The 288,358-nt window shown below is 39.9% G+C and overlaps 9 protein-coding genes and 2 long non-coding RNA genes across 22 annotated transcripts; 6 read left to right on the top strand and 5 right to left on the bottom strand.

Annotated features, from left to right (window-relative positions):
- The first annotated feature begins 59,455 nt into the window (after positions 1-59,455).
- LOC124302435 (uncharacterized) lies at positions 59,456-239,536 on the top strand. Of its 5 annotated transcripts, none has more exons than XM_046758627.1 (8): positions 59,456-59,569; positions 60,211-60,637; positions 201,591-201,768; positions 215,330-215,442; positions 226,789-227,173; positions 234,168-234,285; positions 235,028-235,363; positions 236,397-239,536. In XM_046758627.1, the coding sequence occupies exons 3-8, from the start codon at positions 201,607-201,609 to the stop codon at positions 236,978-236,980; spliced, it is 1,698 nt and encodes a 565-aa protein (XP_046614583.1). In that variant the 5' UTR covers positions 59,456-59,569; positions 60,211-60,637; positions 201,591-201,606; the 3' UTR covers positions 236,981-239,536. The 5 variants fall into 5 exon arrangements, with proteins under 5 accessions (XP_046614583.1, XP_046614582.1, XP_046614581.1 ...); XM_046758629.1 differs by lacking the exons at positions 59,456-59,569; positions 60,211-60,637 and adding exons at positions 190,602-191,222; positions 191,311-191,360; XM_046758626.1 differs by having other exon boundaries at positions 59,456-60,637.
- On the bottom strand, positions 100,711-119,376 carry LOC124302436 (uncharacterized). The gene is made up of 4 exons (XR_006907710.1): positions 118,458-119,376; positions 105,486-105,603; positions 105,118-105,423; positions 100,711-100,763 (listed from the first exon to the last, which is right to left on the bottom strand). It is a non-coding gene; the product is annotated as an uncharacterized LOC124302436 (long non-coding RNA).
- A 5,322-nt stretch (positions 239,537-244,858) lies between the features above and the next one.
- Positions 244,859-252,977, top strand: LOC124303757 (uncharacterized). The gene is made up of 2 exons (XR_006907977.1): positions 244,859-245,255; positions 252,892-252,977. It is a non-coding gene; the product is annotated as an uncharacterized LOC124303757 (long non-coding RNA).
- Positions 246,473-254,655, bottom strand: LOC124303750 (proteasome activator complex subunit 4-like). The gene is made up of 12 exons (XM_046761361.1): positions 253,901-254,655; positions 253,660-253,800; positions 252,690-253,260; positions 252,419-252,567; positions 252,009-252,328; positions 250,925-251,924; positions 250,571-250,841; positions 250,102-250,485; positions 249,453-250,019; positions 247,803-249,362; positions 247,492-247,725; positions 246,473-247,348 (listed from the first exon to the last, which is right to left on the bottom strand). The coding sequence occupies exons 1-12, from the start codon at positions 254,137-254,139 to the stop codon at positions 247,205-247,207; spliced, it is 5,580 nt and encodes a 1,859-aa protein (XP_046617317.1). The 5' UTR covers positions 254,140-254,655; the 3' UTR covers positions 246,473-247,204.
- A 171-nt stretch (positions 254,656-254,826) lies between these two features.
- LOC124303751 (uncharacterized) lies at positions 254,827-257,476 on the top strand. Of its 2 annotated transcripts, XM_046761362.1 has the most exons (4): positions 254,840-255,288; positions 255,369-256,805; positions 256,879-257,002; positions 257,158-257,476. In XM_046761362.1, the coding sequence occupies exons 1-4, from the start codon at positions 255,159-255,161 to the stop codon at positions 257,384-257,386; spliced, it is 1,920 nt and encodes a 639-aa protein (XP_046617318.1). In that variant the 5' UTR covers positions 254,840-255,158; the 3' UTR covers positions 257,387-257,476. The 2 variants fall into 2 exon arrangements, with proteins under 2 accessions (XP_046617319.1, XP_046617318.1); XM_046761363.1 differs by lacking the exon at positions 257,158-257,476 and having other exon boundaries at positions 254,827-255,288; positions 256,863-257,001.
- A 195-nt stretch (positions 257,477-257,671) lies between these two features.
- LOC124303756 (uncharacterized) lies at positions 257,672-260,398 on the top strand. The gene is made up of 4 exons (XM_046761372.1): positions 257,672-258,088; positions 258,165-259,604; positions 259,680-259,797; positions 259,924-260,398. Exons 1-4 carry the CDS (start codon positions 257,959-257,961, stop codon positions 260,147-260,149), a joined length of 1,914 nt encoding a protein of 637 aa, XP_046617328.1. The 5' UTR covers positions 257,672-257,958; the 3' UTR covers positions 260,150-260,398.
- Positions 260,399-260,565: 167 nt separating this feature from the next.
- On the bottom strand, positions 260,566-262,471 carry LOC124303754 (3'-5' ssDNA/RNA exonuclease TatD). The gene has a single exon (XM_046761369.1). It carries the CDS (start codon positions 262,112-262,114, stop codon positions 261,176-261,178), a length of 939 nt encoding a protein of 312 aa, XP_046617325.1. The 5' UTR covers positions 262,115-262,471; the 3' UTR covers positions 260,566-261,175.
- A 139-nt stretch (positions 262,472-262,610) lies between these two features.
- LOC124303755 (intraflagellar transport protein 22 homolog) lies at positions 262,611-264,626 on the top strand. Its single transcript, XM_046761370.1, has 4 exons — positions 262,611-263,146; positions 263,304-263,473; positions 263,535-263,734; positions 263,812-264,626. The coding sequence occupies exons 1-4, from the start codon at positions 263,099-263,101 to the stop codon at positions 263,979-263,981; spliced, it is 588 nt and encodes a 195-aa protein (XP_046617326.1). The 5' UTR covers positions 262,611-263,098; the 3' UTR covers positions 263,982-264,626.
- Positions 264,074-269,078, bottom strand: LOC124303752 (double-stranded RNA-specific editase 1-like). 5 transcript variants are annotated; one of them, XM_046761368.1, is made up of 7 exons: positions 268,879-269,074; positions 268,491-268,543; positions 267,073-267,103; positions 266,014-266,500; positions 265,547-265,716; positions 264,842-265,388; positions 264,074-264,743 (listed from the first exon to the last, which is right to left on the bottom strand). In XM_046761368.1, the coding sequence occupies exons 4-7, from the start codon at positions 266,465-266,467 to the stop codon at positions 264,628-264,630; spliced, it is 1,287 nt and encodes a 428-aa protein (XP_046617324.1). In that variant the 5' UTR covers positions 266,468-266,500; positions 267,073-267,103; positions 268,491-268,543; positions 268,879-269,074; the 3' UTR covers positions 264,074-264,627. The 5 variants fall into 5 exon arrangements, with proteins under 5 accessions (XP_046617324.1, XP_046617320.1, XP_046617321.1 ...); XM_046761364.1 differs by lacking the exon at positions 267,073-267,103 and having other exon boundaries at positions 268,879-269,078; XM_046761365.1 differs by lacking the exon at positions 267,073-267,103 and having other exon boundaries at positions 266,014-266,455; positions 268,879-269,078.
- Positions 269,079-269,815: 737 nt separating this feature from the next.
- On the top strand, positions 269,816-278,068 carry LOC124301796 (mediator of RNA polymerase II transcription subunit 1). Of its 2 annotated transcripts, none has more exons than XM_046757224.1 (8): positions 269,816-270,034; positions 270,474-270,613; positions 270,701-270,834; positions 270,957-271,092; positions 271,205-271,424; positions 271,490-271,715; positions 271,849-272,080; positions 272,212-278,068. In XM_046757224.1, exons 1-8 carry the CDS (start codon positions 269,974-269,976, stop codon positions 275,986-275,988), a joined length of 4,926 nt encoding a protein of 1,641 aa, XP_046613180.1. In that variant the 5' UTR covers positions 269,816-269,973; the 3' UTR covers positions 275,989-278,068. The 2 variants fall into 2 exon arrangements, with proteins under 2 accessions (XP_046613180.1, XP_046613179.1); XM_046757223.1 differs by having other exon boundaries at positions 270,471-270,613.
- On the bottom strand, positions 277,700-282,848 carry LOC124301797 (sterol O-acyltransferase 1). Of its 2 annotated transcripts, XM_046757225.1 has the most exons (9): positions 282,432-282,847; positions 282,061-282,161; positions 281,054-281,196; positions 280,715-280,885; positions 280,345-280,493; positions 280,037-280,176; positions 279,570-279,736; positions 279,213-279,486; positions 277,700-278,738 (listed from the first exon to the last, which is right to left on the bottom strand). In XM_046757225.1, exons 1-9 carry the CDS (start codon positions 282,598-282,600, stop codon positions 278,298-278,300), a joined length of 1,755 nt encoding a protein of 584 aa, XP_046613181.1. In that variant the 5' UTR covers positions 282,601-282,847; the 3' UTR covers positions 277,700-278,297. The 2 variants fall into 2 exon arrangements, with proteins under 2 accessions (XP_046613181.1, XP_046613182.1); XM_046757226.1 differs by lacking the exon at positions 280,715-280,885 and having other exon boundaries at positions 282,432-282,848.
- Positions 282,849-288,358: the final 5,510 nt, after the last annotated feature.

Below are 288,358 nucleotides of genomic sequence, written 5' to 3'. Positions count from 1 at the left end.
CCGCTGAAAGGAGTCTCTTTATATTCACGAATCAATCCCCGGCATCTACGATATATACCCCCGCTTTGGAACCGAGGGTGGAAGGTGGAGAAGGTGGAAGGTGGAAGTGGAAGGAACTCGAGGGCGCGTGGCAAACTTAACTGTTGCTTCCCCGAAACGAGAGAAACGCGCCGCGGAGGGCTGCCCGCCGATTTTGTCGCAGTCGAAGAATGGGGTGAAATTTAGTGTCGTCCTATACCGGAGCTTTCTCCGAGGCTTCATCCTCTCCTTCGAGTCCCGCTTCCTATTTCTATTCACCCGCTGCTACCCTCCCCCCTCCACCATTCTTATTTTTCTCACTCGAGACACGCTTTTTCCCCTCCCCCGCCCCCCCCCCCTCCCCACTCCGGAGATCGAAGAAGGGGAGGGTTAAGTGTTTGATTCCTCGTGTACTTACGCTTCTCACACCCTCGCACCACCACCCCTCCCAACCGAGTCAACGTTATTTATTTAACCCCCGACTACCCTCTCGTCCTCGTCGTTTACCAGCTACTTACTTTTAGCAAGGAGATTGGAGGAAGCCCCCGCTTTGTGCTTTTTCAAATTTAAAAACATGCCGCTCAATCCTATCTCAAATTACTCTTTACAATATTCGCACGTGGATATTTTTATTTCGCAATCGGATACATTTTTTTATTTTTTATTTTCTTAATGACAATATCATTAATTTTGATACTGCTTTACACACAAATTGATATTACGCAAAAACCGTTATCATAATCCCTTTACTTTTTACTCTCTCACTGAGAAATTCATATTGTCAACATAAATTTGTAATACAATTTGAATTATTATTATCATTATTATTATTAAGAAAATTGTACGTGTACAATAAATTCGATATAATCGTCTCGATTCTTAATTCAAAAACTCGAATCTAGAGACTCAATAATTTTCAAAAACATTTGCAATTGTCCGTTTTGAAAACGTCAAAAGTTCGCAACGATTAATTTATCAGAAGAGAAATGACGAGGATGGAAAAAAAATAGAAGCAAAGAGAGAAAAACGATTAGCTCCGATAATCGTCGGCCACTTTTTGACCGCACAATGAGGTATAGTATAACACGGGGGAAAAAAAAAAAGGAACAGGAGAAAAGAATAAAATCCCGAGGGCTAATAGCCGACAAGCCGAAATCCAAACGGTACGAGGCGTTGAGTAAACAGGACGATAAACCACCGCGCTGTACGGTAATGCCCATAATCCAAGGGTCGCCGGACCCATTGTTACCACTTTAGGGTTAGACATAACTCCAGGCTGCCTCCGGGAACAAGCATCTCTCCCGTTTCCCTATTACAACGATACACAATCGAAGGTAATCCCCAAACACCCGAAATATCCCTGCGCACCGTTTTACTCACTTCCCGGCTATTGAGCCGACTGATTTTCACATCCTGATAACAATATGTGACATAAGTAATTCGACGCCAGCGGATCGATGTGTTATTGTTATAATAAATGGGTGAATTGCATCAGCACTTGGGAAACTGTATAATAAGTCGGATTTAATTGTTATCTCGTGTAATATTTTCAACTTCCAGTTTCTCTGTTTTCAGAGAAAAAAAGAAAGTTGTTGCAATCGTTCCGAAAATGAAAAGTTGAGTTGAGCACGAGTTGCCGGATTTCAATGATTTCGGTCTCAATCGACGTCGCTTTTTCAAACTTAGAAATACTCAAATTTTGGCTTTGATCGGTTCGGTACTTTTTAAAATATTTAAACAACAAAATTCCAAAAGATCAAATAAAAATGATGACATTTTGAGAACGGATGAACGAATTTGAATTAAAATTCGTGCCGTGATGGATTTTTGGATCGTTAATCACGAATCTAAGATCAAGTTTGCAAAATTTAAATTTCGTGTATTCAACAAGCTGAGAAAAAAATTAAAAACATTTGGATGTTGATGAAAATTGATACTAGACGGTTTCTTGGGTGGCTGATCACGAATCTGAAGTCAGATTGCGAGATCCAAAATGGCGATCCAATATGGTGGAAAAAAAAATCTAAAAACATTCCAATTTCTGTGGAAATTGGTAGGCGGAGATTTTTCGGGTCATCGATAACGAATCCAAGCTCAGACTTCCACGATTTCAAAATAAAAAAAAAAATCGTCATATTTTCATGCAATATGGTATCCGAGGGCTTTAAATCGTTGATCACGAATCTGAATTTGTAGTTCGAAATTCGAATTGAATATAATTTTTTCTTCCTCTACAAACTTGAAACCTTCAATGTAAAAACGGGAAGTTCGAAAGCCGGCTCACGGCCAGTCTAAAGCCACTTGTGTTCTTCTTGTTCACGTAGAACGTGGATCGTGTCATAAGAAAATCGCGTCTCATATTAACGGTACAAAACATAGCAAATCACGCATTGTAATTGAATTTAATAACATTTCGCATATATGCGTGCAGTCTGCGCGCAATTGAAACAACATCGGTTAAAACGTCAGCTCAATCACTTGCCCCATATTCAGCAAATTTCCCAGTGTTGACAGGGTGTGGAAAAATTCTCCAACCGCGATGCGAAAGCGCGCGTCTGTGTGTGCGCGTGTGTGCCGTGTCAAGTTTTTAATTTCATAAAATGCAAATTAGTCGCCTGGCTCCGCGCGTTATTAATTTCGAAATAGCACGTATGCAGGTACGTACGTTGGTCGCATATAGGCGTGTTTTACCATGTTCGCATATGAAACGACCTAGACGTATATACGGACGGGGTGTAATTCCCATACATACATTACACCCGTCCCTCGTAAACTCGCTAAAGCTGCAACGCGTACTCGTCCCATGACTTTTACATTCACTCCCGTTCCTATAACGTGTAAAAATATTATAATAACAATATAAAAATTGGAACCTTGGAGAAAACGTGTGGGAATATAAGGTCTTCCCGATACGTGTTACACGCCTCACCGTTACTTGTGAGAGAAAAAAAGTCGTCGAATCAATTAGATGTGCGCTCATCGGTGGCGAAATGAATATTTGTTTCCATTAATTCGAGATTTGTTAGCTTGACAAATTGACATTCGGTTGAACTATTCAAAAAGAAACGTGAATTGCAACAAATGAATATTCATTTCACCGTAGTTGCTTCAACGACTTTGTTCTCTCGGTGTACTTACGTCTGTGACATAAACAATTTTCTCAACATCACCTCTGGAGTAGTGAAATAACGCAGGTACCCATACAACAATTACTCGTATTACCGTGATGCAGCGTTGCGTCGGTTTACGAAGCACTTGTATACACTTGAGCGCAGCAGCAACACGTTAAACGTGAGTTGGGGGGGGATATAAAGAGGGAGGAAAGTGGGTAGAAAACACGTTTGTGTGCGCGAGGCGAACGCCCGGAAAAGCCAGGTTTTTATTGCTAGTCTAGTTTTTATTATTCGAGTAAATGCGCCATATGCCAGCCTTCTGCCAGCAGCAGCCGAATGCAGAGAAAGAGAGAGACTAAGAGGAGAGGAGAGGGTGAAGGGTGAAGGGGTTCGTTCGTTCTTTCCCGACGACGCCGAGGAACTCGGGAAAAACCGAAACTCCGTAGAGCGCGTACTGGAGTGCACATACTGCGTATGTATTGTAGAGACATGGGTATATAGAGGTGGTTGCGAAAATAAATACGGTCTGCGAATGTGTGTTTTGCACTGTATAACGGAGCGCAGGGAGTATGGAGTGCACACATATGCCGAACGCGGTGAAAACGTCGAGACTGTCGGACGGAAAAGACGACAGTGTATGCCACCACCTGTCGTATAATTTCCCAGATTTACGACGCTGCGTAAATTGCGTAAATTGCATGGTTACGCTCCAGCGATGCTGCAGGCGCTCAGCTTCGCGAACGACACGCGCCATTTGGCTTTTTGTCCTCCTACGGTTCCTGCAGCCATTCTGCTGCACCGCCCTGTGACGAAAATAATATTTCATATTCTTTAGACGACTGAGCGCTTGCTTATGCGTATATGCCCGAGCTGAAAACCGTGATGAAAAACGATATCGCGAACCAGGCGATCGGTATCGGTGGTTAAGAATCATTGGATAACCGGGGATAACTGATAGTTTTAAAAGGCCGATATTCTTCCCAGTGATTTGGCTTCAAAGTTGATTTTCTTCCCGTCTCAAGAAGCCCCGGTTTTAGTAGCCAAGTGAACAGAATCTATATGTGATTTCTTTTCGGCGGCGATTAGGTTACTAATTGTTTCGAAAACATTGCTAGTTCAATTAAGCCCCCGATAAAGCCCAGGGTTTAATATTTAAATTTCAATTTATCAATTTGTTTGAGTTCTGAGAGAAAAGTGATTCCGAGATGTGGAAGCCACGACAAAACCCACTTGGGGCCTTATCTACGTAAACCGAGGTTTTTCATACCAAATCCCTAGTGAAATCTTGACAATGAATTCTTCAATTTTTGCGATTCGCCTGAAATCTGATAAAAAACAAGTTGCAAAACGTGGAAGCCTTGGTAAATTCCGTCTTAGGACCGATCTGCGTGAAACCAAGATTTCCATACTAAGCCCCTAGTAATATCTCGATAATGGATTTTTAAACGCGGCGATTCACTTGAAACCAAATGAAAATAAATCTCAAAATATGGAAGCCCCGGTAAATCCCGTTTTAGGCCTGATACGCGCGAAACTCAACCTTCACTCGGCCCCCATTAAGATCTTGATAATTGCCCATTCTAAACTACCGTTTTATTTAAAACCTGATGATAATAAGTCTGAAAACGTGAAATCCCACCAAAAATGGAACGTGAAGATATCTCCGTTAAAAATTTCTTCCTAGAGTTGGATAAATAATCCGAGCAATGCATTCGCCGCGGAAAAGGCATTAGTTTATTACGTCAACTCGGGCTGTTTCTGCGTAGCTATGCGGTAAAGGAATTTGGTATGTAGAGCCAGCGAGATGTGAACTCAACTCAGAAACGACCCCGTGCCGTTCAGGGTCGACTGGGGTCGTGGTAACACCTTGCAGTGATGCCTCCGATACACCATAAATTATTATATTCATATTACATCGCGGCTGTACGCGTCCCTGCGCTACTGCCACCCTACATCGTACGTTTCGTTTTACTTTTAGATTTATACCAACCAGCGACTCTCAATGTCGATATAAATGCAACCTCTGCAGGCTGCCGCTCATGTTTACGACCCTTCGCTTCAGACCAGGGTAGGTACTTCTTAATGCGTCTCGACGATAGTATATGTATACATATGTTCTTGCCGATTTCTCGTCGAGAACATAAGCTTACGCGAAAATATTACTTCAATTTGAAAATCCATTTTTTTTTATTTATTTATTTATTTTTTTTTTGAATTTTCCCCGATTAATACGCCGTGTTTTTCGAAACGATGCCGGGCATTAAACTTCTTTCAACCTTTCGCAAGTATTTCATCGATCAAAAGAACACGTACCCAAGCGGAATTCTATTTCCCTTTTTTATGGAAAATAACGAATTTTTGAAAAAAATGAATAAAAACTTTATGAAAAAAACCACCCAGCCAGAAGTGAGATAAAAATTTAAACTCAGAGGCCAATCTGATTACAGCGGTGTCTAAATCGATTAAAGTAGCGTAGTATTTTTGATTCAACGTCCTGTTGTTCGAAAAAACCGAAAGTTGGCAGACTTTGTAAATATTGTGGTCAATAATAAATAGCGTTGTTGTAACTTTTGTTAAACTTTGAATGTGACTTTTGTTTACGCAATAAATTATTTCGTTCTGACGTTAAATTTGCGATTTGAAAAAAATTTTAAAAAAACAACAAGCAACCAAGAAAGTGCCCTGAACCTAAAAAATGTCCACGTAACTACTCAACGAGACGAATCTCGCAACGGCGCAAAAATATCGGTAACAAATACGTCAAGGTCAGCCGATTCACGAGTGGGGCTTTTTGGTGCTTGTCACCTTTCTACGTACACACATAGACGTACATACATCGACCGTTGGTGATGGGCAAAAAAAAGCAGGGGTAAGAAAATGATTAAATATCGAGTATATAGAGTGGCGGCTGATATTCCGTAGGCAATTTCCACACGTCGGTGTAACCCGCTCGTATATTACCTTCTCGGGGAACGCGTGCCGGGCACAAAAGGACCAGGGATACACAATGGACATCGGGCCTGTAGGACACCAACGGACCCTGTAGGAGTCTTGAGCTGGCTGAAGTGGGGCGATTTGGGGCAGGAAGGTACCTACCTACGTCGCAGATGTGACTGCCAACCCTCTCCCTCCTTCCCCACCGTCACCGTCTCGTCGGAGAACGAACGAGCCGGCATCCCAACCCACGTCATCTTGACATCAATGCCCAGGGTGCAGGTTTCTCTCTCTCTCTCGCTCTCTCTGCCGCTGCCCCGTTACAAGACTCGCGCGCGATATTATATGGACGAGGGAAATCTTCCTTTCTCGAGGCCAGTTTCCACCCTCTCCTTACGTACCCTGTGCAACTCCTTCAGCCAATATCCGTCCGAGTTTGTGTGCGCGGATGTCGGTGTGCCGAGAGCCGCCGAACCCCCAGCGCATAAGGTATATTCATACTTTTCACGTCTCTACGGAGAGGCGAACATTCCTCTATAAAGCTTCTTCGAGCCACTGCTATGCCGCGTGCTGCACTGCCAACCATTTTTACTTCCTTCATTTCTATCCCAGTTCTTTTTCTCCATTTTTTAAAGCATTCTCGTTTTTCTTTTTCCTCTTCATACTCGAATTCGGTTATGGATGGTTTCATTCATGTCGTATTATAATTTGATCTTGATGCGCTCTCGAACCTCCTCACAGACTCGAGTGTTATTCATTTTTAACCATTTGCAAGTGTCAACTATATAAAATGGTGTCAAGTTACACGAATTTTTGACGTTACTACTTGAGGTCCCGTAACAAACACCTCGGCCATATATTATAAAAGTATTTTAAGGCCTTCGCGGTCCTTCGAAAACACGAAGTCAGTTGTCCCCACGCTTGACGTGCGAATGGCTGAGTCGAAGGTTCCGTCTGTAGACCAAAATCGAGATAGTAGAATTGGGGGTTCTTATAAGAAGGTGTGACTGACGGGTATCGACAGAGCTTTCGGAAGTGGATCCGTTCAATCATTTCAAGAGCTCGATTCCCGATAGGAATCAGACGTATAAACGTAATTACTTTCGGTATATCAATATACGGGAGTGGTCGGAGTGAGAGGTGCGAAATACTTTCCGGGGTAGCAGCATTGGATAAGGATCGGAACGACCGCGCGAAGTGATACAAGGTATACGAGTAGTCTTCCCCTTTGATGGAAGGATATAAAGGGTATAAAAGGATATATCCTCCGACTTCCTCAGAGCCGCGGTGTGCGTCTCGTCGACCAAAGAAAAGTCATTCAGCCAAAGAGGGGAAATTAGGACACTCTCTTCCAAAAAATGCGAACCGGTTCACATTTTGTCCAAGTCCCTCGGGTCGAGCACGCGTCCGGAGATTTGTTCACGAGATAGGTGTACCTACCGATTTCTCTGAAAGAGCTGCGAGTCTTTACTCCTCACGGAATTAAGGCCACCATGGAAGTGGATCGCTATCTAACCGCCCTGGATCCCAGGCTCACCTTACGCTCTCCGGTTCGCCGTTCGCCTGAGAGGTGAGGAAGGATCCCTTTGTCATTACCGACATCCACTCGCACTGCTCGCATAGTTTGCATAGTTCGTTGCTCTTTCGGGGCACCGTTTACGCGCGGAAACCACGCGCACGCGTTCTCGGTAACCGGAGATACCACCTTGTACAACATTCGGCCCACCCCGCCGCCTCATTAGGCGCCCGAAGCGACTCGCCACTTAAGAGCTACCCTCGGTGCTGACGGTGGCACTGTAGGAAGAGGCGAGGAGTCATCGGTAGCTTTTTTGGACTCATTAAGTCTGGCAGCCTCCGTTCCGGAGTGGTCAAGCTTTCGGCACCGACGCCCCATGGACGCGTGAACTGGAAGGTGAGGATGGAAGGAGGCGAGAGACGGAGGTGGAAAGCTCGTTAGGGTAAAAGGCGCGATTTGTTTTCCAACGTCGCGCCGCCGTTCCTGAACTAGAAAAACAAATGTCTTCCTTCGGGAATTTTTCGTTAGGATTGGTATTTACTGTCGCCAAGAGCTGATACCGAGGCAGAGGGAGCGCTGAGATATCTATGCTTTTAGTGTTTATTTTTACTCAAAACACCGGCTTACACACGCTCCGTCAGCCCCGACATTATCAATCACCCCGTACAGCCGGCTTCTCACTTACGTGATTATCCATCCTCGAAAACCCGGAGCTGGCAACGGACTTTTCTTTTACCTCGTCTTGATGCTGCACGTTCCTGCAGTTTGTTCACACAGGTAAACGTGCCCTTTTCGAGCCCACGGTGGACGTACACTCTCGGATAATTCACCGGCGAGATAAGGGATGGAATGTTGCCGATAAGTCTCATGCACGTTTTCGAAACAACCCGTGGATAACGTTCCTACTCGAAATTCGTAGAAAATTTTCACCCCCTGTCCGCATTTTTGAGATTAAAAAGAGAGGAGAGAGAGAGAGAGACTACGTGGAGTGGATGAAACACTTCTGGACTGCTGAGGCTAAAATGCATACTGCTACGGCTCCTATCTACTCTCCTCTATGTTTCATTCTCCTTCAATAATTCCCACATGGTATTCTGAGGTAATTTTTTTTTTCCACCAGAGTATTTTTACCCCCGCCAAGCTCAGGAGCGACATCCCTGAGGTTTTCGAGGCGTTCCTGCATCTCCTCCGCAACATCTGCCGGAGGTGGAGCCCATCTCCGATCTCTGAGCGCGAATTGGTGTCAAAGAAGTGGCTCTAAGGTCGTAGCTTTTATTAAACCCCTGGATTATAACGTCACCGTCATCCTCTGACGATTTATTGACGTTAGCCGAGACGGCGGACCGCCGGGCGTGGCCAACGGGCCATTTATCGCCAAGTCCCTTCCACACCTATTTCTTGTCCAAGATCAGCTCTTTCGAGGAAAGGTGTGTTGCCCATGACGACCGAATTGACCGGAGCAGTTATGATTAATCCGTCACGTGTCCAGGTGGTCGTACTTGATGATTAGAAAGGAAGAAGGAGAAAGAAACTCCGCGAAATCCTCGGCCGAAGAAAAACAACAGGGGGAAGATCAGCAGCGTTCACTCAACACGTGGTCGTTGAAACCATCCTCGGAAACTGGATACCGGAGTCCTTCTCATCCCTGCGGAGACTTCAGCCCGTGTCCCTCGGGACGCACGGAACGAAGCGCCTACCGAGAGAGCAGGTGGTAACCACCGGCGGGAGATCATGGCTTCGGGTCATGCCTCCAGGAAGCGAACCACGCCAGGACTGTTTCATCCGGGGATCCAGTAGTGTCCCGTACGTCCCAACTTCCTGGAGCATCATGTGGTCTCCCGTAATAACAACTGGCTCCCCTCAGGAAGCCGGAAAAATCTCTGCCGACCATGGGTTCCTTTTTTCTCGCGAGTCCCGTTTTTCCTCTCCCTTATCGTTGTTCGACAAAGAGACTACAAACCAAAGTTATTGTACTTTACAACGAAGGGAAGCCTGAGGCGCGCGATTCGCTGTTCACATATTTACTATTTGTCTTGGTAACTTCCAACACTGTGCATATACTTTACCCACCCCTCCATATAACGCGCGACAAATCCCGCTCGGTTCCTGTCCCGGTTAGTCATCCCGTAATTTACTAGATGTTAATGAGACGCGGTGTGTCGCCGGATTCCTTCATTGGTTTGCACACCTCGCTCACACTGCAAACTGAAAACATTCGACATGAAGATCATCCTCTGCAGACGCACGTCCTCATCAGCAGGAGTGATTACTCTCACGCGACACGGATTATATTTGAGGCGATGATGAATGGACTGAATGCCCGTTTTCTCCACGATGCCTTTGCTTCTTTATTCTCTCTTTGCAATTTTGCTTTGCGGTACATTTATGCTGGTAACGAGTCGCCGCGGCTCAATAGCCTCGCAGCAAAAGGCGCGACCAAAAGCAGCCGTTGATTACTCCTGAGGGATTGATGCCGCCGCCTCCTTCTTGCGGGGACCAGTATTTGCGGTACCTTGGATATACGCTGCTTCCAGTCCCGGGTGATAGTGCGGAATTCCTTTGATAATTCTCACCGGAATTGAGGCGTCCGAAGCCACCCAGGGTTCACTTTTCCTCATTTCTCTGTACTGCGTTCCGCTCCGATGAATGCGGAACCCGCTGCGGAACGAAGCTTGCCGTATATAAGAACTTTTGATAGGCTTCTCCCACGTGTAAATGCGAAAAAGGAGGAAATCCGACAAGCTTTCATTTCTCACGTTATCCGATACCGTAGAAAGCTGCTCCAATTTTGAAAATTGAACACGGTTTTCCGACTAATGTTGAAAGATTTTGAACCACCCTCCAGTTTTCACCTCCGAATCGAAGACTCGTAGACTTCTCGATGATGAAGAAAACGGTTTTCATCGGTTATAATCACTGACTGAATTATCCGCGGACTGAATTGAATCGTAAACTACGGCAAGTCTCAAGACCGGTGCATATAATTTATTGGGAAGTCGACTGGGACGAGAATCTCGGTGTAGAAGGAGAGAGGAAAAAAGAGGGATGAGTCGGAGGCTGGAGCGGAGAAGCAAGACGTCAAAAAGAAAAAGAAATACGACTGAAACCAAACAACAAGAGAAATAGAATACCAAGAGTAAGACGAGACCTCGCTCTCCAGGAAACGCTAATAGCCGTTAAGTTCTTGGCTAAGCTGGTGAACACGTGGAAAGGATCATCGCTGTGCAGGAAAACGAAAAGAGATTTCGACCGCCACGTGCGGCGAAGCGAGACCAGGACCGACCGGGCGTGACCACGTGGTTAAACTCGGTTCAGGGTTTCGTGACTCGGTACGACTCGGGCTACTTTTCTTTGCCCAAACGAAATTCGATTCCCAGCATCTTCACGTGTCCCGATCAACGCGATTGCCCGACGATATAATCCACCATCCTGGAAACATTGTTGAGCGATCATTGTGATAGAATCTTGAAAACATGTAGTACCAACAAAACTTCTATCGGATTGTAAATGTGGACGTAATGATTTTTGACGTGTCATTTTGGCACGACAAGTCATCGGCATCGTCTGTTGGACGTAAAGCTTCTTCGTTTAATCGACACGTGAAAAATTCTCTGCATCTGCTCTTTCGATCCTTCGTGGTCAGACTTGTTTGTCGTCCCACAAGAGCTACATGGTTCCTGGGTTGAAAAAGTATCCAGTCTTAGCAAGGAAGGGTTAAACAAGAGGGTGAAATATTCAAAGTGGCACCTTATATTTCAGCGTACCAAGGAAGGAACCTGTTAAGGTAAGAAGGTAGGTAAATAACTGCGGAGTTTGTACGCAGGGTTGTATAATACCGATGCAGAGTAAAGCGTCTAATTGTTTTCTCAAGCAGTGGCTGCCTGTATACCTACATGTTTATGTATATGTATGCATACATATACATGAGCACCGCATACCTTCTTCTTAACTTGTACATACACAAGTGCCTAATAGCTAAGCTCGCGTTTTCTCGTACCGAGTTCCTAACTGGTTGGGCAAACGGGAGGGTGGCTTCGGGGAGTTATATACAAGAAGACGGGTACAATATGGGCTACCTTTGGCGGGTTCGCCTTCTTATTTGGACGACCAAACGAGTTGAGAATTCTGAAATAGTTTCGGCACATCTTGGCGGGCCCCGTTAGCACCATATCTGCGCCCGAAGGACGAGGGGCGCTCGAAATTAGTCGAGGAGCTGTACGCTTAGCTCGAAAATTTACGCCCCGACTAAGAAAAGCTAATAAGCGTTAATTTAATAAAATAGCACCGGTTGCCCGTCCCTCCCTCTCAACCCTTTCGCCGAACCCCCCCCCCCCCTCCCCGTATTCCGGCAGCAAGTATTCAACAACCTTCACCTCTTCTCACCTCCTTCTACTTTTAGTACTGCGAACAGATCACGCGTTTATACTATCTCGGAGCAAGGATAAGGACGCGCTTTAATTACTTTCCTTTAATTTACATCCATCCTTAAACTCCCGGTCCAGTCGTCGAGGGTATGTAAGATACAACGTCCGATTTACAATAGACTAAATTGACTGTTTGTTGTTGAGTGTAAAAATCACTAATTCCATTTAACCAGTTGAAATTCATCTGTTCATTTATTACAATTCACCATGTTTTATAATAATAAGCTTTATAAGGCGTTTACTAAACGCCGTTAAATTCCTGCTTCAAATTCTGTTCCCTTATTTTGATTTTTATTTTTTATTCTTACTGATCGAAAGTGCAGCTGATCGTTTCAATTCAGGCCAGAATGTGATACAAATCTTGGGGTAATAAAAAAATACTCAAACACACTCTGGCCGAACGTTTGATTTACGAATGAACATGATAATCGTTATTCTTTGAGACGAATTTCGGTCCGACGCGCGACGGGATGCTAGGTACATAACTTCACAGCTCGGGTGTTTATCGCCGGTTGTAAATATTACGTAAAAGGGTTGTAAATATGTCCCGAATGGAACGAACGGCGTTCAGCCCTCTGCAAGTCCGTGGATTCCATCTGACCGTGAAGGACGTGTCCGGTAATCGCCGGAGGTTCGTGACACGGAGTCGTAAATCATTCCAAAAAACGGTAGCCACTGTAATTGGAGGCTCAAAAACGGCCTTGCAACAGGACAAAGATGACGGTGATCGCCTTTGCCCTACAGATGGCGAAAGACTTGAAGCTTAGGGATACGTTTTCATTCGTATATGTTTTTTTTTTTCAACAGATCATTTCGAAAGCTTGCGAAATTTTTTGCGCACAGCAGTGATTTTTTTCTCACTAAATCAGTTTTCTCATCTTCATTCGGTAGAAAAAACCGACCTTGGTTCATTCTGATTTCGAAGAAGGGAAAGAATGAGTAAAATCACCTGTAGCGTCTAGACTTACATTTTTTTACACGTATATTTTTTTTGTATACATACATAAATACGTACATTCGTGTATGATAAACACGCAAAGCGAAGAGTCTATTAGCCGGAGAGATGGTATAACACCGAGGTAAAGCGCAAGAGTGCCTCTCTCAAATTCCATGAATCATTACGCTCGTTTGCTCCTTCTTTTTTTTTTCTTGTATCTAGTGCTTCGAACGATGCTTGTAACTCGATACGTGAACTCCCATCCCAGTCGTTTCCAACTTACTTTTTCATTCCCGGCTTTTTGAGGTTCAAACTTTGTCGCGAAAATGAAAAAACCAAAGAGCGACACTCGGTTTCGGGTTGTTGAAACACGGCCGGAGGATTAGCCGGATGACCTGCTCGGTTGGAGGAAGTTGGTATTGTAACGTATTAATCAACATCAGCCCCTCGTCCCGATATTTAATGCCCGAGATATTGCCGGTGGCGGCAGAAGCGTTTCGTCAGTCACGGCGGGCGGAAAACCGGGAGAGCCGGTGAATTTATTCCCTGCACCCGCGGCACAGAAGCGTGACTAAAAATTGCAATATATTCTCGCACGCTGCAACCAAGCGGTGCACGCGAATGGCGACGTCGCTCCATCCGCGCAAAACGCGTTCGTTATACATAACGCGTATACGTTGTATGTATATATATATATATATATATGCAAAGAACGTACATTACTGTACACACACGCACACACACGAGCGCATATGTATAAATCACACAAGGTATAGGTATTTTTTACTCGTTTTCGTTGAAATGAATAATTCTGTGCAAGTGATATTGAAATATGATAAAAATTACGCAATTTTCTTAAACAAGTGATGTATTTTATTCAGGCTTCCTGTGGATTGAGTTACTATTAATTTCTTTTTCTTCGAACTTAGCATCGTTTTCTTCGTTTTAATCTTGAAGCAAAAAAAAAAAAAATCGAATTTTACGACAACGGATTTTCGCTCAGTTTGATTTTTTTACCACAAGAAACCATCGTTGAGGATAAATAAATATTCATCGTTCTCATTTCATTTTGGAACCGTGACATAAAAATGTGTTTTCAGGTACCTGATTTTACAAAAAAATGTTTCATAGATTTTAAAAATGTCCGTCTTGATATGTCAAGGATATATTTCCTCACTTTACGAGACCGTGACATTTTCACAAAGCCGATCACCCGTCGGATTGACGCGGAATGCCCCATATGTATATTTAATCCCGGGTCCCGCAGCCACACACGCAAGCCTGGCCGCGTTTAATATATCGTATCTCTTAAGGGTTGAGCGGGGATTCGAGCTTGCGGGGTTACGGCTAAGACCGCAGTCCCGTTTATCATGCTTTTTACTAATAACCAAAGCTCGCTCTGCGATTCTCGGAAACCTACGCGTACGTCATGTGGGTTTTAATTCAAGACACATCGCTCTACTTAACAGAATTACTATGCACACGTACATACGTATCCGTACGTAAATTTGTACATGAGAAAAAAGCTTCGAAACTGTTGAAGAGGATGAAAAAAAAAAAAAAATTCGTCGGAGGGATGAAGCTTCGGTTTCGTTATGCGATCTGAATTCGAATGTAAACTTGGGATTGAAGCCTTTTTTTCTTCTTCTTCTTCTTCCCTCCTTTTATATACTCCTCCCGTTATACGAATCTTGAAATAAATTTATTCTGCGCAATTTAATTTCCTCCTAATTTGTCGTATTTTTGGTTAAATGCTTCACATTTTAAGGTGATTCATCACCCGTGAAATAGCTTCACTCTTATACATATATATACATATTAATTTGGTCGTTTCAACAGAAAAATTCAATCCAAGAATACGTCTCTTAATTAAGAGTCGGCATTTTTTGTTGGCCGAGAAAAATTAATTAAACCATGTAGTAGACTAATTTGAACGAAACATTTATTACGGAAAAAAAAAAAAAAAAGTTTACCGAGCGTAATCATAAAACGTCTGTGAAATATTTACAAAAACATTCGAAAAAACAGTGCGTGTGTACTTTAATGGGAGAAGAAAAAAAAAAACTTTTTCGACCGTGGCACAATGAGTTTTTTTTTAATCGTACCCACTTGCTCACCGATAATTGTAAGCTCGTGAAAATTTGACAAGAGCTTGTTGCTTTCTTTGCTCTTCTTTTTTTTTTTGTTTTTTTTTTTTTTTGAGAAGGTACGTAACCTAGTTAAGCACACAAAAGCTCCCCGAATAATCGTACGCGCAGTTTCAATTCCCCGAACGTTTCGCGGGGGGTGTGAAAATTCATTTTCCAGTCATCGAGGTGTCGGGAATTCCTTGCGAAAGAGATCGCAGCTTATCTCGAGAAAATATTTCGGGTCGGGGGTGCGTTTTTTTTTTTTTTTTTTTTTTTTTTTTGCGGCCGGTATTCGACCGCGGCTTAGAAGGTGATTTTTTACCGCGGCACGTCGAGAGGTAACTTATGGACGGGTTGAGATTCTTAAAGAACTCGTGTTCCCCCTCCTGAGGGTCCTCGGTTCTCGGTACGGCGTTGAGGAGATGAAGGAAGAAGGAAGAAGGAAGAAGGAAGAAACGGCGCGGGATGCGGGAGAGCTTTTATAATTTCACCCCTAATTTATTTTATAGCCGAGCTAATAAAAAACCAACTACCCCGATATATATCCTCGGCTTCTCCTCTTCTTCCTCTTCCTCTGACTCGTCGTCTTACTCCTTACCGGTCTCGGATGTGCAGGGAGCAGAGGCCTCCCGAGGGATGAAAAGTGAGCCCCGCTTTACGCTTCCACAATAGCGAACACGTGTTTCACTGCGCCGAGAATATTTTCACCCCACCGAGACGCGGACAGTCACCATTCTTGTCGGGATACGATTAATTTAACGCTCCGCGAGGCGAGTGCATCTTGGCGATAAAATTGCCGCGGGGTAAAAAGATTTTCGGATTAATCTTTCCTGGGGATGAGAAGAAAAAAAAATCACGGCTCGCTATTTCTGCGTCATTTCGCATCCCGCTCAATTACACCGCGTGCAATTATTCCATTTCCATTTTATTTTTTGCCAATTCTTGCACGACGATTCAATTTATTATTTATTTATTTTTTTTTCTTCATTTGTAACGAATAATCGATAACATTTTCTTCACTTTCGTAAAAAAAAAATTGTAAATTTTATTGGACAATTGCATGCGGAAGAGAAATCTGTTGGAGAATATCGAACGATGATAATAGGATTGTATGCGGACCAAAGGAACGCAACAATAGAGAAAATCTACTTTCAACGAATAAACGAAGACCGGACTGTCAATCGATTTGAGCACAGTCGAGGTCCTTGAAAGGTGGATATAAGATATGAATTCCATTCGTGTCCATTATACTCTATATCTTTTGGGACATTATTTACATAGCCGGGACGTTAAACGTGTTATACCTGTAAGCACGGGTAAATACAGACGTTAATCCAAGGAGGGATAAAACGAGGCGATGACACTTGCATTGTGCGTCACGTAGAGAGTCTGTCAAAACTGCCCTCGTCAAAGCAGCTTGACGTCGAATCTCCATTGATAAAAGTGTAGGGTGGAACCGTTTGGCAGCGGTCAGAAAGATCCTTAGAACCCCCCTCCCCACCAAAAAATAAAATCCTAAGGGAAAAAGTAAAACTGTATTAATATATCCGTCGCAAATTTTTTTCCCCCAAGAGAAAACTAACTGGAAATAGAATTTTTATAAGTTTCGAAAAATTTTGTTATCGACTCATTTATGTGATAATTCAGTTTCCGTAATCTTGCCAAACCGAACAACGACAATTTTCGTCGGCTGGTAGAAGTCTTTGATCGTTTTTCCATCCTTCGAATGTTGAAATTGTTGAAAGTGATGCGAAGAATTTTGTATCTTCGTAAAACGTGGAGGACCTTCCTCATCCTACTTTCTATTATTAATTTTCTCATTTTAAATATCTTTTTAAATTTTTTCTGTCGTCGACGTTCTATTTTCGCGAACAAAACTTTTTCACCGGCAGCGCGAAGAAACGAACAATAATTCCTCGAAGTAATTTCTAGTGAATGGATATTTGATGGGGTAAACATCCCCGTCCTTCTTTATTATCACCGGAGAATTTTTTCCAGCCAACTCTCGCACTGCCGAATAATTTCTCAGCTCTCGCCTCGTTTCGTACCTCGTTTCGTATAATCAGTTATTCTCTTCTCACTTCAAAGAGATCTCGTTAATTTTTTGTATAAATATTCGAGCATTGTAAAGAACTGACTAAAATAATGTTCAATTTGTCAAAGAGATTTCTCACTTCGAAAAATTTCTTAGCCTCTTTAAGTATAATTCCACGACCATTCGCGAATCGTCTACGTTGCAAGCTCTTTATTAAATAATTGCCAAGTGAAATCGGCTTAAACCGCAAACTCGGTGATTGGGAAAAATTGTCCCTCGATTTTTCTCTCTTATAGTTATACTTTTCTTGTTTCTTGCTTTATTTTCTTCCTTCTTTTTCGGCACGATCCTCATCAGTCTCCACATTTAATAACCCGTCGTAAATGGGCTTAACTGTATCGAAATAAATCAACAGCCGGATTAAGTCAAGCTCGGTCCACCTGCACTTAGGTATTGTTATAAAATATCTAAACCTATTAATCGACGGTACGTTAAGAGTAATAATAATCACTTGAGGGTCATGAATTAAAAATTGATATTCCTACAAATTCGTTATTTCAAATTTCATGCATCGATTTCTTAGCATTGAATTTATTCAAATTCTACAACTACTTCGAAATTATTGTTATTAATCTATTCATTCGTACAGTGAATTTCGAACACATCAAACAGATCTACAATTTATACGAACCGTTAGGTAATACAAAACGGCAGGCAATCGAACTGTTCCGAAATCGATCATCGGTGTGACAAATTTTTACAGGTGAGGGTAAAAATGTGGAAAAATCGAAGAACAGAAAAAGTCGGAACACTGAATTTCTAGAGGTGTAAATTTGTTTTACAGATTTTCGAAATCATATTGTAACGAGTTAAAATACAGAAAAGCGAGCGAAAATCTATAAGAATTGCGAAAATTACATATTCTGGCTTTTCATACACTTTGGACAATCTACGAGGTTTAAATTTCAAAATTTATACAGCCTTTCAAATAATGCAAATCGAAATAATTTTGACCATTCTAAATTTACGATCTTTAAATAATTATCCTGCGTCAAGTTTTGCAAAATTAATTTCCAATTTCATTCAAGGATCAAAAAAAAAAAAATCCGTTTTCCCGATTATCCGGCCGATAATTACTATCAAAAAATCAGCGGTTTCGCGAAAGACAAGGCGTGGTATTTGTCGATCGGGGCGGTTGATCCGTGCGTCAGAAAACGGCTTCGTCTGGGTTCGTTTAATGGCTCGTTTATCCGTCACCCGTCATCCGAGAGCGCCTAATCCCAGCATCCGTCGGTTGGAGGACGAGTCGAGCCTAGGCTTCAATTTCTGCCGCGCGTGTACAGGGCGCGTACTTAATTACGTAAAACGTTATTGCAAAGTACACGGTTTAATTAAAACGGCTCCGATCGGCCGGGGCTAACGCAAGGGAAACGACGCGATCTGAGCGTTTGAGGTGGAACTTTAAGTTTCGGGACGCGGGGGAACGCGTCTATTTTAATTAAACCTGCAAGGGGACACCGCTTAGTTCTGATCGCGAAAACGACCCCCTCGATTATTATTTCCAACTGACGACGAGCGGCGAACGACGTTGCGGATTATTTCCACTTACACGTATAATAATACAAATTAGGCGTGCCGCCGCGGCGAAGCGATTTTCTCTTTCAATTAGCAAGATTTTTCTCTCTTTAATTCTTAATCGCCTTACCTCGATGTATAAGAAACTAGAATACATGCAAGATTTTTAAAAGCAAACGAATGGGTACGAAAAATTTCAATTTCCCATTTAATTTCGACTTACGTTCCTATCGGAAATAAATCAATTTTCAATGTTTTACCGACAAAATTTATATACTTCTTCCTTTCCTGTCACTTTTTTCTACATACCTAAACGATTATGATTTTCCTAGTTTATATACTTATTTATTAAAAAAAATGAATAAATATATTGTTTTTCAGAAAATTCTTTTTCTAATTTTCAGTCCGATACGTTTTATATTCGCTGTTCGATCAGTTTCTGGTTTTTCACTTATTGCCCGTTTTCCAAATAATCGCGGAAGTTTAACATACAGACCAGAAAAACGGTTCCTCTGGCCTGTTTCTATCATTTTATAATTCAATATGATCAACGTTATTTTTAATTAATCGTTATTATTTTATTCGACACATTGTTTGATTTTTTAATTTTTTTTTTTTCAACCAATTGTAGCTGCGTTTATATCGCAACAGGCAAGCAATCGTTGGTTTTATTTTTACTTCACATTAAAATACACGTATTTACCTTGAATATTCCTGAAGGTGTGTTAAATTTTTAGGTAAAAACAAAAAAATAACTAACAATAAAACTGTGTAAGAAAATTCATTTATGACTATATGATAACGTGACGCGCAAAAATCCGTCTAAAACTAATTGTAAGATTGAATTGCGCCTTCGTTTTGTTATTTTATTTATTTATTTTTTTCGTTTCCTTCGTGTCTTTAATGGTTACAAGTTCGTACGTTTTATTAGTGAATAAAAGTATACGAAAATACCTCGCAGAGAAAGTATATATATAAGAGATGGGGAAAATGGAAGAAGCCGAGGGGAATCCTATCAGAGGAAAAGGATCCGCTGTCTTTTCAAATTTGCAGTGAGTTGTCGGGGCAGGTTACGAGGAACAAGTAACACCGCCTGACGTATATCAGACGTGTGTCAGGTGAGAGAGGCGTGTATAGAGAAAAAGAGAGAGAGAAAGGAGAGGAGAGGAGAGAGTCCGCGTTCCAGTGTCTTGCCTTTCCCTTTCATCTCGAAATATCCTGAATTTTTTCAACTTTGCAGGATGGTGTAAATAGCTTCGAATTGAAAATATTCGGTATACGAGTGAATTTTTGTACAGAGGCGTTTTCGTACCCCCGGTAACTGAAATCTGAAGTCGGTAGAAAACGGCAAAATTTGACGGTTTTATTTTTTTTCGTTTTTCTCAGAAACTGTTGTCGACGGATGAAACATGACTTGATCATCGTGTAGAGCGGAAAATTCTGCATCGAATTGTGTCATCGCATGTCGGAATCGGAGTCGCATTAACAAATTAAGAAAAAAGAAATTTTACTCATCGATGGAATCTAGGGAATTTTGGTAAAATAACTTCATTTTTTTTTTTTTTTAATTTGTTAACGTGACTTCGTTTCCTACATACGAGGATAAAATTCGATGCAAAATTTACCGCCTCTGCACGACGGTCAAGTAATTTTTCATCTATCGATACAAGTTTTTGAGCAAAGGGGAAAAAAACGTCGAATTCCGCATCAGACTCGAGTTACCGAAGGTCGAAAAAAAACCCTGTGCAGAAAAATTCAGCCAAATCCGGAATATTTTTAATTCGGATCTAAAGCTAAAGGAGTAAGGTGGAGAACAAGCGGAATTGCCGAAAGGTAAGCGAAGGGAAAAGGGAGAAACCGAGTTTTCGAAAACGCGACGACGCAGCGACAGCGATACTGCGGCCATTCTACGTTTGATTGCGTTGGAACGTGGCCGGAATGCAGAAAGGACTGGTGGACCAGCCGGATGCTGTTCCGTGAGTGCATTTCGCGAAATTCCCAGGGGAGAGGAAAAACGGGAGAGCCGGAAGGGAAGTCGGAAGGCTGGCTTCTCGTTTCTCGAGTCCGTCACGTCGTATCAAAATTCGAATTTCTCCGTGGATATGACGGCTCTTGAATCCGGTATTCCGATAATATGCATATGGCTGAAATATAATTCGATTTGAGAAAATTTCCCACTCTACGATTCTTCTTCTTCTTCTTCTTCTTTTTTTCTGATGCCGGATTCACGCTTCAACTTCGCGAAAGAAAAGTTAGCAGACAAAATACTGCGAAATTTGAAATTCGATGGTTAGTTTTCAGGGCGATTATCCTCGTAATCTTTCTTCTCTCATCGCAATTAGCGAGAAAATTGTTGGTCAAAAAATTGACTTGATTACGTTTTAGAATTGTTTGAAAAATTTCGGATACAATAACCGAACGAAATAGGGGGAATGAAACCAACCGTTGTGAATTTTTTTTCTTTTTTTTCTTTCTAAGCGAAACAAATAAGATTTAACTTTTATCCAAGATATAATTTTTCTGTGCGCACAAAATGCGGGCAAATTAATATTTCAATAAAAATTTCGTCGCTCGGACCGAAACGTAAACAAATTTGTTTAAACTTTTAACCTTCGTGTATAAAAAAAAAAAAAAAAATACCCCGTTGAATAACGTCATTCAGCTTGAATAATGACCCCAAAAAAAATAAGAATAGAAAAATGTAAAAAATAATCCCTTCGTCGATCGGGTAGGTATAAAAATTTATATTTCTACTCATGTCGCAGAAGTAAAAGCGATATTACAACTGAAAAAAATACCGCAAAATGAACGAATTCACTTGTAGCTATCAATTTACGTCGTTGCCGAGGAGTGAAGTAGCCAATTAACCGAACGTCCATCACTTGCGGCAAATAAGGATCAAAGGATTTCATAGCGACGACAGAATCGCCGGACGCAAGGCGAAGGATATGATACTGATAAGGGAGTCGGGACAGATCGCGAAGGGTCGCAAACGGGGTTAACCGAGATTCTTTTCCCCATCCATCGGTGTTCAGATTTCCGTCGTGGGGTTGAAATTCCGAATTTGAAAAGTTGAAAGTTGAATCAAGGAAACTTCAAAGATTTTCAGTTCCGTGAATTTCTCCCTATTCGATATTTTTACGTTCGGAATCCTGGTCATTCTGATTTTCGGTTTTTCTAAATTTTTTACACCCACTCGTCGAGTAAACTACGCTGTATGAGTATATTTCAATTATCGGAATTTTAATCTATCGAAACTTTGTTTTTCGGAATTTTCCTCCATCGTAACTTGAATTTTCGAAATCCTGCATTTCGAAACTTTGTCGTTTCTCCAAAGTTTGATTCCTTCACTTCAACTTTCGCCAGGAAATAATTGGAAATTAGGCGCTTTCGGAACTTTTCAAATTCGCAACTTCAACCCCGCCCTGGATATTCCAAATTTTCCGAATCACTCTTCTCCATATTTTTTTATTATTCGTACGTCAATTAATATGTAATTCGTTCCCGTCCGTTTCTCTCCCTCGTCTCAACATCCTGCTGCAAGACGGATCATATTGCGTCAGGAATGGGGTATAAAAAACTTACGAGCCGCAATCTAAAACTTATGGGGCGGGACGTGATGGCAAAATGGACCCTCTCTCTCTCTCTCTCTCTCTCTCTCTACGTGTTTGCGGGATGGAAACGCGTCTCCCGTTTTCGAGGAGAGCCAAACTTCTGCCCGCGGTTATTAGCCTCAGAAATCACTGCATGAGTCGCTCGTAGCCCGAGGGGCGAATCGCGAATGCAGCATCGCCGTCCCTCGTCCTTCGCTCACTTGTGAGAATTGCCTGTTCCTGCGGGACAGGAAGAATTATCCTGCCTTTTCTAATGATTGAGATTTTTACAGATTATCCCGGACCATTTCGATTTAATTTTTTTGATTTTTCGCTTGTCTTAATTTGTTCGGTTCAATTCACCGATTTTCACGAATCTTTGGAAAGGTATCGGTGCGAGCGGAGTAGAAAAATAATTTATATTCAATTTCCTTTACCTTTCAACAAACTTTTTCTCGTAATGATCATTCGCTAAGTCGATACCTGCTCGATTTTTGTTCCATCAATCGTACGCTTAATATTTATTCATTTATTTTATCTTCTTTTCATCAAAAGTCGCGTATACTGGAAGTTTCGTTTCCAAATATGAAAAAAAAAAAGAAAAAGAAAAATCAGCAAACCACCTTGACAAAATCATCGCGGAAAAGCCGTGAAGTGAGACTCGAATTTGAATTAAATGTCAAAAAGGAATCAGGCGTACCACCGAAAAGTGTAAAAAAAAAAAACCACGTAAAGAATAAACATAATTTACAAAGTCGGATTACAAACGAAAAAAAAAAGCCTGTCTCTGGTTTCCCGCAAGTTGATGTTATTCTTAATACATATATATATATATATTTTTTTTAACTTTCTCGTTTTCCATTTTTTTCTTACAATCTAACCGCGGCGGAAATCCGTCGGAGGTTCGCTAAACTCGTTATCGTATATGTAAGGAATTTTATCGACGAGCAGCTCGAGAAAGTCGGGCGTGTACCCGGAAACTGGATCGCAAAGCATCGATCGACAAACTGACAAATTCGCTCTGGGATCGAGAAAGCGCGGCGCCGGCTCCTCTTGGCTTCGCAGCTAAGAGCTCTCATTTATAATTACACCCTCGAATCGAACGAGCCATCCTTCCGGGGTATAAGGAACTCTCCCCGTACCTGCCTGCCAGTGTCACGGCCATTAAATTTCGCCTCTGCATTTACTTCCGCTAATGAAACCTCACATTCGTTACCCGTAGAGAAACTACCTCACGGGGCTAAGTTAGCGGTGAATCTGTTTCGAAATTAGGGTGAAAACAGCGGAGGTTATACGTCCCGCTTTTATCCGACGTCTTTCCGTTTAAAACGATCGTAATATATCATACGTATATACATATATATGGGGCATTCCACGTCCAATGAACGGGTCATCGATCTGACCTCCTGGGATTCTTTTTCCGACCAATGGATTTTTTTTTCCTTCCTTAAATAATTATTTTTTTTCGAATTATGCTTGTTTTTCTTGTTTCAATCTTGAAACAAAAGGAAAATCGCGTTTTACCAGAACGGAGATTCTTTTTATGTTATTTTTTACTACAAGAAACTGTTGTTAAGAATAAATTCCGTGACATGTTTTTTTTTTCTTTCTCGCGATAAACAAAAACTCGAAAAAAATATGCCTCCAAGTTTCCTAGAATATTTCCACACTCCATGAGGTTGTCGCACTTTTACAAAATGGCGGTAAAATTCCTAAAAATTACCGGTATTATTTTTTACCGAAACAAACCAAAAAAAAATCCACGTGAATTTAAGTTTTTGATATTTCTTGAGCAGATCTAAAAAAAAAAAAAAAAAGAGGAAAGAAACGTGTGGAAACAAATTTGACGAAAATAATATTAGTAACGTTGCTGTAACGATGCATATTTTTGAATAAACCGTTTCTCAGCACTGTTCTTTAAGATCGTCAAAGATCTGGTGAAAAAACGATGTACAAAAGATAGTCAAATGTTCGTGTATAGGTACTGAAAAGCCAACACTTTGAAAGTCATTCGTAAATTGCACGGTAATAATTTCTCTCCTCACGTTTCGTTACGTTGAAGTTATGTTGTAACTTCAGCCTCTTTAAATTTGTCTTTTTTCCCATAACAAAAGGATATAATCTCGACGTTTCCTATACGTACGAAATTCTCCAATTATCCTTTTATCGCAAAGAAAAACAAAAAAAAAAAAAATAATAAAACACAATTATCATCACTGCACGAACGTTGAAATAATCGTTTTCTAACTTTGAACAGTGGATTCCAATTCCGTCCTCCGGACTCGGAGGGAAAGGAGAAGCGAGAAATTACAGATTGATCGTCAGACAGTTTGTACAGTATAATAGTAATAATAACGATGATAATAATAATAACGACCATGATACCTTCGAGGATGATTAATATATTTCAATTAAAATCCATTCAGCGAAGAGCTCACCGTGACCGAGAATAGCGAATATCTAAAATAGGAGATCTCGGGGATGCAAAAAACAAAAAAAAAAAAAATCCAAGGTAAAATCTATTTCGATCGATATTTTTAGTTTTGGTTTTGTTTTTTTTTTTTTTTCCCCCTCTTTTCCATCCAGCGCAAACACCGGACGAACGGCGAACGAATGAACACGGCCAGGCGTCGCGTCGATCTTCTCCCGGTGATATTTTCACCGCGTGATAAACGCCTCTGGAATCTCTCGCGAAATTGGCGGCTTTGGCGCCTCTTCTAACTCCGGGGGCTGAAAGGGGCGAATAGTAGCTGCAGCGGCTGCAGGTTCCAGGGGGTGGGGGCGGGGGGGTTTAACGGCGCGCCAAGTACAGGGTGTAGAGTTTTGTCGAGAGTACAAAGGGCTGCCCGACCTCCTCTGCAGGGGTGCATGTGCCAAACCTACCTCCGCCAGGGTTGGAAATTTTTACACCTCGTTTTATCACTTCGCGACGGGTGAAAGGACAACGTGCTTCGAAAAGGTGGGGGGCGGGGTCTGAAAGGATCAAGAGTTCAAATTTTATCACCTATTTTTCCTTCTTCGCGTTTTTTTTTTTGTTTTTTTAATTTTAATTTTTTATTTTTATTTTTTTTTTCAGGTATCCACTCGAAGCTGATAACGCGGGGTCAATTCGAATTTTGAGTGTCGGTTCTAGATGTGAAATTTTGTATGTATTCTACTTGAGTGATAGAAAAAAATCGTTTCATCGGATAAAGATTATTTTTGTAGAAACCAGAACGATATTTCGGATTTAAAATTCTTCTATAACAGTCATTTAAATGCGAAACCTACTTTAAACTTTATTTAAGGCGAAATCAAAATTTGGCATCCAGAATCCAGATTCGATATTCGTGTTGATCGGTGTTATTTATCAACGTAAAAAGGAGAAAAGCAAACTTAATAAATAACAAATGGAGATTTCGGTTATTATTCGAAGACCTGGAATCAAAATTTTATTCATTTAAATATAAACTCAGAAAAAAGGGAGAAAAAAAAACAACTTTTCTCTGCCGACTTGTGTAACGTGCGATTTTTCTACTATCCGCTGTTTCGTACCTATTGAAAATTAAACACAGTATTCAAAGAATAGTCGAAAAAGTCACAGGAACCATCCCGAAAATGAAAGATTGAATTTTCACCAGATATCCAAGTTTTCGAACTTTGTGATTATTTAATATCTAGCGTTACCGCTGTTTACTTGTGTATCTAATTCTCGTCAAACATTGCCACGGGCATAACAAACATCATCTACTCGTCCATCTGTCTATAAATCTCTATTTTAAAGTATACTCACTGTTTCACATTATTATTAATTAGTTGTTTGAGACACTAATGTCTCCTGATGTCTTGCATTTATCCACGCTTTCATCTTCCCCGTTCACTAGCTTTACTCAATTATTAAGATACTACTTTTTTGTATAATCTGCTCTCTCTCTCTCTCTCTTTATACTTGTGGGTTTCCACCCTAGTATAATAATAACCGTTCTATTCTATTCTATTCCATTTTATCCTATACTACACTATTCCATTCTCTCGTTCTCTCTTATACAGATAGTTGCCAGGCCATGAACGACGAGGACGACGATCACCAACCACCACCACCCCCGTAGGCAATGTCCGAAGCCACAACGCAGCATTATCGAACGGCTTTTGTTCTCCTCCGACGACGCGTTTCACCCTTTCGTTTTTTCACCACTACCACCAGTACATGCTCCAGCCGATCTTTTTAGCATCGTACAACGCCGTTTTTTTTTTCGTTTCACATTTTTTTTTTTTTCCTCTCTCTCGTTACTTTTATTTTCTTACTTTCGTTGCCGCTCCGTGTTTTTTTTTTTTTCCATCATCTTGTTTTAATTTTACGCCACGCATCGCCGCGCGACGTCATATCGGCTTTGTCGACTGTGTGAGGAAAAAACGACAAAAAAACGTCCGATGCACCCTTCGGTCTACATGTACACAGATATTAATACCGTACAACTTGCAAACCCTTTGATCGATCAGACACTTCCGACGTCGCGGGGCAACACGCCCGATTAAATACATCCTCTGTCAATTTCTTAATCCAGTGCTTATTTCAAGCTTAGGTTAATAATACTTACAGGCTGTATCGTTTACACCTGATCAACGCCGAGTGGCCGATCGATCGAAAGATTATGGAAACAAAACCATTCAAGACTATACTCGTACGATCGGAACTGCATGTATGCGTGTGTCACTTCCAAGTTATTTACAAAAAAAAGAAAAGAGAAAAGAGAAAAATAACAATAATTCTCAAATCAATGAGTAAGATGCAAATTTACAAAATATATGAAAATCTGTGATACACGACAAAAGAAATTTTGTTCATTGTATTGCTTCTTTTTCCGATTCAAAGAAAGAAATGTTATTTCATTCGTCAAACGAGCGATCGAAAAAAAAACATGTAACTTTGGTTATCGAGCGAGATCCACATTTATTCGGATCAACGTAACAAATTTTTTTTCGCCACGTTAGATCGCTATATATTTAGTAAATGTGACGATGTTTTTTTTCTATTTTTGTTGTTATAGCGTGCAAAAAAAAAAAAAAAAGAACAACGTCCTTTGCCATACATATTTGATAATTTTGACAAATCCTCTCTCGGCGTTTAGCGACGAATGACGAATTTGTAGTTCTTGCTGCGCGGGTAGTGGGAGAGGTTGTGCTTTTGGAAAGCTCGCGTGAATAACGAGCTTTCACCGTACGCGATACAGCAGCGGCAGCGTGTTACAGCGTTGAAGAAAACCGTCCCCTCGAGAATTTTCAAAAAGTTTCTTCAAGCGGACGGTTTCGGAATACCGGCAAGTCTTCAGCTTGCGAAGCTGCAGCTTTAAGCACAGATATACGCGCGCGTGTATATATATATATATACATATACGTATACGTGCATACCTATTACCTACGTTATATTATACGTTACACGAGTACACGCGGGGGAAACGTGTCGACATTTTCGCGTGCGTGCACGCGGCGTGTCTCTAGCCTTAAACCGTGTCGGAAACGCAACGCCGCAACACTTGTTCCTCGGTATACGTATACAAAACCCCGTTACAAGTTTCCGACAGGCTCCCCTCGTTTCTATGGCTAGATCCTCAAACTTTACCCCGGGGTTCCCGGAAAGCTACACTGTATACGTGCGGATCCGAGAAGATGGAGGAAAACCCGGCTCTCTCCAAGTAAGTAACGCACCCGCAGCCAACGGTGAAATACTATTTTTCAGCAGTTTTTTTTCTTTCATTTTTTTTTGTCGAGTATTCACTCAAGCTTTAGTATCGAAATTCGATTAATTGCCGCACTGAGAGAAATTTTTAGTTCCGGTTAACGCTCAGTTCTTAACTATTTTCGTATTTTGCAACAACCGTTGCGAAAATTTAATGCTCGTGCGACGATAAACTGACGTTAAATCCTTGTTTAGCAAAAAAAAAAAAAAAAAAAAGTAGAGAAAACCTCGGGAAACTGATTTTGCGTTGCAATTACCAAAAAAGAATCGACGATAGCGCAAAATGTTTAGGCGTACCTCGTTTTTCGTAATTCCAACAATATTCGAACAGTTTTTTTTAACGATACCTGTTTTGCTTAATTTTTCCAGTTACTGTAACAAATGAAATTTTTCTCAGTACGTGATCCGTGGTCGAAACTCCCTAAAATTGGTGAAACAAAAAAAAAAAAGACTCCGAACTCGATTGAAAATTTTTTTTAAGTTGTAAACACCATTTCGGATTCGACTTCTTAACCCAAATGTTGAGGAAAAATTTCATTTATAGACCAAAAAAAAATGTTACGTTTGAAATTCCATAATTTAGCGACAAGCTCGAATCGATAAACAAGTTTTAAAGATCGTATCACAATTTCAAATCAATCGGTCAAAAATTGACCGAGGAATCTGTGCCACCGGATTGAAAACGTGCTCGTTCGCTACTTACATGCGCCATGCCGGCATTTTGTTATTAATTTCAATGAAAAAATTCGAAAATCTTCTTGAAACTGTAAATAACAAATCCCTCAAACTCAAACTGCTTCAAGTGTTTGTTTTCTTAAAAAAAAAAAAGAACTCCAAAAAATAGGTACGATTTTAGACGATTCTTCCAATCAATATTTCAGAAAATGCAATTTAACAAGAACTTTTTTGGCACAAGCACCGATTCTCGGGAAAGGGGGGGGGTGAATTTTTAGATCCGGTGTGTAAAAGCACCGCAGCTTCTTATAATCCCATTAACATCATTATCCCTCGGATCTTTCCATTTACAACGCGTTAACGATCACAATGAATGATCTGAGTCGAGTAGAGTCGACGGAGCGTCTTCGGTTTTGCTCACGTTTAGAAATAAAAAAAAAAAACAAAAGAATCAAGGGTCCCAGGGCCCCGAGGGTACGGTAAATTAAGCAATTTGCCTCTGTGAGGCAGTTGCGGTGTCGCCGTTCGAGCGTCGCTAACGTTTTCCACGATTTTCATTCACATCGGCGCCCTTCTCATCGGGGCCGCACATCCCGCATCATCCAAGGGACCGCTGGGCCTTAAGGGGCCCAACAACGCGCCGCGGGGTGTTTTTCGTACCTGCGTATTATTGAAATATTGAACCCCCCCCTTTCAACTTCAAATCTGGAGGAGCTGTCCCTGGGCCTTTGCGGCTTCTCATCCTCGGATTCGAATGGGACTCCCCCCCCCACCAAGCATCCATCCATAATGGGACCGCCGTTTCTATGCCCGTTTTACCGAGGTTTCCGAATGCCGTTCTACCGGATTTCGTCAATACAAGTTCGGAGATACACGTTCCCGATTCCTCCGCATCATCCCTCGACTCCATAGACCGTCGGGATTTTTACCCTCTGCGGTTATGCTCGGTAGGTCAACGCACAATGCATCGAATCTACCGTTTGTTATTTTGATACAGATTGTCAGGTATCCTTTTTCCTTTTTATTTTTTTTCGTTTTTTTTTTTTTTGTCGTGTTGCCGATATCTAATACCTTGCTTGTAAACCAGTAGCGGAGCGTATTTCCGTTCGACGCGTCGCAAAGTGTTTTATTCGTTTGTTTATTTCATATTTTTTTTTATTTCTGTTTATTCACCGCAAAGCAGAACTGTAATTGAAATATTCACGTAGAAACGTCTTGTTATCATTATCACATATCACGTAAAGATGCTAACGTAAAGGTGATAACATTTTCGAGCGAGTTCAATATTTTCTATTTCGTGGAAACGGTACGTTTGTTGAAAAAAAAAAAATTTCGACTATTTTTGGGTCTTTTATTGGCTTCTTCTTGTTATATTTTCATATCTTGCTTGTATAATTTATACTTTGTAAATATATTGTTCAATTTCCAGGAAGCCCCCCCCCCCCCTTCTCGCTGCAATATTTTCTAACCTCGAAATTTTTCCAAAGAACAAATCGCTTGTGATCCCAAAGTTGGAAGAACAAAAAAAAAAAAAAAAAATTATACCAATTCAGCGTTTGTCGAAGGGGAATTGGTGATGAAATATCTGTTTGAAAATAATCAAGACCGTGATTGAGTTTAGGTTGCGTAGTAACCTCGTACTTTTGCCGGTGATTGATCAAAGTTATCCCACGTAACCGAGTTTCCCCAAGACCCGAATTATACACGCATAGTAATAATATATAAATTAAAATCTCCAGACATCCGCAGAGTTATAAACGTATAACTGCGTGTTTGTGTGTTTAAGGTGTTGGTACAAAGGGTGTACGTAATACGTGTAATAACTTTGCGAAGGAGATATAATTTATCCCGACGATTATCCCGCGCAACCGCGGCCTGGTTATTATTTATAATTGTGTTAAGAGGCTGTAGAGAGGAAGGCTGAGCATTGCTCCCAACAATTGGGGATTATAGTAACCCAAAAATTACCAGGACTGTAGAACCTTTGCCTCTCCTAATTCTCTCCTCTCTGTTCGGAAGCATCGTCGAGGCAAAAATTCATTGGCGTGTATTTCATCCTCTGCAATCCGGTTATATACCATTTTGTAAAGTTAAATCGTATTTAAAAGCTATCCGTCCATCTTTTTACCTGATCCTCGGGATCCCTTCCCCGCCATTCCAAGTGAACTAAACCATTTTCCCATCCTTTTCTATCGCTCTAAAATTCCCGCGATTCACGAGACTTCGACTTTTTTCTGACCCACATTTAGAATGTGGTAGAAAGCTTTTTCTCTCACGATAAGAACGTACTTGGGAAAAAAAAAAAAACGGATGTCTATTTGCGCAATACGCGGACCGGAAGTTGAGTTACGCGTTAAAGCTTCGCTTTCTCATCTTCATTCGGTTACCGATCGAGCGATTCAAAGTATCAAAGGACCGGTGGTCGAGCGGCTCTTTGATGTCCCCTGTTTGCGGGGGATGACCGCACGTCCGATGCTTCGTTCGAAAAACATTCTTCGACCCTCCTGAAATTCCTAGAGCGGTTTTCGGTTAAGACGCGTCGGTCGTACCGTTTCCCGTCACCGCGTTAACCGAAATATTTTCGTCATTCGGGTATGTGAAAAGAAGAAAAGTCATTTTCGACGCTGCAGGTTGGCTTTGACATCCCGCTCATGGGGCTCGACACTGTAACGCGGCACTTTGAGGTGACGACAGGAGGACGACACCTGGTCCACGCTGACAATAAACCGATGTTTAGAGCTCGCATCACCTTCAGCCGCACAATTATGGCCTTTCGGGTCGCTGCTTCGCCTCCGAATCTGCGGTATCAAAGTCCAGAACTACCCACCGTGTCATGTTTTCGACTCCCTTTTGCCGGGACGAGGTTGAAGTTGCGAATTTGAAAAGTTCCGAAAGCGAAGAATTCCGAATTATTTTGCTGGCGAAAGTTGAAGGAAGGAAAATCAAACTTTCGTTGAATGAATCGTCCGGAATCCGTTACGCCCAAAGTTCCGAAAGTGCAAAAAGGAAGAAGATTCGAAAATCTGAAACCTCGAAATTCCAAAATTTTTCGGAACTTTACTTTGCGAAACTTTTTTCAATCTTGACTTGAATTTTCGGAATCTTGCGTTTCGAAACTTTGTCGTTTCCTCAAAGTTTCATTTCTCTGCTTAAAATTTCGCCAACAAATAATTGGGAATCAGGCGCTTTTGGATATTTTCAAATTCGGAACCCCCCCTAGTTTTGCTTTCATTCAGTCTTATTCCCAATTTTAGACATTTTCTTGCAACCGTCGTCGAGTCGCTCGTCCGAAATGGCTTCTCTGTAAGGACCATGGATCAACTTTACGGACCGCGTCTTAAAAGGCGATATTTTTACGCTGGCCTGACTCCGTCTGCCTTCGTTATGACAGAGGTCTCGAATCTCGATGATTGGAACAGCTTTTCACTATCCACCGGACAACGAGTAGGTAATTCTTACTCACGGTCCGTTATTATTTGGGATTGAAGGAGACGAAGGAGACGAAGAAGAAAAGGAAGAATAAGCAGCTCTGAATAAAGCCAACCTCCTTTGACATTTTACAATATTTCGAAACGCTTTGAAAAGATATTCATATAATTGTAGAAATTCGTATCTACGGTACAAAATTACATTCTCCATTTTCCGTTCGCATCAAATCAGGAATAATTCTGTAATAATTAATCAAATAATCCATAGTTGATGAATTTCAACCAGACGTAGTCGTTTAACCATAGAACGGTAACCGACCGTAATCTAATGTTTCGAAACTTGGCTACAAAGTCTTTTGGCTCACGTGATTCTTTGTCAAAAACACGAAAAAAATTCAACCCTGTAAGACTCTTAACGAAACGACGTGCCCGAGAGATGAAATTTCCAAGATTGGTGCGTTTGTTCATCCCCACAGTTTGACGGTATAGGTAAAAAAATTAAAATAAAAAAATAACCTTACCTTTCCAGGTTTGAAAATCGTGAGAAAATTTGTCCCAAAACGATAATTGAAGGCGATTCAACTTTGAAAGGATGCTCGGAGCGAGTTTTCTATCATCTTGAACACGTGCGACGAACTCGGGTTCGGTTTGCCTGCATAATATTCATCACATCCTGTCCGGCAAAGAAGGAACTAATTGGCGTAACGGGAGGCGGAGGATCAGCGCGTGACAAGGAGAGATAGAGAGATAAAGAGAGAGAGAGAGAGAGAGGATGCAAATTTACAAATTTACTAATGGTCGTCTCTGTGCCGCTGCAGCATCATCGTTAGAAGAGTTACTCTGGCGTAATAGAATCGTTGAATGCAGAACAGACAATGGGACGGTACCCAGGCTCTGTGGCTGTACCTTCTCTTCTCTTTCTCTTCCCTCTTCGTCCCTTCTCTTCTTTCCTCTCGCAAGCTCTGAGCGGTTGTTGGCACTGGATAATGTATACCTACCCGCATAATAACTCTGACCCAGTCACGCGGAGCGTTATAATTGCGAGGAGACGGTAACATCCCCCTTTACAATTTTTAGGCCTTGGTTGAAGTTGCGATTTTGAAAAGTTCCGAAAGCGCCTAATTCCCAATTATTTGGCGGCGCAGCTCCGAGTGAAGAAATCAAACTTTGAAGAAACAAGCAAAGTTTCGAATGGTCGGAAAGCCGACGGGTCAAAGTTCCGAAATTCAAGATTCCCAAAAAAATTCAAGTCACGATACAGCAAAGTTTTTCGAAAAGTAAAGTTCCGATGGAGAAAAATTCCGATAATTAAAATATACTCGCACAGCGGGGTTTGATCAACGAGTGGGTGTAAAAAATCAAAAAAAAAAAAAGAAAGATCAAAGCGGTGAAATTTCACCAAACCAGAAATTCACGGAACTGAAAATCTTGGATAATTCGGAACTTGGACGTTTCGGATGTTTAAATTTTCCAATTTTCGCACTTTCGGAACTTTTAACGTGTTGGAGTTACGCTCTTTCGGAATTTTGTCCATTCGAAACTTTGACTTCTTTACTTTCCCTTTCGCCACTAAAGAAATTCGAAACTTTTCAAATTCGGAACTTCAACACCCCACCCTTTCAAAATGTCGATAAAAAACCTTTATCGAATCGTCAAATATTTCTGACAAAAAACTGAAAGAAATAAGGAAAAAAAAAAAAAACAAAACAAAAGGAAAACAGCGACGAAGATAAATCGTCGTCTTGAACTGAGTTTCGCTCTAATGTCCAAAAAGTACAAGTCTGCAACTCGGTGAATGGAATCCCGAATCTTGTACCTCGGAAAAGCGAAAGCCGCCTTGGTATTATAGAGAGACTCGACTCGGCACGGCGGCGGCGGCGGCGGCTCGTTGGACCCGAAGTAATTATTTTCACGGAGCTTTTCACCGGGCTTATATTACCGTCTGTCTACCCGACGCAGAGAAACCAACCCCTTTTTCCCACAACCCCCCCCCCCCCCCCCCCGCACACCCCAGTTTTCCGTTTTCGCGCTCCTCGGTAATTATATAATATACATAAACGTGGATGTGCGTCGTAGAGTTGGGTACTTTTTTTTTTTTTTTTCTTATTTATTTGTTTTTTTTTATTACATCGTATCTCGAATTATATTCTTCGTTTCAGCGACTTGTTTGATTCTACGCGCTAAGCTCGGAAATGTGTTTAGTTTTTCGAAGAAGTGAACATTTTTTTCACCACGAGTATAGTTTGGGTTTAACAAGTACCCCATTTAGTTGGTTGAAAAAAAAAAAAGCGACGAAAAAATTTAATCAAACTATCCAACACGCAAGATAAAAGTATTTTATTCCCGTCTGAAGGAATGATTGTTTGATTGTTGTAACTGAAAAAATTACATTTCCATTGTAATTTATTCCTTGTATAAATTAGTCGTACAACCATATTGATAAAAATAATAAAAAGATTGTCTCCCGAATATATTCTCGCGTTGCAGATTTTATTCCACACGCGAATATGAATTTATAAACACATACCTGCAAACACGCAGGTGTTTTCGATAGTTTTTACAGTTTTTCATTTTACGTAACATCCTTGTTTATTCCGATCCTAAAAGCGCAATATAACGTTCGGAAGTGTCGGGTTACGACGAGCTTTTTCCGCTGGCATTGAATCGCGTTATTATCGGATCCCTCGGGCAACGGTGTTATAGAAAATTCAGAATAACTACCCATCGACCAGTTTCAAGTGTTAACCTACGTCGAGGTACGAATACGGAATTGGTAGAAATTTAACGAGAGGTTAAGAAAAAACTACGGGGATTGGAGAAAAGAAAACGAAAAAAAATAAATAAATAAATAAATAAAAATCAAACACACAATTCGTTAAAGACAGGCGCGGGGTTGAACAAAGTGTTTATTGGCTAATTGCCGCGGATGTTATTATCGGCGATGCTTTCAGCTAAGTAGATGATAAAAATTGAGACTGACTGGGGGACGTTAAAGGGGCAATTGCAGCCCCCTTAATACGCCGATATACATACATCGCACCGTTATTACACCGCCGTTTCCGTCCGAGCCCCGAGGATACGGACTCCGCTCCACGTAACGCAACGTAACGTAACGTAGCGCGTTACGTACCGCGCAACGTAGTCGACCAGTGCAGCTGTGCCGTTATAGAACAGGTAGACACGGAACAGCGAGAACGTCGTTATCCGGAAACCATCCCTCCTCCACCGTTTCACCCCCTCGAAGCACCCATTACACTAAACTTCGGACGCCCAACGCGGATACCGATTTCAGTTTTACGCCGCGATCCCGGAACCGGACCAAGATGTTTGAATATTCACTCCGACTTACAAACGGTGTTTCAATTTTCGAAATTCATGTTTCGGCTATTTCTTTTTTTCTTTTTTTTTTTTAATTTTAATTTTATCTTCCTATCCCTTTACGTTCAATTTACACCTATAGGTATGTACGGATTCTATGCAAACCTGATCAACGTCCGACTTTCGCCGTTGAAACAAAATGCGTTAGAAAAAAAAAAAATTCCCCACGCACTTGGCCGTTATGTACATATACATCTAGTCGCTACATATATACGATCGGGTTAAAAGTTGAGTCAAAATGCTCGCGAGACAAGTGTGAGACCCTTTGTGAGAATTCACGATTAGGTGACCAACAAAATATACCCACCAATGAACGGTTTGGTAGAACGGGGGAGTTTGTTCGCCGTTTGTTTGTCGCCGTTTGAGGCCGGATCGTTTTTGGTCTATCGCCACGCAGTTTAGTCACAAGCGTTCGACCGAATGTCCCGGCAATCATGGACATCATTCGTCGTCGACCGCTCTCCGGATCAGGCGTCACAATAAAGAAAACCCCTGGAAGCCATTGTGTGGCTTTAGAGCGGCCACGACGATGCTCCTCGGACTCCTTCGGCATTCGGCAATATATATATACATATATATAAATAAATAAAATAAAGAATAAGAAGAAGAGAAGAGAAAAAGAGAGAGAGAGAGACGTGGAAGGGAGTACAAGTACAGAATGAAATAGAAAGAATCTAAGAAATTCAACAATGGATGCCGACCCAGCGCCGCCGTTGCACAGGTCGCATTGTTGGCATTTAACGCGGCTCGCTCGCTCGTCTATTTACTGCTGAGAAAACTATCCCTCCTACTCTATCGCCTCTTATACTATTTCTACTATTCCTTGATCCTCCCGCCGACATGTTTGCCAGCCATTCGCGTACACGTACCATAATAAAAATAACAACGACAACAACAGCAACAATAATAACGATAATTATCGCGATATAGCTACGTTATATCTTCTCTGTTCCCGTTCCATCCACGCCGAGGTGCCGAGGTATCGTTACAAATATTTTCAATGTTCACTGATTATACCCACCAGCGCGTTGATTGGACGGTTGAGAGTCTTTTTTTTTTTTTTTTTTACTCTTTTAATGTTCTTTTTCACATTATTTACCGTAGGAATTCAATTGTTGTTTAAGGATAATTTGAAAAATAATTTTAAAACGTTAATTGATTCGTACCGGATGGTTTGCGGGCCCACTAATTTAGCCACGTATCCACGCATTGTTGTACATTATATACAGGTATAGGAATATTCGAATCGTCCGGTAATTTAATTACGAACTGGAACGCAACGCGTTACAATTATGCATGGATATTCGTTGCAAGAGTATCAATTAAATAATTTTTCAATTATTACGTTGTATACTTTCCTTCGGTCAATGATTTACGTAATCATTGTATACAGCGTAAACATCCGTATTAATTGATACTCGGGAGATAAAAATCACAGTATGAGTCATCTGTTGTAGCAGGGTATAATAATAATTTTCGTAATAAAATAATAATTCCTTACGCCCAATTTACAATTTTCATAATCTGTTATACAAACATTCCAACCTGCGACATTGTAACGTGGCGAATGTAAAGTCTCAGTGACGAATTGATAACAAAAATAAAAAAAAAATATCCACGACAATAATCACATGAATTCCGAAGGGTAAAATCAACACGTGACATTTTTTTTTTTGGATTAAATATACTTCGTAAAATGCAGAATATACTCGTAGAAACAGTGAAAACCATTGCGTGCAGACTAAAATCTGCTGCGTTTATAGTTGAAAAAAAAAAAAAAAATGTAGTCGACATGGGTATTTTTTTTTTTTTTTTTTTTCTTACGAAAATCCTTGACGCGTCCTTCGTTACCTACAGTTCCGAGTTGAATCAGCTCTTTTCCTTTTCTGTATAATGTAACATCGAAAATATCGCACCGTATACGTTGCGTCTGACTAATACGGTCCAAAGTCACTTCCGGGTTAACCAGGTCGCATATTTATACACATTGTGCACGTACTCATACCTATACCGTATACATGCATCTAGTAAGTGGGTGAAACGGCAGCGAAGCTACGCGAAAGCTTTCGAGTAAGCGAAGGTGTTTGCCAAGGGGCGTTTAACCCCGATTAGCTTTTGGCATTCGGAGGTAAGTCGAGCCGTTATACATATCTGGCTAATGACTACGACAACGACCGTGACGAGGTCGGAGACAGGATTCGGATATCGGATCCTTTGGTCCTGTCTCTGTTCGAAAACTTCTGCTGTCTACGAGTGCTTAATTCGTGAGGGTCCCGTTATAAGATGTCTCGTTTTCAGGCGGTTTCGTATGAATTTCGAATTCGCAAGCCCGTCTTGTCCAATCAAACTTGATCGCTGATTACACCGTGCAATACTGGAAAGCTCACCGATATTTTTAATAGTTATTCTCATTGGTTGTACACGTAGCAAGGAAAAAGAAAATAATTTTTATCTTCAGGATATCACGTCTCGAAACGTGCCCAAAATATGGATAAATAAAATTTTACTTTACTCAATCTTTGCAACGATTGTTTGAGGGCAGTGATAAAAATATACCTGATTCTGGTGTGTAAAAAAGTTATTGAAATGCTTGGATTACTCTTCCAACGTGTTTAGTTACTTTGGTGGTCGATTTACTTCTAAAAGTGAAAAGTCAAACCAATTTTCAATCTGCTTGAGAAGTATTATCAAGCTCGTTTTAACCATGAAACCTGACCCGATGTGACAATTTTACTTATAAACCTCAATTGATTTTAAGGTAACGAATCATAATCAAATACTGTAAACCCAGTGAAAAAAAAAAGAAAAAATTATTCAACTTGTTGCACAGTCTTATTATTACTCCAAGTCTCAATCCCTGGGGTCTTGACAGTGAAATTTTCGAGACTCTTCGAAGAGTCACGAAATTATTTGTGCTTTAATCAGAGAGTCGGAAGCACAGCCATTAAGTTCTTGGTTGGGCTACTGGATGATGGATGAATGTGGAATGCAGGAAGCAGCCTATCGCTGGTATACCTACTAGAAATTCTGAACTAAATATTTCATCGTTAATCGAGGGTCGGTAAAGGGTAGTACAAGAATAAGCAGAGCACCTTGGCTGAAGGATCGATTTTAAGGGGTGTAGGGGGGGGATTACAGCTTGGACGTTCTAAAATCGTATCTATGTTTAGGATATTTTTTAAAGAATCACAAAACACTTCGAGCAATTTGAGTTTCAGGACTCTATTATTTATAGTTTCAAGAACATTTCACAATTCTGATCATTGAAATTAATAACAAAATAGCGGCGTGGCGTATATAAATAGCGAAGGACTCCTAACTCGAGGTGTTTTGCGTTGGTGCATCTTCTGACATTACTGTCCAAATTGTAATGAATGAAAAAACTTTGACGAGTTAAAAACACCTTTTCGGGATTGATCTTGTAGCCCAAATGTAAAAAGAATCAAAAACATCCTTACATATATACGATTACGAACAAAATATTTCATTCTTCGACCATAAAAATTGTTAAAAAAAATTTGTATAAGAAAATTTTGGGATTGAAATTCAAAAATCTAGCGACAAGCTGATATCGATGAACAACTTTTGAAGATTATATCAAATTTTCAAATCGATCGGACGAAAATTGACCGAGGAATCTGCACCACCGGATTAAAAACATGTTCGTTCGCTACTTATATGCGCCATACCGCCATTTTGTTATTAATTATTGTAAAAAAAAATCAAAAATCTACTTGAAACTGTAAATAATGAAGCCCACAAACTAAAATTGCTCCGAGTGTTTTTATTGTCTTCAAATAAGAAAAAAAAAAAAAAAAATTCAAAAACAGGTGTGTTTTTATACCGTCCAAGCTGTAAAGATAGCGTTTCAATTTCAGCTTTTTTGCACCTCTTCCGATTCGTTTCAATTGCTCCAGGGTTCCACTCCTTACACAACGTATCGAAAGAAAACCGTTCGCTGCCGGTTCACACCCTCGGTAAAACTCTTGACCGAACCGACGTAAACAAGGACTCTTCACTTTTTTTTTTTTTTTTTTTTTTCCACCGCACTTTGAGAGCGAATAATAAAGGGTGTGTCGGAGCGAACAGGGAGAGGATGTGAAAAAAACACCGTCAGACCCTTGTGTGGATTTGAGGTATAAGCGAAAATTACGTGATGAATCGATGCTGCCGCCTAATTACGCCACGTCACTCCATCAATCATACAATGCCTGGCCATGCTGCCACTACTGCTTCCGGTAATGGTCCTGATGATGCTGATGCTGATGTTGATGCCGATGCCGATGCTCGAATTTCAGCCTAAACACGAGCGAGCGGAACTTCGGTCTGCACTCAGGGGAGAGAAGAGCTGCAGGGTAACGGAATGACGGGATGCTTGGATGCATTTTTTTGTCATAAATTTTTTCCAACCAACTTCGATAATGATCCAAAGATAGCCGAGTGGTAACAAGGTGGATGAAATCTCTAGCGGTTCAATTATCGGCGACATCGTGGCTCGCACGCCTAGACGGAGCTTTTATTTCCCCTGCTCAACCCTCTCTCTCTCTCTCTCTCTCTCTCTTCATTTATGATCGTCTTTCCGCTGAAAGTAGGTAGAGACGTAGGCTGCACGGGTACTTAACCGAGGATAGAAAGAGCCGCCGTTGCAAGAGTCTGATGAAATTACGGTGGGTAATTAAGCTTTTAATAAAACCAAGTGCAGGGAGCGAGGAGGGCGAAAAGGTAGCCCGAAAGCACTTATCGACACTGTGTTCAACGGAGAGGCCAAGGCACCGGTTATTATAAGGTGAAAAAGGGTAGAAGAAGATAAAATTCATTCGATTTTCATTCAGCTACTCGTCGATGTCGAAGCGGACTTCAGGCTGCGGGATAATTCCCCCCCATAACCGTAGCTCCGGAATAGAAATCATAACTATACGCGGAGAGCCCCGGCACTCGACGTCGAACATTATACACGGAGTTAAATAGGACGTGGAGAGGAAGCTCACTTTGTTCAATATTCTGAAAGTGGGGTATAGATAGCGAGCGCCTCGCCGATATCTTTCATCAGCACGGAACCATCCCCGTTCGAATTTCCAGGGGGTGGGAAACGTGGAATGAATACCGTCGGTGCATCATCCCCGATCGCATTTGTACGCGTTACGGGCCAGGGCCCAGTTTCGATTATTGGTAATCGATCAGCCGATATTATCGTTCGTTTAATTGAGTGATAGGATCGAAGGATGCGCAGTGTTACGAAACCAGGATCCGATTGATAAGAGTCCTTTCAACCGTCGGCCAAATCACTTGACGGGACACCCTGCCTTGGTTTATATACCCAGTCGGGATTTGTCAAAAATAGATTTTTTCATTTTTTCCATTTTTCAACCTCACTTTCGTAACGTACATACATTCAAGCATATGCAAAGAAAATTTCACATCGATCCGACATACATTCTCGAAGTTACGCTCAAATTTTCAAAGACGCCCCGGAGCGTTTGAAAGTGCTTTTGAAACTTTGAACGCGTTTTTATCAAAACTATGTTTTCAAAGTCGGTGAGCAAAATTTCTCAGAAACGGCTGAACCGATCAGTCTCAAATTTTAGCACAAGCTTTACGAATATATTTTTCAGTCCTGGATCGAAGATTTCATCTCACCGATAAATATTTTCCATTTTATAAACAAATTGAGGCGATAATTTTGATGGAAAATCGAATTTTTTGTTTGAGAAGTCACCATTTTGTTAAAAATTTACATTTTGTTCATTCCTTCGATCGAAGACCAGATAATACCTTATATTAACCAAATCTTTTTCGTTTTTTTGATTCGGATAATCCAGTCCAGAGATATCTCGCTCGCCGCAAGACGCCTTTTATTTAGAGTTGCTCTCAAAGATCGGCTATAAAAGCTTCAAAACTAATTATTTTTTACAAATAAAAAATATCAGAACGAAGTTCAAGTTACCCCAATATGTACACGAATTTTTATATAAATAAATTGAAATTTCTCTTCATGAAAAACCTTTGAAGAATCGCTTCTTGCGGCCTCCCGATTGAGTTACAACCTCTTAAAACGGTTCGCGAAAAAAAAAAAATAAAATAAACCACCTGAGGAGTAACAAAGCTCTGGAGTCTGCTACGCGGAGTCGAGTCCGTCATTCCAACCTGAGAACCCCGAGTCCTGACATTCAACGCAGGAAGTTACAGCGGCACAAAAGAGAAAACGAAGGAAGGAGCAAAATATCTCCGTACCACACTGAAAGTTATACCGGTCTTATTAGCTCGGTGAAATATTAACTTGTCCGTGTCTACAAATTAACTCTCCCGCGCCCGGCGCGTTTGCATAAAATTAGCCCGTCGAGGCCTATAGCAGAAGCAGAAGCAGAAGCTGCAGCAGCAGCAGCAGCAGCCGCAGCGGTAATCGCAGAGACTGCGGTGAAACGACTTGAGACTACCCCAGTTGACTCTAGTTTTGAGAAAACGAGGGTCAAACCGAGGACCAAAGACCCCATTCCTCACCAAGGAGGTTTTTGAACCTGGGCCAATTCGCTATCCCTGGTAAATGTAGCCACTAATTACTAAGCCACTCTGAAATTCCGGTAATCGTTCACCACCTGACCTCCGAATAAGGGGTTATAACCCAGTCAGGATTTTGCAAAAACCACCTTTTTTTTTTTTTTTTTGAAAAGCTGCTGTTTCGTTAGAAATTAATATTTTGCTTATTTCTTCGATCAAAGATCAGATAATACCATGTATTAACTAAATCTTTTTTTATTTTAGAGGTGCTCCCGGAGATCGGCTATAGCACCTTTAAAAATCATTATTTTTACAAATAAATAATATCAGAATGAATTTCAATCTTACCCCAATATGTATACATATAAATTTTGATACTAATAAATTGAAATGTCTCTTCGTGAAAAATCGCTTCTGTTGGGCCTCCCGTTGTTGTCGTCCCACATTTCTCAAGAGTAAATATTTCGTCTGCTACTCCGACTTGGGTAAACGTCCAAGTTCGTTCGTAGTACAAAGTAGGCACGAGAAAGGTTAGTCAGCAAGTGCGGAGTATGTCGAACAATATGAGGTTGTAGTTTGGTTCGAGGTCCTTATCAAGTTCGATAAGTTCCAAGTTTTCAGGGTGGTCGAGAGCGCGCTTTGCCGTTGTCGCGAGTTCTTGTTCCCGAATCGATCACTCGACTAAAACGCGAAGTGACTCTATGCGAGTTCGTTTAACCACCAGGATCGAGTGGTCTTTCTGTAAGTTTACGAGTGTCACGTTTAACACAGAGCGAGACATTGAGACACGTTGTAGTAGGTACGTTGCCTTGGCGGTATTTGAAACACTCAAGGAGTAAAACTTGACGCGTCAAAGACAAGCAGCTGTGCTTTGTTCCCTTTACCGCTTTTCAAGTGGGCGACCCCACTTCGACCCACCGCATCTCCGGACTACTGTGCCCGAAACTATAATACGCCTGTGTGGTAACCTGCAGCGGCGTAATAAAATCTCAAAGACAATCCCGACTACACGGTTTACACCGGGTACCACTCACTCAACGTCAAAATCAACCGCCGCTCCATACGCCTCGGCTATCATCGTCCGAGTAGTAGTCCACGTACCCTCGACCCAAGCCAACGATGCACCGTGCCAAGAATGGGTGCACAAGTACAGCCCTTCACACAATTTTCACCCGTTCTCACGCCCGATGAAAATCACTCACGTTACCTACGCTTGAGAATTTTCCTCTAGCTTCGAATACGAGGTCTTGGTAATTGGAGCAAACATGATAATGACCCACTGTCAGGAAATGATGTGATATTGAAGGTTATTCAAACACGTCTTTGTTCGTTTTAACAAATACGAGGTCCGCCAATTCATACATCGATATTTCGACAGTGCAAGTTTAACTTTCAGAATGGGATAACCACGCGGTTGAAGCATATTAAATACATCGCACTCTAAGCAGAATAAGAATTTCTATCGACACTTGAATACCGACGTTGAGGTCGAGATATTTGAAAAGGCTGCAAGTGAAGCTAGTGGAATTGGTAAATTTTTGCCATCAGCTATACAGCTGGCGCGGTATCAGAGGATCGTGGTGGTATACGATGAGACGACGAGAAATGGGACGGTCGAAATGCATGTAGTAATAACATAGCTCCAACGATTTGGTCATTCGGTCCTTTCCGCGGACCCCGACCTAGCTCAACATCGGCGAGCTGATCCTCGTCGGAGAACCGTCCATGACGAAAAGGGGGGAAATGTCTGTGGATCGAACACGAGGAGTCTATTAGACGTGGTGATCATCCGCTATTGTCCGTCTGTAAATAGAATATCAATGGCAGGTTAGCAAGCAGAACCCGCCCAGAGCGAAGCGACTCTCCCGAGTTGTGGTTGGGTTCGGGATGTCCGAGTCCGGTCTCCAGAGCAATCGGCTGTGTGTTCAGGTGTCGCTAACGAGACGGCGTCGAGCGTTCGATAGAGCAGTCCACACTCAAAGCTAATATAATTATCGCGTTAGCTGAGTTTCGGGGGTGTAAATACTGCAGGTACGACTCAACTGTGGTTGCTCACAATCAGGACCACCATCGGAACAATCAGCTTCGTGTTTGAATCCGGGAATCAGGCTGTTCTGGACGGTTGCAGGCGCGTTGTGAACGTCAAGAAATTCTTCGCTGTTTCAACAATTCCGCTAAATGTACGTCGCGTTATGTATTTGTCACAAATGTCCGAGTAGCACCTTGTAAGAAAAAAGTAGAAAAAAAAATAAACCACCCTAATGTCGCGTACGTTCATTTATGGGCAATCACCAAGGCTTGATGTAAAATTTTACAGCTAGTCCGAGGTTGTCTTTTATGTCCCGGCATACGGATACACATTGAGCCATACGTGGTGCAGCAGAAACGTGAGAGGGAATCTGATTGCACGTTCGTTCGTTCGTTCGTTCGTTTCCACTCTCCACTTGGTGAATGGGAAAACTGGGAATGAGCAGGGGGTGCAATTGCAGTGAAATATAGAAAGCTGCTACCTGTGGCGGACGTTACACCCCTGACCCGAATCGCTTCGAGCACAGAGGTTTTTGTTGTTGTTGTTGTTGTTGTTGTCACCGTTAACCATTTCGCCCAGGCACCGCTTTTGCTGCACCTCGCGCGGTCCAGGTTCGCAATTTTCCCAGCTAACACTCGACGCCGACTAGCTAAGCCGTTTCGTCGCTGCATCCCGTGCTTCACGGTTGTAATAGTCTGGCCACCGCTGGCGCGCTTCCACCTCGTGCATTGCAGCGGGGTTGTTTGGCTCCTCGACAAAACTAGAAACTAAGAGAGAGAGAGAGAGAGGATTGCATGCAGGCCATCGTATGAGCGGGCAAAATCCAGCACTCGGGATTCGGTATCACCGACCGAAAACCCGTCGCTAAAGCCGGCTTGCGCAGTGGGCGAAAGCCACTGAACCGTAAGCTCCGATAACCACGTGCCCGACTAAATGTTCGAATTTTAAATGAGCCGGGACGATATTCTCATAGCCCTGAGAGACCAGCTTGGTATGCGGAGTGCTCGTGTGCACTGCAAAGCATGAACTGAGACGCTGATAATTTGTCAAGTGACGCATTGGTCGTCGCGTCGGTGTAAGCTCTCACCTATACATACAAACATCGAGAGTTGATGGTTATTTGTGAGTCGACGCTGGACCATGATCAGGTGCAGCTGGTTACCAAAACGATCGTTGGAAATGATGGTTGTGGTACACCGGGATAATACTCTGATAAAAGTTTATGGACCGATTGATGGATATCAATATCCGAGATTCGAAGTCCTCTTCAATAATACCCTGTTGAATAATTTGTCAATGTGACAGAGGAGCGCGAATTACACGTCGGTAGGAAATCCCTTTGGGGAAGATATATTTGACTACCAAGAGATCTACATCCACCTACATTCCGCGGTCTTTGGGTCTCTCTTACGTCACTAAATACGTTCAGGTATGAAAACGAATCTGTCAATTGGATGAGAAGCATCGATGCGAGGATGATCAAAGTGACGGGCTTAAGCTTATAAAGTCAGGTATAAGTAACACAACATCGTTAATATTTCCTTGGGACTGTAGAGCAAAGTTAATTTCTCTTCTACGTGCGTGATACCTTTTCAAAGTAAATTTGCACGAAGACTGCGAATGTCAAAACTGGAAACGTTGACAAGACGTCCAAGGAAGGTACCGAGGTTGAAGCAAACAACGCTTCCGTAAATCCAACCCTGCAGTGTTTCTTGCCGCCTGAGCCAAATTGAAATAAACTTACCAGCTATCCAGAATCCGCTGTAGGTGCAGCTGCAAGTTGCAGCTACAAGGACCGAGAAATAATAATTTGCAGTACCGTGCTTGGTTACGAGGAGTTACAAGTTTGCCAGTAAATGTCGACCTCGTAACTCCTGCGTGTAGAATGGACACCCGGCTTATTCGCTTCTCCCAACAATCATCGGAGATCCCAAAACTGCAATCACGATTGGATAACGGATAGGCGGAGACCAATCGCCGATAGCAAATTTATCACTGACAAGGATGCGGGATTTTTTTTCTCTTAATTAGAATATACGCAGGGTGTGTGAAAAGTAACGAGTAGGCAGCGAAGAATGAAGGAAAATAACGTCTAACAAGCTCGGAGAATTTTTCACCAGTGGTTGAAATAAACGTGTTCTTTTGAAGCACCAGTTTCTTTCATGTTTCTAGTTACTCGCTAAATTCGCAAGGTGAATAGAAGCTCTACCGTTTCCTCTTTTTCTACGACCAAAACTCCGGATATCAAAGATACGGTTTTAATTGAAAATACGGAAATGCGGATCACCCGGTAGATCGTGAGTGAAGTGATATAAAGCGGGTCGTCACGTGGTGGATAGAAGAGGATGGCCTATACCCTAGGAGATTTCTATTGCTCGAAGGATTATTGGCTTTTATCAGAGGTTGGCGCTCGCCAAGAACGAAGAAACCAAGGAACGGAGAGCGAAGAGATCCATCCCTCTCCTTCTTTCTCTCCGTCTCTCTCTCTCTCTCTCTCTTTCTCTCTCTCTCTCTCACTCTCTCTCTCTCTCTCATTGTATTTGCGTCCCATTTGGCAAAGGCTTTCAATTGAGCCCGTGCATTTCAGACCTATACTCATTCACTGTATCCCAGCTTATTGTCTCCACTTCGGAGCCTCTCCCTGACCTGGTTTCTCCACCCATCCACCCACCCCAAAGATTCCGGGATCGGAACCAAGCCGAAACCCATAGACGACGACCTACCGACCGAACCTCGAGACCCGTCTCAATACGGAAGTCGAAAACGAGACTCGGGGATATTCCCGGCATCGTATCATTCCCCGTTACTCTCGCTTCCGTAACAAAACTTTCAATGATCGTACCTATCCGTCGTACTATCTTCCGCGATTAGGGTTTCCTATGGCCATTGTTTCTTGCTCAACTTCTCCCGCCCGACAAACTCATCTCTAACAATCTTCTCACACGTGCAAGTGCAAACGTCCTTTATTCGATGTATCCTGTCTGTCTGAGCTTAGAAAATCATCGACACATACGTAGAAGAATAAGGAATTATACCATAATAAACGTGTCTCGTCACTCGGAATGTCGTAGAATTTTTACATTCCCATACAATTTGTGTCACGCGAAACGAAAAGTCTATAATCATTTATTTATTTATTATTTTGAACACAAGCACGGCCCACTTACAGGATAGCCAAGAAATCTATCGACCAAACAAACTTCGTAGTCAAAGATGGTGTCATATTAATCATGATTACTTATAATTAGTTACCAAAAACGAGCGGCGAGCAAAAATGCGCATTGTCAGATAATACAACTGATACAATCATACGTACGGTATCTTTTCTTACTTTTTCATTGAGATGCGAAGGAAAGACAAATTATAACTGAATACTTGAACATCGTCGGAAGATACGAAGATAAATAAAAAATTGTTGAACTTGCGAAAGGAATTTTTTTTTTTTTTTTACCGTAGGTATACGTTGGAGCAAATTATCTCTAAAAACGGAAAGCCAGAGACATCCTCTTAACCGGAATTTATGTTCCTCGCATTTTAGGGGAGTGTGGCATTGTTATTTCCATTTTTATTCATTTGTATTATTTTTATTTCTTTTTTTCTACCATTTTTCCCGTCACCCGGAAAAGTATATAGGTATATATATATATATATAATTCACCGGCTTTCAACTCTCGAGATATTTCAATTTGGTCATCCCATGCGTTTTCGCATCGTGTACGAGGCCTACGACTGGCCGTGTCCGTTTACGTGTGTATAACAGCGTATAGGTGAATAACATGTTGCGTGTATCAGGAACAGATACGAACGTCGGTAGGTATTTAAGGGAACGGGAAAAAAGAATACCGGACAAGGGTAGAAAAATTTGAGTATTCACGTAGAAAGAAAGATAAAACTCGGTTGTACAATATATGCACAGTTTCGATATCCGCAAAAATTCACACACACACACACACACATCTCGCCTGTATGCGTACAGACATCGGAATAATGCCTGCACAGGCCCTATTATGCGAAGCATGTGCGGCCATACGTGCCATACGGAGGGAGAGCTTTTCCCTCCCTCCCTCCCTCCCTCCCTCCCGCCCCCCGACAATTTTCTCTCCTGTCACATATGCCCCCTGCTCGCGCTCCTCGTAACCCTCGGATAGGTAATATGTGTCCTGTAGAAAGTAAGGAAGGACGAAAGGAAGGAAGGATGGAAGAAAGGAAAGATGGAAGGAAAAAAGTACCGTCACCCGGACCGACCGGAATATACGAGCCGGGCTATTTCGACGAGATGCCTGGAGGTCCCTCGTCAAAAACAATAAAAAGAGGATGAAAAAAAAAAAGAAAACTCAGGAAGAAAAGAGAAGGGTGAGAGGAGAAGGCGTTTAAAATTTTCACAAAATAATTTCACTCAGCTACTCGCGTGTATAATAATTTCTGGCACTTCTTCCAAAGGTACACCTTGTAACGTATAAAGGGAGTTTTTAAATCTGACGAGAATTTTGACGAAAAGTGTGGACGCGAGAGATAGATGTTCCGGCTAATCTGTCAACCCCTCATTGATTCTGGTTGATTGGACCTGGGGGAAGGGGGGTAGAAGTTGCAAGAAGAGCGAGCTGAGGGAGGACGGCTGGTTTGAAAAGCGAGGAGTGTTCGGGAGGCTCAGGAATCAATTACCGCCTCATGGTGGTGGGAGGAGGGAAGGAAAGAGGGGAGAATATCTCTTCTACCTCGTAAAGAGAATCCCAAGCCGCCGCCACCACCCCCCGGGGGTTGAAGTCCGGATCGAAACCCGGCCGGCGCAGATTTGGCGATAAACATATATCGCGGCTGGCCAGAGGATCGGAATTAGTTGAGCGGAGGCCGTGGGCCAGGAAATTGACCTCGGAAGTCAAAACGACGAGGCGTTTCGGATATGCCCGATAGTTCGAGAAAAAAAAAAAAAAAAAAATAACAAAAAACCACCCGTAAGAACGAGGGGCTTATACGCGGCCTCTTCCAAAAGTTCTATATGCTTGGCCAAACGGAAAAGTCTTCAGGCAAATGAATAAAGTCCAAAGGATCGGGTTATATTGGCCAAGTTTGGACGCTGAGGATGTTGTACCTATCCTCGTATCCTGGGAATTCACGAGCCTCTGAACAGCGCCTGTTGAACACGTAAACCATACTTCGCCCATTTTATACTTTAGCTGATGGGAGTGCATGTATAGCGTGGTCTAAGTGCTTTTAAACGGCTGCTTTCGAACCGCGAAAATTAATATCGTTTTATCGTCAAGTGAAGATAACGTTGAGAGAGGTGAGTATACGATGAATATTCGAAATCGCCGTTAAGTAGCGCCCGTTTCAGAATTCTCGAAGGAAACTTATCCTCCTCCTCTCGATGAAATACCTTTTTTATTTTTTATTCAGAAATTTAATCATTAATCACTATCGTCACTAAAATACGTCGTCGTGTTATAATTTCTTATCCGGAGAAGAATGATCTGTATTTTTTGAGACCTTGGATTGAGGGACTGTTCACTTGTTGAGATCGTCCGCAAGCTAATTTTGATTACAATCGGTTACAAGTTGCATCAAATCGCTTGAACTCGTTCAGAGTTACGTAGAAACCACTTTCAAATAGTTCTAAACTTGTTGTGATCAGTTTGAAACAGTTTGTAATCATCTTCAACCGTGTGAAATCGTTCGCAACTCCTCAAAATAAATTTGACACCATTTGGAAAGATTTTACGAACCGGTTGGAATCGCTTCAAACTCCATGAACCTAATTCGAAACAGTTTGAAATAATCACGATACACCGTTTGAAACTGCTTGAAACCATGCGACCACGTATAAATTATCCGCCTCCGCGGAATTAATCTGAAACCGTTCGCAATAATCACTAAACCGTAATTTAAATACCTTAAAACCACTCTTGACCGGTTCGAAATCGTTTGTGACTTGATCTGTAAGTGCAAACGGCCTTGAATATTTTCAATGAGGGTCGAGTGTGACAGAGTTGATAAATCCCCTCCATATCTTCCCCTAGCAAGCTAGCTATTTAATCGCAGGATAAAAGCGAATTCGAAAATCTCCAAGGTGCAGAGAGGCATCGTGATACTGCAGTGATGGTTGCGGATTAAGGGGTGTGAGCGTAGACTTTTCCGGACCGCCTTTGCGGGCAATGACCAAAAAATTGGGCGTCGTGCGGATCGCACATACCAACCTATATAATAAATGGTATGGCTTCAAAGTCCATTTATTCGGCATTTTATCATCGTAGACCGGCGTGTTGTGCGGCAGAAAGGGAGGAACGGTTCCTCGGGGATGACGGTGCCCTCGTCCCGAGAGGCATGCGCGTATACATACATACATACATACGTATATACCCGGCTATATACTGGGGTAGGAATCATTCGGGCAAGAAATTAAATATTACCCGCACCATACAGAGCGGGAGATGAATGAAGTCGAGGGTGAGAAGGAGCGTCGCGGCGTCGGTTGGTGCGCCGTGCGGCCTTCGCGACGTACGTCGGGAATCCGGATTTCGGGCCGCTCCTGCAGCCGCCGTTTCGAGGGGGCGAAACCTGATGGTCCCGTCACTTGGTCCCATGGGAATCTGTGACAAATAACGTCCCGATGGACAAAAGGCCTAACAACCTAAGCCATACCCGGACTCAATTCCCAACCCTCAAGTCTGGAATACTTTCTCCCGTATTCGGTATTACGTATTTCTACATTTTTCTCATCACGCGTAGTTGTCAATCGTTGTTTCATGTAAAAAAAAAAAAAAAAAAAAAAAAGGAAAGCTCAAACTTCGAGGTTGTATACTTGTTTTCCATATCGACATATACCTGAGCCTTTGACCTAAGAGTCGGCAAACTATTTTCAACTCATTCAAGCCCGTCTGAAGGTTGTCTGGGCAGGTGAATTTCAGAGTGACTTTTCCGAAGCTCGATTCATGAAGACCCTTGTCTGGTCTATTCGTCGCGAAGCGAACGGAGACGCTGGGACGTCTGCAGCGCTCAGGAACGCCGGCGGATATTAGACTTGGCAAGGGAGGTACTAAACCTACTTTAAGGGAAACACGTAGGTGGTGCGGGTATGTAATGGTAATACGTATAAGACACGGAGCGCTGCACAAGCAACGGTACGTACGTATGGATTTCCGCGACGCTGTCTGCCGCTCAACGTCGAGATTCTCTGCGGAGACGTTGTCGTATTCCGGGTAGGTAGGTAGGTACATCAGGGAACTCAAACTTCGAAGCGAGAACTAGAAACTACAAATCCAGTCAGAACTTACCGGAACAACAACTGCAGCCTGGCAAGTGCGAATGATTAGACTAATGCCAACTTCCAGTTTGGCTTTGGATTAGATCCCCGCGAAGCATCCGACTACGCATTTCAATGATAAAACGATCGCTAAATTGTAACCGTTTTCTTCGCTACGTCGACAAAATACTCAACTCTCAAATCAGGTATAGCTTATATTCCAAACCATGGATATCAATTGACGGTCTCAAAATTTTCACCCTCAACAATAATGTCATTCATCTAATGGACAGTGAATGATCGATCGTCGAATTGATATGCAGTGTGGTTTTGGCTGCGGGAAGCGATCACTTGTTCGATAACCGAGTGTTGACAAATTTCCAAAACCAAGCATAGTCGATTCCTGATCACACCGGTTATTTATTTATTCCTCTCTCCTTTTGAGGAAGTAGCAGAGAGCCTGATAAATAACGACCATCGAGAAAATCGGTCAAATTTGGTTTCGGCGTATAAAATTATCGTCGGTGGTTATGTCGCGACCCTAAATCGAGGCAGTTCTGCCACGCGGCATTAACGTAGGGTGATTAATATCCACCGAGACCCCAGTAATCCTCGAAATTTTAATATCCCTATCCCCAACACAGCAGTCGGCCGAGCTTATAACACGCGACAAATATATCCGCGATGCTATATCAAACAAGTACCTAATACCGTTGCAGAGGGAATGAAACCGGCACGCGACGTTACATTTGGAAGGCACAGAGCGTGATCGGCAATGTGCGAATACCAGTGAAATTGAGGACAAAGACATCGCTCGCTCCCTCTAACCGGAGAAAAGTTTGACACGTGTTGCGAAATACAGATTAAACGCTTCGCCCGCACATTACTCACGATAATTGCGGTATATTAGACCAAGGGATCAATTTCTCATTCACCCAACGTTCTCGCGATCTGTACATCTAGGTGCACGTCAAAAACCTTGGCGTGGTTCAATTTCCACCCGACAAACATACGAAATCATGTACCGCATGTACAAAGAAGAAGGTATATAAAAAGAACAGAATTGTTGGCTCAATTGGCAAAGATTTTAAGTATGTCATAATACATAGTACGAATAGATGAAGTTAATCACAGCTTCCATCCTATCTTCAAGAATCTACCGTGCAGTTTTTAGAGTGATTTGTTTGGTTTCAAGTCCCCTTGAAGATTTACAATTCGTGAATATCACAAAATCCATAGATGTTAAAAAATGTCGACACCTATCTTCCGAAGCCTGTATCTCGGAAACTCCTAATTTTTGGAACTTGTGTCCATGAGAAATTAGATCGAGAAGATATGTATGATAACATACTGAAAATCCAGACAATTTCCACAACGATTCTGCGGGATCCTTTGTAACCACCTCACAAGCCTCACTTTCCGTATGCAGCGCTATGCAAACACGTTGGGTACACACGTATGTATAGAATAACGGCGAAGAGGACGAAAAGGTCTGTGTTAAATGGGCTTTTTATGTGTCGTCGACCGCGGGTAGATAGCGTCGAGGTAAAAAATAGATCCGAGCTTGTAGTGGTGCGAGTATAGGTGTCGTCGAGAATGGAGGTGCTGGTGGTGGCTGGCAGTAGTTGGTTGCACAAGAGTCATAACGCGACATCTGTTCGGAACGAGTGAGGCGGGGCCCGACGAAAGGAAGGAAGGAAGGAAGGAAGGAAGGAAGGACTGGAGGATGAGCTAGGGGCAGGTTTTTGGTGCCTTGCTAGAACGCGTCCTGGGAGTGGTTCAGGGGCTGCAAGAAGACTCGGTCCCGGTGCCCAGGTACTACATCGGCCATCGCGGAGGGGCAAAAAACTTGATTTACACCCCGGTTACACCGACGAAGAAGACGTTACAATATTTCTTGTCCCTGCACGGCCATCGCCGTGTTCGGTATTGAAATTGCCGTGTCGGCTAGAATCGTTCGCCACCTTTAACGATCAGCGGACGACGAAAACCGAGAGAAGAAAATTATTAGCCGTATATATAGACTGAAATTAGAAATTTCTTGGTGTGCTTTCTTTGTACTGGTCGATAAAGCACATCGTTCATATCATGAACCTTAGGTAAGAAGGGAGCACAGAGCGTCTCTCCAACTTTCCGAAGGTTAGCCCTGATGGTGGTGAACGTAAAATCTTGGCGAATGTCTGACAGCATAAGATCTCGCGATAAAGAACATCGTGGTTTACGTTAATCGCCCCGTTTCGCGATATCAATATTTCAGTGAGGGTGATTATAATAAAGATAATAAAGACGCGAGCATCATCATCATCATCATCATCGTACTTGCAGCCAAGACGTTATAACAGGCGGTATAAGGATTTATCGGCCAGGCGGAAAGACCGCGTGATGAGGATATCCGGCACGACAACGAATGTTGGGGATGAACGATCCGTCCGCCAGTTTCACCGCGGATGATCGTTCCTCGCAAACGTAAAACAAATCATTACATGCCACAGATGGCGTCATAACGCTCATCCGAAATGAGATTGCTCAGTTTTCGAAGGGGTTTCAAATTGCCTCGCGTCTCAGCTTCGCCGTCGAGTCAATTATTTTTTTTTTAAATCCTTTCACATATTCCGAGTTCCTACAATAGACCAATTCCGTTAGTGGAACATTCAAGATCTAAACTGCTGGTTCTGGATCCAGATCTCGTTACCGACATTTTAACGACATCCAATCCAAGACACAAACATTACTCTAGAACATTCGCGTAAGTTGTCGGTAACGGAATCTACTCATTCGTTTCAACCTGACAGTTTCATGATTTCGAATAGTTATCTGACAATGAGTATCGTATCTTACTCTTCAAGATCTTTCAAGAGTTTTCAACAAAGCTCAGATCGATCGAGATTTTCAGGTACACGAAAACGTGAGTATGAATTTGGACGAACTAATCAATGGTTCTGCTTCAACTGCAATGGGGTTTTCGTAACCTACGTGAAATAGAGATCCAGGGAAAGAGAGACGGGACCGGAACCGACGAATGTCGCGTGACCATGGGGCGAACGGAAAAGCGGAATGCCAACTGTCGCAGAGAAGCTTGCGGGTAATCGGGAGGCTAAACTTTGACGATAAATCACGAAATGGATCGGAGAGCGGGGATGAAGGAGAGATGAAAACGAGGGGTGGGCGGTGGGTGGTGGGGGGCAAAAGACAGCGGCGGGAGGACGGAATATAATGGATATTAATGTCAGCCCTATGCTGATTTCGTTGGCTCGAACGCGTTCATTCCTTGAGGATATTCCAATCCCTTGAAGGTTCGGGTCTGCGGGCGGAGGGTGAGAAGTCTCTTAGAATTATTGCCTCGGATCTTCCGCGAAGACTTTTCCTCCCGTTTTCTTCCTCTTTCTTCACGCTTATCAGTCAACGAGGATCTTCTCCATTCTCTCCTCTCCGCGTCGCTATTATTCTCATTCGGTTCTTCTTATTCCCGTTCGCCAAGGGGTAAAGACCCGTCAGTTATTTTAGTCTCAACGTCCGTTATAGGTCGCGCATCAACTCTGCTATTATATCCAAATTCCGGAAAGTATTATTCTCACACAATTCTGTTACGCCATCGCTAGACAAAAGGAAATTTAGACAGAAATCTGACGTTTATAGCCTTTTATTTAGTATTGTTTGAGGCAAGGAAATTTCAATGAAAATCGTTTTCACTGTTGGGTATACGGTGTCCATAGATACACAGAATTTAACCGCAAGCTCGAAAGCTTCGAACATTAGATTGATTGTGAAATTTGACGAACCGAGTTCCCCGAACTGAATTATACACATTGCTGTTTGCGTCTCGTTCAATTTTTATCACATCTGAAATGAGCTTTTCGAAAATACCAAAACGAATCCATGAACAGGGAAATTGACAAGTCGAAGCATGAGACGATTTACACGAAAGCTTCCCAATCCAAGTGTAATATAATTAGATTTTTTGAGAGAAACCTCTAAGCGTGTATTTTTTTTTTTTTTTTTTGCACATGTTAAAAATTCATAAGAAAACCAAAAGATTAAAATAAATAAGAAATCCTACACGACGTATAACACAAACGTAATGAAACAAAACCGGACAAATATCGATGCGAATAAGCAGCTTTCACACGTTGCCCTGAATTTTCGCTCAATTTCCGCGAAAGAAAAAAAAAACCGCGATAAAACCGCTGAACAGGAGCAGGGATAATTTCTCGGTAAAGTGGTTTAAACGGACAAGAGTTAGGACTTAGGGGTTCGGTTGTGCGGGGGTTTGTGGCGAACGAGGGATGAAAAGGGGGGGCTGAAACGGGGAAAGCTCTTGGGTCTGGCGGAGCCTGGGCCGAAACATTTTCGTAGTGAATTTCGCGCGATACAATAGCGAGTTGTAACACGATGTCGCGGCCGAGCAAAGTGCCCGGGGCTCCGCCGGCTCCATTTGTGTCGGTGAAAATAGCGAAATAACCGCTCCTCAGCCGGCGCCCCTCGGCCGGGGGGCACCAGGGGCGTAACGCTGCGACCACGCCGCAACTAATGCGAGTACGGCGTCAAGTCCCACACACCGTGACACGACTACGTCTCCCGCAGACGCGGACAAGGGTCAGCCGAGTTTCCGGAGTGAATACACGTCGTCCAGACGCCGAGCGCTTGCACTCTTCAGGCTCGACTCTTTTCCCCATCGGCTACTTTCTGCAGCTTTTCACTCGAGAGGAAAAAATAAAATATATGGCTTATAGCGGACGGTTGAAACGAGAAACCGCGGCGTCGTAGTCGTCGAGAACACCTCGGGTGAATCGGTAAAAACACTTCTGGTTAATTACCTGGACGAGAAAAATTCTCTCCAACGGTGCACGATTTCTTTTTTCTTTTCGTTTTTCCAATTCTTGCACGGCATTCGTTCGCCGGCGAGTATCAAGAGTTTTTCGAACGAAAAACTTTTAAAATCAAACTGATGTTATAAACAAAAATTGGAGTTTGACGTTATTGTGAAAAAGAAAAAGAGCTTCATCGTTTATCATTTCAGGTGAACTATAACGTATTTTTGAGGGACTAACTTATCTTTTTTTTGCCTTTTTTGACTAAAAACACAAGAAATTTTAACTTAGTTTTGTCGATAAACGATTCTTTGCAAAACTGCTGTAATAAATTTTTTCCCTGCCTTATGAATTAATTGAAAATGCATTTGCGTTTTGGAATATCAATGTAAATTGATTTTCGTCAAATTTAAGAATAAAAATGAGCCTCAATCGGAAGAAACGAAGGAAAATAATAAGAATTTGTTACATTTAAAAAACTTGTTTTTATTTTTTTTTTTTCTTCTTCTTTACGTCAAGGAAAGATTTTTCGAATAATACTGAAAGTCAATCAAGTCCAATTTTCCAATTTTTTTTTCCCATCAGTACCTAAATTAAGTTCTAAATACTGAGAATCTATAGAACTGAAATTTATAAATTCTAATTTGAGAAACAAAAATCGTCAAGCTCGGGTGTCAGGGAAAAAAATTTTAACATCACGGGAAGAAAGGGAAGCAGCAGAGGTCTCCCAAAGACGAAATATCAAAATTATTTGAAAGGCAATGCAAGTGCACCCCGAGTCACGAACTCGTCAATGGTTTTTCAAGCTCGCAATCTCCCCGCTCAAATCACCAAATTCCTAATACCTTCGCCCTCTCACCGACGCAATACTTTCCTCGTGTTAAAATACTGCGCCTGCTAAATTTATTCAGCCGAGTTAAGAAGCAGAAAGCCCCCTGGGTTAAACACCGAATTCGGAGAACTCGGCTTTAATTACACTCGCCAAGAAGGTGGAAAAAAACACAAGCACGCTTATTCAAACAGAAAATCTACTGCGTATCGGAGTCGAATTAATTAATCGACCTGGCGAAAACCGCAAAACGAAAGCACTGCCAGTCTATAAACAGTGTATAAGGATGGGCAAAACCACCGTTTCCGGTTGCTTGATGATCTTGGGATCGATTAAATTTAATCGAGTTACGACGACGCCCTTTAACCCTTTCAGTCACGCAATTCATTTTTCCTTTTTCTCTTTCTTTTTGTTGGCACGGATGTGCAATTATACATTTTCTATTTAATTTTCGACGCTGAATGTGACTTTGATGTAAAAAATTTAATAAAACTAAAAACCACCCCTAAAATGGCGTGAAAAACCGAGGTGAATTGTCAACATTGTTTTAGACAGTGTTTTTGAATGAGATTTATATGAATATTTATTTTGAGACAGTACGATTTTAGGCCGAGAATAGGTGCAACCCCCGATACTATCTGTATGCACCCCTAAAGAGGGTGAAAACTACCCCTATGCATTGAATTTTTTAAATTTAATGGCCATTCTGAGATCTCTGTTTGTAGACCAATGAATTCCAAGCGTTTTTAGTACACGTTTATTACCAAATTTCTCGGCCAACGATTTACATTCGCGGAAACACTTATTCTTTTGCTTATATTTACTTATAAAAATTACAAACAATTACGGATTCACAAATAATCGCAATCGTACCAAAGTTTAAGTATCATTTTGCCTGAAAATGCAAAAAAAAAAAAGAAAAAAACCTCAGGACTTTGCATGATATATACAAAAATGACCAAAAAAAAATAAAAAATAAAAAAAAGGTAGTGACTGCAGTGGCTTCTGTGACTGAAAGGGTTAATGCTTAAAATTCGCTATCAATGCAACTACCATAAATGTAAAAAAACCGATTAAACAAAATTATATATTTACTCGTCGTTTTCGATCGTTGCAAAAAAAAAAAAAAAAAAAAAGACCAATTTCACACTACCATTGTATACTCTCCGAGGAGAGACACAAATCGACGTGGAGAAACGTCGACGGACAGGACCGTGAAGAGGGAATAAATTTGTTTTTGGTGACAGCGGTGGGATAAGACCAAGACACGCGTGAAAATAAAATCGTGAAAAAATTGCTCGAAAAGTTTGGACCTTTCGGGTGCTTCGGAAGGTTGACAAGGTGGTCTAAGGCTGAATCCCGTGGGCCGCAAGCGTCTTAAAGAGCTCTTTGCGTTCCCTGAGGAGTTGGATCTTCGTGGGCGCGGTATGTTTATGGTTTATAGGTGCGGCCTGCTGCTCGGCGGACCTGCAGTCAGCACGGTCAGCTGAAAACGTACAGCTGCTGTTACTCGCGTGACGTTTTTAAGGGCCCCGTTTCTCGGTACAATATTCATTTTTTACGCAGATTATATTTCGAGAACTGGTGACTGGATTTTCGTGGTTTTCGTATCGATCGAACCGATTTTTCCCGACTTTATCCTGGCTAGATTTTCAACGAATTTGTGTCAACTGTTCCCGATTCATTTGCGAAAACGTAGATTTTCTTATTAAAAAATAACGTGAAAAAAATTGATTCGCCAACTTATACCAAGAGACTCGGTCAATCAACTGAGCTCTATTTAATTGCCTATAACTGGTCAGATTAATAACATCGAGGCAAATCGTTCGAACTGTGTATGAGTTTTACTGTAAAATAAGAATCTTCGTATGAAAGAATAACTGTCCGTCATTATCTCTCAAATTACGAGATTAACGATAAGATTTAGGTTAGTAAACACACTCATACACAAACCCTTTCAGTAACACATTTTTCAAATCAATATTTTGGCCTGAATTGTGTTACTCGGAGATTTTTGATGTCGCTGATCACGAATCTGAAATCAGTATTTCATCATTTCTAAATCCAAGATGGCGGATCCAATACGGCAAATGAAAAATCGCAAAAAAACTATCAAATCAATTTTTTTCAATTTCAACAATCGTACGAAGTAACAAAGATCACTCGAAGTTTTAAATAAACTTTAACGAGCCTAGAAAATTTTTGAGTTGGGATGCCGAGGATTCATCCGTGACATAGAGGGTGTTTAAAAAAAACACCCAACACTCGGCACAGAAACGATCTAAAAATCTATCGGCGAGCCAGCGACATCGAGAGCCAATGTAGAAAAGTATTTTTCTTGTCCCGAAAAGAGTTTCGCGATGTTCGAGTAACTACCGGAGAGAAAGAGAGAGATAGAGTAAGAGAAAAAGAAGCTCTTATCGAGAACGTGCGAAATCCGCAAGTATATACGTCGTCTACCTGAAGCGGCTGCGCGGTTTGTCCGCGAAACGGGTCGGGGAAAATCGTGGATAGTCGTCGCGACGTAGGCGACGGAGGGTTGGAAGCGAGGCGAGGTTTCACCCTCAGTTGAGCCGTGAAGTCCTCGCGACTAGCTTCAACCCCGCCGCTTTTCTACCCCGGCGATAGTGAAATGGTCAAGATTTATTCTCCCTCTCGAGGTTTTCCCGGTCTCGCCGTTTGAACCCCGCTCAATCTTAGGTCGGAAAAGTCGAAGGACGATTCAACGCGGAGGGTTGGTTTATAATTGGCATCGTTAAAGCGGAAATTTACCTAACGCGCGCGAACACACACACACACACACACACACACGCATACACGCGGTTTTTCAACGCAGTTCAAAGATCTCTGTGCAGCTATGCGCTGCCTTCACCCTTCTTTCCCCCTCTAATTAAATTATTTTTTTCCATCAGACGCGTTACACGCTCGCCAGTTGCGCGATTGTTAATTAGACTCAATTAATTATTATAATTAACGCCTGCGACTCTCAACCCCAGTGTCGTCCGTGTATGGTTGGTCATTGTGTCTACCTGCATACCTGCGCTCACGTATTTAATTCACACGTAATACGACACACTTTTTGCATTACACCTGTACCCGGGAGTATGAAACTCTTATGCCTGAAACGTTGTACGTAATAATCACGAAACTACACCGGAATAATACGGTAGTGCTCAATCTCCGGACCAATTAGCGAGTCGACACTACATACTTAACACCACTTTACGCCAAGCCAATTATAATACCTTGGTTCGCTGTGAGAACAATCATGCCGAAGTAATGTTTCCTTTTTTTTTTCTTCCTCTTCTACTTCTTCTTTTTTTATTTCCATGAAAATACAGTAACAATAATTACAACGTTGAGAAGTACAAATATATTGTTCATTAATTTCGAAATTATCAGGATGATAATTATGCCGATGAATGAAACTTCCGACTGATGCTCGTGAACACGTGTGAAAAAAAAAAACAAAAATCAAACGAACAGAAAAATAACACGAGAAATAAACTACCGAGGAAAATAATCCCGTTCGACTTTCTATCGGTGATAAAAAAAAAAAAAAATTAAACTTCTCGTGAGATATTCACAGGTATTCCATTCGATAATAAAAAACAGCGGTAAAACAACTGTAAGGAAAAACATACATATATATAGTCAGTGATCATCGTCGGTGGAATCGACAAAAATTGCCACGTCCAAAGGATCGACAGGAGGATCAGTAATGTCCGCCAACTGCACGTGACACGTGGAGACCTTTCCAAGCCTTTGGTGAGTCCGCAATTTTTCATAATACGTACAAACTGTTTTCACCGTTAAAAATTCGTCTTTCGTATAACGAATAAAACAGCGATTAGTAAAGGTATGTTTTTTTTTTTTTTTCAGTTATCTATTCATTCAAAAAACATCTCGTCGCTCGGATTTATTTTCTCCCACTCATCATTTAGAAAAGTTTGAACGAAGTTGTTCGCGTTGTTCCTTTTTTTTTTTTTTTTATTTATTTTTTTTTATCCTCCATATTTATACAAATGAAAAATTAACGCGCACAATACACGGGTGTTATATTTTCCGCGATGTAAATCGATCAGTAGACCGCGTGCGTGCCTCTTGAATTTTATACGCAGAATGAAGCGGGGTTAAAAGAAAGAATAAATAAATAAAACAAAAAATTGAAAGGTGACAGGTGATATTATTATACCTGTACCCGTAAGGAGGGTGGAAAATTGAAAAGTTAAGAAAATTGCTTACAAGAAGAAGTTGGACGATTCGTACTTCGAGACTTCTCAAGTTTTGCGACAATTTCTTTTTTGCTTCGTTTTTTTTCTGTTTTTTTTTTCTTATTTTATTCAATTTTCAGCCTCGAAATTGTTTTCAGGTAAAAATTGCAACAAGGATAATTATAATTAGACTTTCACAATCCTACGAGCAGAGAGAATGAGAAAAAACCGAAAAGTTGACGACAGATCAACTCTCTGTCCGACTATTTGATTATACATCGGAATATCACTTTATACATACAGAAAAGCGTGTTAACGCAGATCGAAACTGTTTTCGGTGACAGTCCCTAACCCAACTCCCATGTGGCAAAGCCGTACCCGCGGGGTATAAACTCATTACGAAACCCGGAACGGCGAGATTTCACCGGAAGTACCGATTCGAACCACCCTGAGTGCGTTATGATATTTGATCACAATGAAAATTCCCCACTCTCAATTAGTGAAATCCTCCAACGTTTTTGTTCCCCGAGATATGGAAATCAATCAAACTTTGCACCAACCACTAGAAGTGAAGGAAAAAAGAAAAAAATTGGAAGGTAAATTTTTTGTTTTCTTTTTCTATTCAAAAAGTCATGAATATTTACCCACCCATTATTCTGTAACAAAGGTTCGTTATTTACTATTTAGATGAAAACAAAGTCCGCAGGCTATGAATTGATTGTAAAATTTCAACAGTTATATTATACAATAGCTCGCACGGATTTTCACGTTGAACCTAAATTTGCTCACAAATTTTCTCATCCGGCGAAACAAAAAAACAATTTGGGTATGCTTTTTGAATCTAGACGTAGTTAATTGTAAAAACAATATTCCGCATTATTTCACCCTCGTAAATAGTACGACTAACGATAAATTTCAAGTTGAATATATTTCTTAGTAATAATTATTACAAACAAGTATATTCAACGTGAAATTTATATACATATATACCTATAGGTATATTCATATTACACACTATTCGTATACGTGGTTCCTAAGGTATGACGTACAGTATTGTATTAAACATTTACCCACTCCGTACATAATTGATAGTGGCAAAAAGTGGGGTTGAAGGTGGATGGGGGTGGGCTCTTCGTTTGCTCGGAAGTTAATTAAGGGAAATGCCGGTGGTGTTTGCTAATAATTCACATCACAGTGAGTCTAATTGGTTCCGGCGTATGAGATCAATTTTAACCCAGTTATACAATTATACATATCCTATGCGTATATACGCCATTGTATACGTATATATATTATCACGTATTTGATTCAGTACCGAAGCATAAGATAAGAATTGTATAATTTTCCGTCGTGATGAAAGAACAAATAAATATTATATACGTATAAAATAAAAAATATCAAACAAAATTGCAATTATTTAACATCGAACAATATAATAAATTTTCCGCGCTCGTCGAGCTTCCCTCGAGCTATAGGTAGATAAATTTATTATATTTTCCATGTACAATCTATGTACCATATAAATAAGAATAAATATCCAATCAGAGGTGTGTATCCATGGGGACGACGGGGGTAAATTGGCGACTATATTACGTCAGCATCAGCGTCGAGAATCAGGGTGATAAGATTTAATTAGTAATTAACCCGGCTCGCTCGAAGGGTCGGGCCTCTTTTAAATAATCCCTGGCGGCAGGTATACGTAGGTATAACTATTACATCGTAACGGTGTTACATAATAATCGGATATTTCCAACTAGGGGTGAAACGGCGACGAAGTAACGAAGCCGATTTATGTTACTACTCACGCCTTTTAAATCTCCGGTTAATCGATTTTTCCCTCGATTCACGGTGACCCAGGTATACATATATATATATATAAAATACATACGTACATCTACAAGGTGGTAACTCACACCCGGCACCGTCTCGATTTCGCCGACGGCGAGTGTGTATATATATATATATGGATGTAGAAGGGTGAAAAGTGGAATAAAAGACGAATCGACGAGCCAGCAGATTATACCGGCTAGAACTAATCAGCAGTTATTCTCACCTCGTTATATAAAGTATATTATATGTATTAGCCTTTAAAATCCCCCAGCGTTGCACAATCTCCGTTTGCTTGTTATAACGGACGAATGAAGAACACGACGAAGTCGAAAATTAATTTCCCTGCAGTTGAAAATCGGTGAAAGGATGATTCTTCGATCGCCTTGATTAAGGTTACGTAACAACCGTACACTTACCGACCGAGCATCGTTTTTCTACGAAATTATTTCAATTTTTTTTTTTTTTACGAAAAAAGTCTCACGATGGCTCGTTTTATGATCCCCAAACTTTCCAAAATTGCGGTAATTATCTCAACTAAGCGCTTTGTTAGCCTCTGAAATGTGGGATGTGTGTAGAACGGTGTAACAAGTGTAAAAAAAACCACACTCTTTTTTGCCAATGTGCGGGATATGAATAACTTTCTTGAATTCCGCTACGAAATAGCGATGCATCGTCGAAACACGAACCTTTTTCGTTCGTTTGTTTATCAAATATATGGAAAAAAAAAATGGCGAGTTTACTCGGTCGGTAATGGTATGACTGTTACATAACCTCACCGCAGAATCGTCTATCCAAATACATGTGTGTTTGAAGTAAGGCAGTTCTGTAACGAACTAAAATCGGTGTTTTGCCAGGCGTCTGAAGATCGGCACGAAGCCAGGACCGGGTTAATCCATTAGATTCAAGTGGAATTTAGAGGTTTTTCGACATGGGGGGGAGGTCAATTTATGCGATTGACGACCGAGTCTCGTTCAGAAATAGGCGGCTTGGATTGCACGAAAGAACGAAGCGTTTCGTGTCCACATTTTCACCCGGATAAATGTTTCACCGACGATTACGAGGACAAGTTGCAAGGCGCGACAGACCGAGTCTCTGGATGTATTATTATAAGCTGTCGAGTTCCGACCGCTTATTAACGATCTCTTAGATCTCGGGTCTTCCAGACTGCCCTCCGGTCGTCCGAAGTTGCCCGAAACTTGATCCGCTCCCGTGGACTATAAAATCGTGAAACGCTTCTTCCGCAACTTCCTGCACATGTGCGGGCAGACTCGGTTGATAAGGTAGGAATTATATTGCCCCTGTTAACCTGTTATATTCGACCGCTTTATATCGGCGGTGAAATAACTCCGGGTCGTTAGCGCAGAGCCGTGATATATCAACTATAAATGACCGACTCTACTGCGGTTATACACGCGGGATTCAGCAGCAAGCCGGTCATCATAACGCCGGACAAATCGGACGCACCGTTTTGGACCACTGTTAATAAAGGGCGTCCTGTTTTAAACAAGCGGCTTTTGACTGGCCACGAGCCAGCCCTCGAACCGTAGGTTCCGAGTTTGTGGAAAGAAAAAAAGAATAATATCGAATTCGAATTTCGAACTACTAATTCAAATTCGTGATCAACGATTTCAAAGTCCTCGGATACCGTATTACATGAAAATATAACCATTTTATTTTTATTTTTAAAAACTACAACAACGGATCTAACGTAAAAAATTTGAAAAGTCTGAGCTTGGATTCGTTATCGGTGATCCAAAAACCCTCCGCCTACCAATTTCTACAAAAATCTGAATATTTAAAAATTTTTTTTCCACCATATTGAATCGCCATTTTGGATTTCGCAATCTGACTTCCGATTCGTGATTAGCGACCCAAAAAACGTGCGTCTGCCAAATCAGATGCATTAGTCCAAAACTGTCTTCCCGTCCGAAGGACGCTCAGCTCAAAATAAGAGGTATCGACGAGAGGCCCGAATTACAAGGGAACGCGTCTTGAACATATATTAAAACACATAGGCTGGCTAGACGAGAAGAGGGGATGAAGGGGAAGGGAAAAAAAACCCTAGGCAATCAAACACCGATCAGGCCCGTAATGACCGACTGACTCGAGCAACAGCAGCAGCAACAAGCAGCGGCATCAACATCAGAAACAGCTGCGACTGACATCCCCCCCCCCCCCTCTTTTGTACAAAGCCTGCGTCGCGACGTCGGCGTCGCCTGCAATCAACCCCCGCGAACTATTATAATTACAGCCTATATATACACATTTCCAAGAGTGAAATTTGCATGATTGAGCCTCGAAGGCGCGGCCCGTGCGCAAGGCGCGTGCCTGTATCTATATACGGGGCATTCCGCGTCAAATTTCAAACCCATGTACCTCTGACACTCTTCGATTTTAATAACTTTTTGATACGATGTGATTTTTTTTTCTTAGATTTTTTTGGCCACCGGTGAGATTTCAAAAAAAAAAAAAAAGAAAAAACTCGGAAAACGCAATTTTTTTAAAATCTGACAAAAAATTCACACTGATCTTATGATTTGAAATGTGATTCTTGTTTTAGCACGGCACGATAATTTTAGCACGGATTTCAATATTTACCAAGTTTTATTCTTTTTCTCCCAAATTTTTAGTTGTTTTCACGACGGTATTGGAGTTGGTTTGTTTTTTTTTTTTTTTTTCTATTCCGCAATCTAAATACCTTACGGAATTATGAAAATAACGTGATTCAGCAATATGTTTAGATCGAAGCGTATAAAAAATAAAAAAAAAGCAGAAACAACATATGAATACATACAAGAAAAAAAACTAAAAACTTGCTGAGATCTCATTATCGTGTCATGGTTAAAAATCGTAAAATCGGTGTGGATTTTTTTCAGATTTTAAAACACGGTGTTCTCGTAACTGGTTTTTCGATTTCTTCTTAAATTTCACCGGTGGCCAGAAAGAAAATCTGAAAAAGAATTCTGCGACCATTTTTAACCTATTGCAACGTCGTAGCAAAAAATTCGTACACGGGTTGCAAATTTGTCACGGAATGCCCCATATATACGTTTGTATACGCCTGTATATCGTGAATATGCGTATAGGTATACGAATGTACAAACGGCTCCCCCCCCCCCGCATATTATTATATAGTAAGGAAGGGGCGAAATATCCCTCGAAATAGTCGTCGAGATTACTGAAGGAATTAATAAGTTTAATTTCGAAACGAAGAGGGCTCGGTACGGGGGCTTAGAATTGACTAATTTTGAATAATTAGGGGAGAAAAGTCTCCTGCCCCCCCTTGAGCAAACAACGTCGCTTACGCCTTCGCGTTCCTTCGATTTATAACCTCGAGTTATCGCTTCTTTGTCAAAACAATGCAGTAAATAACAAACAGCGAGTGGATGAAAAATTTAATTATACGAGACGACTGTTTGAGCTTCTTTTTTCTTATTTTTTAATCGCATACGCACCTACACATGCATATTTACAGACAGTGAGGTGAAAATTTCCATCAAAGAATATTAAAGAAAAAGAAAGAACAAAAAAAAAAAAAAGATATTCGCAAATGGATTTTCTACACTAGAATCAAATTTGATTAACAGATTGAAACGTTATTCGGTATTTTCTTTTTTTTTTTGTTTTTCAGCAATCACTCAAATTGCCGTACTTTGTATTTGTATATTTTGTACATTGTACGAATGAAAAATCGATTGGGAAAAATTGTCGAATGAATATATTTCATCTTTTAGAAAATTGTTTCCGTAACGTTTTATAAAGTAATGGTGAATAAAGACGACGCACGATGAAGAAACCAATTTGCGTACAACGATAAAAAATAATATTGAAAACAACTGATGATATGTTTCTGTTTATCAGAAGAATGTATTTTACAACGTATAGTTCAGAATAAAAGATTAATAAATATCTTTGTACAATAGTTATTAATCGATTACCTGATCAGGATATGATTAATCCGTGTTCCGTCCTTGTATCCTCGATATTATTTAAAACCGAAAACATTCTCACAATTTGATCGATCAACAATAGCTTGTAAATGTAATTACTTCATTAATTTTTCATCATTTCTCTTCTTATTTTATTTATATATATTTTTTTTTTTCTTAAAATTTTTCCATCCCATTTCTTCGATCTAAACTAGATCGTGAATAGAAGAAAAAAAAAAAAAAGAATACAACCCCACGAGTATATTTTCAACCGGATAACAACAATCGACCTTCAATGTATCAAAGCGTAGAGCTTACAGTAGTTACATAAAAACGATTCAACGATAAAAATCAGTAATATCTGTAAATATGAAGAGCCTATACGTATAGAATGCGTATATATATATACGTATGGGCCATTACGCGTAATATCAACGCAGGAGGACAGAGAATAGATGGCTGAGCGTAAGATAAGGATGTCGAATTTTCTAGGATACATTTCCTCGCGTGAGAAAAATGTCTCGACGTTAATAATCGTGATCTTGAGGCTTGTGTCCGAGTAAGAATATCTCTCTGTAAAATCAAATTGAAAATCAATGAGAGATCTCGGGGAACGGGCGATAGAGAGAGAGTGAGAGTGAGAGAGAGAGAGAGAGAGGCACGAAGATACGACCAAGGGAGGTCCATCGGCCCACGTTATGGTGTTACGTGTACATTTATGACGTCCTGATAGCGAGCAGCATAACCATAATTAGGAACATTGTACTTCGGGCGTCTGTCGCTCGGCGGGGTTTCCAGCCTCTCTCTCTCTCTCTCTCTCTCTCTCTCTCTCTCTCTCTCTCTCTCTCACTCTCTCTTTTTTCTATTCTCCTCTCACCCTCTCTCACCCTCCCTCCCTCCCTCCCACCCGACAGCGTTGCCCGTTTTCTATAACCAAGCGACGAAATGAAACTGATATGTATGTAAATCACCCCCCACCCCCACCATATCGCTATGCCGCGCTACCGTCTGCCACCCCCGCCTCTTTGTAAATAAATTTACCTCTCGAGTGGGCGGAGGAGTGCACGTAACCAACCACGGGACGTCACGCACTTCGTTCTAACAACGGGAATATCGCTTTAGGTTCTAACGGTTATCCGCGCTGCGGGTGGTGGGGATTGTTTTTTTAAATTTTTTTATTTGTTTTATATTCTTTTTTTTTTATTTTCAATGCACCAAAAAATTGTGGCGTTCAAATTAACCCGACGAGCCGATCGATACGCGCAGAAATAAAGGAGTACGAGAATGACGTTTGGTAAATTTGTTTGTTTGTTTTTTTTTCCAATCGCACGTAAAAACGAGAAAAAAAAAAAAAACCGGGAAAGCCAAGTGAAAACGGTTTTTCACTTGACTATACGTAACAGTCGATAGCTGCGTATTCGATTAAGAAATCTTTACCAATAGTTTTACCGTTCGTATTTAACGGGATTCGACATTTGTTTATCCCGAAACGAATTGTAAATTGCACGTATTCGTTTATGGGAGGATAAATTTTTGTGCGAGAGGGTTGAGAATTACTCCAATAAGTACGGTAAGGAAATTAATCGAAGCTTGTTTCTAATAGGACTGTTTCCGACAAGTTTAATCCCCGTTTAGGATTGAATAATTTCAACAAATTTTGGAAAAATATATACGAAGCGTAAAGATATTTTTTCAAATATACTACAGAAGATAATCTTTCGTTTCGGAAAATAAAGTTCTCTTGAATATATCTGCGTTATAAATTATATTGCTGCGAAAGTTCTAATGAATTTATCGACATTAGTTGTATTAAATTTGAATGAATGTCAACGAATTTCTAGTTTGATAATAAAAAATATGAAACTCGTGTTGAAATTTCGATTCAACGGAAATTTGTCAGCGTAATAATTTTTTTTTTTGTCTTCTTCTTTTCAGCTTTTATTTAAGGTCTGATTCCGTCTTTCCCTTTAATGTGCCAAAAATACTTTGAACTCATCTGCGATTCGTGTTTACTGATAAGATAAATGTACCAATTAAAAATTAAAAACTCTAAAATTACGAAAAAATAAATTTTCCGCGTTCAACCCTTTTCAGCAATTGGTTTTATTCGTCGATAAATTCTCAACATGCGCCGTGAATTTATAATTTTGAAAAATAAAAGGGTTAATAATTTGGATCAATAAGTGGTACGCTTTACCTTAAATCGATGCAAAGTCGATGGAAACAACATGACGAAACGGGGATTCGAATGTGATTCAACGCGCACTCAAGGCGATGAGAGACGCTGCTCGTTTGAAAAAAATAAGCCGAGCTGCGATACGAAGTTCATAGGTCGAAAAGTCCGGAATATCAACTCGACGAAAACGTTCAACGACTTCGTCACCGGGAAGGAATTTCGATGCTGTTCCCGATACGCTCAAGTTTATCGTGAACATTGTATGCCTATTACGAGGTAGTACTCTAGACCAGCATAGACAAAAAAATGTTCTCCTTTTTCCTCTCTTGTAAATTTTCCAGTCAACAAAAACTCCGCAATGCGTTTCTGGCAAAAATGATTTCTGCGTTTTTTTTTTAGGAAAATTGAGTTATTTAGAACAAAAAAAAAAAAAAAAAATTGTTCTCGTAGAAAATTCTAAATATGCACGGTTTCACGTAAAAACGTGTAGTTGTTGGTGAAAATATTTATCTTTACGATAACAGAATCTTTGCAAGACGCTATAATTTTTAACGGGAATTAAGAATTCTTTGCGAAAAATTATAAATGTTTAAAGTTTGTATTTTTACAATGAAAATCTCTACAAGATGCTATCATTTGTGACGAGAATTAACAATTCGTTCACAATTTTGTACGAAGTAATACGAAATATTGCAATTTAGACTTAAAATAAAAAAAAAAAAAAAACTGCACAAACCGAAAGCATCGTCGACACTCATCGCGGTGTAATTTGTTTAACCCCCCTCCACGTAAATCGACTCGATCAAGATTTCTCGGTGTTCGTACTTTGAAAGCATGCAAGCTCGCTGATCTCGAAAACTTCTCGAGCTTATCAGAGGAATGTTTCGAGCATTTATTCGTACCAACAGCGTCATCAATCATCCTCGAACGGCGCGTGTAAGCCTCGAATTTTTCGTCAATTCGTATACGTCATAGATTTCCATGCGTACGATATGTATTTATAAACAGATTCGTTTCGTCTTTGTACTGAGAGAAATTTTTATTTACGGTTACCGCTCAGGCCTTGACTATTTTCTACCACAATCGAAAAATATAGTTATAGGTACGAAATGAAAATTAGTTTTAGGGAAGTCTAGTTATCCGTTACTATTCTTTCTCATTACGATCACCGTTGCTATATTTTCTCGCAAATGTCGCAAAAATTTAACGCTTGCGCGAGAATAAATTGACGTTAAAGCCTTGTTTAACTAAAAAAGTAGAATAAACCTCACAAGCTGATTTTGCGTTGCAATAACCAAAAAAGGATCGACGATAGCGCAAAATGGCTGGGCGTAGCTCGTTTTTCGTAATTTCAACGATATTCGAACAGTTTTTTTTAACGATACCTGTTTTACTCAATTTTTCTATCTGCTGGAACAAATGAAATTTTTTCTCATTGTGTAATTTTTGCCTCGTTCACGTCTCACGGCGATATTCGTATCAATTGACCGTATTTTCTTCCACTTCTTATTTTCTTAGGCTATTTCTTTATCGTCTTCCATTTCAACGATGTCTGGCCTGACTTAGATATCGGAAGACAAATTCTCAGACACGTTGTTGTGTACTTAATCTTATCGGAACAGAAAATAGAGTGACGGTAAAAAAAAAAAAAAAAAATAGAAAAAAAGTACAGCCATCTCTTCTTTATCATCGTGCAAACATACAGCGTGGCAGCTACGAAGACGCGTTCCAAACAATTTGAATATATATATATATATATATATATATATATATATAAAGATTGATACGCGCTGTTTTGCAGGTGAATAACGCGGTAAAGAAAATAACGCTGAGATAAGTAAGACTGAAAAATTGTCAGAGATATAGAAAAGCGAGAATAGTGAAATCGGATTTCTTCGTTTCTCAAAAGCTTGTTTCTTTTCGTTTTTTTTTTTTTTTTTTTTTTTCTCTTTTTTCTTTTACCACCCATGCCTATGGCAGTGTAAGGTATATAAAGATGAGCGGTGAAGATTAGAGCGTCGAGAGCTTTTGCCATTAAAGTATGAAAGCCAGGGGAATAAAGGTCGCGCATATACTGAATACTGATTGCTGAGGATGAAGAAGAAGAAGAAGAAGAAGAAGAAGAAGAAGATGAAGAAGAAGAGGAGGAACAAGTAGAAGAAGAGGAAGAGGAGAAAGGAGAAGGAAAAGGCGCAAGAAACGAGCCGCGGTGCTTTTGTGCCAGATATACGGCCTAATCTTTTTTTTCCCCGCAGAATCGAGACGGCCGCTGATGCTTCTGCACAATGGAATTGCGGGGCTGAAAATAATGACGCGTGTGTGTCACGCATGCGAAAATCCGCAGGGTGGCGGAATATTTCAGAGTTATATGCTTTCAAAGAGCTCGTCGTTAATTAGACATCTGAAAATCAGACCGTTGATCAATGGAAATGGAATGACTGATGTATATCTTTCAGTGGTCAGTGACAATGAAATCGTTCAGCGGATCATGCAATCGCTTTAAATCGCAATTATACGAGGAAATGGAAATGGACGTGACTGGCTTTGGAAATCGTGGAAATAGTTGCAACTCTGATTGGTGTAAAAGCCTAACGGCTTCGATTCTTCAACATTGCATCGACTTCGTCTATCTTATCGTGATTTTCATTAATTTCCAATCGTTACTAACGTCAGCATTCTGAGTTATTTTCTTTGTTTCCATACCACGTGAAGTTAACCTAATAAGCTCAGAAATCATTGAAAATCGGTGAAAATAAATGTTGATGAACTCGAATCATTTACTGGATTTCTTAATTAAATCGTCGCTCGGATTTCCTCCTGTTCTGATTACCACGAAGCGAAAAAAAAAAGACTTTAACTGCGATCGTAAGCCCAATTAATATACTTCCATTCCTTGGCCAATAAAAATATCTTCAAACATATCCACATGTTTAAAAATTGATAAGCTGTAACATTGCCTAAATTATATTTGAAACAAAAAACGCAGCTACCCTACTAAAAACTATCACCCGTCAAATTCGAAAACAGTTACGAATAAAATTCACGTGTAATTTGCTACACGATAAATTTTTGAAATAATTTAACCCCTGTTTCATACAATTGACAATTATTTGATACGCGATCGTTCTGGAAAAAAAAGAAATAAAAACGAAAAAGAAAATCAATACTTCACACCAAAGTGAAAAAAAAAAAACTTTTATAAAAGTTAAACCTACAGCGGACGAGGAACCATTTTGTCGTTAATAATTCACACGGTATGTATTCTACGTATATAAAATCATGCGAGAATTTATACGTATAATAGAAAACGACGTATCAACGTACAAGAAAACATAAGTGGCGGATATAAAACTGATAACTCCTACTCACAGTCGAGTTGTCAAGAGACGAGGCGACGCGATCTGATCCCGAGGCTTCGTAAACAGGTCTATACTTTTATCGCCTCTACAGCCAGCTATTTCGTCAAGTGATATTGTCGAGCTGGAAAAAAAACGATTTATATTATTTTTTTTTCTTCTTCTTCTTCTTTGTCCCTCTTTTCCCTTTCATCTTTTCTTTTTTCTTAATATTTTCCTTTACCCGTCCCTCTTTTCTTTTTTTTTTTTTTCTAAATCTTTTACTTTCTCTCTGTCAAGATATTCGTCTACGAGAAGAAAGAAGAAGAAAGTTGAAAACAGAATAGAAGTTCTCCTTTTTTTTTTCCCCCCACTGATTGTACAAAAAAAAAACGTACAAAAAACCAATCCTCGCCTAGGGCACAAGCTTTTCTGCACTCGGTATAAAAACAAATTTTCATCGAAATCGTTTGTCGGGACGGAGCGGGGGGTTTCAAACGTTGTAAAAGAGAGAAAAAAAATTGTTATGCAAATATATTTTTTTCTTTTTTTTCTCTCTTATTCTTTCTACGTTCAAATCGTTCGATACACGTATGCACCCATTGAAAAAACAAGCGGCACTTCCTGGCGAACTTAGGCCCGTTAGCCAAACAAAGCAATCCAAGTGGCGAGTCGTTTCGTATACTCGAAAGCGCGACATGCTGACCTCTTTTATACCTTCTCTCTCTTTTTATTTATTTAAAAAAAAAAATTTCCACTCCAGGGGATGCGAACTACCCCTGCAGTTGCATGTGCACATGTATATATATATATGAGTTGTGTTTTTTTTTTTCTCTCACTTTTCGTCCCTTGTTCCCATTCCTTTTATCGTTATACTCTTTCCTCTCTCTCTCTCTCTCTCTCTCTTTCGGCTTCACTTCGCTTTCCTTCTACTTTTTATTTATTCCGCAGGAGGGTACAAACAGCTTGAATAAATACGGCTGATTGGATCTGTCGTATATATACGCGCATCTGGCTACTACTAAATGGTTCTTCAAAAAGTTTCGCGCTGCTATGCCCCTATGGATACATATATATATATATATGTGTGTGTGTGTGTGTGTGTGTCCGTGTACGAATAGAAATGGTACATAAAACTCACAAGTCCCTCTATCGAATCGACGACTGTGACATATCCTCCGCGGTGGTGTGCTCTCAAGTCCGCAAAAACACCCTTCGTCGAAATTCAACCACCCCTACAAGGTTGTGGGTTCAATTATTATGGACTAGACTCGACATATATACATACATATATACATGTGCACATGTGTATATTTATATTTAGTTATACAAAACTCTGGGGTGGAGAATTCGAATTGAGCGATGCGGTGAAGCTTGCTTTATATTTTCGGTGAGCTGTTATTTCGCCTTGTGTATATAGATATTCGCAATTGTTCTTTTTCTCCTTTTTCATTATTTTTTATTCATTTTTTTTTTTTAAATTTTATATTTTATATTCCATAGTTCGCCTCGCCTTTATATAAGAAACCCTGCAGAAAGAATATATATATATTTACTCTCGGTAAGTCTGTATAGTTTTATTATTCCTGTTACGAGGTAGAGATTTAGGGTGAAATCACCGAACCCGAAAATTCTCCGCACGCTAATTTTCATTTAAATTGAGGAAGGACATTTTTTATACGTCTCACGTTTTTTGATCGCTACGTGGGATTGTCCGCGGTTATATACTTCGTCGTCTGTGCAATCAAACGTAATATACGTATAATGTGGCATTTGAACCGTTCAAAGGTAAAATGAAATAACGAAAAACATACGACGTGAGAAAAAAAAATTTTGGGAACAGCAATTTTGTTAACAGGAAAAAAAAAGCGCTTTTATCACAAATTTGTAAAAAAGAAAGAAAGAAAGTAAGAAACGTAATAGTTTACACAATTTTAACGAAATCTAACATCATTGCATCATTTTCGAGTTTGTTTCTTTTCTTTTCTCATCATTATACCTGTCATCATCGTTCATCGTTCATTCGCAATCGGAATGAGCACCGATGAATGAAATCACACTCGTGAACGATGGTGTTCGAAAAAAAAATAAGAAAAATGAAAAAAAAAAAAAAAAAACAATCATCCTCTCTTCAACTAACACGTCTCATCACAAGATTCGATCATCTCGTCGTTTTCTTACCAGGAATAATTCAACTCTCGCTAATTTACAATGTTTCAACTGTAATGCCCGATAATTCACACAATTATTATTGTTATTATTAATATTATTACCACTATCATTACTATTATTATTGTACTTTCCGTCCAAGTATCCGATATAGTTATTTTCTCTTTTTTTTTCTATTTTCTTTTTTTCTATCTCTCGACGCGGTCTTCATCCCCAGCCGTATTTTTCGTCACTACACTCCCCCCCCATCCTTTAACGCGGACAATTCCGAAGAACGTTGGACGATGACGCGCAATAACATTAGATTATACACCCCATCTCGATCTCGAAACTACCCTCGAGTCGCCGCGTCGTTTCCTCGTGTCTGTGTGTGCGTGTGTGTGCGCGTGTGCGTACATACGCAGTATTTCCTGCCTCCCTTATTTCGCAACAACGGAAAACAATCTTTGCCGGAAAACACCGCGTCGAATAATTTATGGGCGTTGGTGGGAGGGAGGGAGGGATGGTCGGGGCGGGGTGAACTGTGACGCTACGGAATGAGAGAGTGAGACTCGGAGTGAGAAAACGCGTTCACTTCTCCGCCTTGGGCAAAACCACCCCCCTAGTTATCTGTCACTGTTACCTCCCCCGTCTCGTATCGTCCCGCGAACGGGGGTCCAGGATACCAGGCGTTACAAGCCAACCCCCGAAAAACCTCACATCGGGCAGTTGTACAAGCTTTTATTTTGCCTCGTTATTCGTGGTTTTTTTTCCCTTCATTTCAAAATTTTTAAATTCAAAATTTTCCGCCAACAAAGATAAATTCGTCGCTCCGTTTTTCGTTTTTTTTTCCCCCTCCGTTTCGACGTCAAATTATCTCTTCTACGAACCGATTGCTTTTGAATCAACGTGTAAAAGAATATCGCAGCGAGTGAATCTTCCGTTCCGCGGACGAGTTACACGCTTACTCTCTCCGTCGCGCAGGGTTATTTACCAGCATCGAAACGGTTGACTCAGAAACAAGGATCGCGATGCATTCCGTCGTCCCTTGAGACCTCTGCGATTGGAGGGAGGGAGAGAAGACGGAAGAAGAACTCGCGAAGGGCTGCCGCGGATATATCGGGAAGGAAACTAATCAACGGAAGAATGGCCGATGCCGAGAATTCAAGGGAGTCGACCAACTAAGGCCCTAATTCCTTCAGCCACCTACCCCGGTACGTTAAACTCGAAAAGAAGAGAATAGAAAGAGAGGGAAAAAGAACAAAATCGAAAAAACATACGTACAACGCTTTTTCGATACAACGGAAAGGCAAAGATCGAATCTTGTGTCTCGTTATCGACTGTTCGAGGGGATGGTAAAAAGATTTATTATTATTATTATTATTATTATTTTTATTTTTTTTACCGAAGAAAGAAACGACAACAGAATGGATTAAACGTGTAGATAATCGAGATTCGCGTTCTTGCCTTGAGAGAATTTATACCTAGATGCGGGGGTGTGTTTAAATTTTACTCCTCTGAGAATTAGAAGAAGAAGAAGAAGAAGAAGAAGAAGAAGAAGAAGAAGAGAGAGTGAGGGAAAAAAAAGAAACAGCAGAAGAAGATTGGAAAGGGAATATTTATTCAAATCCCTGAACGAATATTACTGTTTTTTTTTTTTTTTTTTACGTACGCAGAAGATTTCAAGCATAACGTGACTAAGAATAAGAAATGGTAATGTATACGGTGTTTTTTGAAATTTTTCAAAATTCAACTTAGCCCACCCCCCCTTTTCCATGTCGTTCAAGAATAAACAAATGAATATCTCCTTTAAGGCTCAGATCTGTATCTCAAATCTAAACCCTTGTTGCAAGAGCGGTGAAGTTTGCCATTTAAAATGGTACGCATATTTTTCACTTCATTTTTTCTACATATTTAGTCGCGGGGAAAAGTTTTTGCAAAAAAAATAACAAATCTGTTACCGTTAGCGTCGATTCTAATACTCGATAAAAAAAAAAAAAAATTCATATCAAGCATCGTCTAGAGTGCATTCCGCGTAATTTGTGACAGCGATTATAATTTGACTTGTAATTTCGATATCGGTGTACAATTGACGTAAAATTTTTCATTGACGATGCTGATATTTTCATCAAAATCCTATCACCAACAGCTCATTGATTTCTCACACTTGTACGAATATTTTTTCTTCAAATACTCAGTCCCACGACGAAACATTGCATCTGTACTGATTCAGAATTTAGACAGAGACCTGGAAATCGATTATATAAAATTTCACTTCTCACATTTCCCATCATCCAAGCATTCTGATTGGTTTGCAAATTTTATTCAACCAATCGGAAGCTCGTGTGGTGAAAAATGTTAAAAATGAAATTACATGATCGATAAAATTTCCAAAAAATCTCCAAAACAAGGACCACTCCAAATTGTTCACAGCTTAGGATCGTTTAAACGACTCGACTCATTCTCTCTCTCTCTCTCTCTCTCTCTCTCTCTCTCTCTCTCTCTCTCTCTCTCTCTCTCTGTCTCCAACATTACCAAACACACGCAAACAAACACATAGACTGCATCACGTTCCGTGTCCTAACAGACGCTTTCAGCTTTGCGAGCGTTCAAACGTATCAGCTTCTGTTTGTTAAACGTAAGTCAGCCTGTCAGCAACCACGTGTAACTACAGGGGACGGGCTCTACACTCTACTCTCTACCCAACAAGAGGGAAATTTCTAACTTGTGAATACAATTTGTACACACCCTGCACGAAGCGCAAATGCGGGGATTGGACGGCTCGGAATGACGTTGAAAAAGTAGACGGAATAAAATTTAAACCAAATGAAAACAAATTCTTTACATTAAACACGTTTCCGCTCTCTCTAACCTCAGTTAATTATTTATCTGTGTATTTGTTTACTTCCTTCTTGTTGTTTCTTGTTTGTTTGTTTGTTCTTTTTTTTTTATTTTTCTTTTCATTTTTCAACGAAAATCTTATCTTCGCGGAGAATTCGAAACTTTACTATTTGTAAAAAAGATGGAAAAAAAAAAAAAACCTAAATACGTTAATATTCATTTCCTTTTACAAAACTTGACAGCGATAATACGTGTACAACGATATTATTCAACAATTGTGTTCTGAATAATATACGCGACGATTGCCAAAAATTCTGGGCATATAAATATGAATATTTGAAAACTAGTTAGTTTCAACGAAATCCAGATACACGGACATTAGCTTAAAATATATTAATAAAAAAAAAAAAGCAAAATGAATGTTCTTCAATTTCCTACGATTCCAAATTCTCGTATGCCATACTTTTACAACAACAGCAACAACAACAACAACAATAATAATAATATTCGTGAAAGTTGCGGTAGACGGAACTTGAATTGGTCGCGAATATTTGAATTATTCAAATAATCACGACTTTCCCAGCGGGTGCAATATTTCTAACGCCCTGCGGTAAACAACTCTGTGTAAAAATTTGAATTCGTTTCGCATATATATATATATATATATATATATGATAAATCACTCGAACGCGAAATTTCTTTGGCTCGTGCCAAAAGGGCGGAATGGGGGGCGAGAAGGAGAAGGTATCACCTCGTAAACGGTTTCCCGGCTTTCTCGTCGACCTTCGATATATCAAGTTGACATTAAACAACAAAGTTCGGGTAACTGCCGTTAAATGCTCGTACAACCCCTGAGTTATGACCAAGTCGAGTATTATTATTTGTTTATCAATACTAACTCAGGGTAGGGGTTGATTTATCGACGGTGAAGATAACCGCACCCCTTAAACTACACCGCTCGTCCACCTGAGGTTTCTCTACCTACCACCTTCATCCACCCACACATACGTACATACATACATATATGTATATATACGTACATGGTATAATATTATACGCAGGCGATGTAAGATAATTATCTCGAACTCCAAGAATTCCGTTGAAAATTAATCACTCGTCGTCGAGTGCCTCCTTTGATGTTGAGCGAATATCACAGCTGTATCAGAGTCACGCGTAATTAAGAAATAAGAAATAATACGTTACGTAACAAGGGAATAATTGATTTTTATCCCTGTATTGATCACAGGACTTTATTCCCGACTCAACTCTGGCCGCATTATTGACTTAAAAGTGTTTTCCTTTTACATGTTACAGTGTGATCTATCAGTCTGAAAATTATCATATTATCGAAAGTTTTTTCCCCACAGATGAGGTTAAAAAAAAAAAAAAAAAAGTTAATATGAACTTGAATATGCCACTTTCGTTCCGCTTTTCGGGTCAAAAAATTTAACATTATGGTCCAGTAGGGAATAAAGTAACTAAATTTCCTCAACATCTTTGTATTAATTTTTTTTTTTTTTCTTTTTTCTCTTCCCACAACGGCCGTGTCAATCGCAGCTACAATCCGAATCATTTTCAACGATAGTTCGCATCCCTGATGTGAGAAACATCCAGGGTGAGATCGAGAAGCGAGACCTGCATGGGGGACGTCAAGTCCTACGTGACAGAGCTACTTCCGGCCGGTTGAATTCCTTAACACGGTAATGCGCGCCCTTAAGAGGTGAAACACGAGGGTCGTTCAAGGGCCCAGGGGCGGTCACACCTCCGCTTCACCCCCGTCCCTTGTCCGTCCCTTAATTCGTGTGAGAACTCGCAACTGCCTCTTGAACGGCGCTCGTCTTCTCTCTCTGTTTTTTTTTTTGTTTCTTTTTTTTTTGTCTCTCTTTCTCTCTCTATACGTATGTATCCCTTGTACGTCGAGTGCCCCGTACTTTTTTTTTTTTTGTGTCCCCCATGTATAAACCGACAACCCCGATGCCCAAGCAGCTCTCGACGCGAAACTGAAGAACCTCGTCGCGTTGAAAATGTAAGAGCGTAAGAAGGTAGAAAATGAAGTGTCTGGACTAATGTATCGAATTTACTAAAAACCCCCAAAATCCTTGTTTTTTTTTTTTTTTTTTTTTCTTGTCTAATATTATTGAATTTCTTTTGTACAATCTCAAATTGTTGTACACAAAAATCGAAAGCAAAATCGGGGGAAAAAAAAAAACATTAGAGTGGTATTCAATGGAGAGAATTTTTACCTGCTACGTTTTATTACGTTCCGAAGAAAAGAATTTTTGAAACCAGTTGATAAATATTTCTTTGCAAGAGGAACGAAATGACGAAAAAAAAAATAATTAAAATTAAAACCGTACGGTCCAGTTGATGGCATAAAAAATTTTCATTACCATAAGGAGAAATTAATCGCAATAATAAGATTTTATTTTCGTTCAACGTCGGTAAAAAAAATTAAACGATTGTTCAAGAAATTGAAGGAAAAAAAAAAAACAATATCCCAACATCTGTAACTTCGATTTTACATATTTTGATTTTATCAGTTACGTTTCAAATTTCCGCCATTTGAAATTCTAATCGGTCCTTCCTATTTTCCAATGTTTCTACATTTTTCCTCCCCGCATTACGCAGAAATCAGGTTCACTGTTTACATTCCCGAGATGATTATGTACGATTATTAAGCAAATTGCCGAATTCTGCTCACTCCGCAACGTGTAATAAAAAAAAAAAATTTCGTTTTAAAATTATAGAAAAAATGAAAAATTCCTCATTTGACGATAGTAAACAACGCCTCCCAGCTTTTCACTCTGGTGAAATTAAGCGAAGTTTGTTTCGCCGAATTTTCAAGCCATTCGTTTTACCAAGCATCACTGAAACTCGGTGATAATAATCGATGTTTGTCAAAGATCGCGATCCACTCAACCAACCTAATTTTCTCACCCTATATTTCACTCTACGGATATCGAAATTCACGAGTCTGTAATAAACAAATCGCAATGTGAAAAATAATTTCTCGCTCAATTAAAGAAAAATATTTCTCAGAAATATTCAGACTTGTGCAAGTTGTTCTTTTTTTTTTTTTTTTTTTTTTTTTTTCGCTTTTTGAGAAACTTTTTCATTTCCAACAGAATTGTGGATTTGCGAATAAAGAAACATTGCGGAAAATATTACGGGTAAAGATTCGCAGAATAATCTTTCGCCACATACAGAATAATCGTAACACATATAATTTTCTATCAATTAGCATTTCTCGTTTGCAAAAAAATTACAATACTAATCACAAACGGTTGAAAAAAAATATTTGCCAGAAATTTATCGCAACTTTATCCTCGCCACATGTATTTCTATCACTTTTGCGAATTTATTTGAAAATACATTTTTCTAGTTTACAAATGACAGATGAAAAGAGGAAAAAAAGTGTGAGAAAAAAAAAAAATTTGCCATCAATTTCGAATCAACAATAAATGAATAAACAACCGAGAAGCGAAAGTTTGGAAAAAGCGACTAATCGAAGTCTGGCATCTTATACGATTTAAAGCTGACGCGAATCGTTGACGATCGAATTTCGCGTGGGTATATAAATTGGGATGAAGATGGCGAGTGAGCCGCGAAAAGGGGAGGGAGAAGTAAAAAATCGAGGGTGAAAAACGAACGAGCTCTTGAATGACCAGTGAATTTATACGAGCCTGGCAAAGCTGAGGGGAGAAAGCTGATGCAGGATGAGAATGAATGGACGGAAATAATGGAAAACACCCTATGCATGTACATGGGGAATTCCATGTGAAATCAACCAACGTCTCAATTTTGCAATTTCTGATTTTGTTAAAAAAAAAAAAAAAAATGCCTGTAATTGTTTCGACTCTGAAACAGTACTCCGAATTTTTTCGAATAGCTGCTCAATTGGTTATAAATATTTAAAGTAATTTTGTAATCGACCTTTTTTTAAAACTCTCAAAAACTGTATTTTCTATTCCAAATATTTCAACGACTGTTTCACGATGGGACGATTTTTTTTCCATTTTATTTCAGCACTTTCAATTTTTATTTTTTATTTTCTCGTCGACTGAAACATTGTTTAAACGATTTGAAAACTCCCGAAAGATTCTCCATACTTCGATTTTCACTTCTAGAACATTTCAAGACTGTTTCCATTACGAAACGATCTCTGTCCATTTCTTTGGCACATTCAACTTTTTTTTTTTTTTTATCAACCTTACAATGAAAACTGGCATAAAAATATTCCAAGTTAAAAAATAAAAGTTTTGAGAATTTTTCGGTAATTGTCAGACCATTTAAACAACGTATTAACATCGATAAAAAAATTAAAAATGCTGTAACGAAGAATAGGAAAAAAATCTGCTCGTCATTTTTTAATACAATATACAGTTTACAATAATTTGTTGAAAATTGGAAAAAAGCTCCTCTTCAAAATCACTTCAAACATTTACAAATCCTCAAATAATCGTATGATAAATCTGAAAAAATTCAAGGTTCTGTTTCAAGGTTGAAAGAATTGCAGAAAAAATTTTCAAAAAAAAAAAAAAATAAATAAAAAATGGCGAGGGTGAAAAGTTCTGACCGGTTTCGCGTGGAATTCTTCGTACATACATATACATTATCGTGTTTGGATTCAGTTTGTGCAAACAATTACCAAACCTCGACGAAGAAGTGTGTTCTGTTAAATCTCTAAACGGCGGCAGCACGTTAAAAACGAGGGTGTAACAAAATCCAAGGGTATAGATATATTACAGAAACAACACTGCAGGTCGACGAAAACAATTTTCAAGCAATATTTACACCCGCTAATACACCCGAATTATATATGTATATATATATGCATGTACATATACACATATACACGTTTTCGCGTACGCCGCGAACGCGAATCGGTGTTAATCAGCTTTCCGCACGAAACGAATAACAAACCTCCTACCGTGCGCAAAGTTCTTCGCGCTGAAATAACTCTTCGCCAGTATTAGCGAGTGAATTTACTCCAGAGCCGCAAGCTTTCAATCGTAGAGAAACAAAAATAACTATTCCTCCTCCGACGAATATTATCGTTCAAAAGCCAGAACTGTAAACGGATTGAAGAAGATTTTCATTTTTGTTCGTTCAGCAAATTTACGCTACTTGGTTAATTATTTTCATTAATTTTATCGTTACCGTTTCCGGTTTGGTTTTTTTTTTTTTGTTTTTTTTTTTTCTCTCTTCTTTTTGTTACATTATAAAAATTTACTTCGTACGATATGTTACTTTCAGAACCTTTCTCCTCGCGTCGAAGTTGCAAAATTTTCTACACCGCAGGGATTCGAAGTATTTGATTATACAAAAATCCGATGAGCCGCATGCCTTAGGATTGTGAAATTAATAAAAGCCGGGGGTTGTGAATTTACTCGAAATTGCCCGATCGGTGGTAAATTTTCATCGAGGTGAAATTCTTCCCCACCAACCCTTACAAACCATTACATCGTCCAAGATTGTATATGTACATAAAAAAAAAAAAGTCGAAATTTTTCCTACATTTGATGATGAAATTTTTACCCACACGAGTTATAATTAAACTTACACGCGAAGTTTTGATCATTTCTATTGACAGTATAATTATAATCACACAACGTAGACTATCGGTTCATAATTTGACTAAACATCGAGCAAAGCGAAACGTATTGAATTCGCAATATTGAACATCGCGAATGGCAAATAATGAAGGAAAAAAGATAAGAGAAAAAAAAATTATACACATTTCCCATGAAACCAATTAAAAATTAATTAATTGGTAAAATCACAGATACGTATATACATAAATAATTATCATACCGTTATTATTACATAATATATATTTGTATAACAGGAGTGAAGGAAATGATATTTTATATCCCACATATTGCATAACGGAATATTTCTCCGATGGTAATAAAAAGCATGTAAATGCCATATCCAGAGACACCGAGATACCCAATTTATTCCACTTTCAGCTAGATTTTAATTGCGAACACTTCCACCGCCGACTGCATTTGACAAAGATATTTTCCCCACCTTTTCCCATCGTAACCGAGTCAATTCCGTTCCATCATTTTTACGCTAATTAGTTTGCGTACGATTTAATAATTGTCGTAGCTAAAGGCAGCGGCGCGGCGACTTCTTCGTTACTTTTCAAGTGAGGTGAAAAATTAAAGAAAATAAATAAAAATGATAGAAATTCGCAAAAAATGAAATAAAAAAAAAACAAATAAATAAATAAATAAAACGGGGAAATTATATACGAGTTTGAATTAAGCGATATCGGTAACGAGTGAAAAAGATTGTAAAAGAAAAAAAATTAAGCGGCAGAATGAAGAGAAGAAAAAAATCATTAACAAGGAACGCGGATAACGAAGGAAAAATTTCAACGGAATTTCAAGGAGCTGTTTGATGAAAATTGTTATAATAATAATAATAATATAACAGCTGATATTGCGGTTAGTCATGCGATTATTTGCATACAACAGATAACTACCTGTAATTTTGTAGGTCTGTATGATCGTGAAGAAAATACGAGTTGTTCTGAGGCGGTGAAATTTCGCGTTTAGGGTTGAAAAATTCTTGATCGCTTGTTGGTCACGGATTTCTCCGGAAGCATTCGTCAACGTCGCTTCATCCTGATTTGCTTTTATTTATACACACAAAATATCGATTTTTCACCCCAAAGTCGTCTCGTATATTCTACAGTATATATTATACCAATATCCCACATATATATGTGTGTGTGTGTGTGTGTATATATATATGTATTGTTGTATAAGGGTGGGTTATACTTTTCACCCTCTGAACCGACGATGCAGGGGGAATTGCCAATACTCACGAAAGCGTTTCTTCTTCTTCTTCTTCTTCTTCTCCTCAATACATCGTCATGAGAATTCGATTCGCGAAATCCGTACTCTTACCGTTCAATTCGACAAAAATTTTCTCTCTCTCTCTCTCTCTCTCTCTTTCTCTGTTCATCGCGTCGTATTTTTATCGAGTTTTTCTATTTTTTGTTTCTTCTTCTACCTCCAAATCATTCACACCCTTCTACGCAAGTTATATATATTCAATCAATATCAAGTGAATTCAATCATACAGATCGAATCACATATTAATTATCTGATAAAGATATTCTGTATTATAATTATCTACAGTAACAATTCGAATTTCGAACTATAAATTCAGATTCGTGATTAACGATTTTAAAGTCCTCGGATACCGGTGTTACATTGAAATGCGCCGATTTTTTTTTTTTGTTTTCATCTACCGTTACAAATTTTGGAAGTCTGACTTCAGATTCGTGATCGGCCACCCAATAAGCCGACGACTATCAATTTTCAGTTTTTATTCAGCTTATCGAATAGGCCAAATTTAAATTTTACAAATCTCACCTTAGATTCGTGATTAGCGATGCAAAAAAGCTCACGGTACCAATTTTCATTTAAATCCATTCATCCATTCTCAAGATATCGTCATTTCTGTTTGATTTTTTTGGAATTTTTTATTCAAATAATAGAAATCAGTTCTAATTCTAATTTTGGAAAAGTCGCGTCGATCGAAACGAAAATCATTGAATCACAGACGTCCATCTGAAAATGATCGAAGTTGATATCTCTAAACTTCAAAGCATGAAAATTTAGTATAAACTCAACTAAAACAAGAGAAACGGGAAGTTAAAAAATGATCAAGGAAATTGATCGATTTCATCCGTATTAATGAAACAATAATTATATTAACCGTGAAAACTTAGTTTAATTGACAAAATAATTGACATATTGCCGAAAATTGTTTGCAAAAATTTATCACCACAGTTTATACAAATCATACACATACATCCAAGTTTTGTATGAGATTAAACTCGTGCTCGTCAAGGTCTTACTTTAACGAATGGGGAAAAAAACGAGACTTGAGATGAAATATGTGTAATTCTATAAATACGTCGAGCCTGCGCATTCGCTGTGTATATTACGTGCTAACACGTACGCGTGTTAACAGGATTTGAGAAATGCTGCACAGGATGAACATCGGCGTATTCTAGCTTAACGGCGCTAGATTTACTATTCAAACCAAAATACACCGTACGTACCTACGCGTGTATATATATATATACATAGTATATAGTATACACATTTTCAAATGCATTTGACACACGTGCGCGTGTGACTTTTACTCTCAAAGTTTAAGGGTAAACTCCTCAATCCTCCTTCGCTCGCTGTTTCTACGCTTCGTGTCACGCGAAGCAAAAGGAGAAAGTTGAAAAAAAAAAAAAAACGGTGGGGGACAAAAAAGAAACCAAAAGTTTTACACATCGCCACACTGACAGGAACACGCGCCTCGATTTTTACTCAATCGGTCGACGGAAGTTTTTCTCCGTGTTTGAATTCTTTTCTTTTCTTTTTTGATTTTTTTTTTTTTTTTTTTTTCATTCCTTCCTTCTCCTCGACGTCCAACTTTTTTCGCTCATTTCTTTTGAGACTAAAAAAGTCGGTATTCGCTCTCGAGTCAATATATATATATATATATATATATATATATATATATATGTATGTATTTTTTTTGTTCGTTTCATTACAAAGGTATGGAATATCAATTTATCCAATTTCCATAAGGTGGAAATATATAGTTTCGTTCAACGTAGTTGAAATTTTTTTTCCGAATTATATCCTTTGAAGTCATATAAATTTTATGGCTATACAGGATTCATTACACGTATTGTGGATAAATTTTTTTTTTTTTTTTATGTAAATAACTGTAAAAAAAACATACAAGTTGTACACTGTGCGAATAAATGTTACGATAAATACTCGTACAGCGTACAGATTATTATCTTTCAATTAAGTGTGAACTTTTTCTCGCACACGTTAAAGAATAAGTAACATGCATAGGTAATAGGCACACCATAATTTTTTCGCAAGTTTTGCCGTTGGACTGACAAATTCGTTGTTACACGAACTTTTAACCGTTATAAACGAGCAGATAATCTCGTCGGCAACGTATCGTTAAGAAACGGTGAGAAACTTGTTCAACCCTTTCGTGCGTACATTTTTCCTTACACGGGAACATTCGCAAAATGGTGAATCCAATGTGGCTGACAAACAAAAGTAGCGAGAAGAAAAATTTTGAAAAAATTCTGTTTCATGGTAGAAAATTAACAGAGACTTCTTTTTGCAATAAATAGATAAATAAATTTTAAATGTTTCTTTTTTCTTTTACACTTGGAAATATTGTACAGGGAACATTTAGAATCAACAAACTCAACGGATATTACCATAAAAGTATTTTAACAAGTAAAAAACTGCAAAAGTTTAAATCTATATTAATATACAGACTGATAATATTTTTGAAAAATTTTGAGCGATGGTTAAGGATTCGCGATTATTTAGTCTGGTTAGTGAAATTGTTGAATTTAATTTAATTGTAGCAGAGCTACGCGTATGTATAAATATTGCAAAGCAACGTCTAGATTGAGATGCGAGCAAGCTACGACAAGTTGAAAAAAGAATACGGACAAAAAAATAAGTAATAGCCGTAGAGGCGAGAAGAGATTAGATCGTTGACAATAACTGTGCACGTTCTCCGCCAAGTTAAACAAAGGAAGAGAAACAAAAAGAAAATAAAAATTAAAAAAATGCCTGAGGGACGTAGCGCGAAAACTACGTCAAGTGCAAAATAAGTGTCAAGTCGTAGAGAAGCTGGAAGTATCAGAGTAAACGGAAAGATAGAGAGAGAGAGAGAGAGAAATTCCGAGTGCAAAGAATAGCAGAGCTTGCCTTCCGCTTCTTCTGCAAACTCCAGACTAAGCGATCAATTTTATTTTCCACCGGAAAAATGTGATATCAAATGCACGCAACGTAACGATAACGGTTCGATTATCGTTAAAATTCCTTCGACCGTTTACCGAAATTGTTAGTGCAATATGACCAACTGCATTTGTTTGATTGACTAAATTTTTTCATTCGTTAAATTTAAATTATCACAGTCTAGTTTCAAAGAAATATTGTACCAGTAACAACGATGAAAAATAATAATAATTAGATATGCTAGATTTTCCGATCAAAGCCGCACGATTAATTTTCGTACTTGATCGTAGCGTAGTGAAGATATTTAAAAAAAAAATTTTGGAAACACCGACAAAACTGAAAATAAATTTCTGCAAACGCAGACCAAGATTTTTTTCTTACTTCTGGTTTTCCTTGTTTCGTACAATTTTTCCCCCTATCCGAGGGTGGTTTTCACCCCCGTTTTACCCCCCCTGCCCCCGTATTTTTTGACGGTAAAAAGTCGAGGGAGTCCTTTACGGTTTCGCCGCAGGCGTTTGGTCTCCTCCTCGCCTCGGTTTGAACGTAGCCGGCATTTTAAAATCGGTGAAAAGAAACCCGCTGCACAGCGTATAGCGGCAAGTTTCGGAGTTTCGGATTCAGCCTGTAAAGGCGAGCGAGTGTATGTACAAGTGTGCATAACGTAAAATCGCGGTGTTATTCCGGTCACGCGGTCCAAGATGTGGAAAAAGGGATCCGTACGAATCCGCGCGATCCTCGACGCGAGATAAGGTGAAAACGAAAAATGAAGATATCTTTGGATAAATAAATGAAGAAATGAATTATATACGCGAGAGTTGCGTGCAGTGAATTCGCCTTATTTCCACGCAATATCCTCAAATTCAACCCGTGAAATATTTAACGCGGCTTCCAGAGAAGAAAAAAATGCAATATTTTCGAAAAATATTTACTCGCAACCTAATTCCTACCGTATTTAACCCTAAAATTTTTATTTCCGATTACCGCTCGGTCCTTGACTATTTTCATTTTTTACCACGATCGTTACACGAAAATTAGTTTTCCAGCTGTTACCGGAAAGTCTATTATTTAAAGCCTTGTTTAACTAAAAAAGTAGAGCAAACCTCACAAACTGATTTCGCATTGCAATCGTCAAAAAAGGATCGACAATGGCCCAAAATGGTTACGCGTACCTCGTTTTTGGTAATTCCAACAGTTTTTTTTTTTAACAAATGAAATTTTTCTCAGCGTAGTGGTGTAAATATTCTTACCACCTATTTTGTAACCATTTTTTGTATACTTAGAGAACTTTGAAAACATATTTTTTTTAACGTTTTTTTCCTTCTCCTGACGGTATTCTCGATAGGTTTTCAACAATCGAGAGTAATTATTGCGGTAGGATGTAAATTATTGTTCTTAGAAACAAACTGATTGAAAGAATCGTGAAAATTGGAGGAATAATTCGTTACCGAGAAAGTTACCCCTCTATACGTAGGTACGCACGTTTTACATAAATTACAAGTTTTTTAAGGTCGCCGATTACGAATCTGAAATCGAATTTAAAAAATTCAAGATGGCGGACTCGATACGACCGACGAAAACTTCAAACTCGATCGAATCCGGAGAAAAAACTCTGTCCCGAAGTTTTTGGGTTCGCTGATAACGAATCTGAAATCATATTTTCAAAACACAGTATATCGAATCGAATCATCGTCCCCAAAAAACTCTCGCACAGAGTTTTTTGACCATGTACGATCGAATTAAAAATTTTCGTCCACCATATTTGATCCGCCATCTTAAATTTTCAAAATCCGACTCCAAATCGTGCAACAATACTATCTTGTGTAATAAAATTGTCTCGACTCGTCACACTTTTCGATTTCAAATCAATTGTAACACAATGTCTGTAAAGCAGTACCTATTTTCCATAATTCACCCGATTCCCGTTATGGAAAATATTCAAAAAATCAACGAATCCAAATGTTTTTCAGTTTCCTCCGCGAGAATAATAGCGCGGCGATCCCGACTGACGTTAAAGCGGGTGGATAAAAAAAAGGGGGATGCTAAGTGCGCCCCGCACGCAGTCACTCTCTTTTCGACAACAGGGTGTTTAGGAGGCGGCGGTGTTCAGCCCTGGGCTCAAATTGGATTCCCGTTTCTTCAAATCGAGGGCGCAACGCTTTTCTATACTCCCAGAGCTTTTCACCCTATATACACACGTATATACATTATATATATATCTGTACATATACTTACGATGTATACGTATATTTACTTGTTCTTGCAAAAAATCGGGGCCAAAATATCGCGTTTCTTCAATTTTTATATAATATTTTTCAAAATATACTTCATCCAATTCCGCGAGGCTTTTACTCTCAAATCTTTACGACGACGGCTAATTTCGATCGACATCCTGTTCGACCGTAGTTTGACGATTGTACGATTGTACGATTATAAAATTATACAAACTCACAAATTGAGAAAATTTACAGCCCGTTGACGAATCGTTTTCTACTTACACACGATATTTATTTACTTGACATTTACAATACAACAAGTTGTTGTTTTTTGGGGGTTGAAATTACTCTCGTAGCTTCAAAGTCGAATTTTTTTTGCCTCTTACTACATTTTTACGATCGGCAATTACGTTCGCATTTAATTCGAACCGATTTATTACGTCGATTGTTACAATTTTAATACTCTAAATGTACCTACTCGCAACAAGGTAAAAATTGATTTTAGATCTGAATAGAGAATCAGCGAAACACACATATTATGAAAATCGATTTTTAATCGGCAAGTCAAGCGATTCCAAAATTTTGAAAAAATTGAAACCATCGCGTACAAGACACGCTACATAATTATATCAATTTTTATCAACCTTCTTCCGAGTGAAGAAAAAAATTCATAGATGCGTTCGGAACTAATTAATACCCAAAAAATTCTAAGAACAAAAAAATTGCAACAAAGTTGAAACAGCGTGTTAAGAAAAAATTGAACTAAATGAAAACGGAGAGTATGAAAAGTGAACTCAGGGACTAGGGATGGTACGAAATAAGAGAGAGAGAGAGAAATATTTCGGGGCGAGGATGGTAAAATTCAGGCGATTCGGGTTGAGGAAAATTGAGTCTGCCACGTGACGTCAATCCCGCAATGCACTCTTTGAAAGCCTATAAATGCCGGGGTGTATCTTAATGCGATCTGCCCTCCTGACCCTTCGAGCTTTTAGCCACCCCTGCATGCGAGTGTGAGGCACGCCTTCCGCGTGTCGGACCCTCTTACAACCCTGGCATACACGCGTGTCAGAACCTCGGAGAGTCGGAAGGGGATTGCAAAACGAAGCTACGAGAGTTTCCCGTTACTCAAATGGACTTTACTGCAGCTGAACGAGCCGAGAGACCGAAAACGAATTTTCGGCGAATGAAATCTCGAGAAACCTGAGCTCGAACTTGCCCGCTTGTCACAATTTTTGCCAAAATTAACGCTTCCGTTGATATAAAACTGCACCGAGAGAATCTCTCGAGACTTGAAAATCAACTGCGCATGCGCGATTGATTTTAAAATTTTTAGAGATTGTCCCCGGTACAAGCATTAGAAAAATTGTCTGATTTATTTTCACTTCGATGAGAATTTAGGCGTTACATATTTTTTTAAAACAAACTTTCAGCTTTCGTCCGTTTGTCATACGTGCTCGTATATTTCGTGGTTGGAAAAAATCGCAACAAATATCAGGCTGTAAGTATTTTATTCAAACGATTCAGTGTCTTGCGCGAAGAAAAACAGAACAATCAAAAGAAAGAAAAGAAAATTCAAGGCAATTAATTATTCGAGATTTCGAACGATGTTAATCCTATTTTCAAAACTTCAATTTTACCCAAAGATTTTTTTAAGAAACGGTGTATCGTATAAAAATTACATCTGTCAAATAACTACGATTGTTGCTACGATTTAACAAATTAAGTAACTTAATGATCTTCGTAACTGTGTTTCACCGTTCTAAATTACAAAATTTACGTTACCGTTGTTTATTCACATCAATAAGAAAAAAAAAAAAAAAAAAAATCAAGGCAAACAAAATTATTTACACCAAATTTCTTTCCCTCCCCTCTCTCTCTGTTTTGCTCTTTCATTCTTCGCCAACGCGTCGATACGGAACATCAGAGTTTCAGGTGTGAAACTAAATCCAAATAATTGAAAATACAGAGTGGTGCAATGGGGTTGCAGGTTTAAAGCGAGCCTGCAGATCAGGATTCGGATGTATTATATGGCGAGGTAAATGGCCACGCGGGTTTATCGTTTCATTTTATTTCATCACGGGTATGTAAATACATATATACATACATGTGTGTGTGTGTGTGTCAAAATCCAAATCCATCACACACACATATATATATATATATATATATATATATATATATATATATATATATATATATATATATATATATATATGTATGTGTATATATATATATATATATATATATATATATATATATATATATATATGTATGTGTATATATATATATATATATATATATATATATATATATATATATATATATATATAACAGAGGTTTGAGAAAGAGAACGATATGCGTGCAACGGTTGAGTGGTTTTCGTTGAAAGTTTCTCGAGAACCTGAAAAAGAGAGAGAGAGGGGGGGGGGGGGGGAGTGGAGCGAGTGAGAGACGAATAAGGAGGATCCGATATCTTATCCAAGTGTCTCTATCCGCCGCCAAAACCTCCCTCCGATTTCTATGGTAGGTGATAAAAATCAAGTGAAAAAAACCGAGGAAGGAGAGAAAGAAAAAGAAGAAGAAAATACGGGTGTAAAAGTGAAACTGGCCGTATTCTAATATTTTGTACAACGACACTGTAAATTCGAGCTGCTCAAAAATCGCATTTTGTGTTCGGAATTGAAAGAAGAAGAAAAAAAAAAAAAAAACAAACAAACAAGCCGGAAAAAACAATTTTTTCGCAAATCAGATACTTTCCATCGCCGTGAAAATTTAAAAAAAAGGAGTCTTTCGTTTGTTCTGTCCGGCAAACTTCGGTCGAGCGAAAGGTATGAAACTAATAGAACTTGGTAGCGAGAAAATTAAAGACCGCGTAGTACTTTTTCTTCTCGAGATTCCAAAAACGACAGCAGATATACAGAGTGATTCAATCGAAACTCCGAGAATGGGAGGAGCTTAGCCGACAAACTTTCAGCCAATCTAGCGAATTTTCAGTAGGTACACACAAATATACGCCTATGACTCAACACGAACCTAATTGTCAGCATTTCGTTCCGTCGTCTTTCCTTTACTCGTGGTATCTCAGCTATAATTTTTCAGGGGTTATGATTTATAAATTAAGCTCCTCCCATTCTCGGAGTTTCAATTAATTAACTCCGTGCATTCCGAACGGAATTTCGGAACTTCTTGTGCGTTCTTTTTTCTTTTTTCTTTTTTTTCGAATTTTTCCTTTATTCTCTTCTCCTTTTTCTCGTCATCGCGAAGAAGCGTCGGGCAACGACCCCCCCCCCCCAAGGCACCGTGGGCCCCGGTTTCTAGTGGCGGCCGCGGTTCTCTCGGCTGCAGATGCGAAAGAGCGAGCCGAAGAGCGTCGTTGAGTCGAGACTCGACCTACTTCTGGAAAAGCTTCTCTTCAGAGTAATATATATATATATATATATATTCGCGTTGGTGAAGAACGAGCGAAGAGCAAGCGAAGTTGGAATATTCCTAACTACCCTCTACGGCGACTGTTGGAAATCTCGGTGCTGGCAGCGAAGATGAAAAAGCTCAGCAGAAACGCGAAAAAGAGCGAAAAAGCGACACATCGGCATTTTGCACACCCACTTGCGCTTTTGCATGCGACTTCATTTTTTTCTCGTTTCTTTTTTTTTTCCAAACGCGAGAAGAAACTCGCGAGCGGGGGTGGAAAAAAAAAATTTATCAACAAATTGTCACACGTACCTGATGATAATTATTTACTTAATAATTAATAATAAATATAAATGAAAATAATTAATACTTGTATCATTATGTAGTAAAATAGTACAAGATATTTTCTCACTATTCCCTTCCATGTTATCTTCACCGATATTTTTAAACTACTTTTAAATTTACGTTCGGATGAAAGGGTTCAGATTTTTTTTTTTTAGGAAATTGAAACAATTGACAAAATTTTACACTTCCTTGGATTTTAACCTCCGACTATGTGGAATTTTTAGGGTTGAAGGTGAAAGTACGTTACAGCCGAAATATCAGGGTAAAATAAACTGATAAGAATATCAAATTTTCAAAAACGGGTAAACTCCGTTTCTACACAAAAATACAGCAAAGTCAAAACGTGTAAAGGTATACACAGAAAACCAAAATATGAAAGAATCGTCTATTTTCTAATCATTCTATATTTTCAACCACCATCAGACTTTACACTCCCGATTCTTTGTTTCTACTATTGTTTCAATTATGATTACAATAATAATTACCATCATTTCGCATCTTCCAACAAATCAAAGATATAATAAATTTAATTCCTTATACATTCAAAGTCTCGAAAGCCGTTATTTAATTTATTGTAACAATAATTGAATCAAGACTACACTTTAACTATTCTACGTCTCGTTGCTTCAAACAAATATCTCAACTTCACCGTACGTTCTCCTTCAACGTTTCCCAATTTATTCAATAATCAATCCACCAATACAGAAAAACAAAGTAAATCAAATTTAACGTTATACTTCTTGTCGAGGTAAGACAAAAAAAGTTTACAGTGTGAATAAAATCAGTCTATCATGCCTCAAGTTTTCACCGTATCCCCAATCTTTTTGTTTTTTTTAACTTCTCGTTCGACCTGTCATTAAAAAAAAAAAAACACCATCACCTCAAGTTTTTGCAATATTTCGATTTTGTTTTTTTTCTAAATTACTTTTCCAGTTTCTCGTTCGCGTTACGTTTCGACGTCCCGCGGAAGTGGAAAAAAAAAAAAAAAAAAAAGAAAAATAGCAACCAATAAAAAAACACGAGGCTTATCACCCCCGCACAGATTCGGGGGCGACCTTTGGTTGGCATTTGGGGTTCTGACCCCCGGAGTTCGTTCGTTCGGCCGGCGTTAGCGGCCGCACCGTGACATTATCTTTGTATATTCAGCGACGATGGGGGGAGGGGTTGAAAGGGGGGTATTCGCACCCCCGACAATACGGCACGAGAGTAATCCAGGGCGGACTTTCTGCTCCCGAGTTGTTAACCCTCTCGAACTAGGCGTCATTGCATCGCCGTCGGCGTCGCAGACGCGGCACGCGGCCCTCGATGTTGGGGGTTGGGGGTTGGGGGTGGGGGTTAGATACGGACTGCGCGGATGACGATTACAGGGGATAATCGTGTCTCCGGCTTAAGGCTCTCAAAACGCTCGTTCCACGTCTCGCTCTCCATAAGTTGTTTATTCGAGGGCCGGAAATCGTTTTTTAAAAGGGGTTATTTTTGTGGGTATAATTTAGGGTGGCCCTTGATATTGGTGGGACCAAAATGTTTTCTTCTTTCACCCCTTAAATTGACGCGAAATACCGAAAGATTATTTTTAAACGTGAAAAAATTTCTCTGGGTAAGAAATATGGCGAGAAAAACGAGAGTTTGGCAAAATATCGACTTTTTTTCGAATTCTGAAACTGAATAAATGGGTGAAAAAAATTTCTATCATAATTTCGGTAGCATTATATACAGCGACAACTTTCTTCCGGATCCCCAAAAACTAGTCAAACTTTTTTTTTTTTCTCTTTTTGGTGCGTCCATAATCGATCGAAAACTGCAAGACTCGATCGAAGATTAATTATACACAGCAAATAACCGCAGACGAGTTGCATAATTACTATCCAGTAAATTTTCCCAGTTCCAAAATCCGTACGGATAGTTTCTCCGATCTCGTTGAATATGACACATATGTTTTTGCGCCAATTTTTTTTTCGCCAATCAACTCCGATCAAATAATCCGAGACACGCGGATTGTCGACAGCGTGAATATATTTCAATAAAAAGCATGAGTTTGTTATTATCATTTGCGAACAACCGTATTAATTTCGCACAAGTTGTTTGTTGTTTCCGCCAGAAACGTAGAGTCGTATAAAAACTTTCATCCTGCAGGTGACTTGTGGATAATCCTTTTCGCAAACAAACCGAGCTGTGCGATATTCATTGAAATCGGATAGGAAGCGTAGATTCTTTTCGTTAACAAAAAGTGAAAAATATTATACCGCTTCGTTTTGTTTCTACTTCTTCATTTTCGTTCGTTTCTTTCCCTCTGTTTCACGATTTTAGAGTAACGTACGTTTGGTCTGATCTGAATCAGCTTGAACAGCTTCATTCGAATTTGTTCAACGGTTTATTTCATAAAAATTCTTTCGTTCGGACGTTTTGCCGATTAGACTCCCGGTTTCATCCTTAACGTCACGCTCGCTTTGAGTGGCTCCAAGCTTTGACCGAATTTCATCGATAAGCTTCCAGTTCGACTGCATCGGATTTTGCCGTATTTATTCAACCGAGATGTATAGCTGGAATGGTATTCGGAAGAAAAAGAAGTAGAAAAGTGAAAAGTTCATCGCGTTTGAAACACGTTTCAACCCTTTGAGCGATGTCGCGACTATTTTTTATTTCTCTTCTTCTTCTTTTTTTTTTCGGAATCCATTCCGGTGATTTATTTCTAATTTCATTGAATCACGGTACTCAAAGTCAGAACGATTTTTATAATACAAAACCAAAACGTCGAGCTCGGAATTCCAAGAAACCATAAATTCGTTTCAGGTTTAAGTTGTGCGATACTGAAAATAGAAAAGTTTCGTAATATTAATCGGGTGAAAAAATGTTTTTCAACTTATCCAAATTCCAAAAACTAAAGTTTCGATAGAGCAAAATTCCCAAAATTAAAACATGCTCGCAGAGCGTAGTTTACTCAACGAGTGGATGTAAAAAATCGGGAAAACCGAAAATCAGAATGACCAGGATTCCGAACGTAAAAATATCGAAAATCTAAAACAAAAAAAAAAAAAAACGATGAAAACTATGAAATTTCACCAAGCCAGAAATTCACAGAACCGAAAATCTTGGATCATTCGAAATTTCGATGTTTCGAATTTGTAAATTTCCACATTTTAGCAATTTCATAACTTTGACCATCGGTTTTCGGACCATTCGAAACTTTTGACGTATCCTCAAAGTTTTATAACCATACTTCAAGTTTGGCCGTAAAAAAATTCGGAATTCAACGCTTTCGTAAATTTTCAAATTCGAAATTTCAACCCTACCCCGAAAACGTTAATAAAATTCGCCAATTATTCCGTTGAAAATTTTCTTTCATCACCCTTCCGCGTTTCGTTCAAATCCATCACCGGACATCGGTATTGAGTATCGTCCTGCCAATTTCACCGCGTGTTTCAATCCTTAAACCTACACAATATCAACCTCGACGACGGATCTTTCCTGGCATGCAGCATCGGCGCGACCTTTACGTTTTCAAAATGGTCCGGGCGCCCCTGAACGTTTGCCGATGAAAATAGATGGGGGGGTAGATATATGAATTAATAGCGTTGTTATATACACGCGACGCTATCTCTCTTCCCCTGTATATTCATTTATCTATTCATGGGAGTTACGAACCCTTCCCGCAGCTGCCGGTGCCGGATTTGACGTTATCTGTGTTTCAAAATCCACCCCTCCCACTCTCGTGACGCAACGAAAAGAAACGTACGGATAAGAAGTAAAAAAAAAAAAAAAAAAAAACGTACGAACAGCTGATCTGAAAAAAAAACGGCAAACGTTACGTAACTCGCGCCTAATTTTCAACAATTTAAAACAACGTATCGTCGTTAAACTACAAGCCTCGAGTTATCACGCGTCTTCCTCATCCGTAGAATCTCCACGTCCCTGTTGTCTCTCACACACAAACACACACACACACGCACACGTTTAAATAAACTTTCTGCCTAGTTATTACAGGTACCCAACACCGAGACGCGGCATCTCCGTAGCAAGCGGCAGTTCCTAATTCTGTTAAGGAGCGTCAGAGAACGCGGTAAAATGGTTTCAGACGTGGCGCGCCCGGAGGCTCGAAAGCTCCGAGCTTTCTCCCTTCCCTTCCACCCCTTCCCCTATTCCACCTTTGTTTCATAGATATTCGGTAGAGAGAGAGAGAGACAGAGAGAGAGAGAGAGAGAGAGTGAGAGAGACGACATTAAGTGAAGCTCCAAAAACACGTACGCGAGGGAACGGTCAAGTTACAAGGACGCGGCACACGCGGTGCTTGGTTTGACTTTGGGAGTGACGGGGGTGGTGGGAGAGGATGGGGGGGGGGACGAAAGTGCGGGCCCTCGACGATTTATTACCGGGGGAAAACAATGCCCGCGGAAGCTAGGCGAGGGTCGTCTGCAACCGGACAAAGCTACGGCTACACCGCTGCCTAACCAACCCCCAACCACCCCCAACCACCCCTTGACGCCGTCAAAAACCCCGAGCAAGGCCGACCAACTTCGCACTCTCACCGGCTCCTGAAGCCCCCGGAACCGTAGACGACCAACAGGAAAGGGAGAAAAGCAGGCAAACCCTTCCGACCGAGTCTTGCTGGGTGGTTGAAGGGTGACGGTGAGGGGGAGGGGGGGGGGCAAAATACGGTGCTTTGATGTGAGAAAATTCGATGATAAGGATACCTTCGTGTGTATGTGTGTATAGAAGTCAATTTTGAAAGTTTCACGTTCAGGTGTGCTCAAATTGTTGAATGCCATTGTGCCAGTAGTGATTATATGAATGAAAAGGATACGAGAAATAAAAATAGATGGATAGATGGATAGATCGGTATATTTTGTGACTAGAAACGCTTTGGGGCAAAGGAAAAATGACAAAAAATTATACGGGGCAACTTGACGAGAGAATACGATTAAAGGTAATACATTCGTACACACATATACATATACATATATGTATTACGTGTATTATACATACATACAAACGTGTATAACATTCACACTTTATTACACGTCTCAACCAGGGAGTGTGTAAGGTGTAATTATTTTACGGAAGAACAAGTGTCACCCGGTTCCCCCCCCCCTTGTCCGAACCATTTGCCGAGGAAAACTACGTCGGCTGTATATTGTGATACACGTATGCATAATGATATTGTACGTGTATACATTAATGGAAAAATGAACGAACGGAATGAAAAAGCAAAAGTTTGCAAAATTCATTTTTTACAGTAACAAATCAACGAAGAGTAGTCATTTTTCATCCATTCGTCCACGTTTAACGAGATGTCGAGTGTTTTCAAGTTGGCGAGAAAAATTTCTCCTATCAACGATACAAGTATTTTTTCTTATATTTGTTTATATACCGTGAATTTTTAACGTCACTTTTGTGTAAACACTTTTTGTACAGTCAAAACTTTTAATTAATGACAAAATTTTAACCGTCTGTGTAATACGATAATTATCAATGCTTTGATTTGATACAATTCAATTATACTTGTCATTAAAAATATGATGAAAAATGAAAAATGAAATTTGTAAAATTATTTCGCAAGAAAACTTTTGACGAACTTAACAAGATTCATTCTCATTCGTCGTCGAATCAACGATTCGATTATTATTCTTTATTATTAAAATCATAATATGTAAAACTACCTTGCTAAACATAAATAATATTGCACGATCAGAGTCTATGTAACGTAATATAATAAATTCATTCAAAAACCGTTGAACCAATATTTCGATAAAACCCGCTATCGTGCAGACAAAAATGTTTGAATGTACAAAAATTCACCGCTAGATTGAATAGAATTTTTTTCCCATCACCGTTTTTTCGATACGACGCGGCAGAAGAAAAAAACAAAAAAATAAACAAACAAACAAACAAAATATACCAACAACGTGAAAGAAAAAAGTTTAACATGGCAGGAACACGTTTAGTTTATCTGTATCTTGTATTAATTTTTTCTATCACAGCTATTACCGTTATTTCTCTCAATTTTCCTTCACCCTGCAAACCCTCTTCTACCCCTTTCATTATTCCTCTTCATTCTTTTCTTCTCCCACTTATTTTCCCACCGTTCAACAATTCATTCGAGTATATTTTTCCCCGATCCTCGATCAGCACCCTCCGGCACGTCTATGGTTTTTTCTTTTTTTTTAATTTTTTATACTTTTACCGTATCGCGTCGTCTCGAAATCGCCTGTTAATAAAATATTCAAAATCGTATGTCAACAAACAGCAGGAGTCGTTTACGGTATGGCAAACGCGATCAAACAGCTGACTGAATCTAGCTTCGCGTAACGTGTTACGAGGGATGATTTGGCTCGATTCTATTTACTTTTTTTTTTCTCCCTTTTTATCTAACGAAGAAAACAGCGCGCACTGTTAAATAATAATTGATTCGTACGAATTTTGCGTAATACGTGCAACGTTCAGGGAAATGATTAAAGTTGGAGTCATTTTCAACGAATTTTGAATGTGGAAAGTTTCATTTCGGTTGTTTTTTTGTTTTTTCTATATTACGAAATATAAAATTATCGGTTATTACAGCTCTGCTCGGGAATTTGAATTTTTGTGAACGACGGTAAATAACCGTAAAAAAGTTATCGTTACGTTGCGAGATAATATACGAGATCAGGAAAAACAAAAAAAAAAAAAAACAAAACAAAAAACACACAGATTCATCCGCCCCTGAATAAAAAAATTCAATTTCCTACAAACGTGAAGTCAATGTTATTATAACAACTCCCAATCATCTCGCTTCTGCTCTTTTGTTTCAAAATTACTTCTCATCTAAGCTGTATTTGAATCGTTACGGGATGATACGACAATATATAACCACGACATCGGGCGTCGTTAAGGGGTTTATATTGAATAGGGTGCGGGAAAAATTGGTCGAAAATTTGCAAATCACCTTCAGAGACGCACACGTGAAATGATGCGAAAGGTCGAAAGTGTTATTACACACAGGTGATAAAAAGGGACAAAAGTAGGCGTCCGATAAATGTTACCGCTGCGTTATATTACTATAAACAGAAACAATTTTCAAACCCGTTTACAAATTGGCGAGACGGGCGCCGTAACGCCGCGTTGTTCTTACGGAGAAAATAAACCTAATGAAAATAAATGAACGAGGGTGCGAAACTACGTATAAATGCGTATACATACATATATTTACGTATGCGTTGAGGGTTCAGGGTATACATTAACCGACACCGTTTCAACCCCCGAATTTTTCAAAATTTGTATACATATACAGGGCACAATATTTCTTAATTCGTACGAATTTTTTAAAAAGTATCAATTTTTCCCAACCCGGCAATCAGTGGTTTTTTTTTTTCTTCTCCTTCTTTTTTCTTTTCATCGTTTTTGTACGAATATCTTTTTTTTATTATTTATAAAGGATGAAATTGAGGATGAAAATTCAAAGATTTAATTCGGGACCGTGTATCGTATTCTAGTACAGTTGGACATTCGATGCGCAAAATTGTCGTAATCTTTATCTTAGGTTTCATTGTTATTACTATGATAATTATCGGTGTCACATTTTGTCATATTGATATAGCACACGATTTACAAAGTGATTGAAACACTCACCGATCTCGTTTCGTGCTGACAATTTGAAGCATCGTATTGTGTAAAACGAAGACCTGTAAAAAAGAAAACAATATTAATTACTTTCGATAAAGAGAAATACTTTTCCTTTTTTATATATATATATGTACATACATGTACAACATTCAGCGGTAAGTTAAATTTAACGTAGAAAATCATTCGATCGAAATAAAATCCTGACTCTCCGACTTGTCGATATGTCGATGACAAAAAAACTGTCTGCCAATTTATGTATGCATGCGAGCATTGAATAAAAAAAAAAGAAAGAAAGAAAAACGGTGTAGAAGAAGAACAAGGTGGGATAAAATAAGCGTAAAATTTTGAGGGACGCGAGGATGAAGTAGAAGAAAGAAGAAAAAAGGAATGTTTCTTCGGTCGAGAGGATACGCGCCATTACTCGATCCCAGGTCCTGGTGACAGCCGATAATTGGACGTGTCCTTTGGTTCCTCGGAGCGCCTGTTTTCGTTGCTCCTCGGCTTCTGGTTTTCCTCGACGTCGGTTCGTCGAACCTTCGATCATTGACAGATCGAGCGTATAAGAAAGGTTACGGGGATGGAGGGAGGGAGGGAGGGAGGGAGGGATCCTGAAAAAAGGACTGGGAAGGATAGAAAGAAATAAAGAAAGAGAGAGAAGGAGAAAGAAAGAAAAGGACGAAACGCTTCCTGCGAAGCAACGGCCAATACAGGTTCGACTTTCAGCCTTTTGCAGGACGAGGATTAGAGATTAACTCTTGAGAGCGGTGTATAGAAAATCGGTACGAAAAGGTAACGAGAATTTTCGCTTTCCCTTTTTATTTTCTTATTTCCTTCGTCTTTCTTGTCGTTCCGCGCTAATCCGCGGCAGCCATTGGAAGATTGAAGTCCAGGTTCTGAAACGGGATGATAAGGGATGGGGCTTCCCGACTCCCCCCAAAGATTCTCTCTCTCTCTCTCTCGCCATGCACCGCATTGTGACAAAGATTTTCCAATTAATGGAAGGTCCGTGAAGCCTGCGTGCTGCAATATATATATATTAGGATGTTTCAGAAATATATAATTTCCCATTTTTCACCGCGGCACGATCTGAAAAGTTTTTTTAGGTTTAAAAAAAAATGTCTAAAAGTAAAAAATAAACAGAGCGCGATCTTTCGCGTAACGTAAAACGATCATTTTTTGGCAGAAGCTTTATTACACGGGAGGTTTCAAACAATTGAAACATCAATTTTTCATTTTCTTATCCCTAAAAAAACCCGAGTTTTGATAGAAAAAAATATCCTCGGAAAGAGGAAGCTCTGTAGCTTAAGCGAAAGCTATCGCTCATCGAAGGTTTCTAATTATAACAGCCAATTAACGTCCATAACGGACTTTTTGAAAGAAAAAATAATTTCAATCCATGAAGATTGTATTTCGAATTAAGAACCAAAAAAATAAAAAATTTCACCAGATTCCATTTGCTTGTGACGATTTATAAACAATTTTTAATCGCAAGGTTATTCTTACGAATAAAATTAGATTTTTTTTTTATATATTTAACGTAGAAAATCGTAGAATTTGGTTCAATGAAATTTTGTTTTTATTAATTACAAATACAATCCCCATGGTCCCATATTATTCCTTTCAAAAATGTTCTCCGCATAGACGTTAATTGGCTGTTATAATTAAAAACTTCCAATGACCGGCAGCTTCCACTCAAGTTTCTTTTTCTTTTTTCTACCAATATATACATACAGTCTTCCCTTAGTGCAAATCAAGTCCGGTTGTTGTCGTCACCGAATCGACGATGTATAATCGATCGGAATCGCGTTTGTTTTCATTTTAGAATCAACGCGGAACAAAACCTGTTAACTTTTAATCATTGTCCGGCCAATATATATAACTATACATACACCTACATATATATATATACGTAAAGCTGCATCGAGGTGATTGATTTTGCTAAACAGGAGAGAAGCTGACGATGAGATAGCAAAAGTGAGAAAGAGATAGAGCGATAGACGAGAGACGGGATGACGCCCGTTTAAAACGTAGCTGTGCAAACATCACCGACGCTGATTGCTTCATTCTGCCTAGCGAAGCCGACTGTCGTTTTGTCCTATATAACCGCACAGCGTTTTTGCCGTTTTCTCTTCTTTTTTTGGTTTTTTAACTGCAAACCGTACACGGAGAGAAATGCAACAGCTTTTCTTTTTCATTTCCCTTTTTGTTTCCTTTTTTTTTTTTTTTTTTTTTTTTTTTTTTTTTTTTTTTTTTTTTAGTTTGTTGGTTTTTTCCCCTCTTTTCCTTCGTCGTTTCGTTGTTTTCCTCAATCGGCGAACGAGTAAATTATTTTGGCGACGCTTTCGTTGCCGAGGAGAGGAGAGAAGAGAAGAAAGCAAAGAAATGATAAAGGCGGAAAAAATAAAAAAAATTTTAAAAAACGGCCCGATTTATCGTTTTGCACAATTAAAATTTCCTATAATTCGAAGAAATTTCTTCGCTTTTTCTTTTTTTTTTTTCTTATCGGACGGGTTCAGAAACGAATAAATAATAATTTTATCAATTTAATTCGGATTGTTCAAACAGCAGCTTTTCAAAGACAGTTTCTCTTTCTTTTCTTTTCTTTTTACTTTTGTAACCTTCGTTCGCGGTTTTTAATATCCTAAATATCAATCTTTTAACGATTCTGATTATAAATGAGAACGTTTTTAAACAGCGATGCGTAAATAAATTTTCGCGCGACATCTATCGCGTAATGCTGTCAAATTTAAATAAAAATTTGATCAATTACATATCATAACCCAATTCAATTCATAAATTCAATTGAATTTTATGCAAAACTGAGATTGCAACGCAAATGAAATGGGTTTTAGAGAAAAAATAAAGTGACCAGTGAGATAAAAGTGTAATATATCCTTAATACGTGTTTCCAGTTTAACGTCTGAATCAAGATAGTTTGTACAATAATACAGATTGCCACAGCAATCTAATTCACTTGATTGATAACATTTGAAGGCTTTCACACGTGTTTCATCTACGACAACTATTAATCCAAAATAATGAGCATAAGCGTGATTCCACCCTTTGTAACGATATAAATACGATCATCAACGAGTAATTAACCAACATTCAAACTCTGGCGGTATTAATTGAATTACACAAACAATAATTGAACCAGGCAAAATCGTATTCCGATGAATTCAATGACATAATACCTTGAGTGAAGAGCCATCGAGAATGACGAATGTGCGTCACGCAATCGCCAATGAAGGGCGACGTCAATACCATCGTAGGAAAATTAGCCACTCGCGTTCCGTTTTTTCGTCAAATCTGCATCATCGTTTGCCAGAAATCGTCCGACGCTCTTATCGTTACATCGTTGGATGATCCAGCTGCGTAAATTCCACGAGAGTCCCCCAGGACTGCCGGCTCCTGTATTATCCTGAAGAAGCATCCTAAAGTGCCGTCATTCAAATTGTCATTGAAAAAGAAATTCATTCAATTTATACACAATGACACGAAAGAAGGTGATTCGATTCAATCAAATAACAATCTCCTCTTCTTTACAATCCTGGACGAAAAATTGCAACTGCTCGGAACTTCCAAGCAACGATCATTTGGGCGTTCCTAATGACCAGCAATTTCAATTCACCCCCATAAATAATTCACCGTGACTTGTTATTTCCGCAGAATTGTTTCAGCGCCAGGTCAAAGCGTTTGAAGTTGCTAAATCAGTGATAGTATGTATAAAGGGTCGGTTCTGCGTAGAGATCCCGATGCCGACATCTTACCGACATTCTTGGCCAGTTCACAGCTGAGACAAGAACCCTGTTTTCCGATAATCGATACGATGGTAACGTAGAGCGCAAAGCGAAAGATACTTTTTCGATGATCGATAAAGTCGACCAGAGTGGTTTGTGTCTTAGCTTTGAAGCGGCCAAGAATGTCGGTAAGATATCGGTATCGGGATCTGTAGTCAAAAACAGCCATATATCTCTACTAAATACCCATAAGCCAAGTGAAAAATACGATTGCGAACCGCGACAGTTCGCTGTAAAGAAGAAAAAGGCGAAATGTACCGAGGCACGGACTATTCTCGCAGTATATCAGACCGGCTGACTCTCTCCTCTTGATCCTCGGAGTCCTCTAGCTCCCCCATTGACCAGATGAGGTATCGTCGAAGGTTGGAGAAGCGAGCGTAGAAGAGGTCCAATGGTATAAAAATGTCAGGTTGGAAAATGTATGAAATAAGAACTGGTAAGTAAGAATAAGTTGGAGGTACGGAACCAGGTCTCTGACCAATGTCGAACTGCTGCAGAGGAAACAGGAAAGGTCGGTGGTTCCGTGGCAGCAGAATAACTGGAGTCGTAGATCAGACTTATCCAAGAGTGTTATTCGTCTTTCCCCGCAAGGGAACCCCAGAAATATACTCACGTCTGTTGCTGTTTCTGCTGCTGCACCGGGTTGGTAGAAAGATCTTTACGATCTCGTGTCGGCCGCCAATTTAAGAACCTTAAGAACCACCGCTGCTAATGCTGATGCTGATGCTGATGCTGATCCTGCTGATACCGATGCTCGTGCTGTACCAGCTGACCTCGTCTCAACCCCAAAAATCGTCCACCCCATTCGCGTTTTCTTCACTCTTCACTCCTCGCCCGTTGAGTAGCCCGGCTGTACGATTGTTCGGGGATGAATTACCACCCCATGGATGGAATTCCTCGGCAAGACCGGCAAGGATCACTAATGCCCCAACTCCATTACCCTCGAGACTCATTACCTTCGAAATTACGCTTATCGCTTACCTCCGAGCTTCTCTCTGTGATCCCGAATTCGACCCGTCATCCTCCTTGGATCCTTTTCCCGGACCTAGCCTCGATCGTTCCTTTGTTTTCAGGTCAACATCGGGGATGAAAAATTTGTCTGGAAAAATCATCAAGTTTCCAAATAATCGTCGGTGTTGGTTCAGAGAAAAATATCGAGCAGGTTAGCAGAGTTGACGTAAAGAAACGTTGAAAAGAAGACACTATTCCGAGACTTTGGAATCAAAAAAATATAGCTGAGCTTGCGCGCGACGTGTGTCTGAAAATTCCCACATGACTAAAAAGAAAAAAGAACGATCGAGGTGAAAAATGTCATCGACGTGAATTGTTTTCTCTCAAAGTATAGTGTCTGATGAATATCTTGAATCGAGGAAAGAGGATGAAAGAGTCTTTTTCACGGTGAAAAATCTCCAAGAAAATTTGCGGAGCGGAATTGTAAGAAAGAGAAGAGTCAGAGGCCCGTGGTGCTGGATGCCCCTTTGGTTTTGAGGATACGCGGGGTATTCGAAACACGCAGCGAATGATTCCCAGGGTGCGTTATAGTCTTGCGGACGCCACGGTTCATCGCGTCTCAGTCGACGCGTTCCAGCTCTGAGAATATATGTCCCGCGAGATCAGAGGCCCCCATTCGTCGTCTCGCTAAAATTAAGCATCCCGCGACCCGAGCGTGCCTGGCACTGCGACAGATTTGTGTTCATCGAGCTGGAGTAGAAGAGAAGAGAAGAGAAGAGATGAGAAGAGAGAAAAAGCTACCAGACCTCGAAAAGCTCGGATACTTTTCCCCGCCAAAAAGCCAACTAGTATATATTTTCTCATATAATTGCAACGAAGAATGAATGTATCTTAAGGAAAACATCTTTTGACACCAATTTTTCATCTTTGTTCTAGCTGTCAAATTTTGATTTCTTCCACGTAACTAAGAAAAGGAAAAAAAAACAGTTTTATAAGACAAAGTTTGTTTTCAAATTAAAATTTCATATCTGGAACTCGGACCCAAAATTCGTGTTTACCGATGTTATTTATCAACGTAAAGAAGACAAATGCAAAGTTTATAAATAACAAATTAAGAACTTAAAAAAACTGTTTTTTTTTTTTTTTTTTGTTTTTGTTTTAGTTTTGTTCTTTTTGTCTACGAATGTAATAAATATAGCGTTTCGCATCAAAAAATAGTTGAACGATTAAAGATCGTCTGGATTATGCAATGACTTTGATGTCATGATTCTTGAAAATCCAAACAGAATTTGTAAAGAACGGATGAATATTTCTTTGACGGATATTCTGAGGATTTGTTTTACGACATCATTGCTCAATTCGACCGTCGCGTCATTTAAAAGTCTACGTTTTATTAAAAATTAAATTAACCTTGTTTCGGTCTTTATACGTAATCCTTGACAAGTATGCAGGCATGAATAGTCAATCGTAACGATACATATACCTAAGAATCACTCTGATCTTTTTTCCTTTGGATACATTAAGTGTAAAATTGGTCCGATTATTTTCAAACGAATTTTACGTCACAGGTCTTCTAATTACATCGTTGGTCTATACTTAATTATTTTTGGCAATATTTCACAATTATCCGAAGAAGTTTTTGTCCGTAGAGAAAATCGAAATTCAATTCACAATGATTATTCTTAAGCTATTCTGACCACTTGAAGGAAGAAGACGAAAAAAAGTTGAATGAATTAGAAATTTCGATACAATTTGAAACAAAAAATAATCACGATAGATTTTTGGCTGAATCCAAGCTTAGTAAATATGTAAGCAAACAAACAGACGGTGATAAATTGAATTCCATCTTGATTTAACGCGAAAGAGCAACAAGCTAAAAAAAAAAAAAAAAAGAACCTCGTCGTTTGCGAAAATTTTTCAAATCACGAAAACAGCGAATAAAAATCTCAAATTAAACGTGCGTTCGCAGCGTAACTTTGAATACTCAGAGAGCGTATTATAATACGGTAACTAGGTTGAAAATAACACGCAAAGAAAAGTGAAAAGGGTGAAGAAGAATCGAAGAGATAGAGAGAAAGAAATGGATATCAAGACTCACGCGGTAAAGTTACATATTTTTATTGTATCGGCCGGTTGTCTCTCGGGCAGAATTGTGAAACGAAGAGTAAATGCGAAGACGACGATGCGACGACGTTGCCGAAGGGAGAAGAACCTGGCGAAGCGAGGGTTTCTAAACAGTATCAATCTTTCGCGACGCGACTCGCTTTGATCTCCGGGAATAACCTTTAGGGCTTGAGCGATTAAATTTAAACGCGTGCGGCGCGCGGTATAATGTATGCAAAAAGCTCGGAGAGAAAGAGAGAGAGAGAGCGAGAGAGAAACTTGGGGGGGTTAAGGGGTTAGTAATGAGGGGGGGAGGGGTTCAGACACGTGGTTTTACCGCGACACGAGTCTAGAGGATGATTAAAGCGAACGGTTACATGTACCATACATATATGTATATATGGGGAATTCCATGCGAACCCGACAAACATCTGACCCTCGCAATTTCTGATTTTGTTTAAAAAAAAAAAAATTCCGCAATATTGTCCCGACTCTGAAACAGTGCTCTGAATTTTTGTCAAATTTTTCATTCAACTGCTCAATTATTTACAAGTATGTAAACTTATTTTGAAAAGGATATTTTTTCAAATTCTCAAAAACTGTTGTCTTTTCCAAATATTTCATGACCGGGTTCACGATGGGCCGATTTCTTTTCAACTTTTTTATCAACACTTTCCATTCTATGCATTTTATTTTATTTTTTTATTTTTTTTTTTTTTTGTGGTCAACTTTTGTTCGACATTGTTTGAACGGTCTGAAAATATCTGAACAATTCTCAAAACTTTTATTTCTCACTTCGAACATTTTTAAACCGGTTACATTGTAGAGCGATGCTTGTCTATTTCTTTGTTTTTAACAAATGTTCTGAGTTAAAAATAGAAGTTTTGAGAATTTTTCAGATATTTTCGGACAGTTTAAGCAAAGCAACGTTTTGATTGATCAAAAAAATTAGAGGTGCGCAAAAACAAAAAATAAAACAAAAGTTGGCCCTTCGTTAAAAAATTTAAGAACGTATACTTTTCAACATCACTCTCAATATTTGTAATCGATTAAATAAGTGAATAAGAAAAACTGAAAAAAATCAGTGTACCTACCATTACAGAGTTGGGACAATTGCAAAAAAAAATTTTTCAATAAAATCAAAAGTTGTGTGCGTCGGATTCGCATGGAATTCCTCAAATACGTATAAGGTAGTCATATTACTACGTAGTTATAGACTTATAGCAAAAAAAAACGAAAAGAACACAAGTAATTATTAATTTTTTTTTTTTTTTTTTTTTTTTCCCCTCGACACGCGTCGCTTTTCGCCCTTCTCTTCATCCTCTGTGCTCCCCTACCTGCAGTACTCTCTACATTTATTACTCCCCACCCTCTCTCCGCGGCTCGCATTTCCCAGGAGGTGGATACATTTTTTTCTTTTATATTGTTATTATTATTATTTTTTTTTTTTTTGTTTCTCGTTTTTCTTTTCTCGGACATTTCCTTTGCCATTTTCACTTCGTCCCTTTTTCACCCGAGCCGCTGTATTCATTTAGTATGTATGCATGTATCGTAGCTATTTCTTCTTTGCGTTTCTTTTGCTTTGGTCGCTTTTCTTTCTGTCTACCTTTTTTTACGTCACGTTTTTTGTTTTTTTTTTTTCCTTTTCTTTTACTTTGCGACCCGCGCGCTCTCGTATTCCCTATCTCCAGTAATTCACTTGACTTTTATGATTTTGGGACACATACACGCTTTCGCTGCAGCTTTCATCTCTCTCTCTCTCTCTCTCTCTCTCTCTCTCGCACCCCCGAGGCGACATCGGGCGTGAAAAAAGGTGCGTAAAGTGTCCGCGCGAAACTCGCAACCCCGGTCATTTCAATTTTGTTTTTTTACTCTTCGCTTTCACCTTTCTTCTTTTTATATTTTTTTTTTTTTTTCGACGCGCCTCGTCGCCCCTTCGCGAACTCTCGGGTGAGCAACCCTTTGAATTATGCAGCCGCGAGAGAGAGTCAGCGTGACGCGATTGCATCACCGTCAAACTTGTTCCGTATATGTTACATTATATTTACAATCCTGTTATAATATGCAAATTTCAAGACGAATTAAGTTATGCATATTTATCGTATAATGCTTATAAACAGTTGGCGATATGAACGTGAGCTTAAAAGCAATTTCGTACGTAAAAAATAGACGAGAGTGGTGATTTCAAAGTCAGTTATTTTAATCAAAGGAGTTTAGAAAACTTGGTGAAATCGGCTGAGTTGTGTTGATCGAAAATTGTGTTATTTTGTATAATAATAAAAATTCAATTCATTCGGTTTGAAGAAGCTGAAATTTATTTAAAAGTTTGTTTGGAGAATTTTTTTAATCGGTTTAATAAACTTCACGAAGGAGCTGAAAGAGATATTATCGACACTCGAAGACGACTCGGTAACAAAGGTGAGAAAAAAAAAAAAAAAAACGAAAGAAAGAACAACTGCAACAACTAAATACTCGTTTTCTTTGCGGTAGAAGAAAAGAAAAATTCACTACAATTTGAAGAAGACGATTAGTGCAAAACAGAATAAGAAGAAAAAATGTATTCAAGCTCCAAAGTATGAGATACAAGAACATCCCCGAAAAACGAAAAACAAAGTGTGTTTCACCCCTTCGAATCATCATCAGCATCTATTTGCAGCAGCACGGGGTATATAATAACAGGAATTGATGGGGCGGGGTTGAAATTTCGAGTTCTGAATTTTTTGTGTGGCAAAAGTTGAAGTAAAGAAATCAAAATGGTCCGAAAGCCCACGCTCAAAGTTCCGAAAGTGCAAAAATGAGAAAATTGAAAAATGAAATTTTACCACTTTGATCCTTCTTTGTTTTGGACTTTCGATATTTTCACGTTCGGGAATCCGATTAAACTACGACGTGCGAGTATATTTCAACTATCGAAATTTTACACTCACGAAACTTTATATTTCGGAATATTTCTCTATCGAAACCCTTATACTTTTCTAAACTATGCTCAAAATCGTAACTTGAATTATCTAAATCTCGAATTTCCGAACTATCAACCCTGGTTGTTTCTTCAAAGTTTCAATCGTTCGGCTCAATTTTCGCCCGCCAAATAATACTCGTAATTTAAGGGGGTATTCTAGTGTAGAGGCATGAATTTGAGGTGTTTTTTGAAGTGCTATAAACAAAAAACAAAAAATATTTTTACCATCCATTTTTTTATCAGGCGTTTATTATTATTTCACGATTACAAAAAAAAAAAAAAAACAAGTCAAAAAATACAAAATTGAAAGTGCTATGAGTTGTTGAAGTGGGGGGTACAAAAAAAATGGCGCGCCAATGTTGTCACGATTGCAAGCATTTTCAAAATCAGAAAAAAAAAAAAAAAGATTATTAATCTACATAAATGCAGCCATCGTACTAACTAAAAAAAAGTCGAAAAAAAATTTTTTTTTGCCAAATTACGGCTGTCCGAAAAAATAATACGTTTTTTTTTGACTTTTTTGGACGTTTCTGAATTTTTTAAAAATAGTAAAAATTATTATTTCGTTATAATAATAGTTCGTGCGATAGAGACATGTATTGAGAAGATTCTCACCAAATTTCAAGTAAATCGGTTCAACAGAACTTCAGAAATCATGTCAACCGTTTTGAAAAATGTAGTTTTGAGAAAAACGCGTTTAAAGTTTCGAGTAAAATTCGTTCCAGCCGAGCCAGTATTGAAGACGTGTCACTAAAATAGCTATATCTCTGAAAATAATTGAAATTTTGACTTGTCCTTTTAAGGACACATTCTTGAAAGGTTAAGCTTTGAAAATGTAAAAAAAAAAAAATCGATTTTTTCAAATTTCTACACTAGAATACCCCCTTAACGCGCTTCCGGAAGTTCAACCCCGTCCCAATTTCATCACGCCTCCGCACACACGGATCGCAATCAGGGTTTGTCTTAACAACCGTGCATTGTCCGCGCGTCCCCCTCAAAATTCTATCGGGGTTCGACGTATCCTCCCCAAAATTTCCCCCCTCCCGCAATTATCTCTCCTTGCATTTTAAGGGACGCCTCGCGTCGCGTTGTCCCAGATACGACGAAGCGAGACGAACCCTTGCATTATGGGCATTATAGCCGAAGCTCGCCTCGCGTATCCAGTTTCATTAAGCGCATTTCGAGGACCCCGTGAAGGGTTGACGCGGCGCGGCGTAACCGAAATAATCCGAAACGCAGGAGACGCTGCGAACCTACCCGCGGTAATTGTACCTTATTCGCGTGGGCTCCGAGTTTGTTACCCTGGAAACACACCCCCGACCTGCATTCACCCTCTGCAGCTGCAGCGGCTGACGGATTCAGAATCGCCGACTCTCGGACGCACCGACGCTAATGGATTTGACAAGATTGAATTATAGGAAACAGCGAACGGCTGCCTGTGCCGCGTTCCGTGACAATTTCAACCCTCGAAATTTCTCGAGTCTTTTTTTTTTCATAGTCGTCGGTCGATCGGTGGAAAGAAATGCGAAGTAGTAACGGCGGTTAGAAAAATACGAAGTGACGGTACCAATTTCGAAAACGGTTTTTTCCAATTAATCCTCATCATTTTTTTAACCAGTCGACGATTCCGATATTATTATATAATTTTACAATTTTTTTTTGCCAAGTTTTTCAGAATCGGTTGATCGGATCCAACGAAGTGTAAAATTATTCAACGAGAAAAAAACAAAAATAGGAAACCTTTTCAGAACGGCTACGACGAATTAATCGTCATATCGACAAATCCAACCCCTGATAAACTTCACTATGTAGGAATAAGAAGTATCGAATATCGTTTTCCAAACTCCGAAAAAATCTATCAATTAGTTGTTTGGATGATGGGAATTTTTTTTTTTTTTTTTTTTTTTACCACTTGTAGCTGAAACTTAGCCATTTTCAGAACCGTAAAATCATCTAATCTATAGTTAATATCTTGTACGGGAAGAAAAAAAGAACCATTAGATACATTCTATTAAGTGATCGTTTATATTAGCTACTCTCTTCACAAATCATTTACAAAAATTACTTTTCCTTAACTTTCCTTTCTTCTTGTACAAGGTTTGAAACAATCATCATAGCCACATGAATAACTGTCGTTATATCATAAAAACAAAAGAAAACTAATAAAAGAATAAAACGAAAACGTACCGAAAAGAATTCGCGAGTATAAATCGATCGTTATATAATTGGGACAGAATGACCTATACATAACCGTGTATCGTATCGCGTATCAAGGCACATATTGAAAGGCAGTCGGAAAGTAATGGACCGGACATCTAAATGGCCACGAGAGGTTCTGCAGGCGACAATAATCACCGTATGTACAAAATTCGTCCAATTTATCACGGACAGCCGCAGTGCTTTGCCGTGCAGCGACACGGTGTGTGCTAATGAAAGTTGTAGTCGAAGAGGAGAGAGAGAGAGAGAGAAAGAGAGAAAGAGAGAAAAAGCTAGAGAGAGAGAGAGAGAGAGAGAGAGAGAGAGAGTTGCTAGCTAACTCGTCTGGAAATATAGTGGGATTAAATCTGCAGGGTCTCCGGTAATGTGTCAGGGACCCGGAATATAACTGAGATGAATCACCGACTGCGTCCAGGTCGCCATTCTTACTGCGCTTTGTTTCGCACTAATCTCCCATACGAGGAGGATAATAAAATTAAGCAACTTTAATAGAATTTTACACAACGCGAGCATGTTTAACACGTTTTCCGTACTCAGAAGTACCCGTTTCTATGACGGTAGAGTGATTCTGCGAATGCGCATGCGCCAAGTACGGCAAATACCACTTCCCAGGCCTAGGAGTGTTGAAAGTCGTCTTTTCCGCACTGCGCGCATGCGCTGTCGCAACAAATCTTCCATTACGCGATTACTAACCTCAATTTCGTGCTTCGTGAAAAAACGCGTCACATACTCGCGTCGGATGTAAAGAATCGAGCGCAACGAGGAGGCGACGGTCTTTTTGCTTCGCGTGTTTGTAATATTCGACTTTGATTTCACCTACGACTCGGTTTTGCAAGCTTACGCTCGGCCCGAAATGACCGATTTTGCATCTTTGTCTAATATAATGAGATTTATTTTTTCTCTCTTTATTTATGGCTAAACAAATGGAAAGAAAAAAAAAGAAAGAAAACATCTGACAAGTCATAGAAGAGATTCGACTTTGTTTTTATTACATTTAAAACTTCTGGCATCAACACTTTGGTTTCTGAAAATCAATTGTCGCTAGCTATTTTCGTTTGTTGCACTGATTTTTCGATTTTTCATGTCGTATTCTCATGGAAGAATAATCGTGAGAAACAAATTTATCCAGGTCAGAAAAATAATCCTTATAATAATAATCGAATCTGGAAGAATTACTTACTACATTTAACGTTAACAAATATCACTGCGTATCTTATTCATTTATTGCTGTAAACAAAAACAAAAGAGGAAGACAAAAATTTAATAAAATCTCGTCCTTAATTTTTCTCACGCAAAATGGTAAAAGCAAAAAGGTATAATCGTCATTTATATTTACGAATTTCATTTAATCGGATTCAAGTACATAAATTATCTTACGTATATATATATATCAAGTTTGCATTTCCTTCGAAAAGCGAAAATAGTTGTCAAAACAGTCGAAAAACATCTCCGATATGAAATTTATCGAACAACCTATAAATATATAAAAAGTCGGTAAATAATACCCCTGATTTTTACCAATTTTGTTTTTCTCTTTTTTTTCTTCTTCTCTTCTATTAACGGACAAACGGCACCCGGTTGGGCAACCTTTACGGTATAATATAAAAACGTGGGCGAGTTTTTTGGGGTTGTTGGGAATTTTACCGATGGTCAGGGAATTTCGCGATATATATATATATATCCAATGGTCGTATTTCGTTCGTTCTGATTAGCCCGCGAAGCAGCGAGTCTCGCCTCATCGGTAAAAATTTTTCCCGCGTATAGAAACTCAGAGATATCGATATTTTCTTTCCACCCACTGCCATTTGTCTCTTTTCTTCGCCCTTGTCGTTTTCTCCATCTTTTTCTCGCACACGCTCCCGCGATACTCGTCCCTGAAACCGCGGCGGGCAAAAGTACCGTACCGTTTACGTATATTGCATAACAAACACGGGTCCGAAGAGATGCGTCCGAATTCGACCGAGGTGTGCCGAAAAAAAAAAAAAATTGGGTTGAGGAAGGAGGGTGGGGGGAGAAAAAAAAAACAGGGCCGTAAGTCGAAAAACGGCAAATCACTCCCGGAGGCGCTTTTCGCCGACTATCGATGTCCTAGGTTGGTATATTCTCCTATCTCGAGGGCTGCGAAGGGCGGAGGGATAGTTTAGAGCTTGCAAGCCCGCGGCGAATCTCTCCGTGTATTATCTCATGTATGTATATAAATATACAAAGGACGCACACACACACACGTGCTGCAAAGGATGCGTACTACTTTCTGGCAGGCTCCATTGTGGAATTAAATATAACCCCTAAAAAATTCGACCCGATAGCTATCCGCGGGGGATGATGAAGAAAAAAAAAAAAAAAAGGGGGGGGTAAAAATTGAAACGAATCCTCGCGGTGGAAAAGGTGAAGAAAAACGAGTTGCAAAGAAGAAGAAGAAGAAGAAGAAGAAGAAGAAGAAGAAGAAGAAGAAGAAATAGATAACACGGACAGAAAGGAAAATCGGCATATAAATTCGTATGATATACATTCATGAGCGCGGAACTAAAAAAAAAAAAAAAATAAGAAGAGTGAGACAAGTCTCGGAGGTTGAAATGTATCGTAAATCGAAGAGTGAATTTTCAGAATATTATTCAGAACTGTTTATTTTTTAATCTTAAAAAAACAAAGAAATAAAGATAGAAAACGACAATTTCCAAATTTATTCCAGTTCCTAACAAGTGGCCTTTGGACTGGCCGTTAGACGGTCATCGAACATTCCGTTCCCACACCGCAGGTTCCAAATTTATAGAGAAAAAAAGAATTACATCAAATTCGAATTCAGATTCGTGATTGACGATTTTAAAGCCCTTGGATTCCATATTGCAAGAAAATTCTTTATCTATGACACAAAAAACCTCTGCCTACCAATTTCTACCAAAATCGGTATATTTTTAGATTTTTTTTCCACCACATTGGATCGCCATTTTGAATTTCGCAATCTGACTTCAGATTCGTGATTATCGACTCGAAAACCTCACGAAACCAATATTCATTCAAATCCGTTCACCCATTCTCATCATTTCTACTTGATTGTTTGGAATATTGTTATTTAAATGAACCGATCAAAGGCAAAGTCCATTCAGTTCTAAGTTTGAAAAAGCCGCGTTGATTGAGATGAAAAAAAATTGATCGCATACGTACGTAGATACGAAAACATGCAAAAGCACAGACTTCCGTCTGAAAACGATCGAAGGTGGTTCTCTAAAATTCAAAACGCGGATAACTAGTGAAATGTAAACATTAAATTTTCGGGCCAAATACGAAACAACTCGTATTTTTCTCCTGAAACGGAAAAACGCGAATTTGAAAAAAAAAAAAAAACAAACCATTTTTTTCCGAACCATTTTCATCGCAATTTATTCGTTGAAATTTTCCTCCCCTACAAGGGAAGAACAGAAAGCGCGGCGTATAGAAACGGAGCATACATGTAGCGGTATAATTCGACTAGGAGTGAACCCGTAGATGCGGAAATGCGGGCGCGTTAACTTCCGGACTCATGGGATGAGGGTTGCTGTATTACAGGATACGGAGAGAGAGGGAGAGAGAGAGAGATGCCGCGCCGCGGTTTCACGAGGAACTCGCTAATCCCTGCATGGAAACATTTCAAGTCTGACGAAGCCCCTCCAGGAAGGGGGTCGGGTTCGGTCTTAACGCGAGACTCGGCGATGGAACACCTAAGACACTTATTTCTTACGCCCCTGCCTGCAATTCCTCTATCTTATTATGCTAATTCAACCCGGTGTCAGCCTCCGGCTCTGCGCATGATATGAAAGGCTCGCGTCTCGAGGCGACGGCAAACTTTCATAATTGTTCGATCAAAATTATTATCACCCTAAGGTTTACTCGCGCAATTTTGACACGGCTATTCGAAATATTGCGGTATAAGAATTTCAAATTTTAACCGTGCGAATAAACAATCAAAAAAAAGGATCGACGATAGCGCGAAATGATTACGCGTACCTCGTTTTTCCCAATTCCAGCAATATTCAAACAGTTTTTTTTAACGATACCTGTTTTACTCAAGTTTTCTAGTCGCTGTAAGAAATCAAAATTTTCTCAGTGCGCTAATTACAAATAAAACATTACAAAAGTTGTTATTAATCAAATGACAGTGAAATGCATAGTGAAAATATTACCACTTACAGTCTAGCTGTTCAACGGTTAAAAGTATCAAACTAACAAACATTAATTTTTAGCTGCAACTCAGCATCGATAAGAAATCGATTTTTCGTTCTTATCCGATGTGTCAAAATTTCCCGTATAAACGAAGCGGATAATTAGTAAAAAGCGACATCTGCGACCTACGAAGACCGAACCAGATTGCATCTGAGTGAAACTTTTTCCCTCTGCGATTTTCTTCTTTCCAAGAAAATTAAGGGACAGAGAAGTCGGTTCCAATAATACACTCGTATAATTCAGCAGTTTGAAAAGAAATTTTTGTTCGATCAAAAAACTCGTCTCGCGTGTCTGGAGGAGAATTTTTTTTTTTCTTCTTTCTTTCTCTCACGTATACATTATACATAGAGCGGTTATACAACGGAATAATCCGGACGTATTTGGAACGGATCGAAACGTGAAATTATTCTCACGAGTTATCGTTCGAACGCGGCATCGAGTTTCATTCGAAAACGCCTCCGGGGATGACACGGAAAACTCTAGTTTCATCGAAAAACACGAGACTCGCCAATCGGCCGTATCGTCTGTGCGTAGATACACTTGTTTCGGTTTTTCCCGTCGAGTTTTTCCACATATTTTATTTTTTTTTCCCCCACTTTGTTCGCTCTATTTTTCCACCTTTGTTGTACGATGCGATCGTTATTCCTACACCGCAACGTTCGTCGTGGATGGACTGAAAAACTTCCGTTATTATGATTTGAACAAAGCGCGAACGGTATTACAAGATGTATTATATTCTCTGGCAATCAGTCTTCGAGCAGGATGTTATATCGGTCTTCGTAATCGGTGGTAATTAGTCAAAAAACTCGTTGTTTTAACTCTCTTCGAACAATGTCAATCTTTGATGAAGAATGTTGGCAGTAATTTCAATGTAAAATTGAAATATTACAGTTCGAAAGAAACGAATCATGGTTTATTGTCAGGTAAAATAAATGCGAATAGTCGTTACCTTTCACCGGTAAACGATGAAAATATTATGCAAGATACAATTTTGTCGATCGGTTAAAAATTCTGTCGGGAAAAAAAAAAAAAAAATAATACCAATGGATTTGTTTCATCGCAGGGGTAAAAAATTGTTTCGGTATTCTTTCGTCGAATCGTAAGAAATTCCGCGTCGAATTTGCGTAGAAAAAAAATGTCATATTAGAATTTCGTGCACTGTGTAAAAAAAAAAAAAGAAAAGCAACGAATGTGTCTCGCCTATAATTGAATGAAAACAATAATTCGGCCTGCGAATTAAATTCACGTTACATTAGTATTCGATCGTAGAACGAAATTATATATGAAATGCAACGCGAAGAAAACGAAATAAAAAAAAAAAAAAATACTCCTCGATCAGAGTTCGTCAGCTGGTTTCTAGAAATCATACTCATCAGATTATGAACCTATTTTTCAATTTTTACTCCCTTCACGTCCACCGCTCATTTCCCCCCCCCCCCCCCCCCCCCCCTTTGCAAATGAAAAAACGAAAAGAATCGGGCACAAAAAGAGGCGGGGGTCAATTTCAATCCAGTTGAGTTACTCACCATTTCTTGCCTTGTGGAATCGCCGAGACGTCCGTCGGCGGATTCTGCTTGCTCGGTGAATCAAACACTCGTCCGGTTGTAATTCAAACGCTAATAAAGCCGCGTAGCGTATATACTTCGAAACAACCGGTCGTGATCACTGCACCGCAAATATAACAACGATAACAACGCGAGGAACATCACTCGCGAACTTTCTTTGCCCGGACGATTTGCGAGAATACATCCGAGTGTTAAACAAACAAGATGGCGGCCGGAAGTTTCCAATTCGATCGAATGCGGAGAAAAAACTTTGAACAGGTGTTTTCGGGGTCGGTGATTACGAATCTGAAGTCAGATCTCGCAAATTTAATACGATGAATCTAATCAGCGACCCCGAGAACCCCTGCGTAAAGTTTATTGACCATATTCGATGAGATCGAAACTTGCATCGACCAAATGGATCCGCGGTCTTCAATTTTTTCAATCTGTTTTCAGACACGCCATCAGCGACACCTGCACGGAACCATGACGTACTACATTTTCATAAAATTTTACTCAGGGCAATAACGTGTCACTCAAAGGGTTAAACCGATCGAAAAATGGTTGAAAATCTCCCACCGTGTTTCGGGAGTCGTTTAAAGCGAATGTAAATTACTTGATAAATCGTCTATCAGCAACAAGAACTCACCCATCGAAATGCCTCGATACCACCGTCGCCGAATCGGAACCGTTCGTTTGTTTTTCAAGCGTATAAAATCTCGGACGAACCACAAGATAAGAACATAAAGTGAAAAGTGTAAGATTTTTTTTCTAACGACAATGATTCGCGTCACTCGAATCCACCGCAAAACCACAAAATTCTAACGAACGCTGCGGTCGTTTATTCGCACGAGAATTCTCGTCGTTTCGACGAAATTCTTGGCTTTTCGACAGACTCACACGCCAGGTACGCGTCCGTACCACGTCGCAATTAAACTGGCAGTCGTAATTTCGTCGCGTGTGCTCCCCCCTCCCTCCCACCCCCCCTCTTCATCTCCCCCCCCAACAACTGCCCATCAGCCGTTTGTTTACGTTTACTAAACTCGCTCGAACAGGTCTCGACGCGCCTTCTTCACAGTCGACGATTCTGGAGACGATAATAATGTTCACGACGCGTGAGAATCGCGATCGGGTAACCGAAGGGGATGATTGAAAACGGACGTACCAACCTAAGTGTAGTTGTTTTTTTTTTCTTGTCAGGTGTTCACTTCGTTCGTGTACGCACTGGTGAGAAAAACAATTGATTGTACAGATAGATTTTGCGTACCTACCTTCGGTTGATGTGACTCGCGAAATGTGTGACTCGGTACGAAGACGGTAATAATATTGTAATGATAATAATTGGGTAATTTAATTCGTAAAATCGAGGAGTGTTAACAACGCAGTGAAATCGGGTTCGTATTATTTTGACGAGCAATCTCTTTTTTTACGTCGAATGGAAATGTTTTACTCTAGTCGTGTAGAATAAAATCATATTCCTTAGAGTCAAAGAATCGTCGCGTATACAATTGGGCGCAGAATATTTTCCTCGGGATCAATGTGTTTGCTTGTGTACGTGTGTGTGGAATTCTGGCTTTCGTCAAAGTTCAGCTGGCGATGAAAATAAATCGATCAGACATCACGGCGTCAAGGTAAGAGACGATTTTGTATTCGTTATTTTAATACGGAGAAAATAGTGACAATATTTATCCATTATCATTGAGGCTAAAGTTTTATCGGTTTTCCGAATTATTCGATGATGAAAAAAAACCTATAAACTCGTTCTCGGTATAATTATACGAATAGCAACTTTCTATTATTATAAGAAAAATATTCGATGCAGGTAAAGAAAATCGGAATCGACTGTTGTAACATTGATACATGTTTGTTTTTATTTTTGTTCTCATGAGTTTGCATATTAGGGTGACCCGCTTTTTGAAATTTATCGTAATTTTGCAACGACGCTCCACAAATTGGTTCTAAATAAATGGCTAAATTGAGATTTCTTGCGCCAGGGTTTAATTTTAATCTGATTTCCCTCTCGCGCAATCAAAGTACCTACACATCGAAAGAACCAACTTTGAATTTTTTGACAATTCATCCAATAAATTGATTCCAACAATGTTTTGATTTTTCGCGGCTACGTAGCTTAAAACCTGGACGACATGTGAAAAGAATTCGTAAATTATTCATAACTGAAAACTGCCCCAATCGAATGGACTAGAATTTATACGCAGCGTGCCTTCTTCAATGCAAAATGTTGTCCAAAAACTTCATAGTGGGCGGTGCAGTGATTCGGAAGATATAATAATAATAATAATAATAACAATAATAATCTTTATTCACGGGAAAACACTTTTATATAAAATATAGTAGTGTATATATATATGACACTATTAACCGTTCGATGAATTAATTAACAATGTAAGCTACAGCTTTAATAAGTAAATAATAGAAACATGCGAAAATTGGATAGAAGAAATCAGACAATATTGCTCCTGTTCGTATCTGAGTACATTGCAAATGAAGGCCTTGAAGGCCTCAGATATATCAAGAATTATTCACACGGTGGCGAGAATTCGGTTCAAATTTCGCGGTCGCAGCAAGATATTCGCTCACCCTGCGCGTGGCGCTTCTGCGCACTCGAGTGCGATCTTCAACTGTTGCGCGTGTTGTTTGTAACCTCGGTTGGCGACTTTTTCTCGAGAAGTTTACTTCGGAATATGATTTATCACGATTCCGGACACGATAAGTGAGTTTCCTACCGCCGGACAACATTTTCAAGCATATTCATTCAAGGTAAGAATTCAACGATGCGTTGCGTATCGTAATTGGATGAGAAATTTCGCAGTTTCATGTGAACCATTACTCGCAATGGTTTGAACTACTTTTCCGCCCACCACGAAACTTGTAGACAATATTTGGTACAGAAAAAGACATGCTGTGTAAAATTTGAGCCAATTCGATTAGGGCGCTATTTTGTTTCATAAGATATTCGAATATTTGTCATGAAAACTGTACTTTAACGGGTTACGAAAAATTGAACAAAATTATATTTAAAATTTTCATACAAAGATGCGAAACTCTTGTACAGGAACTTTTTCCACCCAAGTTAACTTGAAAAAATGAGATATCGTCGAAAGCTAATTTTTCTACTATCTGTGGTAAAAAAAATGCTTGGTAAAAAAAATCTGAAAAAATACAGATTTCATGCTTTAAATACGAACTTCGAGTGAGTAATTTGACGCGTATAAGAATTTATTGGAAATTTGAAATAATTTTTACCCAACGACTGAATATTGCGTATATTTTATAAGGTACGATCACCACAGCAGAATTTCATTTCTTTATCGATATAGTAAAACACGAGCCGTCGTTAAGTGATATATGATTAACGCATCTAGTCCACGGTAAAAACCTCCTTTCACAATGTAAATAAGGTATTATTTCGATGAAATTTTTTTTTATTTTTTATTTTTTCGAATGAATCAAAATTGCCATGAATATAACAGATTGAAAACTGTAACATTGTGACGTCACCCATGTCAACATATATCTATATATGTTAAAATCAGTGAAATTCAATCACCTGTAACATGAAAAATTATCATTTTTAACGAAAAACAAAAAATACGTCCTCATTATTTTGGCTCGCGCTGCATTACGCACCCCCTAAAAATGGAAAAAAAATTTTCATCGGAAACCCCAATTCTTTCCCCTCGGTGTATCTCCGGGTACGTACGCGTCTATCCGCTCGTGCATCCTCGTCCTCCTTTATCCACGTACCTATAACTTTGCGGCGGGTCCTCAGACTCGACCGGCATACTAAGAACCCGAGACCCAACCTCCGGCCCTCCTTTGACTCTGGGGATTCATTACGGCAACTGGTGCACTTCGGGGCTGTTCCACCCCCGTGCTTATTACAGTTTTCGGTATTAATTTGCACCCCTTCTCGCCCGTCCGTTCCGCAAACTTTGGGCTCACCTTGACGTGAGCGTTGAACGCTGCACGCGAATATCACGAGTCAAGGTTGGAATCAACGCCAATTTACTATCCGCAAGCCGCTTATCTTTTGGTGCTGATCAGACTTACGCGAGTATTCTCAATGCTCGCATCTCATTGACAAGAATAATATATGAACGAATTGAATTTGCGGATAATTAAATTTCTACGATAATATTTTTATTTCAGACTTCAATGAATCGCAAATAATCGATAACTTCTGGAAAGAGACGAAAATTGACGAATTTCAGTGATTTTTGGAATCGATTCTCGCCGACAGCGGGGGCAAAAAAATTGTCTAAAATCATGTCTTTCTTTAGGAGTTGTGTTTTTTTTTTTTTTTTTTTTTTTTTTAAAGGAAATTAAAACACTTGGAGCAATTTGAGTTTCGAGAAGATTTTGCAATTTTTTCATTGATATTAATAACAAAATGGCGGCATGGCGCATACAATTAACGAACAACGACGTTTCTAATCCTGTAGCGTAGATTCCTGGGTCAGTTTTTATCCGATCGACTTGAAACTTTGACACGATCTTTAAAACTTGTTTATCGATTCGAGCTCGTGGCTCTAGATTTTTGAATTTAAATCCCAAATTTTTTTTTATAAAATTCTTTCGAACGATTATTTTTTTTTTTCTTTTTTCGTAATCAAATATATTTGCAAATTATTTTCTTTCAACATTTGGGCTACGAGCTCGAACTCGAAAGGGCGTTCTTAACTATACATATATATGCAATTTTTTCAATCAACTTCAATAAAAAAAATTATAATGCCCTCAAACTCAAATTGCTCCAAGTGTTTTCATTTTCTTGAAACAAAAAAAAAAAAAAAAAATAGGCGTGATCTTTGACCGTCCAAGCTGAACCCCCACCCCTCCTTTAAGCCGTCCACGAAGATCGAGCTTAGCTGTTTTCTATTAGCTGGGTAATAGCCGTTCGGCACACGCCCTCGTATTCTCGATTCTAATTTAGCCAGGGCTTTCGTTTGTACAGCACGGTTTAAACGAGATCGTATTTTACGGAGGTTTGAGGGTTGGCAGGCGGGACGCAGTTCATCGGGGTTAAACAAAAGGGGGTAGGTATAATGATAATAGTAATAGTAATAACAATAATAACAAGAAGAAGAAGAAGAAGAAGAAGAAGGCGGAGAAAAAGGAGCCGAAGGGAACTCGAACGGGGTTTGTTCTGTCACTGTCTCGCGTAGAAATAAGGGAGGAAAAAATAGGAAGGGGCGGAGACGGGGTTAAAATTTGCTCCCTTAAAATCTCGCGTTACTTTACAACCCCGGGTCGTAGCGGCAGCCGGTTTAGAAGGCAAGGGCCGAAGGAGTATTTACAAGACCGGCAACCTAATCAACCAGCGAATTGATGGGTTTAATTAAGGCTTGCTGCAGGCGCACCCCGTGCTTCCTATCTCTGCAAATATACTTTTCGTGCCTACACCTTGAGTTGTATGGATTTCAACCCCTTGCGGAATCCGTAATTCAGGCAACGCGGAGTCGCTGCTGCGTTGATGTATATATATATAATATATTAGGGGGTGCAAAAAAAGAAGATGGAAATGAAATGTCTTTTTTCAAACGCGCGACTAAATTTCTGCAGACCATCTCAAATAAAATATCACAGCCATATGTGAACTCTTAATATTGACAGTTAGAGCTGACTGTTTTATTTTTTTCTATTTTCCATTCAAACAACGCGTTGAAAGAATTGGAAAATATTTTGAATTTTCTTTACTCGTAAACGGCTTGACTTATGAAATATCCTAATGCAGATTCTTGTAGGAAATTTCACGCTTTTTAAAAAAGGACTGACTTAAAATTTTCCTAACTCTAACCGATTGAGAGATATTCGCCTGTAAACGTTGAGTCATCCTGAATATCTCTTAATCGGTTAAAAAAAATCTGTTTCAGTACTTTTTTACAGAGCGTGAAGTTTCCGAAAAGAATCTGTATTCAGATTGTTTATAAGTCGGCCGTTTGCGAAAAAAGAATAATTTTTAAATTTTCAGATTTTTTTTTTTCAATTGTTATTTAAATGCAAAATGAGGAAAAATAAAATAGGCAAATGTAAGTATCAATATTCATAGCTCATATTTGGCTGAGATATTCGCCGTCAAAATTTATATGCGCGTTTGAAAAAAAAAATTTCTTTCAATACACCCTAATATATATTTAAAAACGATTAGATTTCGGCTTTGATCGATTCACGAAAACGGTAACGATGAAATCTTGAGTACGGTTCAACCGATTCAAATTAAATCCGGTACCACGAGATTTTTTGCCCAAATTTTTGAATCCAGATTCAATTTTGCAAAATTGAAATTTTATTGAAAAAGTAAACAACTGAAATCATTTGCACTTCGATGAAAATTGATAATCCAAGATTCGGCTTCGAAAGTTCAAACCAAGACAACGACATCATCGACATTATTATTGTTGTTGTTATTTAAGTTCGAAACTCGTTTGAAAGCGGGAAGTTGAAACCGGCTTCCTTGTTTTTACCTTCATCTTATTCCTGAATTTCTTTTCCCCAATTCCCGCCTGCATTACAAGCCCAGAAATGACTTTCGTCCGTCACACCCGCCTCTATTAATATTCCCTTTTTTTTTTTTTTTTACCCACTTTTACAAACGAATATGAACGAATCTATCGAGGCACGATATAAAAAGGAAAAAACGAGTGAAAAAAACTTGGATCTCGACGGAACCGAACCGAACCGAACCGAGCTGAGCTGAGCTGAGCACGCGAGTGGGATATATTAGCGGAACTCATATCCTGAGTCCTGGATCCTGGCTGGAGTCGGGTCGCCGTGGTCGCCGGATATGAACCACCGCCACGCTCTGCCGTTATACCGTGTCCATCGAACCGAACACCCGCCTCTCTGAGCCCACCTCCGGTTCGCCTCTTTCTCCTCCTCCCCCACCCCCGAACTCCATGATATAACGAACATGTCCTTTTACCTCCGCGCAGGCAGGTATATTAATACCAAAGTGTCTTAAGGTAGCTGTGCAGTAATTTTGAATATTTTTTATTCACGCGAGTTTTGATCATACAATTTTTTGAATCATTTTAAACAATCCTGCAAAGTTTGAAAATGATTTACCGTACAGTTACTGATTTTTTTCATTTCAAAGTTGAGCTATTTTATGTTGCCTGGATAGGGACTGGGATGAAAACCGATAGTTTCGAGTCGGTTGTTTTGGAATAAAATGTTTAGGACGGGAGAAAAATACTGAATAAGGCAAAATGGATATTTAGTAACGAAGTATAAAATTTTTGCGAATCTCGTCCGTCATTTAATAACCAAAAACATAATCTAGGGGAAAAAAAACAATCCTCTTGTAATTTCGGTTAGGTTTTGCGTCAGGCAACGTCGCAACTATGCGCACATTACGCGCGGTGTTCGAATTATTTATTTTCCGCCGTTTGAACACGATATTGCTGAAACACTGTATTTTTATTATTTTTTCGCGAATCTCCCCTTAAATCCTAACTGACCCGACATTTCGATTCGCAAAAATAAAGGTTACATCGAGGTGAACACCGAAGGTTCGAGCAGACCGAGACGCAAGAAAATCACGCGGCGTTGCCAAATTTATCTTCTAATCATCTGAAAAATACACTGCTCACTTCCTATCGGTCGAATAGCGTTGGTATCGCTACCCAACTATTCTTTCAATTGATTTTCAAGAGTTTTCCACCCCCTAAGAATTGCGACGTTTTATTTTAATGTCCTTTTTTTTCATTTCTCTTATTACTATTATTATTTGTCGTTGTTGATGGTCTTGTTGTTGCTGCTAAATTTAGAAGGCTACGTATAATAACTCGATCAAAATTCTGGGATACCCTTCAACCGTCGTGTTTCAAGGGAAATTAATTGTCTTTAGTGAAGTGAAATTTTGAAACATTTATATATAACAACAATATGCTGGAAAATGGATGATTCTACCAAACAAAGATACTCAACTCACTGAATTTTTAATATTTTTAGTTGAGAATCGACTGAGTGACTCTCAAAATACGGATACTTGAGAAAAAAAAATACGGTGATACCGCGTGATGAAGAAAAGGATTTATTTGAACGAGTGAAGTTGAAATATTGGTAGAATAATGGATTAATGATTATCACAATATTTCATCATTCATCTTGGATTGAATCAGATTATTTTACATGTTTTTCATTTTTGATTAGAAATTTATAATTCACTGCTAAATATTCTATACACGCACATATTTGTATTTACGCGTTATTTCGTTTTTTTTCGCTTTGCGTTTTGTTCCCAAATTAACAGAAAATTAAATGAAATTTGATGAGATATTCTTTTTCACTCGCAAACGAAATTCTCATTTTTCTTTTTTATCCTTGTTCGGACAACACATTAAACGTGTATCTCACATACGCGTAATAGCTATTCGCAAGGGGAGATTTAGGGTTAATATATTCACTGAAGAAAGGGTCGTGTATGACCACGAGTTAAAACCTTCGAGATTACACACGTGGTTATATGCCTGCGTAGTTTTCTTTCTTTTTTTTTTTTTTTTTTTTTTATTCCACATTATGTGCAAACGACGAAAAAACCCGAAACGCAATCAGAGATGTTTTGCCTCCCCGTTTGCGCGAATAACGGAAAAAAGCAAAAATAAAACTCAACTTTACGTTACCCGTCAAAGAAACGAAATCAACGACGAATGATGAGGGGGGAGAAAAAAAAATAATTAAAAGAAAATGAAAATAAAAAAAAATTCAAAGCGAGATGAAATGATGTTCTCAAACGCGGTTATTATACCCGCGTGGTTTGGATAAATTCAAACAATACACGGCGGACAATCTTTTCGGATAAAATAACGTTGCCCAACTTTTTACCATTCAACGTGATCAAACTGACGTATTATACGCGTGTATCGTATGGAAACGAATAAATATACTCGGACGTTTGTGAAAAAAAAAAAAAAAAAAAAAAAAAACTTTGAAAACGCGCCATTTGTAACCCATTCACACCGTTCGCGATGTACGTACCTTGATAATATTATCAGTTCTCTGTCAACTTGTTCGCCAACTCAATCGCGGTAAATGGCATGGAGTAAAAAAACAAAAAAACAAACGGACGTGAAAAAAAAAATAAAAAAAAAAAAAAAATCAACACACCGTACGATAAACCAGCGGGAATTTACCTCCTTCAAAGCGATTCATAACCGGATTAAACGACGACACGGATAAAAATACAACGCGTTATAGTTAGTCGGTGGTACCTATTACACGTACGCATTGTATATGTTTGAGAATGATATGTATATATATTTTTTTTTTTTTCACAAGTGAAAAACGCCGCGAGGCACATTCCGTTCCGAAACGTTTTACGGACGTGATTTTACCCTTTTTTTTTCTCCTTTCCTCTTTACTCTGTAAACAAATTTACTCGGAGCTGTTACACGCGTAACGATAGAAACTCGCAGGTTTAATTTGGGAAAAAATTATCTCGCCACCGGGTATATGTCGGCCAGATGTTTCCGTCCGTGACCCCGTGTATTATCTATCCGTTCGTGTTCGTTGATTGGTAAGAGAGAAATAAGGGGGGGGGGCGGAAAGGAGACGGTGGAGGGGGAGAGAAACGCTAATAAAAGGGCGGTAATAAAATCGTAGCGTGACTCGAGAGTCGGACTTTCGTAAAGAACAATTCGTTTTCTGCAGGGGATACGCGCTGCAGACTTGGCCCAATTCCGAAATTTTATTGCCTCGAGAGGAAACCGTTGGACACGCACTTAAAATCCGACTCGAATTCCCGTACTTCCAGTTTTCAACCCCCTCCCCCCCCTCCATTTACCCCTAATTTTTTAGTCTCAAGGCTTTCGATCATGGCGTGGCAGATTTTTTTTTTTTTTTTTTCTCGAACGAGCCGTTTTTGCCCATCTTTGTTGAATTATTATTCTTCGCCTCGTGAACATTGTTTTCGATCCTAATTCGACGAGCCTTTTTTTGCTGGCAGCGACGAGGAAGGGAGAGAAAAAAATCAAAATACAAAAACGTCAAAAAGTAGGAGCTTTTTTCTTGGAACAACATGTGGGCAAATCCCCTCGGGCAATGTAAAGCCAAACCACGTTTCTCCTGCGAGGGATGACGGAACGATCGGGATCCTGGGCGTCTGGCTAATCCCGTGGGAGTTTCGGGCTTGCTCGGAGGGCTCGCAAAATTTGCATACTTATGACTGTTTATAATGTATAATTGACGGAGTGCCGTCGGTCTAATGCTGCTGCTGCTGCTGCTGCTGCATGTGCTTCGCGAACTCGCGGTTGTTGGGCCTCAGAGCTTTCAAATAATCAGATTATCGGCTTTGCATATCTGCCTCTTGCTCCCGCGCTACCGATTAACTCCACCCTCATTTTACCCTCTCTTTCTCTCTCTCTGTCTCTGTCTATCTGTTAATCTATCTATCTATCTATCTATTTATCTCTCTTGAGGAGAGACGTCACTGTCGGAATTATAAGAGTTTACGCCCGGACATTTATCCCGACTAAACTAACTCGCTGATGGTTAAGCTCCTGCCGTTCGAAGATCCGCAAGCTTTGCGGTTTGTCACAAATAATTGCAAATTTTATCCATTTTTTGCAAACAAATGTTTAGAAAAAATTTTCACATCGCTCATTCGATGTAGATAAATTTTCGTTCGATAGATCGAAAGTCGAAACAAAGTTGAAGTGTATTTTGGATTCGAATGTCGAAAGCTTCTGAAAAAGAGAATTTTTTTTACTACTCCACAATCCACACGTTATTAATTCAATCACTGAAAGTGATCGCATTGGGCAATTTTACTGATTTATTTATTTTTCATTTTTTTTTTTTTTCGTTCATTTGACATTCAGCGGGCAGAGTTTTAGCCTTAGTTATATTTCCGTCTGATCAAACTGTAGCGACGAATAATTCCAGCGAACGAATAACGCATCGTGCACAAAGCATCGGGCATCGAGCATCAAAAATCCCATGCGTTGGGTATCGATGTGTGTGGACACAGTTTATGGATACGTACGTTTTGCAGAAGCTAGTAGCGATATCGAGCGATAAACCTGCGGAAGGACACCTGCAGCATGTTTTTCGAATTTTGTTACACACGCCAGAGGTTTGAAATCCGACAACTCGTTCAGAGTATCGGCGTTTGTACGAGACGATTCTGGGATGAGAGGGTGCAACTTGCCTAAAAATCTCTCTCTCTCTCTTGATACAGATACAAACGGCCGAAATAAATGGTGATACGTAAAACGAGAGAATGTTCAGAAGCCCGGAACAATCGTTTGTCCATTTTCAGGTATAAATAACGCGTCGTTAAGCTCGTGATGAAATGAGAATAAAAATTTTCACTCCTCTCCACCCGATACTGAACAGGGGTGGAAACACGTCACTCCGCATTAGGTATCATTTCATTCGGCGAACCGAAAACTCAGAGATACGAAACGAACGGACGACCGTCGCCACAACAGGCTGAATTTCAAATCCCCGATTATCGTCGTCCGCATGTTTTCAGGCAACCCCTAGATTTCGAAATTTCAAAAACTTCCAAACTGTTGCACGTACGTGAAAAAAATACTTTTTACTTGGCTCTCACAAAAAAATTCGAGGGCTGAACTGGAAAGCCTTTCGATCGATCGACTGATTAAGGACTTCTAAGCGCAATGACGAGGGTCGAGAATGGCGGCGTGCCGGTCTCAAAGTGAAGTGAACTTATGCGTATGCATGATCTCCTGTTTTGGGTACACGAAACAGCGGCTCAACGGCAAGGTCGAAAGCGTGGTGCAACTGCCGAAATTTCCATGAACAAACAATATTGCTGAGGACAGGAGCAATCGCCTCCTTCGGGTCCTTCGAGAACACGTCTGGTAATTAGACGCCCGTCAAATCCGGTCGACCGGGTCGCAGGACATCGCAGAGAATGCTCTGAAACCCCTCGATCATCCCCCGTGTCTCCTTTGATCTTGGAAGCTCGCAGTCCGCTTGGATCATCCGAAATCTTCTATCTCACCGTTCGCCATTCCGCCAGTGTCTCGCATCGTGCGATTTACTTCTCGATACGTAACGTTTCACTCGTTAATAACGATTCAAGGAGATTTCTGAACAAAGATTTCTATTACCGACAGTTACCGACACTTACCGACATTTCGCCGAGACTCGAACCCATTTTTTACCTTACCGACGTTTTTTCATCAGCCCATTGGAAGATGATACTTCAAACGTTACAGTATCCACTTGTCTTTAGGACCGATGACGCGTTGTTCTAGCGACGTAACTCGATTCAAAAGGAAACGCGTAACCCTTTCCGGAGTTCAGTCAACGCTATCAGACACGATGTTCGGATGCGCTAAACTGAGGGTAAAATCGTTGAGGGAATTAAGCCCTTCGCTCATGTAACCTGATCGAGATACGTGTACCTATAAAGCATCGGGCAAGTCGTTGGCTGTAATCCGAGTTCCGGGGTTGGAGAGTTGAACCTGCAGGACTCTCGAGCGTGCATGAACCGCCCGAAAGGCGACGGAAGGACCGAGGGCGGTTTAATGTCGACGGAATGAGCGAGGAGGGATTCTCACCCCTGTTCCTCGGTCTCTTCCCTGCTGCCGGGTGAATAACAAAGTGGCTATCTTTCCCCGTAACAAAAGCACAAATGACACGAGGGACGAGCCGCGTCGCGCTGATTTTAATGTTTAATGGTCTCGTGCCTCAGATAACGGATTAGCTACTCGTCCGACCGACGAAAGACGGGCATGAAGTGAACTCGCTTTGTGAATATGACGGTGACGTTCCTCGCGGTGAGGGAAAATTGAAGAAACTGTTTCTGGCGAGTTTTAACGACTTTTACCGGTACACGGTTCAATTTCCGAACAACATACACCGGAAGGTAAACGTGTACTGCGCTTCAACACGATCAGCGATCTGCAATTTCACGATGGACCGTAAATATCGATTTCCATAGCAGTAGCTTCCGTCACTTTTGCCACTGAGTATACAAATACCCAGAACCTTCTTCGTTAATTCATCTCGCAGTATCGTTTTCTCGGTATTAGCTGCTTTGTACACCCGCTTCGAAAGTGCGGCAAAGGCGACTTGAGCGGATCGAAGGAGCTTCCGGTTATCCGTATAACCTCGATGCCTGCAGGGTTCATGAGAGGAAAATGGTTTACGGTATGGCAAATGTGATATCGATCATCGAGAGAGTGGAGGTCCCGTCCTCTGCTCAGGGCGGAGCGACGCTGCGGTTTGCGGGTAAATTTTCATAAACTATCGGTGGCAAATGTGTTTAGATTGTATATACAACGCGAACACACCCTGAGGCGGAACTACGCCGCGGTCGCGTATCTACTACCACCAACCGATACCGAAGCTGTAATCGGTGTGTATGCGCAACGCTCATGTTACCGGATGCTCCTTCCCTGCCCTGTCCTGTACCTGTCATATCCTAAAAGACATGCTTCTGGGCATAGTTCAACCCTTTCCGTCACGCGATTCAATTTTTTATTTTTTTTTTGTCGACACGGAGTTGCAATTATTCGTTGCCTTTTGTATTTTTCGACGCTGGATGCAAATCCGATGTCACAAAATTTAATAAAACTACAAATGACCCCTGAAATTGGGTGAAAACGGGGTGAATTGTAAACATTGTTTTAGACAAGTGTTCTCGAATGACGTTTGTATGAATATTTATTTTTTGAAAGAAGAATTTTTGGTCGAGAATAGGTGCAACCCGCGATACTATTTATGCGAACCCCTAAGAAGGGTGAAAACTACCCCTATACGCATGGAATTTTGTAAATCCAACGGCCATTCTGAGATCTCTGTTTGCAAACCAACGAATTAAAAGCGTATTATCAAATATCTCCGTTAAGCTTGATTACATCCACGAGAATACGTATCTTTTTTTATCTAGCATATGTTTACTCATAACAATTACAAACAATTATCGATTCACAATAAATCCTAATTCTGCCAAAGTCCAAGTATTTATGTACGCGAAAATGCAAAAAAATCAGGATTTTGCATGAAATGTGAACAAAAAAAAGAAAAAAAAAACAAGGGTACCACTGATGCGGTTTCTGTAACTGAAAGGGTCAAGTGTCGCAAAGTTCAGGAGAGGTGAGAAAGCTCATCTATGCACAAGTATTCGAAAGGTACAATTACCCCATGCCATTTCAGCCTTTTCGTGCTCTCCAAAAGGATTAATTCAGACCGGATCTTTGACTTGATCCGACGTTCAACCGACGATAATTTTTTCACAAACAATTCCGATCCGACGGTCAATCTTCGATCGTTGACCTGTTGAGCTTTCGTTGTCAGATCACTGTAAGACGCAATCGAGCAAGCTGCGGGACTGAAATAACGGAGTCGAGACGACGTGCATCGGGGATCTGATCCTGATATCCGTCGGCGCTCCCGTCTCTAAATATATATCACATACACATATATATACATATATATATAACCTGCCTACGGAACTTTTAAAAGTTATTTAAATTAAATAGAGTGGCGCAGGCTATTTGGCCGAGGAGGAGGAAGCGCCAGATAAGGGATGATTGCGTCGGCGCCTCCGGCGCTCTCTCGGAGAGCGACGGACCCTGATAGCGACAACACCCCCCCCCTCCAACCCCGGATAAAATATACACGTTTTATTCGGGAATTAAAACCTGTTCCCTTGTCCTTTATTTTACTTTACTCCCGCTCTTATCTTCACCCCCCCCCCCCCCTCCTCCCGCCCCCTTTTTCCTGCAGTCTCTATTCATCTTCTCCTTTCTTTCTTTCTCGCCACCTCTCGCACCGAACCCTCGAGGTTAAAGTAAAATTTACCGTGAAACCAGCGGTCCATTTGTTCACGCTTATACGAAATCCGTGGATATAATGTAATCTTGATTTTTTTTTTCCCTGCGAGAAAATCGAATTGTCTTTAGACAAAAAAATTTCGATAATAAATCGTAAGCTGCTGTTTAGCTTATGTCTTACGATATTTACGCAGTAAACGGCTTTTACCCACGTAATCTCTTTACAATTCTTCTCATCTCGTACCGTTCTTGTCTTGTTAATTGTCTTAATTACCGACCTGCAACGTCGACGATGTTCTTGGAGAAAAAAAATGTACCCCGAAACCTCCCGCGGACGTCGGTCCCTTTGTGTTTCCCGGAGCGAAGTCCGCCTTGTGAGAGAAAAAGAAAAAGAGAGAGAGGAAGAAAAAAAAAGAACGAAATAACAAGAATGAAAATAAGAAGAAGAAGCTGCGACGGAGATCACGGAGAATGGAAGAACGCAGCACTCTTCACAGTCTGAGAGTCGACATCTCGAGTCAGGCAAAGCTGTCGTACATATGTATGTGTATATGTGTATACATACATATACACACACACACACACATGTGTATACACACGCACGTATGCATGCCGTAAAGTAATAAAGTCTGGCAGTAAAATTAAGCAAATAGGAAAACAGCCTCCCTCCCATCTCGACAGGATTCCCTGTTTACCTCGAACCGCGTGCATTCAAAACCTCCGGCGTACCTCTCGAGACGTGATGTGTGCAGTTGCGGTACGATTTAAAATTGCACAATGTGTTGGCGGATATCGTCAAGATTCCCAGAGATGAAAATTCCCGACGGAACTTCGGAGTTACCGTTATTGTCACACCTCAATTTCGTCCCGATATTTGTTCAATTATTTCTACTTCCCTCGCTAAATTGTAAGAGAAATTTTTAGTTCCGGTTACCGCTAAGTCCTTAACTATTTTCATTTTTTACCATGATCGAAAAATATAGTTCCGGGTAGAAAATGAAAATTAGATTTTCTTGCAACTTTGATAATATTTAACGTGACAGTTCTAGTTTTTCAAATCTCTTTGTAAAGAAAAAGGAGAACAAAGAGAAAGGAAAAAGAAATCGTTAACAAATGTAACGACAGCGTTATTTCTGCGATAACGTCTTGCGCTCGTGTTGGACGTACAAATTCATGCTAGTGTCAACTTCACCCGATGAAAATTAATTTACATTAAATATTTCTTCCGAAACTAAATCTTTTATTTTATTCATTTTTTTTTCATTGTATCTAATTGTTAAATTAATCGTCGAACTTTATTCAAGGCGTTCGTAAGCTGGGATCCTTTTAATTCAGACCCTGTGCAACTGATATCTGAAAGGTGTTAAGAGGACCGAAAACGCGATAAAATAATCACGCGAAAGTAACGAGCTGGAATTTCTCGAGGATCCGACGTGTCGGGGAGCGTCGGGTAATGCAAGCCTCCTACTGAGGACAATTATTAATAAAGCTCGTGATTTATTCAATTTATATTTTTAATTATTACCAACGTAAGGTTTACTTATCTGGTTATCAGAAAATCGTTGAAAATCTCATTAAGCTAAATAATCTTTGGTTGAAGAACTCGTTAGAGCAAAATACAATGAAACTAGACAGAATATAAATTTGACGTTACGTACGATTTGTACCGTAAAAACTATCGAGCACATAATTAACACTTAATTAAAATCAGAGGTTTAGGGGATGAGACAAATGTAGTAACTCTTTCTGCACAAAGTTACGATCTGGGAAAAAGCAATAAATAAAACGTAAGAAACGGGTTAAAAATTTGTAAATTCTACGGGGTTGATATGACGCTAATCGCACTTAATCGTCGTCAAATCATCATATATATATATATTTCATTTCTCACATTTTTACAGCTTAAAAATCTGTGATAATTTCTACGTTTTACTCGGATCGGAACGTTAATATTTATCTGTCGCACGGCGAGTACAAGGAATGAAAAATCAATGAAAAAAACATGATTTTTCAACCATAATTATAAATTGTTTATAACCGCGCGTTAGTTATTCCCACCGACGCACCCCTTTCTTCGTTGGTCCGCAAAACGGCGGAGGGTGGAAAGGGGGAAATATCACTTAGGGTGCGCGTGTCAGGGCGTACAAGAGGCCGCCATATTGGGGACATCAAACCCGTACGTGCTCGACATACAGTCAAACCAAAAGCAGCGGAGCCTGAGAGGCACCGGGATATTGTTTACGTGCTGTTCCCGAAACCCAGAAGGCCGCGTCCCCCCCCTTTTCCGCCGAGGAATTTCATCCCCCGAAAGAAGAAGAGAGAGAGAGAAAAAAAAAAAAGAAAAGCCGTCGACCACCGCCGGATGCTTCTTGTCTCCGCGATATTTCGAGAGGAACGGCTGCCGATTACCCGAATCCTTGTTGTGTTATTTATTGTAACAACTTTTGATTTTTGTGTATAAATTTCGCATGTTTCAATTACGATCGACAACGTGATTGAAAATCCATTCAGTTTCGCGAAATATTGCAATTTGTCGAGTATAAAACGATTAGCGCAGTTACTTAACGTTCACGGAGAGAAATTTTCATTTCCGGTTACCGCTCGGTCCTTGACTGTTTTCACTTTTTACCAGAATCGAAAAATATCGTTCTTTTATAATTCTCTAAATTTACTCCGTAAGAGTGATAAATTCATTGTAAAATTGACTGATTTTTAATGAATACGAAATGAAAGAAAAATTCTCTGCAAGTTGGAGAATTTATTTTGCGACAAATGCGTCAGTTGTTTTTTTTATATTCGTACTTTTATCCGTTACCGATCACCTCGATTATTTACTTCCGGTCTAGGGGGTGAGTTTTTACAGCCCCTTGAGAACTCGATAGCGTAACGCGCGTTAAAATTCAGACCGATTTCGTCGTCGTTGTCGCGGAGAATTTTATCACGGCGAGGTTCCTTAATTCCGCGACTGTTTATAAATAATTTCCGGGCTGCTTGAAAGAAAAAAAAAAAAAGGGGGGGGTATATAAAGTAAGTTTCAACGTTCTTCTTTCTGTATTTGCGGCGGGGCTGGTAAAAGCTGCGGAAACTTTTCCCCGCTCCCTTTTCATCCCTCGGTGAAAACTTCGCGGTACGAATGAATGAATTACTCCTGCATACCGGCTTGCGGGGAAAACTCTCGTCCTTTGTAATCGGAAGCAGTAGTCAGAATCCTTGAGTCTAGTCGGGAGATATTTTCCTGAAAAAGCTGGATGTAGATATCCGTCTACGATTTTCACCGCCGATTATACGATATACGCACTTACGATTTACAGACTATTTCGTGTAAAGAACATAAAAAAAAAAAAATAAATAAAACTGTCTTCATTCGCCGTTATTCACTTTGCATCTGTTGTAATACATCCTCCTGATAAACTAATTTATTTATTATATTTTTTTCTCTCGTTCTCTCTCGTTTTGAATTCCAATCAGCATAGCGTACCTACGGATAAGAATATGGAACGAACATAGCGGGAAGCTGCAGAGTCACGTACAGGTATAAGGTACGCTGCTTGGTAAAAATTCCTCGGAAGGTTGATAATCCTCGAGGAAGGGTGAGGGAGGAAGAAAATCGGTGATAACTCGTTTGCGGGGCTCCCGAGGCGACGGAAGGAAGGCGGCTTTCCGCGTGGCCGCAGACACGGTTTGCCGAAGGCAGGGGGGGATAGCAAACGATAGGAGCTGAAAGAGCGAGAGAGTGAGAGAGAGAAAGAGAAACAGAGAGAGAGAGAGAGAGAGGAGAGACTGAGGAACGTGAACGATAAATAAAAAGGGGCGAAGGAAAGAGAGAGAGGAAAAGGGGGGCGGAGAGATGATCCCGCGGGTAGTCCTGCAGGAGGTCTGCAGGGAAAAAGAAGGAGGCCTCGTAAAACCGGGGGCATGTGATTTCCCCCAGGAGGAAAAACGCCGCCGGTTCGCGTAGCTTCGCCTCGCAGTTTCTCGCTTCATGCTGCACGATGCTTACCTTTTGTCCCAAGCCTCTGTTGGTAGGTGTAATACAGACTAGGCTCGAAACGTGATAATCGCCTCGCCTGCAGAAACCGTTTCTGACATTGTGTATATATAATGTGTCGAGGGTGAATTTGTAACGACAAAATATGCCGTCGTTTGTTATAGTTTATTGCGCGTGAGGTGAAAATTTGAAATCACTTTGTTTGACACCTTGTTTTAACATTGATGGGTGAAAAGAAGCTTAGCTCCTGCACAACCGTCAGAGCTATTTTGATTCGAATATAAAAAAAAAAAAAACTTTTCTTAATCGAAGGAAAAAAAAAATTCACAAAAACGAAGTTTCCGAAGAAAATTCGTTCTCGTCCGTTTTTCTTTGAAAATGATGACGTAAAATTGTCAAAAAATTGGGACAAAACTATTTTCAACCAATTTACAAAAAGCACGGCGTTGTTTGTTTTTTTTTTTTACCACATGTACGAGTTATCGAGTTGTAAAAGACAAAACTTAAAATATCTACTCCCAAGGGGCGAATGAAATTTTTTTTTTTTTTCATATTACAGAGTGTATATTTGTTGAAGTTCGAAGAGTTAAAAAAATCGGTAAGCAATTCGGTGAGCGTAGTCAAACCTTGTTCATCTTTGTTCGGACTAACCCATGAACATAGTTGAAAATGCTCGTTGTATGCAAAATAAAAATAATAACAATAATAAACAGTCATTAGTTCGCAGCAAATTATCAAAACGAGCATCACGTACTTAATCTTGTGAAAATTTTTTACCCATGTTTCCCATTTTTCGTTTTTTTTTTTTTTTGTTTCTTGTGACTCGCTTATACATAATTATCATTATCACTGTCTCGATGGCGAGTTTTTCCTCCCTTTTGTTTATTATTGCCTCGTATAAATAGGCACTTTTTCTTACTCGTCTTGACTGATACATAATTGCTTGGGTGTGTGTGTGCGTGCGTGCCTGCTTCACTCTCTGCTCATCGTAAGGCGGTGTAATATTTTTTACCCGACAGTCGACACGACGGAGAATATAATTATAATACGCGTGACAATCTGTTTCATCCGTTTTTCGACGAATGTTTTGCTGTACGAAGATAATGAAAGGAGGCTTTCACCAAGGAGGAGAATTAATTATACCTGTGTACCTACCTACAGAAGTGAATATTGTAGACCTTGTCACTTCCGGTTTCTGGGCCCACTTGTTCACCTTTTACCCTCCCCTCAATTTTTCCTAAGCATTATATCATAAAGTTCAGCCAACGTAAAGTTCCTGGCTTCCCAACGCGAAATTTGCATATCGGAATTTGCCACCGGATTTTGAAAGCTCTTTTACCCTCTGTGCCGGTGCTTTTTTTATTCTATACACACCGCGTCCTGGCATAATCATTCTTCTCGATTTCTAGTAGCTTCTGCTTTCCCTTTACAGGTATAACAATGGCTCGTTGTAAATCGTCGATTTTTTCCCGAGCTTCCGGCTTGCGAGACGCTGCGTACGTGAGAAGAAGCACACAGTTTATACCTTATACTTCCGATGAGAAAAGACGCAGTGCCAAAGTAATTTGAACACCCGAGATGATATAATGACTCCGCGTTCTGCATATAAAACGTTTGACTAGTGATTCAAGGAGAGTTCTGGATACAGATTCCTACTACCGACACTTATCGACGTCTTATCCAGACGCGAATTCTCCTCCGCGATAACGTCACAGCGATCGATCCCTGCTGTACCGACCCGAGGATCAAAATCGCGGAGAACGGTTTGCGTCTGGGTAGGACGTCGGTAAGTGTCGGTAACAGGAATCTGGACCGAGAAATCTCTTTGTATTACTGCTAAGGTGTTTTTTACGTTAGTTGAAAAATGGAAAAAATATTGATATTGAACGAAAGGTTGGCTGGGTATAAAAGGATACGGGAATTGAGACTGGGAGGTGATATTTTGAAAAATTTCGAATGATAAAAAAAAAAATTGGAGCATTTCAAATGCGATTCTGAATTATACATCTTTCTCATGCAGAAATGCAACGGTCGATTGTATTTCGCTGCTGCGCTATCCGGGATTTCCATAGATTTGCATCCTCGCACCCACGTAACCCTCTACTTCGTACGTCTCCCTCCCTTTCCCTCACTCTCTCGCTCTCTTCCCTTGATAATTCTCGTTTGACAGTGTCGCGCCGGTTTTGAAATATGCGAACCCGCGATTCGGTCAGTGGATCAATAACCGCTATTGCTAGCCGTGGAAAAGCTGGTGAATGTATACGATTGTTTGAAAAATATTAAATTTGAAACACAAATATTCGTACAAGTCACTTCAACTAACCGATTATCAATTTCCAAGTGACAAATTTTTTGAAGGTACTATATATATATATATTGTAGTTTCATGCAGTTACTTGTGAGACGCGATGTCGTTGAAGGAACGCCTCACGTTTTATCGGGAGTTGAGGGTGTTTCGTGTTTTTTCGATGCCGTCTTGTATGATTCACCATTCCGTTGGTACGTCAGAAAAGCCAGCCGGCGTCGCGACGCCCAGCAATTCTTCACAGCGCAAGGCTGATTCGAAACTAAATTGCATTCGGTGCCTGTTCTCTTCTCTCTCTCTCTCTCTCTCTCTCTCTCTCTCCCTCTCTCTCTTTCTACTCTCTACACCAATTCTAGAATATGCATATGTACATGTATGTACGTAAACTCGCTTGGCGGTTATTCTCTTTCAATTTTATTCTTTTATACTTATCGCTCTGTCTCGCATTTCCATCGCTTCTTTCTCGTTTTACGTACGGCAGCGAACGAATGTTCCTTTTATTCGTCACATGTTACCACGCTTACTGAATGTGATTTTTGAACAAGCATACGTCACAAAGAATAAAATAACTAACAAATGAATTAAAGATATAAAATAAAAGAAAATTCACGAGATATAACAAAGCGGAACGCGAATGAAAATCTGTACACATGGATAGGAAAAATTTTTCACGTCCCGGAGAGACGAAATCGTAACAATGAGAATTCACTGCGGATTTGCTACAGAAACAACGCCCCCTCCCGAAACTCACTCGTTGCATTTCCGGTTCCGTCGAACTTCCGCCACACACGCACGGTTCGAAAAAGTGGGATAACACGCAATGGAAGAAAAAAAAAAAAAAGACAACGAGTTTGAAAATGAAAGTAAATAAAAACACAATCAATTCGTCAAAATTTTCTAACCAGAACAATATTTTGTCGATTGTGGTAAAAAATGAAAATAGTCAAGGACCGAGCGATAACCGGAACTAAAAATTTCTCTCAGTGCGGGCCAATTCAAGCTTCCTGGCGAAAGCGATACGGTCAAGTTTTCAAAGGGGGTGAATACGAGGAATGGGGGGGGGGGGGAGGTGGCAGCCTCTTTTCCAACAGTCTTGACAGCTAATAACAGAGAAGGGGGGGGGAGGGGGGGGGGGGAAGGCGAAAACTTGTCGGCAAGTTAAACTGAATTCGAAATTGAGTATGTCTGCGAGATGTTACAGTTTACAAAGCTCGATCAGTTTCACGTTCAGACTTCAATTACGTACGAATCGCTAGAGATTTTTCATACGGTTTTCCGACTGATACGTCGCCTTGCACGGCTTCGAGGGCAGTTTTTTCCTTCCTTGTATATTCGTTTATCTAAAAATAATTTATCCTTGATCAGTCGTTACGTCAGTAGGTTTTATACTCGTATTATTAAATCGTGTGAAGTAGAAAAAAAAAAAAAAAAGAAAATAAATGAAATAAAAATAAAACTTAACCAACAATTCTTAAACTGATTAACTCCGAGGCGAGAATACATTTACCTGTACATGCCTATAATTCAAGTTCATGCAACAATTACGTTATATATATATATATATATATATATATATATATATATATATATATATATATATATATATATATATGTATACACATATATAATAATATATACATACATATAGGTAGATATAAAGTTTGCGGACGGTTTACTCGACGCAAACACAACTCGAGAGCGCGACTCGAGGAACTGGGGGGGGGGGGGTCTCCTGCGGGATTATTGGGGCGGTATCATTGCCCTAGGGAATTTAACCCCCGCGCGGTGGTGCAGCCGCGAAGGTAAAATGAATAAAGAAAAGAAAAAAAAAAAAAAAAAAAAATGGGTAAAAAAAAAAGAAAAAAGAAGAAAAGCAGCTTTCGTCAACGCGTTTTTTCCTCTACCTTCGACAAAAGGTTTTACACTGGCATAAGTATTTATTGTACGTGTGTACACACATACCAACTTGAAAGCGTTAAACTTTTCAATTTTATACAGCCCAGCCTTCCTCCCACCGTTTATACATCAGCCGTGTACACTATTGCATTAATGTCGTACAGTTAATACAGCTGAGAAAGTTTTTATACCCCGGGAAAAACAAACTTCGCAAGCTCGCGGAAAATCCTTCGGGCTAAATCGCGGTGCTGATATTTGATTTGAGGGTTAAGGTATGTTTAATTTACTTTGCGGAAATTTAATCATAACATCTTTCTTATTAAATATCGCAACGGCATGCCTGTGGATATAAATTATTATTCACCAATAAGAGTATCCGACGATCTCCGATATTATTATTATATAACTGTATTAAGTCACGCTTGATTAACTTCTTTGCCATGATATCCGCGTCAATTTTTTACTCTTCGCTTTTTCTTACACGCGTGTAATAAATCTGCAGTTGGGTTACTTCTCGTTGCGCAAAAATAATTCCTCAATTCGAATTGCGTAATATCGATGCTCTGATCATGCTCCGTAGGTTTTGCAAACAATAATAATTCATCGCGCGTAAGCTTTTTCCGGACACGAGAAAAGCTCGTCCTTTACTAATAAGACAAAAAAAATACAGATATCATAGTTGTGATATAAATTTTTGGAAACTCTACATTTTCGTTTGCTTGGATGACATTTTTGAGGAACAAAAAACGATAGTTTATAATTCATACTCGGACGTTGTTCGCTTGATATTTTATATATTATATTTTATATATATGTATATATATATATATATATGTGTATACATGTAGTAAAAAAGCAAAGTCGAATCGTATCGACAGGTGAAATGCAGTACCGGTGGTGAAATTCGGGGCAACATTGGCGGTTATATTTTGGAGGGGGGATGATGGGGTGGTACGGGGTTCCCATTTGGGAAGCGAAGTGTGGAGCAATAGCAGCAGCAGCAGCAGCTGCACAGTGCCGGTCGAAATTTACGTTTCTAACTCCATTTAGCCGAGCGTGTTGGCCGACTGGACAAACAGAGTTTGTTTGATTATCCGGAAGCTAAACGCATTAGCTGATAAAACAGAGAGAGAGAGAGAGAGAGGGAGAGAAATTTGGCGAACGGTATTCGCGAATCGCTTGTTGTTACGGAACAACAATTACACGCAACAATTGCAACAATATTGAAGAGGAATCGAAAGGGTCGTGAATATCGGAGGTAACGATAGATCTATCGATCGATGGATCGTCCCTTCTGTCGAAACTACGCCGACGGAGAATCGGATTGCCGGATGAGCTTCGGTTCGTATTGAAAATCATCCCCCTTACGGAGCACCGCCTCCGGAATGCGGAATCTTCGTTTCCGCGTGAATTAGTCAGGAATCGGTTTACGGATACGTCGACACTTTCGTTTCTTTTTGTGTTCGATAAGTTATCGATAAGCGAAACGCGCCGCGATATTGGATATTGGCATTTACGCGGCAGCTGCAACGGAAATTAATGCATATAAATGGTATGTTGTTTCGTATATGTGTACGTACGAAGTTGAGATTTTTACATTATCACGGGAAACCGAGTTTTCCGGTCAATGAATTTACCGCGAATCCACTTCCGAGATGGGGAAAATATTCTTCCCGAGTACGAAGAAGTTTATACAGTAAAAGCTGCTTAAGGTTTATTGGAAAAATATATATATAGACATGTATATGTATATATTAATCTTGTTCGATATTGGGTATCATATTAATTTCAATCTGTCGGAAGTGAATCTCTGTATCCTTGTTAAATAATTAAAGGAGATTATTACAGGAGGTAATTACAGGAGCGGAAGGGTATTAAGAAAAGCTGTGAGTCCCATTTTGTTTTTCTTCAAAAAAAAAAAAAAAAAAAAAAAAAACAATTCCTTAAACGAATTCGAGTGATAATATAACCATGCGTCAGAAAAAAAAAAAAAAAACCACCTTTCCTCAGTTTTTTTTTATTTTTGAAAATCTTTCGTTACAGGAACTTCCGGCCTTTTCCGATTTTCCTCTAGATGCAAATAATTGCGATTGCGATGTGAGGAGAAAAAAATAAAACACAAACACGAGAAATGAAACACCATGAGATCTTTTTTAATTCGATATCTTATACCTCGGGTTTCTTCGTGCGAATTATGGGGTTGACTTTATTACACAATATACTGTTTCGGTAAAAAGTCAGCCGAGTCATTTGATTGACACAAATTTTTATCGCACGCAATCTTTGAAGTTGCACGTAAAAGTCTCGATACATTTTTCTTTCTTGAGTATGTGTTGGTTTTTTTTTTTTTATTTTTTTTTTTTCGAACGAAATTTCTCCGTTCAAATCTCATCGCACAAATAATTTATTTCAAATTTTCGACTGATTGGTTTAAATTATTTCAACACAACGACAATCGCCGACGAAATTTGTTGATTCATTTAATCTACCCTATGGTGACGAAATTGAAATCAGTTATTTTCTTTTTTGCCACTCTCGTCATTCCGCAAACGCGTTACGAACTTCAGGTTTCAAAAGTTTCGAATTCACGAATCGGACGCGAGCTGAAGAAAAATATTTCATATCCCAGGTAGATAATCGGTGAGAATATCAGGGTTCGTACGTATACGTATACAGGTATAATACCTTCGTCGGGGAATAACCGCGTGGCTAACCAGGCTTACGTTCGGCTTAATCCATTGATCCGTTAATCCAGGGTAACAAGATTAGCCGCTGATTGGTATTTAGTGGCAGCACACAGCGCCGCGTTGCGGATCGAGTCTGCATCAGCCCTTAATTCAAGGGTTGCGATGCGATAGTTCGCGAATCGCGGAATTTCCGCGACTCTCGAGCAGCTCTCTCTCTCTCTCTCTCTCTAACTCTCTCTGCACTTCGCGAACAATCCACCGTGTGCTACCGGAATTTCGACCTCTCGATGAGACTGGCCTCTCTCGATGAGGGATGACGCCCTGCGAGCTTCAGTTCAACCCCGTCCTTCCAACACCCCTGAGACTCGGAGAGACTTGCTCTCTGTAATTCCGGTTTTCGATGCACCGTGTATCAGAAAATCGCGGACAAGCTGCAGAGATTTGCTTCATCGCTAACGGCTTTTGTACATCGGGCTTATCTTATACGCGGCACCGTTCCAGGGTTCGTACAACAGACAGAGAAAACCTGGAAAACTGGGACAACTCGCGGAATTTGTTACAGCGTTGAAAAGTCACGCTGAGTAAAATTTCATTTTTTACGGTAATTAGAAAAATTGAGTAAAACAGGCATCGTTAAAAAACAAAAAAAAGAAAATCTAGCAACAGCGATCGTAATGATAAAGAATTGTAACTGATGCCAGACTTTCCTAAAACTAATTTTCATTTTCTACCTAGAACTATATTCTTCGGTTGTGGTAAAAAATGAGCATAGTCAAGAACCGAGCGGTAACCGGAAATAAAAAATAAAAAATTTCTCTCACAATCAGTGCACCCATAATACATCGGTGCGTTAGCGTAGGCACGGCAGCAACACCTCGCAAAGTCGGTTAGCCAACTGCCATTTGCCCGCAACTATATTATGTGTATATTGTCCATTGCACGATGCATGTATGGGGAGGGGGGAGGGGGGGGTTTAGGATGTCCCATACGTATGTCATATCCTCTACGCGTGCCATATGCAGTCGCACATGCCGCTCTTGATCTCCTCCCTCCAGATCGCATTATGAAAACTGGCCGCAGACTGCGGTCGGACAATTATCGTCACTGCTTTGACATCGATTTTAGTACCGCTTGCCTGTATGAGCCAGTGATTTTCCAGCCTGTATTAGTATCGTTGAAAATTTGGCGCTAAGGTGACTTGAGAAAGAAGAATTTCGGGGCAGGGTTTGAGTTCCGAAAACGCATAATTCCATAATCAATTTGTTGCACAAATTTTATCTTGGTGTAAAAAGGTGTAAAATTGTAGCAGTAATGATCTATCTCACAGAGTTTTACGATACAGCAAAAAACGGAATGTAGAAAAGTCAGAAAGTTGAATAATAAAGTTGGGTAAAAAACCGTAATTCAAATACCAAAACGTCCGAATTCTGACGATTCTATAACGTTTCGGCCTTTCAGTATTTTGTTTATTCTGTCATTTTTGTACGGCGGTATTGAATTTCAAAATTTTTACCCCTACATATGAATTTCAAAATTCTGTAAAAAAAAAAAAAAAAAAAAAATTTCAATACTTCGACAGACGCCCTTCTCGTATTAAAGGTAGTTGGGGAGAAATTTCGGAAATGTTTAATTCACACGAGTTTTAATTATATCATTTTTTGAATCATTTTAAACAATCCTGTAAACTTTGAAAATGATTTACCGTATAGTTACTGATTTTTTTCATTTCAAAGTTGAGCTATTTTATGTTGCCTGGATAGGGACTGGGATAAAAACCGATAGTTTCGAGTCGGTTGTTTTGGAATGAAATGTTTAGGACGGGAGAAAAATATTGAATAAGGCAAAATGGATATTTCGTAACGATGTATAAAATTTTTGCGAATTTCGTCCGTCATTTGATAACCAAAAACATAATATAAGGGAAAAAAAACAATCCTCTTGTAATTTCGGTTAGGTTTTGCGTCAGGCAACGTCGCAACTATGCGCACATTACGCGCGGTGTTCGAATTATTTATTTTCCACCGTTTAGACACGATATTGCTGAAACACTGTATTTTTATTATTTTTTCGCGAATCTCCCCTCAAATCCTAACTGACCCGACATTTCGATTCGCTAAAATAAAGGTTACATCGAGGTGAACACCGAAGGTTCGAGCAGACCGAGACGCAAGAAAATCACGCGGCGTTGCCAAATTCATTTTCCGATCATCTGAAAAATACACTGCTCACTTCCTATCGGTCGAATAGCGTTGGCATCGCTGTCCAACTACCTCGATTGAAAAGCGAACCACGAGCTGCAGCAGGTAGAATGTTGCATTGTCACGACGCGAAACCGAGCCGAGGGTGGTAAATAAGTTCTCCGGAGGTTTTGGCCTCGGGCGAAAAAAAAGGGGTGAAAATTTTCGCCGTGAAATCTGCACGAAGAGGGGAGAAAAGTTCACGCGTTATTTATCACCTCGAGTTTTGATGTACCGCTTTTTTTCGAAGGTAAAGGCGGGGGCGGGGGGTTGAAACGGGCCCAAAAAGGGGGCCGCCGAACTTTAAATTATTAAAACACAATGCGGAAGAGCGTCGGTGGGACGCGGAAAAACCCCGTCGACGGATTTATCGCCTCGCCGAGACGCGGTTCGCTGATAGGAATCTCCCCTGCGGCCATTCCCACACCGTCACACCGCCTTTATATACCTACGGTTTTACCCTCACGCCGACACGTTTTCACGCCGGTTTTCATGCCTCTGTAGCTCTACCCGTTAGTCACTTCCGCTTTGCCAGATGCCTTCTTTCACTACTTCCTATACGCCCGTGTAATGATACAACTTATCCAACGACTCGATGGGATTTTATACACCCACGTGGGGTGATAAATGCTCCGTATTTATTTTTCTACTCGTAGTTTATTTATTTATTTATTTATTTATTTATTTTTTTTTATTTCAATCGGATGTATCAAGCGTTGTTTATTTATAAATACGCATCTTTGTGCGTTTTTCTTTACTTTACCTTTATCGTCACTCATTTCTCAGCTGGAAAAAAATATCTACTTTGTAACATTAGATTCTTAGATATCGAAGAGAAAATCTTTTTCGATTTTCTTAGATCCAGAAACTGTGTTTACGGGATAATTTAGATCGTTCACATCCGAATGAAGTATCGCGAAATATTGATCATCCAGGAAATACGAAGTTCGGTACAAATTGATCTCAGTCGTTGAACCGTGAGAGAAAAATTTTAATTACAATTTTCATCGTTTGGTAGAAGGAGAGAAATAGAAAAAAAAAATTGTCAGGATTTGAAAAACAACTGAACAAAAATTCGTATAACCGTACAATAAAATAATTCAACAGATGCTGATCTTAGAATACAATCGATATCGAAGGATTTACTTGCTCGTTTCTGGTGTCGTTGACCGATTCTCTTTGTTTTAGTTTTCAATCTCGTCGATTTTCAATATACAAATATAAATGTGTATGTACAAATTTATTTTTTTTTTTTTCGTACAATCATAAAACTCCAGAATTTATACTGAAACGAATTGCAGAAGTGTAAGAGAAATGTCCAAATTTCCGTGCGATGTGCATAACTGCAAGGATATATGAATATATATACATATATATACGCAACGCTTTAGAGGGCAGATTTCCCGCGAGATGTGGAAAGCAGAATGAGAAAAAGGAATTACAGAAAAAGTAGGAAATAGTGCCCGCAAAACTGCAACGCCAGGATCTTGGGCTATTAATTTATATGGGATTAACCCGGTTATCTTATAGTTATAGCCATACTCTGCACAGCTGCCACCTACTGCAGTTAGCCGGGGGATTTTAAGGGTGAAAGATAGCGCCTACGGGGTTCGGAAACCGTGTAAGGCTTTGGCCGGAAGAAGAGACTGCGTAGGCTGATCAGGGTGGCAATTATCGCGATTCTCCGCCCTCCTCCCCCCCCCCCCCCCCCCCCCCGTATCGGCTGGAACGAGATATAAAAGCGCCGACTTGTAAAGGGAACGAAACTTTGAGAAAAAAAAAGCTCCGTTGCATCACGGCGTCATTTTTACTCTGCGGATGTAGGAAAGTATCAAAAGCTTTAGGGTGTTTAGGGTGGTCCTTGATAGGGTTGTGTTTGAATTTTTGTGCTCCCGAAAGCTTTGAAATGTTTTCTAATTGGTAAAAAAAAATTTAAGCTCTTTATTTCAATTCTAAAGATGGACCGTTTTTTGTCGTCGAAGCATGGAAATAACGTGGGAAAGACTTTCCTTGCTCTTTGAAATATTATGATTCATTGACGAATGTATCGAAAATGATGGAGGATGCATATTTTTCCTAGAGAATTGAAAGCTCTACAAAAAGCCTCGATGCATAAAATTCGTAATTGAAAGTGTTCGTACGTTAATTAACGTTCAAAGTTTAATTTGTATAAAATTATCGATCCGTCAAGTACATAGCTACGAAATAAACGACTGTCTCAGAGCTGATGTAGAAAGCTCAAATTTTTAGGGGAATTTTTTTATTTTTTTTTATCAACAAAAATTCAAACACAACCCTATCGAGGACCACCTTAACGAGCATATTGTATAATTTATGTCTTCCCGGAAGGTGAGACAAACGAAGTTGCAGCGTTTTTCAGTCGAGTTCATCTGTTTGGACAAGATCCCTAATCTACGTGTCGGTCCGTCGACACCTCCGCAATTTTTCAATCCTCTAAACCTCGAGTCTTCGGGTACGTTTTCATACGCCGTTCCGCTCTTCGAATTTCATTATCTTTTTCTATTTTTTTTTCCATCTTTCTCTTCTTTTTCTTTTTTTCTTTTTTTTCTCATCTTTCCAACCCTCGATTCGAATCTTCGAGAATAATCTCGTAGGCGTAATTAATCTCGAACTTGTGATTTGTCCAATTTTACAAAGCACTTTGTCAAAGAAAAATTAATGTAATTCTTAAATCCCGACGAATCCTAACAAATGATTGTTCACTTTTAAACGAGATGGAGAAAAGAAAAAAAAAAATTATTTCCCACGCGTCGTTCGATCTGACCAACAATTGACTCGCAATTGTAGAGCTTTAAACATTTCAATCACACAAGCCGCTGTACTGATACCCGTATCTTTTTACTCCATGCAAATATCCTAGTTTTCCATGTAAAAAAAAAAAGAAAAGAAAAAACAAAATTTATAGTTTCGGTGTCGTAAAAAATTGTCGACGAAAAAAAAAAAATCGAATCGAGAGGAGAGAAATTTTAAGAGGTATAATCGAGAGAACTTCCGGGAGTCCTGGACCACCCAGCCGGAACGCGATAACGAAAAATGAAAACATTTCACTTCTGGTTCCCGGATATCTCTCTTTTTCTCTCTCTCTCTTTCTCTTTCTCTACAAGGTACATTGACAGGTTCTCACCGAGGCGTTTTAGAGCAAGTTCTAAATATAATATCGTCCCGGGTTGACAGCGACGCGTCGTTTTGCCCCGAGGCAAGGGTCGAGTCGCTTCGCTGGTCTGGGGCAAGAGGAAACGACACTGACGTCTGCCTGTCGCGGCTAATGTGTTGTCACAAGCTGACTCGCTAGCGAGCGAGCGAGCTAGCGCGAATCGCTTTGCCAGCCGACGCGCAGCTGCCGCCGCGCAGATCAGCGGTGACGGGTTCAATTAACGTTCCGTAAACCAGATACCGCTCGACGATCGGAGCTTTCTTCGGTCTTCTCTGGATACTTCGGGCGTGTCAGGGACCGTACAGAGATATCGTTATCAAATTTTACCCTTCAGTGGAGGGCATCCGAGGCAAGCGTTAGCTGAAATTAGGGAAATTTTACGAAGCTTGCCAAAAGCCTGCAACAACACGCCGCGTTTGCTTGAGAACAATAAAAAAAAAATTTCCTTTGAAACTTTTTGAAAAATCGTTGAAAAACAGTTTTGGGCAAAACAGGGAAACTTTACCAATCGTTATCGTTGAGGGTGGGATGCAAAAATTTGCTAAAAACGTGGAACCTAATAATTGAATAGCCCACGTATTTCACCCCCTTTATTTGAATCAATTTCAAGTACGATGATCCTGCAGACAGAGTATTTTTTTTTTTAATTTTCTCAGCTACCAGTGTAATTAGAAAGAAACAATCTTTTTATTTTACCACGTCGTAATCGGAGTTGTGTTTTTTTTTTTTTTTTTCACTTGTTACTCCCTGATTTAAATCGATCACGGAATCGCGAAAGTAATGCAATTCTGTAACGTATTTAGATCGAGGGATGGTAGAGGGGGGAAAAAAAAGGAAGTATAAAAAAAAAAAAAAAGAAAACCGTATCGAATTCGCGGCTGACCAGAAATGCGATCGAAGGAAATCCGCGGTGGATCTTGTAATACCAGGCATTCATCCGACGCGTCTAAAAAGGCGCAGGGAGAGAATCCGTCGGACTCCTGGAGTAGAAATTCCGTCGAGGATTGTTGCCCGGCGGTTGGACGACCACTTCGAGGAGAAGAAGAGCCGGCGAGTTTCTCTCAGCGGTCAAAGGAAACTCGCGGATGTGAAAAGCCATGGTAAGAATGGACCGGCGGAGGGCGGAGATGAAGGGAGAGGAAGGGAGAGGAAGGGGGAGGGGGGGGGGGGATCTTTTATCTATGATTGGCCCCGTTATTTCCGGTCCATCTCGCCGGGAGCGCCGGAGCTTCTGTCAGTTCCGCAAAAGCTCGGGAAATTGCAAAGCCTTTGGAAAAATGAGAGCGTCGAGTGATTGGCGAATTTGCTCTCGCTGTGTGCGCCTTTTTTTCCTCTCTCTCTCTCTCTTTTTCTCTCGCTCTGGGTATTCCTCTCTGTATTTATTTCTCAGAAGTTACGGCGAAAATCATTCAAACTCGAAGTTGTAATTCTTCGAGTCCGTTGTAAGTAAAATTGACTTCCAATTCCGGGGCGGAAATTCCGAATTTGAAAAGTTCCGAAAAATAAGCAAGTTCGAAAATAAGAAAATTAAAAAATCTGAAACATAGAAATTTCGAATGATCGAAGATTTTCAGTTACGTGAATTTCTGGTTTGATGAAATTTCACCACTCTGATTTTTCTTTGCTTTGGAATTTCGATATTTTTACGCTTAGGATTTTGGTCGTTGTGATAATCGGCTTTTCTGATTCTTTACACCCACTCCTCGAGTAAATTACGCTGTGTGAGTATATTTTAATTATCGGAATTTTACTATATCGAAACTTTATTTTACAGAATTTTTCTCTATCGGAACTTGAATTTTTGGAATCTTTCATTTCGGAACTTTGATCCGTCCGATTCCCGGCCATTCGAAACTTCGTTGTTTCTTCGAAGTTTGAATTCTTCACTTCAAGTTTCGCAATCAAATGATTCGAAATTTGGCGCTTTCGGCACTTTTTAAATTCAGAACTTCAACCACGTCCCTCGATTCCCGGCAATTCGAATCAGCTTCGTGCAAAACGGCATATTTTTCGTTAATCTGAATCCAAACATTCGTACTCACGTATACGTATATCCCATAATATGCGGTATACGTATAACGTGTAACTGCTGCAGCGAATTGCCGCAGCCTCGGAATGAGAACCGATTATCTTATCCCACGATTTTAAAACTGCGACTCAGCGGTCTCACCGCGAATATTTAGAGTACCGCTCGTTACCACGATTTATGCGGATTCCGGAACTGCGGTTGTTTTTTAATACCTAATTGCAGCCGTTTCCTAGCGTTAAATGGATTGAAAAATTTCACGCCTCGGTGAAAACTGAGGCGAGGAAAAAAATACGTCGATTAAATTACGGGAAATCAGAGATCAGGAGTTAAAACAACTACCTGTTTATTTTCAGGTAATTTTCAGCCGTAGTTAATTACCAAGAATCCGGCCTAGAAATAACGCGGCGTGCAAAACGAACAACGATTCGTCAAAAACTGCCAGCCGACTAATTGATCCGCTGATTAATCTTCAATCTTAATTCGTAACTACGGTACCCAATTTTATCGGTCTTCGAATCCCCGGAAATTGGAATATTTTCAATTTTCAATTGCTCTTCTCACAATCAGTTCAATTAATGAAAACCGAATGTGAGAAACGGGAAAGAATCGGTGAATTAATTTCGCTGTTCGCTTCGAGGCGATTGGAAATCGGCTGGTCGGTGTCCCATTGTTTTCACTCGAGATTCAGACGAGATCCGTTCAAGTCTGCACAATGGGCACAAATACAGCCGCCGAAATGATTTTGACGAAATTGAAACCCGCAATCAGGAAGGAAACACGCGGTCCTAATTCAACAAGCTTTATATACCTATATCTACAGGCTAGAAAAAAATCCTCCTTTGAAGAAATGAAAAAAACGAAAGTAACGAACAAAATGAACGGTTCGTCGTTCCAATATCGGACCCACGTGGAGTCCTCAAAATCGTTCCCCGAAAAACCGGAAATTGACTGAATTCGTCTATGATTGTTATGTTATATTGTTGCCGATAGTTTTTATACGCACTGAGAAAAATTTCATTTGTTACAGTAAGTAGCAAAATTGAGTGAAACAGGTATCGTTAAAAAAACTGTTTGAATATTGTTGGAATTACGAAAAACGAGCCAAGCCTAACCATTTTGCGCTATCGTCGGATCTTTTTTTGGTAATTGCAACGCAAAATCAGTTTCCGAGGTTTACTCAACTTTTTTAGCTAAACAAGTCTTTAACGTCAATTTATCGTTGCGCGAGCGTTAAATTTTCGCAACAATTGCAAGAAAATCTAGCAACAGTGATCGTAATGAGAAAGAACAGTGACTAATTAATAAAACTAATCTTCATTTTCTGCCTAGAACTATATTTTTCGATATTGTGGTAAAAAATGAAATGAAAATAGTTAAGAACCGAGCGGTAACCGGAACTAAAAATTTCTCTCAGTGTGATGTGAGATAAAAAAAAAAAAGAAAAAAGAAAAGAAACAACTCGAGGAGTTACGCAAAGTTGTTGCTGGATTAAAAACAGCTCGAGGTACGGAGATCAAAGATTAATATTTTAGCTCTCAAGATTTACGATTTTCATACGGATTATCAAAAAGACTCGAGTCGGGATCTTCGTAACGATAAATTAACGTTTTTGCCAAAACTGCCGGATGTATGTTTGATGCGCGTGTGTGTGCGTGTGCAGAGGCGGGTTCAATTATATGTATATATGCAAATTGTTACAAACCGGGATGCCGGGAGATTCCATGTAAATTTTTGCGAAATCAATACCCAGCCGACCGCCCAGGAACTCGTTATATTTAAATGCCGGGGTTCGAACTCGATGACCAACGGCTCGGTTCGTCCGCATAGCTGTGCGTACAGGTATTCACCCTTCTTCCCCATATAACGCGAAATTCATTTAAATTACCCTCAACAGTACCGTCAAGTCCAGCGTTTGTTTTCGAAACGGCAATGTGCGATATAAAAAAACGGAAACTCGCAGGGCGAATTTTTTTCAACAATGATTTCGCGGTGCGCTAAATTGTTTAATATGTCATCGAACCGATCCGCATTCTGTTTTGCGTAATAAATTATGTTTTGCGGGATATAAACGACCGTCCAATTCCTTTAACCTCAAGTACGAAATTCATTATGCTCGATCTAAATTTGTACAAATTATAATGTTCTTCGCTTACTGTTTGTCGCGAGCTTTGTTTTTTTTTTTTTTTTTGATAAGCTATATACATTCGGAGCGAAAATTGGGCGCCGAAAGAGTTCGGTTTTGTCGTTTATTCCGAAACTTTGACACGCGAGACTTGAAATGGCGAAGAAGGAAAGTGGTATTCGTCAAACATTCGGAGTTATTATTGTGAGAATTGAAATAACGTCAACTGTAATATGTCGAAATTCCGAAATCCATGTTGAATAATCGTAACTCTCGAAATAGAAAAACAAAAACAGCATTATGCCGAAACTTTGATACACGAAACTTGGAAAGAATGAGACGAAGATGAAGGAAAAGAAAAAAAGGTGATATTCGTCAGACATTCGGAGTCATTATTATGCGAATTAAAATTACGTCAACTGTAATACACTGAACTTGTGAAATCGATATTGAGTAATTATAACTCGATCGAAACCGTGAAAACAAAACAAAACAAAAAAAAAAAAAAAAAATAAAAAATCCAATTTCGCCGATCAATCAAACTTCTCGGGGTTTGTAAAAATTGACTCTTCCCGTACAACTCTGTCGGGCAAAAGTATCGAATTCCAGATGTCATGCGATACAATTATCCTGAAAGGTCGAGAGGCGAAGCGACGGTAAATAGAAAAGGGTCGCGTTGATGCGACATATCGTGGCTAATTTCATTGATAGGGGGCATCGGGCCGATTAGGAGACTAACGAAGCTTGAACGCAGAGAGGAGAAGAGTAGCGAATAGAAGAGGCAAGGGAAAGGGAAAGGGAGGCCCTTTGGCTCTCAATTACCCTCGTGTGTCGCTCCACTCGGGAAATGGACGAACGTTAGCCGCCTAAACCCGAGTCCTCGGCCAATCCCGCTTTAGCCGCACCGGAAACTTGCCATCCAGGATCATCCGGCTGCTCACCCTGCAGCTCGTACTCCTGCACGGAAACTCTACGAGAGAGACTTGGAAGGACTCGCCTTGATTTTTCGGAAACACTTTGTAGCTCTCTTTGGTGGGTGGGAATTTCATACTCCCGCGGCGATTTTCCCGAAGGAAATTTCACTCGTCTTGTGGGATTTTCTATATGTATACAGCTACGGTGTTGAATTTGAAATGAAAGTTTATCGGCGGCCGGAATTATTTCGAATCGGGTGTGCTTTTAGGTTTTGAAATAATAATAATAAGCATTCTTTTTGTACCAAGGTTTTACTACCGAAGGTTCATGCCCGTTATGAATCCGACCTTGCGGTAATTCGTCGTGAAATTCGACTCTTTAAAATGATAGATTCAATATTAGCGATTTAAAAGTCAAGTTAAATAACGGACGAGGCTTTTGTCGATATGGACATTATTTTTGTTTTTTTTTTTTTTAAATTTACATCGGCGATTCGAAAGAAAGAGAAAAAATTGACGAAATACTGCGATGCAATAATTGCCACGATTTCAATTTTTTAAGAAATTTAATCCCCCCCCTTCCCCCGAGGTCTTGTAACTATCATCGTTACTTGCAAAATAGGAATTACCGGAATGCAGTTCAACCCAGTTTTACACGATTAGTGACTGTAATTTTGCGTAGGTATAATAATAATAAACACGATACGGCAGCTGAAGCTGAAGTTATCGCAAGCTCAAGCTCAAACTCAAACTCTTGAAAGCTCAAATTTGAAATCTTGCAAGCTTAATCTCGAGATTTCACAAGCCTAAGCTCAAGATCCTGAAAGCTCAAATTCAATATCTCGCAAGGTTAATCTCGAGATCTGACGAGCCGAAGCTCGGGGTCTTGGAAGCTCAAATTTAAGATCACGCGAACTTAATCTAGAGATTTCACAAGCCTAAGCTCAAGATCCTGAAAGCTCAAATTTAATATCTCGCAAGGTTAATCTCGAGATCTGACGAGCCGAAGCTCGGGGTCTTGGAAGCTCAAATTTAAGATCACGCGAACTTAATCTCGAGATTTCACAAGCCTAAGCTCAAGATCCTGAAAGCTCAAATTTAATATCTCGCAAGGTTAATCTCGAGATCTGACGAGCCGAAGCTCGGGGTCTTGGAAGCTCAGATTTAAGATCACGCGAACTTAATCTCGAGATGTCACGGGCGCAAGCGCAATATATCGAAAGCTCGCATTTAAGATCTTTCAAACTTAATCTCCAGATCTGACAATCCGAAGCTCAATATATTGAAAGCTAATATTTAATATCTTGCAAACTTGATCTCGAGACACGGCAAGCACAAGCTCAAGGTATTTCAGGCCAACGCTGCGAAAGTTGAGCGCAGAGAAGGGGTTGAAATTAGCCACCGTTTGTCGCCGGCAACCAAAGTGCGGATTAAGGATACCTGGCCGGGGTTGATCGGTGTGGAAAACACTTCCGGAACCGCATCGTCGTCACTCGAGTGAACCGAGCTTCCGCCACCGTGCGCCGAGCTGTGCTGCCGATCCGTATCGCGTCGGTTCGTTGAAAAACAGGAAGCTTGATTCTCACAGGTCGATGCAGCCTGTTTCATCTTACGCAATTACCTACGTGTAGAAAACGGGTTCCCTGCGCACAAGAGCCGGCCGCAATTTCCACCACGTGAAACCGGTTTCCCGTCCTTTAATAATACGATTGGAAGAAAAAAAAAAAAAAAAACCAAACAAGTTTTTAAAAAATTAATAAAAAAAGAAACGAAACGACGGTACGGTATATAATGAATAAAATTTATTAGCAGCGTGTATTGCCGAGGTAAATATATTTAAATAAATTACAGAAGCCGGAAAAAGTCGGAGCTTGCAGGTTAATTTTTTTATTTATTTATTTATTTATTTAATTTTTTTTTTTTTTTTTCCAACCGTTGTTATACTTCGAAGAATTAGACAGCAGAGTATAAATTTTTTTCCAACTCGTCCTTTAAACCTTGTCCTGTAAATACGACGCATCGTGTTCTAAGAAAATTATTAATCTCGCATGTTACCGAGTGATTAATTATTACCGTGCGTACAGGATGGTAGGAAAAAAGCACAAGAGCTTACAGATCTCTTATCCGAACTGTCGTAATAACCACAACGTGGTCCCAAGTTATTTTCTACAAAGCGTCTATTGGAACATTGAACATTTAACGAGCTTAATCCTGACCGCAAAAAGCGAACCCCAAACGAGGATGAAAAACAAAATCCTTGTGAAATAAAAATCTGTTCGTTAGTGGTGGCAGAATTTTTCGGGGATTGAGGGAGTTTCGGAAGGGACGAGATGGTCCCTAGATATGCGTTAAGGGTTTAATTGAATTCCACGGAGTCGCGGCAAGAACCTCGAGCCACGCGCATCGTTTACGCAAATTACAGTAGTAACCGTTTCTGCAGGCTGATGGTTTTACCCGAGAGGCCTCGCGTTTATATTAAATCCCGCCTGTCCGGGACTTTTTCGGACTTCGATATTATACCGGACCGAAGAACGAGGCGTTCGCCAATTTTCGCCTATCATAAACGGAAAAAACCCCTCAATTTTTTTTTTTTTTTCTTTCACCGTCTCGCGAAAAGCGATCGGTGAAAATGAACGTCAGGGATGAAAAAATCGCAGATTCGGGGAAATGTAAATCAATAACTGGCAGGGATCGATGAAAATTTGTTTATACACGGTAAGCGACCGACGTTATATTCAATTCTAGTATTTCCAAAGTTTGACATTTCACATTTAATTATATAACCATACACGCCTCTTTGGTACGGTTATTATTATTATAATTATTATTGTTGTTATTTTTTTTTTTTTTTTTTTTGTTTTTTTTATCGTTAATTTGATTTTTAAAACCTGTAGCCACGATTTTAGCGGAAATGTAAAAAATTTTCAACACCGTTAATCAACGACGAATGAACGACAATCGAAACGAAGTGCGAGGACTATTGCGACGACGATAGGTAAAGTAATAACTCGATTGAAAATCGAAGGTTGGAAATTACAAGGCGCATCGAAAAACTCGATCAGACTAAATATTCCTCAGCGACCTGAGTATAATATAATAAAAATGAAACATTCCTCGGTATGCGATTGTACCGATCTTTCAAAAATTTTTTTCCTTGCTTCATTCCAACTAACGCAAAAATCGTACCGTCGGCGAATTGTTGCTACCGATTCGATACGGCGGTATCAAAGTGTACAATTTTCTACTTCAAAGAGATAGTGTATTGTCGGGATGGAAAAAAAACATTTCAAAAAAAAAAAAAAAAAACAGCAAATATACGCGACGAAAACGATCGTTCGTTCAAGCGAACGTTTCCCTGTTCGAAACGAGTGTGTGAAAAAAGGCAAAAGGATGCGAAAGTGGAAAAATAGAAACTTGAAAAAAAAAAAAAACGAAGAATTTGCAAAGTCCGCCATTCCCCGCAAAAGCAAGGGACCCGCAGCAGGAATAACACCTTGCGTTTATTGCGGCAATAAAAGTTGAAAACACGCCCCCTTCATTCGCGGCAAACGGCGCGAGGAAATTAGGAAGGGAAATGCGTGTCGGCATATATATATATACACATATATATTTTTGCGAGTGTGTTTGCGCGTGCGACGAATTTTTCTCATTAGCTGCGGTTACCAGGCGACACTTCTTTCCCCCCCCCTCCCCTTCTCGCCGCTTCTTACCGCCCCCGGGCAAGATGTTATGGATTTATTAATCCCTGGCAGGTCGGGTCGAAATTCGGGAACCCTTATTTGAAGGTACGTCAGTCAGTCACTCTTCGACTCGGCTTTCGTATCGGAAATTCACTGTCCCATGTCAGAGAGGCGCGAGAGGTTATTAAATATACAATATGAGAAATTGCGTTCTTTTCATCATCGACGAGGTATATATATATATATATATATATATATATATATATAATATTTTATACGTAATATAAATTGATATTATATTATTATGCATTATGTATGTATGTATATGTAACTTGTATTGGATGTCATTTATTGGATATTGTTATTTTACGAACTAGTCGAATAATCGAATACCGATCGGTTGAGAACAGCGTGGAAAAAATTTATGTTCAACCGGAATTAGACGTACAGTTTTTTTTTTTTTTTTTCTTTTACTTTATTTTTTTTTTTTTTTTAATCAACCTCTGACCGGAATTTTGATAACCTCGAAAGTTTGAAAACGTTTATCAATTTTTTACTACCTTGCGATCGAAAAATTATTGTTTCGACGTTTTGTTTTTTTTTTTTTTTTGGTTTTTATCCGCGTTTGAAATCCCGGTGAAATTGCAGTAGCTGTGATTGCGGAATGATTTTTTTTCCTTCTACTTCTTCTTCTCCTTACCCTTTTTTTTTTTTTTTTTTTTCTACCTCTCTTATTTCGGAAAAAGGAAAACCCGATACGCGCATCCCGAGGATTCGCGAGAAATACGTGTTTTTTCCGTTCGCGGGGCGAGTGGAATCGGGTTTTACTCGCTCGCCGCAAACAACCGACGATTGAAACGGAACCCGAATTAAAGTAACGAGGGAAATTCCGCCTGCTGCGCCTCTCCGTTTCTCCAAAGCGACGCCGTGTACCGTAAGGAGGGTGGAAAGGGAGGAACGATCGAGGAGGGGTCAAACCGAGGGGGCGGCGATAAGGGGGGGGAGGAGAGGAGAGGAGAGACTCGGCCGGCTGGCTTCTTCTTCGACGCTAATTGATTCAATTGAATCGAGATAATCAATCGAATCGGCGGCGTCGCTTCGTCCTCTTCGTTCCTCTGAAGCCTTGAACGTTTCCGTGGGGGGAGGAACGAAAAAAAACAAAGACTAAAAAAATAAGCGATTCGAGAAAGAGAGCGACAAAAAGAAAAAAAGACAAAAAAAAAAAAAAAATACTAAACTATAAACCGAACCCTTCGTAAAGTCTGAAGAGAAAATTTGCTATACTGGATTTTTTTTCTTCTTCTTCTTCTTCTTCTTGTTTTTAGGAATATGAAACAAATACAGAATCAATCGAAATTTTATACCGATACGTGTTTATTTTATCATTGATCAGATTCTTTATTTCGATCAGACGAGTAAATGAATAAATGTTGGTAGGTACTCTTTATTTTTCTTTTTTTTTTCTTCGTCGTTTTTGGCTCGAAATAACTTTTCCAGCTTGGATTGGAAAATCCGCAGTGATTCCTGGTCGAGTTATCGAAATATATAACGGGGAAACTTACTTGATTTGGGAAAGTGTGGTGAAAATTTGGAAGGTTAAATTGTAACGCTTGAATTCCGGGGTTGAAAATGGAAATAAAAAGAATAAAATCGATACGGTTAAGTGGGGTGAGCAATAATATTATGTACACCTGCGTACTCGTGATAAAATTTAATTGGACGACGTCCTTTGTGCGAAATGAGGATTGAATATTGTTCGAGTGGGTTCGTTTTTCACTTTTCCTTGAAAGGAGATAAATGAATAATGAAAATAAAAAAAATAACAAAAAAAAGGAAGAGGAAATCGTAAACGACGATACGATTAATCAGAGAATAAAATAATAATTAAGATCGTTAATACGTTCAATTCAGTACCGATCAGGTACCTGCAACAAGATCGACTAAATATCGCGTCTCTAACCGCGAACGGAAGTTCCGGCGCTTTTCTATTAATCGATCAATCGAGTTGAAAAAAATAATCGAACACGACAAGATTGAATAGGTGAAAATTAATCGGTTGATCGATTGTGTCGCTGTTCGTTTGTTTTTCAAACGACGCGTTTGATACGTAAATTTCAGTCCGTATATACGTAGACTATAGTCTTAACAGCGGAATAGTTTTTTTTTTTTTTTTTATGATAATTATTTATAGTTTCAGGTAAACATGTTCATTCATCTTTCACTTATTACATAAAATAAGTGTACTTGGTTAGTAAGAAAATGGTGATAATTGATACTTTAATCGCGTAACTTGATATCGTGTCGCGTAATTCAAGGGAATGAAAAAACGAACACCGATTCTGAGGAAAAATAATCGAGCTTAAAAAATGATCGATTATTTTTGGTCATTCTTACGGCGCCGCAGACGGTGGATTTCCGTATGGGTTATATCCTGAGGGGGAGGAAAGAGAGGCGTGAGTCTGGAAGTCGGGGAGAAGCTGGGAAGGGAAAGGAAGGGAATCCCTGTCGCCGGCAGACTCGCCGCTCTCCATCCCCGTCCTCCTTCGGGCTGAGAAGGAGTTGAGATACAAGTCCGATAAGTGAGATGCGCTTAGGCGGAGCGAAGGGGGGATTATCCAAAGTCCTTTCTAAAATCCCGCGGGAATCCCTCGCCGTCGAAGACGGACGCCGAACTCCCGTCCTCTCCTCCTCCTCCTCCTCCTTCGAGGTTTCCACACCTTATACCAAACCGAGCGACTCTCCTGTTACACACGTATATTTCCCGATATCATTTCAATTCGCGGACAAAAGCTTGTTTGCGAGTATTCGAATATCGGAGCTTTGAAAATTCTGACGTCATTTGAAATTGTTCGAGACTCGATGAGTGTTTATTTATTTATTTATCTTTTCCACCCTTCTCGGACACCAGCGATTTATTTATGAATTTTCATTTATACATTTTTATATATTCTATACAAATTAGAAAAAGAAAAGAAAGAGAAACTGAAATAAACCAGATGTGAGAAGTTTGACTTGTAAGCGTATCAATTCACCAGAATACTTGAGAGGTTGTCACAAATGCTCGAATCGATGCCAGAATTGTACGTATAATGTGTATATATATATATATATATACAGGGTGTTTTCGAAAAGTTGCAAGCTCGCTGATGGGGTAGAAAGTGAAGTGGCTGAGGGGTAAAGGCGAGGCGAGGCAAAACCTGAGCGAGAAGAGGAAGCGTAGCGTAGAATCGGGGGTGGGATAGGTAGGCAAGCAGTGCTGAGACAGCGAGTTGCCTGGCTAAGGGATGCGGGGTGCGGTGTGGATGGAAATCTTGGAGTAGGTAAAGGAATTGATTCAACACCCTGGAATATAGCCTAATAAGAGCAGCAGCGCCCTCGTCCGATCACTCCGCGACTACTTACGCCGGTCGAGCTGAGGGGATGATTCTTCGGGTACGAGGACGAGGAGAATTGCGAACCGAGAAAAACGAAAAAGAAAACCGGAGGAAAGCTCGGAAAAAAAAAAAACCACCCTCATTTTACTCTCGTCGAAGAAATTTCTCGACACTTTCGAGATATAGTGGTAATAGGTATCCTTGTCACCTGTTTTTGAAAACGCATTTGTTTTTTTTTTTTTCATGCTATTTCAGATAGTATACCAACAGGTTTTCAATACTCCGGAGTAATTATCGCGATACGATGTTAATTATTATTGTTAGAAACGAATTGATTCGAATAATCGTGAAAGTTGTAGAAATAATTCATCACCGAGAAACTTAACCCTCGACGCGTGTACGTATTTTATGTAAATTATGAGTTTTTTGGATCGCTGATTACGAATCCGAAATCAGATTTTGAAAACTCAGTATGTCGAATTCAATCAACTACCCCGAAAACCCCTGCATAGAGTTTTTTGTCCGTATTCGGTCAAATTTGAAATTTTCGTCCGCCACATTGGATCGACCATCTTGAATTTGAAAAATCTGATTTCGGCACAACTGTGCGTGACTCAAAGGGTTAAAAAACCTGAATCCCGACGAGTTGAAAGAATATCGATTAACTCGGAACATTTTATTTATTTCTTTTTTTTTTTTTCTTTCCTTCTCTCTCCGACAATTAGCCCGTGCAAATAATATACCGTACAGAGAGTGTTTGCAAATCTCGGTGTAAACGAATAAATTGAATAAATAAAACGCGAAGATGAGGGAAAAAGGTAAAAACACAAAAAAAAAAAATCAGCCGAGACAATTTCTCTCGACCGAGAGAATCGAAAGACGCCGTGTAAATTTTTTTTATTTTATTCCTTTCACCGCGGATCGTTGGTTCGGTTTATTAATTGGCTCTAACGACCAAATATTGACGGTTCGCTTCGTTCACTTCATATCACACGCGTTGCGTACCTACTCGTATGAGGGGTTTTATCATTGAACAACTCTCTCGCTCCTCTCCTCGTTACAACTTTACACTGCAGGGTGAAAGCGAATGGTCAAACAGTCGTTAGCCCCGCAAGTCCCAGCCCGAATCCGCAAAGCCAACTTTGCATGATCCGAACCCCTCGACGAGCACGTGATGAAGGCCACACGCACCCCCCGTGACTGGGAATCGCTCGTTCATCCGGCCGGGTGAAGGTGAACGAGTGAAGATGGTAAAAGAGAAGTGGAAGTACCGTAAGCGAGAAAGAAAATTGTCGATTTCTTTTTCCCCTCTTGATCCTATTTTATTTTTTTATTTTTTTTTTCTCCTTGGGGGGGGGGGGGGGGGGGGATGGAAAGGGAAATTTTGTCAACGAATCGCACGCAGAGACGTTGGGACAAAAATGTTGATCGAAAACGAAATATTTATACGCGAGTCGTCGCAATAATTCGCATTGAGTACGCAGTGGAGAAATGGTTTAAATAAATTGAGAACTGCATCGCGGGGCCGAAAATAGTTTCGCACGTAGTACGTGCGTGTACGAGAAATGCAAATATTTATTCCGAGAGACTTGTCACGAAGCACGCTGAGCAAATTTCATCGTTCAGGAATTACAGCGTCGAGGAATATATATTTTTATTTTATTTTCTCTCTCTCTCTCGCTCTCGTCGCGTTCTTATAATTATGTTCACGCTATTTCGGGGCGGTGAATTGAAAAAATTCCAGTGAGAATTGAAGTGTTGCTAAGATTTTTCTTTGTTCCTGTTTTCGTACCTTTCGGCAATTAAATGATAATTGAGCGGCCACAGCCGGCTTAGTTTGCTTTTATTTGACAGAGGGTGCACTGGGTATACATGCCTTCAGTCCGGCTCATTAGACGGGCGATTCGATCCGAACTTTGTCTGGCATTTTGGAAAGTTCATCGAGAAAAGCAGAGAGGCGTAACGGTTTTCAGGGCTCCTGGCGAGAAGTAACGTAAATTGGCCTCGGGTCGTTTGACGTTGAACGCAAAAATACTCGCAGCGGGCCCATTAAGTCTGAAGGGGATGGCCGACGACGAGAATGCGGCCTCTCTCTCTCTCTTTCATGCATGTGTGTATACATTGATATATATGTACAAATACCGACTGTCGCGTGTTTGGCAATCGTCCGTGAAAGTCCGCCAACCCAGAAAGGCCGGGAAGCTTGATTTAAATTAATTGTCACACTGCGTGGAGAGAAAATAATTTCATTCCACCCCTGTGCAATTTTTGATAATTCGAGCTGGCTGATTAGAATCTATAAAAAGAAATACCGCTGTGAAAAGGAAAATGTGGAATTAGGATAAGGAAGAAGATGAATAAAAAAAATATTGAGCCGACGGATATAATCTAATTTTACAGAAAACTGCAAGAAAAAAAAAACAAAAAAAAAAAAAATTAAATCTGAGAGATAGACCTGGGATACGTTCTTCCTTGCAAGTGCGATGACTGAGAGCTTTTCGCCTCACATCACGCGACCACTAATTATTGTGATTTCGGTTCAGCTCTCGCGGTTAAGTACCGACGGGGGGAAAGTTTATTCGCGAGAAAAGCGGCCAACTACCCCGGAAAACTTTCCCATCTTCTAACCGCCACTTCAGACAGGTTAAACTCAGGAGTATCTAACCAACCGCGATGATCGAATGCTCGAGTCCAACTAGTCGACTCTGCGACAAACGATCGGCAAACGTCTACTCCAAATTCTTACACCCTTGCGGAAGTTTCGTAATCCGGAGGAATTTCCTCGAACGGCAAACATCGAATATGAACTTGTAATACTCGTAGTCGAGAAAAACAATTTGAAAAGAATCTTCGAAAAGTTTACAAGGATTTTCCAACGAGCTTACGACAGCTTGTACCGTGTAATTTTTAGATCGATATTTTTCCAAAAAACTGTTTCTCGGATTTCAGATATTCGTAAACGCAAAGATTCGTTGAAATTGGGAAAAAAATTGATTTTACAGACCGAAAGCAATATTTTTCTCTTACGTCCACGAACGTTGATGTAAAAGTGAAAACTTTTGAGATTTTCGCGACGTCTGAAAATTCTGCGATCCCTTGAAACGGAAGAAGAAACTGGTCGTGTTTCGCGATACGTCAAAAACTGTTCTACTTCTAACGGAAACTTTGATTCATCCGAACTGACGGAAACTGTAAGAAGCTTTTGCAATTTCCTGTTGATATTTCGAACTTCGGACTTCGAATATCGTCATCGTTCGTCCGATTTCATAACGTACGAGAAAATTGAATGAAAATTTATCGACTTTGCTCGTACAACGTGGACGTCTCGGTGTAATTTTGAAAAATATTTCAAGCGTCTGTAAAGCGAAGAGCAGGAGATTTATTATTTAATTTTAATATCCGCGGAGGTTTGCCGCTGCAGAGCGAACAAAAGTAATTTCGATAAGATACGGAGCGGGGTTGTGAGAGGCGTTTTTCAAGAGTCTGTGTTTATCTGTCGCAGCTCACGCACAGCCTACGCATCCCATACAAAAGATAAGCCACGATCTCGTCGCCACGGAGACGGTACTTTACACGCTAAATTCAAGCCGGTGTTTGCAGTATTTTTGAAACCGATCGCTGGTGTTGCCGATTTTTTCTTCCGTCTCGAAGAATTTTTTCCATATTTTTTTTTTCTTTTTTCTTTTTTTTTCATCATTTTCGCACGCAAAGTGCGAGAAAAACGTGAAAAACGAAGATGAGAATTCGTAAAGTCTCTTTACATTTCTTATACTTATCGAACTGAGAAAAATTTCATTTCTTACGGTAACTAGTAAAACAGGTATCGTTAAACAAAAACTGTTCGAATATTGTTGGAAATACGAAAAACGAGGTACGCCAAACCATTTTGCGATATCGTCGATCCTTTTTTGGTTATTGCAACGCAAAATCAGTTTCTGAGTTTGTAAACCAGGCTTTAAGGACAATTTATCGTATCACGAGCGTTAAATTTTCGCAACAGTTGCCAAGAAAATATAGGGACAGTGATCGTAATGAGAAAGAACAGTAACGGATACCAGACTTTCCGGTAACGGCTAGAAAACTAATTTTTATTTTCTACCCAGAGCTATATTTTTCGATTGTGGTAAAAAATGGAAATAGTTGAGGACTGATCGTTAACTGCAAAAAAAAAAAAAATTCTCTCAGTGCGGACTTGAGAGATTCATTGATCCTTTTTGAAAAAAAAACAGTGATAGAGTCAGCTTTTTTTAATTCTCCTCTTGGAATAATCCCAACCGCATCAGAAATCCGGCGGTGGAAATAACGCAAGATCGATATCAAGGAGCATCGGATCGGAAAGCAAAGCGACGCTTTTTGCTCCTTTGTGAGAAAGAGGGCAAATTGGAAAATAGTAAAATTAGGTATGTGGGTCCCGGTTATTCGGTGAATCCGGGAATCCCGCAGTAGCCATTTACGATTTATGCGCAAGCCTAGGGAGGGAGGGAGGGATGATTCCGATCGTTTCAGAAGGTGAAATTTCGCGTCCGAAAGTTTACGTCCGTCGTAAAAAAAAAAGCAGATTCGCGATCAAGTTCTACCTTCTCCTCCCCCTCCTCCCCCCTGATTCCGCTATTTTCCGGAAGCCCCCGCGAGTATATCCACATTTATTCTACGCAAAATTGAAAAGTCAGCTGGATGGAAGAGCATCGTATACGTTATTTCGATTCGACGGTCTAAAACGACTGTCTTACTTGATTGTTATGCCGTTGTCTGTGAGAGAAGGACGAGCGATAATCAAAGTCCGAAAATAAAACCTTTTTACGAAATACGGTGTTGATTTTTTTTTTTTTTTTTTTATCTTTTTTGGACCCGATTAATCGATGCACGAATTGTTTTTAGCTTAGCGATCATCGCTAATTTCAAACATTCCTAAACGTGTCCGACTAATGTTTCTTATTTTACAAATCATGTGCTAAGAAAAACGTTTTAAAACAATTATTCTAACACACTTCTGAATCGAATTAAACTGTATTAAAAATCGTCAAATCTTTGGCGCGATAATAATAACGATTTACGGAATGATTGTTACATCGTGCTTTTTATGCAAGGAATGATTACAGAGATCCGACACGAAACGATTATATTATTCTTCTAACCGATACATTTTACCTTATACAATACCCGCGTTGTGATCCAGGAACGATCCGTTAGTATAATTACGAGGCACGTAGATTCGCGTTGTGTATCAGGCTTAGAGATTTCGCAGCCCGAGTTTGCCTCTGCTGTGCGAGTGGTGAAATTACGGTGCGTATAATGTATACTTGATTACCAAGAGCATGTGAAAGGTACACGCAATAAACACCGGAGCTCCAGCATCCGCTCGAGGTTACCCAAGAATCAGAGTTCCGGAGTCTCGAGAATCCAGATTTTTGATTCGTTCTATTTTAATTTGTTGTTATATATTTCTTTTTTTTTTTTCTTTATCAAAAATCAGAGGCAGGCACACAAAATTTAAACGATTATTTAACTTTGTTCGAGCAAAAAATTGCACAGGTTTGTTTTATACTGTTTCTTGTATATTTTTACTCACTGAAATCGGGAGAAAATACTGAAGAAATTCCATCACGTAAAGTTTTTTTCTTGAACTCGTGTTCGTAGGTTCATTTAGCGTGAAACTCTCGTTTAACTCGAAATCTGGTATACTATTCTTGATTCTAAAAATTCTAAAAATAATGAAATGGTGGTTTTTTTCATTATTGTTAATGCAAACACCTTGTACGTTCCAAAAAATACCGTACGTAGTGGAGGAAAATGGAAGTAATTATTGGTATCAGGACACTCGAAAACATAATATTTACCAAAAACATCCCATCCAGCCGAAATAATACATTTTTCAGCAGCAACTGTGTGATTTTTTCGGTTTCAGGTACGAGCCTCGTTCAAACACCGACATTTATACGAACACCCACAATCGAAGATACAAAAAACATAGAGGGGGAGGAATTGCAACATATGGCGACTCGACGCGTGACGTATGAATACAATAGTCGGGTTATACGACGTATAGAATTATATCGCGACACCTTATAGCCGCGTCAGGTGGAGGCTCCGCAAGGGTGGTTACGGCTAGCCGGGATCCCTTTATACAGGCAGGGGTTGATGTTCTACGCCATATGCAGGCATTGTGAAATCGAGGCGAGCTGCACCGCGCGGATGATCAGCACTCATTGTCAGACGCTAATCAAATCGAGAGACCCGATCGCGCTCTGACTCACTCTTCGAATCAACCCCCACATTGATTCACCCTCCGGTTTCACATTCAAATAGCGTTTCGGATCTTCCTAACATTTTTCGATCACTATTTTCACCAAAACTAGAATCGTCTCGAGGTTCTTTGCCCGCTTGGCGTCAAAAATGCAAAGATCGGCGAGACTCGAGGTTGGTACGTTCGCTTTTCTTTTTTTTTTTTTCTCTTATTTTTCTTCTACATCTTCATTGAAAAATATGAATTTTGAAAATAGCGCAGATTCGAAGAACGTGTACAAAAAAAAAAAAAAAAAAAAACGTGCCGTTTTGTAGCATATTACGATACGTATCGTGTCAAATTTTCACACTTTGTGTTCAGTAATTAAATTTTGCAAAATTTTTTCACAACAGGCGAGTATCGCCGTGCACGCCTATAATGCACGGATTTCAAACCGTATGCGGTACGTGATCCGGAAAAAAAAAATAAATAAATAAAATATGCAAACGTGGTCAGATCAGGGAGGATAGAAATCCGCCTCGGAGATTTTCTGCACCACGTATTGTTTATACTTGTGTGAGAATGCAACTCCGAAGATTCTCATGGGACGTTGGATATGCAGTTTCGCGGTATTATATCTCGGGTAAAAGTCGTATACGAGATGGAATATGTATTTCCCGTTGCGGATAAGAGACGCCGGTAACATTGCGTCGCGACGTCGTTTCGAAAGGGATGAAATAACGACACGACACGGTGATAATAATAAAAAAAAAAAAAAATCTATAACGCGTATCGGATTCTTTGCAGGATAAACGCGCGATTTGCAGAAAATTTTCTCACGGTCATTTCTTTTATTTTTATTTATTTATTTATTTATTTATTTATTAATTTTTTTTTTTACTCCACTCACCCCCATCCAGCTGTTATCGCGATGATTCAATTGCTCGAAGTCGATTACATTGTATTCTTCGTGTATAGCTTGCGGGGAGCTTACGGGGTAAAATGAAACGAGTACCGAGTACGAGATTAAGAGAGACGACGAAAGTCGAGAGTAAGGAATGAGGATCGAGATCGCGGATCCTTTGTGGGCTGAAATTACGCGATAAGAAATTCGAGAGGGAAATGATAACGTGAAGGAGGATGAGGGTGAGGGTGAGGGTGAGGGTGATACGCGAGATGCCTATGTCGCAATAATAACAGCGATGGTAATAATAACAATCCAACAATGATATTCATACGCGGCGGCAGATTGACTTTACTCTCAAATGGTTCCGTATGCGCGGGATGGAAGATGAGGAATGGGAAATGAGGAATGAGGAATGAGGGATGAGGGAAGAGAAGAGATGAGCTCGTTAGAATTATTGCTACCGAACTGAGTCGTCCTCCTCCACCTTGTGTACAGTCGGCTTTACCATCTTCCGTTTGTCCTTCCTTCCTTCCTTCCTTCCTTCCTTCTTTCCTTCCTTCCTTCCAAGGCTTCTTTGCCAAAATGGATTGCACGATTCTTTCCCAAGATTCGATTCCTCGAAACATGAGCGTCTCACCGAGCACATTACTTGGCCTCGACTCTCGTTGCAGAGAAGACAAACTTGGAGTGAAGGGGGAAAAAAAGAAAAATTCTCAAGCAAAATAATAATAATAATAATAATAATAATAAGAAGAAGAAGAAGAATAATATGAAATATAACACCATCGTTTCGCGAACGTGAACGACGAATTTCAACGATCTGTCACGATTGCTGCATCTACTGCTTTAGAAGAAAGAATAAAAGAGAGAGAGATTGGAATAAATAAATGAAAAATTCTGGTGCTGCTCCATCTGAGAATTTGTAACGGGTGGAAATTATACGGCGATCAGGGAATAAAGTGAATGTAAATTATACGCGTGCTGGTATAGCGTCGATTGTTGGTTGTAAGGAGTATATAGCGGACTCGTATAGAGTTTCAGGAACTCCTCGGATCGGTAACGGTAGACTTTTTCAACACGTATAGGTAATACCGGTTGTTAACGACACGCGAACCCTTTCTGGGAATCCTTTTCTAACGTAGCACGAATCGAATATTCACCACGTTTTTATGTTACGTGCAGGCTTTGTATATACGTACAACTGTACTTGTCTTAATTACTGTGCGGGTGGTGCCTGAATGGCTGGCCGAAGGCTGGAGGACTGGAATCCATCGTGTCGCCGTCACGAACTGCGTGAGAGCACCGCGAGAAATTTTCAGAATAACGCTACCTAAGTCCGGTTATTTTTCATCAGCGGAAAAGAACGTACGTAGACTTTTTAGGCGCAAATATTGACGTTCGAAGGGTGAAAACCGACCATAAAATTTATAGAAAGAAAATCAGGAGTGTGTCTGTTGATAGTGAATTGTGTACGGATTGGTTTTATCCGGAAATTTTAGCTCACCATTGATTAGGTCTGAAAGAAATTAATTTTTGACAGCGAAGATTACACAGGTCGATAAAAATATGTTTTTACATTCGACTGCACGGGATGTTTTTGGTAAATATTATGTTTTCGCTTGTGCTGAATAGAAAAATTACTTCCATTTCCCTCCATTACGTATAGTATTTTTATAAAGTACAAGGTGTTTGCATTAAAAAAATGCGTAACAATAATGAAAAGAACCATCATTTCATTACAATCAACTAAACGATATTTCTTATAAAATTACAAACAAACAATTTCTTTATGAAATGTACTTAACATTCAGTGTTCGTTCTTTTTGCCTTTGAAATCTTTTCTTCTTCTCTTTGATACTTCTCCGAACACGCTTCCGCTTTCCATTTTCTCTTTCCCTGTTTCTATTTATTCTCGAGTCTAACTCTGATACATATTAAATGGAAGTAAGAAATCGCTTTTGCGTAGGATTTTTAGAATCAAGAATAGTATACCAGATTTCGAGTTAAACGAGTTTCACTCTAAATAAAAACTACGAAAACGAGTGCGAGAAAAATCCTGACGTGGTGGAACTTTTTAAGTTTTTTGTCTCGGTTGCAGTGAGTGAAAATCTGTAAGAAATATTATAATAAAAACCTGTGCAGTTTATTGGTTGCCGACCTGTATTATTAGGACTAGTTTTTACCACTTAAACGGCCAAACTAGCATGCAAAATAAAATACGAGTTCAGTGTTTTTAATATACTAAAACATATCGCAGGTTGATAAGAAAATCAATAATATACATCTCTGAAAAATTTTATCCACCTGATCCTTGAAGCTCCTATTTTCCGTACGCATCCAATTAAACTTTTTAACTTAATATGTAGCCAGACATCCGAAAGCTTGTCGCAGTTTTCCCACGAGGCGTTTCATTGGATAAGCTTTTATAACGAACGAAAGCTCAGTTCTGACGGTGAAATAATTCACGTTGGTTGATGTTAGGAGTTTCCGACGTTGTAGCGAAACACCTGCAGGAAGAACGGAATACGCGTGCGTTTAGCCGCAGGGGTTTACCGTCGTGTAAGAAACATGAGTAGGTTGGATAGGTTTGAAAAGACCTCCTTTTCTCTCCATTTTCGAATACGTCGGCTCCGCGATCCTTAGACGTGAGTGCAACACGTACTTCTTCATCTTCTTCTTCGATAATATGTGTTTCTTCCCGATAAAATACCAGCGTCGCTCATCCCCGTGTTCTCCACTTACGCTTGGAGCTGCGAGGTATCGTTTGTAGAAAAAAAACAGAGCTGCGAGGGCCAATCAACGAGATCCATCGCGATTTCGCGGCGATATGGGAATGTGTATTCCTAGATAGACCATTCGATATTTTCGCCTACCTGTTACAATTACCTAATCTGTAAATATACACCGAGCAATCTCGCCGCTCGGCTGTGCAGGTACGAACCTGAAAACATGACGTCGATGCAGCTATTCTCCGACCCCGTTTGATCACGATAAGGTAATTCGACGGGACAGGAAATGGCTCGAAATCCCTCCGGGTACAATTTGATGTCCGCAGAAACCAGCACGGAAAACTTACTAATTCGCACGCAACTTGGCGTGCAGCCTGAGGCGGCGGGATCAGCTCTAGGCCAGTGGCAACATTTCACGAAGCGGGCTTCCACGATTGCTTGTAATTTCTTATTCCGCATTGACAAAGTGGAGAAAATCACCGATCGATCCGGCAAAAACCCGAAAGAATCAAAGCCCAGCAAGTGTCTCACAATCACAGTCCAGGATCACAGGAGTCACGGTAACGTGACACGGTGTCCAGTGGTCCTGGAAACGTCCTCCAATTTTTCTTGTCCTTCAAAAGTCCTGGAAATATTCTACTTTTAATGTCCTTGAATAACCTTAAAATGTCCATAATGTGTTCCGTACTTTTTACTGGAAACCACGCGTGACAATCGAGAAAGATTCAGTGTAGTTACCTTTGATTCCCCGTTCAGGATTTCCAACAACTGGTTTCGCGGCTATCTGGACCAGACACAAAGGGGGCAGACGGTACGTGGAGGGGGGCAGAAGTAGTTAATGAGTCGCCTTCGGGTCCCCCTTCAGGTTGCGGACTGCGGAGTCCCTCTGGACTCCGATCTGCGGGATAGTACGATGGGAGGAGGGAGCGAGAAGAGGTAAGACGAGGAGACCGGGGATCCGAACTCTGCTTCCGAGGCAGAGAGGCTTATATATCTGCCGGAACTAATTGTCCCATAATTCACTCCTGCCGACGTATAACTGTGGGCTGTACTTGCTTCCTCGCTGCCCTCTCTTTCTTCCTAAGGGATATCCAGCTCATCCTATCCCCCCCCCCCCCCCCCCCCCTCACCGCGTGCACTGTCCTTATCTCATTCCACCTTTGCCACTGAACTTGTGGACCACTTTCACCCGCCAACGACCAGCAGGAAACACCTTCGATTTACTGAGTGACAGTAGAGTGGGAATCACCGGGTATCACCTATGATCGAGGTGATTCCCAGAACACTGATCTATGATCAGTCCGTAATGAGAACGAGTTTGGTAATCTTTGCGATCATATTCGTCCACGAGTTTCAATTTCACGAATGAGCCGTACCGTGTGCACGGTATGAGACGCGAAATCTGGACTCAAACACTGTGCGGCAAGTGTGGACAACGATTTTTCATCCGAGAACCAGACAACCAACTACGTACTTAATTTAGCGACACGGTATATTGCGTCTGTGATTGTCGCACCGGTTTCGCATGCGAATTTTTTTGCCTCGTCGTTCGCAGACCCGGGATGAGAGTCTCGCGGCGAGATGGATAGAGAGATCCGAAGATCGAGTTGGAGAGGGACCGGGAGTCTTGATTAACGAGGGAAGTAATGAGATAAATAAGGGTACTACATCTGGGAGCCGAATGTCGGTTGGAAGAATGAGTTCTTCGCGGTATATGTTATACCAGGGACCGGCAGCATCGTGGAACTATGTGTAGAGGCATCTTCGCGTACAGCATGACGAGCATCGGCGGTGCGTGGATGTGTCTCTCGTTCGTTTTGTACGGTACCAGGAGGAGGAACTGTGCGAGACCGTTCCAGATCGCTCAAGCTTGCCCCCGCAACGGAGAAAAAGTCCGGTAGAAAAAAACACGGCTGCATGAGGCCACTGCGGCGTGACTCGAGTCGAGAGTCTGGCAATTAGTAGGATTAATGGATTCCGAACTGCGGCTTGCAGTTAAACGCAGGCCGGACGACCGCGCCGCGTCCTGTAACCCGGCTATTGTCGCGATTAGGCAAGCCTTGTACCCCAGACGTACTACTCGCTTCCATAAATCAAACCAACCTGCCGCATCTTCGCTCGCCTCATTCGCTTACCCCGACACTACAACCGCCACGCATATCCACTCAATTCTCTGCCCCTCCGGGGCTCCGTTCTTAATTATTTACAGGCTTAATAACATAGCCGGTAATTTTTGGCCCCGAAAAACAGAAGCCCACTACGACGTATCCAAAATAGCTAGCAGAGGAGATCCCAATTTCCACAGTAGTAGAGACACCGTGACTCTACTCGGCTTCCCAATTATTGCTGGAACCAGCTTCGGATGAGTTTAAATGAGCTGCAGGGGATCCGGAAATATCGGTGAGAATTCGAAGCTGATAACTTAAATTAGTTTCTCACAGAGCCGAAAGCCGAGTTGTCGATTTACCGATGCACCGATGGTCACGTAACCGCAAACGGATTGAGAAACCGAATCGGGGACTGCATTATGCGGTGAATAGCCGCGAGCTGCTGATCGAAGATGGAAATTTGGAATGGTCACGCGTGTCCGAGGACTAGTTTAACCAGGATCGAGAGTATCGAATGGGCCGAAAGCGTTGTGGCACTCCACTCCGTAAATCTAGATCTCCGGACAGTTACGAGTTCTCCGATATAAACGATCGCGTTTAGTGGTACCGGCGGTGGCTGCTGCCGCTAGATCAGTGGGCGTGGGCGTATGGCCGAGGAGATGAAATCGTACGATATTACAGAAGAAGAAAAACGACGGAAGGAAAGAAGAGAGAGAGAGAGAGAGAGAGAGAGAAGAGAGGGATGAACGGAGAGTAACAAACCAGACCAGCTGTCGCGGCGCCGTCAGAGAGCCATCCGAGTATCGTAAACGAAACGTGGAAGAAGAATATCGCTCCTCGGACCCGCGATCAGAACGGTGTTTGATCTTCCCCTTTCCTCTCATTCGCCTCTCACTCTCTTCTTCTCTCTCCGCCCCTTATTTCTGCTTGGCAAATTCTCGGCGTGTTAGACGTCAGAATTGGAAAGAAGACGTCGTGTGCCCGACGTCGTCAACCAGCCGGCGGCGTTCGGTCCTTCTCTGCACCATCAGCGCCAGAAGACGACGGTTTAATAATATCGCAGGACGCTTTCGTGTGCCTCGTGAAGAGGGGAAAGAAGAAGGGGAGGGAGGTGAAGCTCGTCGCGACACGGAGAGATACATGCAGCGTCGTGGTCGGGGAAGGGGAGAGGCGACGTCGACGTCGACGTCGGAGTTGACTCGGCTTGGTGACAGTGTTGGCTAAATATACACCGTTCGCTCTCTCCTCTAACCCCTTCTTTCTGTCTTCCTCGCACTCTCTCTATCTCTTTCTCTCTCTCTCTCTCTCTTTATTCTCTCTTTCCGTCCTCCGCACCGCCCACACGTAGAGCGTGGACATCGAGACAGCCACCCAGTTCCCGGCTAACTTCATGTTCAGTGGATTTACTCGCGAATTGCTGGAGTGCACAAGACCTTCTTCGAGGCGTACCAACAGTGTCGTCTTCTCTCCGTTACTCTCCTCGGCAGGCTGCATCCACCCACTTCACCCGAGCACGACATGAACCACGTTTGTAACTACATCTAGCCGACACCCTGTCCCTGTCGAGTCGTGTTTGTCGGGACTACGCGGCGCGACCTGCTTATCCACTTACCTCTGAATCATCCCGGAAATCTATCCAAGCCCGTGACCATCGAGGTTGGACTAAAAGGTTTTTACAGAGATTTTCGTTACCGCTATCTCGATTCAGCTTCTCACGTACTGTAGTGATAACTTGTCGGATTGACGTTAAATTTGATCGTTGGAGAACAGATCGATACTGGCAATCGGTAGAGATCCAAAGTGAATGCAAACGTGATGAAGAATAATAGAATTTTAAGAAAGGAAAATAGTGTTCATTAAATTCCAAGGCAAAAACACAGTGAAGACGATGATTACACAAAGTTCATACTTGTAGGCTGTGAAACGATCAGTCAAAGAACGAAGGAGTGTCTGTCCGAAGTCTAGACTCTTCAGCGAACTGATGATTAAGTTAACAAAGTTTGACAGCCGGAGAGTGAATAGAGCCCCTGTAGAGGAGGTGTCCGTGAAACAACGAGCTGACGGAAGGGCATAAAATTGGAAAGCAGAGTGGCGGTGGATGCAGACTTTACACCCCCCGCAGTCTCGCATGATTTAGGGGTGAGTATTCCAGGCGCATGCAGGCGTCGCGACGCTGCTAGCCTCCAGCAAACAGCGTACAGCAAGCGCGACGGAAATTCAGAACGCGGTTTTTAAAAGAATAGCCAGTGATTTATGCGACGACGACGAAGCACGTTAGCGCCGTTAGAGCCAAGAAACGGGTTATGGAAACGTCACTGTCTCTCCTCAGCCAACACCGTCATCCTGCGGCTTCAACGCGGATGAAAAATCTCTGTGCAATGCAGGGAGAAACTCTCAAGCTATACATCATTTTGGTGAAGAAGCTCCGCACGACCAGCTATGCGCGTTGGATATGAACGGAACTGCAACGACTTGAGAGAAACACCTGAGTTGTCTAGACGGGGCAAAAAGTTTTAACGATTTTGACAAATTGTCCATTCCCCTTTTTGCATATCTTTCTGCATTTTGGTAGTGGGTGAAAGACGGAGATGGCTGAGACGCTTGAATAACAGACGTGGATCATTACTGGAAGCTTGAGGTAGTTGCAGAGTTTGTACTTACTCACTTTAAAGATCCATCGAGAACGGGTAATATTTTCGGCACTCCTTAACTTTCGGCGTCAAAATTTCAGGAGCTTTGCTGACGATGGTCCTGGAGTGCAAAAGTTTGGTCGACAAGTGGTCCTGCAGCCCCGTTGATTCCCCTCTGTAGAAAACGTGGGAGGCAACTTTCTCACGAGTTGGTATTTAAAACACTCGAAATACTTAATAAGAAAGTTACTCGGTAGGAGTTTTCCTCACCGGCTGAAGTGGGAGCCTCGGTTAAGGAAAGAGGACTTTAAGTTTCACGAGGTATTGAGACGCGGGCGTAAGTTTAAAGTTCATTCCACCGCAGTAAAGAGGCTTCGTGGTTCCGAGGTATTTCACCCTTCGTTTTCACTCGACTGACTGCCGCTGCGTCTTCTTCCTACGTAAGTAATAATAATGCCGCCTTTTTTTATCCCTTACTGAAGCATTCGCCCAGTGCTCACGATTCCGCTAATCGCTAACGCTTCCCGAACGCTTCGACGATCAGTCAACTCGGTCAACTTTTCCCGGCAGCGCAGCTTCCAGACTCTCTTTACCCCTCGCTTTCTTGCTCTCCGACGTCTCCTTCCCCCACCCCCAATCACAGACTCGGAAACTCCTCCGGATTGTCTTTAAACATCTTATCGCGCTTCGCCGAGTTTCAAAAGGTCTTGAAACTTGCTGGTACATACTTCGTGTATACACATTGAAAGACCAGCACACGGACCCCTGCGAAGAGAGATGTCTTTACTCTTATTAGACCTGAATTTCTATGGAAATTTCATCCGGCGTGGAAAAAGCTTCTGTCCTACTCACCATCACTCTATAATATAATATTTTTGTTATTATTATTACCATTATTATTATTATCATCATCATCATCACCGACGTTATAATTTTGACCATCTCTTTAAATTCCATCTCTTCGTACCGAGGAACCTCGTATTAGCGGAGTGGATAGTATGTCAAGAGAGGTGAAAAGATATAGAAATAAAGGAAAGAGAAGGAAAACGTGCTTCTTTGCTTCGTCAAAAGATCGGGAAGTAAGGAAAATTATCAAACGGGCAATCGACTCTCGAAGCAGAATTTCTTTTTCTCGTTTCGTTGTATTCTTGGAGCTTCGTAGTCTCGGTACAGTAAAATGAACCGATAACCGCGTTACTGGTCTCTAAAAGAGCCGTCATTCCAGGTATTTCAGAATCTGCGTTTACCTTCAATGAAGTAGTTGCAATCACGTGGCGATCGTCTAGAGACGCATTTCGTGCTCGTCTCAGTGCCGCATCTATATATAAGCAATGCGCCAGTTAAGCCGACAATTCACGGTTGAACGATCTTTGAAAGACGGTCGGCATGTTCTCGAGTATAATTCGACCCAGGTGTCGAACATTACGGTATCATCATCGCTACGTACCTACGAACACACCCAGGTCAGTTAGTAATTATTATAATATCCACAGTGGTCATTGTAGGTATACAACGTCACTGGCATTATCAACATGTTATTACCAGCATCATTGTTATTGCGTAAATACTCACTTCCAACATTCTAGCAGCTCGTAGGCACGCATTCGGGCGCGGCCGGGAATCTCACGAAAGTGTTTTTTCTCGACCCTGACCCAAGTGAATCGAAATCGCAACACGACCGTTGTCGAGGCTTCGCGTACCGTTGGACAATCTAAACTCTGGGCACTGAGGTCGACGGTTCACGACCTTAGAGAACCTGGAAACCCGAACTGACGACGCGCAGCGTACCGATTTCAGTTAGAGGCAAGAAATGGACGACGGTATAAATTTTTACCTAGTTTATGCAAAAGCAAATTTTACGCTGCTCCGTGCAACGCAATCTTGGAGCACGCCGTTACGAAATTCCCTGTGAGAAGGGATGGAGTCTGCATCAATAAGACGCCTTGGTCTGTTCAGTTCAGTTCCCTGGACATGCCGGCGCCCAAAGGATCAGCTTAAAGCACACAGAGTAGCTGGTGTACCATCCAGCGGCGGTGGCGAGTACCGGCTACTCCCTGCGGTGTGTGTCCAGGACTAACGCTGGAGCGGCTTAATACACTGAGCAGGATACACACTCGGCGTGGTCTCTACCACACGCGACGATCTACACACCGAAATGCATCAAACATGACTCGTCAATAGCCCAGGGCTACCGTTGTATTGCTCCTGGATCCACAACCGGTCGTTGCCACTACCGGTCTCATCGCTCCCACTGCACGGGTCCTCGTCTTCGCGACTACGGGGGGCTGCCGCCAGATCTAGCCTTTTGTTCGCCAACCTCACTTCACCTCGTAACCATGTCGTCGCTCTCTGGGTGGTGAAAATATTGTACTTTTCTTCAATCTCACTTCGAAGAGGACGAGAAAGAAGAAGAAGAAAAATTGTAGTGAAATGAAAATTAGTCTCATAGTCTTGAGTCTGTCCATTCTCGAAGCAAGAAGAATGTAAGTCTAGTGATAGGCGTCACTTCAGTCGATTCAAGCCAGGTGTACAGTTTGAAGGATTCTCGAGCAACACGAATTTGTCGGATATCACGCATTCTGTTCAAGTCAAGTGAACTCGTCCAATGATTTGGTTGAAGTTTGAAATCCTTTCCAATCAGGCATCGACCCAAACATGTCTGGAATCGTATATGGCATACTGGATTCATCGAAGTGACAAAAAGTCCTTTGACTCGGTGAAGTGTTTAAGAGTCTTATGAATCCGTTTGATCGAAGGACGCCTGGTCGGACTTGAATCGTTGAATCATGGTTGTCCCGAGCACCTCTCGTACAACGCTTCGACAACGGTCACCCGGTACACAGAGATGGCAATTGTGGATAGAAGACAATGGCAGAGATAGGGCGTGAGCAGAGCCTCCGTAGCCAGCTATACTAGGGATAACGTGCGTGCGGGCGTATAATGGAGAATGGCCGACTATACGAGAGATATTCCATTACTCAATAGCGCCGCCGCTTTCACCCGACAAGCACACACGGAGAAGGCTCCGCATGCCATACTCCATAAAGACATTAGCCCGCGAACCCGGTAATTATATGACGACAGCTCGCGTGCCTCGACTGACGGATGGAACGGGGGATATATCGAGGTTTGTCCCCGCACTTCCCAATTCCGCACTCTGTACTTCCAGCAGGCTCATCATCCCGTTACACGCACGTCGTTTACACGTCGCTAATTCTCTTCCAAAGGTATTGGAAGTTGGATTTGGTGGATCGCGAAAATGCACGCCACAGGTGGGCGGAAATGTACTCTAATAATTTTCGATACCCAGCTCCTTGATCATCAGCTGCACCGATCAACTTTCTAACGTAGGATATGCGCTAGAGCAGCCAAGCGAATGTCCGCCAATTGACCATCGGCAAAATTTACCTGACTGTGCAGCCTGTGGAACTCTCGCTTTCGCGGAACCGGAAACTGGGGCTTACCGTTAACTGCTTCATGTACAGCCGCTCTGTTCCCGCTAGCCAAATGGCGCACGGATACTGCGGAGGGGTCGGATTTCACTGCGCGAAACATAGAACCCTAATTGATCCATTATGCTGCGGCCAAAGTCTGGAGTCTTGGTTATTGGGAACTTTGGGAAAACAACTCGATTCGTTATCGTTGCAGCTGATGTCCTGAAACTACTTTTCTTTCCTTGACCTCTCAATCTGCCTTACGAGCCGTTGTTTTTTTTTTTCTTTCTCCAATGTATGGTATTCGACAATGAATGTATAATACCTACGTCAGTTTGAAAGTTGAGCCTCTTTTGCATGAGAAATGAATTGAATAAAAATACGATGCGGCAGCTGCGCGGTGTCGTTGGGTTGTACGAAAAGCATGTGGAGAGGAAATGTAAATGATGATCTGATAAGAGTGAGTAAATTCATTACGGTATATTCTCTCTCCATGCGTGGACCAGCGAATGCGGGACGACGTTGTATATTACCTTGGATCGTGGATGTTTGAAACTTGGCAAAGTTTCAGAACCGTATACCTACGCCTGTTGAAATCCATGCCGGGGTGAAATTTACAGACACGTCAAAATTTTGGCTCGACTGGCAGTCCGAGTACGTATAAAGCCCCGCCGAATTGATACGGAAATGCCCATAAACGAGGATGCCGTTGCAATAGCGAGGCGATATACGGCACCGGGTAACGGCATCGCGACATAAACAGTATAAATAAGGAAATTTATATGCTCAGCCTGCACTACGGGAACCTATATCATGTCGCAACTAGTGCCTCGCTGTAACGTCCCTGCGTTTATTCCTACACCGGAGATCCTAAGCTCAGGGTTCGAAGAACGCGCCTTCTTCGTCTCGTTAACTTCGCACCCTCCATGTCCAGAATCAACCGCAGGGGTCCAAAAGCCGAGACCTGCGAGCGAAGCATTCAAAAATAATACTTACCAAAAACACCTGTCTTATCTCCGATGGCGCTGTTGAATCGTATCTAACCGTTTCTAAGCCGCAGATCAAGGTTTCAAGACCCGATTCCGAAGGCTTGCAGAGTGGGTACTGGAGACACCTGAGACAGTAAACAGCCATCGCTCTGAATTCTATAAGCGACAAAACCACCCCTCTGCTATTGTTTACCAGAGTTTACCGAGGAGTTGGGGTCCGAAAAGCGAGAGTTAATGTCACCGGCTCTGACAATGAGTCATCCTGCAGTATAGAAACACCACGACGTGTAGGTATATTCACCTCTGAAAGTGACGGATGTACAGCATTGTTTCCAATCTCAGCCGGGACGACGTGGAGTGAGCACAGAGATTCTCTTCAAACAGATCAACTGTTCTGTGTACATACACTTGTAAGATGACAAGCGAGACGCCACGTCGCCACCTTGATACGAACACATCCAATCCAGATCAGTGATTCGAAGTTGTATAGGTACCCGATATTCGAGTGGTTCGTTAAAAAATTCTGACCAAGACATATCCGGACTTTGAGTAATACCGAAATTTTTGTCATGACCACACGATGACCCCTGAGTGACCTTCGTTTACGCAGGGTTGGCTGTGACGGAATTGCTGGAATCCTGTGCATCCCTTTGGAGGAATAGAGCCTTCAAGGGCTGGACGGTGGTCCCGCAGAGTCCGTTCGTCGAGTATCCTCGTTTTCCCTTGATTAGACGCGTTACATGTGTGACAAGGCAATCTGTTAAAGGCCCAAGCTCTTTTAAAGCACAGTTTGGTTGAGTGAATATTACACCCGGGAACGGGGCGGACGATTAACAGGAAGTGGGTGGCAGGTACGTGGGTGCAAAGTACTGACGCAGAGAGAAGTTCCAATATCGGATAGTACCGTGAAAGTTTCAGCCTGTCGAAACTGCCACCAACGACGTTAAGGCACTAACTTTGTAAACACCGAAGAACCTGTCACGGTATCGATCTTCGAGTTTCGTCAACTTGTAATTTCGCCCCACGGCCTCATCCTCCGCCGGCACTCTCGATGTTTCACGTCTTTGCTGCTCAACTCGCGCGCGTGGCTTTGGACACATTTGGAACAGTTTAGGTACCCTTATTCGAGCAATGTTTCACGCGACTGTCGACGCAGCGTTCCGATTCTCAGGTTTGATACCCGCCTCTGAAAATTCAGTCGTTCCATAACAAGGACCGGCGGCCATGAGGCCCAAACGGGCCCTTTTCATCTAATTGCAAATGCAGGGTGTCGAGTGGAGTGGGAAGAGGCGGCAGGCGGAGGGACGGAGTCGTGTGGCGAGGGCCTCATCACTGCTTAGTCTACTCTGACGATGAGCTTGAGCCGTGCGGCGGGTCCGAGCATTGTTTGGGGCTCCAGGAACCCGAGAACCCAGAATCAGGAGGATTCAAGCTGAGAGTATAATGAGGAGGAGGCAGCAGGTAATGAAGACCGCTCAATCTCCTGACCATATGGTCCTCGATGCATCTCGATCCTCGTCGTCAGTCCTCGGTTTTAAGTGCCTAGACTTGGTTCGTTCGAATCCCTCGACAACCATTGGCGCCTTGGTTATTATTTTTACCATTTTTCAATGTTTTGTAGCAAAATTTTTCCAACCCATCCTTAGAACGGTTGACTTTCGTTTCGTACTACCTAAATTTCGTGTATAAGTATCAACAGGCAAAGAACGAATTTATTTATCGAGCACGAAATGGATTCAATGGAAGTTGTGTACTTTTCAGGATCTGTTGGGTAATTATAAAGCGTTCCTTAGACTTTTCAAGTCTAATGATCGTATGTATTCGTTCACAAAATAGTTGATACGTAAATAAACGAAACGAAAATATTAATCATTACTGTATATTTTTTAATTCTTTTTTGTCTAATCTTGGCATTAGATATCGTGCACGTTTTACGATAGTGGATTACAGATTGTTTAGATTTCCATCATTTTCGATGGATAAAACATAAAAGAGCAGAATAACAGAGTTGCAGATTCGGGTGAAATTGCAACACAACGATCCAAAGTAAACTTCCTGTAGGTAGGCATTTCAGTATAACAGATCGACTAATGATTATGTCAATTAATCTATCCGAATGATTCAACTCGATCGTTATCTTGGCGTTCGGTATTCAAAAGCCGATATCCAGTCGCGTATAATGGTTGGTATGACGTTGAAACATTTCACCTCACGGTTTCACGATCATTTCCAAATTAACGGGTTTCTATCACATTTGTAAAATTTTCGATGCTGGGGGAATTTCAGGATATTTCCGAGGCCCGACGACTCAATCACTACCCTCCCCCCCACGACCCAAATAAAGAAAAGGCGAATCGCAACAAATTCCGCGAGTGTGACATGCGGCCGGTTAATAACGAGTGCCTTTCCACGAGGGTTCGGTCTGACGAAGGCCCTGGAGGTACCTGAAGGGCCAGGCCCGCCAATTATCTCCGCGTCTCACCCAACTGGCGCGAACGAACGAGTGTGGAACGCGGGCCAGAGGGGTGAGTCTGGAGCACCGGGAGATAATTTAGATATCAGACTGTCTCGCCCCGGGGTTCGCGTGCCAACTGACGCGCCCTGCGCCCTTCGCTCTTCACCTCTTGTTTAAAAAATTCCCGAAACAAAAACAGAATGAAAAAAAAGAAGGGAGAAAACAAGGTCGTGGACGAGGGGGAGGAAAACGGGAGCGGCTTTGTTTTCGGGCCTTCTGAGAAGTGGTCCCGGGACCAGAAACATGCCCAAGATCATCGCTGCTGGTTCTTCCTTCTCCTCCTGTTATTCTTCTTCTTCTTATTCTTCTTCTTCTCCTTCTTCTTTTTTCGAGGATCACAAAACGTTGAGCGTCGCAAGGCAACCTCCCGCGGCGGCACTCATCGGGGCCCAGAAGTCCCGGGTAATTTTGGGACCGAGAGGTGAATTTATTGCGCGTCGAACGATCCTCGGGGGTCTAATTGGTAACAGCGTGAACAACCCGGGATCCAGGCGGCAGGTACCCCCGGGATGAAGGGTACACGTGTACGTCTTATCCTTACCGAAAGTCAGGACGAAGCTAGATCCTTACGGCGGCCTTATACGGCCCGGTTTTATTGCCCGACGCTACTCGGGATTGCAATATGTAGGCGGGTTGCTCTCCGGCCGTGTTCTTCCTCTTCCTCTTCTTCGTCTCATTCTTCATTTTATACTCCTCTCATCATCTACCTCGTAATCACTCTCGGGACTTTGACGGTCATTATCGTCGTCCTTACACAGCTTACACCTCTCTCGCCTTACTTAAAATCCCGAACAACCCTTCCCATATTTATTACGCTGAGACCTCTTCGCGAGCGGCTCGTTTAGCCAGGTGATCTAATTTTCGCCCACTTTGTAATACATCGTTGTTTGTTTTTTTTTTTTTATATACCTATTTTCAGAATTTTATCATGGAACTGATTTTCACACATGCCAGTCCGAAGGATATAAAAATTCCTGGATAAAAAAAAGAAAAAGCAAGCTAATCAGCTCCAGAAGCAAAATTTTAAAAGAAGAACGTTCGGGTTGTGTAATAATGTTGAAAATAAATAAAAACTGGAACATCTGTGTGAATCGTAGAAAACTTTGAGAACATATCGTATTTGCGAACAGTGATTCATTTTTTATTTGAGCAGATTCTTTTTATCTCGAAATTATATTCCGAGGGGAGTTTTCAGTGAAGTTTCATCAATTCCGAGCGAAGGGGTGAAGCTAAGGGGTTTAAACCGAAGTGTAATATACATATTATATGTATACAGATGTGCAAAAATGTTTGGTTGCTTCCGTAATTTCTCTCGGCAATTATATTAGTCATTTATTTTCATTCTTATTCCAATCAGAACAATTGAAAATCATGGTCCTTTGAAATGTGTCAATTGAGAAGACAACTTTGGCCTTATTACACGGGGGAGTGAAAATTCTTCGAACAACGGAGAATTATTTTCAACAACGCGTGTATTTATGGGTGTTTCATATCTCTGCGTGTATTCGTGTGTGTGCGTGCGTGTTTGTGTATGTGCACGAAACGTGAAAGTTTCAGTGAAACGAAATCCGCATCCACGGCTCGTAAATACAGCTTAATTAAGCCGTTATTTAATTAAAAAGTTATCAGCCGGACTTGAAATCATCCCCGTACATGTCGAGAGAAATTCAGGGGTTATACGTATGATTTTATCAAACCCGGAGTGCCACGCCGACTACGACATAGGTATGATATCGTTTTGGGAGGACGAATTCAAAGCAGATTTAGGTACATCAACCCTCAACGCACCCTCCTCACGGATTTGCCATACGGTACACGGGCTTGATAAGATTAACCTTAAAGGGTTATACGCAGTTTGGAGGCCGAAAAAAGCAATTTTTCAAGGATCTTTCAGGGAGAAACGTTTCAACTTGTTAATACAAAAATTTATATACGTATTGGGGTAAGATTGAACTTCGTTCTGATATTTTTTATGTGTAAAAATAATGATTTTTAAAGCTTCCCTATAAAGGCATCATCCGAAATGAATAAAAACAAAAATGAATTAGTTAACACAAGATATCATCTGGTCTTTGTTAATGTTAATTCTTAACCAATCGGTGGCTTGTCGATAAAAAAAATCGATTTGCCATGAAAATATTCGCCTTAATACGTTCATAAAATGGAAAATATTCGATCAAGGGGTGAAAAATATATTCACAAAGCTCGTGTAAAAATTTAAGATCGATCGGTTCAGCCGTTTCCGCGAAATTTTCCTCGCCGACTTTGAAAATATACAAGTTTTGAGAAAAACACGTTCAAAGTTTCAAAAGCACTCTGAAACGCTGCAGAGCTTTTCTTACAAACGTGCGCGCAACTTGGAGAATATTGATCGGATCGACGTGAAATATTCTGTGTAATTGAAAAAAAAAAAAATATGTCGTCAAGAATCGATACGGAATAAAGCTCGAACGCCGATGAGAAGGTATTTTTTTTTTTTTTATTCCTTGCGTCATTAAAAAATTTTCCGGTCAAAAGCACGAAACAATTCTTCGTCACGTGCTCGACGATTCCCCAACTTTTTCTCGTCTACGTGTTTTTTTCATGCGTGTCTCTCGGCGGCGTCGGTTCGTAACATCTTCGAGAGTGGCTTAGAACTTTAGGAGGCCTGAAACGCTCTCTGAGTCACTCTATATGCAGCGGTGTATATGGGTCGTTAAGACTTGGAGCGGTGCGGCGACGGGCCGTAATCTTATCTTGAATTATCTCTGAACCTTGTTCCGCGGGCCCTGTTGACGCTTGACAAACTGTAGGACGCACGCAAACCGTGATGCAGCAACGTACGTGCGGAACAACGTCGCAACACGGGCACGCGTGCGCTTTTAGACCTTAAGGTTGACATCCCCGGGCTTGATAAGCGATGAAACGAAACCTCTGGGAGCAAAATTCTACTCGAGCCGAGGATTATCGCCGATGCAATAAAACTGACGTCTACAGCATTCCGTCAATTTTACAAGTTATTTTTCTTCTCTCTTTTTCTTCTGCCTTTTCATTATTGCGATACATACATTTACACGTTTATGTATTATATTGATCCTTGATAGGGTTGTTTTTGATTTTTATGCTTGCCCAGAGGCTCGAACGATTTCGAGTTGATCGAAAGAGATATTCCCTAAAAATTTTAGCTTTCTGTATCGACTGTGACGCGGTCCGCTTTGCGATCGATGTATGTCTTGTGGAAATAACGTGGGAAAAACTTTTCTCTCTCGTTGAAATTTTACAAGTCGTTTGACGAATATACCGACAATAGTGGAAAATACGATGTGATATGCTTGATGATAGAGTTGTTTGTTTCGTAGCTATATACTTGACGGATCGATAATTTTATACAAATTAAACTTTGAACGTTAATTAACATACGAACACTTTCGTTTACAAATTTTATGCATCAGGGCTTTTCTTAGATCTTTCAATTCTCTAAAGAAATATGTATTTTTCATCATATTCGATACAGTCGTCAACGATTTATTAAAATTTCAAAGAGCAAAGAAAGTTTTTCCCATCTTATTTCCACACTTTGATCACAAAACGGTCTATCTCAGAGTTGAAATACGGCGCTTGAATTTTGAAGAAATTTGTTTCTTTTTTTTTTTTTTTTTTATCAACTCGAAAACGTTTTAAAGTCTGAAAATTCAAAAATATTACACATGTATCGAGGAAACGTGCGACGCATGTATGATTACGAAAGAAAATTTTGACACCGCGAAGAACTTGATGAAAAAAGATCTGAGAATTCGCGTCGACGAACACACACCGAGGTTCAATTTCTACCGGGCGAGAGCCACGCAAGAGCTTAACGAGCTTAACTCTGTCCCGCAGCCTCGTATTTTCTCCCCAACCCGATCTTCTCGATACGTGTGGTTGCGGGGCACACACCGAACCACGGAAACGAACCAATTACGGGAACAGAGAGAAGAAGGGAGGGGGGACTCGCTGCAGGCCGATCGACTTGCACCGAGCTTTTTCAGGAAATATATAACAATGGGAAATCGAAAGGTGCGGGTGATCAAGAGACGGGAGAAGCGGATCGATCGTCTTCTTCTTATTCTTCCTCCTTCTCCATTCACTCGATCCTCGTCATCAACTCTAAGACCGCGCTATTTTATTATGCAAATGCGATAAATTATTGTTGCAATAATGTCAGCCGCAATGTTTTTTGGTTCTTCAATCGATGCAGCACAAGGAAATGAGTAAAATTGATGGAATGAAATTTGTAAAGGATTTGGTATATTTACAGGTGAATTCAAAATTCGGATACTAGAAAAACACTGCACATTGCTTAAAAAATTTTCGGGGAATGTTTTTTTGTTCGTTGTCACGTGAAATGAATTCCTTGATTTTTCTGAATAGACACGAATTTTTTAAAAATAGATTGTTTATAAAATTCGTTGATAACTTTTGGGAATTATTATTATTATTCAAACTTTATATTCTTATCGGATTCATTTTAGTCGGTTATTTACAGATTTTTATCTTATCACAAAGTATTCAATATCGTCGACGAGACTCACTTTTGTTAAAAAATGTATACATCCTTGAACCGAATAATCTGTAAACTTTAATCCCGTAGAGAAAATTTAGAAAGAAAAAATAAAGAAAACTACAAAAAACGAGAATTTCTATACGCATATTCAGCGCGTGAAAAATCTATTTCCGTGAAAACGACTCTAAAGCCTTGCGGTAAAATCCGTCGGAATTATCCCCAGTCGATGGTAAGAAAAAGGAGCCAAAAAAAAAAGAACCTATCGTTTTAAGGGTCGCAAATCCATCCTTGTTTTACTCGAGAGTATTTTCCACGTGTCGTTTATTACGAATAGGATAAGCGGCCCGAAGTGTTTGCGGATTTTCGAGTAAGTTTGTCTTTCCCAGAGCGACTGCAGTTCAGAGATGAAGTGTCCACAGGTTTTAAAGCGTTCGTTCAGCCCACGTTCCGGGCGTTTAACGATGTTTGGTGATAGTTGACGGACTCGTAGAGTTTCCGAGTGATTCTTCACGTGGATATAGAGAATCCAGAGACCAGTGGCTGAAAAACCTGGCGCGTTGACCCCTCGTGTCGACTCTCCAACACGCGACCAAGAGACATCCAAATTTAATTAAGTACCGATATTTACTTAACGGATCTCCACCTCCGTTACCTTTTTCCCTTCCGTCGACGAGCACAGGTAAATCCATTGTGTTCGAAAAAACTCTGCCGCACCTCTCTCGACGTTCATGCTTGACGCGACCACTCGAGAACTTCTCTCTTCTCTCCTAGGCTTTGGATAATGGCGGTACCGGAACGAGGGGGGAGGAAAAATGTCGAGAACCATCGACGAGAGTGATAATCTCCGATGGTTCCTGTATGGCGGAGGGACGAATGGTCGGAAACTTTGTCCAGTTTTTTATTCCACGTGTAAACGGCAACGTTGGCAGAAAAAATTTTAGTACAACTGTTGGAGGATTTATTTTTAGTTTTTTATTATTTTTTTTTTTTCATCCGAATTTCGCGTACGATATTTTAATCCGTATCGACTCGAACACGTTTATTAGAGACGATCGTTAATACGAATTGATTTTTGTTTCGGTACGAAAATACGTCGCAGTTTTACGGAGATTTTATCCAAATCGTTACGGATGTGAATTTTTTTTTGAATGATTGATCGAAATATACGTTCGGCATTAAATCTAGCGGGGAAGAAAATTAGAGAACGACGAATTCGACCGTGTTTTGAATCGGAAATAACAATCGGTTGCGTGAAAATATTCGTTGTTAAAAAAAAAAAAAAAAAAATAGTTTCGGAAAATTTATGTACCGAGTAAAAAACTAATCAATTTCGAACAGTGTTGGACAATTCGTTCCAACGAAGGCTGATTTGTTTGGAAAATTGGTCTGAAATTTATAGATTGCGAACGAAAATGTGAAACTGTGAATCAAAATAACGACTCGAATGACTTTGATATTTTTTTTACGCAACAAGGAATTACTGAAATCGTTGAAAATTATTCCGAATCTCTGGATTTTACGTGAAGAAATCGTGAAAAACGTTTCAAGTCTTGCTGCGAAAACTAAACGATTTCAATTCGTTAAAATTCCATGGATTTTCAGCTCTACGTACCTTCGTCGATTTTCAGTTTACCCCATGTGATTTTCATTAATTTTCATGAAAAAATCATTTGTACGAAAATCATGATCGAACGAACGAAAATCACAAGAAAAGTCGACGGTATTCGCTCTAAATAAAATTCAATGAATCGTCGCAATTCGTTCGATTTCCATTGAAATTAACCAATGACCGATATATTTTAAACCCAAAAAATTACCCTCGTTTCCCGAGTTTCTTCTACGCAATTACAAAACGTGTATCGTTCGAAAAGGGGTGCGAACTCGCAACTACCAAAATATTCCAAAGCTCTTCCACAATTCCCGTTCATATTAAACTCCTTTCATTTTTAACGTTTCCTAAAAAAAAAAATAAAAATATCCCTCTAAATTCCCTCCTCATTCCCCTGCTATACATCATATTTCCACGCAGACCATGAATTGGAAGCTGAAACTCGCTACCGGGAGTCGGTCAGCCTCCTCCTCCTCCTCCTCCTCCTCCTCCTCCTCAGTCGGCCGACAAACGGGTCGCGTGCTCTTCTGGACCGAAGAGAGGCGCCGTGATCTCAGGGCCTCTGGATGGAGGGCACTTCCCGAGGCTGCTCTTTCCCCCCTCACCCCCCCCACCCACCATCCCCCTCCCAGCCCCGCCATCCTCCTCCTCCTTCTCCTCCTCCCCGCCATCGGGGACAAATTCGAGTCTCCCCCTCCCCCCTCCCCCCCCCACCAACGCCACTCACGCGATAAGTTTCCAGCCTCCTCAGGATCCCGACTACCCTCCCCCCCCCCCACCTCTACGCCGCCGTCGCTTTCCTATCCCACGGGAGATTTTCCTTGCCGGGCGGAAGGGGTGGGGAGGAGGGAGAGAGGCGTGCGTGCCGCACCGACAAACGACGCCACCGCCGCCCCTCCGACGCCGAATGGAAAAAGAGGTGGCGGCGTTGGGGAGGGGCAGGGGGGGGAGGGGGAGGGAGGGAGAGAACACCGACCGGCTGCCCGACGCTGGGGAAAGAGAAATTGAACCGCAGCGCAGGCAGCAGAGGGAAGGACTTGCGAGCCGAAGCTTCGGAGCAACAGTCTGCTCCGCGATCCCGAGGTGCGAGGAACGAAATTCCGGAGCCTCGGCGACGTGTGCGAGTTTATTCGAAAACGGGAGCTTTTTGAATAATTGAGAAGATTGCTGTTTTGTTTTTTTTTTTTTTTTTTTGGTTTTTTTTTTTTCGTTGTCCAACGTTGCGAATTCTTTAACTCGAAAAGTTTCGTCGAGAGAGTTGATTGGAGCTTTTTGTTTCGGAGTGGTTGTATCAACGTGTAATATCAGTTGTTGAAATTTATCTTTTTTTTTTTTTTTTTATGCTTGACCGAGATCGGGGAAAGGATATTCGTTGTAACAATTTGTGGAGTAAAAGTTATCGTTCGTTGAAACGAAATGATAATTTGAAACGAAATGATAATTTGAAAGGTGAGTCAGTGCGATGTAATTGATGAGAATCGAGGTGATTATGCGACGGATGAGGGAAAACGCAGCGTGTGGATGCGGTGAAATGATTACCTCGATGTGTTGCAATTGTTCCAAGTGTTTCGGACGTGTGCGGTATTTGTTGAATTTATCGTGATTGTGGAATCGTTTTTTTTAACGTCGAAATGCAGTTTCGTGGAAGTTAGAAGAAGAGGGGGATAGATAAAACGGTAAAAATACGCAAGATTAAACCAACGCCTACGACAGTGCGGAGTAATATTCTTGAATCACATTTTCCGTTTCTTTTTTTTCTTTTTTTTTATTTTCCTTCGCAATTTCAACGATGAAACCTGTCGGATTGTGAATAAATCTCAACCTGCTGAAAAGTGATTTTCCGTGCAACGTGTTAGATATAATAAGAATAATAATAGTGATACACAATGAATAGCCGAAGGTGATTATTAGCTGTGTGTATTTATGGTACAAAAAAAAAAAAAGAAAGTGGAATAATGCTGAAATAATTATTATAATTAAAAATGCAGCCATCGTAGCGGATTTATTTCACCATCTCTAAGACGCTGCGTATAAAAAGGTGAATTTCAAAGATACGAGTTCGATAATTGTATTCGTCCAGATTTTTTTACACGAATCTATTTTTATGTCCTTTTTGTTTTTTAATTGAAGATTTTTTATTTTCATCCATTAACCGATTCAGGGATCGGACACCAAAAAACTTGCGACTTAAACTGTACGCGCTAAAATCTACGTAGGAGAAATTGAAAATCAACGCGATGCAACCTTTTAAATATAACGTACGTTGGAATGACTAAAGTTGCAGCTGATGGAATTCTTGCCAACGATTTATAAGATTCGTGTAATAATGACCAGTTTCTTTTTCTCCTCTCCGTGTCTACGAGAAAATTTATCATTTCAACCGCTGCTCACTTAATTGGAACTATTTTTTTTTTTTATATTTCATGATCACTCGACGAAATTTGTGCAATTAAAACAGAAACTATTGTACAAAAGTTGTTGTAATCGAATCACGATATTCGTTAATTTGTTTATTTTTAATTTATTCATTAAAAGAAAAAAATTAACATCGATATCCTTCGAATCGGAATAAATCAAGTCAAAATGTTTTTCGAACATTTGTTTGTTTATGAATATCAAATAATTCGAATTCACCATACAAGAGTCGCCATACATACATATAAAGGAATTTCAATACGTTGCGTTAAAAATAATGCGGCAATTTAAAAATGATTTTCAAGGAGATGGCTTTTCAAAATTAAAGCACGCAATTTTGCTTACAACGATTTTTCTCGAAACACGCATCGTTCCGGTAACGTTACCTACAACTTAATTTCATCGTCCCGATTTTTCGCTCGATCTAAAAAGCCGCCAACTTCCTTCCGGCGCAGGCTTTGAATCGACGATCAGACGCGTCCGCACACCGTATCAGAGTTTATCTTTTCTGGCAAGGCAGCTGCAGCGACGAAACTCGACGTCTTATTTCATCGGGCACGATCAGCCTTTCCACGGCTATGAAACACCGCACGATGCGATTAAGGAAATCGTGAAACTCGAGCGAAGCTCGAAAGTCGGTCTCCTCGAGTCGCGACGCCGTTTTTCCCGGTTTCTTGTAAACTGGTATAAATTATGGAGAATGTCCGGAATGATTGGGCAACGCTGCAGTGCAACAAGGAATTACCGTTAGAACGGAATTATAAATTCTCAGATCAAGTTTTCCTCGTCTTCGAGTTAGTTGCGTAAAAGCTAGGAATTTGGACGAAACATTGAGGAACTTCGCTCGGTGTAAAAAAGCTTTATCTTCGCACAAGGCGATCGGTTTTTAATTTTTAAATTACGAGACTTAAAGACTCGGGATTTGCGAGAAAAATTATTCCGAGACTTCGGGATCGAGTAATCGAAGTGTTGAAAAGATTGAAACTCAGAATATTTCTAAATACAAAAACTTGAAGGGGATTGAATAAATATCATTTTTTTTTTACAAAAAAAAAAAAAAACATTAAATATGATAAGCTTAATAAATGTATAATGTAAAAATTCAGAATTTCAGCCGTTCAAAATTTTGCGCTATAGGAGAATTTTTTAACGTAGACAGAGAGAAAATGAAGAAAGTTTAGCTTTTCGCTCTCGATTTATTTAATATGTACCGATCTTTATCCACCAATTGAGCGTTTTATTTATACCTACGTTTAGAAATTATACGATAATAACACACGTTGAATTCGGTATAACAATGCCGGGATCTTCGGGCAATAAACGTTGCCGTTTATGATGCGATTCCCTAAACTTTGTCGTAATGCTTTATTATATCGATAATCCGGCTGTATTTCTCCCACCCATATGTATTCTTTATCGTTTAAACGTGCCGTTGAACCGGCGCCTGAGAATCCGCGTGCAAATCGTTACGTTTACATTGCAAAAAAGAAAAAAAAAAAAGAAAAAAAAAACAAAGAAAAAGAAAAAGATTCTCAGTTTTTATCCCATTTTTCGAAAACCACGTTCTCAGATCAATCCGATCGTTCGAGGTTCGAGAACCAAATATCAATATCAGCAATCAGCGACGATAAACGACTTGCGGATCTATGCTCGAAGCTTTGATCGGTGAAGCTTGATTGCAGGCAAAAAAAAAAAAAAAAACTTCAAAATATCCCAACAACCAATCAATTACACATAAATACGGATTATTTAGCTATAATTTCACTATTTCATAATCATCGTTGAATGAAATTGAATCGAATGATATTACCGACGGCTCGAGTTTTCATTCAAGCCCGATCGATCCGAAATTCAGGTTTCACGTAAAGCCCGCAACTATTTCAGTAATCGAGGACAATCGGTATCGTCGCGCCTTTTTTCGCTTCCCCCAAATACGTACGTATTACATGCATTCATATGCATATAATTAAACATGTGCATACGTATTCACATGTGTGGCAATATGTATATGTATAGGGTACAGGTATATAACCCGGAGACAAATCGGTACTCATTTTTCCCTGTTTCCCTGGTTCCTCTCTTTTATTTTATTTGTTTATTTATTTTTTCTTTTTTTTCCCCTCACCTCCGCCTCTTCCCTCGTGCTTTATTCTGTCGTCGCGTACGGGTATGTAGGAGCTTGCGCAAGCACGGTCAAGAAGAAACCGAAACAGAGATGTCCGTCGAGAAGATCCGGTGGTGAAAAAATAAGAAACCGAAACGGGACAAAGAATCGTGACGAAACATTTATTTTTTTCTCCACCTTCCTCTTGTAGTCGGTACAAAAACTGACCAAAAGTTGTGCTTTCTTTTCTTTTCGTTTCGACTTTTCTTTTTTTTTCCTCATTTTTTTTTTTTCTTTTTCGGTGCATAACAAGAGTTCCTTTCACACGACGTTGCTGTAGAAAGAAGAAAACGATCGTTATCCAGCTTCTGCCGATGTTGCTGTTCAGTTTTGGAACGAATATTAATTCTTTCCCTGAGAGAATCTAATTTCCGGTGTTGAATTTAATCTGATAAATTGTTTAACGAGCTGATGAGTGGATTATAATAACCGTTAAAGCGATGATATTTTTTGACGAAGTGACGATTTTCATCTTATTGTGTGTGTGTGTGTGTATGTATATATCGCACAACAGTTAAAGTGCAAATCTACAGTCGAATCGCAAGCCCCTTTTTTTCCGCGTGCCTACTGCGACGCCGTCTTTCGTAATTTTCAGGAAAACTACATTAACGAAATACTGCAAAGATTACATGGATTGCAAAGTGATTACGAGGATTACAAAGATTCCAGAGGCAGCAAAGATTGTAAGGATTAACCAAAGACTGCAAACATTGCACGAAGATTACCCGAGTTGCAAAGAGGTTGCAACAATTATAAAAAGGATACGGAAATTTCAAAGATACCAGATACGGCAAATATTACAAAAATTACCAAAAGACTGCAAAGATTGCACGAAAATTGATTACCCCGATTGCAAAGAAATTACAAGAATTACAAAGATTCCAGAAACAGCAATGATTACAATGACTAACAAAATCGGCAAAAATTACACGATAATATCGTACGGATTGCAAAGTGATCAGAAAATGTACAAAGATTCCAGCGACGGCAAGGATTACAAAAATTACCGAAAGACTGCGAGGATTACACAAATATTACACAGATTGCAAAGTGATTGCCTACGATTACAATGGATTACGTGCGATTACAAACGATTACAAGAAATTACTTGGCTTAGGTGGACCAAATGGAAGAAAAAAGAAAAGAAGAAAAATCGACAGTAAAGGAATAAAATTTGACGTATATCTGACATAATGCGAAGCTACGATTAATTTTCTACTTTGGCGAACGAAAGTGGATGATAAATAATAAGATAAAAAAAAAAAAAAAAGCAACCATCGAGAAGAAAAAAAAGGTTTCTTGCAACGCGCAACGAGATTTTCGGAAGAAAAATCATCTCGCGCGACGCGTGGGTAAAAAGATTCGCTTTTCTGTTCTACACGCACACACACACACACACATATATATATATATATATATATATATATATATATATCGGCCGGCTCGGACGCAACGTCGCCAAGGGGCAGGGGATCACCCTCGTGGGATTTTATGGGGAAAACGTGCGCGGACGAAAAAGTATACACGTGTGTATGTATTACATAACCAAACATACCTAACTTCGCGGGCTTTTTGCTGCCGGTGATTCGGAAGTCTGACGGGAGAACTTTTAATAGGTTTGTCGTCTTCCCATGGTGTCCCGTAAGAACAGAAAAAAAAAAATGAAAGGAAGAAAAAAACGAACACCCCGTTCACAACAAATTCCACGTTTACGGGATATTCGAAAAGATTTGGGAAAAATTACAAATACACGAATGCGGAGCGAAGAGTACGTGGTGTGCCTACTTTAGTTGTACTGAAAAACCTGTTGGTAGGGAAAAATGAAGAACGTAAATCGAGGAGGGAATTGAATTTTTAAAAACAGTTGCTCGGTGAACATGTACAAATATATGAATCGCAGCAAACCTTAAAAATAGAATATTAACAGGACACGAGAAACGATTCAAGGATGTTTCCGGAACTTTTTAAGGGCAAGAGAAATTCAAGGATATTCAGGATCACTGGAGACCACGTTTCCTCTCCTCTCCTCTCCTCGGCTTATATATCATATCATCAGCCTCGGAATCCGCTAATGATTGAGGATTATAATATTCCGCATGAATTCATTAATTTTTCGGTCAAGCACTCTTTTTTTTTTCTCCTTCTTTACCTTATACAGCTGTAATACGATTTCATCACGTTTTTACTTGTATAAAAAAAAAAGCTCTTTTCCTTGTTTCTTTTTTTTTTTTCTCTCTCTCTCTCTCGCCTCGTTTGCGACGCTGCTTACGTTGTACTCGCGATTCACACGCACGGAATATCTACACAAACTTGAGTTGATAAAGAAAAATGTCCGTGGAGTTTTTAACTAAGCTTGAAATTTCATTGCGGCCGTATTCCTACCCGCTTTCACCGCGGCTCGATAAATGCCGTCCTGGCTGCTCGGCGGTAATTTCTTAGAGATATTCACCAGCGGACTTCGTTTCTGCATTGTATATATATATATATGTATGTATGTATGTATAAAGTATAGGCGCAAATACCTTCAACCCAGTGCGTCGTAAAAGCTTTCGTTTCAAGCAAATGAAATAAAAAATGAATAAAAAATGAAAATAGTTAAGAACCGATCGGTAACCGGAACAACAAATTTCTCTCAGTGTCACAGTTTTTTTTCTTCTTTCTCATTATTCGTCACAAATTTTGTCAAGTTAAAAAAAAAAAAAAAACGAATCATCCCACCGTACGTATTTACAAGTCGAGTCGAGCGACGGTTTCGAAATTCTGAAAAAAGACGGCCGCCGCAAAAATGTTGATAATTAAATTACGTTCCGGCTCCGACCGCGTCCCGGGAAACGCGGAAAACTGCAGGCGGCGAACGTGCGCGTTTTTCAGACATCCGCGCCGCGGGCGAATCAGGAAACAGAAGCTGCTCTCGGAACGCTTTCCTTTCCGTATGTACGTACATAAACGCTGCAACGTCGACGTGCTCGTGTGCTTGCAAGCACACACACGCCCGCGTGTTGCGTCGAATTTCCCCGCAAACGGAACGGCGACGTGCCCTTTAAATTCCCACGTGGGACACGCCGAAATTACGTATGCTTATTACCACGCATATTAGGCAAATTTCCAACCCGCACGGTCCGCAGAGCGACTAGCTATAAGCTTTTCCCGTAAAGCACCGCGGTTTCTAATTTATCCTGATTAAATTTTACCTACGGTAGTCACGTGATGTTTTTTAATAGCGTGAGAAAAAAAAATTTTTGAGGAGGATGTTTCTCTTTTTTTGTTGGAAATAGTTTAACAAAAATTTCACGCATATACGCTTGTCGATATCGTTTTTATCGGCTGTTATTATTATTTTTGTTATTAATGTCTCGGAAAATTTTGAAATCGTTTCAAACACATTCGGAAGTCACTGTAATAATTCATCCCGGCGGGCAGCTACGTCTAATAAACTTTCTTTGATACCGTATCCGCCACTGCTGAGCTGTAGCTTTATACAACGGAAATGGAGCTTTTACGTCCAGGCACCGGGGTAATGATTTTTATTTCCTTCCACTCTTCATGAAAGCTCTTAGCAAAGCCAGAGTCTCGGATCCCGGATTTTCAGCCTCTCGTCTCAACTTCATATCTCCGCCAACAGATGCGTCGAAAAATCCTGAGAACTCGTTTTTCACTAGTCGCGAACGAAATTCAATTTACGTACGGGTGTAAGTTTATTTTTTTTTTTTTTTTTTTAATTGTTTTTTATAGCTTTAATTTTTTGAGCTTCGATTTTTATTTCGCAACTTTGCCGCGGCCGACGCGAATATTATCGAAAGATAAATTATAATTTTTCTTTTCTATTCTCTCGCAAACGTAGCTGTCCCTAAAGTTTCCTCACCTTCGTCCCGTGTAATTCCGCCCAGCCAAGCAGCGGCAGCAGCATCAACAACAGCAACAGCAACAGCAACTCGAAACCCGTCGACCGATTTACGAGCGGTTCCATAAACCAGACCTTGCAACTTTGAACCGACCCAAACGCTGCGCAGCTCTCCGCCACGGTAGTTGGAACAAGTTTGTAACACTAAATCTAGGGGGCGTAAAATTTAACTTGGGCCTTCGGAGGAGCTGACTAATTTCACCTCGGACCTCGGGAAACCCGAACGCAGCCGGGAAATTATTTAAAAACCCGTTGAAATGCGTTTTTTGTTTTTTTTGAATAAATTTTGTGTTTACGGAAGCGACATCGACTCGGCGAAATTTTTGACACTGCAAAGGATTGCCAACGTGTCTTACAATTATCGGACGAGACTGTATTACAAATTTAAATATTAAATATAATATATGAAATTCTCAAAAGATCCGTTTCGTTGATTTTATTTTTCTTTTTTTTTTTTTACTTTTGTTTTTACTTTACTCTCTTTTTTTCTTAGGTTATTATATTCATTAACGCTCGTGAAATTTCTCTGCCTACGTGCATGTATGCGTGTTTAATACGCTTGCGTAAAGTGTAATTTATTACATCAACATTTTTCATATCCCTTGTAGATAAATTTTTATATCCACGTACGTTTGTGTATAATATTATATACACACCACCTGCCGTTTGCTTCTTCAACGATTTCATATTTAAAGTTTCTTTATATTTTCTCATTCCGCGAATCACTTTTTCCTAAAAATCGAATAAAATAAAAGAAAAAATAAAAAAAAAAAAAGAAAACATTTTTCAATCATTTTTGCATTTAATTCGTAAACTGTGTAAAGTTTCCACGTAATGTCGACGGGTACCAAAGAAACGTCATTCATAAATTTTGACCGTCAAAACAGTCGGAAAAAATTTGAAAATCCCGACGAAAAAGAGAAGAAAAAAAAAACTAGAACTTGAAACGATCTAAAATTTTTTTACGTTTTTTGAAATAGGTACCTTCTTACAATCACCTCGTTGAGTCGAAGATTCATTGGAAAATAATGTCCTGTCTATAACTGTATCGAACTACGAGCGATATATATTTTTTTTTTTATGAGCTAATAAAAAATGGCCCCCAAAATTTACAATGTCATACCGAGTTTTCGTACTCGACACCCGGTAATTGTAATAACGTTGAAAGAGACGCGCCCGACGCCATTTTTGATTATGGCACCCTGCAGAGGGGCCGTTTGAACATCATCACGAGCTACATCCAAGGTGTAGTCGAATCGAGGCGAGAGTTGGCCGAAACGCGAGAGCCAATTAATTTGCGGTGGTTACCAACGCGGTCAAGACAGGCGTGACCGATTCGTTATAAGACGGTAATTAACCGCGTGTACACGGCTAGAATTTGTATTAGCATATACCACGCCCCCGAAGTTTGTCACGAGGCCAACGAGAGCCTCTCGAAATTCAAATCGCGATTTTACTATCACTCTGTCGATTTGTAAACACGCGTTCCGTTGTTGAAACGCGTCGATCCCGGCAGAAGTTGACGTTTTTTGACTATCGAGAGTGGGGAGAAAACATGCGAATTATATGTAATTCGAATTTTTAACCAGAAATTCAGATTCGTCATTGGATGATTTTAAATCGATATGAGAGCTTGGATTCGTTATCGGTGACAAAAAAAAACCTCCGCCTACCCAATTTCTACGATAATCGGAATGTTTTTAGATTTTCTTTCAAACATTTCGGATAGCCATTTTGGATTTTGCAAACTGACTTCAGATTCGTAATTTTCATCGAAATTTTCATCGAAATCCAAATGTTTTTAGTTTTTTTTTTTTTTTTTCATCCTATCGAACAAATTTTGCAAATCTGACCTTAGACTCGTGAATAGCGAACCAAAAAAACCTCACGGTACCAATTTTTATTCGAATCCGTTTATCCATTTTCAAAATATTATCATTTTTATTTGATTTTTTTTTTTTAATTCTGTCATCCGATCCGAAACGTGAAGTTAAAAATTATTTATCAATTACTGTAAGAGAATATTAGCATTCTTTTTTTTCAAATCACTTTTACGTTCGATCTGTAACGAAAATATTTTCGAATTAGTCTACCAAGTTTTGTTTAATTTCCCAAAATACAGAAAAACCATCACTTTTTCACGTGCTACAAGAAGAGTAATCTTTTCTTTTTCTAATTCAGGGATTTGACTGATTTGAGAAAATAATTTTAGCATCCAACTACTCGAGTGAATTAATCCGTTTCAAAGATATTATTGTTTCATATGAAATTGAACATTTCTCTAACCGTACAGCGATGTAAAATTTTCCGTTACCGGATTTTAAAAAATTGGATTGATTTCCAAAACGTTTCATCTCTTCGCATCATCGTTGTTATTATTATTATTATTATTATTATTAATATTAATATTATTATTGTTCCTAGTTAACCAACGTACGTACATCGTCAATGTCGAACCGTATCGCACGGTGAGAAAGAAGTGAAAAGTTAAAGTTAAAAACGAATGAAGAAAAAAAAAAAAAAAAAAAAAAAACACCACGCACAAAAGTATACCGAGGTAGATCATTTTCCACAAAAATTTCAGTCCGTTGCGATACTCTGTCGGATCTGTCAGTCCGAAATGAAATCCAGTGGAAGGATTTTCGGACTATCCCCGGCTGAAAACTAGAAAAAAAGGGATGGAGAAGGGGGGGGGGGGGGGAGGGAGGGGGGATGAAAATACAAACGGAGAAAAATAGAAAGTTGAATTCGACGCGAAGCGGTAGCGGCAACAGGATCGCATTTCACGGAAAATATGTCCGACGGAATTATTATAAATGAATAAAATGCAAGTTACAGTTTAAATGATGCAAACTCCTGCAGCGGCTCGAATTTCAACAACTCACGCAGCGTACGTCGGATATTACGTTTCCTCGTGAAAATTCGACGATATGATTGTGCGACTGACAAATGCAAAAGGAAAAGAAAAAATTAAAATTAAAAAGATTGTAGTTGGGAAGTTTGGAAAAAAATCAGTTTTCAAATCCTGGAACAAATTTAAAAAATATTAGTGCGATGTGTTTATTTTTTTCTTTCACCCTGTCGTGAATATTATGTATATTCTATGGGTATACCTATAAATGAACGTAATTACACAGATCTGCAACGATAAAACTGTACAGTTTTTTTTTATATACTATATATATTTTTATTCACTGAAACCGGGAAAAATAATCAAAAAATTTCAATCACGTTAGGTTTTTTCTTGAATCTGTGTTCGTAGTTTTATTTAGCGTGAAACTCTCGTTCAACTCGAAATCTGGTATACTATTCTTGATTCTAAAAATTCTGGGCAAAAGCGATTTCTTACTTTCATTCAATACGTATCAGAGTCAGACTCGAGAATAAATAGAAACAGGGAAAGAGAAAATGGAAAGCGGAAGCGTGTTCGGAGAAGTATCGAAGAGAAGAAGAAAAGATTTCAAAGGTGAAAAGAACGAACACTGAACGTTGAGTAAATTTTATAAACAAATTGTTTGTTTGTAATTTTATAAGAAATATCGTTTAGTCGATTGTAATGAAATGTTTGTTTTTTTCATTATTGTTAATGAGGGAAATGGAAGTAATTGTTGGATTCAGCACAATACTGACCAAAAATATCCCATGGAATCGATGTGAAATATTTCTTTGCATATCTCGTTGCGAATCATACGTTCCGTAACCTAGTCAGTAAACAATTAATCCCACTCGTATCTCGATTCGGTGAATATCCGATGTTAAATTCCTCGTTTTCTCGAATCGTGTTTCAGTACGCCGACGAGGAGTATGGAGGAGCTTGAGACGCTGGAAGGTACGGATTGCCCCGAGTGTCCAGGACCTCCACCTGAATTCCGGCTTCCACCACCGCCTCGGCCACCATTTCTAACCGAGGGAACATTTTGCTCCGAGGCGCCACTCGCCGAAATCGAGGATTGCGTCGCGATTCCGGTGAGTGACGATATCGCAATTCGATCGACGAAGAAATAATCAACGAAATTGTAAATCGTGCAGCGAGCACCGATATCCAAAACTTGGCTCGAATCCCGTCGTGATCAAAAATAAAATAAAAAAAAAAAAAGAACGAAAGAAAAATTAAATCCGGCCCGTTTTTTTTTTTTTTTTTTTCCAACTTTTCGTCAAACTTGTACTATTTTATTATGTTGAGACATTATATGATAGAGTAAATGAGTTATAGAAATTCATTTTTTTTTTTTTTTTTTAACACTTTGCGGAATGACTTTTTTTCAAAGCGTTCGAGAGGCTTTCAAAGAGATTAGAAAAAATTTTTTCAGGGTTTCTTCTCAAAGTGTTAAACTGCATTGCATACAAAATTTGATAGACGCGAAAGTTTGGAAGTATCGTTGGCAAAAATTGATGTTTAGCAAACTAACGATTTCCTAAAATGCTCGCTTTTGACACGTAGGGTTTAAATACGATAATTTTTGCCGCGTGTTTGTCTCAGAGGAAAAAAAGTCAAGGAGCTGCGAGTATACCGTGAAATAAATAAGAAAGCGTTATTACGTAAGAGCGAAGAGGAAAATTGTAAAAGCGTATTATAGTTACCTGTATGCATGCATCATATCTATAACCGAAGAAAAGGGATGCTGCGAAGCAGGTTCAGAACTCCGTAACTTTAAGCGGATCAAAGGATAACCAAGCATGAAGAGTTCTTTCCATCCTAGAACGTAAAAATGTCAAAAATTCTCTTTGATAATACTTCGAGTAGAAAGAAAAAAAAAAAAAAACGACAAATCGCGACAAGAATAAGAATAAGAAGAAGAACAATAACAGAAGTGTTTAGTCTGGTGATAATGATAACAATCTCAGGCTCACCGAGGATGTAGAGAAATAGGATATCTCCGAGAACTTGTGGGGGGGGGGGGGGGGGGCGGAGGAGGAGAGGAGAGAAGAAGAAGAAAAAAAAAAAATCAACAGGGAAAAATCGCTGGAGCAAAACGCCAACGGTTTGCACAAAAAGAATCCTCTAACCCCCGTGTTCCCGACTATGAGGTCGTAAAACGTACACAAGGCGAGGTGAAATAAGGCAGAACCACTCGAGGATGAACGGCATTTTACGCCGTCACCCGGTGAAAAAAAGCTCCGCCGATGATCGCGGGGCAGGGGAGGGGGGAGGAAAGATAAAAAAAAAAAAAAATTAGACGAGAAGAATTAAGGGAATCGTTGAGCTTGCTTCGGTGCAAAGTGGATTCCGTGAACGGCGACTCGCTAATTCCTTTCGATCAGAAGGATGGCGCAATTAACTCGATGGAATAATAAATTTTGCGTGTTGAGAGATAGGAAGGAAAAAAGAAAAAAAAAGAAAAAGAAAATCCTCGCCTCGCTAATCGTAGCCAGATGCAAATTGTAATAATAAACGGCAAAAATCGCACGATGGACGCGGTGTTCATTTCTTTTTTCTTTCCTCTATTCTGTTTTTCAGTGATTTACAATTCATTTGTTTACCTTGTTGCTTGTTACTTTTTGTTTATTTATTCGTTTTTCTTGACGGAAGGAAGGAAGACGGAAGAAGAGAATGCGAAACGAAGCGGAGTCGGGAATTTTTAATGTTTTCTTTTTTCGATCGTTGCGATCTTGATGTTAAATTTTACCGTAACGAAAAAACGAGAACTCGTGGATCGATTTTGATTCGATGTTATTACGATGCAATACCGATCTACACGTATGCTGAAACCGTAAATTTTTAACAAATATCGGCAAGGTTTTTAAATCGTGAGTATAAATCGGTAGTATAAATGTATACATGTATGAAAGAGAGAAGGAAGATGTAAGACGATTTATAAAAAATTAAAAAAAAAAAAAAAAGTAAAGCAAGACAAAAGCTACGGTGTATAAAATAATAACGACGCAACTTGCGATGTAATTTGAATTCGTTCTCTCGCTCCTTCCGCTTTTGTTGCCGCGAAGCTGCAAGTTCGAGTCCAATAATAATAATAATAATAATAATAATAATTAGTCGAGCGAGTTGCAGAACGAAACGAGAGCAGCGCCGGCTTTGAATAAAAAAAACACAATTCATCCACAAAAGGCGACTTACACACTTATTATATTGTTCGGAGGGTTTTGCGCTGGGTTGAAAAACGAGAGTGGTAAAAGAAAGGGTTGTGCTTGCGGAAGCGTTGACACCGAGTTTCCGGTTTTCCTCTCATTTTAACCCCCTTTTTTTTTTTTTTTTTTTTTTTTTTTTTATATCCCTCTCTTTTTCACTCTCTCGGTTGATTATTATTATCGTTATCATTATTGTAAATATTTATGGTAGGAAGAGAAATTTCTCTCTGGAAAAATTCGAGCTACTGGCATTTCTTTAAACCGTATACTACCCGGTAGCTCTTTGACAAAAGCGACGCAGTTTCTTTCGTATCATTTCTTTCCAACCCCCCCCCCCCCCATGCCTCGGTTTTTTACTCTACACGATACGAGCTTCCAGTCCGCTATGTAAATATATACGTACGTAACAGGGAGTAAAAACTATACTTTTTACTATTAATAGATCGGAAACACGTGTGGGCCCGTTCAGCCGCAACTATAATACCGAGGTCCCGTTATCGCTTGACGATTTTACATCGTTAACGGTAATTGGAGGAAGCGATTCTACGTTGCGAGCTTTTCGTCCGATCATCGCCGCGTCTTGGGTTTTTTTTTTTTTTTTCTATAAGAAAAATAGTCGAGATGATTTTTCAAAATCGAACTACGCATTATGGGATATTTGTTTAATTAACGTAAAAATAACACTTTTTTTTTTCTTAAATTTTTGCTCTCGTAGCTGATGTTGAAAAATATTGTTAAATTTTTCTTAGAAATAATTCAATCATTATTCGAAACTCGTTCGTAAACTTACGAATATCAGATGCGATAATCGTTGTTTTTGGCTCTGAGGGTTGAACGTTTTTACTGGTGAAACAGAAAATATTCGGATGCAATTACAGGGTTGAGTGGAGGAGTAAAAAATTTCTTTTAGCTTTTATATATTGACGGGAAAATAAAGAAAAGTATATTTTAATATCGTATGGCCGCCAGAGGGGATAGGAGAATTGATATCTGAGAAGAAGAGGAAGAGGAAGAGGGGGGGAGGGGGAAATAAAAGGGAATGGAATGGAAAGGAAGGATGATAAGAGGGAAAGAGAAAGAAAAAAGGTATAAAATTTGGGGTTTGGTATTCCTCGTATCTCTTTGATCCATGTTTCACATATTCTAATATCTAACGGCAAAGCTGGATGTGCGTGTATTATCGTATAGTAGACGGATATTACGCTCCTTTTTCGGAACAGGGCCGTTTTAACCTGAGCGTATAAAATATTGATATCGCGTCCTTACTGCTGTAAAGATAAAACCTGAGGAGAAAAAAAAATAGGAGGGACGCGCGTATCGGAAAAAGTCAAAATAATATACACGGGTCCGCGGGCTTCTCGTTGTTTCAAAGTAATAACGAACTAAATAATCGCGTCCGAAATTCAAAGTATATTTCGCACAGTGAAAACGGAAAAATGAACGTTCGTCTTAATTCGAAGATCGAAATTTGAAATCTATACGTCAAATTCCTTCTATCAAATATCAGAAATTGAGCTTTTTATCTCTACATTGCTCTAATAACCGTATCACGTTAAGAAATTTAGCCAAAGGTAAAATTACTTTTAGATTAGTTTGAGTTGCCGCACAATGTTATTTCAGTGTTCGTATGCAAATTGATAAAAAAAAAAAAAAAAAAAAAAACGATCTCAACTTCTTTAAAGGTCTTCTGGGGCACGGGTTAATATTAAAATTAAGAGCGGATTTCACTTTGAAGAATCATTTTTTAGTATTCCGAATCAATTTAAGGGGTGAGATAAATAACAATTTTTTCTTACCAATATTAAGGGGCGACTCGGACAACTTGAACATTTTGTTATTAATTGTAATGAGAAAATCGTAAAATGTTCTTGAAACGATAAATAATAAAACCCTCAAACTCAAATTGCTCCGAGTGTTTAAATTTTCTTTAAAAAAAGAAAAACCAAATTGCTAAAAATCGGTATGATTTTAGACCAAGAAAGCTGCACTCCCGTCTTAAGGGGTCGATATTGTTATTCTTGTTCCGTTGAATATTACAATTTTGTTGCATTTTTCTTTTGTCAGATTTCTCTTTTGTCTTCAGATATTCAACTTCTATGTATAGGCTGCTTCTTTAAGATCTTCTGCTTCTTTTTCTTCATCTTCGTCCCAGCGTTCTTTCCTTATTCTCCTCTCTCTCTCTCTGTAAAATTTTAATTTAAATTTTAGCACCGCAAAAGCAGACACGGGGAGGTACGGAGTTTGGGGGAAGTTTTGCGAACCCTCGAGTTTCCTGCAGAGTCGTTGAGGGTGTATTATAATAACGCTATGCTTGTGCGCGCGGGTCGGTGGTTGAGCGCAAGTGTCACGAACAGAGGTTGTAGAGCACGAAAAGCAGGTGACTAACCCCACGGCTGCAGGTTACCGACGAGGAGGACGAGGAGGACGAGAGCCGGAGGCACCAAACGGCACTCCCGACGCCTCTGATACGTTTTTGCGCAAAAGCGATTCGGGGGTGGCTTTATTGCGCCTGGGAATCCGGGCTTTGTTTCCGACTACCTACGAAAGACCCACGGGACGTTGGGGAAGGGCACGCGAAACGAGTCTAAAACGCCGGGCTAACGGGGAGGAAGCGAGGAAAGAGAAAAGGAGAGAGAGAGAGAGAGAGAGAGAGAGGTTAAAAAACGAAAACACAGGTATCGAAAATTACCGAGAAAAAGACGAGAATTTTCTCTAACCTTCGAGGCTGCGTTGCAGGCTTGTACCCAACCGGAGTAACGATCAAAAACTTATGGGGCATTCCGCGTCAATTCGGTAAAAGTTTCACCGTGACCTTTATTTTTTTTATTTTTTTGTTTTTTTTCATCCACCAAGGATTTTTCCTACCTTATTAAGAAACGCGAAAATTTTCAAACTTTCGTTTCAATCGCTCGTCTGTGCTCCGTGATTTTTTAAACCCCCTTTGGAAAAACACCCCAAATTGATTTTTGTGAGACAAGAAACGAGGGAAAAAAAAAAACATTTAATTTTATGAAATGAAATATTTTCACCCAAGATTCGGAATGGGGTCTGTTTTTTTTTTTTTTTTCGTTTTCATTCCATTTTCAAGACTGTTTCTCCAATTCTCAAACACACTCGCGATTTGTTTCAAAATTTTATAGCAGAAAACACGAGTGAAAACAGAAACAATGATTTGATAAAATAACGAAAATAAAAATAAATAAAGAAATAAATAGAATAAAACCAAGTTCCACTCGGTTCACAAAATTCACAATTTGCACCATTAAAATTTTTACAATTCTGAAATCCAGAATTACAGTTACATATATATATATATATATGTATATATATGCATTTAGACATCTGTGCAAACGTATTATTATCGTTCCTATACATGTATACATATAAATTATTTGCTTACGCGTGTGGATTGAATCCTGGAGAAAATCGCGTATTATTTAATTCACAACCCAACCGCCTGTAAACGCAGAATGCATTTTGAGCCGGTTTACAGCAAGCATATAGAAAATCGGAAATAAATCATAAAGCGGGATGTCGATGCCGCAGGTCGGTCTCGATTTTTCGGTTATCGCTTTGCATAAATTAATTAATCCGGCTAATCCCAGATCTCGCATTTTCACGAAGCTCTCGTTCCCCGATTTTTACCTTAAATTACGTTTCCTCTTTTCGCCGTTCTTAGTCCCGTTTAGCCGTTTTTTTTTTTTTTTTTTGTTTTATTGATCAGTCCTAAAAAACAGGAAATCGGGATGCAGTCCAAGGTTCAAATTTCAAATTTCAATCGCGTTTCTCTCTCTCTCTCTCTCTCTCTCTCTCTCTCTCTCTCTCTCTCTTTTTCCACTGTTCATGCAATCATTACACGTGTGATTGTGTATCGGAAATATTTGAAAGCTCTAATACAGAACATGTTTTCATCGAAATTTGAGCTTTCAGACTAATTGACCCTGCTTTTGACCTCTTTTCGCCCCTCTCTCTCTCTCTCTCTCTCTCTCTCTCTCTCTATCTTTATACATACACGTATGTATATACATATGGAGAATAGGTATCGTAATTCGTGGGTGAGAGTTTCTCCGCAGTGGCACCGCGGGTTTATAATTAGACACGGTCGCGTGTATACACGAAACGTGTAACTGTATATTGTATACACATACCCAGGGACGAACCGAGAGACAACAAGAATCTCTCTATAGAGGAAACTACAACTAGGCGTTAGTTCGCTGGCTCCTCCGTAGCTTGGGAAACTCGGATGTTTGTATACTTTAAAGTAAAACCGTTGCGGGCCAGAGTTCAATCCCGGAGAAGGGAAACGAGTTGCCCCAATTCTAATCGCTCAAACGGCGAAGCTTGCGATTAGCTACTCAAATTACGAGATCCGCCGACACGCTTTTCTTTATTCCTCATTTACGCCTGGTCGAATATTTACTTTTACAACGTACCTAATCGCTGCTATGTATTTTCATTACCAATTAACTGTGCTGGAAAATAAAATTTAAAAAAAAAAAAAAAAAAAACAATAAAAAACCAACTAATCACGGTATTTACTTTGTTGAATGTATATATACATATATATATATATATATGTAAGTTGGTGTTCTGAATAAAATTGTAAGCTTGTAAATTCGTGTGTCAGAATTGAATCGAACGAATCTGATGAATTTTTATACGATTTAAAACTATGCATCGATTCGTCCAAGCTTTTCTTCGTAATTTCATTACATATATATAATATGTGTATACATATACTTCTATTTTTAGTAAATATTATAGACTCAGCGCCGAACCTCGTCAAAGTTTTTTTTCCAACGCTTTCCGCATCGCTCGGAAATCTGTCGCGAAAAAAAAGCTCCGTCTGTTTTTTATTTTTTTTTTTTTTTCTTCACATCCGGGTTTTGGTTGTAGCTAACCTTCGATTACGGATCGGTTTCGTTTTCCTTTTTATCAACGCTGCAACAGCCCCTTGAGGCGAGGAGTTACCGATCGCTCGCAAGACTTATTCTAAACGCGAAAGGTTTCAACGGGAGATCCTTTGAACTTTTGAGGAACGTCAAAGGATACGTGGAGCAGAGACGGGAGTCGTCCTCCTCCTCGTCCTTCTCGTTTCCCGTTTAAGGATCCGCTCGATCGGATCTCGATCTAGATGTCTAACCCGGCGTCAAATTTTCCGTAGGCTTGTACAGAGAAGACTTTGAACGAGATCCTGGCATCCCTCCTCCTCCTCCTCCTCCTCCTCGGTAAAGGACCCTGAATTATGTAACCCTCCCGGCTCACTTCCTACCGGATATATCGGCCCGATTCTTTGACGTTTTCAACTCCCGTTGAATCTTTCCACCCCGGCTATATCTTCACCCGAATCACGCGCGTGTCCGAATTTCTCCCTCGTATTCTTTTTTGCACTCGGCAATTTATGCGCCCGATCAGTTCTTTCTTTCTTTCAATCAGGATTACACCCTTGTTTAATTATCATCGTTAATCCCAGTTATACGTGTCGACTACCAAATTTTTCTCAAATGCTTCTTGCGGTGAAAATGTTACGACACAAGTAGACTTTTTTTTTTTTACATCTCGCATCGAGACGTTGAAAATTCTTGAATACAACTTTCATCCGTATGTAAAAATTTAATTCAGCGTTTTCACAGGTGTCTTGTCCCATTTCGAATTGTCTCAAAAATATCGTTACGTCTCCAAAAATATTGATCCTATCGATAGATACTTGTTGTGTTCTCCGTGGGTCGATTCGTTCGTTTATTTTTCAGAAAAGCTGAATCAGTGATTCGCCGTTTTCGGTTTTTCAACCCGGTTTTTTTCGTTTCTCCGTTAAAAATAGTCTGTACTTCCTTTCCGTGAGACGTCGGTGTATGTTAATATTCCAACGAAGCGTTGGTACACGTTTCGCTTTAGTATTACATTACAACTACCGTACAAACTTATAACCGTATAATCCGAATGTTATACAAGGTACGAGATACACGGTGTAATATAACTTTGGAGCGTGATTCGTACAAGTTTTGAAAGTACGAGAGATGATTCGAAATTCAAAAATTCATGTAATCGTATTACAAAGTACGGAAACTACCCCGGAGGGAAAGGGTTACACGTCTCCTTATTTTTTTTTTTTTTCAAAATTTCCATTTCAACATATCGATCACCATGAAAACTCTGCAAGAAAGAACTTGACGTAAGAAAACGCGAATAATTTCTGGCAAAAAAATAAGCAAACGCAATTTTGTACTTCCATTTTAATTCCCGTTCCTTTGTTTTCTAAAACAAAAAAAAAAAACACCTCGGTACGGGCGCATATTTGTCGTACGTAATAAGTGAGACGAGGGGGGTGAAAGTGAAATTCCTCGTTCCTATCGGGGATTCCCGAAAATTGCCGGTAGCTAATTTGAGAAGGAAATGAGAGGCCTAACTCGTGAGGTAGCTTGCAAAGAAGGAAAAGCCCACGGCTCCTGGCTGCAAGGCTCGGGACAGATTCTGCGGTTTTACCTTAATCCCTCGTGAACAATATTCTCGGCTTCAGCGTTCGTTAGTAATTTCTCTCCTCCGGTAACTCGATGGGGGGACAAACATTCCCTGCTGCAAGTTCGGAGTAGGTGAGCGTAACCTCGTTGTTCCTCATTAGAACCCTACCCATCTCGATGTAATACCCACCTTGTGTGTAATGCGAAAAAGCAGCCTCGGATAGAAAAAGAAGAAAAGAAAAAAAAAACGGAAAAAAGAAAAAAAAATTTTTAATCGGTCATCGATAGATCTTTGTGATTAATGGATCGCACGAAAATACGTTTTTTTTTTTCCTTCTTCTCGAGTTTATTTTCTTAAATAAGTAAATCTTGTTCCTGTACACCGAATGATGACCAAAATTTTGATACGTTGCTCACAAAGTTTGCTTATCTTTCAACGCGGAAAAAAAAGAAAAAAGGAGCAATAAATGAAGGTTTCGGTTATTAGTCGATGTGTGGAATCAAAATTTATTTATTGAAATAGAAAGTCAAGAAAAAAATATATATATATATATATTTAGTTTGACCTGTGTAATTAATTGAGGAATAATAATTACTTATTAACGTTAAGTTTTATTAAATAGTAACTCAGTAATTACCTAATTAATTATTGCTCACAAGGTTTGCTTGTTCATGTGAACGTAAAAAAGGACAAGTACAAAAATTTACAAGCGGTAAATCAAGATTGTGATTATTATTCGATGCATAGAAACAAAATTTATTTATTCAAATACATAACCAGCAAGAAAAAAATAAATAAAATGTATCAAACGAATTTTTCTACGATTTATCGATCAATCGCACAATTCTAGACCTATACATACGTATACGTATAGTCTATTCGGAATGACGACGATGAAAATCTGCATGCGAGTATAAAACTCATCCCCCTTTTTTTCAACGAGAGAAGAAAAAAAAAAAAATAAATAAATAAATCAAAAAAAAAAAATAAAAAACAGAAACAAATCGCCGGCACAACGCGTGTCGCGTGCCTTGCCTCCTGATAACTATGAAACCCTTTTCGCGATTTCGCATGCCGTTCAGGGGCGTTCTAAAAGGGAGGGGTTTTTACGGGGCACGATTGGGAAAGGGCTGAGCAAGTTCCGCTCGGTGATCCTGTTTACAATGCGGAATCGAAACGTAGGCACGTGTAGCGCGGTAACCTATGCAAATTTTTGGACAATCGTGTAATTACGGAGTGCCGCGGCATTTCGAGAACATGCAAAATTCGTATAAACGGATATGCGTAGGTACACGCTTTACAAGTCACGTACGTAAATGTGCGTAAACTCGATGGCTAAATCGACGAGACAATTTTCAATTTCGTTCGTCGACATTGTTGCATCGAAATCCAGTTTATGCTGATAAAACTGCCGGACGAATTGCTAACGAAATTCTGCCCTGTTTATCGTTGAGAATGATTTTGAATTTTTTTACACATTTGCGGTAGGAAAAATAATCGACAATTTGCGAAATGAAGATTGAACATTTTTTTTTTCTTAAATTCGGTTCAACGACGTTGGTTGATGTGTAATTTTTTGATTGGATTTACATGGAAAATATTTGATTTTAGTAAAATTTATACGAAAAATACGGACAAAAAAATGAGTCATTTGAATTTTGATAAATTGTTGGGTAGTGAATTTATTGTTTTGTTTGTAAATTTTTAACAGTGTACATTTTACTAAAGTTATGATGCAAGTCTTACCCACCGAATGTTAATTACACAGCAACTGCGATTGAATTTTGTCTGATGAATATATATAATATTAAATTGTAAATAATTAAATAAATTGACAATTGCGATATGATCGTTTACTCGAAAAATAGTTTTATTTATTGCATGTATGTAAAGTTGAAAAGTAATGTTATTTTTTAATAATCAGTTATCAACAATTGCTGATATTATCTTTTAGAATTGTTTGATTCTGCGCCAAAACAAGTTGTAAATATTTTGTTTATTTTGCTGTGGTTGTTTTTTTTCTTTTTTTTTTCTTCTCTCTCTCTCACGTCTTTCCTTTCGGTAGTCGCGTTTTTCTCGCAAAATAATTCTCACTATTCGCGCATCCGAATGATCGATTTCCTAACCGAGGAGCTCGAAATACGCGGCATTGTAATTATCGAACATCGGAACATCCTCGAGTATAAATTCGTGATTTTCTTGGGCGAGCCGGCTCGGGTTAATTGGATCGTTTAATTGGCATCGGGTTATGTCTGAGAGGCCTGCAGGGTTACGCGGCATAAGGTATTGAATCTCTACGCTCCTTGTTATTTCGTTTAGCTGTATTAGCGATCGTTCGAAAACCGACCGACCCACCCACCGCTCTCTCATTCTTTCTCTCGTCCGCGCTTTCGAAAATAAGACGGAAGAGAAAATGCAGAGGATGAAATAAGACGAGGAGAGGCAACGAGGCCGATCAATACGACAACCCGCGGCCTTATGACACGAATCGAGGCGAAGACGAGAGTCTCTCTCTCTCTCTCTCTCTCTCTTTTTATTTCGTTCTTTCTTTCTTTCTTTCTTTCTTTCTTTCTTTCGTTCTCCCGGAGTTTGACGAGGTGAGTTGGAATATGAAAGGAGGGGGAGGGGAAGGAGGAAAGAAATGGAAAGAGAGACGAGAGTATAAAAGAAAGCTGAGAATAAAAGCTCGGTGATACGATTCGCCCGGTGGCTTTCCAATTTTTTGAAAGAAAAAGCGGGATGGACGATGAAGAGGAAGAGGAAGAGGAATAAGGAGAAAGGAAGATGGAGAGATAGAAAGAGGGAGAGTGGGATTCTCTTAGTTTGGCACGGGATGGGGTCTCCGCGCTGAATCCATTAGCGGACGCCATTAATATCTCCGTAATGATGAGTGATGAGCAACGCTGGCTCGCTAAGAAGGCGAAGGAGAAGGAGAAGAGATGAGAGAAAGGCAAGAGCGCACACACGCCTAGAGCTTGCGGGCACTTTCTCTCTCTCTCTCTCTCATTCTCTCTGACAAATGCTGCTTTTCTTGGCAAACTACCAAACAACAACCGATCCGCACCGTATACACGCCGAATCACGACCCCTCTACGGATCTCTTTGACGTGAGTGGTGGGGGATGGGGGGGGGTCAAAAGCCGGCACCCCAAAACTCGATCCCTCGTCATCCTCGTTTACCGTAGGATCGAAAGATTCGGTCGAGTCGAGAAAGTCGAAAAAAGTTACCGAGATTTTTCCAAACTGTTTAGAGTAATCTTTAGAGCCAGTGAAAATTTTGCAACGTCGCGAATATTGATGGTCGGGTTAAAAACTCGTCGAAATTACCAAAATACATGTAACGCGATCTATACAAAGATGTGTGACATTTTTTTCTATCCGATGTTTCAATTTTTTTTTTTTTTTTTGTAAACGGAAAAATATACGAAACGTGTCTGCTGCGCGACGACAAAACGGAACAGAACAAAACAAAAAAAAAGGACAATTTTGTATCTAAAAAATTTTTTTTTTACCATAGAAACTTGAAACACCGCGAGTAAAATATTTTCAGCAATCATTCGACGGGGGATTAATCGATGAAATCGAATCTCGTTGTGGAATTTTAAAGCCGTGCTTTTACGGGCGAAGGAGGGATCTTATTAATCGCATTATTAATTAAATATTACCGCCAAAGCAAATAAACAACCTTACCGATCGAGCCCTGCACTTGCCTATGTACGTGTATACGTATATATATGTATATGTATATGGATATATTTTCGTATAGATTCCTATGTATTATACTATACGTAGTGTAGTATATAAACCGGTGTCTGTATAATATAACTCCACGGCGTCGAAAGCGCGTGGTAAAGATTACCCCGCCACCATAGCACTCGGCTTACATAAATTTCCATATACTTTCGACGGAGTTTCCTCTCCGCGAAGAGCCTTGAACTAAAACTTGGCGCTTCAACCTCGCTGAAATTCCCCTACCTTTTTACCCCCTGCCCTTTATATCTCTCTTTCTCTTTCCCTTTCTCTCCCTTGTTCCGCTGTGAATTTCACTATTTTTTTTTTTTTTTTTTTCTTTTGTATTTTCGCTGGTTATACTTTTTCTTTGTTTTTTAAATTCGCAAGAATTTGACGGATAATCATGGGGAAATTTCGAATTTTCATTCGTCGCAAAATTTGAACGAATAGATTGTGGCGGACGATTTTTTTTTTAATCGAATAAACGAGAGATGTTATTCAATTGATATTGATTTCGAGTGATTTTTCCGGGATATTTACAGTACGTCAACTGATTATTATTTGTTTACAATCTTACTCCTGATTTACGATAAATTCTTAGCGTTCCAAGCGATTTTCATTAATTTTCAGATGAAATAGAATCACGGGAAATCGTAGAAAAATTACTAAAACTCTTCTAGATCGTTGGAAAATCATTGAAAATTAGCAAACTCTGTAAGATAAATATCGATAGAATATTGATGAATTGAAACCGTTTGGCGTTTGCGGTAAGACTTGTAACGATTTTCATTATTCGATTTTAGGTGACTTCCAATTACTGAATTAATTTTTATCGATTCCTCGTTTGTGTCTCGGTTGTACCAATTTTCATTGAAATCCATTCAACCGTTCTCAAGATATCACGATTTTTATTTGATTTTTTGGAACTTTGTTATTTAAATTATTGAAAAAATACCGAACCGATCGAATCCAAAATCAAATCAGTTCCAAGTTTGGAAAAGCCGCTTCGATTGAGACGAAGAAAAAAAAAAAATTGTATACCTAATAACAACCCGACTGTTCGTTCTCGGAATGATCACAACAACTTCCTATTTTCTCTGAAATCAGAGAAACGTGCGAAGTTAGAAAAGAAAGAAATCCATTTAAAAACAGGCAAGCCTTTTTCTCGCTCGTGATTCCCTCCGAACAACGAGTAAATAATTAATCGTCATGGTCATGATCGCACTCTAAGAGTATCGTTGTTCTGCTTACAGATGATAGATGCCTCCTACCACACAAATCCGTCGCTCCAAAGCACGGCGCTGATAATCACGAGCGCCGTCATCCTGCTGCTAATGGCCGCAATAATTTCCGTGGTATTTTGGAAGTGAGTAAATGAACAAATACGTTATACATTACGTGCACGCGCACTGCGATACATCATGCAGATCTATACACGATGTACCGGGAAACTTGAACTCTTGAAACTTTAAAACGAACCGCGCATGCGCGAGTTTTATCGGCCGTTCGCGAAACTATTTCTGCCGGCGATGCGGTTCGTACGAATTTTCGAGGTTAGAATCACAAACAATCGAGGCAGTGACTCGGAGAGGTTTGGGAAGCGTTCTCTTGTCGAGTCGGTAAGTTGATTCATCGAGGAACGGCCGGAGTCCAATGCTTTCGCTCTTTGAAGATTGAAAAGTACAGATTTTTCGCAGGTTGGCCCGCCTGCGCGGAAGATTTCGCCGACCAATGACATCGAACTATTCGGCGCATGCGCGGTTCGTTTTCAACTCTCAACAGATCGTCCCGGGGTACGTACGTGTAATCGATACGATACGGCGGCGATGATCGGGATAATCTCTTTATTCGCCGCCCCTGAACCCTGGAGACGTCGCGAGGCGAGGCGTCGTCCCGAGAAATGGGAAATCATTGGTATTCGAGTAGCTCTTAAATTAGCCAAAAATAGTCCGGCGGCATCGGGGGGTTGTTTTAGTGCCTCCGCGTGCCGCTGACAGTAATGTTTTTCCCTTTAGAAACAGCTCGACGAGGATTCTCAGACCCCTTAACTACCCGTAACTACCCGCCCATACGTGACTCTGCGGGAGCAGAAACGAACCCCGGTGTTCGGGATAGAATTTATCTACCAGCTATTAGATTTACGAAGAATTACCCACCGCGCTCTTGCAAGCTTCGATAATTTACCCGAAATCTCGTCCGTAAACTTTACGCCGTTAAATCCGGGTCGCCCTTTGTCACCCTATCGTTGTTTCTTATTTCTTTCATTTTTTTCATTTTTTATTTTATTTACGTCTATTTACAACTATACTCGCGCAGGTCAATTATCAGGACGATATACTCGAGTTTAAATTCCTCGTGTGCAGTCCCGGGATGAAAAAAGTGTGACTGACTGTGAGAGACAGAAACGTGCAGGGACTTGTGTCGTCCTCTCCCGTCACGATCCTGTCTCTATTTTTGACGTTTACATTCACGTTAACACGTCGTGTTTTCCATCCAACGCAGAAACGTGAACCCGTAGATATATGATATAACACAGACTCTCTAACCTCGGGGCAATTTAAAGGGGAAGAAACGACGAGCTGTGGAAATAAGTACAGTTTTATTTTAGCGATACTTTTTCGTCGCCGCGACGAGGGAGGAGAAAAATTTGAAACTGACGCGAATTGGCAGACAGATGAGAGAAAAGTTTTGAAGAAAAATCGGAGAAAAAAAAATTAAATTTTTGAATGACAATAAATTTATTTCCGGTAGAAACGGAAGTTGAAATTGAACGGGACGTTGAAATTTTTCGAGCACATCATCTCGTTGTAAAATCCCGTAAGTTTCAAATTCTTTTATCGAACCGTTTTCGAGATCGTCGCTAAAGTTTGTCGGGACATGCGAAATTTTCGAAGTCGTCGATTGTCAGTTTTTCACGAATATACACAAAATTTGTTCGACCGCGTTCGATATATTTTTTATTTTATTTTTTTCTTTCTTCCTTCCTTTTTCTATACTCGAATGTTCACGCTCCGGTAATCCTTTAATACCGTAATTCGATCCCCTCGACCCGTCCGGTTGTCCATGAGGATTGAAGAATTCTTGCGGTCGCATACACACCTAAGTTTAGTTCACCTTCGGACGACTGAACCAACAACCACCTTAGATTCGGGTGTATCGGTTGACCGATGCCGGGCAAAACTAAACCGAGGTTTGATCTTTCCTTGTGAATTCGGTACGCTAAATATCAAATAAGAAAATTGAAGGATTTTCACAAAAATATTCAGCCCCTTTAACTCCCTTCGTTTTTATTTTTTTCTCGAGAGATTATACAAATTATACAAACAAGACGGTCACCCTTATTTCTAACTTCGGACAATCACGCTCGATATTTTTGCCATAAATGTGAAAAAATCTGCTGTACGATATTATCCACGCGAAACCGAAGTAAGAAAATAAAAAGAAATAAAAATTTAAACAAGAATTATCTTGCAACAATTAATCCGGCAAATTTCTTTGAATCGTTTTTTTTTTTCATCTTTCGACAAATTTCTAAACCAAAAACTTGAGGCAATGTCGCATTTGCATACGTATACTTACGTATCTAAAAGACGAACCTGCGGACGGTTTTCTTGTTTCTTTCTACTTTCATTTCATTCCAAGCATCAGGAACGGACCAAATAACGTATCGCTGTAAAGTCGAGAGGCGTCTCCCTCGAATCCTAACATATTCGAAAAACGGTTAGAGGTTGAAGCGTATCGCATAATATTATTCTCATCCGTAGGGCCCGGCATTTTTACCGCCTCACACTTCAGACGATACTTTGGTGATCGAGGCGATCGCCATCTTCGTACACGTTATGCGATATAAATATTGCATCTCCGCTTCCCCTTCGGCCCGCCTGAAGAAGTTCGCTCGACGGTTTTTATTTCTTCGTTTTTTGTTATTTTTCTGCGAAAAGTAAATTTGCCACAAATAAGAACAAGTTTTTTTTTTTTTTTTTTTTTTTTCAGCCCTTCAGTCCGACTGTTTTAGATACTCGCGAATCTCAGACTTCTGTTAAGCCATTGCAATATTTAAAATAAATTTTACTACCCCGATTGATTTTATAACCATGATCGACGATTTTTTATACTTTCGTTATAACGATCGAACGTTGTCGCGTAATTTTGTGATAATTTTCAATTACGTGGAATAAATTTGTTGAAAGTTTTGGCACAGATATTTTCTCCCTTAAGGGCGAGGGGCTGGAAGTCAGGGAGAATGAGAAAAGAAACGAACCCATTCGTCAAATCAATCTTCGAGAATATTCAAACAGACCTGGAAGTGATGCGGAGCATAGCGCTGATTTGCATGCTATAATTGTTCGACGAGATTGCAGATTATAACCCAGGTGCAGCTGACGTTATATATATACTGTGAACCAACTATATTCGTGTAATCTTGAACGTTCCCGTGTATAACCACGAGTGCAGACAAACCCTGGCACCGACGGACCTTTCCATAACGATCGTTCAAATATTAGTTCCGAATTCCGATCAGCCGACGAAATTCGGGATGTTGAAATTCCTCGTTGAATATATTCACAAGATTTATGTTATACGTACGTACGGAAAATCGAATAAACTCTGTTAATTCGTTCCCGTTCTATGATTTCCAGACACGAATCGGCTCTAAGTGTAATCGCAGGAAAAAAAATCGGTGTATTTGAAAAATAATTTGCGAATTTCCATCGCGACCAATTCTGAAAAGTGTTTTTTTTTTTTTTTCTGTGAGGTTGAAAGAAAGATTCTTTCCAAATTTTGTAAAAAAGTGAAGAATCGAACGAAAACCGTCTTGGACATAACGCAAGAACGCTCTTCTTTCGAGAGAATCTTTTTTTTTCAATCCACAAAAATTTCAAATTTAGAAAGTGTCTTTAACTCAGGATTATTACGTTTCAATCATCTTTCGTTATTTCAGAAAAGTATTCGTTTCGGTTCAAAAATCAATTTTTCGTGCTTCAACCAAATCTCTGTAATTCGAAAGACAGATTTTTAGATAAATGTCGGTCCAGATGTTTTTCCCGATTATTATTTTTTGTTTTTTATCATCGCATCGAATCGCAGGTCAGAAATAGGTTTATATATATATATATTATTATTATTTTATTGCCGACGCTTTTGGAGAAAGAAATCAGTGACGAGATCCGCGCAATCCGCGTTTCGAAACAACGGACTGTTCTCGGGGTGGAGAAGGGCAAACACGAGCTTGCAGGCGTTTCTTCGAGGCTTCGCTAACGAGATAAAGCGCGGAAAGAGAAAGAAGAAGAAGAAGAAGAAAACTCGGTCGAGTGTGTATGCCGGGTTTATACGGACTTTGGCACTTTGTTGTACATACAGCAGGAAATTCCCTCCCAACTTGAACTGCGCTCCGTTTTCGCCGACACCGTGCTTTTCCGTATACGTGCAGTTTAGGAAATAACGAAACTCGAAATCCTGCTGCAGCAGCGTCGTGAATTATTTAAGCGAGTAGATACGTTTATGTGCGAGCAAAAGTCGGTCAATTTTTCTAATTCACATATCAACGATCAATTATTCTATCGTTGAATGGTCTGTTTCGTTTGCAATTTTTATTTATACATTATCGCCGTAATAAATTAATAACAGGCATCGTTATCGACAAACGTGTAAAGTCGACCGTTTGAAATTTTGAAGCAATATAATTCTGGGATAGTTTAAATTGAAACTTGATGTTGCGTGGAAATATCACATTTTTGTTTTTTGTTTCTTGTTAAATGACAACTGATAACGATTTTGAATGAAAACGAACCCCAATCGAATCGAAAAATCGATCGTCGAGGTGTAACGAATTCTCAAAATCAGTCTAGTTTCAATTTTCTCGACTATACGGTCGGGAACGCACCATATACGAACGCGATTGACACGACCTAATGCACTTCGTCGGGTATCTTATACATGTCACTGATACTATAGTTATCATCCTCCGCCCCCGCATCGCGGAATCTTCAGGAACCCACGTAACTTCCGGTTCCCCATTATCTCATATTATACACCATAAGTGTGTCTTTATGTTTACGAATTCAAGTCCCGTATCGTTATCATTTTTTAACCAAGAATTATATACGAAGAATGCAACGCTTTCGTTGTACGCAGTTTATATTGTCACAAGTACCTACCTAATTTGTATCCTTATATGTATTTATATGGTGTTTTCAATTTTCTCTACTCTGCTATTAGGTTGGACGTTTTTTATTATTTTTTTTTTTTTTTCTCGTTAGAGGAAATAACGCTTGACATTATGAAATTAGACACAGTTTTGGCGAGTAGTAGTTGAATTATTTTATACTTCCTATATTTGAAAGCTAGAATTAAAATCCGGTTCAATATAATTCATAAAAGTGAAAAATTCTATGAAAATTTGAAAATCGATGTTTTAAATTCAATAACTCGAGCCATTCTAAATCAAAGAACCATCGATTTTAAATTAAACAACATTCTGAAAATTCTGAAAGTAAAAATTGCCGTCATACGGCCGTAAAGAAATCGATGAAAATTTCGCATCGATCGATGAACCGCGACAAAATGTTCCTTGCGTATGAAATATCGAGAGCATTGCAGTCTGCGTTGAATGAAAAGAGAGCAAAAAAAAAAATAAAAAACAAGATAAGATTCAAAAAAAAAAAAAAAAAAAAAAAACGCATAAAAACAAAAAGAAATCCGCGGTTAAGCGACGAGTGATTCGAATGTCAGGTCAGCTTGTGAAAATCGAATTGCTACTTGTTTGGGTAGCGCGAACGTGACGACGACGTTGATTTCCGAGGGCCGGCTAACTTGCCAGTAAATTCCGTGCAGGAAGTCCTGCCCCAGGAGGAGAGGATGGCAGAGCCGCGAGTCCTCGTCCCGTCTTCTCGGTGTGAATTCCGAATGAATGGGTTCCCCATGCCTGACGGTCTGTCACCACCAATCATAACCCATTCATGCTGCCCCGGGTTAAATTACCCATAGAGAGCCCGACGTTGCTCGAAAAACAAACGAACGACGACCTTAGTCCCTCTCCTCGCACACACGCCTCCTCCTCCACCCCCACGAATCTCACCCTCCAAACCCCCCCTTTATGCTGCCAGGCTGTAATTCTGTTGGCACAGAGACTCCCCGATACTTCTGTGTAATCAGCGATCGCCTTTGAAGCGATATTAGAAGCTACGAAGACTCTCTCTCGGGGATTCGCGGGATTTCAAAGTGATGCCGGAAATTTTGCCGGAAAACGTTTTCAACCCCTCCGGGGCTAACAATGAGTGTATATTTACCGCTGCAATTCTGGCGATAAAAAAAAAAAAATAAAAAAATAAAAAGAAAAAAAAATTTCTTATCTCGATAGAAGGGGGGGAGGAATACCCGTTTCGTCGTTCAATTACAGTTGGAAATAATTAAAGGGTTGATTGATATTTATTGATGATAAAGTATTGTTATTTCGAAAGTAAATCACATTCGTAGATTAATGAAGAATTATTGAAACAGAAATCGGAGATAGGATTCAGATTTCATAAATCTCAGGCAGATAAATAACAAAATATTAATTCACATTAAATACAGAAGAAATTTGATTTTATTATCTTTTAATTTATCAGAGACCTGAATTCCGTAGCAACAAATATCCGAAAATTCTCTAATTATACCTGCGTTACTTTGATTGTATAAGCGGGAGTTTACACAAAAGCTCCTAAGATTGTCGTTGAATCGTTAAAAGTATTGAAATTTGCACTCCATGTTGACGAATAAGAAATTTGAATTAAGCACGAGGAAGCAATTCCAAACCCCCTTGAGATTATTCTCTGATATCCGATTAAATTGTAAGAAAACCGTAAAAGAAAATATAGAATCCAGCCGAGGTGTCTAAGATTGTAGGAGGGTCGGATTTGTGAAAAATTTTCAAAAACGCGCTATCCATTTTTCTTATCCTTGGTCTCAAAGTTAGAATCACTTCGATTTCACTTCTCAGGTGTAAATCATCGTCGATATTTAGTCTACGATTTATGCTCTTGAAGAAACAATTCTTTCTGACGGTATACGATACAGATCTTGGATCATTTGTCAGGCGTTCCGTTTTGTTTTCATATTCTCTTTCGTTTTTTCTCTCCACTTTCCCGAGATGTTTATCCCGCGACACGGGAAAAGACACGAGTCGAAATTAGGGCGGGAAGCCGCAGGCTCCTCGTGGTTGGGGAAAATTCTAAAAGTGGATTTCCAAGTTAAAAGTGGTTTAGCATACAAATTTATTCCGGAACTTTGGTCATTTAAATATCTATGGTGTTTCAATCAAGAGGTGGTGGCTGATACGTGTATATATATATATATAAATATATATGCGTATAGCTTTTCTGACCCAGTTTCAGGCGAATACTTGCAGCCAATATTCCACGCAGCCGGGAATTTATCAAGGTCAAAATTTTCTTCGCTTCATCCCTACCGACGATCCCATTAAAAACTCCATACAACTTTTTGAAAAAGATGATACCGAAACACCCGCAGCCTCTCCGCCCTGTTTTCTTCTTCTTCTTCTTCTGCTTTGATCGACGTCGTAATATATTTCGGTAGGTACTCGTAATGATATTTGCTCGTTAGAGCTTTTCCGCCCTCATTTCCCGCTAACAACCCGCCTGCAACTCAAATATTCGGCTATCTCTGCTTAGCGGTATCCTGAAGTAAGAAAGAAAGGAAGAAAATAAATTAATTAATTAACAAGTACGAGTGTTTTTTTGTTTTTTTTTTTTTGGTTTTTTTTTTTTTTTTTTATATACCACTCTTCGATATGCCGGTTCATCATTTAAAGGCGATACGATTTTTTCCTGAACTTGATTCCGCGGAATTGCGATTCCGGACAATTTTCTTTCTTTTTCTTGCTTTTTTTTTTTTTTTTATGGCTTCCCTTTTTTTTCCCCCCGTTACCCCGTCTCGGGAAGACAGACTTTGCGTGTTTATTTCGAAACAAATGTCTCGTATTTATCGAACTCGAAGGGCGAACCACGCCTTCAGCGAATATTGCACCTAGTCGATTTCTCGCGTATTTTTCCAAGCGTGATTCAATGTAATTCGGTTTAAATATTCCAAGACGCGCGGTGTTTTCTCGCCTCGCAAAATATCGCCGCCAGTTCTTCTCGGTGAAACGAATTCGAGAATTGAATACCGTTATCGTGGCGGTTACGAAACCGAACGTTAAACCGCTGAGAAAGAAAAAAATTCATATCTCAGAGTTACCCAGAATATTGTCATCTTTGCGATTCAATGGTTTTTCATATTGTTGAAATTGTATGAAGAAAAAGTGAAGGCAAAAGAAAAAAGAAAGAAATAAAAATATAATTCCAACACTCATTTTCATTTTCTTTGACAGAAAGTAATTTTATTTCTTGATTATTGTAAAAAATGACAACAATTAAGGGGTTTGCGGTAACCGGCCAATTAGAAATTATTTCTCTCCTCTGTGTGGTGGGAAAAATTGGGCAACGTTTAACCTCTTCCCCCCCCCCGGGATATATTTGAAAGACACGGAAATTTGAAATAACGGTGCGATTCGAGCCTCGCTGGGAAATTAGGAGGACTTTGGAAATAAGGGATGAAGATTCGCCCATCCGGGCCGGTTAATTAGCAAGGGTTAAAGGCTCAGTTGCAAAATTAGCTATTCACCGTTCACCCAACGGAATCCCTGAGATACAAATTTTGCCAACTTGCCTCTCAAGGGTTGAGAAAGAAATCTTAAAAAAAAAAAAAAAAAAAACCAATCCTGAAGGGGGGTGAAAAATTGGGGGATGCTTCGTTGACCGAGCGACCGAGTGACTGACTGATTGTGAGTCCCGAAGACCGTGAAACGGAGCTTGCCGAGTTTCTGCAGATGCAAACTAATTCGTGAGCTGGCGAGGAGAGGATTAACCTAACGCAAAGCAAACATTATCGAATCCCGGTTAAAACCTAAACTCGCAAAGTGATAAGCGAACTCTTCGAGGGGTTCGGTTTGCCGAAAATTACTTCCAATCAATTCTGTTGGAATCTTAATCCGAAAACTATTTTCTTTTTTTTTTTTTTTTGTCTCTTTTAGACTCAGTGAAACAAGTCGTGTCAAAGTTCAATTTCACCCACACGTTTGCACCGATATTAATTATGATCAACAAATGGCAACACCGAATTGAATTGTTTATTGTAAATTATAAAAAATGATAGTTTAACTTTGTAATTTCGTTATTTTGTCGTTTTAAATTTAGACTTTTGGAAAAAATGAAAATGGTGAGAAAAAAAATGGCAAATAAAATTTAAAAAAATAAATAATAAATAAAACAAGCATCGGGCGACTTTTCTCTACGGTTCTCGGTCTCATTTTCGAGTGACGTGGAGACGACTCGACTTGTCAGGGACAGTCCGGATTAACGTCCGCTCAAATTCAGGGGGTCTTACGGTCACGGGTTATGGGATTATGCGGGGTATTACCCGCTCGCTTCGTACCCCCGGATGCACGGGGTTGGTTGTATAACTGTATTTTGGAGAAATGAGCTGAGCTGCCTGGAGAGGTGAAATCCGCCAGTTATTACTTGACACACAATTCCTGCTATTGCCCACGCATTATCTCCTCCCGCCAGGCCATTCTCATCCCTTACCAATTCGCGCCCACCGCTTTTGTCCTCGTTTCGAGGATCCGAGTCGGCCTCAAAATCGCGAGGAATATCCTTTCGGGACGTACAGGAGTCGCTTTAAACATCGGGTTCAAGTTTGCCATCCCTTTTCGAAAAAACAAAAAGAAGATAAATAAAAAACAAATCCTCGTTTCGAAACTTCGGTAAACCGTGATACGGTACAGTTGACAATCGAGAGATTCAAATTTTGTAAACTAACAATAATTTCTGTTACAAAGTTTCGTTAGGTTAACGTTATCGAATTCTTTCCAATTTTTCGTCGTGTAAAAATGAATCCCGTCAGTTTTCAAACGTTTCGAATTCGCGGAGCTTTCTCGAGGTCTCGCATTCGTGCGTGATCGCGTTCTCGTTTTCTCGTTTTCTCATTTTTTCGTCCGCCCCCGTTTCATCTACGTCGTTTCAGATGACCGCTCTGACCCGTCGAATGAAATTGGCAACGGATGAAAGGCGCTCATGCAGTCATTTAACAGCGTACTAAAACTAGCCTGCAGTATTTGCAGAATAGCCCTTGGCAATTCATTATACCTTTAGAGATAACGCGAAACTCTTCTCTCGAGGCACGCGCACCGGCTATTACCCTCTGAACAAGCAATCAAAATTGCGAATGTGGTCGACCGACGAGTAATATTCTCCGAGGAGTTTACACGCTCGATACAGAGCAGTTTCCGCAGGTTGGATGTATAAACTTACACATCCATCATCTGTATTACAGTTGTTCCGGAATTAGGTATTCGGCTTGATGAGAATTTTTTGCTTATCGCGGTAGGTTTTGGAAAAAAAAAAAAAAAAAAAGAAAAAAATAACGAAATGTTTATTTAGAAAAAGTACATGTTTGGTGGTGAAACGTTGAAAATCGATTTCTTTTGGTGGAACCGGAAGTTGACATTAAACGGGACATGGTCATTTTTCATGCCCGTTATTTGGTTGTAAAATTTTTTAAATTTCAAATTGTTTCATCGATCCGTTTTCGAGATCATCGCTTTTTGAAATCTTAAAAATTCGTTGAAGTTAGAATAAGTGATTTTCTAACGAAATCAATACTTGTCTGATATTCGCCAAAGTTGATGAAAAATAAATGGATAACGACCAATTTTCAACTCGATGTATTTTGCAAAATGTTTGAGTGTCGGAGAGTCGGTCAATTTTTCTGTTATATGTAACACATACTCGTACACACTTCTTCTGAGGTTATAAAAATCACAGCTAATATATAACCAGAAACCTACAGGACACAATTTCACACTTCAACCCCGGGTTCTTGATCTGGTGATTGAACGATCTCTTCACGATCCGTTAACTCTCTCGGTAAGAGTAAGTACGAAGAGAGCTCCGACTGAAAAACGATCTTTAGTATAATTGAAATTTATGACCCTTGTGAAATATTAACTTGGGATGAGAATTACGCGGCTCTTAACCGCCGGATAAAATACCCTCTATACATATATGTCTGTAATACTCATCGCTCTACGTGATTTATAACTATTCGCTATATTATAAGGATACGTTATACGTCTACGCGTGTTGGTTTTTACTATTCTGATAATATGTGCGAAAATGTTTAATCGGCTCTGATGATTGCAAAAGCATTAATTCTTACCCAGCGTACATGGTGCCATCAAAAAAAAAAAAAAAAAAAGAGTACCAATGATAAATACCAGATAGATTAATGCAATGTTTAGTTATAATTCTATCACCTACTTAGGGAGTTTTAACCACAGGATATCACGCGATCGATTCAAGAGAACCCATCGACGAGAATCGATATAATTTTCTTTCAAAACTTGGTAACGATTTGAAATTTTGCCTGAAAATATTGCACCAATTTTCAATCATCTATTTATTTCAAAATTATACATTGCAAACAATTCACTTCCTAACACGTCCGAACGATCTCGACGCGACGAAGTAAAAAAAAAAAAAAAAAATCCAAATCAGGCCCAACATTTTACAAAAGAGTCTCGTTAAATCGGTCACCTGTGATCCTGCGACAAAACCACTTCGCATCATGTCCGTACGGCGTCTAAACGGTGTATTTCACCCCTCTGTTTCAGGCATAAACGAAAAGTCCAGAACCTTCTGCCGTGCAAGAGCGCAGGAGGAGTCGCGGCGGCTTCGTCGGGGGCGTCGGGGGTCAGGGGTCGAGGCGTGGGGGTCCTTGGGGACGGTCAGCAGCACGCGGGGGGTGGTTCGGTGCTGTACGAGGACCTGCCGGACGCGGTATCGTCGGGGGTCCGAAGCCACTTTGGCAGTCTCCACCAGCAACAGCAGCAACAGCAGCAGCAGCAGCATCAGCAACGCCTTCAGCAACAGCAGCAACAGCAGCAACAGCAACAGCAGCACCAATCGGGGAACCACGCGCCGCACCTTCAGGCCCCGGGCCATCATCATCTCCAGCAGCTGATGCCGGGTCACCGGGCGAGCCAGCCAACGATCGAGGTACGCGAAACCCGCGATAGGGGGGCGCAGATCGCGCGAGCACCGGCTCCGCATCACCTCGACTATCTCGACTACCGGGACCCCCGAGCGATACTCCGCGTCGCCGACAAGCCCTCGAGAGCGGTGCTGGGTGGTTACCGAACGCCGCGGGCCCTTCTCGCCAAGTCCCAAGGCGTCCCCCTAGCGATGGCAGCGGCGCCCCCCCACCCCCACACCCACAACCGCACCCTCCACACACCCGAGAGTCTCCGACGACTCTCGAGCGGCCCGATAACCCCCACCCACCGACCGAGACTCCGGACCCCGACCCACCGTCCGCCACCGACCCCCCCACGGGGCCCAGCGGGCGGCGGCAGGCGCCCCTCGGTCGACTCGGAGGGTTACGCGTTCGTCGACTTTATCGACTCATCTCGCCGCAGCCCGGTCGGTAAGCGGCTACTCTCCGGCTCGCGGTCCGACTCCGTCGACTCGGAGGGTTACTCCTATATCGACGACGGCCACCTACGGGCCCCGGATTCGGCCGTCGGGCCCCCAAGGAGGGTCCTTCTCCCGGGCGATCGGGCCACCGACGAGGAGGTCTGCCCCCTCTGCACCGTGCAGAGGATCCACGGCCTTCTCGCCCGCCCAGCCGACGCCTATAACCTCCGGTCCTCGTGACCCCAGCCTTCATCACCACCCTCTGGTGCACGGACGGCATCGCCGGATACCAAACGCGCCGTTACCTACCCCTGAGTTCTGCTTTCGCGTGTGTCGGGTCAGTGTTTTTCAACCTGCTCGAGGGGTCGCGTTCGCAGACCGGGTAAAAAGTAAAGAGCAAGGCTTGTAGAGGTCTTGGCCTGCAATAAAAATGCACCGTTTTCGGCGAGGGGATTGTGTCTGTTTATTTTTTAATAAATTGTCGAATCGTGATAGCATCTTTTATACCTAAACAGTCAAGTCATTTTCTAATTGTAGCCTATATTGCTTCTCTTTTTGATTGAAATTTAAATACGTCGTTTATCAAATCGCCAACACAGTTTTATCGTGGACCTCGGGGTTCGCCAATTTTTTTTTTCGTTTGTTTGCAAATTCAACAAGGTTGAAAAACACAATGCGATAAACGGACCGTTTCGAAGAACGTTTCGATACTCCGGGGTACGTTCGACGCGACTATCCTTTCGTAATATCCCGATTCCGGTTGATGGACCTCATCCTGTAAATTTTCACAACCGAGGACCGTTTTTATCGACCGTAAATTCTTGCTCTCTCTCTTTCTTTCTTTCTCTCTCTCTCTCTCTCTCTCTCTTTCTCTATCTCTCCCTTATCACTCTAAAAAATAAATCTCGATCTCGATAATTTCTCTGATCGTATCAACTTCCGAATGTAAATATTAACTTTAAAATATACGATACAACTGATTGTATTTAAGTTGAATTTATGTAGAACAGTTTAGGTATGTATAATAAGGCAGTAATAAGTGCGGTATAGTCAGGCAGACTAGTCAGTATTTATTATTATTGTTGTTGTTGTTATTATTACTATTATTATTATTATCATTATTATCATTATTATTCCACCGCTCGCAGCCGTGTACCTCCACATCCGTATACATACAATTTACCAGCGCAATCAGGCGGGCAACTAAGAGACGCATGTTGTATGGCAAGTACAATTTACGCATACAAAGTGAACGCGTATATAGGTACGTAATACATTATATACAATGTGTAATAATGATTGTTACAATACTTTGATATAAACGCAGAAACAAGTAAACGTTATATTACTATTATATAATCACACGCGTAAATATTTAATGTACATAGTAGATATTAATTATTGCTAAAGGATACGCAACCGTTTCAACTGAACGTTCGCCCGATTGCAAAATCAACTGATAGAATGAACCAATTCCGCTCTGCGGTTGTAACAGAGGAACTAGAAAAAAAAAATTAAAAGAGTAAGCTAGAACGACGAAAAGATCGGTCGAATCGAGAACAAGGAACGTTAATTGCTTAGAAAGTGCGAAAAAATATTGTACTGGACAGGACAAGAAAAAAAAAACAAAACAAACAACATGCGTGTTAAATTGTTCGTATAAAAAAGTATCCACGTAACATGTACATAACTATAAATTCTATGGCGTACTCACACATCTATACATATTGGTGTATGTATATAACGTTTAACCCGGAAACAAATCACACAGGCATTATTCATTTGCTTTTTCTTTTTTTGTAATTTTTGTAAAATAGATTTGTTGTTATTATCTTTATTATTATTGTTATTATTATTGTCATCATCATCATCATCGATATTATTATTATCATTATTATTATTATTATTTTCGATGTTATTACGAGTACAATTATTATTTCTATTACGTATTATTATTATCCGTATATTTGTGATTATTCTTATTATTATCATTACCATTATTATTATTATTATTATTATTATTATTATTATTATCATTATTATTATTTATTATTTATTATTATTTAGACGCAGATTAGCGACGTACCGTGTAACATTTTGTAAATAATAGAGAGAATATCTGGAGATACATAAAATAGTGAATTTATGTATGTGTATTGAAAGCACAATGCAAGAAAAAAAAATACAGAGAACAAATAACAAAAAACAAATAAATATATATATATATATATATATATATATATTATATATATTATATATATATATATACATATACACATATATACATATATATGAAAGAAAATTGATAAAATAAAATTACTTTGATGAAAAATTTGAATAGGAGTGGTTATTAATCCCGGTCTTATTACCGTCCCGTTATTCCTTCTTTGACCCCCTTTACCCGCGATACTGATTTCACTATTTCCTCACCTGTACGAGTTTTCCGCTCTTGGAGGATTTTGAATTTTAACGATAAGTTGAAGAAAAAAAAATCGGTAACGCTGACGAGTATTCTCGATTTTGGTATCAGTATTATATATACTTACATATTATATGCAGACGGAAAAAATTCCCAATCATAAAACGCGTCTTCAACCGATTTTCATACGGTTTGTATGCAGAGATTTTTACTCGTGCGATCTGTAAATCGTGGAGACGGTATAACCACTTCTGGGTTCAAAGTTTTCCAGGGTAAAAGACGCAAGTGCTTCTGTGTGTTATTTAATAACGTTATAGACTTGTGTACGATGGTTAAGAGAGCAAAGCCGAAATTGAAATATTGAATCAAGCTTCGGAAGAAAAATTTCTTTTTTTAAGTACGTATACTAGTACGAAAAATAACTAACTCTATTCTTGTCGTTAAATAATATTACGGTATATAGAGTTTACGGAAGTGAAATTATTTCGAAATTAAATTTCGACGACGAGTCGTCTTTTCGATAAGTGAAAAAAATACTTTTGCATGGTGGAAAGGAAAGCAAAGTTGCGGAGAAAGGAATATTTGTACACATCCTGGAACAGAGAGGCGAGAACTGGATGATACGTGTAACAGATACGGAGTATCCAGACACTCTCTAAAGTAGAAAAATATACTCCGTACATTGTGTTCGCGGTTTCACCTCTGACCCATACCTCAGACTTCCGTCCGAAGGATACGTCCTCTCGGAAAGAGATCCCTCTAATCTCGCAATTTCGCAAATGGATGTTGCGATGCGGAGCAGTTACACTTTCGTTGCTGATACAAACTGAGATAAGACAGACGGCCAGCCGGCAAGCCTGCAACGGAGAGGGATCCGGGCTAAGAAACGACGTCTGGAAAAACGTGCTATATTATTCCAAGTATTCGAAAGCCCCGGGTTTTAACGCCGTTTATTTAGTCTGCTCGGTAATGATTCACGCCCGACTTAGACTACGATTCAGCCACGCAACGCCATCCCCGGCATCATTAACGGCTATTCTTCGCCGCCGGGATGCTTGACGTCGAGTCCTCTTTCCAATTTTAAGGTACCAACCTACACCGCGATAACAAAGATCATCTACTCCGAACCCGCGGTATCGGAGTATGTGACGCATTGGTACCCGAAGCACGGAAATTATACTTGGAAGGACGAATGAAATTTCAGACGGTGAAAAAGGGGAACCGTGACCACGACACTAGGATGGTTCACTTTTGAACTCTGTAACTCGAGAAATTTGCGTCACGAAGCGAAAATTAATTAAAAAAAAGGGAATGTTCAAAAATGGAAGCACCCCAACGAACACCAGTTCTCCAAAACTCATCCACTATTTCAGTCCGCATGGTCTCGTTCGTTCATAATCCGAATCCTTCTCTCGCGAGTTTCAGATGTGTACCTAGTCCGGGTTGAATTCGGCGCGAAATCGAAGACAATGCGACTACCGATCCGTATAATTCTCTCAATTTATCAGAGCAAACTATGGCCGTCGGGACACCGGAATTGATCAGTTTTCCAAACACGGGAAAACCCCTTTCGCACTGCGATAATGATGGCTGTGTAGGTAGGTAGAGAGGTACCTACGGCTTCGGGAGTTCCGAAACCCCGGTTACATTATGAGCCATTATACAAAGGCCGATTGTCTAGGCGGGCATTATTTAACGACAATCACATGCGAACTAGTCGGTGCTCGGTGCAAGGGTCGTCGTTCCGTTTCGAAACTCGGTACACAATCTCTGTTCCGGAGACACGGTGGCCGCTCGGTCCGAACCGAGAAACCGCCACGGCGTTGTTTCATTGTATAAGTGTGACAATTGTCATTCCGGGACTTAATTCTCCCCCCTCTTAATTTTCCCGGTGCGACGATTCCAGAGATGATTAAACTGCCATGTGTTACGCGTTTGCGTTATGGTACAATAATATGGGGGGGGGGGGGGGGGGGGGTAGAAGTCAAAAAAACTAACGTCTCGATGATTTTTTTTATTTTTTTGATTTTTTTGGCTCGCTGTAAAATTTATTTAATAATTTACTAATTTTTGTTTCAAGCATAGAAGAGGAAGTTGCAAAGCCGTACGGAAAATTTTGTTGCTCATTTTTTTTATGGTAAATCTTGCTGGTATGCCCCCCTCCCCCCCGACCGAAGTTATCCCTATTTATTGATGATCTGGCTGGCACGATATATCAACTTTCGTGCATTTGAAAGAAACAAGAACAAAAAACACAAGAGATTATCAAAAAGTACACTTGTCGCTATCGACTGAATCAGAATTATGCAAATTCGATAAAAAGAGAGAGAGAGAGAAAAAAAAACGATATTGTGGACTTTTGAAATTTTCGAACTCATTTTTTCAAATTAAATTGTTGAAACAATGGATTTAATATCGTTGAATAATTTTGATGGTTCTTCGGACGATAGCAACAAATGTACGTTTTGATAACCTCTTGGTTGTTATTTTTTTTTTTTCACGATGTTTGAAAGTGCACGTATCGTGTCAGCCGGATTAAAACAGAGATAACTTTATGCGGCCATACCGGCGAGGTTTACCATCAAAACGGAAAAAAAAAAATTTCCTTATTACTTCGTAACTTCCTCTTTTAAGTGTAAGCAATTTAAAATTTTTAAATATACTTGAATATGGAAAAAAGAAATGATTAAAAAAAAAAGGCATTGATATGCGAGACTTGTAATATCCCCGTAATGCGGGGGAGGCTGAGGTGCTCCGACTCTGAATAGGAATCCTCCGACTTTATTCCGCCTTCTCGGTCGGGGAATCCAGCCAATTCTTCTCGCTCAGCCTGAACGCGAGATATGTGCGTGGGTTAAATGCTTTACGACGTGTCTCGTTAACGGAAAACCAATTTACCCCGGCGAGGCTCGATTGCCTCGATTGGAGAAAAAAAATTAATGCGATTCAGGCGCGATTAAATCGAATCAGAGTTCTGATTCGATATCCGAAAACGTTAGCTGGACCCTTTTTTTTTTCTCTCCGCTGATCTTTTATGGCCATTTCGAGGATACTTGGAAAACCTTGAGTATTTACACCGTCGGTTAGGTAGAGTCAAATATACATTATCGAACGTCTTTTAAACGAGCGCATTTCCGGCCGTTTTCATGCAGCATGGTTTTAACGTCGAAGAAGAGCTTCACCGGCATTCGTCCCGCCATAAGTAAAGCTGTGTTGGTGTAAAAACAGCCACTCCATATTCTAATTCAACGATGTATCTCCGTTTCTCTCTCTCTCTCTCTCTCTCTCTCTCTCTCTCTTTCTCTTTCTCTTTCTCTCTCTTTCTGTCTCCGACTCCCTTTGTATCTGCTATTCCCTAATTTCCGCTCCCCTCCAGCTCGGCCGTATATATAAATTAAATACGGTCCCGCGTTCATTTGCCGCGAGCTCGCGGTAAACAGTCGTGAAAAGTTTAATTCCAATTCTCGAGGTTAGCGAGGCTTAAGCTGGTGCGTCGTTGAGTAATTAACTCTGCGAAGTCGCGTCTTTTGTTCTCTTTGTACGTGTATTATGTTCGAACCGGAATGGAGAGACGGCGAAATCTTTCTGCCTGGGAAGAAAATAAAACAAAAATAAATAGAGTGGAAGGAAGAACAGCCTACCGTATCTGGCGGAAAAAGTCCGCGCCACTGTCGGAAAACGATGAAACATAACACATATCTCCGTGTCTTGCGAAAAATAATCGAGCGAGAACCGCAAACCGGCGAGTAAAATGTTTCACCGAAGTTTTGAAACTCGCGGTTGAATCCTTGGCCGGAAAACCGAGAACGTTGAATTTCGCGGGAAATTCAAATTATCACACGGCAGACACGCCGCGAAGGGATCAAACTATTTGGAAACTCTGTAAACCGCGCCTGCGAGGAAGTTATTACACGTGTTACAATAAAACGGGGAAGTTTTATAGCCTGTGTTATACGAGGCGCGCGAAACATGTGCAGCACACATCGTTCGCTGCAACGTCGAGTACGCAATGTAGTCCGCACGTGTATGTATATATATATATTCGATCGGTTAACCGTCAAATGATATTTCCTTAATTAGATACGGGATAATTGGCCACGAGGAAAGCGGATCTCTCTCGGCGAGTTTATACATTTGGCCAATATTTCTGCCCCGCAGATGCTGGACGTCCAAGATGGCGGTAGAGGCGTCTTCGTCTGCAGCAGCCCGTCGGGATCCGACCTCTACAAGAACTCCCAGGACTCGTACAACCCCGTCTACGAGGAACTGGCAAACGGTGAGCCCGGAACCCCCAAAATCACATCCGGTTACGTTACCGTCCCATGTAGGACCGGATCGCCGGAATCCGGAACGACGGAACGGAAACGGAACGGAACAGACGAAAAAGTCACTAGAATGCGCGTTCCGCTAATTTCATTCTATCGTATTTTTACGAAATGGTGGATCCGTTTGGTATCCGCATATTATAGCATTCTGTTCACGGCATCTGCAGAGGCAGTTATAGAAATGCAGAAATATGAATCTGTTCCGCTCCGTCGATCCATACAATTTTGATACATGGGACCGCAGGGTTTTTCAAGACCCGGAACGGACTCTAAAATCCACTAGATTTCGTCCGCGTTCCGTTCCCTGATTCCAAATTCCGACGATCCGGCCCTACATAGGACTACACCATTACTCTTATATATCCCACCGAGTCTACGACCCTTTCATTTGACACAAAGCTCCTTCTAGATGAGAGTCGATTCTGACCTCGCCGATCGTCGGCGAGTTTCTCCGGCTACCTGGAGTCCGTAAGGTGCCTCATCTCCAGGTACTCCAAACGGCGTGCGGTGCTTTCCTTTCCCATGCTTTTGCCAATTCGATAAAATAAATGCAATGTCTTCTCGACTAACACAATTCGACCCGTTTGAGAGTGAAGATGTTTCGTCGCAACTAACCGAAGAACGGCTATGACTGTCCGAAGTTTTTCGAGTTGGTACTGCGTAAGAGTCCGATCGAGACATGCTTTTTCGCAGGTGACATCCACCCGGATACCGATGACGAGAACGAGCCGAGTGCGAGGACCAGGTTAACGAATCATCGGCGCGTTCACGCCAGCTCGAAGGCTGCTAGCGAGGACGAATTTGCCGAGGACGAATTGTCCGTCGGGGAACCATCCGAGGCCAGAATGCTGACCACTGGCGCTCCAGCCTGGGGCACGTGCCCTGCAGCTCCGAAACCCCCCAAAGGCAGAAGAGGCAGGAGTCCGAGGAGCCTTGACAGGCGCAGAAAGGACAAGGCTCAGGACGTCGGCGAATTTCATGAGGGAATGCTCCTCGATGCGCTCTTACAGCTCTATCCGAGCGTCGCGGGTGAGTCTCACTACTTGGTCGGATACAATGAATTGGGATTGAAATTCACAGGTACAGAGATAGATGACAGGATAAACTTACATGTAGATAGATGATTATCTGACTAGATAGATAGAAACGTATCCAAAGACGTCAAAAACGTCTTTCATAAGTTATGGAGCTGGAACTTTATCAGACCTCTACGACCCGACGTCTGCACGACGCTTATCCCAAAAACCATGTTGACTGGGTAGTTGGAAATGGAACAGTTGAATTGTCGACAGTTCGTTTTTTCTGGTAATCGAAGAAATAATAAAAAATCAAGAGACGTTAAACGAGTTTCAACGAAGCGTTGATTATGTGGAGTGCACGCTGATTGAGGAAAACAATTAGCAATACCGGCGGGAAATTTTGCATCGGTCTTAATCACGTTTTTATCCAAGTTTTCATTCTTATTGAATCTCCATCTTATACGTTATACATACATAATATACATAGGTATGCGTCGGTTTTCCTATTAAAGCTTTTTAATCAGTCTTTATCGATCTTTAACGCGATTCACTTCCGTTTCGAGTTCTTCCATCTCTCGTTTTTTCATCTTTTTCACAACACTCCACGATCAATATTCCTGAATATCGTCGATAAAAATTAAAACTAGCAAAAATTCAATCGCTCTGAAAGATATATTGGCGAAAAACTCGATTCTCACTACGCAATAAAATTCTCTATGAAATTTTTACACAAGCTCGAAGTAACACTGAAACAATGCAATACGCGATAAATTATAATCACCGCAATTGTTGGAACATTTTCAATATTCGTTCTCTAAAAATTTTCTAAAAGTATTATTTACTTTTTTGTATTTTTTTGTAAGGTTAATCAAGACACAAAGCGTGGAGGAGCCCCTCTCAAAATGAAACAATTACTATTCATCAAAAGAAGTGGTGAACGAGTCACGGAGCTTTCGTCTTAATCGCAAATCTATCCCCAATGATTTTCCAATTTTATCATAATTGGTTTTTTTTTTTTATAACGAACCCCCTCGTTCCCTCAGGAGTCGCTGGTTCGAGGCCGTCGAACGGCCAGCGCCAGCAGCAGTCCGTCCCATCGGTGGCGCACCGGCTGCCGTACTTCGTGCCGCAGCTTCCGGCGGCCCAGGTTTTGAAGGTCGAGGAAAATCCGTACGAAACGGTCCCCGTCCTGGGCCCGTTACACCGGTACACGACGCTGGGTCGGAGTGGGGGCCGGCAGCAGGACAGGGGGGTGAAGTGCCCTCGGTACAGCTCCGAGTACTACGGCCTGCAGAACCAGGAGGTACTGCCGGGGGCCGGGGGCCCGGTATACACGCAGGTGGGGGGCGGATACTCGGACTACTCTCAGCCGACGGACAGGCTCTACCTCGAGGAGAAGTACGCTCAGCCGGTGTACTACACCCCTAGGGAACCGGACCACGTCTCCTCCGGTCGGCTTTACCAGGGTCAGCCGGACAGCAGCTTCGGCAGTGACAGCGGCTACAGTCATCACACCTCCGGGACGACGGGGACGACGGGAACCCGCGGGAGCAGCTCCCGGGTGAATCACAGGAAGGACAAACAGCACAGGAACTCCCATCACTCGATCGACTACGTTGTTTCGTAAGGAACGTTTCGCCTGCGAAGTGACGAGGGTCCCGCTTTCCGGAAATGGCATTGTTATCTCATATCGTTTGTTGTTGCAAACTCGGATTACCGGTATCCGAAGTGGCGCACCTGCGTGAAAAAAAGCCACTCCAACTGGCTCGTATTTAATGATAAATGTCGATTTTTACACGATATTTTACACGGTATCAACTGTTTTTGATGAAATTATAGTCTCGCAGCTCGCACGAGGTATTCTAATGCACGACGTCGGTGATATTAGACTGAAACGATCAGCTGACCGCTCGGCGCGACGCCATATTTCTCGTATTTTAAATCCCAATACAAGGAGTCCGTGAGTAAAGAAGATTCTAGAAAACGGTTGCGTATTTCTACCCCAATTTATCTGCACTTCGTTCGACTCGAAATATTTGAGTGAAAAATAAACACACACACGTAAAGACACTCTGTAGTCACGCGACGATTGACCAGAACTAGTATAATTGCATGTATAATTCGTAATGTAAGATAAGATGTACAGGTAGATACGGAGTTGGAATACGCGAGCCTGTGCGCAATGAGGTTGTAATAATTATGCAACATTATATCGACGAGTGAGGATAATTTTAAGTGCATTGTATAAATCAAAGAACGTAAAATCCAAAGACGGGTTTAGCAACGCCCCATCCATACCTTTGTAATGTAAATATATTTTTTTCCTCGTAGAAAATTAGCATAGCGCTGTACCATATCGTTGTCGGTAACCAATACATTATACATAAACGAATAAAATATAGGATAAACATACAACGCGCAGACACAAACAAGAGAGAAATCATGAAATTTAATATATTATATATTTAAATATGTATAAGAAATAAATATAGTTTGTACTAATTTTTCAACATAATTCACACCAGTATACATATACACATTGTATAATGCAAAGTATTTCTAACGACGAGCAGAGACACGCTGCGTATAATTTCAGAAGTGAACCATAGCGGCGGTACGTGTATCGGGTAATTCCACAAGCTAAATTCAGCGTGTTTAGTGAAGTCTTTGAGAGTAAAATCACGTTTGGACGATTCTTGCCATTATTTACTGTGACGTGAAATAGCTTTTGGTAGATAATGCGTATTAGAACTGATCGCACAGCTGAAATAAAATCGCAGGCGTACCAGTTGCAGCCATGTTGATTTCGCGTTCACGGCTGCGTCGAATGTTTCACAAACTTTGTTACAACTGACGATGAGCGGGTATAATTACCTAGAGTCACGAACATGGTTCACTCTGTTATCAATTTACCGTTACACGTCGACCTAGGTTTTAATGATCATTTAAAATGTCGTATAGCGACGAGGCGGAGATCTCAAATGATATGTGATCCTGTAATATCCCCGATAGCAAACTCGAATACATATACCTTAAATAACTATACTTAATATACATATAGATCGATTACCTCGAAACGTATAATTATATATTGAACTCTATTGTAAATAAATTTTTCTACGTGCCCATGCAGCTACTGTGGTAGTAATGCACTCCATACCCAAGTCAGGTAATTCAAATACCTATATTATATACGGTGGTTCGCTAATTCGCCGTTGTAAATAAAATTAGTTATGCATATTGTACGATCTGCGTAGAGTTATGACACAATTATTCATACACTTGCATAATTTTAGGCTTTCTCTTGTTGCTGTTTTTTATTAGCATGTTTGTTTGAAACGCAATTATTTTTACAAGGTGATAAATAACATTCAATTTATTTTTTATTTATTTACCATGATCCGGTATCTCATACCGTTTAATTTCAGTACGCGGATTTCTTACAGGCCGCGGCTCTGATGTGTGTACTTACATACGTACGTTATTTACCTAATAGTTAAAATGAATCTATTTACTGTTTTATGACATCAAGAATTCTACACGTGAGAATAATTATATCCGCGGTCACAGTCTTGAGATTCCTCCGGGATTTCAAGGATTTCATTAATACGTTATTCGATTACTGTTTAACCGCGTTCGACTTGCAAACTTTACATACCTACTTGTAAATGACGATTACAAAAAGATAATTGGAGACAATGTTTCTGCGTATTTTATCATCAAAACACGTCAGACAAAAACGAATGTTTCGCATTTGTATTATACAATTATCGTTGTACTTAAATACTTCGAAAGGTAGCGAAAAAAAAACGCTTTTTTTGTAAATCTTGCGTCCATGTTGAATAATTTCTATTTATTACAATATAATTATGTAGATAAACTTATTTATACGCGTGTTCGTGTCCATGCAATGGTACCTACGCCCCTTATTCTTCAACGAATGAACTAATTTCGAAATGATAATCCCGAATTAGAAAAATAAAACTCATTGTCGATAGATTTTAAAAAAAACAAAAACGAGAACACGACAAAATCACGCAATAATTTATATTCCTCTTGCGTCTTCGGTTCCTATAAATTCCGTGCATCATATACGTATGAAAATATAATAGAATTTGTTTAACCTGCTCATAAGGCTTCGATTCCGCAGATCAATATGCCTATATATTTAGCAATTCCAAATTGCCGATCCGTACAGGCTAACACACGTCATTATATGCTAATAATTAATTGTACATACATGACGCAAAATTTTTTTAATCTGCCAATAATCAAACACGCATCTGTTTAATATTTGAACACGCGCAAACCGTGAATAGCATAATGAGGCTGATTTTGTTTTCTATCGTAGTCAGAATAATTAGTAATATTATCGTTATTATTATCCTGCTCATTACGTCTATTATTTATATTAACTATTAGCTATTATTATTATTATTATTATTATTATTATTATTATTTATTACTCGTGAGAGACTAATAAACGTTATACGAAAATTGTTTTTATTTCTTTTGAAATTTGAGGGTAAAAATATAATCCCGCATTTATACAATGAGCCCTAGACTTAGATAGAGAACAATAAATAAAATAAATCTCATAAAATTATCATTATCATTATTTTAATTTTAATTATCATTATTATTATTATTATTATCATTATTATTATTATATAGTATATACACTAGAGTACCTTGAGAACCTGCGGCAGTACCGTAATTAGCACTCTTGAAAGTTACGTAATTAGCTTCGCACACACGGCCGCTCCTATATGCCCAATAATCATATCGCGATAGTTGTACGAAATTAGGAGAAGGGAAGAAAATAAATGAGAAAAAAATAAATAAACAAATAAATAAATTGAAATAACGAAAAGGAAGATAAGCGAAAATAAGGTCCCGACGACGATTCTCATGAAATTATTAATGTATACACATCTATAATATATAATTGTTACAGGTATAATACGTATGTATAGAGAAATTCTGACTATTAATAATTAATTAATAACGAAGAGCTCAATATATATATATATATATATATATATATATATATATATATATATATATATATATATATATATATAAATATACACATAATGTATAGCGTATACACGTCACGGTATACTCTATTAGGTATTCAACAACAATAACAACAATAATAATAATAATAATAATAATAATAATAATAATAATAATAATAATTATAATAATGACAATTAATTAAGAAACAACGGTGCGATGGAAGAGATTTTGCGTAAAACCCAGCTCGCCGAACAGGGTAACTAGTTCTAACATCTGTCTCTTAAATATATGTTATAATCATATAAACTATCACATAATGATGATAATGATGATGATGATGATGATGATAATAATAAGAACAATATACTTTTCACCGCATCAACTATTCGTATATAATTGTTATATGCAAACGCTATAGGCATACACATTATTATATACGTAACGGCGCCGTTTTAAAATCCCGTGCCACATACAGCGTTACATTACTGTATATAACGTATGTGTATGAAGTTGCGATTTAAAATCACAAATATCACTTAAAATAACAATTAGATAACTCTATCACGACTTCGTACTAATAAACAATTTACTACTCAATTACTATATTGTGTCCCTTATCTTAACTATAATGTCCTTCTATTTCTTACAATGTGACAGTATTGTTTGTTAATTTATTTCGCTCCGTAGTAGGAGAAAAAAATAAAATAAAAAATACAAAAATAAAGTAAACAAATAAACAAAGTATTTCCCCGATTTCTGTTATAATCGCGGAGACAATCAAATGAATGTTATTATACTATTTTGTTATATAAAATCGTTACTCCGGACACACCCTTGGAATTTCTATATTAGCAACGCTGCGTTGATGTATACAATTTTCATATTATCCACGGACAGCGATTAGTATGTAGAGACCATTCATTACTGTGGTTCAATTAAAACGTTGAATGAGTTGGGAATATCGTGGTTGCCATGGTTCTTTCCGACGTCGAACAAATTTTGTTGACGTTCAAAGAATCACGCCGGATTTAAACAAATTTACCGAATGTTGGGGGAAAAAAAATTGTAAATAAGAAAGAATCGAGAAAGAAAGAAAAACAGACAACCCGGCGAAGAGAAAAGAAAGAAGAGGAGTGTGTGTGTAAAAAATTTGTAAAAAAATCTCATTATCACGGCGTATACATTGTGCGGTTCTGAGGTTCCCAGCCTTCATCGCCGCGTTGCAGAGAAATGTCCGACGAAGCCATCCATCATAGCTAATACCGCGAAGCTCTTTCATCCTGCACAGGTTCAACTCACCTCGTAACTCGGAGCGAAACTAATTACCTAGCCGCAAAATATAACCAGAAATTAAACCCGGAAGCCCCTTTCTCCGCTCCCACTTCTCCGCTTCTTGGTCCGTCGACTGGGTAGATATAGAAGCGATAAATAGATTTGCACGCGTCGTTTGTAGATAATGAATAAACAGAGCAGCTGACGAATTTGAGAAGAAATTTCACAACGAGCAGAAATTATTATAGAAAGGCAAGTGTCGACTTTTTTTTTGCATCTAAAACACCTGCCTAATACTTATAAGGCACGCTCGCAATTTTGCTGAAGATATTTCAAATATTTCTTCATATTCTCCCACCCCTATTTTCCCATTTCGCCCAACACAAGTACAGCCGGTATAACGTGGTGCGAAAATTCTTCATCGCCGTTCGTACCAAGCGAGGAATCCGTCGACGATGATCGATAATCGTCGAGAATTAATTCCCGCAATTTTTTTCCCCCTACAACGCGACGTGATGTGTTTTATCGTTTGTTGTATGTACATTGAAGTTGTTAAGAATAAGGAAAGAAAAAAGAAACAAACTTAAAAGTATAAAATAACGCAAACACCTTGTAGGTGCAATGATTTCGCATTGACACGGTTGACGAGTAATTAATTACACCTATTATACGAATAATACAGCTGTAATTGATGCGGTTAAATTTCGAGAAACAAAGGGGTTGGGATTTCTGTACGCGATTTTCACGTCACGTACAGCATGTGCAGTCATTACGACTATAAAAGTGTTTTGAAACGGGGTAAATTGCGCCGGGTCGGTAATTGTGATTGATTGTCTGAGTCGTTTAGTTTCTCGTTGAAGATTGCAAAACGCGAAGTTCCCCTTGCACGTGACGCGTACTCGTTAATTACGTGTAACGAAGTGTCTCGCCTCTGGCATTATAATACCTTACATGGGGGAAACTTTTACACGGTTGACTATTCGTTGTTATTAGTTATATTCAAGTTTTACCCCAAGCGCGAAGAATTTTCCTTACAATTATAACAGAGGCTGGGGTGTTCTAGAATTGTAATTAACAACGTGTAACAGTTATGAATGAAATTCTCCCGTAACTCGCTGATTCGGAAAACTTATAATGAAATGTTACGATGAACACACTGGCCAACGATGTATAATCGTCGTCTTGTTGGCTCTGGTATTATAAGCTGCCGGGAACAGTCTGGCAGTATCAATTTTCTGGGATTCTGTAAGCTTTAACATAGCTTACGTAGTTTCCTGAAAATCCATCCGTTTGCCACGGTCTAGTTATAATAGCACCAGGCTTGCCGAGGGTAAACTTTAGTCGAGTTTCAACCCCGCAGCAACAAACATAACACGGATCAATATGATGGCGAGAATAAACCACGATAAATAAAGATCGATTATAGCTCCAAAATAGCCCAGTTGATGCGTATAAAAAAAAAGAACAGCTAAAATTATGATTTTTTGTCTACGATCGATATTTTACGACTTAAACCATCAATTCAAGACGACGGTCAAAACTGTTGCGCAATCTGGTAGATATTCTGGATTTAGATTACACAAATAGCGGTATCGTAAAGTAGCAATTTCAAATGTACATTCCGACTGGAATTAAACTCTAAAACGCATAACGAGGGCGGTTTCCTTTTCCCATAATCACCGGCTTTTTTTACACTCCCTCGGTATAATGTAAAGAAGACGTCGCCTTGTTGGGCGGCCAGACTGACCTCGCCGTTTACTCAGTTTTGTATTTTTAACACGGCATGTAATTTCGTCTAGAAAGCAGCGCTCTATCGCGCTCCACCGAAGCTGAGGGGTACACGCGGTAATTGCAACGATTAATAACGTTCGGGTATACGGCGCTATGATTTACGAGGGCGTAATGAACCGGGTGCCGCTCCGGGAGTCGAGGGACGACGGCATCGCGCTGATGCTAGGCTTCTTATTAACAGGCAACACAACGTTTAACTACCGAGTATAAAATATTTGATACTCCCCTAGTCAGCTTGCGCTGGAATCAACCCTCCTACTTATCACGCGGTATGTATAATTTAAACCCAAATTTCACTTGTTTCTCATTGCTTTTTTTCGTTAGTTATTAGTTTTTGTTAGTTTTATGTATAAATTTAGATGGATGAAGCGTCTCGTGGCTCACTTTTCCACGACTAATCAAGCTGCATCGGCATAAGGCCCATTTTTACCCGTGTAACGTTTACAGTTGTCGCGTCTTATATCCGCTAGTTTCATGGGTTACCCCTTAGCATTTTGTAGATGTATGTAAAACGATGCAGGTGTTTCCGTTGCGCTGTGAGACTTGTCGAACGAGCATTATTCTATAATTATAATAATTAATTCAAACGAGAAACAAAATATTCGTATTGATTGCCGCCCGATTTAGTAGCGCTCTCTGATACGAAATAGGTCTTTGTAACTAATTTTCGAGGTGCCCACGGCTGGTAAATACATGTCGGCAACCGACTAGTACTCTGCCGTATTTAGCATCACGAAAGCAGTGGATAATGCAGAGTTATTTATCATACCAAAGTGCCACTTTTGTGGTCGAATATAAACAATTCGAAAACACTGACAACTGATATTACCGCAGTAACAAGGAATCATTTTTACAAACTTTGTCAATTTCGCAACAAAGATTCATACCGTTGATAAGATAAGGTGCTTCTGACGCCATTTTATTCCGAAAATCAACCCGAAAATTAGCTGCGCTTTATAAAAATCACAAATCGTTATTATATAATCTACATATCCATATACCGGTATCTGAAAGTGGATGCGCAACGTAAGAAGGCCTAATTATAGGGAATCCAGGGTAACATGCACTCTGAACGGAGCTCCGAGTTTCAAATTTTCGGATTGTTTGGATTGAAACCGCCAGCATGCGGCTAGCTTCACCCCGGTGAAACTCGGAGCTGCTTCAGAGTGGTTCTCATGGTACGAATCGACGAAATATCCCGGTATACGTGTAAGTGGTGTACATTTTGTTAATTTCAATTCTATGTTCATATATCATAAAAGGGTATGCAATTTTTTTTCTCAGTTTTCATTCACTTGTACGTATATTCAATGCGACAGAAGTCAGGGAATTCAAATTTACGCCTAACGCTGCGCGCCACGGCAGTTCAGTTAACATCCACCACGCGGCGCGCAGTACGCACAGCGTTTCCAACCGTTCGAGACTTGCTCCCGAGCACCGCGCGGCTTCTGTCGCTTCCGAGCAACCGGAGAGAAGGTACGCGTGACGAGAGTTCTACGAATTTACAATAGTGCAATAGTGCAATATATAATTCGACAAGCTTAAAGTGATTTTTTGTTTTAAAATTGCTTCAAAAATTGTAAAAAAAAATATCTAGGTATTATGGATCGCAGAAAATGCTATCTCAGTTTCTGTGACTGTTGTGTGATTGTTTAAATAGTGTAAAACGTCGGCAAATTTAAATAAAGTTCCTAAAGTGACGAAAAAAAGCCTTTATTTCGCATGAAGAATGTCTCTACGAGGTGTTTAAAAAGTTCTTGGGATGAAATTCACCCAGAGTGACCGACTAGGATTAACACAGCCTGCAAACATCGAAGGTGAGTTTTGTGTCTTGAATTTTCATTCTTTTATGCAACTTGAGCTTCTGGCCATTTCTTGAGACGATAGGCTAGAAGCACCGTATTGAATTTTGATATTGAATCCATAGAGCTTATCACATTAGTGCATTATGACGTGAAACTGGTGCGATTGGTTTAACTGACGCGTAAATTTATACTTTGCCCTGTTGTAGAGGTGCACTGGTAGATGGTAAGCATGTTTTGCAATAAATTTTAAGCACATAAAGTGCCCAAATTAATAATCGCGCCGCAACAAAATCAATTGTTAATGCTTGTGACTTGTTCTGTTTCGACCACTCCAGTTGCACTTCGAGCGTGGGCTCTCTCAGATAAAGGGGAATCCCCTTTGCTCTCAGAATTGTTTCTGCTGCGCAAAAAATGTTCATTATTTTTTACTTCCTAGAGGAACGTTTTTTACTCCTTGGACAAATCCGTAACGTGAACTTCGAGAATTTTTATTCTGAATGTTTATTAGTAAACGAAAGACAATTTGCATACAATACGGCGCTTTGTGACATCTAATTTCTGATAAAAATTGATAAATCTCAGTGTTGAAACTCGCGCGCGAAACTTCTTCGGTCAAAATCGCTGCCTGCGTCAATTAGTTATTCATATCTAATCCGATTAGAATTTCGTTGAACAATTTCGAAGATTATAATCTAATTACGATCTAGTAAAAAGCGGGTAATTAAAAATAGCTGAAGATTGACCTGCCATCGGTATAATTTTGAAAACGTGATAGGACGTGCGATGTGTTGCAGAGTTCCGCAGAGGTGATACGTGTGAGTAAATTACATCATAACGTGGCTCGAATTTGCAATGATCGTGATTTTATGTCACATTTTGAATACGTAAATAAGAGCAGAACACCGACCGTGTTAGGCATTAGTAACTGTTCTAATTGCTTTTGCATTTCGTATTCCATTAAGCACCTCAGTCCTCAGGTTCTACTTTGTACTCGACACGGACGAGTTACAGGAATAATGTATCTAATAATTAGTTAATCATGAATGAACGGCGCAGATAACCATTGTATTATTCACAAGACGGGTTTCCGCCTTAAACACGAAGAGTATAATTCAAACTGTGTGTAAGTTTGCACGGTATTTCCGAAATGCGTTTGCGACTCTGGAAAATCTGTGCAGAAAAGGAAGGAAATAACTTTTTTGGGAGAAAAATGTAGCGGATGCAACATATCGACGTGGTAAATTTTATTTAACATCTTGCTATTACACAAAAGCTGAACAAGGTAAATTGCGCGTTCGGACTAACAAAAATAGTTCAATTACGACAAAGTTCAGCAATTCAGCACCAATCACCTATTGCATACGAAAAAAAAATAATATATTTGTTGACCTGTAATTAGTCACATTTAACAACATTTTGTAACAAGTGGAGAGGGGTTTGTCTGTTTGTGGTCAATAAATTCAGATGTAGGCACAGTTAAAGCTTTGGGATTAGCTTATGAAAATTAAATGTACATTATTGTATGCCCACATCGAGAGATTATGTAAAACCGCGTACTGACTGACAATTATTTCAATCGAGGTTTCAATACGTTCATCGCCGGTCTCAAAGATCGAAACATTATTCTTAAAAACAAGTTTTTATAATACCGTTGAAATCGCGGAAATCCGTGTATAAGTATTTTCCCTTCAAGTACCCGTTTTTTCAGTAAAAAATTATGTTATTACACGTATCGAAATTACGTTTATTTAAGCGAGCGTATCGAATATTAATCGGTACAATAATTAAACCGTCAATATCACGCGCAAGGAAAAAACAAATTAAGACCCGCATAATTGTTCGAACAATTCTCACATACATTCATATAAATAAAGTTAAATTGATTAAAAGTTAGTCTCCATTATCGCGATGTAATATAATTGCAGATATAATATATTTATTATGACTTGACGTATCTGAAATCAAGCAAAATATGTTGGTGGGACAACAAGATCCTGTAAAACGGCTAGTTGCTCTTCCGTGAAGCGTTGTTGGTGTCCGTTCTCACCTGACCATCCATCGTAATGCGTTCGCTTAAAGTCGCCCAATGTTTTTCGAATTGTTGCCTGGAATTAGAAAACAGAGTATAAATAGCATCTTGTCTTCTATCGCAGAAAAACGACAATAGGAAGAAAGATTACTTAAAGTCACAAATTGAAATTCCTTCATGTACTCCGCATGCCGAGGATAAAGTATAAAAAATACTCACGGGAATGGGTTGAGGGTCGTTTAGATGAGGTCCAAGCTCTTCAAATATCGAGGGTAAGAAAGGTGGTACGTCATAGGGATGAGCATTGATGAATGCGCACAGTCCCAAAACACCAGCGTGACGAACGCGGATAGAAGCGGCTTCCGCGGATCTATCGTGGTTCGTGGTTGCATCATTTGACTGTTGTTTCTTCTTCTGCCTTAACTTTGTCTTGGCTTTGATCTTAAGGTCTTTCTGCAAAATTCGATCGAAATGAGATTCCCTGAATCAATGAACAATTCATTTTGTGCGGAAATAATAGTAATACTTACCAAAAGAATCTCTTGGTCTGGAATGAATGTACAATGCAGAAGCCCGCCAAGTACCTGACCAGCTTTTTCACGTACTTCAAGACGTTCGTCTTCTAGCAGGCAAAGAACGAGCCTGCGCACTTGGCCGACCCACAATGGGTTGCTAAGTAGAATACTCATATTGTGGAATATTAAAACTTGTAAAAACTCTAGACATGTCGCTCTGGTCCACCACGAGGTACTTGCCGATATTTTATCAACTGTATCGAGAGCTGTTGGAATGTGTTGGGGCAGTGTAAATGCCTGAGCTAAGACAGCCAGCGTGCTAGTACAGGTTCTGCTCAATTCTTCGTCAACTTCGCTGTTTTCTAGCTGACAGACTATTGGAAAGAGTTGATAATGGGCTGGCAGCGCGCCGTACTGAGATCGAACTATGCTGCCGATTAGCCATTTACATAGAGTCTTCAACAATCTAGCCGCTCCCTCGCGTTCCTCGTTTTTCGGATCCTTGGACAATTCGTTCAGATTGACTTGATTTACCAGCGAAGACAATTCGGTAGGCTCTGCTCTCTTGATACTTGGGGTAGCAGGATCTTGAGCCAACATTTGTAGTCTTGGCATTACTTTGTCCATAAATTCTTGTACGAGAATAGGTGAATTTGTTCTTTGACAAGCATCCGGAAACATGAGATCTGAGTCAAAAATTGTAGCTAACAGAGATCCTAGACGTTCCCGAACGTTTTGGAAAGGATTTGCTAGTAATCTGTCCTCCAAACGAACGAGCAGGCGATTCTGTAACTCTGAAACTCGCCAGGACTGCTGGCTCAGTGCCCCTTGCAAAGCGTACAACCTTCCGCACTCAACGAATGATGCCTCAGATTCACCCAGTGGCGGTTCTTCCATGAGACACTCTAACAGCCAGTGTTGCCTATTAGGATCTCTACTCTCCTGCGCAGTGGCAAAGCAGATTCCCCAATCGGTGACAGTTTCAACGGTCAAATTACTGAGCGCCGTTCTGACAATAGGCAGTAAGTCTTCCCACATTTTTTTTGTCATTGGGAATGTCCAGTGCTTCGCGCCTCGTATAAGACCTGCAACTATCTCTGCGGCACATCGCTGGCTGCTCTCTTGTTTCTCCGCTACCAACCTTTTCAGGTGAGGTAGAAAGTGCTTAAGATGCACATCCCCATGGTTTCTGAACAAGCCTTTGAAAAGGACAAAACGGTAACCGTCGAACTTGTCTTTCCCCTTTCTTTCTTCCAAACTAAAATATCCTATGAGTTTTGAGATATTTGACGGATCGTTGAAGAAAATGTCTATCTCCTTTTCCTCGTCAGTTAATACTCTTATATTTGGGTCTAACGATGGCTGCTGAGAAGATGGAGCGTAGACTTTAACCTCTTTTGGCCATGTGTAATATCCTACCCATGCACGGTGCATGAACCTCTGCTCTTCCCACTGCTCAGAGGTCAGAGGACGGGTTTCGTAATTGTACTGAAGCCAAGCATTGTCAGGCCTTTTCCCAGGGCTCAATTTTTGACACTCACCTTGATTCTCGAACCTGGAGCGATCTATCGTTACCTAAAAATCATCATTTTTATTTACTTATTTCGATTATACTTGGTAAAAACTGTTAATTTTGTTGCCAAAAAATTAATCACTTCAAAATACCTTTGGATGTTTTCTCTTCTGTTGTTTGAAAATGAAAAGCATGGCTTTGATGGCTATTTTTCTCTCCTCCAAAGACTCGTGTATCAATGAGCTGAGAAAGAAGCGCACTATTTTCGCAGGATATATCTGATCGGGATGAACCAAGTCCCTTATAAGACTGATCGCCATCAGCCTGTGCCTCCAATGGAGACTTTGTTCGATAATAGCTTTAAGTAATTTGTCCAACAGACTATTGTAATATTCTACATTTATTTTTCCTAAATTCTTTAAGCTCTCCACTCCCTTTTCGATTTCAATTTCGGTCGGCTGTAGTAAACTGGGTTTAGGATAGTTATCCCATAATAATTTTGCTGCCTCGATACATCTTGATGGTATTTCAATTTCTATAGAAATTGTTGGAAAAAGCTTGCGTACCGTGTCCGCTAACTTTTCTTTCAAACGAATTACAGACAATTTTTCAGAAGGTTTAGATAAGACCAACGCTGGCCAAAGTGTATTCAATAATATCCAATTTCGTTTTGTGATTATCGGAGCTTGCTTTGGACCTAACAAAATGTATAAGACCCCCTAGAAGAAAAACATGTATTTCGTTAGAAAAAGATGTTTAGGAAAGTTGAACGATTATTCGTAAGTCCGGAGAGTGCCTTACTTTGAATGCTTCATGATGTTCTTCGCTGTCTTTGCCCAATATTTTCACTATCTCGGGAACAATCAACTCATATGAGCACGGAAAATATTGCAAGGCGGTAAATAGTCGGCTCTGCGCCCTTGATCGGACTTCTCCATACCTGCTGGTTCCCAATATGAATAGTTCCAACATAATGGACTTGTGCGTTTCTGTGAGACAGACCACGCTTTCCAATATACGAATTTCGTGCTGCATCGCCGCACGTTGCACCATCAATGTTCTCATGTGCCTTTGCTTCCCTTTCAGTTTATCCTCTATTACTTTTTTACCAATCATGAAATTCTTTCGCCTCACTTCGTGATCTTCGCCTATTCGCATTCTCCCCAACAGCAGAGAACCCCAGATCTAAAAAAGTTTAGAGTAAACTGTCCTTTAGCAACAGTCCAGAGTCAGTTTTTCATCAGTTTCAGAATTTTACTTCCATAATTACCTCAATCACAACGAATAAACTTTTTATATCATCTTCACCATCCCTCAATATATTGGATTGCAAATCGCGCATGATATTCACTATATGCCGCCTGACGTTACTTCCATCTGGCATCAACAGTTCCCCTTGAATTCCGAGTTCTGGTGTAAAAGAAGTCCACTCTAAGGCTGATTCCACCGGTTCAATGTGAGGTTCGGACCAAACTGGCAAAAATGCCTCACAGCCGATGAGAATAGCACTCATTATATTGAGATTTGTCAAAAGCTCCTCTCTGCAATTTTATTTCCACAATTATTCTTTGCTCACATTACAAAACTGTCGATACAAATATGGATTAGGAATGTTTTGGCTTACCTGGTTAATGTGTTTTTATCTCCAGTAAAACGCTTTATCTTCTCCAGAACAGGCGGTAGATACTTTGAAAAAATTTTTTTAATTGCTGCCACTTCATCTACTCCAGGTACATACCATTTGACATTGAGATCTTTGTTATCTACCGCCTGTCCCCAGTCCTTAATTGACATATATTCAGGATCATTGTAATCCCCAACAGACGACTTAAAATCAACAGGTGTAACCGTCGACAAAGACAGAAGAAGTATCTTCAAAAGTCGAGAAGCGGTCTGATTTCCTTCCCTGGATTTCAAGTATAACGTCTTGTCAAGAACTTCGATCAGTACGTCGATGTAAGGTAGTAGATAGTTTCCCCTCGTATCAAGAGTTTCGGCAAGTAGTTGCATACTGTACAAAAGCTGATTATCTAAATTTTCCTCCTTGGCAATATCGTCGCTTTGTCCGACTGCATCCAATATGTTCCTAACCAGAGGTGGAAGAAGTACCCGCAGCGTTTGCTGTCCATTACCACGAGAAAATGAGCGGCAAAGAACGGCTGCCAGTCGGCCGGCAACCTGAGTTTCTAAAATACGTTCGGTAGCAAGGGAACGAAGTTTTCGTAAGGCACAATCGAAAATAGCATCGCTAGTTTGGCCAAGAAGACCAGTACAGCCGCCAGCTAAGGCATTTTCAAACAATGATTCAAGCTTGCTCTTTCCATCCCCGCCATGACTCTCAAGCCTCACAAATTCTAGAGAGCTCGAATCTATCAGGCTGAAGACTTTGTCTAAAAACTGAAGAACAAAATCTTCAAAACGCGATGTTGACTCGCAGATCAATCTATCCTCTTCACTGATAGGATCTGGCACTCTTGACGAATCCACTATCGGAATTATCCCGGCGAATACAGATATCAATCGAAATGTGAGAAATGATTTTCTCGCGTCGTTAGGATCTATACCAGGCAGAGTTGAGAACAGGAGAGGTAAAACTTGGGATGGCCCCTCTCCATATTCGTAACCTGTGGACAAAAAATAAAGTGGAAGTTGTTAACATCAGAAATTTTCGAACTTTTCGATCGTATCAGAAGAGTATGGCTATTTACCTGTGTTGTAATTTCTCAGGCCTTGAACTAGCGGCCGAGCTACTGCCACAACACAGTTCATGGATGCCGTTAATTTGTGTGGTTCCGTGAGTGAATCCAGTACAGAGTACAACCGCTCTAGGACATCTGGAATGATTAACTTAGGCCGCATGGTAGCCAAATATTGTAGAGCCTGACCGGCGTCAATACCACCCATTTTTCCAAACATTGCTGTCATAGCAAGCGGTTTTATACTCAAAACAAATCGATCAACATCTTCGTCGGTAAGCTTGAATGATTCAGGTACAGGTTCTTCCCATGTCTGCTTGCCATAGCGTTCCCTGAACAGATCATTTTCATCATTAAAATCATTGTTATGACACAGTATTTCATAATGCTGCCAAGATATTCAAAATGTGCAGTGCTCTTACCTGTGGAGGCGTAAGATGAAATGCAGAGGAAGTTTACTGAGCAATTCCCGCAACTTCGAGTGCCATTGGCCATAATTAGCGGGGTGAATATAGCTCTCTATTGTTTTCAAAAACTTAGTTAAATAGTCTTGCGCGCATGATCTGTGACCCTGAAGAAACAATCAGTGATTTCGTCAGTTTCAATCAATAAAAATGTATAGTTAAATTTTTTATGCTCATTGATTGTATTGAACACAGAAATTAAAAATGTATGTAAAGTAGAGAGACTAACCAGCACTGAGACGATCCATATAGCGATGGACGATGTATCCATTTTGTGATGTTTACTGCTTTGCATGTGCTTGTATGTGACTGGCAAGTTCAAGTAGCGAATAAATCTTGTAAACATGAGGGGAACGTATGGCTCCCAATCAATGTATCCGATATTGCTAGTAGCAAGCCTGGACATAAGCCACATTATTTCGTATTCCCAGGTTGGCGCATTGTGACAAACTTCCCACAGGCTCATGAACTCTTCAAACCACAACTGATGCCCTATCGAGTGATACTTTGGCGGTAACTTCAGTGGCAAAAACCATTCCAAGGTTTCCATCGTCGTTGCCATCATAGAAGAATCGAGAGGATAGAGGCACGGTCTAAGTTTGTCCAGTATTTCTTGGGTCGCTGTCACAGGGAAGTAGACTTTGGCCGCATGAACCAGAACATCAAGGGTTGATTCGATGGATGAAAAATATCGGTACATCCCAAGGGCCGTTTCTCCTGTAGCCATGATGCGATATGTCAAGTCATAAAGCGGTTTCCACGGCAGCTCCAACTCCTCTGGAGAGATTAATTCCTTCTTTCTAAACGAGTCAGAATTGAACAAAAGTTCTGTTACCTAAACTGAGCCAATAACATACGTTACAACATGACATGATTATGTTTGGCGACTTTGCTATCGGCTTGGCTATTGGCTCTGGCTCTGATGCTTTTGCGGAGTTGGCACAGATTGTTTCAACAGTTTACCGTTATAGCAGGTAGCATATTGTCTTTTTTTTTCAATTAGCCTATACAAGGCTATATAGCTACAAAGTTTTCAATTTGGTGTAAGTCAGAATGACTGTTACTTGTCGCGCAAATTATCGTATAATTTCCAACTACTGACATTTTTTGCAGGACAGAAATAAAAAAATTATACGATTCGACGATAATAGACCAAAAATTATGAACTGTCCTTCGTCATAACGATAATTTAGGCATACTTCAGCAATATTATCAGCGTTGCTCCAAATTCAGCAACCTTATGAGGCTCCAAGTTAGGGATGGTTATCAACTCGTACATCAGTTTTACTAGGAGAATATGATCTTCCTTGGAAAACTTCATCCCATAGATCTTGATGTACCTTAATAAGAGAAGCAGTTTAATCAAATTGGACTCAAATTCATTATCGGGTAAACATTAGCCTGCGTCAGGGAGATGCGAGGTACATTAAATTGTCTTACTTGCATAATCTCGCGGTCCAGAGGCTACAGCCAAATCGAACCTCTCGCAACAATATCGCTCGCCCAAGATTGGCTTTGATCTCTGAAAACCGAGTTTGGGCTTCGGCATCGATGATATTAGCATAAGGTAAAAGTTTGTTGCAAAATATCTCTTTCTGAGGTTGAAACCCCAAACTTCCAGTGGACGAGTCGATGGTTAACTCGTCCCCAAAATCATTGTCCATTGTGTCCTCGTCCATTGTTCAAGGTATGTATATTATTGTTGTTTTTCCTTTCCCTCTTTTTGTTGACTTCTTCTTATGTTCGCGTTTTTTATACTACGCGTGATAGTTGATCAACAAATATACTTATCCTCGTTGAACGACTGTAAGGCACTAACAACGGCTACGCGGAATCACGCGTCATTCCGTCAGTATGTAACAACTTGCTTATTTCCTACTCCTCATTTTACCCGAGTCATCTTTTGTATAGCAGAAAGCTTATTCAGCCGCTTTGCTGACTAGCATTATTAGGTGAACTGAGACACTGCTTGACTCCCCACCGAGCCCGCCACGTGTATTCATTAACACGAACAAGGAAACTTATAGAGAGGGGGATCAGAGCAGAATGGTTCACATATTTTTCCTGGAGCGAAAAATAATTCTATCTGTCAAAACGATAAACACCCTAACTATACCTGTTCAAATATTCCATTTTTTCGTACAATGGCGACAATTTTCAATTTTGTTAACGAAAACAAACTCAATTTCTGTCACTTCACCTGTACTTAAATGACAGTGGCAAATGGGCAAATAATAACAGATGACAGTTAGACGACTCATGATGAAAAAACATAATATTGACCTATCATGTGTCTAACTCCATCTAACTCTTTTCTCAATTGGCTTTGCGCATGACGTTTATGAATGAGTTTGTGCACGGTGTAAGAATACTAAGAATATAACGTGGTTTGTGGATGTGTTGCATTCAACATGGATCCGAGTTGAATAACAGCTGATATCTCATACACAGAATGCGGCTTATTGTCTTTAATTATTTGCAATGAGAAGTGACGAGCGATTTTTAACTATCGTGCTGTTATTAGTTTCGTTACGATTCCACTCTTTTTCAGTTATTATTTACTCCAATGTACGGTCTCGTTGGTAATACGAACATACATGTGACTGATTCTAACCTCTCGAGTTCGGTCACTAATATTAAAGTGTTTCGTATTTTACATCGAGGTAACTCTTGATCGTCATTATAGATGATATAAATTATGAATAAAAATGCGAGACTCATATTTCGACTTTGTGTCACTGTCGGTAACCTCAGAAACTCTGCGTCAAGTGCAGCACGGGCACTGTACACCCAAAATTCGTCGCTTTGTCTCGCTTCGGATTTAAAAGGTACTTACAACTGTATGATTTCTAACATTCCTCAAAAATTTCTGTGACCAGGAGACGAAAGTTAAACCTTCTGATTTCAGATCACAGGTATACCTTGCCGGTGATTAAAAATGAGGATAACGACGTTATTCTCCAGGCTTTATCGATGGCACGAACAAAGGCCGAGTTATTAGAAATAATCAAGACGTATAGCTCGTCGTTAAAGTTTGAGCATTCACTGAAAGCTTTCAAGATATTCGATACTATCCACAGACAGAACGCCATGGTAGATACTTCGCTAATACCAAAGATGGACATCCATGAGCTCTGCAAGGTTCTATCGAATGATGTAAAATCGTTGAGTGGAGACGATGCTGTACTCGTGTTAAGAGTTTTACGATATTTCAACGTTCCATCGAGCAGTTTTATCTCACAGTCTCTAACCGAGCACATCAAAAAATTTTTACATACCATATCTTTTCAACGCCTTATCGAATTTGATACTCAGTTGGGTAATTTTGAAAGCAGTCCTTTATCAGAAGCGCTCAAGATCGCAGTGCCAATAATTTTGGAAACTAGACTAAAAAATAAAATGCTAAATACGAACGATATGCATGATTTAACAGTTGCGTTAAATTTCATGCACAAAAACTCCATTACCGATCGTAAAATAATGCAATTTATCATAGATTCGATATGCAAGCAAGGACAAAACATGACTGTATCACAAGCGACGGAAATATTCAAAACTTTATCCAATTTGAAATATTTACCACATAATTATCAAGAAGTAGTGCAAAACGTGCAGCAAGTTTTTACAGATAACATGAAACAACTTTCGTACTTCAAAATTGTAAATATATTGAACAGGATGTATAAGGCTATAGTTATTAGGCCAAATATGAAATTTTATAATGAAGAACTTCTAGACGCTTGTGGAAATGCAGCGATTGCTAGAAATATGGAATTTTCAAAAGGTGTTAAGATATTGAATCAATTGTGCTATTTAGGCCACATGCACGTACCATTGATGGATTATCTCATAGCTGAATATTTTCAAAACCCAGGGGTTTTGCTTAAATGTAGCAAAAAAATTGTCATGTGTTTTGTGATATCCCTGGCTTCTTTCAACTATAAACCGATGTTTTGGAAAAGTATGCAACCAACCATATTGGAGATCGTACACAAAGATCAAGTTAAATCAACAAAACTTCTAGAATTTGCCGTCAACTTAGCAGTGTTTGATTGCTTTGAACCAAATATGATAGATAAACTGTTCAGTGAAAATTTCCTTGAATCTGAACTCTCGAGAAACAAATATAGGACGCACTGGAATGTATTGTTATTGTATCAAAGTGTTCAGACCCTTTGTTTAATCCCAGTTAAGAAGTCTCCACCTAGACGTATCCTCGAAGATGCAATAAAAGCCAACGAAGCCACGAACAAAAATTCTTCTCTATTACCAGCTTTAGAGAAAGCCATGGGTGGCTCGCAGTATGTTATATGTAACTTGAAGACCAAACTTGGGCATTATATTGGTAAGACAGCAATTGTCATTTTAACACATTTATAAACCCAAAAACGTTCCAATTCAGTCAATTCTCATTTCAGATCATATCGTTATAATGAGAAAAGGTGGATACGCTGTTGCGCTGAATTTACCGCCTGAAGAAACGAATGAATGCAAGCCCATAACGTACATAGAAGAACTTTCACTGCCTTCTGAAAGCCAAGTGTAAGAATTTAATTTTTTTTTTTTTTTGTACTCAAATGCTCAGAAACAGTAACCATTTTGAAAGTGATCTTACACATTTGTGAAAGTCATGTGAAACTAAGTAAAATTAATCATCATTTACTGTAAATGATTAATACATAAATTGATGATTTCAGCGTTATAGTGAAAGCATTGCCTGCCAGGGCGTACACAAATAATTCTCAATGCCTGAAAGGCTCTTGGACATTGCTATTGAGAACTTTAGAAAAACAAACTGGACACGCGGTTATTTCGATAAATTTAGCGATATGGAATGACCTCAAGGAGCACGAAAAAATTCCACATCTCATGCAAGCTATTCGCCTAAAGTGTGACTATCTATCGGAGGCTGCAAATGTATCATAAGTAGTGTAAAGATTAATTAAATTGTTAACTGTTGTATGAGAAGAAAAGAAAACAGCAATAGTAATAAACCTGCGATATAATTACCAGAAATTTAACGTCTTTCTGGAATTCAGCCTTCTTGTCCTCTACAACAATAACTATTCAACGCGTAGAGATCAGTTTGTTTAAATCATCGCTATCGATCCAGCGATGAGTGATCCAGCGCATCCAGCGGATTCAGCGTGAGATAAACTAAGTCACTAAATTAGCGTCAGTGCTGCCAACGTTGTCGGGTAATTTCGTAACTTGACCAAAACCACTCATTAAAACAGCTGATTTTCCGCACACACAATGCGGCTTATTTTTTTCATGTATTTCTGGTGATAAGTAAGAGGAAATTGTTGGACTACGTGCCGTTATTGCTTGCTTTGCGTCGTTACTATTAATTAATTAACATTTAATTTTATAAACAGTTACGTTAGTACCGAAATTATATATCAAGCGAATTCTAACCTATAAATTTTCATCAGCACCAAACGCCGCGGCTTTTATACGGATGTAAGTGTTGATAATCGTAATCGACGGTACAAATCATGAACAAAATTGCAAGGCTGATATTTCGGGTTTGTGTAACTGCCGGTAATCTTAGAATCTCGTTACCAAATACAACCAGGTTTTTTTACACCCCACATACTTCGTTCTCTTACGCTTCATACTCAAAAGGTACAGTTTGATTGTTCACTCTGTTGTTGATCAATACCGGCTTCTGGGGAATAAAATTTATTACTTACATTATCAGATTACAGATCAAACCGCGAGCCGTCGATTAGAGGCAGCGAAAGCGATGTGGTTTTACAGGCCTTAGCCACGGTGCGAACAAAGGATGAAATATTTGAAATTGTTACCACATATCGTCCGCTGTTGAAGATTGAACACTCGTTGGCAGCTTTCAAGATATTGGATACTATGCACAGGCAGAAGAGCAATGCTGATTTGACAATTGTAGAGAAGGCGGAATTTCTTGAGCTTTGTAAAGTTCTGTTAAACGATATCAATTCCCTGGACGGAAACAAAGCTGTGTACATTTTGAAGACCCTTACGTACCTTGGCGTTTCAAATACCAGTTTGATATCTCAATCTCTTCTTCAAGTAATCAGACAATCCCTGAACGATCTGTCCTTTCATCGTCTGTTGGAACTTGAATACCAATTGGAACATTTCAAGAGCAGTCCGTTGTCAGATGCTCTTAAAATTGCGGTGCCAGCATTATGTGAAATTCAACTGCAGAATAATATGTTAGATAAAGAGAATATTGGCGCGTTGATGTCCGCGCTTGTATTCTTACGCAATAAATCTGGTCATCATGAACTGATAGCAAATGTTGTAGATTCGATACGGAAAATAGGACAGGACATGAAGGTTTCATACGCAAGTAAAATATTCAAATATATGTGCGATCTGCAGTATCTTCCACCTGGATACGAAGAAGTAGTTCGAAATGTACAACAAATTCTCATACGTTACATGAACTTTGTTTCTATTCATGATATCGAACTTATTCTTGGCAAAATGTATAAACAGATGGTATTCTTTGAGAATAAGACTTTTTATAATGAGGAGCTTGTAGACGCTTGTGCAAGAGCTTGCATTGCCAGAAATATTGAATTTGAAAAAGGAGTTACCATACTGAAAGTATTGTCCAATATAGGCCACACACAAATACGATTAATCGATTATGTCGCTGCTGAATGCTATCAAAACCCTGTTGTTTTGAGTAAATGTAGCGAAATTAACATCCGAGTTTTGGTTATAGCCCTGGCTACCGCCGATTACAAACCAATCTTCTGGGAGACTATGCAAGAGATCATATCAAAGATTGTCGACAAGGATCAGTTTATATCATCGGCCTTACTTTTGGATTTTGCCGTTAGTATGGCGGTACTCGATTGCTATAATCCACGAGTAATAAAAGAAATATTCAGCGAAAATTTTCTGTCGACAGAAATGTTGAAAAATGAAACGCAGACTAGTTGGAATTTATTACTATTATATCAAAGTATACAGACACTCTGTTCTACCCCAGTCGGAAAATCTCCACCTGAACGTCTACTTGAAACTGCCATATGTTACAATACAGCATCTGTCAAAAATTCCTCTCTGTTACCTGCTTTAGAACAAGCTATGGGTGGTTCGCAATTTGTTACATCTAACCTGAGGACTAGGCTCGGGCATTATATTGGTAAGAGCATAATCCTTCTCTCTAGAAAATATTCCAAAGCTATGAATATATTAAGAAATTTAATTTTCGTTTCAGATCACGTTATAATGGTGAAAGATGGACACCCACTTGCGTTGAATTTTCTACAAGAGGCACAAGAATACAAACTTGTAACGCACATAGAAGAAATTGTACCTCCTGCTGAAAGCCAAGTGTAAGAATAGGAATTTTATATATTTATGAATGCTTAAAAAGTGTTCATTAACTTCAGCAATAACAAAGATGTATTCCCCTACTCGCGAAATTATTCGAGAATTAAATTATGTTATTGTAATTTCAGGATCATGGTGATCAATTTGCCTGACCATGCATACGCCATTAATTCTCGTCGCCTAAAAGGACCTTGGTCATTGATGCTCAAAACTTTGGAGAAACATACAGGACACGCGGTTATTCCCATAAGTTCACTAATGTGGAATGATCTCATGGATTACGAGAAAATTCCCTATCTTATGCAAGCTATTCGCCTAAAGTGCGACAAAGTGTCGACATCAACAAACGTGTGATAAGTAGCATGAGTTTCTATTAACATTCAATTTTATTAAATAACAGAATCAAAATGAACTGACGCTATTACCGGATGTAGGTTTCGAAAACTCTGAACTGTGTTTAGAAACGTAAATAAGATACTCCAGTTGGTTCTGCTCGTAAAGAAAGATTTTATTTTACTTTTGCTACGTCTAAATTGTTTACACCAAAATGAGTTTTCATCTTAGTTATAGAGAATGTAAATAAAAGTATTTATTGATAACAAATATTGTTGCATAATTTCTGCCAAATGAAATATCTTCATGGTACTGTATCTAAAAGCAAAAATGGGAAAATGAGGTACATAATCGCACAGATGTAAGGTTTGAAAGGAAGGAATATTATGCTTGAAGGAATATACAACGAACGAAAATAATCTGTTCCAATGAAGAAGTAAGATGTTGATGTATAACAGTTTATTATATCAAAATATATAATATATCAACAGGAATATAATCGTCATTCTATTGCTACTCGATAAGTTTGTCGATTGATAAAAATAGCATATTGTAAATGGTTAAAAGCGTAAAACATACGTACAAGCCAAGTGTCAAAATCTGCATCATTATAAAAAAAAAAAAAGAATTGGACTCCTATCTGGCTTTACGAATAATGAGATAATTTAGAAGCGAGTTGAATGCAGTTATTTTTTTTTTTTTTTCATGCGATAATAAAAAAAATTTAGTTTCTTTGAAAATATTTATCAAATATAATCATTATTGCGGAGAATATAATAGTCTTGCAATATCTCAAATGGTCAAAGTCTAAAGTTTATTTCGTAACGGATTGATCAACCGTACAGTTGAAGAGTATCGAATGAGTGAATGCATAAATAAAAATCATAAATAAATACGATAGGAAATAAATTGGCCGCTTTTGTAGAAGCAGATTAAAAGCTGCCTATTGATACAAGGAAAAATACATTTCGGAGCACCGTATTCCTAGCACCATTTTTCTGCCCTTTGAAGAAAATCTGAGCAACGAGTAAAACAGGACATAAATCATCATTGATTGAGTCCGAATAATTTCAAACCATTGAAAGCAGTGGCTAGGGCAACTTCCTCCGGCGACTTGCGCATGAATGCGGCAACCATTTCAACTATCGCAGGCAAGGCACATGGCTCGTTACGTTGAAATGTGCAGTACCGATGAAGGAAGGTCATGGAGCGCTCAGTCAAGGCGTCTTTAACGTGAGATGGTAGTTTGCTGGCCCTTGTATTTGGGTACATAAAAGGAGCATCCGTTTCAACAAGGATTCTGTCCAGAGGAGCTTGTCCTCCTTCCAAAAGCTGCCTGACGCCGCTGTCCGATTTGTCCTTACAGAGATAGCCGGTGATGCCGAGGTAAAATCCTTGGTCCAGGTAGAGCTGGGCCTCTTCCGCCGTACCAGTGAAACAGTGAACAAGAACAGGGGGTAACCGGTTCAAGTAATGGCTTAGAACTTCCAGTACATCGCTTTGGGCGCTTCGTTCATGAATTATCAATGGTTTGTTGAGCTGGCAGGCAAGTTCGATTTGCTTGTGAAATACGTTGCGCTGCGTTTCAGGGTCGGAGAAGTCGCGGTTGTAGTCCAGGCCGCATTCCCCGATTGCGACGCACTCCGGATTACTCGCGATACTCTCGAGCTCTTGCAACGTCTCGTCATCCTCCCAGGACTTGGCGTCGTGAGGATGAACTCCTGCCGTTGAGTACAAGGTGCCTGGGTATATTCTCGTCAATCTCAGCGCCTCCTTGCTCGACCTGATGCTCGCTCCAGTGACCATGATCTTCTTGACACCGGAATCCTTTGCCCGCTGTATAACGCTGTCTAAGTCACGACTGTACTTTTTATTTGTTAGATTAGCGCCAACGTCAACCAGTATGTAATTCTCGTAGCATTGTGTCATCGCCGCTGAGGAAGCCTTTGGCGACTCCGTGCAGGATCCACTGGCATTTTCGGCCATGCTATTTTACTTATGTGTATATATTTTTTTTTACGTGCAAATTAAGGAATTAACAATAATTGGACCGATTTAAATTTTCAATTCACTACGGTTATTATGATTATTGTTATTACCGGAACACGTTAGCTTGCATTTGATATATTGACGAACCGATAATCACAGCTGTAAAGTCAAGTTTTTTACTACAATATTTTTGTTACGAACAAAGATCAGACCACAATGAGGTAATCTCTAATTCCCAGACACGTTGCTTAATGCTTTCTCTACCGTGTATCATTTGTAACCAGTGTGTGGACTGCACACGATCATATGCCCCTCTACGTGCGTGTGTGTGATCAACCCCTTCGCTTGTCTTTCATTGGCTCAAAGCCGGTACCCAATGAACCATTCACTCGCGACCGAAATCGCTCGCAGTTTTGATTGGTCCGAAAGCTTCGTTCGAACCTCCTCGACCAATCGTATGCAGTGTTTCTACTTTGCCGTTGACTGCCTTTGCTGCGGATGAAGCTTAACGAATTGGACTGATTTGTGACGCACAGGCGCCGCTCGAGTGCTATTTTTATCTCTAGATAAATCCCCTTGACAAGGGTCACGATTGACGTTCATTAAACCACGCTTCAGATGTCTAATTCTTCGATTAATTTTCCCAAGAGGTCGCGTACCTTTTCCGTTGTACCGGAATAACATAAGGATTAAGTTCACAGAATTTTCGAGCGAGAATAAATGAATAGCTGTCCCCCTTCCTGTACATATTATTGGTATTAGTTCAAATTTCCTTACACGAAATACATCAATCGAAAAATTTTAAGATTGATTGATCGGCGACAAATGCTGTTTAAGAAAAAATATCAAGGAAAAATGACATTCGTAGTGAAATGTATATCGTGCGGGCAACTGTTGCCCCTTGCTGGTTACCATGGCAACAGAATACTAACGTATACACGTACCGTATGGACACAGAAAGCCTGAGGCAATTCTTGAGCGATGAGTAACGACGAGCAATTGAAAATTATAGTAGTGGGACCTATCGGAGTGAGTTTTTCAAACAAAATCTGTACAGCACGTGTTTATAATTTTGCAGTACAATTATTTGAAATTTTGCTTTAGCCTTCATATTATGTACGTAGATATTTTTAGTAGTCAGAAAAATTGTTGTAATTTCAATATTTATGGTTCATATATTTTGCAGAGCGGCAAGACTACGATATCAAATTTTCTTGCGGATGCAACAGAAATTCCATCAGAACACAGGCCTACCAAAGGTGTTCGAATACTTGAATTTGAAATACAAAGCATCAATGTCGGGAATAAATTTGTCAAAGCTGAAATAGAATTGTGGGATTGCAGTGGCGATCACAGGTAAATTAATCAATATCGCTGTGATTCAACGTCTACGTCAATGACTTTGCATCTCTTTTAGATTCGAGACCTGTTGGCCAGCTGTAAGAGACAAAAGTCATGGTGTGATTTTTGTACACAACGGTAAATCACAGGACTATGTTCGTGAGCTAGAACAATTGTACGATTATTTCGTTAATCAAACTGGGCTTGGTCCAACAAATTGTGTCATCTTTCATCACGATCAAGATAATATCAGTGTCGAAATTCCTAAAAAGATGTGTAAGAAATGACATAGTGATTTTATTTTTCTTCTCATGTGAACTATGTATTAATTATAACTTGCTGTTTTATTACAGCGCCCAAGTTGTCTAGAATATCGCAAGTAAGCTGTAATACTGAAGAAGGTGCCAATAAATTGAAAGTTGATTTTCAATCGTTTTTGGGAACTCTGATCAGCAAGTTGCAAGAGCACACAGATCAGGAAGAGATGAGTCTTATGCGGGATAATATATTGTTTGCTGCTTGAAGAAAAATTTAAACTCAACTTAGTATTACTACTTGAATAGTTGAAAGTGACTTACTAAATTGAATGTAGAGGTAAGCGAATTATGAAACATCTGATTGTGGTAAGTTGTATTTGGCATTAACATGTGATTTACAGTCAACAGTAATTAATAGTATAATGAATTACTTTTTAATACATTATCTTTGTCAATGAGCGGTAAAAATGAGTGTTTTCAAACGGAAACAACGTGAGTAAAAGAAAAAGCAGGATTCACCACAATGATAATATTCTATACTTGAACGTCGCAAGAATAAGGTGTCCTTAAGCTATTAATTATTATACATTGTACGTAATATTATACTACTCGATAAAATACATTTCTAATTTCAATACTTTTGTTCTGTATTAAAATTTAAGGTTACGAAATAAAAGTAAAGTATTTGCTAATAAAATAGCAAATAAACAGAATAAAATTTGATCAATTGAACAGATGATTCGGAATTAACAAAAATACCTTTGTACTACTCACGATTTCAACAATCTATGGTCTTGAATAAACGCAGAGTTGTTCTACAATCTACATAAACGTCAATATCAAGCGAAAGAAAAATAGAGTAAGTGTAAAATGGAAAATCGAATCACCTCAACAAGACGTTTGTAAAAGAATTCAACACATCATGTCTTCTGTATGATCCATCTTTGTTTCTTCGGGATATGTTAAACCGTAAAGCGCGGACAAGGCAGTTTTAGCTGCCATTTTTTTGGCATCCTTTTTATTCTTGGCTGTAAAAAGAAATAGATTTGTTATCACCATCAAAAATAAACAAATCGCATCAAAATAGCAAAATACTCGGGAAATCAGTAATTACGAAATTTCTTACCAGAACCAGGATACTCATTTCCATCGATTTCCACAGCTAAAGTAAACATTGTGTTTGGTGGGTTTCCGGTACGATTAATTTCCACATATGTCAACCCAGGCTTCATTTGATTGAGCAACATGACAGGATGAATGTTGATCGCATTTATTGGTAAATCTTTTTCAACCGGAGCCTTTGGCTCCTTCTTACCACGCCCAGTAGAAACACCTGGTCTTGGTACTGGGACTACAGTGCCCTGATTTTGCCACTCCAAAAACAGCTTGTAGAGAGCAAAACTAGCCAAAGAACTCCAGGGCACTTCGTCTTGTTCTTCAGTAGCCGTTTCCGGAGGGCAAATTGCCATTTCATTGCCTTCCTCTTTGATAGGTGGAATCTGTTGGGCTGATTCTGGTTGTATCGATTGCCCATCCGATTCAGCGTCAATTCGTGCTTTACTTGTGGCTGTTGTCATTTTCTCAAGGAGCAAACACTTCAACGCATTCTCAGCAGCATTCTGTCGCGCAAGTGGCTTAGACAATCCTTGGCCAACGTAAGTCTTCCCGTCAATCTGTAAGTATAGTTTCGTCATTTTATTACTAAATTTTGGACAACAAAACGAATTGCGATTATTTGCGTGCAGGCATCCAATATTCCGATGATAACTGGATAATATATCAGTGGATGTTTCTTTCAGTGACAAATGCCGATTTCTACATGCAAACTTACTTCGGCGTGCACAACGAATAGTGAGTTTGGCATGGCTGCTTGTGACTCCGGAAAGGTGAATTGTACTCCAGTCTTCATCTCATTCAATACCATGATCGCATTTTTAGGCTGTAGAGCCTTCCTCAGTCGTTGATTCATCCTAAGCCGCTTCAGCTTCTTATTTACCTTATCTTAATGAACATGTTTCAAGTGAGTATATCAAATTATGTGTAAATTCGATGAAAGTCTCAGTAAAATAACAATCAATCAGTCCTAATGTTCACACGAGTTGTTCAACTGCTACAACTCGACAACTAAAACTTTGGAGTATGCAGCTAACTGTACAACTTTCAAATTTGCGCAGTGAATTTTCATCATTAATTGTCAATTCATAACTCTTACACCAATAACAGAAAACTGATTTATCCAGCATTTAGATATTGTATAATGTGAACTGAACGAAAAAAGAAATTCAATCTCATACTCACAGCCAGATACCCTTCCACGTTTCCATTTCGGTTGTTCCGGACTGTCGACATCCATACTCTCTTTCGTATCCTCAGTCTTAGTCTCATTATTATTAGCAGTTGGTGGCGTTGTTGGCTGAGCTACTGGCGTTGGTGCAGCAGGTACACTGCTAGCGGCAACAGGAGCACTAGTAACTGCTGGTGGAGTAGATGACGGTTGCTTGAGGATTGGCTTCAGACGCGGAGTTTGCGGAGTGGTAGGCTGCTGCTGCTGCTGCTGCTGCTGCTGAGGTGGTGTCTGAGTAATTGGCTGTGCCTTTGGAGGCTGAGAGCCCTGCGTTGTTCTGGCCGACTGTTGCTGCTGCTGTTGTTGCTGCTGTTGTTGTTGTTGATGTACTGGATTTGCAGCTTTAAACTGCGGCGAGTTTTGCACTGGATTATTCTTGTAAGGTCCTTGCTGATTCTGTCCCGACATTTGAGACGGTTGAAAATTCCCTTGTTGCGAATACTGTAAATCATAGGGTGGGTCTCGCCACTACACAAGGAACCTCTGCGGTTGTGCTACCCCACCAGGGCCCGACATCGCACACGTATTCAAACGCAATCTGACGCTACCCCTATAGCTTACACCTGCCGATATTCCTTTAAACAGTGCTAGACGTTTCTCAATTCATAACTAAACCATGACCAGCTATTGGAAAACAACATCAATCTAATTCATCAAGAGATACACAAATTTTTGCACCTTCTTATGAAATAAATCATCTCTGACAATCTTTACACAATTAAAAATAACATTTGTTCTTGCCCAACTAAGAATGAAGAATTTCATAATATCAGATAAGCAAATAGTTTGTAAAGTAAACTCAAATCTAGTACAATGTAAAACCATGTCCTCATTCTGTGCTTATGATTTTAGCTCTTGTCGGCAGTATCACCTAATGGAATAGAACAAATGCAAGAAAATCGTGTATCGCCAAGGTGTTCAGAACATGAGTTTAGAACGAATCATTAAGGAACTGGCTCAGGATGCATTATGCTATGAGGGCAACTGGCGAGCCTGCCCCTGGCGGGGCGCACCTCCTCGGTATTGTTGTATAGCTACTAGGGCCTGCTTTGCAGGAGAGGGGAAGATGGGAACCACTAATTAGTACATGCAAATAAAGGCGGACTTCTGCACTTTTATCATAATTGGAAACTGGAACACAGGGATAATATTAAAATACTAGCCTACTTCTTTGATCGTCAAACATCCTGAATCGACTTCGCAAGTTTTGCAGTGATGATGATTTATATTTAATTAAATCAGGGCTGGCAATAAGATAACTTTCAGAGAATTAAGAAAAAAAAAAAAAAACACTATTTGATTTGGAACCGTGATCAATAGTGGCCAGAAAAAATTTCAGTTCAATCATGTACTAAAAAGTTTAGAACTAAAATGAAAAATTCAATTCCTAAACTTCTGTTAGAAATGATTAAAAAAGCTGAAGAATAAATAGCACAGTTTATAAATTGATTAAATTGAGGTCCAAAGATCTCATCAAACTGTTTCGAAATAGTGTCTTCTGCCACCAAGAGTGGCATTAAATTGCTAAAAATTGATGACTATGATGCAAAGAAGTAGATATAGCAAGCATTTACAATACCAAAGAGATTGAATAACAGGTATACGTATATCTATGCAATTCTTACTACCAATTTAGTTTTGGCTTTAAAATGAGATCTGTTTCTTCACTCTATGAAAATTCTACAACCTCGTTATTAGCATGGGTAGGTAACAAATGCGTAGGTAATTCCATACTGAAGTTGCAGGTAGTGGAATATGATTCTAGAAAAAAATACTTTCCAAGATTTTTGCAAAAGATTTCAAATATTCCAGGTATTCAATTACAGCTTGTCCAATCAGTCTTTCAACCTGTGTTCCTGTACAAACTTAAAACAAACCAAATAAAAGAGAAGTAGATAAGGAAAAAAAACAAGCCTACACCGTGAAATTTTGAACTTTACATTGTCAAATAATAAATAATATTGAATTGAATCTACGATACTTTAAAGTGCATAATTTATCATACATCTATACTAATGTTCTCAAGGTATAATAAATATTGGTCGAAATACCTTGACATTTACGCATTTTAAATCTTTGCTTATAAATCACAATGTGATCGATGGTTTATTTTATTAGAAATTAGTTGAAGACTTGAGAAATGCACAACTCTGCGTATGTAGTACTAAGTGATGATGAATACGAACAATAATAATTGAATTTTCAAGAGAAAAGATCTGCGATGTTAAAAAATTTAGAATATTGTATGTACATATATAATACAAACTTTGTCTATTCAATTGTTCAATTTGTGGTCCACGAGTTATAAAACATACTTGTCCAAATGATACTTCACGCAATTTGATGAGCGTTTTAATCACAGAAAATTTACAAATAGTGAAGTAAAAATTATTTTCATTGGTTTGGATTATCAGTATGGAAAAATGATTACCGTTGAATTCTGGTATCCTGGTCCAGAATTTATGTTTCCCGACTGTCCCCTTGCTGGAATTTGAAAAGTTCCTAGCATTATTCAGGGTTACTTTTCTCTTTCGAATAATTGATTGCTTTGCAGCAAGTAATTACAAACGAATAAAAATCAATAACCACATAGGTACTGGATGGTATGTACAATAAATCAAAGGCTATTGTTGTCGGTTCTGTTTCAAGTCGTAACTGTTATATAATCGGATCTGTACTCCGAGTTTGTATTTGAGTGACTAATTCGATAGAGAAGTTTGAGCGTCGTCTCGAGCCCCGGCATTTACTCAAAAAGCGTCATCCATTTTGTAGTATGCCGCTCAGATTCGGTAAAAATGAATTAACATAAATTGATTTACCATTTGGGTAATTTCCCTGACTATTTCTGCTCCTGGTGTACATTGCGGTATCAATGTTCAAAGATTATTATTTAGTCGTAAACTATCCACAATAACTTGTCAAAAGACACAAATAACGTTACATCTAATTCCGATCACACAGATAATGGCGTTTTGTCGCAACCACAGCGTCAGTGACTGCAGTGACTATGGAGATTGTACAAGGAGCATGAACTCAAATGGGTGAATTGACCAACCTTGTCACACTAATCGTAAACGTTAGCTTCATGTTTTGTACCACTGGCGTCACTAGTGTTCCTGTAGCACCGAAATGTCATTAGTTGTAGAGATGCCCAAGATTGACTAATCGACGATCTTGCAATGTGATTCATCTACCTCGCTCACCGTTATGGTACTTATCGTATATTAGCTGCTTCTTATTTTGGGAAACGATTTGTATACATGGAGTTCGTGCTCCTTGCACAGTCTCCGTGGCAGTGACTGCAAATGGTTGTAGAATGGCTATGATTGCCGATCAACAGAGAAGGGAAGTCGGGTAGTTGGATTTTGTCCAAATCATGTATAGTTAGATATCCGAAAGCACGTTCAGGAGCTCTTTCAACAATTACCGACGGTAATCTTCCAGTTTCAACAATATTTATTCAATGATAAGGTTTCGTTGATGCATGTATCTCTAAATATTGAAGTCCACGTGTCTCAAACGCAAAAAAGGATATGAATTTTACGAATTTACAGTGCCATTTATTTATTTCTGCGTCAAATGAAAACTTATTTGAGTGTTTCTCTGTTACTCGAATTTTACACCTGTGCCATTTCTTTACACATATTTATGCACGTCGAAATCGACCAAGAGACCCCCTTAAAGATCACGCGAGGGGTCGATTGTCGCAGATGGCTATGTCGACCAATCAGCTGATTCGATAAAGATCGACGCGCGATGCGCAAAGGTGTACTACTGCTAAGGGGGCGCAAAGGTTAGGAAAGCGAGGTCTGCTGAGCTAAGTGGAGTGAAGCAGCAAACGAGCAAGATGCTGCCGTTGGAATGTAAAATGTGTTGACCTCGCGTGGATAGAGAAACGGAGTTTAAAGCGTATTATGGCATCCGTGTTATCCGGAAAAGGATACATGGATGCGGGGAACAATCAGAAGGGCCTTCGTAAGTATTTCCATCATATCTATGTTTTACGATCGACGGCTGATCCTATGCTGACGGAGATAGTACATGCGTGCGCTTTGGTGGGGGACACAAAATTCGTTGATTACGCTGATTGCTACGCTATTTCACGCACACGTTCAAACAATAACAAATTCGCGTGATCCTATCCACTCATTTTCAACCAACATAAAACGTGCTCGTTTAGCAAAAACCCCAGCTGACGCTGTGTTTATCTGCCAAGAGTTGTGCATAATTTTCACTGACGTGTTTATTTATCAGTTATGCGTTGCTATGAGATAGACCCTTGTTACACAACCAGTTGTATAAATTTATGCCGGCGTCATTATTGTCATTGTCTATCAATTGTGCTGGTTTTATCACACGCGCCTCTTTAATTCAACTGGAAATCTTGCTGAAAATAAATTGAATTTTCCAGCAGCCCCCGGGGCTGTTGGCAGCCCGGCGGTGGACAAGGGAAAAGAATGGCAAATGGAGCTGCTGATGGAGAAGCTTCGTTCAAAGGCTGCTTCTTTTAAATCCTTTGTCGAAATTGCTAAGAATCTGCGGATGGCCATGCTGGTAGGTTTAATTGAGCTCGATATTAACTGTTTAAGAAGGAGCCTTAGTCTCTAAAGATTAATTTAAATATGTCTAACATATTTATAGGATAAACGATTCGCCCTTGACAGTGTTGAAAAAAATCAACTGCAAAAATGCCTCGATACTTTGCAACATTCCATAAAGGTCACGTCTTTGCAGTCCATGGTAGAACGACTAGAAAGTCTGACAAGGCAGTTAGGGTAAGTGGTTCTCCAAATCTTTCATATCATACCTTCAGATATGTTTAATCCGTGCGAAATGTACCCAATGTGCAGCTATTCAGACATTTTATACTCATCGTATCTTGAATGTTTTATTGCAGACTTAAATTCATGTTGGGGACTTCTGGTACACAACTGTTTATATCATCGGATATGTTTTATCTAGAAGTTCTTTTGGAATCAACTGGTGCTGTCAAAGATGTCAAAATTCATCATGAAGGGAAAAACGAGCAGCAGGTACGAATTTGTTTGAGTAATTAAAAATTTTATGACACATCTTAATGGAAAAGAGTTATCTGAACTAGATCTAATGCTAACAAGAGTAATAAAAAGAAATATAATTTGACAGAGTTGCAAAGAGTTGGTCACCTGTTTGTCCCGAGGAGATTTTGTTGACTTTACGGCTCAACTGGAAGGATTGGCCTCTATCTATCAGCTGAATGCTGAAAAAAAGGTCAAATGCAAAGCTTTCAGTGCTTTGCAGTCCCTCGAAGCAGACTTGGCTACCATAGCCCACCTGCAAAACTTTATGAGGGAATATTTCAATATTGTACACAAAAGCCCAGTTGGTTAGTATTTATTTTATTATTTACCAATTCTTATACTAGATTAAATAACCTGTTTGTTAATTCAGGAATTTTGGAGAAGAGAAAAGGAGGCCACGCGATGAAACTAACTTATTTTGTTTCACCATACGACCTAATTGACCGGGTAAATTGGAGCTATGATATCCTCAACTATGAAGCTATTATCTCCCGAAATATTGGCCATTCTGTCACAGTGTGTATGGAAGGTTCAACAGCTCATAAGCTACCGACCTCCTGTATCATTACTGTTAATCGAGCACTGTCTGGAAAAAGGTTAGACTATTTTAGAGATATAGTTTTCATGCCAATAGCGATTACATCACTGTCTCGGCTAATACCTAGTTCAACAAATTTTCCACGTGCGTTGAATTTAACTTGACACTTGATTTTCTTCCTCATTCTGTAGCACCCCGTCATACGCTGCATTAACTGGAGTAAACTCTTCAATGTTACCTGCTTGTTTCACTTTGAAATTGGCAAAAAAGATGCCATTGTGCCTGGAATTAGTTCACAGAATACAAAAAATCACGGAACTAGAATGTGGTGATATTTCATCCCCGCATCCATTATTAAGTCTGGTAGTACAACACGCAAGCGACGGTCGACTGGATTGTCATAATAACAAAGGCCTTTTTGTGGTAAGTTCCAAATTACCCGTAATCGAATAGATTTTTTGTGAAATCGTAAAACTTTTGCAAAACTCGTCATTACTCGTGAATATTATCCATTTTACATGTTATGCCGTGTTCATCCAGTATTTTATTAACAGACATTGCCGGATCAGCAGCATTGCTACTTCATGACAGAAAACCGGAATATGGAAGGGGTGCTGGTCAGCAGCATCCCGTTTACGCATCCTGCCCACGTTCCCCAGATCCTGGTGTACCTCAGGCAGCAGGCACTTTTCAATTCGTTACTTGCAAGCTGCGTTAGACCCATGGCACGGCAAGACCCTGAACACACGGTGATGTTTGAGGTCAGTGCTTTGTCTTGGCAACATCTTTCGGTCAGCCTTGAGCACCCCTTTGAAGAAACAATGGCGACAGCAGAACTCGATCTGTCGGACATATCAAGCTTAAAATGTAAATTATACGGAGTTAGCATGAGCAACAGTGAGTCGTCGTCAGAACTGGCTGGTAAAGTGTTGCAGAAATGCCTTAGCATCCCCGTAACAATGAGAACGTTGATAAAGACTTGGGAGGGTAGGAATCCTGCTAATTCTAACGCAATGAATAGCAATGGCGGTAATTATAATGTTAATCTCGGTCCTGGCAGAGACCAGAATGGACACAATGGTACGGGTATGCCAGATTTCAACAGTGGAGATGTAAAGATCAAACAAGAACCGGGATTGAACGGTAGCGGAGGTATCGGTAGGCAACAATCGTCGCAGCAGTCTTTTTTAGAAGCCGGAACGGAGAATAGTATCGGTTTTCCGTCTTTTTCCGGCCATTCCGATACAACCACTGCTATGTTGAATCCTCTGCAACTTGGGGCGCTTCTTGGTCAAGCTAAAAACTCTGCAGGTTTGATTAATCCGTTAGTAGAGCGACCTTCTAAGAAAGCGAGAAAAAGAAAAACAGCTGACGGGCTATGGAGAAGTCCGAAGAGGAAAGGTGAGGAGATGAGTGAAATCCTCTTGGAAAGTTCTAGTTCTGATTCGACACCTTTAGGCACACCTACTAGTAGAGATAATCCAAACGAGCTTAGAACTCCGACACCAACTTCGGCTGCTAGTCTTGCAAGTGGTCTTGATTTGTGTAATCTAGACCATGCTGATATTTTAGGAACTGATAAAAGCTCAGATTACGACATGGAGAATGAAAGTGAAATCGTTGAAGTTCACGACTTGCAAGATGTTGAGGAACTATTGAAGCGAGAGAGAAAGTCTAAGAAACGCGAAGACAAGAAGAGCCCTAATATATTTGAGGACAATAAAAATTTGGTTCCACCGTCAGTTAGTATAACGCCTATTTCCAGCAGCGGAATTGCACAATCATCAAATTATAATTCTGTATTGACAGGAATGGGGCTAGAAAGGCGACCCGGCATTGAGATTATACCTATAGCTTCGTCTCCGCAAACTAGCCTTCCTAGCTCGATCACCATCACACCAATTGCCGGTCCGGCTTCAAAAAACTTGACAGATGAGCGTAGGGACAGGAAGAGTTCAAAAAATAAGACAGAGGACAAAAATAAACTAGAGAAGAAGAGAAAACGGAAGAGAGAAGACAGTCCTATGGGACCTCCGGACAAGCTACCGTTGAAGCCAGATCCTCTGTCAAAACCTGTTTCGGTGAGTATTAAACCTACCGAATCTCCTCCAAATCTGACAACAAGACCTTCGTCACCTGCAGCTACGCTCAGAAAATTTAGTCCGTCTCCTACGCATACTAGTCCGTTAGCTCTTGTTGGAAAGTCGAGCCCTACCCTAAAGCAACCTGTTAACAAACCAATACAAAGTCCCAAACATTCACCTGTTTACAATAGCCCTAAACATACGACGATACCGGCGAGTGTCAGCCCAAAACATGGTACTTCATCGCCAAAACACGGGAGCTCAGCCAGTGCCGGAAAACCCAGCATGTCAGCTTTAAAATCTGCAGCTAATTCACCATCGAGCAAGAATAGCGACGGTATGCCAAAAGTAAAATCTTCTAATAAAGATTCGAATAGAGATAAAGAGAGGAAAACATCCTCTCTGACTTTTAGTGGGTCCGGACACCAGAGTCCAAAACTGAAATCATCTAGCGCAAAGTTAAAACAATTGGATTTAAATCCAAACGCTGAGACTCCTCCGTCTTTGCCAAGCAGTGGAGGCAGCACGCCTCCGTCAGGTGGTTCGGATATTGGAAAATCAGCTACTGCTCAACAACAAGCAAGGAATAGAAAAGGCTCACTTAGTGCCGTTATTGACAAACTTAAGAATGCCCAACATTGTACAGAAGATGGTAACGGCGGGTCTAAGGGTAGTCAAAAGGACCGAGTTAGTTCTAATAAAGTTGGTGAGGGTAAAAGCGGTAGCAAGACACCTGTGGATACTAAAAATCCAGCTGAATACATGGTAAAACATAGTTCTGAAATGAAAATCACGATCAATAAAAAAGGAACAAAAGACTCTAAGTCTAGTCCTAATCTCAAATCTTCATCAGGATCTTCATCCGGCTCCGGCAACGGGTCACCAAAGACTCACACTGGTCTTAAACCAGGAGTGAATTCGGGCCCTGCGTCTAAGAAACCACAGCAACAAGTCCCCCTGAAATTGCCGGGCAGTTCAGGATCTGGGAACAGCGGCAATAAAGCAAATCTTGCCAGTCAAAAAGTGCCTTCTGTTCAAAAATCCGCTTCTGGATCTAACTCGGGATCGGGTGGTTTACTAGCAAAGGGTGTTTCAGCAAAGTCGTCTGGTTCCCCCAAAATGAATAGCTCAGGTGCAACGGATCTGAGTCGCAACAGGGACAAACCAAGGCCACCAAAATCTGGGGAGAAGAATATATTTGGTTCTAAAGGTTCAGACATTAGAAAAACTTCAAGCCCATCTGCGTTGCGGGAAGAGAGCGAGAGCGAAAGAGCCTTTAAACTATTGGCAGCACATGCATCGATGTCAAATCTACCTAATCTACCGCCTCAGCTTGTTGTCGAGGGACTGATGAAACAACTGGATACTAAATTTCAAATACCAAAATTGTCCGCGCGTGCTAACACAGACGTGGATAAGAAACCAGCAGACAAACTCACGTCATCAGATACTAGTAATAATAGAACTGACGTAAGCAAACTGTTAGATAGTAAACCAGATTCTACGAAAACCCAAGCTGTTTCTCTGTCAAATGCAAAGCCGACGGATGATAGAAGAGAGGTTCAATCAAAGCCAGACAACTTGTGCACAGCTTTAATGCCTGCTAATATTGGAAACAGCAGTCCAAGCTTGATTATGCCGCCGCCCACCGTCAGTCCTCATGATTCTGACGTACCGACTAACTTGTCTATGCAGCCAGCAGACACGGAATCCAGAGAGATTAAAGATATCGCTAACAGACCGTCGCAGTTTCTTAACTGCGCTCCATTGAATCCTGCCAGCAAAGATGACGCTGTATCAAAAACTGATCCCATATCGACACAAAAATCTTATCCTCTAACAAACAGCGGTACTGAGAGTCTCAATTTGAGCACGAAACCGGCTGATGCCGCGTTGAATAAGTACAAAGAGGAGAAAAAGCCGGGGAGCATTTCAATTGATACCACCATAAAACCGCCACCGTCCTCTCAAGAGGCTGCTGAAATGCTGCTGGACTTTTCTACACCTAAAGAAGTACCGAAATTGACTACTGTCCCTGAAAGAGCTATGGCGCAAGCTGCACCTGTACGAAGGAACACACCGCCACCTCCACCTCCCACCTTTCCGCCAAGTCCATCAGTCAGTGTTCATATTGTAAAAAGTCCCGCTCCTTCTCCGAGAGTTATACCGCCTTCTCCTCACTCCGCCTCTCCCTGTATAACCGACGACGAATTAATGGACGAAGCACTTGTCGGTATAGGCAAATGAAGGTTACTTAAAATTTAGCTACTTAATTATTACTCATGGTTATTCTGGTCCAGATTAAAAAAGATATAACCAATATAGGGCAGGTCCTCTTTCACAGTTAGAATTCTCGAGTACTGATCGTTTAATTGTTAATCTATTTCTTGAAATAAATTTACAGATTTTATTTTATTTTTTTACCAAAAAATGATTCTCTTCAATTTTTAAATAATCTGTGACCAAAGTGCACTTCCATAGGTATTGACGTAAAAGCTCCCTTTACATTGAAGTTTTCTAATTCGGACAAGGAATTTTCTCATTATTCTCATAGAAAATAATTTTTGAAATCTTTCTGTGCGGCAAATAAGTCATGAAGTACTAATATTGAAAGCAACTACGATTGTCTTAAGCCCATCGATAAAATTTTATCATCAAATGGTGAAAGTCTCTGCTTGCCATGTAAATTTACCATCGATACTAACAGATTTTCAAATAGTATTTGGATCAGCTATTACCAGATACTACTGGACAGAAAAATGGAAGCCAATCATTTATTTTAGCTGAAAAATTTTAACAAAGCTTTTCATTTGTAGCTAAGATATATATGTATGTATGTATGTATATTATACACACATACACACGCACACACACACACACACACACACAAACACACATATAAATCAAGAATCGATATTCGATATTAGCCTTAAGTAATCAAGTGCTGCCATAATGGTAATTATGAATTAACGAAGTGAAATAAAATGAAATAATAATTGTTATTTCAAGCGAAACACTATGTGAGAAAAAGATGATGAATAATTCTAAGTAATTGTAATGTGAGAGTAATTTAATGACTGGTACAAACGTAATATTTGCACAGGTACATATTGACATGAGAAGTAAAGTGGTCAGGTGTATGTAATGTAAACCAGATTTTTATTGGTTGAACCACAATCTACTCATCATTATATAATACGAAGATATAATAATGTTGAATTGTATAGTATCATTGAAGAAAAAAAGACAATTTTCCGTTATAGCAATAAAAACCACGAGATGAAGGATATTTTATTAAATAAGAAGGTAAGAAAATAAGAAGATAGAATTATAACTTATGTTTACAATATTATTATTTATTTTCTATTAAATGCACCATTCATGTCATAACAATAATAAAAATAACAATTAGTCATGCATAACGCATGATTTGTAAATACGGAGACATTGAAATTCATTACCATCTGTAGTATCATATGTATGTTGATTAATTTATTGGAACTACTTTATCTAGTTAGCTTATCTTGCTTTATCTGCAGACTTGTTATTTTCATTTTTTATTTACTTCAATTTAGGATTCATTTAAAATATGCCTTTAATGTTAATCAAGTGAACAATAATTCTCATCTCTTGGTTTTTGTCCTTTGATGGTTGAGAATGCAAAACGAAATACAAACAAACTAACGAAATGAAAAATTACAACTTACACAGTATATAAATCGTAAATTAAATTGTATAGAGAAGAGGTTCTATTGTATCAATAATGAGTATAAGAAATGTATGTATAAGACTTGATAATAAATGTTGTTGTTAAGCCTTATTTCTGGTAAAAAAAAAGATAAGAAAAAAGAAACACTCGTTGCATTGAGATAATTTTGAATGAAAAATGTAATCAAGTGGAGTATAACTAAATTGGATGAGAATAAGTAGGTATATAATACATATGATGATTACAGTGTTACATTTTGATAGATTTATTTGTAAAATACAATAGCTTTTGTACCTTACAATTTGTTATGTTAATTTTTTTGTAGAAATCTATACTTACAAACCTATACATATAATTACTAACTACATCGGCTTTAAAAAAAAATACTACGGAAAAATGAAACAGCGAGAGAGTGAAGGAGAGAGAGAGAGAGAGAGATATGCCAATTATGATTATTGCAAATATATGTCCAGTAACATAGCCATTCATATACACTGTAAATTTGTTCTATCAGATGTGCTACTCCCGTTCTGTATATCTATACATTGCTTCATGCAGCTTGGGTATAACAGTCTTTACAATTTCGTGAAGCGTACAACTAAAACCAATTGATATATATTAAAAAAAAAAGAAGAGATCAAATGCAATTATAGATAAATCCATTAAGAACTATCAATTACGACGTAGTTATTGTTTCTGGAGAAAATTTCACTTTCTAGAACTTATATTATAGATATAATTGTATTATATCTAAAGCGATAGCAGCAGCATTTTTCTCAGATTCTGATCAGCTATAACCATACTTCATATTTGAATATTTCTATTAAACATCTCAACGCTCAGAAAATTAAGAATTAGATAAACGGTGACAAGTCCAACTTCTCGGTATAAATAAATCCAAAAACTCGTCTTTGTAAGGTGGACAATTAATCCTAGCGTAATATTCCATTGAATATAAACTCAGTATCATTCCGGTGCCCATGCACAACGTTAGCCACATAAAAACGTTACCCCCTGCTTGTTCGTTTTTTCGGGTCAGAAAGACTAATATTAAACCGATACCACCGAACATTACTAACAGCACCGGGTAAAAGAATCTGAACGCAAATGCTAATATGTATTCGTGGAAAATTGCAGATACTGAAAAAACCATAAATGTTGAAAGCATCTTGTTTCGCGGAGCAATTATTTCATAAATATCTTTGTATATGTATGTGTACAGCCAGTCGTGCACTACAACATTCCAAGTACGGTAATACGCGTCGTACGACGTTGAGTTCCACCAGTCCTGTTTGGGCAAAGAGGTAGTGTGATATTAAAATAGCGAAATTGAAAGGAGACTTGAACATGCAAGTGCAATGCGCATTAGCAAGTGAAGTAGGTAGTCAAAATAAATTTTTGAATTTATATGTGATGCAATAACTCGGTGGATTACAAATTTTTCGCGCGAAGCAGCTCAGTGAGCTTAAAATTTAGCCACGTTAATAAAAACAGGTTTTTCAAACATTTGCTAATCTAATTACGCGTTCAAACTCTGGCACAATGAAACAAACATGGCCGCCGTCGACGCGCCGGACGCGTCACTTGCGATTAAATTTCGACTATATGATCGTTTTTAGTTCACAACAGTAATCGCGGGCTAATTCATGTGAAATGAAACGATGGCAAGAGTGATTTCATCGTAATTTCACCCTTAATGATACTCCGGAATACCAAAGAATCAGCTCGTCAAATGTACTCCCAAATCATATATGACGCGTACCTTGTAGAACATTCTGTCTGCAAATCGCAGCAGTTCTGCAGAGGCGTTCATCCAGGAATGAAGTAAGCAATAAAAACCGCAAAGAAAGGCCAATGTTCCTGGCATCATCGTTCCAAACACGCTAAGCACTAACGCTCGCGGCTCGAGTGGACTGGCGCCGAATTGCCTAAAAACTGGTATCAAAAGACGTTCGAATATAAATGCCATGTAGAACACGACCAATATGACTTCCGTGTAACTCCAAACCACGACTCGCCATCGAATTACTTTCGTTCTGAAAATGAGAAATACGAAATTAGGGCTGACGGTAGTTGCTGTAAAGAATCTAAATTAATTATTTAGAGCATGATCATTTACCGTGGATAATCGTCCCGATATATCAACGTCGGACAAAATAAGTAGTACAAAAACTTTGTAAATCCGGGACAGGTTGATGCGATTGTCTGTTCCGTGTGTGGTTTGTAGTTTAAAGTACGGGGTGCCGCACTTCTCACAAACGCGTGCGTTTTCATAACTAAACGAACCTGGAAATTTGTATACTCGTGAAATTATCATCAACTTCTTTGTGTGCAATGTGTGTTGTTTTTATTAGTCCAACTTGCCACTCGAATATTTTTACCTGTAGCAATCAGTGCACCGAGATGCGGTTACTATGATTGATTCGTGGAATTAATTATACGTTTGAAATGGATTCTGTTGTAATCGCAAAGACAGAGTGTTCAGTTGAATGTGCGGTGGCATATAAAGAATATTGAATTGATAATGGAGTAACGGGTTAAATATGCGATAGGACTTTTTATGAAAGAAAATATTGGTAACTACACCTGTTCCATTAGTACAGCAACACTAGATGCTGGAGGCAGATCTTCTGTAAGCAATGAGTTTGCTGGGAATATGATAAATAAAATTTGATAGACGATTAAAGCGATCAACCAGCTATAATCCCAAATCTTTAATTGAATAGCTGTAAGAAGAGAAAGAAAGATAAAAAAAAAAAGAACACGCACAGAATTAGAATTTTCGTTAGGTTGAGTTAATAATTGTTTATACAAAATTCAAAGTGAACATAAATTTGAAAATAAATAGGTATTTCGTGCAATGAAGCGTAAATATGTAATGTGTACATACATACATTTTGGCGCAATGTGAATCCGTTGATGAGCCCAGACACTGAAAGCGACGTAAACTCCAAACGTCGAAGCCAGCATGCCGGACCATATCCATAGTACTTTATTAAATTTGCCAAAAGCCATCATTATCGTGGATATGCCAAAATTAGTTCTGTAAACAAAAAGAAAACTACAAACCGCCTTGTTATTTATCCTCATTGCGTCGGTCGCTTTGTAATATATATTTGAACTTCAAATGATATTATTTGAAGAACAAAAAATTCATCAACAATTACACGTATGTACTAGAAATGATCGAAATTTTTTTATACACTGATCCATAATCGTGGGATCCTGTAGTAACAGGTTCCATTGTATACTTGGTGTACTTACGAACCGGTATCCACGATGTCATAGACTGCAGTGTTTATGAAGAGAATAATTAGAATAACTATAAATATGTGATAAATTGTTTTTATATGTTTGATTTTAAATAAGTCTGTGAGTAAAGAATTCCTCATTAAAAATTTCTTCTCCGGTAGGGATCCATCCTTTAACGATTTTCTGCAAACAAAGGTAGTAACAGTGCATACATTGACCACTGTAAATATATTATGTATATAAATACATATAGTGCGGCAAAAAAATAATAATCTATTGATATATGGTTGGTATAGTAGGTAACTTGATACAGCTAATGTAATAGTTTGAACTTTAATATCTCCAACTCACTGCCTGTTACTATATTTTGTTGTTTCCTGAAATAAATCGTCCGTCTGTTTTCCAGGCTGCATTTCCTCCAATTGCTGCAAAACTCCGGACATTATCAGTTTGATTTGATTGCCGACTTGTTCCATAACATCACTTTCCATTTGCTGTAAGTAAAATAATATACTTTTCATACTTTTATATCGCACGTAGATATATCGTTATTACATGCACGCATTGTGATCTCGCGGTCAAAACTCGTTCCACATTTTTGCATTTATCACATCTGATATATATATGTAACTCTTCTCGATAAATTCAAAAATGTGGAACGAGTTTTCACCGCGAGATCACAGTGCGAGCATGTATCTAACATATATTATGTATATATACGTAAGCCTGTGTCAATAAGCCATGATCTTTAGTAGTTTATTATGTGCCTTTTTTCATTTCTTTCTCTTCTAGCCGTAATAACATCTCGATTCTTATAAATATACTATAGGTGGCGAAATGTATGTATGTACGTGCGATAGAAGAAGCATCGCGCAATTATAGTGTTGTGCAAAGTCCGACATTGCGATACACAATAGTGCGGTTTGCAGAGAAAAGAAATAATTAAATAATAAGAAAATACAACAGTAATGATCGTCATTCATGCGGGTCGCTTGCGTTGATCCCGCGGATGTCGTAAAGAGTCATCCGCCATAATGATTTGTTTTGATTTCCAATCAGCTATAGGCGTTAGATTCTCTGATACAAAACAAAGAACTATGCCTTGTGATCGTACATACTCAGCTCTTATAGCTGACGTAAATATCCATGAGTAAGAACTTCGTGTTGATCAATTATTCAGGGTCAGTGAAAATCCCTCAGATATATCATCAATACTTGCAATATTCGCAATGCGAATTGCTCATCCTTAAATCTCTGCAATTATATCTAGTTCCTACATTCTTGGCTATACGTAATAAAAACTTTGCATAATTCTGTAAAATATATGAAATTATACAAATGATAAACGAATCACGCACCTGCATCAGATCCCGTATCTTTTGAACCGATATGCTTCGCAGAATATCGTCACCGACTGCCGTCGTTTCATTGGCTGCAGAAGATTTCCGGTCCTCGTTGGCTGTCGAGGAACAAATCAAATCAGTATAAATTCTAATACCAGTACATGTAAATATCTCTCAGTGGACGATGAGCAGTATAATAAACGAAAAAAAAAAGAAAAAAAAATTATCTCAAACACTCGACGTACAATCAAACTAATTGTATGAACTGTTTGCGCCGCAATTACGGTGTGATATAACTCTCATAAACAAAGTAAGTACGCGGCACTGATCATTGTTGAACAGGGAGATAATAAAAAAAAAATAAAAAAAATTGCTAAATTACTCACGATCAAATTTTTGCAGGGCTTCTTTCGACCGTGTGATAACAGCGTTCCGACGAATGTAAGGAAGGTCTGCACGACGATCTTCGGGCAGTTTATCATTCGCAACAACTGTAGGCTTCACTATACTTTCTTCCATGTCGTGAAGAGAGCCGTTGGCGCAATCCATTATCATAGATCCACTATACTAATCATAAATATCACTCGGACATAGTGATCGTGCGTCTGATGGTGGCCGCAAGTAGATGTCTGAACAGATACGGATAAGCTGTCGCGATATGTTGGTGCCGATGACCACGGGTTTGATTAAAAGTTATAAATCGGGGCCCAACGGGACCATCGTCGGCACGCTGCTGGCTAACTTATAGCCGGTCTTCGCTGTGACGAGCGCGCTTCGTTGATCGCAGTTCAACTGCTGATTCTGAGGTTTGTCGATTGGGTGATCCTCGCTCTTGGATCCCCCGCGCTCTGGCTACTAACGCTTATCTCGAGAACGAAATTACTACGTGCTGGAGTACGGGGTGACAACGACCGTCTGGATGGTTAAATGGGCGTGATGTACAAGAGGAGAGGAAGAGGAGGATCTATGATCATTTGCCAGTTACAATTCGCGGCTTGACGAGTCGCGCGGAGCGCGATCCAATTTTTACGATAGATCTGAAGCATGGGATTATTGTTATTATGCTTTTTGTCGACGCGGATTGTGCGAATCAATTTCGCAGTTCTGTTGCTGTAATGAAACCCAAGTTTCGTCAGAAAACGATTACTGCAAATTCTCACTGCGTCTTTATTACTCGCGTTGCATTACAACCAAAGTCCCCTCGATGCATACGCACAATTTTCTGATTGAAAAATTTTCCGTCTCATTTACATGTCGCAACAATTATGTACGAAGACTAATTACGTTCGTGATTTCCCTCTGTTACAGGTATGTCTGACGTTTTTCTCACGTTACGGGTGGCATAAGGCGGTGAATCAGAATGGAGATAAAGATAGTAGAAATATTGTTGAGCATCGTCTAACACGCGGATATGTGCACGTAGATTGACTTCATAATTGTATATATGTGTGTGTGTGTGTGTGTGTGTGTGATATGAACGAAAGTTCCTTCGAATATGAAGATAACTTATCTCCTGAAAAAAACCCTATGTGTAGATATAATAATATATTGTATCCACTATGAATGAAACTCTTTCATCCTAGGCAATATACGTTTTCTTTACGTACATAAATTCCGCATTTACCAAAAAAGAAGTCATTATACGGTTAAATACGTTCAACAGAAAATTTATTCGTTGAACATGAAGCTTAGTCTGGCTCGTAGAATTAAATGTTTCACAATTATCGCACCTGATGCATTTTTTCGAACATATTCTATTTTTATATAATTTCACCTTCAATTAACCAAATTGTACTTGTAATGTTCACTTTTGAAGAACGTCGAGTTTGGAGTTTTGACGGAGAACCTTACGTGCAGGTACTGAATCTCAAGAGTACGTATTTGTAGGTAATGTGCATACATGCTATCGCTGTACAAGCTATGGAATCTATGGAATTGTTATCAACACTATTGTGATGATAATCAGCTGTTTATGACAATGTATGCGACTTTCCGAATGCCACTAAACTGGGAGTAAACATATGATAATTGCAACACGTCACGGTCGCTGAGAAGCGACCCCAATTGTAAGATAACTTGGCAATAACTAATGAGATGATAATGAACAGATTTCATACATTTTATCACAGACATTTCACTTTTATTCGGTGATCCTGTCCAAAAATGCATCAATACGTATATTCAACTAAAACTGCATAAACTTTACATACACAAACATATATGTATTTATACAGATGAACCATATATCTTCAAACATTAATAAAAAAATATACTTATAATATTTATACATATACCCGAATGAAAATACTCTCACAGACATTCTTCAGAAATATTTTAGGAAGCGAGGAAAATAATTGATTGAACATGTAACACAATCTGATTAAAGTGCAGTCCAATTGGGAACTACGAAATCCTAAATACCAAGTATCTGCTACAATAAATCGATTTTAATTGTTTAAGTTTAATTTAGCATGTTGACGACTGCGCCTGTCAACGCAACCAAACACACATGGATGGACGAAAAGCTTGGGCTGCCTAATTGCGGATAAAAGGCGCATAGCCAGGTATAAAGACTAGGGTACCCCTAGTAAAAAATTGTTCGTGATCCGTTTTCGGCGAGTAATTGACTGATACCCCTGGGTAAATTTTTGTGACCAGTTTCAACGGGCAAGCAGGCACAGGTGGGACTGGGAGTGTATTAGGGTTCTGCTCTATCGACTCTACTTAACGAGCTCCCACTGACATTCGTAAGCAGCCAAAGTAGTGTCGGTACGAAAGCTTGAGATTGAGTCGGTACAAAGCGAGTGCGTTAGAATACTTGTCGACTGCAACTTAGAAATGTCGATCAGCTCGATCATCCGCGTGAGAAAAAGCGTAACCGCGTCCACTGCCAATCACCTTCAACTACCTCCGAGCACCACGAACCACTGTCAACCACCTCCGACCACCTTTGTCCTCCTTGACCACCACGGCCCACTCCGCCTCCATCATCGCCACCCCCTCGTCGTCGTCGTGTCGTTCTCGGCCACCTCCGATCGCGGCTAGCCACCACAAACACCTCCCACCATCTCCGTCCGACTCCTAGCATCCCCTGCCGCCGTTGGCCAGCTCCTACCGCCAACAACCACGTCCTGCAATCTCCTGCCAGTTCTGACCACCTCCTACCATTTCTAAACACCTCCTAACTCCCCCTGCCATCTCTGACCATCGCCGACCACCTTCTACCATCCCCTACCACCTTCTACCAGCACCTACCACCTCCTACCATTTCCGAACACCTCCAAACACCTCCGACCACCACTGACCACATTCGTCCTCCTCATCCACCTCCTCCATCCCCCATCGACGTCCTCGTTGTCCTCGTCCTCCTCGTGCTCCTTGACCTCCTCCGACCGCCGCCAACCACCTCCAAACACCTCCTACGCTGACTGAAGAATATAGAGACAGTTGCCCTAATGGGCTTTGGTATAACAACCGGAAATCGTAGTGCGCTTGCACTCCCTAAGATGTTACAACTGTAGAGTTGAGAATTTATTGCAGAACATCAGAGGATTACAGATTTCGACATGATGCTGGCTGCATTCACCTTCCGAGTAACACAATCTTCGCAATGGTAAGCCCAAGCTACTACTCAGCCTGTGTGTACTTACTCGAATCGGCAGGAAGGATAAAGTGCGTATTCCTCGTATGAAATGTGAAATCTAAAATCATTATACGTCATACCATATCATCATACATCATACATCATCATAAGTAGAATTAAAGTTCGAAACCAAAGTTTGGATGTTTGGATGTTCAGAAAGTGACGTTACCCAAAATTTTTTTTTCTGTTGACGTCATCGTTCAGCTTGAAAATCTGCTAGTCGAATTCCTCAGTCTGGAAACAACCGCGCAGTAGAGCGGACGGATAAGTATCGCGCTCCGCAGATTTCGAGTACCGGGTTCTCTACCTCCTGGATCCTGCGCTCCGGCTCCGCTTCCTGATGCAACTCGACTTCAGGGACAAGGGCTCCGTAGTTTCTGCGGTCCGGGTACACTAGCTGGTGAAACTCAACTTCCAGAACAGGCGCTCCGTGGTTTCTGCGCTCTGGGTCCGCTACCTGGTAAAACTCGACTTCCAAGACAAGCGCTCCGTGGTTCGTGCGCTCCAGGTACGCTGCCTGGTGAGACTCGAATTCCAGGACAAGCGCTCCGTAGTTCTGGCTGTCCAAGTTCTTGATATGGTGACTTTTGACCAAGCGCTCCGTGGTTCCTGCGCTCCAAGTACGCACCTAGTGAAAATTGACTTCCAGGATAAGCGCGCCGTGGTTTCTGCGCTCAAGTTTCGCTACCTGGTGTAGCTCGACTTCCAGGACAAGCGCACGGAGGTTCCTGTTTCATGTTTACAATAAATTATTTATATTCATTTTTCGCGCAAGCCCAAATTCAGTAGCTGTCAGTGCGCTAATAATATTTCGACTATTTATTATCATTTCCTCATAATCTTCTTGGTAAAATGTGTCGATACAAAAATTATGCTAATCCTTACAGAAAATTTTTGATGTGTTCTAATACTGAAAATATTTATTAGTATTCAAGGCATAACCCGAGGTCGTTAGCGGTGGTCGTTAGGGGTGGTTGGCAGTGGTTGGAGGTGTTCGAAGGTGGTTGGGGTAGTTGCGGGTGATCAAGGTGGACGAGGAGAAGGACTAGGAGGAGGAGGACGAGAATGACGAGGAGAACAAGGTAGAAGAGGAGGGCGAGGATTTGTGCTCGGTGAGTAAAACATTTTTATAATATTTAATGGCAATTGCAAATATATTGTATTCAAAATTTTTCAAACTTGTCATGATTACAATAAATTATTTCAATTCGATTTTCGCGCAAGCACAAATTCAGTAGCTATAATTGCTCTAATAAAATTTGATTTGTTATTAATTATTTGATCAATTATATTGATCCTTACACAATATTTTTGATGTGTCCTTATACTGATTATATTTATTACTATTCCAGGTGTAACAAGAGGTAGTTAGCGTTGGTCGCTGGAGGTGGTTGTCGTTGGTTGGAGGTGGTCGTAGGTGGAGGAGGAGGACAAGGATTTGTGGTCAGTGAGTTTAACATTGTTATGATATTTAATGACAATTGTCATGATATTTTATTTAAAATTTTTCAAACTTGTCACGATTACAATAAATTATTTCAATTTGATTTTCGCGCAAGCACATATTCAGTAGCTATGAATGCGCTAATAAAATGTATTGAATTATTAATTAATATATTAATTATAATGTTGATCCTTACACTATGTTTTTGATGTGTTCTTATACTAACAATATTCATTACTATTCAAGGTATAACACGTGGTGGTTAGCGGGGGTCGCTGGAGGTGGTTGGCGCTGGTTGGAGGTGGTCGGAGGTGGTTGGCGGTCATGGTACGTGGCTGGATGAGTAGAAAAAGCGAAGGAGAAGGAACGGGTGGGAGTAGGAGTGAGTGTGAGAGTAGGAGTAGGGGTAGAAGTGTTAGGAGTTGAAGTTTTTTCGTTTTTTCTTTTTCTGACATTTTCTTCGCCGTCTTTCTCTGTTCTAATTTTTTATCCCTAGATCCTAAATAGTAATATAGAACTAGGCTAAGATTTAGGAATTAGGACTTTGATTATTTTCAATGTTGCTATGATGTTTTTCAATATTGCCATGGAAAAGATAAAAAATAAACCATTGAACCATTACCCCTTTGTATTTCTTGCCAAAAATTTGGCGATTTTAAAAAGTGCCGGAATAAATTCCTTCATGCACTATTCCGACGTAGTTTTGCGAGAGGAATCGATTGGGCGCAGTCCCAATGTGCTGCGAGCAACGAATCAGAAGATACAGCCAAAAAACCAGAACCGGTGTTTTTGATATTTTTCAGCTGGTGCTCTTTCCTTCGTACTTTCTCTGCCGTTGGTCCTGCGCTCTTTTTGCTACGTTTTCTGAGTTCCTGCGGGTCCAATTAGTCAGCAAATAGCCATAAAAAGCGAATCGGAGACTAGAAGTTTTTCGCTCAAAAAAACAGTAAGGCCCCTTTGTATATTTGGCGAAAAATTGGGCGATTTTGAAGAGTGCCACAATAAATTCTTTCATGCACTATTCCGACGTAGTTTTGCGAGGGGAATCGATTGGGCGCAGTCCCGATACGCTGCAAGCAACGTATGAAGAGTTAAAGCCGAAAAACGAGAACCTGAGTTTTTGACATTTCTCAGCTGGTGCTTTTTCCATCCTAACTTCTTTGCTGTTGATCCCAGGCTACTTTCGCTGCGTTTTCTGGGTTCCTGGGGTTCCGATTAGTCAGAAA

Source organism: Neodiprion virginianus, chromosome 4 (genome assembly GCF_021901495.1).
Source record: "Neodiprion virginianus isolate iyNeoVirg1 chromosome 4, iyNeoVirg1.1, whole genome shotgun sequence".
NCBI classification, from domain to species: Eukaryota; Metazoa; Arthropoda; class Insecta; order Hymenoptera; family Diprionidae; genus Neodiprion; species Neodiprion virginianus.
This window is presented reverse-complemented; position numbering and strand designations above follow the sequence as displayed.

Bases quoted from the DNA above. Each gene is read 5' to 3' on its own strand.
- LOC124303754 (XM_046761369.1), bottom strand. From the start codon at position 262,114: ATGGCCGAAAATGCCAGTGGATCCTGCACGGAGTCGCCAAAGGCTTCC.
- LOC124303750 (XM_046761361.1), bottom strand. From the start codon at position 254,139: ATGGACGAGGACACAATGGACAATGATTTTGGGGACGAGTTAACCATC. The intron at 252,329-252,418 runs GTAAGAGCACTG...TGATCTGTTCAG, and splicing joins TTCATCTTACGCCTCCACAG to GGAACGCTATGGCAAGCAGA. The intron at 251,925-252,008 runs GTAAATAGCCAT...TTTTGTCCACAG, and splicing joins CCTGAGAAATTACAACACAG to GTTACGAATATGGAGAGGGG.
- LOC124301796 (XM_046757223.1), top strand. From the start codon at position 269,974: ATGGCATCCGTGTTATCCGGAAAAGGATACATGGATGCGGGGAACAAT. The intron at 270,835-270,956 runs GTAAGTGGTTCT...GTTTTATTGCAG, and splicing joins AGTCTGACAAGGCAGTTAGG to ACTTAAATTCATGTTGGGGA. The intron at 271,716-271,848 runs GTTAGACTATTT...CTCATTCTGTAG, and splicing joins CGAGCACTGTCTGGAAAAAG to CACCCCGTCATACGCTGCAT.
- LOC124303756 (XM_046761372.1), top strand. From the start codon at position 257,959: ATGAACAAAATTGCAAGGCTGATATTTCGGGTTTGTGTAACTGCCGGT. The intron at 259,605-259,679 runs GTAAGAGCATAA...TTTTCGTTTCAG, and splicing joins TAGGCTCGGGCATTATATTG to ATCACGTTATAATGGTGAAA. The intron at 259,798-259,923 runs GTAAGAATAGGA...TTGTAATTTCAG, and splicing joins CCTCCTGCTGAAAGCCAAGT to GATCATGGTGATCAATTTGC.
- LOC124303752 (XM_046761364.1), bottom strand. From the start codon at position 268,921: ATGTACACCAGGAGCAGAAATAGTCAGGGAAATTACCCAAATG. The intron at 266,501-268,490 runs GTAATCATTTTT...TATGATTTACAG, and splicing joins CAGGATACCAGAATTCAACG to TATTCGCAACAAGGGAATTT. The intron at 265,717-266,013 runs GTGAGTATGAGA...ATGTTCATTAAG, and splicing joins ACGTGGAAGGGTATCTGGCT to ATAAGGTAAATAAGAAGCTG.
- LOC124301797 (XM_046757225.1), bottom strand. From the start codon at position 282,600: ATGATAATGGATTGCGCCAACGGCTCTCTTCACGACATGGAAGAAAGT. The intron at 282,162-282,431 runs GTGAGTAATTTA...GTTCCTCGACAG, and splicing joins AGCCCTGCAAAAATTTGATC to CCAACGAGGACCGGAAATCT. The intron at 279,487-279,569 runs GTAAATGATCAT...TCTCATTTTCAG, and splicing joins TATCGGGACGATTATCCACG to AACGAAAGTAATTCGATGGC.
- LOC124303755 (XM_046761370.1), top strand. From the start codon at position 263,099: ATGAGTAACGACGAGCAATTGAAAATTATAGTAGTGGGACCTATCGGA. The intron at 263,147-263,303 runs GTGAGTTTTTCA...TATATTTTGCAG, and splicing joins TAGTAGTGGGACCTATCGGA to AGCGGCAAGACTACGATATC. The intron at 263,474-263,534 runs GTAAATTAATCA...CATCTCTTTTAG, and splicing joins GATTGCAGTGGCGATCACAG to ATTCGAGACCTGTTGGCCAG.
- LOC124303751 (XM_046761362.1), top strand. From the start codon at position 255,159: ATGAATAAAAATGCGAGACTCATATTTCGACTTTGTGTCACTGTCGGT. The intron at 255,289-255,368 runs GTACTTACAACT...TTCTGATTTCAG, and splicing joins TCTCGCTTCGGATTTAAAAG to ATCACAGGTATACCTTGCCG. The intron at 257,003-257,157 runs GTAAGAATTTAA...TGATGATTTCAG, and splicing joins CTGCCTTCTGAAAGCCAAGT to CGTTATAGTGAAAGCATTGC.
- LOC124302435 (XM_046758625.1), top strand. From the start codon at position 120,072: ATGAAAATAAATCGATCAGACATCACGGCGTCAAG. The intron at 201,769-215,329 runs GTGAGTGACGAT...TTCTGCTTACAG, and splicing joins AGGATTGCGTCGCGATTCCG to ATGATAGATGCCTCCTACCA. The intron at 227,174-234,167 runs GTACGCGAAACC...TCTGCCCCGCAG, and splicing joins CGAGCCAGCCAACGATCGAG to ATGCTGGACGTCCAAGATGG.